We start from the raw sequence: 281,889 nt of genomic DNA, 5'->3' as shown, positions 1-281,889 counted from the left end.
TGCTGCTGTGAGCATTGAAATTAATCTTTCAAGAGATATAAAATCGTTTACATTTACAGTACCAATATTTATCTATAATTATCGGCGCATGATATAGGAGCTATATATATAAGACTTGCTAGAAGCTCAGATTTAGAGCTAGATGCTCCTATTTAGAACTAGGAAATCAACTAAGTACTGACCTTAGCCGAAAGTTTAATTCAGGGATATATAATTAAATGGTAATTAAAAAATAAGATCATTGGCTCTTAATATATGTCATGAGAGCACACGGACAACAAATCTTTTTAAAGCTTGTATTTTAGGGTTACACTTTCTAGATATCTTATTGTATTGGGAGAAGTGTTATGCTTAAAACCAAACCACAGTCAGGCTCTATAAAATATACGATGAATGATGGATTATGTGTGTTGCAATTATTAAATAATTGATTGAGAATAAAGAAATCAATCACCGGATTAGTTTGTGTGGAAAAATTATATAATTTATTAAATATATAGCAAATTTTATGATTTGTTTATATATATATATATAAGAACGCTCTTATATTAAAAACTTATGTTTTACATGCGTTACGTGTTTTGAAGTTACAATTAATTAATATTTCATACAAAATTAAAAGTAGTCAGACGATCGAAGATAGTCTTTGTAATCAAATTAAATGCCAAAAAAAATCATAATACCTTCGTTTAAGTGGAGAATTAAATCGAAGACCGTGATCATACCCTTGTTTTGATTTTGTTAATTTTGCCTTTAGTTTTAACAAGAATGATTTTGAATATTTGATCATATTTAGAGGGAGTGAGGTGCCATTTTCAAAATATAAAAGGATGGTATGGTCAGCCAATTAACAATGTATGATATAGAGGGAGTGAGGTTGCTAATGTTAATCTTCCATCGCAGAAGGATGGTAAGAATTCAGTTGAGGACACGTCGGCAACGCTGGTTCGGAGCACATATATTCATTGCCAAAGACCCGGAAAAAGGGGCCTCGTAGTGCTATGAAGAGAAGATTATTTTTTATGGGTAAGAAAGAGGCGGCCTGTTGGCTGTGAGGCCGAGAAAATTATGTGCTGAGCTAGGGACTGGAGACTGCATAGTAGCGCCCTGTAACTCCGCGAGAGACTAGACCAACTTGACACCTGGATCACAGGTTTTGATAAGGTTATTGGATTTTAACTGGGTTATTTTGAGTTGATTTTTAATTATTTTTTTATAAAAAAAATATTATTTTTGTTAAAAAAAAAATCAATATATTGCAATTTAATATTTGATCGGTATCAATCAATATATCTATTATAGAAAAATAAAAATCAGTACGATGAGTTTCATGGTTAATTTAGCTAGCTAAAACATAGAATTATTTTTTATTAAAAGACAGCGCGTATTGCTGGTGAATTGTTGGATTCACGATGTTTGAGCTGATACGTTGAAATTTTAATTATAATTAAAGATGGCAAGGCACAATAAAGGCTAATTTTATTGTTCCATGAGATTAGAGACTGTGGTGTGATACACCGTCTTTAATATTTTAGACTCTTTTTTAAATGGGCTTTAAATACTCTTCCACAATACAGCGGGTGCTGCTCGTAGTACACAGGTCTAGAATATATTTGCCGGGGTTGGAGTGTTTTGTTTTTGTGGTTAAATATATATTTTTTAAATGTTATTTAAATTATTTTTTATCTGAAAATTATTAAATTGATTTCTGTTGACTGTGTTTTTATGGTTTTTATATATTAAAAAAAAAATCTTAAAAAATATTATTTGAATATATTTTTAAAAAACAATTATTATTTTTGCTTACAATTATGTTTTTTTTTACATACATCGAGGCCATACAATCCACAATTAATAGTTAAGCACGTGAGTAATATTACTATGACAGACTGGATTGGGCACTAACAGGACTGCTTTGGTCTCTTTTTTATAACAAGATGGCTTCAAACTCGAATATTTTAAAAGGAGGACTAGAACTTGATATCTCTTAGTTCACAATTATTTGACGAGAAATTTATTGATTGCTTGTATGGTTGTTTACTAATAAGTTTTGTGATAAATAACTGAGTTAATCTCTTCTCTATCGCTAAGTAATCCTTTAAAAAAATAAAAAATTCTTTTAAAGGATGTCGACTTGCAAAGCTCGAAAATCTCAGCTCTAGTTTCGGGCTTTTGCTCTTAACGTAATTCCATGGTGGAGTTGCAAGATTGTTTGGCAATTAGCATCCTAACCAGTAACCAGTCGTGACCCATTCCAAGCCTTTCGAGCTTGGGCCTGGATTCACCATTCAAGTTAACTTCCCTTCTAACGGCTGCAGGCTATTGGTCTCGATCTCCTCGAGGTTCCATTTCTCGGACCAGGCAAACAAAATAAATCCTAAAACCAGCTCGGTTTTAGTTCCAGCAGACAGCAGTTCGTTTGACCGAAGCCCGTATTAGTCGTCAGGAATTGGGTGGCGGTCATGTCTCTTCTACTCTCTCTATGGGTTTGTCAAACCTTGCCCAGCTTGAATTCTGAGTAAAAATAAAGTGATTACGCCCCTATGGCGTTTTCTTATAATAACTTGAAGTAACTACTTTTTTTAACCAAAAAAAAAAAACCATGCCTAGCTGTAGTGAAAAACCAAGCATTTCACTATGCTTGCTCTACAATGAAGCACCTTGAAAAATAGTGCTTTTGCGGCTTTTTTTTTTAAAATGATGCCGTTTTCACAAAAAAAAATGATTTTTTGGGAATTTTAGATATTTTATGCACTCTAGTCCTTGAAAATCTAGTTCATGCGTAAAAGTCCACAAACTTTATCTATGTTGCAACAATATCCCCGATGTAAAGGGATACAGGGCAAGAGAGAGAAGAGGGTGCTGTCTTTCGGATTTCAACAATGTTCCGAGCGTGTTTTAAAGTTAAGATGATTATGTGATATTTCAAACGGCACCATCAATATATTTTTAAAAAATAAAAATCCAAACCAGCTGCTTCCATCCCAGGTGAGTGGGCCTGATGCCACCAGGCCCACGCATCCATTTTTTATATTTTTTACAGTTTTTTTTTATTTTTTTTTTATTTTTGTATATCAAGATATTTCTAATAATTATTGATTTTTTCCACGCAACTTAAAAAAATAATGATTATTTCACATGGTTTGACTTCTTTATATTCTAAAAATGTTATTCTTGTCGCGAATTTATTTCTAAAATAATAATTAATTATTTTTTCTTACATGAATAAAAATTTGACGATTGATCATGAATCAGCTTACAATACATGATTTAAAAAAAACTCTATAACAATGTCGACGCTGAAACAAGGTTAATACAACACCGGCTTAAAATCACACAACTAATTAATCACACGTCAAGGTTAAAAAAAAGTCAAGATAAAAAGGATTTTATAGATTTTCTTTTCTTTTCTTTTTCATGTTAATTATTAATTATTTGCTCCAGGTCATTTTTCTCCAAATAATTAATGGTTATTTCTGTACATCTCATACGAACCTCGCAAAAAAATAATTATCGTTGCATTGCGGATTTTTAAATACTGTGATAAAAGGCGATGCCTACTGGTTGTTTTATAATTATCTAAATCATCATCAGTCCGGATAAATAAAAATAAAGATAAAAAAAGATTTCAGATCGATCCATTGCGGATTTTTAAATACTTAGCATGATAGAAACATTTAATTTAAGCAAGTGGATTCTCTTCCGACACAGTGAATGGGGGCTACCTTCCAAGAGCCAAGCATATTTTATGATGCCTAGGGAGATCCTCCACGCACGCACGATCAAAGCCCAGAAAGATTTTTGTCTTGAATGAGAGTGACAGCGCCATGAAGAATCCATAAAAGTGGCCCCACTCCAATCCTCCTTTAATCAATCCCAAAGTTGACGTTATTTCCCCCTCATCCTTATCACCTGGGTAAAAGGAGGCGAGTGTGGAAAGTTGCAACCATTTTCTTCCATGGAATCATGCTCGGTAGACGTTTAAGAAACTGTGTAAAGTTCTTCACTCTCTTCTGAAGAAGAAGACTAGCAATATCTTTCCTTGCAGCAATAATTTTATCTGCTTGACATGCCAATTATCCACTTGAATATATCACCTTCTGAATAACTCATTCTCGGAGGCAGGGCGGAATCAGAAAATAAAATTAAAAGGAGCCAAGATATTAATTGTGTTATTATTTAGACTAAAAATATAAATATTGTTAAAGGAGGGACTGGAAAAAAATAAATAAAAATCTTATTGTCAAGACAAGGAGAAAAGGATCTTGCCCAGGTCCCATGAGTAAAACTCGTTATCGAAGTTCTAATTGCTATAAGTAGACAAGAGTCTATCCTTAAAAAAAAGGGTGGAGAAGAGGGGATGAGTCGCGGGAAGATATCGTGACTGTCTTGTTTAGGTAACCTGTGCTTTCCTCACGTTTAGCTTTACGAGACATGAAATGTGTTAGTGATTTTATTTGAAAATATATTAAAGTAATACATATTATTTATTTATTTGAAAAAATATTTTTAATATCAATATATTAAAATAAAAAAATACATAAAAAACTAATTTTAAATAAAAAAATTAAATCTTTAAAAAACATTATGAGAAGTGTCAATTGTGAGGAGGGACTTGAGATTATAATAGCTTGGTGAAGGTCCTTTGCATGAAGAGAAAAAAACTGGTGTACTGATTAGATATTGGCTGGACACTGATTGCAGGGGGTTATACTAGCATTTAATCAGTAGAAGATTTTATTATTAGAATATTAGCATTTAATCAATTGAAGATTTTATTTGTAGAATTTGGGCCCCCGATGGCAGGGGTTTTTTTTTCTTTTTTCTTGATAATAAATTTGTTCGTTTTTTTTTCCCTTCTCACATTTGGCTTCTAGCAAACCCCCCGATTTATTTTCAACCAAAAAAAAAACCTTGCCGCAATTCTAGAAATGAAACCTCCAATTTCAGCGAGTGATTAAAAGCATGTTTAGGTTTACTAATAAATTAAAATTTTAAAAACTAACGTATTTTTATACAATCTAAACCGTTTAGGAACGGAGTTAAATTCATATTCCTAAAAACTTTTAAATTATTATTTATTTAAAATTAATATTTTTTAGTGTTTTTAGATTGTTTTTATATGATGATATCAAAAATAATTTTTAAAAAATAAAAAATATATTATTTTAATAAATTTTCTAGTAAAAAAACACTTTAAAAATTACTAAATTTTCACACTGTTTAAACCGTAGACCGTGTTTCTAAAAAAATTTAAATTATTTTTTATTTAAAATTAATATTTTTTAATGTTTTAAGATTTTTTTAACTCGTTAATTTTAAAAATAATTTTTAAAAAATAAAAAAATATATTATTTTAATATATTTTTAAATAAAAAATATTTTTAAAAAATAACTGTTATCACATTTCATTCCTTCAACCCTTAAATATTAATGCACGTAGACCTCCCCAGTTGATATATTTACCCCCACTCTCTGTTTCCTTCCTTCAACACAAAAGACCTAACAATTATAAACTGAAATTCACTCTATATTTCTATTTCAAGTCTTCATCTACCAAGCTCCATGCGAGGCAACTCGTAAATGGTAGCTATACAGAGCACAGTAACGCTCTTGACGAAACCCAACATTGGGAACGAGAATATTCCCTGAGTGAATTCATCCACTCTTAACTTTTTTGACAACTAAAAGTTTACACCTTTATTTTTTTGGACGATGTATTCCAGATTCTCCTTTTAAATGAACTCACGTGTGACTGCCATACTCCTTTCCAGTTCGTGCCACAAGCCTGGCACGCGCTCCACTCCGCCTTCCTCTCTTCACCGTCCACCTGTCCCTCAATCCTAAGGTCAATACCTCTCCTCCTCTACATTATATGCTCTCTCCCACACCACACACAGCACACGCCACACCAATCTCTCTTTTTAATTCTTCTTCCTCTTCATTAGAAATTTCAATACCCGTTATTTCATCTTTGTTCAGTAAAAAAAAAAATCATGTTACTTAAGGCAGCACCAGCCTTTTCTCTATTGAACGCGACAGGGGATAATCTGGGTTCCCTGTTTCCATCTGTTTCTTCTCTGTCTAACAAAAATCTTTCTGTTTCTCCTTCATTTCTTCGCTCAAAAACTGGGTCTGGATTCGTTGTTTGTGCCTCAAAGGGGGCTAATAATAGACCTTTAACTGGTGTCGTCTTTGAGCCTTTTGAGGAGGTTAAGAAAGAACTGAATCTCGTGCCTAATGTGCCACAAGTTTCTCTTGCCAGGCAGAAATTTACCGATGAGAGCGAAGCCGCCATCAATGAACAGATCAAGTGAGATTTCTTTTTTTCAAGCTTCTTGTTGAGTGACCATTCTTTTATCGTCAAGAAATGATTGATTTGCTTTAATTGATATAGAAAATGATTTCTTTATACTGGAACTGGATTAAAGATTCTATATTTACTTTTCTTGTGACATGTTCTTTTTATATGATGTTTAATTCTGATCTTGCGTTGGTGTTTTCCATATTTAGATCTATGTTTCGTGGTTCTTTGGGTTCATCTATGTTTCGTTTGAGTTTGTTTGGTGAAGTACATCGCTTTAGTAATCTGTTTTCTAATCATCAATTATGTCGTTTTTGGAATGGCAGTGTGGAGTACAATGTCTCATATGTGTACCATGCGATGTTTGCCTACTTCGATAGAGATAATGTGGCACTCAAGGGCCTTGCCAAGTAAATTCCCGTGGAAATTCTCTGTTTTTTATAAGCTCTCTCTTTTGCTTTATGTTTTTAGCTCTCTTTTGTTACATGTTGTTAAAGCTGATTCATGACATTTTTTTTTTCTAATAGGTTTTTCAAGGAATCTAGTATCGAAGAAAGAGAGCATGCTGAGAAATTGATGGAATACCAGGTGATTAAATTCATAATTTGATATAGTTATTTATTGTTTTTTTCCTTTTCAATTCAGCGTTAGGAGTTCTTTATTATGTTCATAATGTAATTGAATCCTCGGTCATTGTTGTTTAATCTCATAGAATAAACGGGGTGGAAAAGTGAAGCTGCAGTCTATTTTGATGCCCCTCTCTGAGTTTGATCATGCGGAGAAGGGAGATGCACTGTATGGTGAGTTTTGATGGGCGTTTATATGTTGACAATGAGGAGTTAAGCAAAATGAAGTTTTTTGTATTTATTTATTGAAGCTGTTGTGTGATGTGAAGAATGTCTTCGGCCGGTGCTTTTTAATGTTTTTCTCTGCTTTAATCCTGACATAAATTTAGGGGAGAAATTAGTTGATTGACCGTGTCCTTATATACTGAACTGATCATGCAAATTCATGCTGTTGAGGTATTGGAATGTGATTGATTTTACCAGGTGTATTCTGAGTTTCTCAATCAGGGCAAGGTTATCCTTCGCCTTTTCTTTTCTTTTTTTTATACGTAGCTGTCGTGGCACAGGATATACTTTGTGAATTCGAGGTGAATGGAAATATTCAGTGTTGAAACTACATGGGCTTCCGTTAAGAATCACAAGTTAAACTTCACAAGCGGCTTCTCAAATACAAATCTTCATTGTGTTCTTATGCTTGTGATGTGTGTTGAACTTGAAAGAATTTGTATGCATCCATAGTTTACAAGAACTTACGAGCAAATGACAATACTTCGTCTGCATTGCATTGGTGTCTGCTTTGTTAAGTTATGATGTACTTGGTTTTATCTTTAATTGACCTGATTGTGGTTGTTTTTCTTGGTTCAGCAATGGAGCTTGCCTTGTCTTTGGAAAAACTAACGAATGAAAAGCTCCTGAACTTGCATAGTGTAAGACATTTCTATCCCTCAATTTAGGATTTAATGTGCTTCATTGCATGGTAAATTTCAGTTTGCACTCAGCAGTAACTGACGAAATGGGGCCATGCTGCAATTTGCATAGCCTTTTGGATAACAAAATCTTTCAGGTCTTTCTAGTTTTGTTTGCCGAGTACGTAGAAATTGAATTAAGTTTTGTTCAACAGGTGGCCGAGAAGAACAAAGACGTGCAGTTGACAGATTTCGTTGAAAGTGAGTTTTTAGCTGAGCAGGTACGTACAGTTTTCATGTTGGTCTACTTCCACCAGCATTTATTTTTCACAGTTATGGCAGGTCAGCTGAATTTTGATTTTGACCTTTCAAATTGCTTACGTTGTAGGTGGATGCTATCAAAAAGATCTCAGAATATGTTGCTCAGCTGCGAAGAGTGGGTAAAGGACATGGTAAAGATCTCTATCTTGTGCAAAGTTCTCCCTTACCTTTATTTATTTATGAATTTGCACTGCGCATTTGCTCATCCTCTAAACTGTTGTTCTTTCTTTGAAATTATCAGGAGTGTGGCACTTCGACCAGATGCTCCTCCATGGGGAAGAAGTAGTTGCATAATCATGAAGCCATCTTGTTTTCTACCTTGCTTGAAGTACCATTTAGGAGGGCGTTCTGTGCCTATCTTTTTGTGTTAATCATTCTAGGTTTTGCTAAGGGATTTTTGGGGTGTGGTTGGTTAGCAAAGATGCTTTGTTGTCAAGGATTGAACATGAGTTTAGCCATCGTTTCAAAAGCTTGAAGGTAGTTTAAAATATATGGTTGTCCCCCTACACTCTTAATTTTATTTTTATTGTACCTTGTTCTGCAATGGCAACCACAGCGAAAAATGAAAAACAAGTGACTAGGGAAATGGTAATGGACGCTGTACTCATGGTCTGATGATTCACGTTCTTGGTGGTCCCGTATACCTGGACCATGATATGATTCTCCAGTATTCTCGATTTGTCTCTTCAGCCGCTGAAAAGGATGGAAAGCCTAGCCGCTGTTGTTTGGGCGGTGGTCTTTTTCGCTGCACGACAACTGGCCCTTCAATTCGCCGATAAGTTCTCATCAATACGGACAGGATCTTCTATCACTGTCAATTAGGGGGTGAGGTTGTGTTATATTAATCATCTAAAATCAACCGTTGATCTTCTTTCGCGCTGTCAATTAGCGGGTAAGGTTGCTTTCTGTTAATCAACCGTCCCCACGGGATAGAGAAGAGGTTAACCGTGTCCGATTAAGCCCCAAATTTTAGAGTGCTTGTCATTTGGCAAATACATTAATTGGATTGGACCGTCAAGAAAGTTGATAGCCAGAGACACAAAGAACACTCTCTCTCTCAAAAATGCCCATACTAATTACTTTCCAGTAGGAAGAGTCGAGGCATAATGGAAACCGAATTTCCATTCATACTAATGAGTTAGAGATCGATATTTCTGTGTTTCATGTGAATTGTTTGGGCCTGCGGAGTTTATCTTCCGATATCCAATGATGAAGCGAGAATACATGAAGCCCAGTGATCGGACTCAATCCGAGGACTTGGGCCTAAACTAAACTTTGACGGGCTGAGATATAGTTTGCATTGATGATGTTTGCGTGGAAAACAAGTCTAGACCAGTCATAGCTGCGAACTGACTTTGATTGATTAGGGTTCGGGGATTCTAGAAGTTAATTTCTTAATTTTGACTAGGCTACCATATAGATAAATATTTTACAAGAAGAACACAACATTTTAATTCAATTTTTTCGTTATATTAATTATAAACAAACATGTCTGGATAACTTGTCGAATCAATTTTATTGAGCAACTGTTAACTCGGTGATGGCATGGATGGACCACGTTCGTGACATTATAGCATAGAAGGATCTAATCAATATTAAAAAGAGTTGAACGGTAAGAGAAAAACCGCGTGTTACCCTTCTACTGGGTCAGCTACATCACGTCAAAAAGTCAAAGAAAATGTAAATAATCTGAAACGATCAAGCGACTTATTCCAGTACGCGCCAGAGCTCTTTCTTTCTCGCCCTGGAAACCGGAGACATCCGCTTCGTGTTTCCGTACAGAGAATTTCCATTCATACATTCTCCCTTTGCCACTCTAGAAACAGAAAGAGAAGAGAAAAACAATAGAAGCAAGCAATGTTTGCTATTTTGAAGCTTCTGTTGTTATCGATATCGTCGCAATTAAATGCTGATCAAGGTTTCGATGTCCGTCGCCACCTCTGCACTGTAACGAGGTCTCTCTCTTTTTTCTACCATTTTTATCCCATCTTTTACTTTCTAGGTAATCCAATTGATTTTGTCTGTGGAATAACGAGATTAATGCTCGAAAACAAGCAAACTTGTAGTTAGCTATGTGTAATTATTTAATTGATTGATAAATTGTGTGCAGGTACAATGTAGCGAAGGATATGGCTAACACTTCAGCTGTAGCTGCCAATAATATTCCTAATGGATGCACTCCTATCCACGTAAACCTTGTGGTAATCTTCTCTGTTGCAAATTTTTAGATTGGTGTTTTCTTCCTGTTCATGTTTAATGTTTGACTAGTGAAAGTCCGGGTCATCGCTATGGATCTGCGAAATTTAAAAGTAAATGCAGCAGCTCGAGTCTTTTCTGCGTATAATACTAAAATGTTGTGCTTAATTTGAATTACCTGTTAATGTAGCAAGTTTTCTATAAAACTAGATTAAGATCCGAGATTTTGGCAAGTAGCTGCTCGAGGAGTTGACTGATCACGAAAGATGTTTGGGTTTAATTTTTTTTGTTTAATTTTTTTAGTATGATTCAATTTCTAGTTTTTGGGCATGGTTTTGCACTTGCTGTCACGGAGGAATTTGAATTTCTCATCTGTCCCTGTAGTTGATTCTTGCCGGACTCAGACTCAGGGTCTTTAAAAAACGCATCGACGCTCATGGAATTACTTGAAGCATCTTTTTCTTTACGAATAAAAACTTTCTGCTGTCAACAGAATGTTATTGTGCCCTTGAAATCAGGGACTTTCTAACACATCAAATATATCGTTTTGACCAAAGTCAGGGAAAAGAGCTACTTGAAGTTTCTGAGTTATAGAAATTCGTAGAACTTCAACATGCAAGTTATCATTTAGAGTAATTTGGTTGTTAAATGAAACTGTTGGAATGGGCCATGCATTCCCAGGGTGGGCATCACTTGCAGAATTTGCTTAAACCAACATGACTTTTTCCTTATTTTTAAGTGATTATTTCTGGAGGGAGTTTGTTTATTTCTTAGTACTATTTTTATGATGGAATGATCCTTTGCTTGGATATTTTATGTTTTAAAATTACTTTGGAGGCTTCTTTTCTGATTTAGCGTTTTAATTTGCTGGGTTTATATGCTGATTTCTTCTACTGCCTGAAGTGATTTGTTGCTCTGATAAAAGTTATTACCATGTTTTTTGAATTTCACTCTTTTCACTTGTTACTTCCTAGGCAAGACATGGAACTCGTTCTCCTAACAAAAAACGGATGAGAGAGTTAGACAAGTTGGCTTCTCACTTGGGGGAACTTATAAGAGAAGCTGAAGAACAAAATTTGTCTTTGGAGAAAGTTCCTTTGTGGTTGCGGGGATGGAAATCTCCTTGGAGAGGGAAATTGAAAGGTGGAGAATTGATCAGGAAAGGAGAAGAAGAATTGTACAATCTTGGAATCAGGATTAGAGAGAGATTTTCAGAATTATTTGATGAGGAATACCACCCAGATGTTTATCCTATAAAGGCTACACAGGTGAGCTCTGTTCTAAATGCTCTACAATGAAAATGTCTCACCCAATCAGTTCCCACTTTATACCTGTGCTGTTCTCCTAGTCTTTTACTATTTTCTTTCGGTAGATTTCACTTACTTCCTTCTTTTTTCTCTCCAATGTGCTAGGTTCCTCGTGCATCAGCTAGTGCTGTGGCATTTGGCATGGGGCTTTTAAGTGAGAAGGGAGGTCTAGGACCTGCACAACATCGAGCTTTTGCTGTTACAAGTGAAATCCCTGCTAGCGACATTATACTGAGGTTTCATGATTGTTGCGGAAACTATAAGGTAATATCCAGTTCTACTTTTTTATGTTGAAGTTTTACATCTGGATTCAAACCTTACAGCTTGTACATTGTAAAACAATATACAATTTGTGTGGTTATTTACTCTGTCTTCCCTTTTTATCTGCCCAATCCCATGATAGCTTAATTAATGTAGAAGAATGATTTTCTTTGTAAACGGTTTTTAGATGGGGCTTGTAGATTTGAATACTAGGTGCAAGACTTGAAATTTATTGAAGTTAGTGGAAGCATAAAAGTTGTGGATTTGCATGTAAGCTCATGTTCTCTGCCCAGAGTTGTTATGAGGCGGTCAATTTCCTCTCATATCACATATATGCATTCAGGATTTTAAGAAGAGGCAGGAGCCTGCTGTTGATAAGCTAAAGGAACCTGTACTGGATGAAATCACGTCTGCATTAGTGAGCCGCTATGGGCTCAAATTCACTAGACAGGATACTGCTACATTGTGGTCTCTGTGTAAACAGGTGACAACCCTGTCTCCATGACTGTTCATTATGATACAAATTTCATTCTGTTATGATTCCTGATTTTATCTATTTTTGTATATTTAATTTACTTACTTTGATGCAATGTGCCCTTGGATTTTCAATTTGTCAGGAAGCATCTGTCCTGGATATAACTGATCGAGCTTGTGGTCTTTTCAGCCCTTCCGAGGTAATTTGAATGCTGATGCTGTGTGATTTTAGGTTTTACTAGTTACATGCCCCGCGCGATGCTGCGGGTCAATTATTTTTTACATTTTAAAAATAATTAAGATCTAAAAGTGTTAAGTTTTTTTGCAAAGTTATATCTAAGAGTCTCAGGTTTGGTTGCAACGCCTGACCCAAGAGTAATTTTTATAATATTAATAATAACATTAAACTTGGGTTAACCCTTAGCATAAAAGTGTCTGGATTGCAATACCAGACCCTATAGCATTGGACGTGAGTCTAGCTGCAAGGTTGTGTCATAAAAGTGTGATAATTTAATATATTAGTTAAAAAAAAAACCAACAGGAAAAAAAAAACTAATGAAAAAAAAATATGAATTAATTGGGTTAACCCTTCAAACCAGGTTAACCCGTCATACCTTGAATTTGCATCGTGAAAGTTTAATAATTAAAATGAAAAAAACAAATTAATGGGTTAACCTAGAATTAACTAGGCTAACTCATCAAACCAGGTTAACCTGTCAAACCCGGAATCCGTGTAATGAAAGTTTGATAACTAAATAGAAAAAAATCTAACATTAACAATTTAAATTAAACAAAAAAAATTAATTAAAAAAAAAACATCAGCCTTTTCACTGTGGACTGCACTATGCAGTTCACAGTCAAAGGCATAAAAAAAAACTAAGGCATCAGTCGAGAACTACTTAGAAAAAAATTTAATATTAATAAAATAAATTAATGAAATAAAATTAATTAAAAATAAAAAATAAAAGAAAAAAAACTTTTAAGAAGAAAAAAAACTAAATAGAAAGAAATTTAACATTAACAAACTAAACTAAATGAAAAAAATAATTAAAAAGCAAAAAATAAAATAAAAATCAGGTTAACTCGTCAAACCAAGTTAACCCGTTAAACCCGGGATCCGTGTCATGAATGTCTGGTAACTAAATTAAAAAAAATTGAATATTAACAAACTGAACTAAACAAAAAAAATTAATTAAAAAGAAAAAAAATCTGGGTTAACTCGTCAAACCATGTTAACCTGTTAAACCCAATATTTGTGTCATGAAAGTCTGATAACTAAATAAAAAAAAATTAACATTAACAAACTAAATTAAACAAAAATATTTATGAAAATAAAAAAAAAAATTGACGGGTCAATCCGGAATTAACTGGGTTCACCCGTGAAATGAGGTTAACCCGTGAAACTCAGGATATGTGTCATGAAAGTCTAATAACTAAATAGAAAGAAATTTAACATTAACAAACTAAACTAAACGAAAAAAATTAATTAAAAAAACAAAGAAAGAAGCAAAAAAAAATCCCAAAAAACATAAAAAAACAGCTAACAAAATTTAGATAACCTAAAAAAAAACACCTAAAGAAGGAATCAGTGTTTTACTGTAAATTGCACTGTATAGTCACAGTAAAACACTGATTCATTTTAGCTATATATATAATATAATAATTTATGTTTCTCCATAGGCTAATGCTGATGATAAATCAGTCCGCTGATCACAATTTTCCAACTAGATTTTTATAGGAAATTTCAGTCGTCCTTAATAATTATTCCCTGTTCACTTTTGTGGAAGTCAATAACGTAGTGAAGTCTGTCTATTTTGATCACTTGAATACTTTCATCTTTGTTTTTTTATTTTTTATTCGGGTTCATGGGCTAAAAGAAATGACAAAATAAAATGCTTATGTTTGGATTAACAAGAAAGTTAAATACATGGTCGATTAACTTAAGAAAATGTGCATTTGCAATTATATGATACGAGTGTTTTTATACAGAAAGTCTGCAATGATAATTCATTAATGCAAATTAAAAAGTATTCTCTCTTTTGTGATTTATTGATATTGATCAGCTTACCTAAGCACATGCTTAGGTTGCTTTGCTGGAGTGGGCAGATGATTTGGAGCTGTTTATATTGAAGGGTTATGGTAATTCAATAAATTATCGAATGGGAGTGCCATTGCTTGAAGATGTTGTCCAGTCCATGGAGCAAGCCATTAAAGCAAATGAAGGTAAGTCAAGTTGTCAAATGTTAGAGACAGTATACTTGTTTTATGCCTTCGATGAACTGCATCCCTTTCTTTAAGTGACATTATTGTCTTATTGTTGAACAAAGAATATTTTAACTTTCATATGCATTAGTAAGTTGCGGACAAGGAGGAACCTGGTGAATTTTTTTTTTTAATCTTTATTTCTAGATTGGCTATAATGAGGTTAGCATTTGGCACAAATCTAAAACTAGCTGGCTCAGGCTCAGCATTGAGTTTAGCAACCATCAACACCGAGTTAAGATGGCTTGGCCCACCGATGCAAATTAGGATCTGTCACGCTAATCCTGGGTGGTGGAGGATTTGTTGTGTTGGTTCAATGTCCTGCAGATACCCCAGTTCCTCGTAAATCACCAAAAGAAGAAGAAGATATATATATGCATAATCGTTAAATGATATTGAAGAACCTTTTCCTGATCTAGTAAGACTCGAACACTTCTTCTTCTTATTGGGCTCTCATTCTATTAGAAAAGCATCCTCCTGGAAGTTATGAGAAGGCAAGGCTACGGTTTGCACATGCAGAGACCGTGGTCCCATTTACATGCCTCCTTGGACTTTTTCTTGAAGGATCTGGTGAGTTGATTTCATTCTTAGACTCCCTCTTCAGCATTTGTGCCTCTGCATGAACGCAACTGTATTATGACACTTTTATAAGGCTATCGACTTGGCTAAAGATGGAATACCTCCATAAAAGATAGTTATATGTTTGTCTGTGTGCGCTATATCCTGAATCACTAATTATTTTTACCGACTTTCAGAGTTCCAGAAAATACAAAGGGAAGAACCTTTGGAGCTCCCTCCAAAACCTCCTCAGAGTAGAAATTGGCGGGGCAGCATTGTGGCACCTTTTGCTGGTAACAACATGCTGGTCCTGCACAGCTGCCCGGCAAACTCTGCAAGCAAGTACTTTGTCCAAGTACTCCACAATGAAAAACCGATTCCAATGACGGTATATCTTGCTAGTTCACTTGCTTATTATGCATATGTTTGTTGTGCTTTCTTGATATGAACCTTTATAAAATTTTCAAATATTGACTTCTTTGTGTTTTGTTGATAGGGTTGTAATGGTTCCGATTTTTGCCCTTTTGAAGAGTTTAAGGTACTAGTATTATCAACTCTTTGGCGTTAATTTACATTATCGATTCTCCTATGCTGATTCTAGTTTCTTTTTTCTTTCTCCAGGAAAAAATAGTGGCTCCTCATCTGAAGCATGACTATGATAGTGTGTGCACTGCAAAGCTGGAAGAACCAGAGCAGAAACCTGGAAGCAGTAAGTTATCACAACTGTTTCGTTGTCTATTATCTCTACAGAATGATGATACACAGTCCACCAAGGATGGATTATAGTTTGTTATTGAAAAGAAAGAGAATATTTCTTGCATGCTACTTTTTCCTTCTTGTCGCTCCTCTCTGTATGTTGATTTTCAGCCAAGGCCAGCTCTTCCTTTTAGCAGAGTTCAATTTGGTTTAATGTCACTGTCTCCCGGCACTGAACTTACTGGCTCGATTCTGAATTCTAACCCAGTAGTTTTTCTGACAGATCTGACGCTGCTTCTAACAGCTCTACATTTTTGTATACCTGACTGGTTAATGATCTTGTAATTTTCACATAAATCACCTGATGGATTTTGCCTTTAGTTTAAATACCATCCCCTTTCTGCCATAATGGAAATTCCACTGGTCTTCTAGATGGATAGCTGTTCATGCAGCGCCTTGGCATAAGCTGCATGTACCGCATTGTGCTCATTTAGAAATAGGTTTCACTTAGCGTGTATCTCATTTTCAAGTCAACTTAGAGGTACAATATGGCTCCAACACATTGTCTCTGCAGAATGCTCCAGTGCCATGCCTTTGTAAAGTGTTTATTTACATGTATCTAGTAAATAGAACTTGTAGAGAGCAGCATATTGTTCAGGAATTAAGGCATCATATACTGGTAAGGCGGAGGAATCATCTTTCTCTCCGGGCAACCTGCAAGGAATTGAATTCATCATCAAACTTCCTGTAGCAAAGAATTACCCGTCTACTCATCTTTTTTTTCTTGCACAAACTTTTTAGAAAATTTTTTGTATCAAATCTAAAACACAGAATTTCAATTCTGCCAAGAAGTATTGAAATTGGGCTTTTAAAATCTGGCAGTTCCGGTAGCCAATGGCCCAAATCATTTTTAGAGGATAAATTGCACCGCATGTACCTTCAAAGCCTCTGACTTCAAGCTCTCGCCATTCTTGAACCATTGCACAACAGCAACACATGAAATGAGTTAAGAAGTCATCACATGAGCCTCCCTGCAAGTAGTATATTTGTCAGCTGCTTCTACCTTCGTAGCTCAAGCCAAAAGGATGTACAACTTTCACAAGGAAGAGCTTCAAAGCCCTCCTCTATAAAGAAGAAAACCAACCTCAATGTCGAAAAGATGCCGAATTTTTTTCCTGATGCAGCAGGTGTAACAGCAACATCCACAAAAAATAGAGTACGCCATTAGATCATTAATCGCACGCTCGCGAGCTTTAGCAGAAATCAAAGAAGAGAAATATTAAGAGAGTTAATTTACGCTCCAACCTGTTATCAAGTACTAAACTAGCTCGCCTAGATCACGGCTCTAAAGTTTTTATTTTTTAGCTAAGCTTACATGTCTTTCCTTTCGACACCACATTGGCTATCCTTGAAAATACACCACAGGGATAAATGCAGGTCTTCAAGCCTGCAGTAAAAAAGTTAAATAAAGAAGTAAATATACATCGAAATCGAACTAATCAATGGAACTAAAATAGCAGGAGGCAAGATTTGAATCGAAGTAACAAAACTAAGCACATAGTAATTTCTAGAGCAATAAGCAAACATAGACAAGAGTCACCCCTGCATTTATATAGTTAGCTATGCATAAGGAAGGGGATTGGGAGGACTCACTCAAACATGGCTCCTTGCAACAATCAAAAAGATCAACCTGCCATTCAGACTGGCACTTATCTCCAGGCTTTAGGACCCCATTGCTGGATCTTGCATTGGTTATGTACCTAGAATCATAAATCCCCAATTAATACATACCTTAAGGCACTTCACAAAACTATTACACATACACAAAAGCTTCACCAGAACTGTCTGGACACGTACCCTGATACAACATAAGTTGGCTCATTAACAAGAAGTTTCGTAACCTTCTTTGCAGGAACATCATTGACGACATTTTCTGTTACCTCAATTAGATGTTCAATTACTCGGCATTGATTTGGCTCCTTGCTTGTTCTTGATCTCTGCAGCTCAATCTGTAATTTCTCCTTTTCTTCTTGGAGAGCCTCCTGGAATCCCAAGTCAGGATATCTGCGAGATAGAGACTTCTCCAACATGTTTGCATCTTTCTTTGAACGGTCAGGTTTTAAAATCACACTTTGAGCCTCTACATCGTCTTCATCGAGGGTATAGTCTCTTTGATCCTCTTCAATTGCCTGCCAGCCTTCCTTTATATCCTGCACATATCTATAATTTCAAGACCAACTTGTTTGAACTTGAACTACTACAAGGCAGGTTCATGAGAAGGAAAACATTATCGAACTCAAGCGAGAGTGTCGCTTGTGAACATTGCTATAGCAACATAAACATCATCCATTCCTATTTATATGATATGGTGAATCAGTGCGTTTTCGCATTGCTTTGGTTCTGAACTATACAAGGAGGCAGTCCAAGCTAATATATTTTGCAGCAACTAGTACTCTCTCTTGGCTAGTTTTGAGAAAGCAGTGAGCTCAAAAGTCAATTAATTATTTTTCAAATTACTACTTTCTTTGTCATGAATAAGAAGTTCCTGCACCATTACTCTCGATCACACCGACATTATTTTCACTTCTGTTGCCAATCTATTCACTGGAGACAGGAATATCCATGGAATCAGAGTCGTTCGTATCTCAGGGGTCCACCAACATCGTAGGGCCAACCTGTTATTAACGGCACAGATTATAGTTAACCGTCCAGAGAAAGCGCAGGATTTTGTTTCTTGCCCACCCTAAATTCAATAAAATTAAGCATGCTTTAGGATCTGTTTTTAATAAACAAACAGTTCTTGCTTCTTCAACATGTCTTTTCAGAAACTGGAGATAAAAACAGTCAAACATCCTGCTTTCACTTATCTCCTAGTGTCTAGTGCCCAGAGAAAATAAATGAAGAAGAAAAAACAACGAATTCTCGGGTAAAATTTTCAAGGGAAAAGAATATATGGATTTTTGCACCCTCATTCGAATCCAAGAAGAGATATTCATAAAAAAAATCAACAAAAGATTCATGTTTGTATAAAGCAACTTGATTGGATTTCTACCAGAGGGAAAAAACTTGATTGAATGTTTCATTTAAATAGATGCCATTAACTCTTGAAAAGAGAAGAAGGAAATAGTATTTTTTACTTTACCTGCATCCTGAACTCATGGACCAGAGAAATCAAGGGTACGAGCCTAAGATACCTATCAATTTCATCATGAACTTGTCTAAACTGATAAACGACACTCCATCCCATAGCAAGCATGTATAGATAGCTCTTTTCCTTGCAGCTCTCCACCAAATCAAGTGCCTTTCTCAAAGCTTCCTCTAGACAATCCAATGGCTCTTTTGTAGCAGGCAAGTTCACCAGGTCCGTTGATTTTATCTTCTCTAGCAGGTTGCTTATAATCTTCACGTGCTCAGCTAGTTGCTCGCAGTTTTTCTTGTGCGCGGTGGCGTTTCTTGCTGATGATATGATCATGTTTGCCAGGCCTGATGTGTGTACTCCTGCTACCTGTGCAAGATTTGCCATGTTTATAAATTTTGTAGCTTTGGAGAGAAAATGGAGAGAGTAGTGATCACTACAGAGTGTGAAGGGGAGTTCAGCATTAAATGAGGTGTCCAAGGAAGTGTTTCTACTTTTTGGGTTTTATTGGCTTCGTTAAAGTTCAAATTTAACACAGAGGCCATAGTTTACAAACTCCGTAAAATGAAGGGATGGAAATGAACTAACATGTTCGATAGTAATTTGTTTTAACAGACTAGATTATTTTCAGAATATATTGGTTTTAAGTTGCTAATGTATTTACAGCTTACAACAAACAATTTCTTAATGACAAGAAGGAACGGACTAACCTGCAAAGGTTGAATGCAATTATGCTAATGATAATATTTATTTGGATAATCCTCGAGATAATGGTGATATTTACTTGTATATAATGAAGAGTAATGTGTGTAATGATGGCCCAAACAGTACCCCAGCCACACTTTAAGATCAGCTATTCCATCTTTTTATTCAGTTCCTTTTCATCTCTAACATTTTCCTTCTTGTCTAAGCAAGCAAGCTTTCTTCTTCTAGTCGAATCCTCACGTTTCCTCGATCATACCGTCTACATAGTTTCGTGAACTTCCACGACCCCGTTCAATTTGGAGAATTCCAACACGCGTGATTGAGGAAAACCCACGAGTCGAGACTCGTTCCGTATTCTTATATAAAAGATGAAGAAAAAAACATTATATTACATGTTATACATTTATTGATCAGGAAGCCCGTCTAGCTCAGTTGGTAGAGCGCAAGGCTCTTAACCTTGTGGTCGTGGGTTCGAGCCCCACGGTGGGCGTATGGTTTTTTCCTAGTTAAAACATAGCCTGCAGTTAATGCTCAACATCAGTGCATCTTTATATTTTAGCATAAATAAATGAAACATTCCTTTTTCTCTTTTTTATTATCTCTTTTGAACGCCGTGTGACTCTTGATATTTAGTTTCCGTTAGTTTTTTATTTGAAAAGTATTTTTAAAAAACAGTTATGAATTTTTAAATTATTTTAATGTTATAATATCAAAAATTAATTTTTTTAAAAAATATATATTATTTTAATATATTTACAAATAAAAAATATTTTAAAAATATAATTTTTATCACAATAACATAACACACCCTTCTATTTAACAGCAGGTGTTTATATAACGTCGATTATATGTTCGGCGTGAAAAAATGTGTCCAAGGGCGGGCTTACATAAAAAATGTATTTTTTATGCTTTCCCGTTACTCCATGGCCCATCTGCTCTTTTTTTATCTTGCAATAATTGTATACAAAATTATCATGTATTTTGTGCCTTTTATTTTTAATTTTGATATGATAATTTCATATTGTACATCAGCATCACATCACCTGTTATAATAGAATACGATTATTTTGCGAATTGGTATTTATTGAAGTCATGTCTGTTCCACTCTTCTAGCTATAAATCATGTTTTAGGAGCGATGTTTGGAAAACAGTTGTGGTTGTTTTTTAAAATACTTTGCATTTAAAAAATATATTAAAATAATTTTTTTTATTTTTTAAAAATTATTTTTCATATCAGTGCATCAAATTGATTTAAAAACATCAAAACATATTAATTTAAAATAAAAAAAATAAAAATAAAAATTATTTTTTTCAAAAATGTTTTTAAAATATATATATATATAAGCAAAATATCTTTCACAGTTGTTCGCATTTAAATTCTAAAGTGGCCTTCATTTATATTAGTACCAAAACTTATAGTGCATTTCCAAGTAGAACTAGTCAAACCAGGTGTGTTATTTCTAAGAGGGGTCACCGGCAAAACTCAAAATTAAGATTTTTAGTTGAGTAAATCTTTTCCTCATCATTTCAACTAACATTTCGAGAGGGTGATCCCGCTTTTGCTAGATCCATGTTTTTTCTATTTTTTTAAAAAAAAAACTAAATTAAATGCTTGAATTTCTTTAGAAAAAAATTCACACAATGTTATTAATGATACGGGTTCAAAAAAAATGAAGAAAAATATAACATGGTTTTGAGTTAAGCTTGCAGGCTCGGTTTAACTACTTCTGGGCTTAGTTTGACCACAATCAAACCTAGCCTAACATGAAATTCAATTTGACACAGTCAAACCAAACTCAATCAACCTGCTTTTGGCCTAATTTGATTCTCTTTAGGCTTGGTCTGACTAAAGTCAATTCCGCCCTGATCAACTTAATATGTGATCTTTTATGTAATGTATAAAAATCTCATCCGTAACACTAAAAAATTTAGATGAGAAATGACATCAACATTTTATTTTTTTTATAACGCCATCCTAATTTTAAAAATATAAATAAAAAAATATGTTTGTTAGGTCTTAAAATTCAAGGTGTTCGAGAATAAGATTGACATGTGTGAATTGATGGTTAATCTTTTAGTTCAAGTGATTTAATTTATTTTTTTTAGCCAAGATATTTATCGGTTTGATACAGGAAGCTTGGGTGGTTGGTAATTGATAGCACGTGGTATTTGGTAAGGCAAGGTGATCAATATATATGGTAGTAGAAGGCGGTGCTTGCAAAAGATTTTATTTGATGGTTATAGGAATTCTCCGATAGTAAAGCCAATAACTTTGTAGAGATAAAAAATATAATGATATTTTTGAAAGACAGACTCTGAAAATATACGTATAATGAAAATGTTAAGAATAAAAAGACTCTGAATATTGTTCTTAAAGAATTTACGAGGTATTTATAACCTACGAGTATTGTTATTTCATGGAAAGAATATGATGAAATGTAATTTTATTTTTTATGATATTTTGAGTTGTATTATATTTAAAATAATATATATTAGATCAATATAAAATACTAAAATACCCGTATGAGATCCTGATTTTTTTAAAAAATAAAAATTGAAACCATATAAGTTGTCTAAACCTACTAGAAAAATAAATAAAATCAAACACGCTACCCAAAAAAACCTATAAAGATGAGCTCATCCTCTAGAAAGAGCACAAGTACATGTACTAGAAAAATAAATAAAATTAAAAAGTTGAGGGATGAAACATATCATTAATAAACAATCCAGTACTCCTCAAATATTATTTCAGACTCTCTAGGCTCTACTCGCGCTACCGACTGCCTTGACCACCACGTACCAAACCACCCAATCTACGCCTGCAATCTCGAGGTCATGATTTCTCCACACCATTTCCTTATAAGGGCACACCCTTTTAAGCTCTGCAACAGTACATTACAGCACTAATGAAGTGTGCCGTTAGATTTCTCAGTAAAATCACCAGCCGTTGCGGTGATGAACTAACACTCTTTATTTATTTTTAATTTATTTTTTAAATATTTTTAATAATAATATTTAAAATAATTTTTTAATTTTATTCAAAATAAAAAACACTTAAAAAAATAATCTCTATTATTCTTCTAAAAACATCGTCTTAATTTGATGATCAGTAGACAATCCTTATTTCTTGTTGTCAATTGCCAACTGGCAGGAACGGTTGTAATCCATCCTTTAGTGGCCCCCAGGATCACACTCAAGAAAATCCCTCTCAACAAACTCTGTCCACACATTCTGCAGCTATCCCCTCTTCCTTTAATATTTTCACCCTCAATATCTCAATAAACTACAATAATACCACCAATCAGCCACGAGTGTAATGTTGTTTCTCTACTCGCGATGACAGATAGGTAGCACCCTCCAAAAATAGACAAGCAGACGAAAAAGAGACCAAATTCGGATAGAAAAGGACCCTCTCAGTTGTTGAAAACGAAAGACGTCACTGTTCCTTAATCTGTGTTTTCTTGACTCGCAGAGAAATCAAAACGACATTAAAGAAAGAGACTTCATCAGAAAAAACAAATATCAAATAACGTCTCCCTCTCAAATTTCAGTCTATACGACGTTGTCGTTTCATTCACGTTCCTGTATTCCATTTTGTTGTTGATTAAAAGTCGCGGGGTTTCCTTATGAAGCAAATCGATTAGGGTTTTGGAATTGCAGGTGAAATTATTATAATTATCTAAAAGCATTTTTTTTTAGTATTTGTTCATAAATGCTTTGTTTTTATTCACAAAAAGTTACTCGTTTCTTTGCCTCTTGTTGGTTGTGTAGAAAATAAAGGGAAAAACAACAAAAAACGAAATTGTGAAACCAGGGTTTCTTTTGTGTTAAATGGATTTAGAATTTCTTCTTTGTTTGAAACTAGAGAAAGTTAAGAAGAAAAATGTTTTAGTTAATTTATTTCTTAGATTTTATATTTAAAGTGTTGTTAACTGTGAAACCTAACTGAAGTAAGATTTCAAAACTTAGATTATTTATTTCATGGATTTGCCTTCTTGTGATAGTTGAAACCTCGATTTTTAATTTATTTATTTCTCAGATCTTTTGACATTTAAAGTTGCCAGGATTCCATTCGTGTACTTGCTTAGGCCAAAAAAGGAACAAGACGAGACATTGAATCAGATCGTAATTTATACTGTAATTTTAGTTTTCATTCTGTGTTTTTTTGGTAATTAATTAACTACTTGGATAACTAAGTTAAGTACATCCATAATTGCTTCTTGTTGTTTCATGAATGTTGTCTTTAATTTTTGACCGAGTAGATGTTTAAAAATGAAATGCACTGTCAATTGCTAAGGAGAATAGGGAATTGGATGATTTTCTTGCAACTTTAGTGTCCTGATGTCCTGTAATTTTGTGGTATTTCAGGTTAGTGATGTCTCATAGATCACACGAAAGGGACATAAGAGAGTCCGAGTTTTACGAGTATGAAGAAAGGCATTATGAAGATTTGAAGAAGGAAAGAATTAGAGTGAGAGTTTCAGGTTCAGTTTACAAATGCCCCTATTGTCACGGGAGAGATTACCATCTCAGGGAGCTTCTCCAGCATGCTTCTGATCTTGGTAGAGGATCAAGAAGAGGGACTCTAAAAGAGGAAGCTCAACACCTAGCTCTTGCAAGGTATATTCGGAGGCATCTTGATGTGAAGGATAGATCAGAGTCCTCCTCGAAAAGGTTCAAAACTGAACCTCCTGCCGTATATGACCATAATGAGGAGCAGCTATTTGTGCACTCTGCCAAAAGGCCCAAAACTGAATCTCTTGCTGAACATGATCATGATAAAGAGCAGTTGTTCATCCCCTCTGCCAAAAGGCCCAAAACTGAATGTCATGCTGTGCATGATCATGATAAAGAGCAGCTGCTTGTTTGGCCCTGGATGGGGGTTCTTGCCAATATACAAACCGAGATGAAGGATGGACGTCGTGTTGGGGAAAGTGGCTCAAAACTCAGGGATGAATTAGCTAGAAAAGGTTTTAATCCTGTTAGGGTGCATCCTTTATGGGGCCGATATGGTCATTCAGGATTTGCCATTGTAGAGTTCAAGAAAGACTGGGATGGCTTCAGTAATGCCATTATGTTTGAAAAGGATTTTGATTCGAATCATCGTGGAAAGAAGGAATATACTGAAACTCCAGTGAGGGATCGAGGACAGAGGTTATATGGATGGATTGCCCAAGAGGATGACTATAAAGCCAGTGGTCTTGTAGGAGATCATCTCAGAAAGAATGGGGATTTAAAAAGTGTTGATGGGAAACAAGCCGAGGACCGAAGGAAGGATGCCAAACTTGTTTCCAACTTGAAAAGCACCTTAGAGAGGAAACATGACCACCTTAGAGAAATGGAGAGCAGATATAAAGAGACTAGTGCATCTTTGAACAAGGTGATGGATCAAAAGGAAGCCATGGAGAAGTCATATAATGAAGGTACGTCTCAGTTATGGAAGTTTACCAGAAGGGTTTGAAGATACCTTAAATGGGATTTTACTTCAAATTATTCAGATTTCCGGTGATATTTTCTGAGAAAGTTTATCCTCTGTTTCTTTGTGAAATTTTTGTGATTAGAAATAAGAAAAATGCAGCAGAATGAACATGATCATTTTGAGGAGATTTCTGTTGAGCATGAGAAGGTCACGCGGCTACTACTAGCTCAGAGAGAAGAATTGAAGCAGCGCGAGAAGCAACTGCAGCGACGTGAGGTGCAGAATGAAAATGATCGACTGAAACTTCATCACGAGAAGAAAATGGTAACATACCTTGCCTTTCTTAAAGCTGCCAATTTCTTAGTATGCTGGGGCTTTCTGCAAAATGACTAAAATTGATAGATCTAGCCTCAGTTTTTTAATTTTTTTTTTATTGAATTTTGAATTTTGTTTCTCAGCCCGTTAATCCATATTTAAATTATCTAACATTGATCAAGGTAAGGAAGTTTGTGATGTTCTAGCAGATATTACAATTTTGGAAGGCAAAAGCCAAAGCTACCAATTTGAACATCTCTCCAAGTCTACCTCTGGTTGTGGGTTTTTCCCCTACCAATGGGGCTCCTACTCTCACCACCACCTTGGGAATTGTCTACGGGGCGTTTATTTAGGCTACAATTAGATCCAGTTGTACCCAAACTTTTCTGGTTCACCCCAGCATTCCCTACTTGCCCTACTGGATTACTTCTTGAATATTTGATTTGAATTCAACTTCAACCAGATGCTCCAAAGCCCTTGTTGCATTCGGTAATGTTTGGATATGTTGAAGGGTACCAGAAACTGGTGTATATGCAACTCAATGCATCAGTTTATGAATTCTATCTCTTACTTTTTTCTGTTGTTATATGTTGATGGACTACTGTCGTGCATCAGCTGTTGTAATGGTGGTGGTTTTGGTTTATTTGGATACTTTTGGCAGTAGTCCTAGATATTGTTAAAAAATAAATTGTGAACCTTGTCTTATCCTTCGTACAGAATGAGAGAGCAACCTTGGAGCAGAAAAGGGCAGATGAAAGTGTGTTGAGGTTGGCAGAAGAACAAAAGGTACATGAATTCATCTCCTTGAACTAAAATATTTGAATAGAACAGTAAAATATTTCCAGCTGGAGAAATAATGGAATTTTTTGGCAAATGGCCAACGCAGAGGGAAAAGGAGAAACTGCACAAGAAAATTTTTGATCTGGAAAAGAAGCTTGATGCTAAACAAGCACTGGAGTTGGAGATAGAGTGCATGAAGAATTCTTTACAAATTATGAAACACATGGGAGAGGATGAAGACCTTGATGTCAAGAAAAAAATGGATACAGTTCGAGAAGAATTGAAAGAGAAGGAGGAAGAACTGGATGGATTGGAGCAACTTAATCAAGCCCTTATCATCAAGGAGCGCAAAACTAATGATGAATTGCAGGATGCTCGCAAAGAGTTAATAAGTGCAAGTACCATAAACCATTCTACTCTTCATTATAAAACTTTGAATGTGTTTTGTTTAAGATATTAACTAAGTGTATTTGAAGTGAGCTAATTTAGAGGTTAAATTTCTGTGATTTTATTGCTGTTCATCTTACTCATGTTGTAATGTCTGTGGTATTTGATGAAAGCCTAATTTCCTCACTCCACAGTACTTGGGGCAATGGACAACCCGTGCTTTTATTGGTGTTAAGAGAATGGGAGATCTTGATGGCAAACCATTTCATGAGGCAAGCAAGATAAAATTTTTAGATGAAGAAGCTGATGAGAAAGCACTTGAGTTGTGTTCACTATGGGAAGATCGTCTTCGAGATCCGAGCTGGCATCCATTCAAGGTCATCCTTGACAAGGAAGGGAATAGTAAGGTATGCAATGCCCAATTCAAACAGAATGGTAAAAATGTTTAATAATATAAATAAAAGTAGATGTTGTGTTAGATTGAGACCTGCCTACATAGAATTTTGTATAGGCTCACTAGTATGAAATGCCAATAGATTACTCTAATTGCCTTCTCAGTCTTGTTTCTTTTCCTGATTATAAACATACATATTTTGTTACTCCTGCCTGACTAGGTAGAACTTTACACAGTCGCACAAACCTTGAAATGTGAATAAATCGTGGTAGCTGCCCTTGTGAACTTGAAACTACCCTGCTTTTGTTCCTGGTTATACTTTTCTTAACTGAAGCTTGTCATTCCTGAACCACGATGTTACTACAAACACACAACTTAATAATTCTCAATGTGATGAGGATGTAACTCCTTGAAGATTGCAAGAACTGCTAGCTGATTTTTTCCTTCCTTTTTCTTTGTTAACAGCCCATTTAATTGGTATCTGTGTATTTGGTTCGGGCAATAGGTTACTTTATTCGAGCCAAGGGTGGCTAGTCTTTCTACAAACTTTGTTACCAATTTTCTCTTACAACTTGTTTTTCTTTTCCATTTCTTTTATTATAATTCTCAATAAACATTTTTTTATCCCCTCTCACCCCCACCCCTTTTTGTTCTCACTTGCTAGAGAGTCCATCCATGTTTCAGGATTATTTCATCGATTTATCACTGGTTTGTCCTTCTCCTTATTTGGAACAAATTTTGTGCCGATTAAATTCAACCAGTGCATTGGCACAGTTAATTGAGCTGAATTCTATACTGAATTCATGACTGGAATAAACATAATCTGGTATAGTTAAACTAAATATCGAAAGTGTCATGTCTTTTGTTTTACTTATTTCATTATAAAAGACAAAATGTTAACTTATTGGTAGGATGGTAGGATAGAACATTGAGGCGGCAAGTCTCCACAAACCAGACTTGAATGGGTGAATTTGTGGAGTTGCTGAATTCAGCCACTTCAAATTTTGAATTCAATTTCATGGCTATTCTCTCCTTCCAAGCATAAGAACTGGTCAATAGTGAATTTTATGATTTCACAATTCTTAAACAAGCTGTGATCTTATCAAATTGTTTGTCAATTTGGCTTGGTAGGAAATAATCAACGAAGATGATGAAAATTTGAGAAGTTTGAAGAGTGAATTTGGTGATGAAGTTTTTAATGCTGTGGTAACAGCATTAAAGGAAATGAACGAGTATAACCCAAGTGGTAGGTACGTAATAAAAGAGCTATGGAATTTCAAAGAGGAAAGGAAGGCAACACTGAGTGAGGGAGTGATGCACATATTAAAGCAGTGGAGACAGCTTAAGAGAAGGAAAACCTGAGGTATGTATTATCACCTTTTACCAGAAAACATAAAAATGAAATTTGCAGTTCGAGTGAATGCGTTATTTTTTCTATTGTTTTTTTATCACTATCATCAAGAACAATGATAAACCTAGCAATTTTGCTTAATGGTTGGAGGAATTCAGAGATATAATTTGCCCTTCGTGATTGGCTGCTTGCTAATATGTCATTCTTGTTGGATATGCATAACTATCATTTCTATATATATAGATGTCTTGATGTTGCATGCTTTCATTTTGTATAGGAATTAACATACATTGGATGTGTATAAATGTAAAGAAGAGACCATGCCAATAAGCTAATGCATGTACCAGTGCCTAGGAGGGTTCAATTTTTAGCATGCATGGTGTGAATAGGAATTGTTGAACCTTCCTAGTTCCTAGGCACAAAAAGGCTTGGTCGTACATGAAAGGATTGGATAGCATTAGTGTAGCTCTTCTTGCTCTAGACATCACCTGGTCTCTTCTCTCTCTTTCTCTCTCGTGCAGACTTGCATTTTATGTCAAATAAGCTACTCCATTGCAGTTCTGAAAAAGAAAACCGTGGCTTTTTGTCAGAATTACAGCCAGAAAGCACTCTTTTGTCAGGCATTTGGCCCTGTCAGAATTCACCGGGTTTTTGGTGTATTTTGGAATGCAGATGTGTATGCAGGATTCGCGGGTCTCCGCATTTTGGTGTATTTTGGAATGCAGATGTGTATGCAGTCACCCTTGAACTTGTACGTGATACATAGTTGATGTTCAATATGTCTATTACTTCATTGGGAATCTGGGATCTTGGCATTGTTAAGATTTTAGTGAAGCATACAGGTTTTTGAAAACTACTTTGTGTGATCAAATATCTTGGATTTCTTTCTTGTAAGCCATCTGGATGTGCTGGAAATGTGTGAGCTGATGTTTTTAAAAAATGACAATTCTGATGGTTAATATCTGGTTTCCAACAGTAAGACAGCTCCGATAGCTGTAATTATGAACGGCATCAGTCTCGGCTTTAACTCATTGCAGGGAAAATATCATCGGAGGGAAGGTGAGGCTGCAGGAATAAGGGAATGATTGGACCATCTATAACATCTGTGACATGCTATAAATATGGTTGAATTTGGGTTAAAACATTGACACGTGGCTTATTAACGAAACATAAAAGCAATCACTGAAGTTTGGAGTAGGAAAATGACTATTTTGTCATTTCAATAAAAATCATTAAACTTGATATTAAGAGTAATATAGTTTTTTTTTATCAAGATTTATTTTGTCAGTCGTTTTCACTAAATTATTATTAAAAGCAAAAAAATTTAAATTGATATTTACGAGTATTTTTTGTATTTTTACTTTTTAAAATACAATAAAATAATTTAATTATTCTTAAAAACAAAAGTTTTTGAACTTGTGTACAAGTTTTTTTTTATACATTTATAATCAAATTGATTAAGGGTAATTTGATATTTTATTAAATATAAAATATTATTTAACAAACAAGTAATGTGTGTATTATACGGCCGACATGTGGGATATGCCTGGGTCTTTTGGGCTGCGGGTGATGGGGAATGTAGCTTTCAAACATTGGTTTCTAAAACAGTGTCTGAATTGTTGTGGTTGCCTCTCCGTTTCGGCGACGCGACGTGATTATTTTATTATGTTTTTTTAATTTTTATATTTCACTATTTAAATTTTTAATACAATACTTTAATTTGTTTTTTTCTTTGAATCTGCTTTTATTTTTTTTAATTATTATTTATTTTATCTAGATAATTTATAAAATTGTTATTTTATTTTTAATTTTTTTATTTGTATTCTTTAGATTGCTATTTATTTTATTTGAAATAATTTTTAAAATTAATTTATTTTTATGATGTCATCCTTTTTTATTTTTTTTTCCTATTAGATTTGATCGTTATTCTTTTAATTGTTAATTTTTTTTATTTTAAAAAATTTTTTAAATTGATTTTTTTTATTAATTTCATATTTCAACATTGAAATGATAGGGAATTGAGTTTCTTAATTAAGTCTGAATCTAGAATTTTATGAGTTCTTAATTTGAGATATTAACCTAGGTTTCAGAGATTTGCTCAGGTTTTTTAATTAAATATTTTAAACTGATATATTTTTTTAAATTTAATTTATATGCTTATTATTAAGTATTATTATCCAAAAAAAAATATAATTAATAAAATACAAATATCTTATTCGTTGAGTTAAATCAATTAAAATAATCTAGTGATTAAGACTGAATCCGATTGAAGTTTTATAAGAAATTTTAATATAATTTATGTGAAAATTATAATGATCCGAAATAAGCTCGTGGTGGCTAGCTGGAGGTTTTCGAAAAACGACGGATCAGCCACCTTAAGTATTCAGATAACTCCAAGACGGTGGTGGGTTTTTTTTCCCACCCAATACCTTCTCGGCATATCTTTCTTTTTTATCCCCAAATTCCTCTTCTCGTTTTATTCGTCCAGATAAGCATTTACTATACATGGCTTGGCAACATGCTGATTGGGAATCAATGGCTAGATGTCAGCCCAGGACCTCCCTTTCACAGGGTGTTTCTAGTTACAGTGAAACTTCATTTTTCTTTTATTTTTTGAGATGAATATAGTGAGATTTATATAAATACAAAATAGATAAAAAGATTAAGACAAGATTCCAGTCCTGGTTGCAGCCCGAGGGATCCAACAACATTGCTTGCATAAAGCAGACACAATTTCCTCTGGATCCAACTTTGCTTGCAGAGAAAGAAATGCGGCCATTAGAACTCGAGTCTCGAAAACAAACCCACGTGGATCAAGATAAAAAAAAAAAAGAAAAAAAAAAAGAAAGACCAGCAGAGTCTGTCCGTTCGATTCCAGCAATACATTCTCTACAATGCACTGATGAGACAGAAGGAAAGGCTCTCTTCTTTCTCAGAGCCGTGATTTTGAGACGAGAAGTTCAATATAAGTTTTCTCAGGTATATATGGAACTTAAATTTGAATAAAGTATATTAATGAAAAAATAAACTTCTTTTAATCAACACACCTTCTACTTGGAATTGAATATATGCTTTACATTACCACCACTAACTATCTAGGTGGTTTTATAGTAAAAATTTGAGATTAAAAAATTTATTTTTTCTGTGGTTTTAAATTCAAGCCCTGTAATTGTTCATATGATGATCACTTGCATAGTCATTAATTTCAGAGTTTATAGAATTAATCGAGATACCCACAAACTGGTTCGGACACCATATTAAATTAAAAAAAAATCCTGCCAGCGCTATGTGTAAAAGTAAAGAATCATAATATATATATATATATATTACTAAATATAAAAATATATTCAAGTTATTTCGAGTTGATCAAATTTAAAAAACATCAACCTGTCGTCAGATCAGTAAATTTTTTTTAAATTTATTATCGTATATAATATTCATTTTATTTTATTTTGATAATTATGTTGGTAAGTAATGCAAATATTTTTTATTAGCCGGTTTTTTTTAACAGCCCGGTCAAGGCTATGAGCTCCATGGTTTGGGTAAAGGGCAGGGTGTTGATATCATATGAGCACAGTTTCCCAAGACGACAGCCCCGACGAATTTGCAGGCCTCTTTCAATTACCGATGTACCAGAATTTGGTCTCTCCGGAGGAGGTAATGAAACAGCTGAGGGATCTTTTCGATACATAGAGAGGCGCCTTGTTCCGTGCATCGTGATGAATTTTAACACTTGAAAAAACAAAGTAATGTCGTCAAGTACAAGCTACCTTTGCACCACCGACGTCGACACGTAGTTAAGTACTATTAGCAAAATTAGCAATCAATTCGGGGGGGGAAAAAACGCAAGCAAAATATCCGAGTAGTAAATTACATAAAAACCGCTGTTTATCCCTGAAAATACCGTCTTCAGCTGCTACCCCTGCTCAAAACCCTAACGCCATCTTCTCTTTCGCCAATCACTCACGCAGGGACAGAGACTGCAAGAAAAATCTCCACACACACAAAATCCCCAATTCGACCAATAAAGCAATCATGGCGACGCACTCACCAAATCTGGAGTGTCGCATGTACGAATCGCGATACCCAGAGGTGGACATGGCAGTTATGATTCAAGTGAAAAACATCGCCGACATGGGTGCCTATGTGTCTTTACTCGAGTACAACAACATCGAGGGTATGATCTTATTCTCGGAGCTTTCTCGCCGTCGGATTCGGAGTGTTAGTAGCTTGATTAAGGTTGGCCGCATCGAGCCTGTCATGGTCTTGCGTGTTGATAAAGAGAAGGGGTATATTGATTTGAGTAAGAGAAGGGTCAGTGAGGAGGATATTCAGACTTGCGAAGAGAGGTATAATAAGAGCAAGCTTGTTCACTCTATCATGAGACATGTCGCTGAAACTCTGGGTATTGATTTGGAGGTATTTTTTTTAGTTTTAGGGTTTTGGTGGTTAATTGTGTGGCCTTTTGTGTTATTTTGAGTTCAGTTGAGTGAAATTCTAGGCAGTCAGTTAGTATAATGCGCTCTTATGTATATAACGTTCGGTATCTGTCCGGATTTGGTTTTTTTCCCGATGTAATTGGAGGTTAATTTTTTGAAATTTGAATTGTTAGAGTTTCTGTTTATTGAAATTAAGGGATTGTTATGCTATATTTGTGCCTTTTTTTCATATAATAATTCTGTATTGTGTAAAGAAATTGAATGGGGTTTTATTATGTCTTTGTATGATGGTTTCTTGTTTCTGGTTGTGTTTTATTGTCTGAAGACCACGAAGTGTTTTGATGTGTTACTTTTTAAGAAAGCAGCAAATGTGTTTCCACATTGGCTGTAGTGCAAGGTTGCTTCTGGTTGATATTACATGAGGGAAATTTATTGGTGGTTGAACATAATTGAACCATTAGTATCATGGCTGTGGACATGTAAAAGCATTTGAAGCTCTCAGTTTGATTTGAGCATATCCTATTCAGATGCTCCTGTAATGTCTTGTTATTGTTCATTAACATGCCTCTTTTCCAGAGTTCCTTTGAGTTCGTCATGGCCTGAGATAACAGTGTTGTCATGTTCAAGAATATGAATGCTTTCAAATAGCGTTTGCCAAACTAAAACCAGTACATATTGCAGGAACTGTATGTCAATATTGGCTGGCCTCTGTACAGGAAATACGGACATGCTTTTGAGGTGAGAATTTGGAGCTCTTCATTTTGGAGATTTTTCCTTTTAGACATGTTATGCACTTCTCAAGGAATTGACATGCAGGCATTCAAAATCATGGTGAATGACCCTGATTCAGTTTTGGATCCCCTCACTCGTGAAGTCAAAGAAACTGGCCCTGATGGACAGGAGGTAACCATTGTTTGGTGAAGTCTTTGACACATTCTTTCTGTTGATTACAGAGATTTCATTCAAAGTGCAGGTAACCAAGGTAGTGCCTGCTGTGTCAGAGGAAATCAAAGAAGCTTTGATTAGGAATATCAGGAGAAGAATGACCCCACAGCCACTGAAGATAAGGGCTGATATTGAGATGAAATGTTTCCAGTTTGATGGTGTTCTCCACATTAAGGTCCAATTCACGTTCTTAGCTTTGCCTTCTTTTCCTGTGAACAGTGTTCGTGCACTTGACCATGTTTACTGTGGGTAGAATTTCTAGTTTCATGATGCTATTCTATATTACAAAAGCTACCTTTTGACTTTGCAGGATGCAATGCGGAAAGCTGAGGCCGCTGGAAATGCAGACTGCCCTGTGAAAATTAAACTGGTTGCCCCTCCACTTTATGTTCTCACCACACAAACCCTAGACAAGGTTAGCCTTATTCTGAGATTTATCTTGGGATGAAATAGAGAGCCTTGCATGATTATAGATTTAATTATTTTTTTTATTATGTAGGCTGTTGTGAAATTCCATGTACAAGTCCTAACTCCCAAGTGACTGCTAGTGTCATGCATAGAGAGAATGCTAATTGTAGTAATGCTCATGTCTAAATGCTGAATCTCTTTGCTTATATGTTCTTTGATGCTTTATTCAACATAGAATTGCAGTCTGAGATCTAATCAATTATACAATGATGTGCTAACACATGATGGAGGATGTAAATATGTACTCAAACTCCCCTGCTCTTGGGGTGACAGCAATACTTGCGCCCCTCGCCCATTTCCCCTTTCTTTTTAATTGCCTGGTAGGGGGTGATTAGCCAGCCTCATAAAGTTCAAGGCAGTTCATTTTCAGATTTTGAAATTGCCTATGTTGTGATTTGTTCAAGATAGCGAGTTGTCATTGGCATGGTAAATCAGCCTGCTGGGAAAAAAAGAAAAAGAAAAAAGAACTCTGACCTTCTAGTATTTTTATCTTGTACTGTCGCTTGATTTGAATTGAACTGTTTACTGAACTTTTTGTTGGGGCCAGAATGTTAAATGGGCTTGTTGATGATTAGCTGTTTTACACACCAGCATTCTGATTCCTATGATTTGTTATCAATCTAGAATTGAAGGCCCTGTCAACTTTTTTTTTTTTAAATGACTTGGAGACAATTATGGGATACTGTCATTATTGTGTATTTGTATGGTGCTGATGAAATACTCTGATTTCTACTGGCCCGTGCAGGATCAAGGAATATCAATTCTCACCCAAGCAATTGCTGCATGCACTGAAGCAATAGAGGCGCAGAAAGGGAAACTTGTTGTGAAGGAGCCACCGAGAGCAGTATGTGTCAATTTTTTCATCTGCTCAAGGGTTTTTATTTGTTTTGAACACTTGATGAAGCTGGAATTCATCTCAGAATTTTTGGTGTCAGCCCATAAGGGCTTCTTTTTGGACAATTTATTTACTTCATTTATAACTTGCTTTCCATTCTGGGCTTCTCTGACTTGGTATATTGTGGTTTAGGTGAGCGAACGAGATGATAAATTGCTTACCGAGCACATGCTTAAGTTGCGGAATGCCAATGAAGAGATCAGTGGCGATGAAGATAGTGAAGAAGAAGAAGATACGGGGTTGGGAGATGCTGATGTGGAGAACGCAGTAGGTATAATGGAGTGAAAAAGGCAGCGGAAACTGCTACTTTTTGTTTGGAAAATCATTTCCCCAATTTTTTGGACAAGGTTTTGGGGGAATTGTATTGATGAGTTCTTTTAACCAATTTACTCAATCATTGAGCAGATTTTAGGTGAGGATACATAACTGCCTGTTTATTTAACTGCTGAACAATTTGCTATTCTCTGTCGTCTTTCTCGGGTGTTATATCTTTTGCTCTGTTACACACGAATGGCACTTGGATCGGGGCCTATATATATATATATATATATATATATATATATATAAATGTTTTTGTTTAAGCTGCATATTCTGAACAATGTTGATGGTCTCACAAGCTCCGCCATTCTTTTTCTCGTAATCTTCCATTTAAGTGAAAAACTTGGCTAGCAGAATTAGCGGGGATGATCTTAGAAAAAATAATAATGATGAAGGTAGAGAAGGGTGTAAAATACGACTGTCATTTATAGATTGGAAGGCTGGTTTTGTGCGTGTTAAATGGGTGTTCTTGTTTGTTTTTTCTTTTTTCTTTTTTCTTTTATTTAAAACCCAAGCCTTTGCCCGTGTGTTTTTTGAAATCCATCTTTGAAGATGGATGGTGTTTCTTAAAATAGTTTCCCATTAAATTAAATTGAAATGAATTTTATTTAGATTTTTTATTTATTTTTAATACCAGCTTATTCAAATCATTAAAAAATATTAAAAAAATATTAAATTAATATTTTTCAAATAAAAACTCTTTAAAAAAATATCTAAAAATAAAAACAAATGCAACGCCAACACTCTTTAAAGCAAATGTGTTTACCATATATAGATTTTCAAAAAGACAAGTGCTTGTTTTCGTAAGTGGGATATTTCACTTTATTTGTTTGATAGAAAGTATTTTTTTAAAAAAAAAGTGAATTCCTGAAACATGTATTATTTTTTGATGTTTGGTAGTGTAATGAAAAATAAGTTGGAAAACACTTTCTAGTGTTTGGTTATGTCATGAAAAATGAGCTGGAAAATAATTTATTAATTTTTTATTTTTTTAAGTTTATTGAAATAATAAATAACAAATCTTACAAATTAAAAAGTTGAATGAGAATGAAATTGAAAAAAAAAATAATCTTATAAATTATCTCAAATAAAATAAATAGTAATCAAAATAATAGAGATCAAATCTAAAAATTAAAAAATTTGAAAGATGAAGAAATTAAAATAATAATAATTAACATTTCATAAATTATTTTAAATACAATAAGTAACAATCAAAATAACAATGATTAAATTTGATAGATAAAATATTTCAATTAAAAAATGATAAGAGAAAAACAAATAACAATTATAAAAATGAGGACCAAAGTTAATATAAAAAATAAATTCTAAAGGATGAAATTGAAAAATAAATATTTAAAACAAAATATATATAGTAATGAAAAGTTTGAGGACTAAATTTGATATAATCAGCAAATAATATGATATTTTTAAATTTTTCACAACTTCCATAAAGTGTTTTCCACTTAAAATAAAAGGAACTAAAAAAAAAAAATTACTTTCCTGAAAACCAAGTTAAAATTTTTTTTAACTAAAAAATATTTTCTATTTATAAATTTTTCTAATAACAAACTAACACATAAAATTTTTAAAAATAATTCTTGAAAACCACTTTCCACTAACAAACATACATGAAACAACATTCTAAACTTCTCCGGTTATCTAGAAATGGGAAAAATGGAAAACATGCTTTCCCAGGAAAATAGTTTTCATTTTTAATTTTAATTAGTACTAGCTTGTAACCCGCATTATGGATAAGATTTTAATTTAATTTCTAAGAAGGTATCAGCATTACATGTGTGTTTTTAGGTATTATGATTTTTTTTTAAATCAACAAATGAAAATATATTATTTATGATTGATAAAATAAATTAAAAAAATATATATAACCTGATAAATAAAAAAGAATTGTTAATATTAATTGATTCATTGTTCTTATTGCTTAAAAAACCTACAATAAAAAGTGAGATTTTTTTTTAAAAAGCACGTACGAATGTTTCTAATTTCAAAAATATTTTCAGCCAATAATGTCTCTGAACTGTTTTTAAACGAAAGTGAAAATGTTAATTTCATATAGAAACCAGAACGGGTATTCACAACCATGTGAAAGGACCGTATAAAAGTTTGTACTGAAATGACTAACTATATATAATTAGTTCGTCTTGAAAATGTAGAGTGTTTCTTCTCTCCTGGTTCCAAGTAACTTAGTTATGGAATATACTTTATTTTTCCTCTACCAACTTGTATATTAATTAAGCTAAATCCTTTTTTATAATTTTTAAAATACATTTTAATACTAGTTTGATACATTTAAAAGAATAAAATTTCGTAGGTATGGATCTTAAATTTGAACAAAATATATTAGCTAAAAACACATGTATAAACATGAAAAAAATCAAATTAAAAAACCTATATCAATGTAAATTTAACATGAAATTATTGAAATATCAGAGTTTAATTATAAATATTTTTTTAAAATATTACACATTAAGAAGGAGAAAGAGGAATTAAAAAAGTATAATGTAATAACAAAAAACACGGATAAAAAAAACTCGAAACTAGCTAACCCATATCTATCTCTAAAAAAGAAACAAATTCGTATTTGTTCTTATTTTTTAATAAAATAAAATTATCTCAAACACTTAGTTAATATTAAAAGGCTAAATTTCTCGATCATGGTTTTATTGATAACAAAGTTTTCATTAGTGGTATTTCCTAAATTAATATCAAATATTTAACAAAGAGGGATATTTTTATCTAGATTCTAACTTCTTCTTCTTTTTCAATGTTATGATAAATTTTCATTACGTTGGATTCTTTAATTCAGTTTTTTTTTAATTTACAAATAAATCTTTTTTTCATTTTTTTCATGGAATGATCTTGTTAATCAATCCATTGATTTCTAACATATATCACAAATAGAAAGGTATCCATAAAAAGAAATGTATAAGAACAAAATTCATAAGAAAAACAAAAAATATAAGTGTAAATTAAAGTCTTTTGTAGTAAAAGATTTCAGACCTTTTATCTCGCATGGGCGTGGACATTGACAAAAGAATTACAACTAAGAAACATTTAAATTCAGTTTTTTCTTTGTCCAATACGCATGCTGTCACGTGAAAGTTTTCGAAATCTATTTTTATTTAATTATATATGATAATTAAAATAAATATTCATAAAAAATAAATTAACGGTTAAAATCCAGTAGGAAAAATGTAGTGAAAACTATCTCTTCACACACACACATATATATTTTAAAAAATTCCCTTTCCTTATTTATGTATTTTTTATGAAAAAATATTTTTTATTAAAAATATTATTTTTTCAAATAAAAACATGTCATGATCGTGAAAGTAATTTTAAATAAAAAATAAAAAATCATTAATAAATTATTTTTAAGCATTTTTTTAATAAATATAAAATTAATAAAATTAAATATAAAAAATTATATGATAAAAATTAACAAATAGACATCCTATTTTTATTGAATATTAATACGAAATGTTTTATTTTTTTCATATTAGATTAATATATAATTAATTATATCTAATTTAAAAGTTCAGGGTTATTATTTTTTTTTAAAAAACCAAGAATATTAATACGAAATTTTTTATTTTTTTCATATTAGATTAATATATAATTAATTATATCTAATTTAAAAGTTCAGGGTTATTATTTGTTTTTTTTAAAAAAACCAAGAATGTTAGTGTATGGGAGGACAAACCCCACTCCTGGTCCAAAAGAGAACCCCATGCATGCATGGGCTTGAAAGGCAAGGCATGCGTGAAGGCTTTCTCTCTTTTTTTGCCCGTACTCCTAGCCCGAAAAAAATTCTCAGGCATGCATGGGCATGGCCATGAAAGGCAAGGCATGTGTGTTTAGCTTTCTTTATCTTTTTTTTTTTTTTTTAATGGGTAGGCTACACCTTTTTTATTAATAAATTAGACGAAAATCATGGCACTAGAGAGAAGAAATCGCGTATCAATCAATTTTGAGTGATGAATTTGTCATTTGTGTATTTGTATTATATACGATAACATACACAACTTTTTATTTTATTCGATTAAACCATATACACAAATTGTAATCCAAGAAACTACGAATATAAAATATTATAAAGGGCAGACCTTGGAAATTTTCTCTTACAAAGTTTATTTACTAAAAGTAACTCTTGAAAATGCCTTTTAGCACATAATTGAAAATGACCAGGTAACTGATCAATAGAAACAAATTACATGTAACTATTGTCTTTGTGTTGCTGCAGTTCTCGCTAGAGGGGTGGATCTATTGGTTATACGAGGATGATTTTTTTGGCCATTGATGGTTTATAATTCCACCATAGATCACTTGCCTTTAAAACCAGGTTCGAGCAAGTGTCTGCCATCATTTCATACTTGGGGCGGGTTTTCTTTTCTCCTTTTGTAAAAAGGTCAGCGATTGCCCCAGAATCGTTAGAGGAACTTTTAGCCCCTTTAACCCTTTTGTAACCTTGCTCCTCGTAAGGTGATCTTGATTGAATGCCATCTTCTCTCTGTCTCCGACACAAAATCTCTGGATCTCGATCCTTGCTAGTTGCTTAAACCCTTTCTCTCCCAAAAGCCCACAAAAAGAAAGCATATGGCGATGATATCTGTTCAAAATCTGGTTAAAGAAAGAAAATACCCTTTCATCTTCGCTCTTGCTATCTTACTCGTTTCCGCCACTATCTTCTTCTTATACTCAACCAATCTTCAATCTCTCACATTCTCTCTCGGAGATCTCCAAAAATCTAACCCCACTACCTCAAAACCTTCTCAAAACGCCACCATCTCACCTGACACCACCCAAAAAGTCGATGATGCCAACGATAATACCAAGAGCGATGATAGTAATGATTCCAATTCATCAAAAGATTATGAAAAAAATAATACTACTATTACTAATATTGATAATAATGATCATAATAATTTACTAATAGTTGATTTGAAGATAAAATGGGTGGCGTGTAAAGGACCGGCGGCAGTGGATTATATACCGTGTTTGGACAATTCCCAAGCTATAAAAGAGCTGAAATCAAGAAGGCATATGGAGCATAGAGAGAGGCATTGCCCGCAACCAAGTCCAAGGTGTTTGGTGCCTCTTCCTAATGGTTATAAAGTGCCAGTTCCGTGGCCGAAAAGCAGGGACATGGTGAGATTATTTTGATTAATTCTTTTTGGTAAGATTTTGGTTTTAGTTAGTTTTCTTCCTTTTTATTTCAGGTTTTAGTTGTTGGGCAAAATCTGGAAGCTTAATTTTAAGTGAGCTACCCAAATTTTTTGTATTGTTTTAGGGGTGAGGGATGAGATTTGATATTTTTTTTCCCTAAGGATGTATTATGGTGGAATGGGATTGAAGTTAATTATCCAAAAAAAAAGAAGAAAATAATAATAATAGTAATAATGAACGAACGAATGAATGAATGAAGAGAAGGGTGTAAAATGCTACTACCATTTATAGATTGGATGCCCATATATGGGTTTTGTGCGTGTGTTAAATGGGCGTTCCTTGTTTTTTTCATTTTTGATTCAAGGGTTTACTTAACAAGTAAGCCAAAATGAATTCTACATTATATTTTGTTTGGATAATCCAATTTAGTTATTTTCCCCTTTTTTCTGTTTTCCAGATTTGGTATGATAACGTTCCACACCCTAAGCTTGTCGAATACAAGAAGGATCAACATTGGGTGATTAAGAAGGGGGATTTTCTTGTTTTCCCTGGTGGTGGTACCCAATTCAAGGATGGGGTTACTAACTACATCAATTTCATTGAAAAGGTGGGATGAATTGACTTAATTTTATTCTTATTTCTTAAATATGGTTGGTTTGTGACAGGCTACTCATTAGTTATGCCTGGGAAAGGCAATCGCCAATGTGTCATTGGATATTGATATGGATTGTAATTTGTGTGTTTGGGTGAGTAATTGGTGGATGATTCTATGATTCTTGTAATGTGCAGACTTTGCCAAGTATTGAGTGGGGGAGGCACACTAGGGTAATTTTAGATGTTGGTTGTGGCGTTGCCAGCTTTGGTGGCTATTTGCTGGACAAAGATGTTATTACCATGTCATTTGCCCCAAAGGATGAACATGAAGCTCAGATTCAGTTTGCTCTGGAGCGGGGAATTCCTGCTACTCTTTCTGTCATTGGCACACAAAAGTTGACATTTCCAGATAATGCTTTTGATCTGATTCATTGTGCTCGATGCAGGGTTCATTGGGATGCAGATGGTATTAGTGTTATATGTATTAAGTTTGAACTTCTTGTCTCTTATGAATAATCTTTTGAATTGTTCTCTCCTCTTTATCAGCCTAGCTGGGAGTTGACGTATTTGTGATGCTGTTCATTAAATTTCAGGAGGGAAACCACTAATGGAACTCAACAGAATTCTCAGACCTGGGGGTTTCTTTGTGTGGTCTGCTACTCCAGTATATCGTGATGATGACAGAGATCGCAATGTTTGGAATTGTAAGCTGATAGTTGTCTCTGTGCTTGTATTTCTTACTCTTTCCCCCCCCAACCACATCCTCTTTAAATCCATTTTTTCTCTATACACTAATTATCTCCCTCCTCGTGACTCGATAGAGGGCAACAATCTCCTTCATGTTGCGTATTTATATCCATTTTATTGCAAAATCATCAGAATCAGCCGTGGAATTAATAATGACTATTTTAAGTTGATCTAAATTGGAAGTTTATCTTGCATGTCTGGTTCAGCTATGGTAGCTTTGACAAAATCTATATGCTGGAAGGTTGTGGCCAAGACTGTTGATTCATCAGGAATCGGACTTGTAATATATCAGAAGCCTGTCTCATCTTCCTGCTATGAAAAACGCCAAGAAAGCAATCCTCCTCTTTGTGAGCAGCAGGATGAGAAGAATGCTCCATGGTATTCTTTGTGAAAATATCATCTCCTACAGGAAATTGTGATGTTTATGTTTTGTTTAGCCAACTGGCTTTTGGTCTGTCTAGTTGTTGTGTGTGTAAGAAAAAGTAATTTTTGCCCCTTATGACTTTTCTTCTTTCATTTTTTTCAAAAATTTTTTTCGGTCTGATAGGTATGTACCTCTCAGTGGATGTCTTCCTAGACTTCCAGTTGATAGCATGGGTAACCTGGTTGGCTGGCCAACACAATGGCCTGATAGAATTAGCAGTAAGCCACCAAGCCTGACAACCCTGTCAGATGCTGAAGAGATGTTCATCGAGGACACCAAACATTGGGCATCTCTTGTATCTGATGTTTATCTGGATGGCCCTGCTATAAACTGGTCGAGTGTGCGGAATATAATGGATATGAATGCTGGCTATGGAGGGTAAGATTTTTAAACTTTACAAAGCACTTGGGACTGATTTGTATTATTTGTTAGGTTTTATTGTTCGGCTGTTATCTTAGGTCTCTCCTTTTCTTTAGTTTCTCTCTTTAGTTGTCCACATAGAGCAGTGTCTAGGCTATGGATGTTAAATTTGCTAGTAGATTTTAATGTCGTTATCTAATTTGGATCCATCTCTCTTTCTCAACTTCTTTTCCCATTTCCATAAGTCTAGAGTTTCTACCTTTAAAAAAGCAAATCAAGACAGCAAACACTTGAATGTTATTTAATCAAATATACACGTGCTCATGTGCACTCCCACACTTAATTTGGAAAGGAAAAAAAATGCACTATTGCCCAATGAGTTGTGGTAACATTTTTCTTGGACTACTTAATTGCATGACTGCTTGATCACACCCTGCAATTGTAGCTTGCTGTGCTATTGAGATTTTTGTTCTTACAGATTTGCAGCAGCCCTCATTGACCTTCCTTACTGGGTGATGAATGTTGTCCCCACACACATGGAAGATACTCTGCCCATTATTTTTGACAGAGGGCTGATTGGAATCTATCATGACTGGTGTGAGTCTTTGAATACCTATCCGAGAACGTATGATCTATTGCACGCCAGCTTTCTCTTCAGAAATCTAACTCAAAGGTGCTGTATCATTTCTTGTTTTTAAAGCTTGCTCATTATACTCTGATTTATGGTTGTTTTCTGGTTTGGATGTTGCATAAAAAAAATGAGCGAAATATGAGACAAATCGGTGCTTTGGCAACCATGTTGTCAATGAACTTCTAGGATTACTCTCTTTGTGGCTGCTGTGTTGAATTTACTCTGCAATTTTTCAGATGTGATATTATAGATGTAGCTGTGGAGATGGATCGCATCTTGCGACCTGGTGGATATATTTTGGTTCAAGACACAATGGAGATGATTAACAAGCTAAATTCAGTACTGCGTTCGATGCAGTGGTCAACGAGCCTCTATCAAGGACAGTTTCTCGTTGGTAACAAAGGGTTTTGGCGTCCCAAATAATGGTGAAATAGTGGGCAGAGTTCGTGATTCAACATGTGATATCAATTGGGATTAAAAAAATACATGGTCTTGTTATCGAGCTATTAAAGAATTTTGATGAAAATATTCTTGAGAGCTGTTTGATTACTGCAACCAGAAGATCGCCCCTCTTTTGGTGGTGTAAATCTTTATAGCGCATCTTATATGAACAAAAAGAGATCAGAGCGGTTGATTCAATTACTGAAAATTGTGTGGTTATCCTGCCACTGTGTAAAAGTTTAATTGTATAAAAACGTACACGATCTCTTAGTCGTTTGAAGTTGCTACAGTGCTGATATCAACAGACAGACGCCTGTATCCAGTTTGTTTGAATATAGCAGCTGCTTTTTATTATTTTCTTCAAACTTGTTAGTTAGCATGTATTGGCAGTCATTTTGCTATTGACGCCTAATTTTTGTTTTGTCCCCGAACCACATAACGATGCATGGCCATGCAATGAAGCGTCGCCAAGCCACAATAAAATCTGTTAGCAGGGATATGAATATGCGCGCGCTATTTGTCTCGCGCCGCCATCCCAGCATCCCTGTGGTTATGCTTCACAGGGAACGTAGCTGTTCTGTTTCAGATGCGTACACATACTCAAAACCGAATCCTGGCGGTTAGCCATCATAGAAGATGACAAGCTTCAAGAAAGATTTAACAAACTGAACTTTTTTCTTTTCTCTAACTCCTCTACAATCCATGTCTAATATTTACTTGGCGGGCATTACCATAGATTTAGCATTCGTCGGCAGCTAATCTACCCACTTTTAACACAACAAAGTGAGAACTAGAAAACCACACTTTAAAGCTTCTTGGAGAGCGAACTCAATCAGATCGTACTGAAAATCAGAAGCAAACCAAAGCAAACTATCAATCTGCATCAATTTGGCACTGGCTTCTTGTTGACACAGCTTAATGTACGCCACATGCAAGCCTGTATCACATTCTTTATAATTGAGTTGAGTTCCTGTAGCTCTGGAATCCTGACAACAGGCGCAAGTTCAATGAAACTTCATATATGGATGCCCGTCTCTTGGCATTATCAAAGTAGTCAGTAGATGGTTTTCCCCTATCTTTCTTAATATTTTTTTCTGTCCAGTTTTTTTTCCAAATCTCAGGCAAGTAGGACATCCCTTTTCATCGCTGAGTGGGAATCTTCAAAAGGCAGATTAACTAAATTAAATTATGAAGCAAATTAGTTAATTTATTGCTTTCATTGCTGATTGATTTCCAAGCAGATTAGTTCATTGGATCACATCTCCCATCTACACAATCATCTCACTTCTAATCTCTAATCTCTAAAGACGACAACTTCAGTTATACTCGTACATAAACAATTTTTACATTATTTCACAACCAGCACCTTCTTTCCTAGTTTATTTGTTTAATCTTACTGGTGAATATAACAATTCTAACAGGAAACCACCTAAGGTATCCCTGTACAATAATCAGAGCGTAAAAACCGGAATATCGTCTTTAAGTTGTAAAGTAAGACCAAGACACTTGGAAATCCACAAAATCATCTCTGAAATGAAGTCACAGAAATCACAGAGAGTGACAAAGCATAATAGCTAATCTAGTGTTTGCAGCAATATTATAGCTCTAAAATTGGAGAGCGCTTTATAGGCAGCAGAGGTTTCAAAAGCTACCAGTCAGCACTGTATGTTCAGAATCACACATCCAGGAACACTCAAAGAGAAACAAGATTGTTTTGAACTGAAACTTTGCAATGAAATTGAGATCAGAAATTTCTATTAACGAACAGACGGACATGTACAACTGCAGAAATGAAAGATTATTTTGAATTTCAAAACAAGTGAAACAAACATTAGAATCAACAGAGTCAAATTACATTACTTAACAGATGGACAGACATTGGCAGAATCGTCTTTGATGAGTGTTCCGTTCAATGCTGCAACAGTCCTGACATAGCAACCAAACTCATCCCTGCAAACGTAAGTTTGATTAGTCATAACTTCACCTGAAAGAACAGAATGATCCTTAACCTCCATCCAACCATTAGAAACCTGTTTGTTATTAACATGGCTCGACAACTTCCCAATTCTTATCCTCTCATTCACTTCATGGGTAACATTAGTAACAAGAATATAAGTATCGTTCTTCAGTCCAGGAAGAGTCACAGTAATCACTTTGAGAGGATACTTTGTCCTAACAATAACACGACTAACCAATCCACCCACATCATTCAACACTTTCGCTTCTCTTCTCACCTTGATACTCTGTTTAACAGCCTTATAAGATCCATTCTCTCTGAACCTTATCGAGCTCCTAAGCCTAACCTCCTGCGTAATTCTAGTAGTCAAATTCCCTGAACTCGACTTAACCCACCCCTCCAATCGTGTAAACTTCTCTGCCTTAATCTCAAACGATCCATCAAGTGATTGAAACCCTTCCCTACGACTTATTTCCGACGCAGGATTAATATTCACAACATTCTTAGCTTCAACAACCGTGGAAGCTGTGTCCAACCAAACGTGCAAATTAGCATCAACAAGCCAATACTCAATCCCATCCGTAACTCCAATACCAAAAACATGATCTTTCCCGTCTAAAAGCATCCCTAAAAAGGGCGTCAAATCAAAATCATACGAAGGTAAATTAAAAGCACCGATCGCTACAACCGGTTCCCAAAACAAAGGATTAATCCCTCCGGTAAAGATAACCGGAAATGGCATTTCTGATCCCACTAATTTCCCATCAATTGTAACAAAGACCTCCCTAAACGCGCCATTACCCCGCGGAGTGCTCAGATTATTCATTCTAATGTAAGAATTCGACGGATTCGAATACCAAAACTCGTCATTCCCATGAAACGACACATATAATTCCAAAACGACTTTCCGTGTATTCAACGGAAATCTAACCTTCTCAAATTTAACATCCAATTCACTCTCTATTATAAACCAATAACCCTTTGTGCTATCGGATGCTGAAATCGGAATTATCAAATCAGCTGGTGGATCATACATGCTCTTGTCTCCAAACAAGGGTGATTGTAAAACTGGGGCAATCAGATTTTGATTTATACCGGTCAAAGGAACCTTGACTGCGTTATCTTTGTAGAAGTAGAGAGTGACATTAACATGGTAAACGCCGGTGTAGATATCGTTAACGATGTTTTCGAGCATGAGAGTGAAGTTGAGGTAGTTTTGTACGAGGAGAGAGGAGTACTTGGTGATGTCTTTCCGAACATTCCAGAAGATACCGTGTTCTTCGGGTTCAGCGGTGCTGGTGCGGAGGAGCTCGGAGCCACCGAGCCATAAGGCGGAGACGCGATCGTATTGGTCACCTTTGGATTTGACGTGGAATTCGAGGGTAACGTGGGACCAAGGAGGGGGGCAGTCGAGTGGTGGGTAGTATGGGGTGGAGAAAGGAGGTTTGTTGATTGTATTGGCAAATGAATGGTTGATGGTTTGGAGCACGCATGATGGGGTCAAACGATCGCCCGGTAGAGGATGGGTGAGTTCGAAGTATTCTTTAGGTTCGGGTTCGGGTTCGGGTTCGGGTGAGAGCGATGGTGAGCGAGGTGGCGAGGATGGCTTGAAAAAGTGATCTGGTGAAGTAGAGCGAGCGAGGGGAAGGGACGCGGCCACGACGAGGAGGAGAAACAAAGTGGGAGAGGGGTGCATTTTTTAGGTTTCCTTCTATTTTGGGTGGCGACGAGGACTGAGGAGAGAGATGGTTAGTTATGTGATGTGAAGCCAGTCTCTGTTGACTTAAAAAAGATCTTGAAATTACTGCCCTCGATTTTATTTTTATTTTTTTGTTCAGTAAACTTGTCGCTTGCTGAAACCAAAGGACACGAGGTAGGGACCCTCCTTTGTTGTTCCTCGTTATACCACCTAACTTCATAATACATAGAAGATCAAGTCCACTCAATTCTTTCTCTTTCTCTTTCTTTTTCCTTGGATAATAACTCGTTCAATGATCACTTCTGTCTCACAGAAATCTCCATGTTTCCCTTTTGTCAATTTCACCAAAAGTTTATCTTGTTTCTTTTGTCACGGATATAAGAACTCGTCACTGGAAAAAGCCGACTCCGAGAAAGGATATAGAAAAACATGGCAGCGACTGGGATTGTAAGCAAAATATCGTCATTGAAAACCAATTATACTCTAAAATAAACACCAACCAATCTGACGCTTCAAACATTCACCCTAGGTCGTCGGCAAAAAAGATCCACTTGGTAGATTGATTAAAGGTTAGATATAGATATATATATATCTGGAGAAATCTTTAATGTAGTGGAAATGAGTTGAAGGAAAGGAGAGTAGATGCGAGGCCAGTGATGTAAACTGTAAAGATCCAGTTGAAGGAAAGGAGAGTGTGTTTCTATATGCGAGGTACATAAGAATTATGACATAAAAACTCTAAATGGACGCCATGTACATGTATGGAAAGCTAGGAAATTTCCTTCTCCTATAACAGTAGGAAAGCATATTGTCTTTTCCCTTTTTAGTGATTTTTTATGCATTCAAACTAGATTCATCATCTTGCTTGTTCAATCTATAATAGGAAGGTGGACTATCACCATAGGATTTTTGAAATTTTTGATTTTGCTTATCGTGATTTTGAGTCTATTTGCTTTTGTATTTTAAAAATATTTTTTTTAAATTAAATTTTTATATTTTATTTTGCTTCAAATTATTTTTTTGCTTGATCAATCTATTTTGTCTGTTACTATTTCAAAGTATTTCTAAGCAAAAAATATTTTGTAAAATAATCGTTACTATATAATCAAACATCTTCTTCACTTGATTACAAATGTTGTCTCCAAAGATAGCGACATGTATAAATATTGTCGTGATGGAACAACAAACTTGACACACAATTCGTGCCCATGGATTTTTAATGATGGAAAAAAGCTTAATCTCTTCTCTTTTTTTTTTTAAAAAAAAATATAAGGCATCTTGAGTTAGTTTACATATACTAGACTAAGTCTTTGCAGCCTAAAACCAACCTTTATACAGGGTTAAGACGTTAAAATCTAAGTTATTAAATTTTATTATTAGAATTTCATTTATATTATTTTGTTGGGTTTTTATTAATCAGTATACTTCAAATCTAAGTTTGATTCTTATTAGGATTTTACTATTTATTTATAATTTTTGACATTATAGTTAGTTTTTTATGATTTGATTCCTTTTTTTTTTAATCCCTTTCTCGGAGCCAGGTTTTTGGTTGTTCCTACAACTAATCTACCCATTCCCAAAATTAACTTCGGCTCCCGCATCAAACCCTCAACAGTCAAGCCCATCGACTGCCCAGATCAGACGCTAGAGACCCGCAACGGCAGGATCAACCATAACAACAATCTTGCCCGATTGTCCACAAACGACAAATCCGACCCTGCTTTTAAAGAAAATATCGCTGATCTAATGCTGGAACTGTAGAAGTTACGTGACAGAAGGGTTTTGAGAAATGTTTGTGGAGGAAATATCGCTAATAGAAACTTGGTGGGCTTTAGTACCAAAGCTTGGTGTTTCTGAGAAACAACAAAGAGTTCCGCAACAGACTGGTGGGTGTTGTGCGGGACAATATATAATTTGCTTGCAATGCATTCGTGACCCCTGCTTTCTCATGGGAGAGATCAAATTATCGAGTTGAGGATGAGACTGTAACATGTTGCTCTTAACACTTGTCAATGTTCAGTCAAAATTACAAAAAAAAAAAAAGTGATTTAAGACTGGTTTATTGGTTGCAACATGAGAAACGACGAGGAAGGGAGAGAGAGAGGGGGAGAAGAGGAGGCTCCTCTATTTATCAGAAAGTGTGAAATATCATCATAACCGATGGCTTTAGCCATGTAGAGAGGGGTGGCACCTCGATTGCTCCTCGCATTAACATTGGCTCCCCTGTTGATCAACACCTCCACCGTTTCTATGTGACCGCCCTCCACTGCCAAATGCAACGGGGCATGACCTTCATTGTCCTGGCATTCTAAATCCACTCCAAATTCAACAAGCATCGACACTATGTCCGTGTGTCCCTTCACAGCTGCTGCGTGCAAGGCTGTGAAACCATATTGATCGCGATATTTCAAGCTTGCACCCCTTCTCAGTAATGATTCAAGGCTCTCTAATTCACCACGTCTTGCGGCCATTAGTGCTAGCTCTCCACATTGTAAAACCCCCACAACCTCCTCCTGCATTGTTATACATTGTTCCAGTTCAGGAGCATGAAAAATTCAACTAGATGGATACCAAAATGTGAGGGCTGAATGTTTTCACAGTAAAATCACAGTATGCTTTCTCAAACCAATGCCATGTAAGATAGGTAATTGTTTTTTGAATCCGTAACGTCACTTGCTAAAAAAAATTCGAGTTTCTGTCTTTGTTATTTTTCATGATTTTACTTCCAATATATCCAGCAGCATGCAACGAATAATAATGTTATCTCAGAATATCTCCTTTTTTTAAATAAATAAAAAATATCTACCTTTTAATTTAAGCTTCGTAGCTAATAATCAGTAATAAACAAAAGGCTAAAATTGGACGCGCAAGTTCTTTATCAACTTACATGGCCCTTGTCACGAGCAGCGTCCATTGCTGAACGGCCACGATCATCTGGAATGGTGGGGTCCGCGCCAACATCAATTAACATCTCAACCATCCTACGGTCACCATTAGCCGCTGCTCTATACAACGCTGTCCTACCATCCTTACTCTTAGCATCCTTATCAGCACCCGATGCCACCAACAATTTGGCACACTTGATATTTCCCCTACTAGAAGCCAAATGCAACGGTGTCCTTCCCTCCTTATCTCTGAAATCCAACGGCCCCGATCCTTTCAACAAATCCAAAACATCATCCACCCGATCAAGAGCCGCTGCCACGTGTAAATCACTCCATCCCTTGGATTCCCACCTGGGATCCACCTGATAAGACCCCACCCCACCAGCTGTCACACATGCGTCAATCTTCAACCCGCCTTCAAGCAGTAAATTCACCACAACCTCCGAGTTGTCCAACTCGGTCGCAACTCGGAGCAACGACTCAGCATCTCTCTGGGTCAATTCAGACAGAATTGTCTTTTGCCTCTTCAATATATTCTTGACTGAGTCGGCATCTCCACAGCTGACAGCGTGGCGTAGAAGAAAGGGTCCAACAAAGGCAACCTTGAGCTTGAAGTCCTGAGTTGAGTCGAGAGGGAGAGAGGAGAACCAGGAGGCTAGTGAGTCGGGGTGAGTTGAGCACGGCGAGTTGGAGGCAAACGGAGCCGTTTTGATTAGAAAACGGTCAGACGGAGAGCGTGGGAAAGTGGGTGGGAGTTGATTTTGAGGTCTGAGGACGATTTGGAAGGTAGCGAAAGACAGAGGAGAAATGAGTCCAGTTGGTGGATTAACAAGAAACTTATGCGGAGATGAAGTTTGGATTTTGAAAGCTACTGGGGCTGTGGCACAAAGTGACCTCAAACGTACTGTGGCTCGGCATTTGGAATACAGCAAGAAGTCTATGCGCACCTCTGTGTCTGATAATTCTACTAATCTCTCCATTGTAGGTGTACGTAATACGAAAGAGGAGTGATGTCTTCTTGGTAATGGGCGGCAGTGAGGTTTGTGGTTTCTTGTGATCAACCCGTGAATATGTGGGGTTCTTGTCTTGTGACTTGTTTGGCGCTTTGTTAAAAATACGAATTTCATTAGAAGAAGAAGAAGGAGAAGAAGGCTTATCCAGTATGATTTGTACTCATCATTAATCCAGTGTCTGTAATAGCATTAAGAGAATTGCTAAAAACATAAGATAGAAAAAAACAAGATCGCATTGAATAACTCTATGTTTGGTATAATTTTTATAAATTGATTTAAATTGTTTTTAACTTTGATTCAGAGAAAAACCCTATGTATGTTTGGTTAAAAATAACTTTCAAATTAATTTAAAAGCTGGTTACAGAATTATATCGAAATTTTACTTTGATCAAAAGTTTAAATTCTTTTACTTTAAACTTAATTATAATACACTCTGTAAAAAAATAGATTCGGGTTATTTTGACCAAAATATTTATGATTTAAAATTATTTTAATTTATTGTTGTTATAATTTATTTATAAAAATAATTTTTGAGTTACAATTTAAAATAAAAAATTATAATTAAAAAACCAAATCAGGTGAACTCTGAATTATTTAGCATGAAAGGTAAGATATACAGAGCTCATTTATCCAATATTTTAAAATCCAATCTTTCAACGGTGCCTAATAAATATTTGGAATTTTTTTCACTACAGTAGACTAGAAGTTGGTGATTAATTTGCAAATTAGTATTTATTATTATGCATGAACTGTATTTTTTGGATTTAAAGGCTTCTAATTGTTGTATAGCAAGTATTTAATTTTATTAAATTGTCAATGCATGATTAATTTACGTGCCAGGACAAAACACTCATGTGCAAAAAAAATAACCCAAAACGTTATAAGGGCACCCTGCTCCTGGAGAAAGGTCCCACTTTAGCCCCCACCTCGATTGATTAAAACCAATCTGATGATAGAATTTAGCGATTTATTTTGTTAATTATGTTGCTTACGCAAGAGGATTGGAATGCTAGAATGCTAGGGAACCCGGTTTCAACAAGAACAGGCATTTCTAGAATGGGCCTTGCTAGCTTAACAACCAGGCTAAGGCCCAAGAACGTAAAAATCAGAATTTGCCTCGTCTTTCTCATAAAATTACTCTGAAATCTGAGTAACTAGCCATCTCTGTGCTTTTATCTATTCGGCGAGACAATTCGGTAAAGTTTTTCTCAAATAGTGTTTTTACGGCTAATTAATACAATACATACCGAAACATTAATTATATATCTTGCTAGTTCGAGGGCACTAAGAAATTTGTTTTTTTTTAAAAAAAAAATAAATTGATTTAAAATTAAAGTAAATCAAAAATAATTTTGTCAGATATTGACATGTGCACATAAAGCATGTGAATTGTACATTAAAAACAATTTATTTTAAATCACCACGTGTGATTTTCAATACGAACAAAATAATTAAATTTCAAACTGTGCATATTGAATCGACAAATAATAATAAAAATTATTATTAAGAAATCAAAGTAAATTTATAATTTGAAGCTGATAAAATGTTTTTTAAAATTAAATTTAGTGTATATTTAAATTTCAATGCTCTATTAATTAAATAAAAAGATCACGCATCATAGATTTTTTAAGTTCTAACAATACAAAAATCATTATTGTCCTGAGATCTCAATTTACCTGTAATTTTATTACATGTCTTTGACACTCTTCAGTGTGTGTGTACTGAGTTGTGTAAAAAATAGCATGTTAAAATTGTGAATTGCCAACACATAAAAAACAATATTATAATCTTGCAGGAAGAAAAAAACCCGGCAAAATTAATTGCAAAATCCTACAAAAATTGCAACAATCAAGAATCTAAAAGAATAACTAAAAACCAAATATCAGAAGAAAAAAGAAATCAGCTCAATGCCTTCTTGTTAAAAGCTTAGTAATGGTTATTTTTTAAAATATTTTTTATTTTAAAATATATTAAAATAATTTTTTTATTTTTTTAAAATTATTTTTAATATTAATATATTAAAATGATATGAAAATATTTTAAAAAATATTAATTTAAAATAAAAAAAACTAAATAAATTTTAAATTATTTTAAAACATTTTGAATTGCATTGCGAAACACACAACAGGTCTCATCAAAGTCTAAAAACCCTAAATATTTAATTTTTGTTTTTTTTTTTTAAATAACGATGCCTCATTCAATGAGAATGACTCATCGTTTTTTGTCTTTTTTTAATTATGGGATCAAGAATTTCTATCCACAACTTTCTAAAACATTATTTTCACAGCTGTCATCCAAAAAGATTTTAATTTCATCTCTGCAATGTTTTATAAATCACTTTCAACTTTAAAACCTATTTTAATCCATTTTAAATAGTTTAAAAACAAAATGAAGGAATTGAAATGGAAATGGATCTTGATTTCTATATTCATTTCTTTTCTTATCATGGACGAGTTTTTTTTTATAGACGCCAGTCAACTGTACTCGTTGAAGCGACCTTTAAACATCCCTTCCCTCTTAAAATGTAGCCGACAGTGCTATAATTACCACCTTCTTTGTCTTGCTTTCTCTCTCTTCAATTTTCACCCCTCTTCTCGGGATCAAAATATAATTCAAATAAACTTAAAAACTAAAATGAAAAATCTTAAGAATGAATATTGAATTGGATCCGGATCTTTAATCCTTGAAGTTGTGAGTCTGCAAGCACGAGCAAAGCCTGATTAGAGGTCGTCGTTCCAACGAGACATGTAACTATGGATGAATCTTCAAAGCTTGTCTATTGTTCGCTTCATGCTGATTTATCTATATGCTGATGGATTGAAAGTTTAACAATATTTTGTTTTGTGAGCCCAGATAAGAACAGGGAAGCAGTTTTATGTCCATATCCGTGGCTTGAAATACAAATTGAAAACAAGGACTCCTGCAATAAGGAGAAGCAATGCCAACGAAATTGTTTACTCATGAATTCTGCCCCGTCCACTTTAATTTCTGTATAAATATGTGTTTGAAATAGCTGTTTAACCATCAAAACTTAGATATTATATTAAATAATTGTTTTAATTCAATAACTTAAATTGATAAATAATTTCTCAATATATAATTTATATTAATTTTTAACAATATGGAAGTAACATTTTTATTTTTTAAAATTGTTTTAAAAATACATTTATTTTTATCTTTTTGTATTTTTCTTTTCTATTCTTAAATACTGAAAAGGTTTGGTGAGGTCCTCCTCTGCGATCATGACGTGGGAGTATGAGTGATCATTCGAATATTAGTTTTGGGTTTGAGCAATTCGAGTCAAGGCAGTCGAAATCAATCCGAATAAGTATTCGGGTTTTGTACCCAGGATTTTTTCAGGTTCTGGATAAAACCCGAATTTGTTTGGGAATGGGATATATGCTGAAAACGTTCTCGGTAATTTCACTTCTCAAATTGAAATTACACTCATTTCCATTCTCTTATTTTCTGTTTTGTTCGTGATCGTTTATTATAGTGGCATATTTCTAATCGAATTACTTGATACTGTACCATAAAATAATTCATGAATCCGGTGTTGTATTATTTTATATACCTCTTATTAAAACAAGTAAGAGATACAGAGAGGTAACAAGAACAAAAAAACATACGAAACCCAGATGAAAATGAGGTATGTTTGCAAGAATAAGATGTGTAGGCGTTGATTCGACACACAAAAGCCTTGAAAAAGTTACAACTATACAAGAGGCTAAACTACAACCATAAACGGCAGGTGTTTTAGCACGAACTTTACTTCAGGAGGTTTTAACTCTCAACTAGTGAAACATGGCTGGCATCTAGCAGAGAAACATTTGGATAAAAAGAATTTTTTCGAAAAGATTTGTGAATTGAAAAACATGGTCTTTTGAGGCGTGGAGACTGCGAATGAGGGAAAGTTTTTTTTTTTTTTTCTTTTTTCTTGGGTCAAGTGGAGTTTGGATTGATTAAACTAATTCCAAGAGGAATTTGGATAATCCATGACAAACACTTATCTTGATTCCTTGCTATTAAGAGAGAAATTCGCGGACTGATCAGGGATTTGCACGAGATAAGCAAAAGATGGAGACGCAGGGGCTGTCTCCACAGAAACAACGAGCGGCTGTATGTTTTTTTTTTTTTTTTTTTTTTTTTTTTGATTATCGTGGGTGTCCGGGCCAGCTTGCGCGCACCTCGACTAATCCCACGGGCCCTGAAGTTAACGACCATGTAAGCCTCCAGTGGCCATCATATGAGCAGTCATAGGGTTTGAACCTGAGACCTAAGAGGGAGCAAACTCCTTAGTCTCAAGCTCTTACCACTAAGCCACCACCTAGATGGTTGAGCGGCTGTATGTTCTTTTGATTTGTCCGTGGTGCCCCTGATTCTCAAATTTTAAAAACCAACCCGAATCCGAAAAACCCGAATTAATTCCAGGTTTGTTTGAAATCTTAATTTATCTAAAACGTTAACAAGATCGTTATTTCAGGTCAAAGACTATCCTTGTTTATCTCGTTCGTAATTTGGATAAAGCTGGTTGAAATAAATAGACTCTGACGTGGGCTTTGGTTAAAGAAACGGACCTCATTGGATCCTTTCTCCTTACACAAACATCATTTCAGTTTCAATGTCCGAGCTAGCACTTCCCTTTCATTTCAAAACCTGTCAATTTATTTAATAAAGTTGTCCAAACACAAGCATGAGAGATTGGAAGTGGAGAACAGTAGTGGTGTACGCCTGGATATTAACATCAAAACAGTGAAGTGGGACATGGATCACATGCATGCATGATGCTCCGAGCAAGAAGAAGATGATAACATCATGAATCAATCCTACCATGTGAAAGGGCAAACTGCCAGCAATTAGAAAAAAAAATCTAGAACAGAAGCAAAAAAAATCATGTCAGCTTATATATAGTGGTAAGACCCACATTGATTCATTATTTTTATAATCTTAGTAAATTCTGAATCTTGAATTTGCATTGTACATGTATATCGTTTTCATCTCGGACACTTGTATTTCATGATCGTATAATTTTTAATAGGATATTTAAGAATGTAACAATAGTTATGATTTAAAGTGTTTTTTATTTGAGAATGTATTAAAATAATAATTTTTTTATTTTTTAAAAATTATTTTTGAGATCAGCATATCAAAACAATGAAAAAACAAAAAAATAAAAATTTTAAATAAAAAATAATTTTAAATTAAAAAAAACATAATTTCAATTATATTCTCAAACACAACTTAAATAAAAAGTCAAAACTCATTCCTCTGCTTAATTTATTTTCGGCCACCTGAGCTGAAGAACCTGTATTAGTGTAAATGGAATCATTATTATTTCGCGCTTCATATGGTGGAAAGGTTCGGTAGTCGTCGCTTATCACTAAATAAAACCTGAAATTTAGAGAACATATCCAAGTTCGCAGCTGACATTTGCAATTATAAATATATAAAAACGACGAGGTCCACCATGTTTTGTTTGGTAGTTAATTTGCTGGCAGCTTGCTTCCCGGGTTTCAACTTTGCTTACACAAGCAACAAAGTTTTCAAACCGGCTGGCATTTTCCTCTCTGATATTGATGAATTATATTAAAAGTGTCCAAAGTCTAACTAGGCTTCTGCAAGGGAGAATAATCAACGATGCAATCAGGATTACTGCAAATCGGAAAACTCCAGAGGGAGACTGGATGGAGTCCATTACACTCAATTAATTAAAACCCTAGAAGGCAACGATAATGCCATGTGAGCACCATGTGGTGCCATGGAAAATATACAGGGTTCAGCCCATTTCTTTTGAAATCATGGAGCAAATCATGCATGCATGAATTTATATCAAGATTGCATGGGGATGTTATATTTATTTAATGGTATCTAACATTTTCTATTCCTCTTATTATTATTATTATTATCTTGCCGACAATATTGTAGAACGGCCCATGTAGCCATGTAGGGAAGAAACTGCCTGTTCGGAAGATTAAATTAAACTACACACCACCCTTTTCATGTTCGGAAGATTAAATTAACTGTACGCAGAAGGTGGGCCGGGATGTTCTATTATCACGAGCAAAGTCTGAAGGGAAGAGTTACGTTAAAGCAATTTAAAGAGGTCTTTGGAGGGACCGAACTCTGGAAAATTACACTGCAACTGATTGAGTTGCTCATAAAAGCATTTTCATCTAAACTTCTTAATATTCTTTCCGAGAGTGCTTGCAGAGCAATTCGAAGAAAATGGTCCCATTCAAGGTGCTAATTTCGTACGTAGTAAGTGACTTCTTCTCGATGAGGCATGTTTTAGAGCTTAATAGAAATTGATTTTTATTTAAAAATATATTAAAATAATATATTTTTTATTTTTAAAAGCATGAATTAATAGCAATGTCAAACATAACTCACGTAAATCAATTGAAATAGAAGAAGAGAGAGAGAGGGAGAGAGAGAGAGAGACTTTGAAATGCTACTACTTTAATATGGTAGCATTTTGCCTAGAGATAATCTCAAGCTCGTCTTGAATAGAAACGTCAAGGAAGCAACCAAAGCTCCCACCAAACCCATTCATAAACCATCATCTCCAACTACACCCATTTACTATTATTCCTTCCATCAAATTGAAACTTATCATTATATTAATTTTTAATATTCCACTTTCTATAAATAAATAAATAAATCATCGTATAATATTTCAATAAACACTGCTAAATGTCAAGTGGTCCCATGATGACATATAGAACAATTAATTAGGAAAATGACTGCGTCTTTCAGTTTATATATTTTTTATTTTTTTATTTAGAAGTATTGTTGAGGTTGTTTTTTAAAATGTTTTTAATTTAAAAATATATTAAAAAATTATAAATTTTTTTTTAAAATAAAAATAAATCAAAATTTATTAGAATTCGGAGGAGCAAGCACAACACCAAACAAGGTTACAGTAATTAGGCACTAGAGCTTGTAGCCTAGCAGCAGAGGCAATGTTTTCTTGTCTTTGTCACCTAGGTTCGAGCCCTAGCATGCACGCCTGTCACCCTCGCAGTGTCTTACATGCTTACTGGGCTTGCAGGGTGTTCAGTGGATCCGGAGATTAGTTGTGGTGCGCGTAAGCTGGCCCGGACACCCCGGGTTAAAAAAAATAAAAAAAAAATTACAGTCATTAGTAAGAAGCAAGTCTTTGCGGGACCTGAAGGGCTCCAAAATTAACAGCAAGTCCTTTTCACATTTTACAGCAGTAAAAAACAAGTCCAATACCAGAAATTTTAAAGAGGGAGAGAGAGAAGCAGCGGCACGCGTTTTCAAAATCAAAAGCGGCTTCAATGGGTCTAAGAACGCACGCGAGAGAGAGGATAGTTTTTGAATGTTTTATTTCTTATTTCTTCATTTGTCTTTACATTTAATCAATACAGCTCGTGTCGGTGCTTTTCTCATGGAGATCAAGAACTGGAAATTCAATCGGCTTGGAGTTGTAATCCTGTTTTTGCTATATCAAAACTTGATTCTCTGCTCTTCGCTTAATGAAGAAGGTAAGTAAGTGGTTTTATGCCTGTGTTGTCCTCGGCTAGTTTCTGGAGGAAGTATTGGAACAAGTGAGATAAACAGCGGTTGTGTTTGTTTGTTTGGATGATGGTGATGCAGGTATGGCGTTGTTGAGGTTGAGAGAGAGGATTGTGAGTGATCCATACGGTGCGTTGAACAGCTGGAAAATGGATTTTGGAGAGATTGATCATTGTTCCTGGTTTGGTGTTGAGTGCTCTCATGATGGCAAAGTTGTCGTTTTGTAAGTTTTTTTAGTGCTTCAGACTTTTCTTTTATGTTCTGGTTGGTTTCTGAGAAAATTTAGGAAAATCAAGGAATTCGGAAGCATTTGGAACTCAAGACTTACTAATTTAGTTTTTTTTTTTCAGACTTCAAGGTTACTTAAAATTTTGGATGTTAAAATTTGTAAATTGTCAACTTTGCTATGTAATTAATCGAGTAAATCAGTGATGAGGAACATGCATCAATATTTCTGAAGTCAATCTCAATCTGTTGTGGTGGTTGTTTAGCAGTTTCAACGGGTGGTGTAATGATTTATATCTGTTCAAGTTGAGAAGTTGTGTATTGATTTATTTCGTTTGAAGTGGATTATTGCAATCTTTTTGAAAACTTTGTTAGAAAATCAAGGGATTCTCTTTATTTTCTTTGGGCTGCTGCTAAATATCATGTTTGATGTGTTTTAAGAAGACGTAGAGGTTCGAAGAATTACAAGGACCAATGACCGGTTAACATAAATAGCGTCTTACTTGAAATTTAGCATTTCTGATCCATTTCAAAATATGATCAGTTTTCTGTTTTATTCTTGTTCGACAGTCAAGAAGAAAATATAACTGTTTGCTGTTGCATTTACATGCAAATGTTCTCTTGGAGCGGTTCTTTTATTAGTTCTCTATTAAGGGAGAGGAGCTTTGATTGCATGTGGTCATACGCTCTGTAAGATTATTTTTAAGTTTTTGTTCTAAAGACGTGTTTGTCATATAACATGCAGGAACTTGAAGGATCTTTGTCTTGAAGGAATGCTGGCACCTGAAATCACAAACCTTGTCCACATAAAGTCTATGTGAGTATTCATTAGGTGACTGATATTTAGAGCCCTGCTGTTTTATGTTATAAATTTTCACCGTTCTCATTGTCTTAATGTTTAATTGCAGTATTTTACGCAACAACTCATTTACGGGGATCATTCCTGAAGGGATTGGAGAGCTGAAAGAGTTGGAAGTGCTAGATTTTGGGTACAATAACTTCAGTGGACCACTTCCACTTGATCTTGGCAGTAATCTTTCCCTGGCAATCCTGTGAGTGTCAAACAATTTTTGTGATCACCAAGGTTAACTTCTGCTTCTAACAGCATATTAACTTATTTTCTATCTATTTTTAGTCTGCTGGACAACAACGAACAACTCAGCAGCTTATCGCCTGAAATTCAACATTTGGATATGCTTTCTGAATTTCAAGTGGATAAGAACCAATTATCTAATGCAGTTAAAGGTTCATCCTGTAACAAAAGATCTATCACATGGTATGTCACTGTCATCAACTTGATGATATTCTCTAGTGGGATATTGCTCTGGTTGTCTGGGGTAAATCCCAGGATATCGGTCCTAACGAGGTTCATGAATGGGCTTCCTCTTTAGACCATGGGATGAAATTTCTTCAGTGTCAATGACATTGAAGGGACCTTCGTTTGTCATACCTTTGACTTTTTCTTGAATTTATTTTGTGTTTCTTAATGTTCTTTGTACATAATATTATGTCTGCTCCATGATCTTATTGTATAATACCTTTTTTTTCTTCCAATGTTTGGCAGGAATGCTGCCCATACAGAAAATGCAGTTCACAGACGACAGATGCAAAACAACCATAAACTCTTGCCTTCGACACCACCATCTCCAAAACCTGCAACACCAACTGTAACTTCTCCTCCTCCTCCTACAATGACTTCCCCTGCACCAACTCCAAGTGAGCCATTTGGAACTTCCTCTGCTCCAGATGGTTCTGCTTCACCTTCCATTTCAGCACCAGCTCCTTCTAACTCAAGTGTTCCCGGAGTAGTATTTGAATCTTCCCGATCAAAAAAAAATCAGGGTCCAATCATAGCTGGAGCTGTAGGGGGCACCTCAGTTATTCTCGTTTCAATCATCAGTATATACATTTGTAAAATCAATAAGGTTTCTGTCAATCCTTGGGCCACAGGATTGAGTGGACAGCTTCAGAAAGCATTTGTAACTGGTATGTCTTTCTTCTTGGTAAAATAATTAAGAGGTATTTATTAGGACTTCATTTCCAAATTGAAAACAATTAATTTCTTGTCAGTTCATCTATTCAGTCAATATATTATATGAAAACCTGAACCGGATAATCTGGATAATGATGTCGGATTGGACTTAGTTTACTTAATTTGTTGAATTCTTTGATGCTTTGTGATAATTACTGTCGATATTTTTGTAATTGTTATCATAGATGTTGCACCCTGGACCACCTGCATGTGCAAGAGAAAGCGGGTCCACATCCTTTTGTGTCTCTGTTTCCTTTCCCCATCCCCTTTAGCGTTGCATGCTCCATTGTTCATGTTTTGACCTTGTCTTTGTAGAAACATAATTCAGATTTTCATTTCAGGTGTGCCAAAGCTTAAGAGATCTGAGCTTGAAGCAGGTTGTGAAGATTTTAGTAATGTAATTGGTTCTTCACCAATTGGCACACTATACAAAGGGACTTTGTCTAGTGGAGTTGAAATAGCCGTGCTAGCTGTGGCCTCTGTCGCAGTAACTTCTGCCAAGGATTGGTCAAGGACCCTACAAGTTCAGTTTAGGCAGAAGGTAATTACGAGTAACCACCGTTTAACTATGTGTCTGTATGGAAATTATCGATGTGACTGTGAATTTTTTTTTATAAGAAATAACTTTTGTTTTTTTAAATATTTTTAATTAAAAAATATATTAAAATAATATTTTTTATTTTTAAAAATTAATTTTTAAAATTAACAGATTAAAATAGCTAAAAATATTAAATAAAATATTAATTTATAATAAAAAATAAAATAAAATAAATTTATTTAAAAAAACATTTTAAAAACACAAATATAAACAGTACTTATGCTTTAAAAACTAGAAGCTATAATTTATATAATTTTAAAACTAGAAGCTATAATTAATAGCTTTTCAAAATTCACGGCCACAACTCGCCCAAATGAACCCTATGCTTATGCCGTGGTCTGGCATTTCCTAATTCTATTCACATTTTATGCTTCAGATCGAGAAATTATCAAAAGTGAACCACAAGAATTTTGTTAACCTTCTCGGGTACTGCGAGGAGGAGGAGCCTTTCACAAGAATGATGGTATTCGAATATGCTCCAAATGGGACACTCTTCGAGCATTTACACGGTGAGTGAGAAAACATTTGTGTTCGGCATCTTTATGGCAGACCGCATACCAAAAATAAAGATCAGTTGGCTGCTTTCCATTTGTTGTTGAGATTCGTTAATTTAAAAAACACAGTTAATCGTTCTAAATCAATGTGCAGAGTGAATACAAAAAAATCATGAAGAATATCTTAAAACAAAAGATGATTGCAACTTTTGCCTGGTTAATCTTCCTGTTAAAACTATCGTACTTTCAGTTTGACCCATTCTGATTAGTATGAATAATGTATTGATTTTCTTTAGTTTTGTTGTATCTTCCATGATCCTGAATCGAATCTTATGCAAATTATGCAATAGCCCCCTATCTTGAGAAGATAGAGAGCAATGAAAATGATTGTTGATTAAACAGAGTGCAACTTTAGGGATTTCTTTTTCTCTTTCATGGTTTTCAACACTTGGTGAATAAGAGATTGAGTTTGCTGCACTGTTAGGTTTTGGAAGATTTAGGCACTTAGGATCGAGTTGGCCACTGGGTCAGGCATTTGAAAAATATAATCTATATTGAGTTCTGCCCCTAGAAAAAGAAAAGCTCTCTCTCTCTCTCTCTATTTCCTTTGTGTTTAGTTTTGTTGTATATTGTACATCTCATTATTAAAGTTTCATCCTGCAGTTAAAGAATCGGAGCACTTGGATTGGGGAATGCGGCTGAGAATCGCAATGGGCATGGCTTACTGCCTTGAGCATATGCACCAGCTGAATCCACCAATAGCTCACAACAACCTGAGCTCTTCAGACATCTCTCTAACTGAGGACTACGCATCCAAAATCGCAGATTTCACTTTCTCAAACAACATAATTGCAACTGAGATGGAACTATCTAGCAAGAAGCTCCCAGATCTGCCGTTGGCTTGCCTGGAAAATAATGTTTATAATTTTGGTGTCTTGTTATTTGAAATGGTTACTGGTAGGCTTCCATATTCAGTGGACAATGTCTCACTCGAAGACTGGGCATCAGACTATTTGAGAGGGTACCAGCCCCTTAAGGAAATGATAGATCCAACTCTGGACTCCTTCGACGAGGAGAAGCTGGAGAGAATTGGTGAAGTAATAAAATCTTGTGTGCATCGGGATCCAAAACGAAGACCGGCAATGAGAGACGTAACTGCAAGATTAAGAGAGATAACTGCACTGACACCAGATGCAGCAATCCCAAAACTTTCTCCTCTTTGGTGGGCAGAGCTTGAAATTTTGTCCACGGAAGCTAGCTAAAATACGAGCAGGCTGTAAGTATGAGCTCCAATTTTTTCGTTGTTTTTAGTAATTGAGGCACAAAACCAGTTGCCTGTAGGCTTGTCGCCCTTGTACCTACCATGGGCTAGGGAGACTGGTTGCTTGTATATAACGGAGTGGCCATCTCTCGCTGTCTCTGTTTGTCCTTTCTTTTTTTCCTGTCTTGGTTCCATTTCTTTCTTTTTGTGGTTGGAAATTGGCTGGGTAAAGCTCAGCATGGTGGCTTTCGGTCTTCCTAGTGGATTCTGGTTACTTTTCCAAAAAGGGGTGGAAAGATTTCTTGTTTTTCTGGGCTGGATACAAGATGGAAGGACTGAAATTTCATCCATGTAACCAAGGGCAAAAAAGGTTATTTGTCTAATTTCAACAGTGCTCTGTAGAAGAAAAGGAGGTTGATGAAAGTCTATGAGACCTGCGTGTTTGGCATTGTGGTTGCGGGTGCTTTTCAAATAACTTTTCGTGCCAAAATGCATGCTAATGATGTTTTTTTATTTTTTAAAAATCATTTTTTACATCAGCACATCAAAACGATCCAAATCGTACAAACTATATTAAATTTTAGCAAAAAAAAAAAAAAAATTTCAAATTTTTTGGGAACGTTGCCGCAGCCGCGTTCCCAAACGGTACCTATGGAACAACGACAGCGACCACAACCAGAATATATTTTCATGTTCAGCTTTCCCAAAATGCATTAAAAAAATAAAAATAATGAAAAAAAAAAAAGGAACTAGATAGAGGAGAATGTACCTGTCACTCTAGAATTACAAATATATTATTAATCTATATGGATCGCACGGTCTACAGCACAACCACAAACAGCAGGCCTAAGTCCACAGTCCTTTGAACATAATTTATAGAATGGTAAAATTAATCTTAATTTTACACTAATAATTTTTTGTATCGATTTCAATCTTAAATTTTCAAAAGAAAATTAATCAACACGTTTATAGTTCAACCATATTTTCATCCAAATTATACACCTTTTCTATAAGCAATCACATTATTTTACGAACAAACATAACATTTTTAAGCGATTCTAATAAGAATTTTCAATTGAGAAATTAAGATAATTTGAAAGTAAATTGATACAAAAAGTAGTTCAACTATATTTGAGGTTTACTCTTTTATAGAAGGAACATCGAACTTGTTAAAAATGGACAGGCCGGTGAATCCTCAAGAATCATCGTGTTCGAACAAGAAGTCTAGGGTTTGAACAAGAAGTCTAGGATTCGAACCATAGTTGCATTCTGTTTTTTAAGCAAATAAAGGTGAAAAAAAGATAGATCCCCATGCTCTTCAGACACGAGGACGACATTGCATAAATCTCTCTCACGGAACAGGAAAAAAAAAATATAAGGTGTATATATATATATATATATTTTTTTTTGTAAAAGAAAGAGGAGGAAGGTGGCCTTCACGTTAACATAAGCTTCAAGGGAAGTTGGTAGCTAACATGCTGCAACTTAGGAGTCCTCACGTCAATCAAAACCTTCAAACACCAAGTATTATCGTGGACCGTCAAATTCCCAAAGCTTATAAATACGGACCTCTTCAAATCTACCTTCACACAGCTACAAAACACTTCTGTTCTCTGCTTAGTCTCAAATAATTAAGCTCCAATAACCACCACAAGAATATGGGAAGCAACCAGTTCACTATTGTCATCTGCTCTCTCTTGCTTCTTCCATTAGTCTTCCGTTCAACAGCTGCGTATAATGAAACTGCTCCAACCAAGCCGATAGAGAAGAAGGTCGATGTGGTGGTTGAAGGCATGGTCTATTGCCAAAGTTGTAAGTATTCTGGATCATGGTCCTTGACAGGGGCTAAGCCAATCCCTTCAGCTAAAGTCAGTGTCATTTGCAAAAACTCCAATAAACAAGTCACTTTCTACAAGGCATTTGAAACTGATGCGTATGGTTACTTCTATGCACATCTTGATGGCTTCAAGATGAGCAATAATGTTTTGGACCATCCCCTCCATGGTTGCCATGCGAAGCTTGTTTCATCTCCTCTTGCAAACTGTAGCCTCCTCTCCAATATTAACAATGGACTTTATGGCGCTCCACTTCGATTCAAGAACAAGGTGCTGCGAGGAACTCACTATGAAGCTGTGATCTATGCTGCAGGCCCCTTGGCTTTCCGTCCAGCTCAGTGCACTCCAGAAGCTCATGTCTGATATAACTGTCCTGACACTTTTCTTTTAGTTCGTGATCAATCTTCGTTTTGGTTTTGATTCTGTTTCGTTCCCTCTTATATTGGTTTTGGCTGCCATCCAGGAATGGTGGCAACTTGTTCTATTTCTTCAACGAATTGAATTTCCTCTGCATGAAGTGTTACATGTTAGCTATTACATTGTTGTTTAGTTATTTCTTTCTCTAGGCTGCATTTGCAAACATTTCAAGGACACAGATCACTGCACGATGCTGATGAATACGATCAATCTTCATATTAGTTTTTATGCTTGCTTTGTTCCCTCTTCTGTTGATTTTAGCTGTGTCATCCAGTAACGGTGGCAATATTTGTTCTATTTCTTCAATCAATTGAATTCCCTTGCATAAAGTGTTACATGTTAACTTTCACTGTCGTTGTTCAGTTATTTCTTTCTCTAGGACCTTTGCTATACTTGCAGACATTATAAGGACACGTATAATGATAGTGCAACAGAGATTGGATATGAGCTGCAACAGAGATTGGAATAAAGATAGTGCAGGCAAACACTACATCACATTTAAAGATCTTAACATGAAGCAAGATCGTCAAAATTTTACAAATTCAAGCACAAGGGCATTGTTGTGGTATATCACAACACAATAAATAAGCTACAAAGTGAAACCTTACGTGCCACTAATAATAGTTGTTCCTAAAAGTCCAATAGCTTTCCAAACATTTTATTTATGTCATCCATTGCCTCTTTTGTAAACGCTGTCGGCTCAAACAAATCTCTGTTGCTTACTCTGGATGACCTGGGTGGTGGCTGTCCTTGTAGATGCTCTGAATCATCATCAGGAAGTATTGTAAACCCACAAAGATCTTGTTTCCTAACAGGGGCTTTATCTTGCTTCTTTGGTCTCTTGGTTCTTATAAAATCTATTGGCTTCCCAAACATGTTATTAATATCATCCATAGCCTCCTTCAAGTTAATTGTAGGGTCTACTAATCCATGGTGGCAAACATTTTCCACCTCCGGCTCATCTAAGATGGTAGACCCAACGAACCTGTGAACAACTGTATCCTCTCTAAGTTTTATTCGAGGTGAGCTCTCTGAATTCATATAATCAGAGCTTTCAGATGGAAGATCCTTCGGACTTGGGAAGACAAAAGCATTTAAAGGTAAAATGGATGAGCAAGAACCGTCTGCCAGATTCTGGGTCTTACTCTCCTCTAATTTATTATCATAAGTTCTGTCGCCATTTTCATTGCTTTCTTCATCATCAATGAATATTTGGAATGGTTCTTGGTGAGTCTGGGGGATTTGAGCTCTACCATGCACCATCAGGGAAATGCCCGCTTCTTCTTTTTGAAGGAATGAATCAGTTCCACTGTCCAAGTTTTCATCAATAAATACATCAAATCCACTGTTCAAACTACACTCTTCTTTTGGTCGACTTATGCGTGATCTATTTACTGGAGAGGTCTCTAAAGGTTCTCGAAACATGCCATTGATGGCATTCATGGCTTCCTTCATATTTATTGTAGGGTCCACCAGTCCATGATGGCAGGCATCTTCTGCTTCTTGCTTTCCAACTATTGCAGTGTCTACAAACTTTACCACAACTGTATCATCACTGTGACGTGTCTTGGCTTTATCCGACTCTCCTGTATTCTTTTGCTGCTTGGATACATCTCTCTGTCCAATCTTTTTCACATGTCCCTGCTTCCTGGACAGATCACTGCCCAAGCCATCTTCACATGAATTTCCTGAAACCCCAACTTGGTTAGATTCCTTCATTGGCTTCACATTCTGAGAACTCCTGTCCGGTATCTGTTTAGGCCTATCCTCAATGCTGTATACATTCTCATTGTTCTCTTCAGACTTCCTGGAAGATAGAGGTCTTTTGCCACTTCTTCCTATCTGGCGCTGCAAGATCTCTGTAAAAAGTTAGATAACGGAAGACTTCTACCAATAATGAAGGCAAGCTCAACATCCAAAATAAAAATGAGCATACCTGGATGTTCCTTTTCTTGTGTCTCTCCATGCGATGAAGGAATTGCTCGTATGATTTCTGTAATTCATCAACAGGCTCGGCAAGGCTGTTCAAAAATTATTTTAGATAGTGAATATCGCTTAGGTTCATTTTTCGAAAAAAAAGTCACATACCACCCAAAACCATCAAAGGGTTATGTAACATAATGAAATACAGAAGCTACTATATTAGGAAATGATTTATTTGGCAAGTTGATATTCTTTTTGTGATGCAATAAAGCTAGTAAATTAGCAGTCATAATATAATATCTTTGCTTGGTAGAGGTAGATGGTCAAATAATGAATGGGGTTTTCGTTATCACCCAAGTTCACAGTGACGTGTAGCTTGAATCGACCAGGGAGGGAAAAAACAACAGCATATAGCTTCTAGCATGAATCCAAGAAGCGAAGCCAACCACGTGAACCGAATGCGAATAGTAAGTAAACCAATTACATTCTGTTATCATTTAGATAAGAACAATGCAAATGCTTAATCAAGCCTGCAGCATCAAATGAAAGGTGAATGTCGCTAAGAAATCCAATTTAAAAGTAAACGAGGCTTTTATCAAAGCTCATAGTAGCAGGTTATCATTTATATAAACGATCCACTCCTTTCTCATAATTTTCAAAATTCTCAGCCTTAAGCCAGCCAGTAAGAGTAAAATGAACCTAAAAAACATATTGCTAATAAAAAAGCATGCCCACTATCTATATGCAGAACTAGGAAGTCACTGAACTGCTATTGGCCTTATTTTTCCAAAAGGTTGCATTACAAAAGCCATGTAACGCTCGTTCAAATGTATTGTAAGCAAGCATTTACTGATAATATCCAGTGATCATGAACATCAAAGGTCATCTTCCATTCAAATATTGAGATGTTTTTTGAAATTCAGTACACTTACTTCTGCACCCCTAAACGGTACATGTTCTCAGCCTCCTCAAAGTTCTTCATCTTCTCGTGATAAAGAGCGTAAGCCTGGTAGAATAATGACCGCTTCGTTCCAATGCTATTCGTTTCCATGGTACTCAACAGCGCTCTTGGATCACTCGCATAATCCATCTACTCAATCCCATTCAAGATAAACAAATAACCATAAAATACAACTAATATTTTTAGCATTCAATACCCTTTTATTTTCCTTTTTCAAGAGACTGTCTGTCCATTTTACTCAGAAACCAAACAACAACTGAAAAAACAAAATTGGAAAAGAAACTAAACAGCCCGTGATCAAAATCAGATTTATCAACATGATAATCCAATCTAAAACCCAACAACCCCCAGTTCCCAAAAAATAAAAAGAGAGACGGGTTTTGAAATTACCAGCTGTAACCAGACACGAAGGTAGCGCGGGTCATTCCTGTAACGCCTATCAGATGCAAAACTCTGCGTGCATTTTTGCAGAAAACGAGGCAGCTTTTGTTTCAGTGCATTCGGAGGCAGGCAATCCTTCATTTTCTTAATCCCCCTGTTTAAGAACAGATAAAAAATTTGATTAACAGAAGCAATATTATTTAACAGGCAAAGAAAAGAAAGAGAGATTAGGAGTACCGGAGCCAAGGGAGAAGAGGATCATTGCCTGAGTAAGATTTGATGTCTGATATTAAAGAAGAGAAGAGATCATTGTGGGTTGCTGAGCTTTTTGTTTCCATTTTTTCCCGTTTGATTTGGAATTAGAGTTGATTAAAGGTGGTGATTTGTTTTGTTGACAGAAGAAGTTGTAAAGGAAGCAAGGATAGGGAAGAAGAGGAAGATGCTCATGGTTTTTGAATTTGGGTGAAATAAGCGCCTCCATAGTCCGTGGAAGAATCTGGGGGTTGACTTGTGTGTGATGCTTGGATTGACAAGATTGGTCTTCCGGGTGTTTAGTGAATACACGTGTAATATATTCTCCAATAATCCAGCTTTTATCTTTCAAGTGGAGGTGTGATGATAAAATCGAAGCCCACGATTTCTCCCACGATATCAACAATGCGAGTGCTGTTGTGGGATGAGCTTTTTAATGCAAGGTTAATTGATTTATGCATTGAATTTTTTGCTGTTAAATGTGAGGGTGAATTGGGTTATTATAGAAAATATTGATTCAACATCCAAAATACTACTGAAGGAGGAGCCTTTTTCAACATCACAATTTTTTTTTTTTTTTTGTCTTTGGAGTGTGATAATGATGCTGAGAAAACCAATTATTCCTTTTGTGAGAATTTGAGTCCTAAAGCACAGGCTGTGGTTTCAAAGAACAGAGGAATTGGAAGAGAGTTGTTAGGGTTTTTGAGTTTTTTAAGTCGTAGAAGGATTATGTTTCAAATGTGATTCATTATAATATCGTGCTTCGAGCATTGAGTAAAGCTAAGAGATGGGGTGAATTGAGGTTTTGATGGATGGATATGCCGTGGTTTTGCCGACGAATAATATGTTAGATTGATTTGTACAGGAAGGCGGGGTGTCTTAAGGATGCAGCTGAAGTCTTTTTAGAAATTTTGAAATCTGGGGTGGCAATAGACATTATCACTTTCAATACTATGATCTTTACTTTCAATACTATGTTGCAATATGTGCTTATGGGTCATCAAGGGAGATTGATAAAGCTTTGAAAACATTCATGAAAATGCAGGACAAAGGCGTTGAACCAGACCTTGTTACTTTTATATTTTCAAGCGTTGTCTTATGTCACCAGGCATTCAGTTCAAACATTGCAAATTTTGGCGGCCGTAAATTCTGGTCATCAATGATAAAGGTCTTTGCCAAGGGCTGCTTTTATTTGCTAGGTCTTGTTTGAACTTTGCCGCAGAGATTTTCAAAGGACAAACAGAAGAAAGGATGAAAATAAAGTAATTTTGTTTAAGCCCATAGTCTGACTCGGTCATATATAATTTGAGCCTCCAAAACCGAAATGCATAAACTCCAAAACATTCAGAAAGTTGAACAAGCAACATGAGAATTTGTTATTATTAGAAATTATGTGCAACAGAAAGTAAACAAAATCTCCAAAATACTAATGGGCTAACAAGCTTCATCAGTTCCTAAAGATGCATTCCTATTCATCAAGATTAAATGAAGTTTGAAAGATCTATTCAATTAAGTGCAAAGATCGCACACCTTTTTTTTTTGTTTGATTGTATCTCTCGAAGACCAAAAAAAAAGAGGGAATTTATCCGAATTTGTTGTCATAATGACTCCCAGGAATTAAACATGGAAGATAACTTGGTGTCATTGTTTAATTCCTAAAGTTGATTGTATTACAAAGGAGGGTTTGACAGCAGAGGAAGTTTTCGTTTAGGTTGAGAAGTTCCCCTGAACAAAATCTTGGTGTCTTCCCATGCCATTGCAGGAGATTCTGTGTAGACAACATTCCGAGTTCTCATTTTAACCAAGACATTGACAGGAGAGAATTTTCTCATATGCCAAATGACTGGAAGCCTTCCAAATTTGATGGTCAAGGATAGCTGTTGCTGAAAAACTGGTGTCCGTAGTCTGCTTCAGTTTTCGTCACTCTTGAATTTTGAACTTGTATGTCTTCTGTGACTCTGGATATCTTGAGAACTTGAAGCTTTTCTTCAGCCTTGAAAATTGTTTAGATGATTTTCACAGAAGATTCTTTTCACTTGAGACTGCCTTCTAGATATTAACAAATATTACTGTTAAGTCTCGACTGCCAACACCTCTTTTCGTCATTAAATTCTGAATTTTAACTGGATTATCTCATCGGCCAACTACTCCATAGACATTAGCTAAATAGACATAGCTTTAATTGCAAAGCTTTCTTTGCAATGCGCTCTGCAATAGCAGATTGTGGACTTGCTGTACAGGCACTAAGAAGAACCGTCCCGAGAGATGGGTCATCTCTGCAATCTGCATTCTCTATCAATATTTCTGATTCTTCTAGCAAACCAGCATGGCCTAAAAGATACATCATGCAATTGCAGAGCTCCATTCCTGGTTTAATGTCATACACCTCATTCATTGCGGCAAAATATTTCAGCCCTTTATCAACCAAAGCAGCATGACTACAAGCAAAAAGAACCCCAACAAAACTAATATAATCAGGCTTAACTCTTCTTCAATCATCTCATCAAATAATTGAAGAACTTCTCCACCTCTTTCATTTTAGGCAAACCTATAAATCATCGAGTTCCATGTTATCTTTCAAATCGACATCCACATAAATATTCTTTATGCAAAATAAAAAAAACAATAGCTTTTTGCATAAAAATCACCTAAAGCTGATTATGTGATCACATCTCGCCAATGTTACCTTCTCACAAAAATTCTCACAAAAGGAATAAAGGGTTTTCTCAACATCATTACTAGACTCCAAAGACAAAAACTTGCGATGCTAAAAAAAGGCTCCTCCTACAACAGCACTCGCAATATTGAATCAATATTTTGTCTGATAAACCAATTCACTCCCACATTCAACAACAAAAAACTCAATGTATAAACCAATTGACCTTATAATAAAAAGGCTCCTCCTACATCAGCATTAGCTAACGATGTTGAAATCATGGGTTCGATGTTGAATTCAAGAGGGAGGCAAAAACAGTGGTTTTTAGATCTGGAGTGGTGAAGCTGAGAGAGGAAGCAACGATTGAGAAGAGTGGTTTTTAAATCTGTAAGAGAGAGCAAAACAGAAGAAGTCGAAGAGAATGGTGCATATAAAAGTTGTAGAACACTACAATCTCGGGCCAAGAAAAATTACAATGTTCAACACAATAAACGGCAAAAGTAAAAAGTAAATAAACGCAGTAAAGTAAAAATTGAGTGACGCGCCAACCAGGCACACACACACTACTAGTCGTCCAAGGCACCGTCACTCCTTGGCTTCTTTACACCTAAAACATCGCCCCCTCTCCCTCCTCGCCTCACTCAACTCTCTCACTATGGCAAAACCCGAAGACGACTTGTCCGACCCGGTTGTACGAAACCATAACAATGACGAAAAAGAAGAAGAAGAAGAAGAAAACGACGACATCGAAGACGAGGGCGAGGGCGAGGACGAGGAAGAGGACAAAGACCTCGAATCCCAAAAGGCAAAGCTCCGAAACAGTTTTCAGAATTTCTTTAGCCGGATACAACACGAATCGGTCCCAATTCGCGTCCACGATGTGGTAATAAAAGGGAACACGAAAACTAAAGACTATTTGATTGAAGCAGTAACGGCGTCGCTTAAAGATGCGTCTACTATTCAAGAGCTGTTTGCGGCTTCGAGTGAAGTGAATTTTAGGTTACAAGCGCTTGAGATTTTTGATTCGGTCAAGATTACGCTTGATTCGGGCCCACCGGAGTTGCCTGGCACTGCTAATGTGATTGTCGACGTTGTAGAAACCAGGAGCCCTCTCTTGGGTGAAATTGGTGTTTTCAACAAAGGCGAGGTATAAATTTTGAATTTTTTTTTTCTAGTTGGAATTGGCGGTGTTTGGGTTATTGAATAGTGCTGTAATCTGTTTCTTTCAATTTCTTGTGGCTTTGCTTTAGTGACTGCGAGTGAATTTGATAGAAATGTGGGATATTTAGAGCTTGTTGATTCAGTGAGCATTTGATGACTGAATAATGAGGTGCTCGTGTTTAGCGGGAAAATGGGAACAGTTGAAGAGTGGAATTTCATTTATAGAGTTTGCTTGTTTAATTTGATGCTGTGATGCGCATTATCTACTATCTAGGCACTAACAAAACAGCACTTGTGAATTTTGTTTCTATTTTTTGGAATTGCGATTCAGTGCCATGTTTGGTTGCTGAAAAATAGTGGAAATGGAGAGAGAATTTTAACGGCCTAACTAGTTTGTGTCATTCTACAACCATATTAGTGATTATGAGCATGGAATCAGGTATGTTTAGAGTAAGGTGGTTGATGATACACATGTTTAACGTTCTAATTCATTGGGGCATTTAGACAGCTCAAATATTCCGTGTTTGCATAATTATAAAATCTGTTCTGACACGCTGAGTTTGATTCACATTTTTACACTATAATTCAATTTCTCAAGATTCAACAGAAACTAAGGGGTTTCTGAAATTTTAAGTTGGTTTTGTAGGCTTCATCATCATCGTTGGAGGGTACACTCAAGTACAAAAACATATTTGGTTATGGGGATCTTTGGGATGGTGCTCTAGCATATGATTGTGACCGCAAGGCAGAGGTAAGTGCTGGCGTGTTTTTGCCAAGATTCAAAGGACTTGTGACCCCGGTAACAGCACGATTATTCCTGCAATCTCAAGACTGCCTTAAGTTTTCCTCTTTCAAAGAGCGATCACTGGGGCTCTCTCTTGGATTATTCTCAACCCGGAACCATGACTTGGTGTACAATCTTGCATGGCGTACCTTGACAGATCCATCACGAATGGCTTCGAGTTCAATAAGGAGGCAGCTTGGTCATGGTTTACTTTCATCTTTGAAGTACACATTTAAGATTGACAGGAGAAATTCACCTCTGAGGCCAACACATGGATTTGCTTTTGTTTCTAGTACCCAAATTGGTGGCCTTGCCCCTGATAGTCGTAGCTTACAATTTTTGCGCCAGGTTAGATACCCATTTCATATTTGAACTTCTGGTTTTCCTTGTAGCTCTTCTATTCAGTTCTTTCAAGCATTATTGTTTCCTCGCTTTGCTGCTACTTTTTGGCTGTATACAGGATTGCTCTGACTGCCTTCATTGCTTATGCCTCTCCATCTATCCATGTGTCATCTGTTTTTACAGACAGTTTTCTTTTACCAAATAGAAAATAAATGTCTATATGGTGTTTTGAATCTCAATTCTGTGGGATTAGACCAACTTTCTTTGAGCTTTTATAAACTTTATGATTTTGGCATGGAAAATGATGGCCATCTGTTGGATTTTAATGCAAGCTATGTTTATGAGGCGTTCTTTGAGCTTTTTGTTGGGGCTGGCTTTGCATTTTCTAGGAGAAGCCAACAAATCTTTGATTTCAATATTTTTATGCTAACAGATCTAAGTACCAGGCCTTAGCTTTCTCTGGGTCAAGTCAAACTCCTTTAATGATAATCGATAATTGTCTTGCTGGTAACTGTGGCAGATGCAGTCCGTGGATAGTGGAGTCAACTACCCCCCACTGAAATAGTCGAGTCTTTAGATAAGTAGGCAACAATTCTAGAACAGTTAATATTGACCCATTCACTGGTTAACATTGCCCCCACTTGGACAACTCCATGCCTAATTGGACAGTCATGGAACTTAGGTACCAAAACTTGAAATGCATTACTTTCAAATGACAAGCTACATGCCCACCTTATTCTTCTTCTTCTTTTTTCTAGTTAAGAAAACAATGACAAGAAGTTGCATGCCACTTTTTATGAGAGTTGTAACGAAAACCTATGCTACTACTAGCTTCTTTGTTGAAGAAAAAAAAACCTATCTTATCACTGTTCTCATTCTTATACTATATTTGCTTGAGGGGCAAGTTTGCTAATGATTTATAGACATATTTTAAGTAAATTTCCTTTTCTTTTCAATAATTAGATAGTGTATAAACCATGCAATTTTTTTTTTAATATAGGTATCTTTTTTCCTCCTGGTTATAGGTATATTTATATTGCTCCCACTAAATAAAGTTACTAGATCCACCAGTGGCTGCCAATGCAGGTTCTATGCAGAGAGTGAATACAGTATATACACTAACTGTTCAGTTGTGGTTCATCATCATGTAAAGTAAAAAACTACTTATAAATTCTCCGAAATCATATAAATTGGGAATTTGGGATCCAATTCAGTAAATAGGAAAATATATTTATACAAAATAATGTCAAAAGAATTGAACTGTTGTCATTTTGGAGAATGAAGAACCGATTTCTCTCAATTTTCTTTTCCATGAAAGAAGGAGAAAAAGATACAGATCAAAGAGTTAAAGATTATCTAGGGTTGAAAAAATTTAAGCTGCAATCATCCTTTCATGTCTACCTTTCTTAGAATGCCAATCTTGAATAATTTAGATTGGGGAATAAAATAGATTTTCATACAAAAACTGACCTTTTAATTTGTTTGTCCTACACTTGAAAGCTAACTTGTTGTTTTCATCATTTCAAATTCATGCACAAGGCTTCGCTCCTCAACCTATGTTGGTTGACTAGTTGATGGAGCAAAGATTATTTGTTATTGTATGTTACTTGAAAATATTTTGTGTCTTGTGTTTATTGAGCTGTATTTTTGGACAACAAGCTATTTCTCATTAATATATCATACTGGAAGCGTGGTTACATGCGCGCGCGGGGCTGTATTTTCTACAGGCTCTTTTTTAAAACAAATTGGTCTATTTTATGCCTCCTACGTTGACCATGTTGAGCTATTGGATACCTGATTAAAATATGAGATGCCTTTTTTTTGTTCCAACTCCATTGCTTACATTTTTAATTCTCTCGTGGACTTTCCATTCTGTTCTTACTTAAAACAGGAGCTCGATCTTCGTTGTGCTATACCTCTTGGATTTTACCGTTCTGCACTGAACTTGGGGATATCTGCTGGTGTTGTTTTTCCATGGGGATCTGGATTTTTAAGCATGTCTTCACCACTGCCAGAAAGATTCTTCCTTGGTGGCAACCTATCTCCGGTTTGCACTTTGGGTGGCCCGACATCATTATGGGGGTTTAGGACAAGAGGTCTGGGCCCTACTGAGCCTCGAAGGCAATTTCAGAGTAACCCAGCCAATGAGAACACTGATTCTGGAAGGGATCATCTTGGAGGAGATCTTGCCCTTGCTGTGTTTGCAGATTTTTCTTTTGATTTTCCATCAAAGTGGTTAAGTGCAAAAGGAATCCATGGACACTTCTTTGCATCTGCTGGGAATGTCGAAAAACTAACAGAAAATGCATACCGGAATTTTTCTTTACGGAAGTTCACAGAATCATTTCGTAGCTCTGTAGGAGGTGGAGTTGTTATTCCTACAAATCTCTTCCGAATGGAGGTCAGTAATCTTTTTTTTTGGCCCCCATTTTGTAACTAAGAAATAGAAGTTTTATGGGCTGTATAATTGTAGTTGTAGAGCGCAATCCTATTGAAACAGTGGGTGGTTCAACATCAAAAAATTTAATTGTCAGGAAAACGTGAAAGCTATCTCATCAAATAACATGGTGTACTGTTGCACGAGTTTCATACAGCATAGCATGAAAATTGTGTTGTCATCTCCTGTTTTAATTATTTTTTTTCTACAAGAGCTTGGCTAGGAATTTCGTTTCTAATGAGCTTGATTTTGTTGCCAGTTGAATTATTGCTACATCTTGAAGAAATTTGGTGAGGACTGTGGCAAGTCAGGGTTCCGTGTCAGCTTTGCTTCTCCCTCGTAGCATACTCGGAGTCTTCCATGCCAGGTGGTTGGGTTTCTTTTTTTCTCTTTTATATGCTTTTGACACTGCAAAGAAAATCTCACATTAGACAGCCTTCATTCTTTGTTTCAAATGTAACTTTGATCGTGCAAAGTCAGTGCGGAATTTTACGGTGCACAAAAAGAGAGGAATAATATGATAAAAACGAAACAGTGACCTAGGCCGTATGTTTCAAGGTGTTCCATGAAACCTTTGAGCGTTCCAATTTCAGACATGATTTTGCAGAGGATCTGATTATCCTGTTTGTCATTATAATGTGAGTGTTTAGATTTTTTTCCGGGCCTTCTGTTGGTGTAAAATTATAAACATACGGGTAGCCGGCCTAGCCCGGGATGGTATTCGGATAGCGGAAACTCTCGACAGTGCGGAAGCCAGAAAGCTTCCAGGGAAAGAGCAGCCCACGAGGTGCCCTGATCAGAACGCCGCCCGCCACTGTGTGAGGAAGGACTGTGGCCATTTTAAGCTGGGCTTTCTTTTTGTTGGCCCGAATGGTGAATAGTCTCCTACCTCTTCACAACCCCTTGTAAGCCGTGTTTTAATGGTATTATTCTATCCAAGAACGTCGATGCTCGAGTATTTGATAATAAGCTGAAGAAAAGGGAGGAAATTATCACTTGCGATGGAGTGCAATAGCAGCTTTCAGAATAATAATATATCTATATAGCTAGCCGAATGCTTTTAACCTCTTATCTCTTCCTATTTTATTTCCTCTGTAAAGGTGGATTCATTCAAGGTCATTTGAGGTTATCGTTAATTGCATATGATAATTGGTCAACGGAAGGTAAAAAATATAAGTTATAGGTTATCTTAGGGCTCAGATGGAAAGGTTCTCCTATAGTCAGTCATACGCCTCCAATGTTTGCTTGTCAAGATTAGTGTATCTGATTTTGGCGGTCAAAAAGGAGAAATGGTAGTCAATTAGCGTCGGACCATGGTGGGTCTATTGCTGGCAAATCAATTCCTCTCGGTCCCCACTAAGGACTCTGAATCTAATTAATCTGTCAAGATTGGACTCTGAGGCTACTGGGTCTTTGAACGGGAGCCAGCATTTTCGCCGTCAATCAAATACATCTAGAGGAAGCCAGCTCTATATAGGTTCTGCTAAGTCAAGAAGCAAGACCTAATTTCAAGAGACCATTGGCAAAATTAATGATCCTCACTGGATTCCAAATATAGTACTCTCGTTTGTTACCTGGAAAAGAAAAGACTGCCAATCCCCCTTGGAATATCCATCCAAAAAAAAAAAAAAGTTTTTCTCGAGCGGGGCCTGTCTATAACAATTAGTAAAACTATCGTTTTACCGGTCTCAAGCTAATTACAGCTTAATCGACTAATAAAGGTCTATATTTTTTTTCCTGTTCTCCAGGGAAAACCAAGTGGAGGCTGCTTTTTCGTGCGTTCCCTTAATGTACCTGACAATGTGGCATGGTACTTGAAGAAGAAAAGCAAGCTAGTTCATGAGTATTGCAAATTGCAGCCATGAATTTCATGCAACTAACCTATATTGCTAGGGAAATACAAATGACGGGTAATTTGTCACGCTCGCTGCCGTGGTGGACAAAATGCAATTGAAAAGGAGACAAAATACACCTTTGATATCAATTAGCATAAGCTGCAAATATTGCAAATCAATGTTCAGAATGTATAAATTTCCTTTAATTCCATGCATACGTTTCCGATGTGAAGGCAACGCAATCAATTAATTACTCGGACGCAGCATTTAATTTCTCTTGATTAATCAAACACGCAATGTTAATTAATAATTCAAAGCGTTTCCCATTTCACAACGTCAAGAACAGCTTCTAGCTAAAATTGACCATTTTTTTATCTCGACCGCCTTTCTGATCAATCAGATGGTGTTCATATGGGCTGATCATAGATCAATTATAGGGCTAGTGACGTGATACTCGTGAAGTCAATTTTTTTCCACACATACCAAAAACTTAATTAATGATTAAGTGAACACCAGTTGTTATTTCATAAATGAGAAACTTGAATGGATCAGCTAAAGTTGAATGTGGTCGACATGCAGCATGCATGGCATCGGCAACACTGCATGCATGGATTCTACATGATGATAATGATCATGGTAGTGTTAAATACAAGTGGGTGCAGCATAAAAAACTAAATTTATGTAGCTAGGAAAAGGACAGACATACTCATTCTCAAAGGATGGTAGATCCGCATAAATAGGTTCACGTATTCTCATGCACAAGATAAAAGTAGATTAAAGAAAGAGTGGTTAAAAAGAAGGAAAACAAAGGTCTTGTTGGGAGTTGACTTCCTAGATTAGGTGTTTGATGCCGAATCTCTCAGACCTCCCGGCCCTTTCTAGTCTTATTTTAATAGTTTTCACAGGAAAACCAGACCATTGCTGAGAAGTGATCTTCACATATATTTCCAAACTCCATGTGTTAAACAACTATATATCCCTTTTTAATTATTGGATGCTACCTAGCTGTAGCATTGATCTCTTATAATTTCTTTTCGCTGGCATTTTTTCTTTATAGTAATCCAAGAAATATTATTATCATTAAAACATTTTTAATTTTCTTTATATAAAATTAGCTTTAAAAGTCTTCAATCATAAAACAAAAACAAGAGGGTGAAGAGTTAATTAAAAGATTGAATCATAATCTGACAATTGATCCTAAAAAACCGGATTATTCTTAACTAGCAATTTGATGTCTTCTGTTTTCCAGGAACTGCTTGGAAAGAAGAGACAAAAGCATAGTAACACATAATTGCTTTTAAACTAATAACGAGGCATTTAATTGATTGAAGGTAATGAAATGTATCAAGTAAAATATTAAATGAGACGAAACCAATTATACACAATTAACTAAGTTGGTTGACTAAACTCAAATTAACCCTTTTCCCACTTAAATCACGAGTTGAGTTGACTCACTCGTGCAGCAAATTTTGTCAAATGTGCACCAGCTCAGCTAGTGTCCTCGGAGTCCGACCATTGTAAAACCATGGATGGATTAATTTGAAGTTCTTTTTTCCATTCAAAGACATTCTCAATTAGCATTTGCAGTCACACCGCACACCCAATAATGTTTAATTTAATACCAGCTAACTATATCAAAGGGTGACTTTGCCAGGAGAAACCATTAATTTCTTGGACGGCTTTGATTTCTCTCGAGATCCTCGTGATGATGAGTAGTTTTTAGCTAGAGAAAGTAGAAAAAAGCTTTAGTTAGTGGTTACATGTCATGCAGAGATTTGATTACGTATATATGTATAGCCCATAAATATTGTAGTTAGAGCACACGAGGATGGAACATTAGGTTTCATGCAGAAATAATACTATATTTTAACTTACTTTCTATGTCGAACGCTGAAATTAAATTGTGCGCGTGGGCGATTTTGTTGGACATCGAGTTAATTATAAAACGATGATGATCTTAGGCATGAATTATACATAAAAAAAATCATAAATCTATATAATTTTCGGCCTTTAACTGACCTAAAAAAAATTAAAGTATTTGATCCATTAATGATTTGTTTCCTTCTTTGTTTGTTTGGTAATGGATTAATGATTGTTTTCGATAAGGTGTTAGTGTTTTTTTTTTCACTTCTTGACTTCAAATGTCATATAGACGTTATATATATACATGTACATTGACATTTTAATTTTAATTTTAGGACAACAAATACATATATATATATATATATAGGCCAACAATTTTTTTATACATTGTTTTTTTCTTGAGATTTTTTAACATTGAAAAGTTATTGCTACTTGATATGTAACTCAATCATTAAATTGAAAATTGGAGGAAGACTCGGGATCTTGGCATGCACACTGCTCGGCACGAAGCCTTAATTATAAATCTTAGTTTGAGATTGAGTTCTTTTTCTTTTGTTACTGTATTTTCTGTTTGAATATTTGACTATTAACAGGAATCCTTAAATGTAACATTGACGGAGTCAAACTGCTACGTAATAAGCGTGTTTAGAACACTCATCTTGAATTTTAATTTTTTTATATTATTTTAATGTGTTGATATTATTTTTAAAAAAATTAACAAAGTGCCTGTTGCTGATTTTTTGAAAATTATATTTATTTTGAAGCATATATTTAAATGCCATGGACCAAACAAATATTTGAATCCTACCTTTAATTAAATTAATTTTTTTACTTCAAATTAATATTTTTTATATTTTTGCTAATTATATATATAAGATTATTTTCTCTTCTCCCCTTTTAATATTCGCGTGGTCCATGGCATTGAATCTTGGATGAAGGCAAGGAAGTCAAGGCTTTCGTTAAAAGTTACCATGCTTCCAGACTTGCTAGCTCTAGTCTATTTGGGTCTTATTTGTTCGTTTCCCCTACTGATCTAGTCTATATATATATAATCTTCAGTTTTCAAATTAATGCTGGCCCATGCCAAAACCATAAGGTCGTGATGGAGCTCATCCGATAGATTTTTTCTTTGTCAGCTACCCAGCATTGCTCGAGTTTCTTGATACAATGGTTCCGAGCTTTGTCTAACTAGTTATTTATTAATCCAAATATTTTTATTGGGAATTTAACTTTGATACTCCTTTCCGAATCATGATTTTAGTATTTCCCTAAACTAACTCCCACGCCAAATCCATATCTGACATCGGGTCTAAGTTTTTTCATATGTATCGCTAATTATAATTAATTATTAATACTAATATCAAGACTCTTATAGTACAGGATGATTCCCCGATAAACCACAATCACCAGACCCAGTACGATGATTCGATTTCTTTAATGTACATATATCCTCTCAACATCATGTTTTTAAATTAAATGGATATGATTTAGAATACCATAAAAATAAGAACTTAACTTTTTTTATTGTTTTATTTTTCTTATATATCTGATCAAGATCATTGAGTTTATAATTGAAAGTTACGATAAAAGAATATGAGGGGATCCAAATCCAAAATATCATGCTTTCACATCCATGTATCCAGAGGGACTTTTATCATATTTATGTAAAGAATGAAATTTAAAGTATTTTTACAAATGAATTAAATTAATAGATATGGATATGCTATATTTATCCACACAAAAAAAGGCTAGAGATAAAACTTGAACTTCAAACCTTCGGATTAAGTAAGTTTTATCTTTATCTCCTGAATCAAGTCGACGAAAGCAATTGGTTGGGTTGAAATGAATATGATGATATCACAATATGGGAGCAGGGCTCCAATAAGTCTTTTTTAGCACACCAAACAAGATAATAGGTAGTGTGATACTGGGTAACCCAGCAAATCAAATAAAATCATAAAATTTAAGTATAAGAAAATCCAATATTAAAGAGCAAAATCACAAAAAAAAAAAATTAATTTCTTTAAAAAAACAATAAAAATAATATCAAGTTAAATTAGGTTAACCTGTTAATCCCGCAATCATGAACATAAGATTAAGATAACCTCATAAAAAGATAAGCGAAAAAAAAACATGAAGATCAATTATCACTCAATCAAATGTCAAACGATAAAATTAAAATAATAAAAAATATTAAATGTTAAAGGATCTCATCTAATAAAGAAGAAAAAATTAAATGAAAACACAATAATCTCATAGAAAATAAAATTAAAAAAAAATCAAAATTCAATTTCTAGCAAATAAATTTTTGAATGATAAAATAAAAAAAATATAATCTAAAAAAGATCGACAAAACTCAATCTAAGTCTATTTGGGTTAGAATGAAAAATCTGGTTATGATACTGGAATTACTATATTGAAAGCAAATTAAATTAAATTACCAAATAACCCAATATTGAAGGGTATTAAGATAACTTGGATCATTTTTAAAATCAGCAAAAAATTTTAATAAAAAATAAATAAAAAAATATTTTTTTAATAAAATTTATATTTATTAAAATATGACAAAACATCATAGCCCAACAACTTAAGATTTTTTTATTTCAATGATAGTTTAATCATTTTATTATGCTAAAAAATTAAAAGGACAAAAAAGTAAATTTAAACAAGTTTAATATTTTTTTTTGCTTTTTAAAATAATTAAATTTTCTTACTGTAAAAAATAATATAATAATATCAATTTATCCAAAGACATTTAAAAATAACAAATGAGTGATATAAAAAAACTATTTTAAATCTCATAACAAAACAAGGATGTTGGTTAAATGTCAAATAACCAGACAAATATATGTCAGAAAGACCCAAGAGAAATCGAAGAGTTGTTGACATGGGTGCCACGGTAAGTGGTCTTCGATAGAGACAAAGACAAAATCCGTGATTCTCGACGCAAAGATAGTGGGGCATGCATTTTTCCAAGTTAATTTGTGTGTGAACTGGCGGGTGACAGGCTAGCAAAGCTTGATAGGGCTATCCTCCATTGATGAGCTATGATATTCTTTTTTGCACACACGCACATAATCTTAATTATATTTTCTTGCCTTGATTTTTCTCTTATATACCATTAATTTATTCCTCGGTTTACTAGTCTCGAGCTGATCGATCATGAGCATAAAGTTCTTTTCTTTGAGAATGCCACAGAGAAACCCATTTAAATAAGTGCATGGAAATTCTGATCATACATTGTGCATTAGAGATCCAAATTAATATAGAAACATGAGCGTGTGAAAATTTTAAAGAACAGGAAAAGGCTACTTCTATATATGTACGTATGTATAATTAGTTCAGTCCAAATTTATCGAGTCTCTGCAACGAACTGAGATAATAAATAAATCTTTACTTAATTATATAAATATAGTAATTAATCTTTTAAAAGTAATAAATTTTGCTTATATCCCAAAATATATAGATATATAAGAACTTATAACATGGACAAAAGCTAGGTACGTGTTCGGGTGAGAGAGATATATAGATATATAGTCGTGGAAGTTCCATTTAAAATTCTACTTTCTTATCATAATTCTTGACGAGTAGAAGAAGTTTCGAATTTAAATTAAAGTCTAAGTTCAGGATCGGTGAATGAAAATTCAAGGAAAACATTACTTTTATTATATAGCTCAACTCTAATGGACATCTTCGAGAAGAAAAGAAATTCTAAAGACATGAAGAACTTATCTTATATACGGAATTACATGTACACCAAGTGTATGTATATATATATGCATAGTTCCATGCTTTTGTATATGTATGCTAAATGTCATTTTCCAGCACCTAGCTATAAATTTAATTAATTATTCACCATCCACCCATCCATGCATAGTATAATAAATGCATGCCAAACTTCATTATGCATGCATGTCGACATAAATAAGTATAAAAAAGTAGACTAGCTATATATCAAGAAGACAGATGAAAGAGCCAGCTATAGCTGTATATTCTCCTTAGTCAAGGGCTAGGGTTTTTGAATTCCTAATTCTTGAAAATATTATTGCTTATGCTTATCTGATATTATTCCAAAAGAATATTAACCCCATTTTCTCTAGTCTGATGTAAGAAATTAAGATGAAACTGAAACATCAAAAGTCATTTTATAAGACACCTAGACGACACTAAAATTCCCAACTACTGTTTCTTGATCATTCACATAGAATTGATAAGGGAAGACAGCTAGCTAAGCTAAGCTAAGAAAGATGGAGGGAAGTGATAGTTTTGGAGGCTCCAAGTCAAGCTATTCTAACAAGGAAGTCGAACAAGACAAGGGTGATGAGGAGGAGGTGGATAAAATTAGTTTCAAATCCAGAAATGAAGGGGTGAGCACAAGCAACAGCTCAGTTGAAGAAAATGAAATGAAGGCAGCCAGTACCGGATCTGTACGGCAATATATTCGTTCTAAGATGCCAAGGCTCCGGTGGACGCCGGATCTTCATCTTTGCTTTGTTCATGCAGTTGAAAGACTAGGAGGACAAGACAGTTAGTACTCAATTAACACTCCTGGTCTCCTGTTTTATTCCTTTTTTTCTTTTTTTGGTGAATGATCTGCTCTTGTTCATTAATTTAATTACAGATGGGAATTCCATGAGGAATTTGCTTCTGACAGTGGGAATTGTATTGATCTGTGCAGGAGCAACCCCAAAGCTTGTTCTTCAGATGATGAACATCAAAGGCCTTAGCATTGCTCATGTCAAAAGCCATCTTCAAGTATTTTGATCTATACTAGCTGTTACATAAGTTTACTTATGCACTGATTAGCTAACAATTTTCTTTTTTATTTATTTGGCCCGATTTTCCTAATTTTATGTATTCTTTTGTTAGATGTACAGAAGCAAGAGGAGTGATGAACCCAATCAAGGTAATTATTAATCCTTTTTTCTTTTTATCAAAGAAGTAATCGTTCCTGTATAAATAGATAGAGCATTAGGGTTTCTCTAGGGGATTGTAATTCTCTCTAACTTAGGAAGATACTATTGACAGGCCAAGGGCTTTTTTTTGAAGGCGGGGATCACCAAATCTACAACCTTAGCCAGCTTCCCGTGCTACAAAATTTCAATCAAAGATCTTCTTGCAATTTAAGGTATGAAAGTCTTAACTCCTTGTTCTCCTATTCCAAACCAAATTCAGATTCTAAATTGGTATATCCTAACAATCTCTCTCTCTCTCTCTTTCTCCTTCAAGATATGGAGATGCTTCTTGGAGAGGTCACGACCACCAGATGTACAGCCCTTATAAGGGAGGAACTGCTCTCAACAGATTCAAACATGGACTTTATGGCTCGGTATCTGAAAGACTAGTAATTGGACGCAACAATCACAATTCACTTAATTATGATTCGAGTATCAACATTCCTTCTTTGAATGTACAAGCTGCAAGTAGAACTCATCAATTTCTTGAAGGGGTCGAGTTGTTTCAAGTATCCCGACAGGAAGAAAGTAGACCTAGCTCAATGGAATCACACTTCATAGCCAAGTTGCAAGAGAGATCAGGAATAGATCAGGAATGTTTGAACACCACTAGTTCCGCTGACAAAAATTGGAGAACAATTCAAGAAATGCAAAAAGGTTCAAAGAGAAAGACTTTGGATTCAGATTGCAACTTGGATTTGAATTTGGCGCTGAAACTATCAACTAAAGATGACGATGGACTTCAAAAATGTGTAGCTGATGGTAGTTTGTCTGTTTCGTTGTCTTCATCTTCATCATCAAAGCTTGGCAGATCGATGGAAGGAGATGGAAGGAGGAAGCATGCAAGGATGGCAAGTACTCTAGATCTGACTTTATGAATGGGACAATTTTGAGTGAGATCTTGAAGTACTTACTTTTCCTGGACCAATATGCTTAATGATAATATCATGTACCTGCATACAAGGTAATTTTAGTCATTATTTGATCTTCTTTTGTTGGTTATGTTGTTTTGTATGCAGAATCTCAAGTAGCTGTAGCCTGTAGGCTTCAGTTTGGTGTTCCCGATGAATAGATGAATATTTTTAGCATTACAAAATATGCATTTTGGGTTCTGGGTATTGTTTTCTGATTAGAGAATATATATATAACTCTTAGCTACCTTTGAAAAGACAAAAATGAAAATGACATTGATACTCAAATCATTAGCATGAAAATCCTTCAATTATGTTACCTATATATCATGTAGGCTCGTAGCTAGATTTAGAGAAGAATAATTCTCCAGAGGGAGGGGATATATGGTTTTCCATTGGAATATATATTGATTGAACAGTTCCCTTTTGCACTTTGCTGATGAAATGTCTGATCAGTTCCTATATACACTGAAAAAACTATTAATGATGTATAAATGCATGAAATGATTCATGGAGATTGGAGTGACAGAAGAATTAAAAGAGACACCTCTCATATGCAAGTAAACCTAAACCATAGAGTGTAGTGCAGCACACACACACACACACACAAGTCTGCTACCAGTCAGCAAGTAACTTTGGTTTCCACTTTTTCCTCGTGGAAGTGATTGGTTTTTCAGATATTCATAAATGCTGGAACTGTTGAGTTTAATGACATTTTTAACATCTCACAAGATCAAACTTGGAACAGAATGGTCTTCTAATTAAGAAATAATACAGGAATTAATTTTGATAGCGAGGAGAAATTAATGCTATGCCATTCAATGCTTTTCTCTAGCTTTTTCAGTAGCCTAAGTTTGCTTAAACGGTGAGCGAGATTAATTTTATGATAATTGCAGGTTTTGGGAAGAAAATAATTTTATATGTGTGTGTGTGTGTGGGGGGGGGGGGGGGGGGGGGAACGAATATGGAGTATATATAAGAGATTGGAATATTAGAAAAACTGTAAAACTAAATGCTGGATATTGAAAGACAAGTATTCGCTGCTATCGTATATTGCATGTGGCTTTCTTTCCCTTGTATTAAATGCCTGAATGTGTTTTCACTAGAAAAAAGAATTGGAATATTTTTCCTAATATCTTGGGATTTTCATTCTTGGTATCGAGTTGATTGGTTGGATTTTTCTAAATTTAGAAGTGGTTTACCCTTTGAAAATTCCGAATTTACATTCTGGATTATTTATTTCATTCCAGGTTGTGTAAGAAATTATACACACATCCACAGTACTATTTTACTAGATTTGGACCATAGGTTTTTTATATAAAAAATTAATATTTAGATAACGAAAGGGACATAAAAAAATAACAATTATAGATATAGCTCTAATTAAATCAAATAAGTTGATTTTATTTTAATTAGATGATAAAAAATAGAAGATGATAATAAAGTGATAAAATAAAATAAAAAACCATGATTACTTGGAAAAAAAAACTCTTTAGAAGTATGAGATTGGATAAAGAAATAGATAAAAAAAAAGCAACTCGAGTTAACCCGAGGAAATGTGACAAACATGTAACCTAGATAATTAATAAGAGCAAGTTAACCCGAATTAACTTGCAAAACCCGTGACCCATACCATCATATTAGGATAACCCAACTAAAAATAAATTAAAAAAATCACAAAGCAATTTTTTTAAAAAAAATGTGAATGATGAAATCAAAAAAAAATAAACCAAAAAAATTTGACTTGCATTAACTTTTTAAACTCGTGACTCATGTCATTAGGCTAAAAATACCTTACATAAAAAAACCACGAAACACAATCTCTAACAAATCAAACATTAAAAGATGAAATTGGAAAGAAAAATTAATTATACAAGAGGTTCCAAAAAATAGCAATTAGAAGAATGATGATAAAAAAAATCAAAATAAAAAATAAATTAAATGGCAACAAAAATCTTTTGATTGGAGGGTGAAATCAAAAGGGAAAAAAACTTTAACAAAAAGATTAAAAAAACAAAAGAATAAAGATCAAATTGAAAAACAAAATACACCATAAATTTAGATTGAGTGATGAAATTGAAAACCAATAAAATTTGCATAAAAGGGTTAAGAAAAAAACTAAAATCAAAAGAATGAGGGATAAAATAGAAAAAACAACATATATCAAATTGATATTGAAGAATAAAATTTTAAAAAAATCAAAACTTTACAAAAATATCAAGTATAAAAATTAGAAAGCAAAAGAACATGGATCAAATCTAAAGAAAAACAAATTAAAGGGAAAAACAAATTAAGGGGCAGCTCTAAAATTTAGAGGGTCGAACATGAAAACTAACGAGGAGAGAGAGAATGGGGGGAAGGCTCCCGACATCAAATCTAAGATCCATTCAGGACACATGCTAACCAAACATGAATGTGCCATCGAAAGAATCGAACGCCATCTAAGAAGCCACGACTTGGTTGCCAGGAGAAGCCACAAGCGTCTTCTAAAAACCACTACAATCCTCCATGCGCTGATTTTCACTTTAAAACGAGTTCTACCTTTAAATTATCTTTCTGAATTAATATGATTAGTGTCAATCAAAAACTCAAATTGAAGGTTATGGCAATTTGTGTTTGTTCTTTAAGATTGTTTTCTTGAAATTCTGCCTATTAATTTAATCTATGAATTCATCAACTAATTATCTTGTATCAGACACATTGAAAAGAAAATTTTATTATATGGTGTACAAAAATTTTGCAAATAATAATTACACTAGTTAGTATATATATTTAGTTTAGATTCATGTAATTTACAAGATAATGGTAAATTCCATAGTAATGTATAAAATTAAATAAGAATCAAAATTGTATTTATTTGTTGAAACACTTTATAAGATAATCAGCTTTATTTTTGTTATTAATCAATCATTTGTTCTTACAGTTTTATTGTTTTTTACTTGATGTTACAACATTTGTTTCAATAAACCTTTCAAAATTCTAGCAACATCACCTTTTATAAATATACTTCTAAACAAGGTCCAATAAATCGAAGTAATATTAATTGATTATCTATCTATAATGGTTGAATCTAAGTTCTAGATTAAGAGAAGTTTTAATATGAAAAACAAATATTTAGACACTTTGATTACAAACAGTAAACTAGAATTAAAAATGAATTTTTTTAGTTTAAATAAATTTAAATCATGTGACTTTTGAGTTGAAAAAATTATTTATGCAACGTTGATATTTTACAATGAATCCAAGCTCAAACTTAAACCCGAGCTCGGGCTAGCGCTCTTGCATATGAGTTGAAGTCCAAACTTCACTTTGTTTATGATATCTCTCTTCTAAAAGTTTGTGTTTTTTTTAAATCTAATAATTTTAATTTTTCACTTTATAAATATCAAGAATGTTTGTTGCTTTCCCGTATGAGATAGAAACTTTTAGAGAGTTTAAGATTGTATCAAAACATGTCAATCAATAATCCTTGGAGATTAATTTTTTATTCATCCATAATTTATTTAAATCATGTTAATATTCTATATTAGAAAGAATTTATATTAAAAATTAAATTCCAACAAAGTTTTAATCTAAAAACAAGTAGTTTTTACTTTGAATTTGATCTCAAATATACTAATTAACCATCTTCTTAAACAAATTTTCCAACATTATAATCAAGCTTTGTTTGCAACCTTAATCACATAATACAATTTATATCGGGCTCGGCTTTGCTTACCAACTTCAATTATGATTTTTCATATGACCAGGAAACACATTTGAGACTTTTCTTTGCAAAGTCGCAACCTAATTCTTGAAAGCTTTTCGAAGTTCGGGCGCGCACGGAATGATGTTTTCTTATTCATGACCGTATATAATATATTTCTCGAATCTAGCAAGGGGACTCAGCATTGATATGCAACATCGATCACAACATCAATTTAAATTCCCGATTAGGTTTTTGTATTTGAATTCTCGAATATATTATTTCGGTATAAATTGAAAAGTAAAAGAGTTACATGTTTCAAGAGATTGGTTTAGGTGACGAGAAAAAGATTCATATATTAACCCAATTTATGCATGCGGGTGTAATTAACCTAACTCATATCTATATTCAAGTTAAAAAGTTTGAGGTTGGAAGAGAAAGGAAAAAAAAAAAAAGCATATCCAGATGCAAAAATCTCCTGCACAAAAAAATGTAGACAATAGTTGTAAATTCTAAACTAAACTGCAATTTCTTTACTGGAAAGGACCATTTTATGTAAAAAATAATAATACAAACCTGTATATTACACATCGCATTTCATTTTCACATGAGGTCACTTGGTCACAATTGTCCCCCTTATTTGAGTATAAAAGTGGTTAGTATAATATTTAAACCTTTTTTATTTTTGTATTTTAAAAAAATTAATTTTTTTACTTCAATTTTTTTTCATTTCCATAATGTTTGATTTATTAATATCAAAAAAAATTTAAAAAAATAAAAAATATATTATTTTAATGTATTTTCAAATAAAAAATACTTTAAAAAATAATTATTATTACATTTTCAACCTAGCTAAGCTACATCAAAGATCCAACAATCAATTTTATATACATTATACAAGGCTTAAATGCATTGACGATCGCAGATACAGGCAAGTAGAAAATAAAGATGATCAGCTTTGACAAATGAACTCTAGAATTTCCTTATGGAAGCAAAGACATTGTGATGTGGCTTCTGGTCTTCATTTAATTCAACTCTCTATACCAACAGTGCTTAAAATATCTTTAGATTCACATATCCAGGAGAGTCAGACAAGGGCTTGTATCCCTTCTCCAGTCAACATGGAATGTGTTTTGAAATAACGATTATCTCGAATATAAAATTTTATGTGAGAGGGCGGTCTTAATTTTATTTTTTATTTTTTTTTATTTTTTTTTATGTTACTGGAGGAGACTGTCGAATATTCATTGTCAAGACCGGCATGAAATATTAACTTGTATATATATATATAGTACTATACCTCGGCCCAGAATCTTGATTTTCTATATATATATATATATATTTGGTTGAGCGCTGCAAACCTACCAGTGCTTCAGGGATTTGAAAAGCTAAGAGCACACTGGGAAGTTCAGAGTTGTGATGGCATTTTTAAATCCTCGAGGAGAAGTAGGCAGGCAAGAACTAGAACGGAGGAAAATGCTCCCTTTTAAAACCTCTCGTTTTCTTTAAGAGCAGTGGACTTGGCCCGTAATTATATAATAAATTTGCTGTCAGGATCAAGTCGAGTTCGGGCCTTTAATGTGGTGAACAATACTTTACCCAAGTCCAATTTTGATCCATTCAGACCTGCCTTGGCATAAAACGAAGCAACAACCCCTTGCAAGTAAGGTGAGAAAAGGAGCAAAATAAAAAAAATCTATGCTTGAGATTGACAAACAAAATTATAATTCAACCAGTAAAATACCCCCACTAATTAATTTAATATTAGTATATTGTTTCACGCTTGACACTGAATCAATATTAATTTTTTAAAAATAAATTAAAATAATATAAAATATATTTTTAAGTAATTTGATTTAGCAATCATATCAAAACTAATAGTTTTGATTATAGCGGTTATATGTTGACTTAACACACAACACACGTCAATATTTTTAAGAATAAAAAGAAAAATAACACCTCTATAATTCTCTAGACATCTACAATACAAATACTTTATACATATAATACCATCACAATAATTTTCTCACGTATTTTAAAGTATAGCAAAATAAATGGGTGATATAAAAAGCGAGTTATTGTGAGTATCGGTTATAACAAGTGAATAAAAAAAATCACTTTCACTTTGTCTGTCCTACTGTTCAATGTCTATAATATTGCATTTTGAATAGGTGCTTCTTAAAATTTTGATTTTTTAAAAATTATTTTAAAAATATGTTTAATTCATTTTGATGTTTTGATATTAAAAAAATAAAAAAATTATTTTAATACATTTTTAATTTTTGTTAAAAGCAACAACTACCGCGCGTTTTAAATGTTGTTTGCAAAAAAATTGATGTTTTTTCACTTAAATTTAATTTATTTATGTGTTTCTTGATGGTTTTAATATACTAATGTTAAAAATATTTTTTGAATATTTTTTTGAATATTTTTTAAAAAAACAATCATTATCACACCAATAAAGATATTTTAAACTTAATTATAAATAAAGTTGAGATTTTAAGATTCAAAATAAGCAACGTCTTTGAACATTAGGATCAAGTGCAACAACAATTGAGCAATAACTGTGGGCATGCCATTGCATATTTAAAATCGTCCCATGAGAAATAGTGTAAACAAGCATGGACCGGCATTCCACTTGCAAACCATGAAAATAAAATAAAAATTAAAAAATTAAGGCGACTATTATTTTTATGAATAAAGTTTGTGGAGCAGAAAGTCCGGAACAAACCACCATCTTACAAAATACAAATCAAGCCCGACTCATTTGAGCCCAGCCCAATAAAAATGGATCGATTCGGGCTCCTCCGAGTCATCTCCCATGAAAGTACGGAGCCCAAATCAAAATTGTTCCTTCGTCCATCCACGCACGTTAGACAAGAGAGCCAAACACCCCCTCGAGAGAAAGGAAAGGCCATGGATGGATGGGTTCCCATCCAACAAAATACAGCCAGCCAATCCAAAACTCCAAAAATCATACGCACAAAGATGAGGCGCCTCAGTTTCAGCATAAAGTGTGAAGAAAATTCTCCCTCCCTCTCTCCCCCCCTCGGTATATCCTCCCAGCATCTCGTCTTATCCTTCCCTCCCTCCCTTTTAAACATAGACATGATAATAATATAAATAAAATCTCCTCCCCCATTGTTATAGAGTAACTTCCCTTTTCCCTCTCTCCCTCTCTCCCTCTCACACACACACACCCCGTCTTTTCTCTTGCTGTTATCTATGGCTAAAACAAATGCCGCAACTTCATCATCCACTAACATACTTCTTCGTTATAACAACAAAAAAAGAAATGATTTTCTCTTCTCTTTCAACTCTATTAATCTTTTCAACAAATCTCTCCCCTTCAAGAAACCTTCTCTTCATCCTCCTCTACTCTCACTCTCTTCCTCTCCGTCCAAGCCCCTGACCACGCAAGTTTCCATTGCGCCTGTTGAGTACGCGCCACCCGCACCTGACTCTTTCAATTTCCACCAAGAAATCTCTCGACTCCAATCTCTCCGTTCAAAGCTCGCTCGCTCCAAAACACTAAACGGCAAACACTCAGTGCTAAACGACGACTCACGCGTCAAACGGTTTTTCAAAATTGGAGGAGTTTCTAGGTTTCTGGATTCAATTAATTTAACCTCTCGTGAGTTGTTTTTGCTCAAGTGTTTGGTCGCCGCTGGTCAAGAGCACGTGGTTAGTTTGGAGGGATTCGAGTTGGTTGAGAGTGAAGCGGTGGAGTCTGTTAGAACTTCCGTTAAGAGCGCGCTTTATAGTTTAGTGGAGATTATTGAGGGGTTTGATTTGAGTGATAATGGTAATAAAGGATTAGAGAGGATTAATTATGGGGAGAATTTGACTGATGAGGAGATCAAGGACTTGAAGAAGTTGCTGAAGAGTTTAGGCGAGGTCGAGGAGTTTTATGATTGTATTGGAGGTGTCATTGGGTAAGTCTCTCTCCTTTTAAATTTTTGTTTTCCTGTCTTGTCTGTTAAATTTGCTTTGCTTTTGTTTTATTTATGGTTTTTAAGTGTTGGAATGGAGATATTTTAATTTTATATACATTACTTGAACGAGAAAGAACAACCTTTGCATGCTATTCGTTGTTTTGTTTCGTGATTTAAAATTATTACTGGATTAGAGTTTTTAACTCTTCTTTTAGGGTTTAGATACTATTGGAGAATTAGAAGAGGAGTAATTGAATTTGATCAAGTTGGCAATTGGGGGATGTTAGCATATGGGGGTTTAGGGTTTTGATGAATATGGAGTTTAGGGGCTACTCGCTAGCAATGGATTCATTTAGCTACCAAGGTAAATGTGAACGATTACTTGATCAGCTACATAAACTTCCAGAGTGAGTTTTTTGCCTGCTGGATGATTGTATTGCGTATTATTGGGTGGAGGATAGGCTTATTAAAGTTTCATGTTAGGGCTACTGATTTGGGTAGACAATGAGGAATGAGAATCTGCACTAGAGATGTTTCAAATATAGGAAGTTTAGCTAGAATCTTATTCACATTTTCCTTTTTCGTTTGACTGTCTCAAATGACTTGAAATTGTTTATTTAAATGCTCGCTTAGATATCAGATAATGGTGCTGGAACTTCTTTTCCAGTCAACATTCAAAAAGCAGACTACAAATTGGTCCCAGCACATAAAAGAATCAATGGAATGCCAGTTTTTGGAAATTCACGCTCCTAGTGGACTTGACCTTTCAAAAAATACAGAGTATGCATCTCAAGCAGCTCTGTGGGGAATTGAGGTTAGTACCTAAAGTTTATTGTTCTGTTAAAACAATGGATTTGCCACAGTTTTTTCTAGAATAATAAGATCCTTTTATTTTAGGGTTTGCCAGATCTAGGAGAAATTTATCCTCTTGGTGGTTCTGCTGACCGGCTTGGTTTGGTTGACCCTGACACTGGTGAATGCCTTCCTGCTGCCATGCTTCCTTATTGTGGACGGACCTTATTGGAAGGTCTTATAAGAGATCTCCAGGTAGAAGATCTCTACTTTATTCCTTCGATGCTCGGAAAGAAGAAAGCTTATGTCTGAGCTCATAACTGTGGTGCTTCTTCTTTGAAACAATATCTATATTTTTTCATCATTGTCAGGCTAGAGAGTTCTTGTACTTCAAGATATATGGAAAGCAGTGCATTACCCCTGTAGCAATCATGACAAGTTCTGCTAAGAATAACCATGAGCATATCACTTCTCTTTGTGAAAGGCTGAGCTGGTTTGGAAGAGGTCAATCCAGTTTCCAACTTTTTGAACAGGTTTTATATGGTTATGAAGATATGTTAAATATTTGCTTCTTCTTATTCTTCGGGTTTTTCACTGGTTAGTGGTGTTCACTTACTAGCATTATTTATGAATTGACAGCCTCTTGTTCCAGCTGTTAGTGCTGAAGATGGGCAGTGGTTGGTTACAAAACCATTTGCACCTGTATGCAAGCCCGGTGGACATGGTGTGATTTGGAAACTTGCTTATGACAAAGGCATCTTCGAGTGGTTTTATGATCATGATAGAAAAGGTGCTACTGTGCGACAAGTCAGTAATGTTGTTGCTGCCACGGATTTGACCCTTTTGGCACTGGCAGGGATTGGCTTACGTCACAGAAAGGTGGAATCATATTTGACAATTTGATTTTGTTACTCTCTCGTGTTCTCATAAGGGAGCAGTGCAAATATTCATGCTTTGTATTTGTGTTTATCCATGCCCATATATTTCATCTAAATAAGGAGCTTGAATGATAAAGAAAAGAACATTTGCGCATAGTTACTATATTCAGATTAAAGAATGCTTATGTACAGTACTTGGATGAATTCTCTTGACATTGCTTTGGGGTTCATGTTCTTGTTATACAATGTGTACATGTAACAGAAACTGGGGTTTGCCTCTTGTAAGCGCAACTCAGGGGCTACTGAAGGAATTAATGTCCTTATTGAAAAGAAGAATCTTGATGGGCAGTGGGCTTATGGCTTGTCATGCATTGAATACACCGAGTTTGATAAGTTTGAAATCACAGGCGGTCCTTGTTCAACTAACAGGTATGAAATCATTTTCTTGGGAGTACTAGCTTTCTTTATAATAACTTTGTGTGCTATTTGTGCTTTGAATTAGCTACATGGATGTCTGTATGCATGGATTTTGATGATTAATTGAATCTCTGTAACGCAGGCTCAGAATCTTTATAGCAAACTTGAAAACATGTCTTTTTAGTTTCCATTTAAGATTAGGTAGAGCAATTTGAGTGCTGGAATTCTTGAAGGAAATAAATGTTAATATTGGTCTGTGGTTATGTAGTTAATACTTTGACATGCATCTGTTTATGTTTGAGGTTTGAGGTTTGGTTTAAAATTAGTATTATGATGTGTGTTTCAGTCTGGATAATTTGTTATTTTTTTCATTCATTTTTTAACATGCTCATCCCTGTTACCAAAACTTAGTTTTAACTTTGTTTTTCTCGTTAAGTTTGCAGGCAGAGTTCCCTGCCAATACAAACATTCTGTATGTGGATTTACCTTCTCTGGAGTTAGTTGCATCAAGTAACAATGAAAAAAGTTTGCCAGGCATGGTTCTGAATACAAAAAAGCCAATTGTATACATGGACAATTATGGGAACTGTCACAGGTACATACTTCACTCGTTGATGTTTTCTAGCTGGTACTCCATTTATACCAAATATGTACTGTGCTCTGTATGCCAGTCTGATTGCTAGTATTTTGTTTTAGGGTGATTTCTACATAAGTCATAATGCTTTGTATAAATTACATCATAGTGAGACTTTGGATTACAAACATATTTTTGGACAAGTGGCGACAAGGGGGATTGTCTAAATGTGATTAGATATCACATGAGAGATTTGATTTTTAAATTCTTATATGCAGAACTTGAGTGTTTAAATCAATTGTTGATCCCAGGAATGAGTCTTAATAATTTTTCATTTTCAGCTTGAAAGGTATTCTTATAATACTTTAGAAATCTGATACGTTGCTACTGTAGTTATCTTTGTTCCAGGTTTTCTCTGTTTCTCCAGATAGTATATTGAGGAGAGAGTACTGTCTGATCTATCCTCACTATTTAATGATATCCATCTTTCCTTCTGAAATTTTTTAATCCCCACCTGCAGTTGAGCAACTTTTTCCCTGGATGCTGTTTCGCTTATTGCTGTTTTACTTGCAGTGTCTCTGGTGGTCGGCTGGAATGCACAATGCAAAATATTGCAGATAATTTCACAAACACCTATTTATCCAGATGTTACAAGGGTGTGGAAGGTACAATATTGTCTTGCTTTCTTTCTGAACCTTGTAGCATATAATGTGCCCATGAGGATTACACACATAGACATGCGAATGCATGTTCTTCTAATATAAATTTTAGATATATGTTTTTTGGTAATTAAAATCTTCCTGTCAACACACGTGTGCAGATAAGCTGGATACCTTTATTGTGTATAATGAGCGAAGAAGGGTTACTTCATCTGCTAAGAGGAAAAGAAGACATTCTGACAATACCTTGCATCAGGTTGTAAATTCTGCTAGTTACTATACTTGTTCTCAGCAGTTTGAAAAAAATTTGATGATGGAATTTTTTTCTTCCAAATCCATGGAAGGGATTTAGTTCCTCTCTCTATTTATTGAGATGATTTTTTGTTCCTTCTCTTCTTAAGTTCCACTAATTGCATTTAGTTTTCTAACTTAGCACAATCATTTCTCTTTGTGAAGCCACTTTCTGGTGGATACTAGTCTCTACTTTATGATCTCACAGCCATAAGCATCTAGATTTTCTCAGCTCATGATTTGTTTTGTATAGCTGGTTATCTTGGACCCCACTCAGTCATTTGAGGACTGATCAGTGGCTTAAATCTGTAAGTGTCTAGGTAGTTGAGAGTATATTAGGATGTAATAAATCAACAATTGAATCATTGATTTACAAGCCCTACTTGTTTGTGTGCCGGTATGTATCGGAAATATCAGTGAGTCTCCAAACTTCCAAGTGTTTTTTTTAGCTCCTTGAGCTTGGATACCAAATTTTGAAGCTTGATTTGTGGCATCTCGCTAATCTCTTGACTTGATCAATATTCCTCATGTTAATCTGTTACTTTGGGCTTGTATGCAGACTCCAGATGGTGCACTCTTGGATATCTTACGGAATGCCTACGATCTTCTTTCACATTGTGATATAGAGCTTCCTCAGGTATCCTCTTAATTATAGTATAGTGCCCTAGTTTGTCTCTGAGAACTGAGGTCAACTGCCCTTCATATTGTGTTTCATTTACTTAAGGTTATTGAGTATATGCTTGTCTGCCAGCGCTGTGTTAATAATTTTTAGAGTTTCTTTCCATTTATTTAACCTCTTTACTGTTTGTAGATTGAAGGTAATGATAAATATGTTGAGTCTGGACCACCATTTCTCATCTTTCTGCATCCTGCTCTTGGCCCACTTTGGGAGGTCACAAGACAAAAGGTAAGCTTATTGTGGCTGTTGTCATGGTTTGCCTGGGTATATTTCTTTCTTTATTCCATAGTGAATGGTGCGTGATGCTTGTTATTTGATGATGGCTATTTGGTGTTATATCCATCTATTAATATTTGGTTTGCTTATTTCTGTATCTGGTTAAATGTCCCTAGCCAAGTGGCTGCTGGACTTTTCAACGTGCAAAAGCTTTGCTACCACACATTTCTTGTAACTGCTTGCAAATGTCTTGTTTGCCAAGAAATCTTTCTCTGTCTCATCAGTCATCACTCTGGCATAATGAATGTGTGGCTGATTGGCTTTTGTTAGTTCCCCGTTACGAAGTTGATCAACCAATCATGATTGTGTTTCATTTCTTTTGCTTTACCAGTTTAATGGAGGATTCATATCTAAGGGTTCTGAGCTACAAATTGAGGTCACAGAGTTCTCATGGAGAAATGTTCAGGTGACATAGATTAATAGTTTGAAAAAAGGCATGCAAGCTAGTACGTTTTATGCTCATCTGATTTTCCTCCTCCAGCTTGATGGAAGCTTGATCATTATTGCTGAAAATGTTATGGGCTCAACCAGGATTGATCCAAATGGTGAACCAATATTACAGTATGGGAACAGGTAAAAATTTGTATGCGCTCTTCCAGATTTTTGAATATGCTGAAATGAAATTCAATGATCTTAATTCCATTTCTCTAGGTGTGGAAGATGTAGACTGCAAAATGTCAAAGTTGTGAACAAAGGGATTAACTGGAGTTTTGGAGACAATATATACTGGAAGCATGATGTGCAACGGTTTGAGGCATTGAAGGTTATTCTGCATGGAAATGCTGAATTTGAGGCTGACAATGTTACCATACAGGTTAGATTGACATGAGGACGTCAGAACTGTTTCTGTTGGTTAATTGGATTGCTTTGATTATGATGTGAAGTACTTTATAGAGAATCCCTGATTAGGACCTGCAGCAGAAGCTCCTTTCTGATTTTTATTTTTATTTTTTCTATGAATTGACATGAGGAAATTTCCAAAAATGAGGCTTCAAGGAGGTATGGCCTGCTTGCAGGGTCTACACTCAAATAAACAAATTCTAGGACAGCTTTTCAAAAGTACTAGATATAAACGAAGCCTAGGACAGCATCCTTGTCTAAAAAACTCTATTCAATGGCATAATGAACGATGATGGAAATTTCATGGCATGACAAGGAGGATCAATTAGTTAAATCTTTTTGTGAAGTACACTCACCTGGAAGCTGATTGGTGCATTGCTGCAAATTCTCATCCATTTACCTAATATTGTGGCCATAGAGAATTAGGTTGTTGGAGAATCAGTGTTTATTATGAATCTCCTTGATGGTCCTCTGGCTTTTCTATTTTAAACTCATTAGACCTGTATGGTGCTAGGATTCTATTTTAAAAGCTTCCTATAGCTGTGCTCACTTCTCTCTTTTTTTTCCCCTTTGATTCAGGGAAATCAGATATTTGAAATACCAGATGGCTACAAAATGAAGATAACATCAGGAGATTCAGGTTCCTTGAATTCAATATCCTAAAAACTCTTGCATAATTGCTCTGTATTCCTTCTAAAAAACCGAGTCACTGAATATTCAAACCCACACTGAGAGTCACACATGCTTGCATCCATGCACACACACATGTGATGCTTTTGTGTATTAAAAGAGACTTTATTTATACAGTTTGATGTTTTACATGACTGTTATTCTCTTTGACAATTGATAAAGTGCATTATTGCCCCTTGAACTGGGAAATGGACATCGCATATTACTTTGTGAGGACTTCATTGTGTTACAAGATGCCAGCTTCTGTCCTTGTAGGATTGCTTGGTTTTAAGAATCTGGCTGAAAGATTTCAGTCTAGTAGGACAGCAGGACCAAAATTTGCTTCCATACTGTAGAAAAACTTGGAACTTCAGAGATGCAGATATTTTGGTCACTCTCCTCTAGTACACGGGTCTCAGACATGCACATTGTTTATGGTTTGTCAAGTGTTAGGTTACGTAGGTGTAAGGAAACTATAATGAAACTTCTTAATTTTAAGTTAAAAACGCAGCTTGTACTTGCTTTATTGATGCGTTTAATGAAGCTGTATCATGTGCAGTTTCTTCCCGGTGCTTTTGTAGTGCGGATGTTATTATCTCATTACAGAATCAATTTACTTTTCGTTTGACACAGGTTTGCAAGTCCAGCTCAACCCTTTAGAACAAAAAATAATGGATAGTGGAAGCTGGCACTGGAATTACAAGATACATGGCTCACATATTCAGTTGGAATTGGTAGAGATGTAAATATTGACAGTCATTCGATCTGGTTCAATGTCAATCGTGGTTTACAAATGAACTGGAAAGCTCGCCTTTGTAGTTTTGACTGGTTAAACACAAGTTAAACCATTTACTCATAGGATCGTTTTTACTGTAATACATTGAATTAGAGCCTTGTAAAACTTGCATGGTCTCGTCTGGAGCTCTTGTAACTTTTGTGCATTATATATCTATATGTATATTTACTTTTATTAACCTTTGTGTTAAATTAATGTACATCCAGTGTAGAAACAATGTAAGAGCTCAAGCAATAAACTACATATTTCCCTTTTCTAACTTTTATTTCTTTCATTCTATCAGCCTAGCTCTCCGTGAGTACACGTATTGGTTCTAGTAATTTCTGGAGTTCCAATCAGCTGCAGTTGAATCTTTGATTTATCTTAAATCGTGTAATGTGATTGTGCCCTTTTTATATTCCTGATTGAAATATATTTGATTCCACTATCAGCTACTGTTGCTGAGTCGCAGGCTTTATTGGTAGATGAAAGAGACCAACAATTTTATTTTATTTTTAAAAAAAAGGCGGAGTGCATGCTGCTGAGGTGTTACTTTTCAATTGAAATGCGAAATTCATGTGTGATTGATACTGTGATATAGTAAATGATATTTTTTAATGTCTTTTTTAATGTCAAATAGGCTCGAATCCTAGGGCATGGATCAAAGTTATTGCAGCAGCCGAAGATTTGATGTGAAAGGATAGGAACGTTTTTACTTGCAAGAACTATTGGTTACTGTGAAACTGCCCCGTACCGATCTTCGGAGTTTACCTTCGCTTGTTCAAGCAGCCTGAACTAATTTTCACCACGGTTTTTATTTCAACTTTCTTTAATTAAATATGCTGCAGCTCTGATTTATGAGTTCTTGTTCATCAATTTGAAAATCGAGCAACTTAACATGCTATTTCTTTGAATATTCTTGTACAAAAAGCACCAACTCTAAAAATGGTAACAGCTGTGGATTCCTGCTTTTGATTTGGTGACAGGTTGCTACTGAACCAGTGCCAAGAGGATGAATGCTATGGAGGTTGAAGTCAGGCATGGTTCGCATCGAAATGTTACTTATTTGTTGTTTTTAGTGCAAGGTAGCCCGTGTGAGAGACGATTTACAAACATATATTACAAGTTCTTTCAAACTAAACTTTGATAGTAAATTACAGCAACAAAAGAACATCAGTATAATTTATATGATTTCCAGAAATTTACACTCTTTTTTGTATATTCTTGTTCTCTTTTTATCCAACAGGATTATGGGATTGCGAGCAGCATCTATTCAGTAATCTAAGCAGCGCATCAGCTTTTCTTCGGGCTTTTAGAGAACCATCCGCGGACAAGCTTTGAAGGGAAGGTATACTTCTCGGATTTATCAACAGACGCCTTGCAACCTCCTCTCCTCCATCTTTGCACAACCCCAACAACAGAGTTATCGAGTTCTCCTTCCCTTTGGTGGATCCAAACCTTAACAGATCTATGAGAAGAGGCACAAGAACTTTGCTCTTTCTTATCTCCTCCAGCCCTTCAGAGCAACCCAAAAGCAGAGCCAGCAATGCTAAGGCGTCATCTGTTATGCCTGCCTTGTCATCCATCAACATTTCAACGAGCAAAGGAACTGCCCCAGCAACCACAACACTTGCCTTGTTAGCTTCATAGACTGATAGATTGAATAGAGCACTTGCAGCATCCTTTTTTCCAGCTGATGTGCCTTCTCTCAGCAGCCCAACCAAGGCTGAGAATGCTCTAGGACGGGTGCCAATAGTTACCTTGCAATCGTTTATGATCGACAGGCTAAAGATTGTTGCTGCTGCATTTTCTCTTGCCTCCATAGTTTTCCCTGATTCAAGAACATCTATTATGCTGTCAATTGAACCGGCAGACATTATTAATGTCTTGTTGTTTTCCAATATGGAAAGGTTAAGCATGGCAGTGACAGCATTTTCTTGAGTTTTTGGATCGGTGGAACTCAGTAATGTCACCAGAAAAGGTATGGCTCCTGCCTCGGCAATTATCCTGCGGTTACCCATTCCAGTTTTTGCTAATAATCTCAGCTCATAAGTTGCCTGCCTCTGAATTTCTGGGGACCCCATTGCTATCTTACCGACCAAAAATTCAGCTGTCATTTTGACAGCATCCATGGCAGCTTTTGTAGCAGATATATGATCGATAGCTTTCTCACTTAACTTGCTCTTGCCGCTGCTACTCTCAGATTTTGAGAAAGATGAAGATGAATCGTCAATTAACGGGACATTGTTATCTTGGCACCACTGATGCACCAGACTCTTCAGTGCATAATTAGGTATCAGGGCCATGTGAATTAGTCTTTGCCCACTCTTAGGACAGGTTTGATGCCCTGAGTTGATCCATTGAGCAATTGAATTGCGATCGTAAGTGTGTCCAGATGCAACTATCACAGGATCTTTCATCAAGTCGAGGGAAATAGGGCACCGGAATTCATCAGGTATATTTGAAAGTATTGACTGAGAAAATGAAGAAACATCTTGATTTCTATTCATGAATGCAGACCGCTGCTTGAAGTTTTCTTTGATCTCCTCTTTATCTCTGTCAACGAAAATCACGGACTTGGAATATGTTACAAGAGAGATAATATTGTTAATATTGGAAACCGCAATAAGTCCTCCCGTGCCTGCCTGCTTCTCAGCTTCTGCCTCAAGCTTCAAAATTTCTTCTTCATATTCCAATGGACTTCTCAAACCAATGCAGCTCAAAACTTCTTTCAATTTGACAAAATCATCGAATCCCTTGTTCCCGCTGTTCTTCTGATTGTTTCTCGTCATTATTTTTAAAAGCTCCTCTCTTCTTTGAAGTTCTCGAGGGTCAACAAGCAAGTCAACCCTCTTTGCTTGCCTGTGAAGAAGTTCAACTTGCTCTCTTGTATCCGCGCTTAAATTAAGCAAGCTTAAAGGTAGGATATCAAGTGCCCCGCCCATTTCCTTCACTAGCACGTGGAATTGATTCGACAAAAACTGTGTCTGTATGAGACCCCAAAGAGAGCTGCCATCCTTGCATCCTTGAATCAAAAGCTTGACTCTTTGGATCACAGAAAAGAGCTCGGTGAGACACAGGATGGAAGATGGAGGAAGTGGACTATTTGTTTCTCGTATATCTTCAAACAAAGAAGAAAGAAGTTTGATCCTCCTTATCATGGTTGAAATGTTCCTAAATTGTACTAAAGGAAGCTTTTCCACTGAAGCAACTTCATTGGATATATGAATCAATGATTCCACCAGAGACCCAGTTGGCAAAAAACCTGAGGAGATCATGATAGGAGGGAGGGCTACATTCATGACCTCTTACCCTATATGAGTTAGTTTCTGGTCATTGTTATTATCCGGTCCAAGTTCTTAGTTAAGATTTAGATCACTTGGAAAAATTGTCTTCTTTCTGATTTCTAGTTATTAAATCTGTCTATCACAAAGAAAATATTTGATTATTCGATGCATTTTTTACCGTTTCTTCTTGGACAATCAACATAAGAGACAAGAGGAAGTGTGGTGGAAGAGAAATGAGGACTCGCTGGGCTGCTGCCACTTGGAGGAAGCACCGGCTTCAGCGGGTTAGTTGATACTCCCCGCCACTTCTACATATATATTCAAAATGAGTGTTGAGTTGAACAAGCCTTGCTATTTGCTTGCAAATATGTGCGTCCAAAGTCTTATAAGGTAGCTCTGAGGCTTCGGGTAATACACACGACTTAAATACGGATTTTTTTAGGACTGCAAGTTGATCTTTTGTGACTTGTACAGTAGTGCACTGCCACGACATGGATTTTATTATTATCATTTTATTTCGTTCTTTATTACCTTGATATGTTCTTCAGAAATTAAAAAAAAAAAGATGTAGAAAACATGAATTATTTATGTGCTCCTTAATTCGAACCCGAGCTTGTGAATTGGATTGTGGGAGTGACGACTCTAAAGTTTTTAATCTAGTTCAGTATTTCTCTCTCATATCTAATCTTTTTTTAATCTATTAACTAGTCTACTGGAAATCTAAACTCGGATACAAGTCAAAATGCACGGCGATAGCATGTGAGACAATAGACGCATCCCCACTGTACAACTAATTAAAATTATACTTACTTATTTTTTAAAGTATTTTTATTAAAAAAAATTAAAATAATATTATTTATTTATTTTTTAAATTTTATTTTTAATATCAGCACATCAAAAAATTTAATATAACACAAATAAAAAAATAAAATAAAAATTATTTCTTAAAAAACACTTCCTCCTGAATGTCCATGGCAAATACTTCTTGATATTTAACAAATGTATAATCACAAGAATGCTTCAAAAATTAACGGCGGATGCTTGCATTGACCATATCAATGTGCTTCAGAGATTATGTCTATCATACCCCCACAAAAAAAAAAAAAAAAAAATCCAGGCGTGATATAAAAAATAAAAAATTTGGTGAGTGTCAGTTCGTCAAAGAGGGGGAACTACGTCGGCATCCCATTAGAGACAAAAAAACGATGGACTGAGAAAAGAAAACAAGTGGGCTTTTGCTTCATCACAACACCTATTAAATGAGAGCTTTAAGCCCTCTCAGCCCGCGTTGACTGGATTGGGTCGGCCCTGGTGAGTTGTTCGTCTTGTTCACGTGTAGCTGAATATCATTTTAGATAGAAGATACCCTTTAAGTGAGGCGGTAGCTAGCAAGTAGGTTTGTTTTCCATATTATTATCATACATGCAATATTAAGAGGAGGCGTCAAGACATACATACATACATACATACAATACCACAAAAGAGAATCCAGATAAAAGAGAACCAAAATATTTGAGTAGCTGAACTTAATTGTCTGAAGTAATTGCGCCATACTCAGACTTCCCTGTGTTTAGTTTATGCCAAAAGGGTCGGCGAAATAGAACCGGGCATTAACTTGACCGACAACATGGCATTTCAGGGCCATTGCAGGACTCTTTTGTCTAAGAAGCACCCACTTCGTGGCGATTAATGAGGGCTAGGTTGTGCTACTTGCTCGCCGTCAATGTTAAATGCTACTTTCCGGTCGCTTGAATGATCATCGCCATAGATCTGAGACAACCACCGGATCAGTTCGCCGGGGTCCATAACTTGCAATTTTGTAGAGTCATGTTAAAGATGCCACATCAACAAGATACAAGCCCATGTCAAACCCATTTAACTTCATCACCTTCGTTTCAAGCCCATTTTTTTATCACCTTTCCCCCTCTTCCAAGTGTCCCTAGAAGTCAACCGTATAATTAACCATGATTTAATAAAGAGCTAGAGTTTATCTTGTCCAGACCAGTAAAGGGAATTCAAAAAAAAAAATCTTTGTTGAAAAAAATGACTCAGATCTTAATTGTCTTTTAAGAGTTGGAGCACCTATCACCCCCCCCCCCCCCCCCCCGGTTTGGGTGGTGAACACTACCACTAAGCTACTAGTTTCGGTGGGCCTACAGGTCCTAATTTTTAACAACGAGCAAGTGCTTTAGTAGAGTGCAGTTTTTGGGGTTTGGGGAAGAGGGTGACGATAATTTTGCAATATCATCCAGACGACACAGGAAAAAAAAAAAAAAAAAAAGGACCTCAACTATCTATCTATGATCAAGACTTCTATTTGGGCCGACCCAGTATCTCTCTCCATCAAACTTTCTCTCTAGCACGTGCAAGCCACTATCCGTTGATTTCGAGGGCCATCGATTATTCTGGCAGTGATAAGAATCAAAAGGGTGGCGCGTGAAACACGATGCTAGACACGCCTTTCTTTTTGGGGGGTTTTGTTTTTTGGAAAACGACGGGCATTAAACAGGTGGACCTCTCGAAGGAGCATGGAGGCAATTATCATATGTCCTTTTTTAACTCCCTACCACAAAATGTTTGAAGAGACACTTTTGTATCTCATCCCTTGAATTGATAGATAAAGATGGATATAATATTTTTAAATTTAGTAGTGGTTATTTTTTAAAAGCATTTTTTATTTATAAATATATTAAAATAATATATATTTTTATTTTTTAAATTTTATTTTTAAAATCAATGTATCAAACCAATATAAAAATATAAATAATAAATAAATTTTAACAAATCTCTAATTGAGCCGCACTGTAGCTAAAAGGGAAAACCGAAACCCGTCAAGTTTTATAAACTTTTTGTTCGTGTAAGATTATAAGTCCATGATTCAATTACTTTTCAATATTTAATGCATGTTAAAGTGCACCTCTGGATATGAGATATAAGTGCATTTGAGGTTATAGTTGCTGTGGTCAACTGTGTGATTTGTTCCGTTTCCGTTCCGGGTTCGACCCTCTATGTGCATGTCTGTCACCCCTGCGGTGCCTAACCTGTCCCTGGGCTTGCAGGATGTCCAGTGGGCCGTGGGGAATAATCGTGATGCGCACAAGCTGGTCCGGACACCTCACGTAAATAAAAAAAAAATTGTAAAAAAATGCCAGGTTTGAAAGGAAATTAAAGTACTTCTTATCTACTGTTCTCGTGAATTAGATGTTGCTCGTTTGATTCCCCGCTTTGCTTCGTGGGTACAGTGTTTTTCTCGATTAAAAAATTAACAACATAAATGCTGTTAATTGTTTTCTTGTAAAAAAAATTATAACTATAGATTAAAAGGTTAATATATGTTTTAAATAAAATAAATCATTATAATTGTAATAAATGTATTGATTCTAGTAAGTAGAAAACATATAGTTTCTGATCTAGATTCAATTCTATTATTAATGTACCTCTTAATTATTTTCGTAAAAGTATTTTTTAGCTAAAATCACTGTTTAATGAACAAAATGCCCCATAATTGTCAAAGCAAGATATATATATTGTAGGTGATTGACGGCTAAAAAATAATTAATGTGGTAAAATCATATCTAAAATCTATTTAAATTTTTTAAAAATAAAAATTTGATTTTAAATTAATATTCATGAGCAATTTATTATATAGTATTATTTAATAACCATGCTAAAATTAAAGAGTAATGAATTGTTATAATTAACAAAATTTTAAATTGAAAAAACATATAAAAAAAAAAAGAAAGAAGAAAGGGTTAGCCACGGCACCTAGTCCAAATAAAAGAAGGGCAACAACACTTAGGCCTATAGGTCAGGCTCAACATCTAACCTGGTTTATAATTTTTTTTGACATCAAACATCTAAAAAACACCAAGGTAACTTCAATAAACTAATATCTCAATTCAAAACATATTTAAGTCTGTATAAAAATACAAAATCAAACTAAAAAGATTATCTCACAAGCCCAATCTATTTTTTTCAAGTAAAAAGAAAGCCAAGAATCATGATTATTAAACTTTTCTCATCAAATGGAATTTTTTAACACTAAACTTGACTATTTTGATTGTTATAATCGTGATGGTTGACAACTTTTTATTGTTTAAATTGTATTTTATAAAGGTATTTATAGATATGATTTGATTGTGTATGGATCCATAATTTTATTCAATTCAAATTTTGATATTTTACAAATTGTAATCTTGACCAATTTTTTTTTTTACATGAGCATCTTTAATATATCGGGTAGGGCTAAGTTTTTTTATGAATATTATAATTATTCACAAGTTGAGTTTATATTATTAATTTTCATAAGTCCATGTTTAGAGGCAAACCTAAAAATAGATTGTAGGTAACAGGACACCCCCAGTGTTGGGTTTATTTTTCATATCTTGCATTACTATTAAATTTTAACTACCTCCCTCGCCCCTCTAGCAAATAGATAAACCTTTTTTTGTTATGTCAAATAAATTTAATAGGAAATCTATTAACAAGAACATTAGAGTTAAAAAATTTCTTTTTAAAAAATAAAAATCTATAATAAATCCATGTCAATATTAATGTACAAAGACAAAGGGAGTATATAATATGCAGTTTGAGATGAGTGAATTTTAGATGAGAAAATATTTTTAACACCCCAGCTCTTTAGCATTTTTGTCTCTCCTCTCACAATTGAGAAACTTAAAAATAAACAAAATGTGCTTTGTATCAAGATGAGAATTATTGCAAATTTGGGACCAGTGATATTTTTTTATGTTTTGAAATTGAGTATTTTGTATTTTAATTTGGTATTTTTACCATATTTGCAAATACAATTAAAATAAAAAAAAGGTCATATGCTTCACTATTCACCATTTGAAACCCAACTCTTTTAGTATTTTATATAATAATTAATTTAATTAGTAAAAAATAGTATAAAGGGTTGCACTCCATTGTGGCTGGAATCAAAACTTTTTTGAACTCAAAAAAATACCCAGGCCACAATAAATTATTGGCATTATTATTAAATTGGATCTAATGGAACAACTTTAAAACTTCATGACTTGATTTATTATCGGACTTGAGTTTAAAATTAAACAATATAAAAATTATCATAATGTGATTCAATTTACCCGAGGAGTCCTATAACAATCGAGATGATCAATAAAAAAATGTAGTTTGACTTAAAAAAATTAAATATTTCTTTTTTAATATTGAGACATTAACATATTTAATCAACATGAGCTTTGTGGCTTAACCAGTCAAATCCATGATTCAATTAATGGACTCCACTCAGTTTACAAAATTTATTTTTTAAAATTGTTGTTTACTTAATTATATAATAATAACAATAAATACTTGTAAAATTGAACACAAACTAGATGTCAATACGTATATTTGAGACTACGCTGCCCACTTAAAAAGTAAACTAAAACAATTTATGAAAATAAATTCAAAATAAAATAAATATTAAATGATGAAACTAAAAAAATAAATGAAAAAAAGAATGAAAGTGTAAAAAAAAAAAAACTCATTTCCTCCACTGTTCATCTCAATAGTTAAGGTCCGTAAAAGAATCCAATTTATTTAGTTGCTTTGGGTAATTTCTTAAATTTAAATTCTATTTTCAGTTATTTAGATAGAGAAATTTTTTTTTATTATATATGGCAATATTTATTGAATTTTGGTCACCAAAAGTAGATAAAAGATATAAAAAAATCAACACTTCCCTGTACGAGAAGATTTATCGAAGAGTACATTTATCCACTAAATTGGCTAGTATCTAAAATATAGTGTTTACCGTATAAAGTAAAAACTAAGATTAAAAATAAATTTCGGATGTTTTAACAATAAAATAGAAAACATATAACAATGTAATCAATTGACAGGCGCAAACAAGCAAATAATCCTTAATTTGCTCCTGAATTTAGATGCTGTTTTGGTTTTGTGGCTGCGAGTGAGGTTCACCCGCAATCATATATTTTGATGTTTAGTAAAGGAAACAAACCTGATTTTACTTGGTAGGGCTTACTAATTTTTGCTGCTCAGCCGCAGGAATAGAGAAGAAGTAGCAACTCATGGTAATTTTTTGGAACAGTGGAGCCATGCTCCACTGTAGTTAATCGTGGACAATATTTTTTTTGTTTTTTTTTAAAAATTAATTTAAGGTAAATTAAATTTATTCGTACTGTAATGAAATTGTAAATTTTTTTAAAAAAACTGTGTTGTACTCGAAAAATTAGTATTTAATATTATTTAATAACACTACATAAATTAGAAAGATATCGCATGATGACGTAATATTTGTGGAATTTGATCGCAATTCTAATAATAAAGATATCACAATCTTTATTATTTAATAACACTACATAAATTAAAAAATTTAGTTTTTGTTGTTGCGCACTTAAGAAACCATAAAAAATATAGTCCTTGTTGGATAGATTTTGTATGTAATGACATTGCATATAGTTTAATGGAACAATAAAAAATATTTCATATCAATATCATTTATTTCATGATGTAATAACAGTAGTTAAATCTACAATATTTAAGTTAAAAATCATTAATATATATATATAACCTCAATTTGAAAAGCATTTTTTTAACTAAACACGTTAAAACTACTTTTTCTTCAATCTCAATTTCAACTACAGTTTTAACCAAACACCTATTTTTTCAAACCAACCTCAACTAAAAGTACTTTTTATAAAACATTTTTTTTCAAACCACAACCACAACAGCTACCGTAATACCAAACACACTTTTAGTGTATGTTTGGAAGCGGTGCAAATACCTTTTTATGATATTTTAAATTATTTTTTGTTTTGGATTATGATTTTTAGATTATTTTTCATGTACTAGAATTAAAAATAAAATCTAAAAAATAAAAAATGTTATTTTAATATATTTTAAATTAAAAAAAACTTTAAAAAATAACATTTCACCATTAAGCAAGCCTCATTTAAGAATGTGGGAAGTGACAACATCCGGACAGGGTTGGAGCACCGCAGCCAGTTCTCTCGCGATGGTATAAGCTATCTATTTTAAATAAAGGTAGGGTTTTCTTGGAAGAAGATATCTATTTTAAGCATTTTTATTAATGTCTAATCAATTACCAGATAAAAGAAAGAAAGAAAAAAAAATCTTATTTTATAAATCACTAGAAAGTAAATTCTCGCAATGCCCATATTAGGAAAAAGGCTTGGTTATTTTTGCTCCTGTATAGATTCAGACACCAAGGGAGTGTATATCATGTTTTAAAAATTTTTAAATTTTTTATATTTAAAATAATTTTTTAAATGTTTTTAGATTATTTTAATGTGCTGATATAAAAAATAATTTTTTTTATTTTAATACATTTCTAAACAAAAAACACTTTAAATCGTTACCACTGTCACAATCCCACACTTATCCTAAAACAAATTCTGAATTTAAAATTTTATAAAGGGCAGAAGCCCTGTATCGAGGAACAATCCAGTATGGTCTATGGCTCTGTCTCTCTGTAGTGATATTTTTTCTTGGCTACCCCCACTCCACTCATTGATGTAGTTTATTTGTTTCTGTGCTTAAAATAATTTTTTTATAATTTTGAATTATTTTGATTTAATGATATTAAAAATAGATTTTAAAAAATAAAAAAATATTATTTTAATATATTTTAATAAATAAATAAATAATTCTTATCGCAATCTTAAACAACAGGACTTCTCACCCTCGGGGTTTCCATCTTGTGGACAGGGCCAATTTTCCCGAGGGTGTTTACTTTTTCTTGTGAAGTTTCTTTTCTTCAATCATATTCAATGAAATATCCCATCCTTGTTGATGAACCGTCATGTCCCGTCATAAATTACCACCAGATATAATGTTGTCCCCACGTTCTATTATTTAGACCATTCTTGCGGGAATTTTTTTTTTAGCTTTCCACACTTCTCATCCTGCATAACCGTAAAATTTGGCATTGTTAATTTGAATAGTTATAATTTAATTAATTAATTTGACTATTAATTTTAAAATTTTAAAAAATTAATCAAAATATATATAACACTGGTCTGAATTTTCATGTTAAAAAAAATAAAAATGACATTGTCATTTATTACCGCTGGTTATTTGGCCCATGCAAGTCCTGTACTCGAACATGTGACCTAGCACGACAATTGTACTGATAGGCTAAAAACAGCCTACATCTACAAAATACCTAAAACACTGTTACTTTAACCTATTTACAAGCCTATTTATACAAGGTAGACAGGAGGAAGTAAAGGACATTATAGAAGTAGATGTTATATCAAGTATGAGGAACCACGAGCCTCGTGCAAGCTCTTCATGTGCAGCTTGTAAGTTTCTGAAAAGAAGATGCACTCCTAATTGCATATTTGCTCCATATTTTCGCTCAGATGAGCCTAAGAAGTTTGCCAATGTACACAAGGTTTTTGGTGCAAGCAATGTGAGCAAGATCTTGATTGAAGTGCCTGAAGAGCAGCGTGAAGACACGGTGAATTCTCTTGCTTATGAAGCTGAGGCAAGGCTCAGAGATCCTGTCTATGGTTGCATTGGTGCTATAGCTTTGTTGCAAAGACAGATGGTTGAGCTGCAGGTTGATCTTGCCATTGCTAGAGCTCGTCTAGCTCGGTACGCTGCCAATTCTCCTCCTCTCTTGAATGATCATGGTAGCATGATACCAACTTTCGCTGAATTTCCTGCTTGTGGTGGATTGGTTGACAGTTTTAGCCAGAATTCATCCGATACCACGAATGATTTCAGCCAATTCCCATATATATTTTAATGGATTTTTCTGTTTTTCTCTCTCCTATTGCTCATGTAATGTAAATTTGAAGAATCTTCCTTTCAAGTTATGTTCCCAATCAAGAATTAAGATTTCTCTGAATTCTTGAAACCGTGGATGGTAATTGAAATGAATCCTGGTAGTACTATTAAAGTCCAATCTATAGTTCAGTATGAACCAAGTGTCCGTACATTTATGTACTGCGTAATTAGTTTCTGCATATTACAGATTAATTTCAGAGACACCCAACCAAATTGAATCATCAATAACATTCCCATACGCCTTGGTTGTCCTGCTGTTATCGCGTCGCCATAAGATCAGATAGAAGGGATTGTTGAGCAGTCCTTGGCATATGAACTGGCTGGGTAGCAGGGATTGTTGAGAAGTTCTTGTATAGAGTTGATCAGTGGTTCGGAAAAGTGACCATAATTTCCATCTAGAGCCAACAGTGTTGCGCATTAAAACATCAAAACTGCCATCATGGAAACGTCCTGTATTCAGCAAGACATAGCATTGGCTAATGATGCAACCAGCCCCACAAAATGCCCATTCACTTTAGTCGGTGCAGTGCGAATCCAAAGATTAACGTGGAGGCTTTGAAGGCAAGTGAGTTCATATACACTAGTCAGCTTCCGAAAGCCAAAAGTAAATAGCTCCATAGAACAATTTGATCATGCAAGTGAGCATATAGATTAACAACTTGTTTGCATACAACCTATTCACATAGGCCACAGCCAAAACCTCCACAGAAATTTATTTCCCACATCATTCCGAAAAATCTAACCAAGTTTGATAATAGTGAGTGATGAACAGGAAAAAGGTTATCTTTCATTGCCACTTTTATCCTCGGTTGTCCCATGAACATCATTTGAAGGAGAAACATGTTAAATCAGCACTGAGTAGCGTGTATCGAGTTACAAGCTGATCACATATTTATCACTTGAATGAAAAATAACACGCCTAAGAATGTAAGGAGCTGACACAGGTTACAGCTTTTGGAAGATTAGAAAGTACAGAAAATCTTTAGCATAACAACCAATGATGCATGCAGAATAACGCTACAGCCAAGAATATGACTGGTAGGTCATAATCATTCCTTAAAAGCTTCATCTGTTGAAGATGTGACAGCCTCAGGATAACTAGGCAGAGGACTTCCACTCTTAAGCTGGAGATGAAAAGAGGGTTTCATGGAGATATACACACTGGAGCCCCCCTTTGAAAAAATAGGTCTTTGAGCAATTTCAACTACAACTTCCCTGTTCAAAGGGTCCAGAAACCACCAAAAGTTTATCAGATCACAACTGGAATACGATTCAAGTTTAGCAGCAACGTAAGCACAGTTTGGTGATATCAGGTCACGATTGCAAATCCAGACATGAAAATATACAGAAGAAATAATGTTTGTGATGCATGTGTGCATGCCCAAGCACACGCATATGTCTGAGTGTCACTGTGAATGCATATACGCATTGACGAACATCTCGGGTAGAGAGAGAGAGAGACAGATCAAATGCCAAACAGAACCCATCTAACTACTGTGCTGTGCCAAATCAAATATGATAAAAAAAAACTAATGTCTTTGCTCTATTTAATCAAATCTGATAAAGTTGTAGATCAATAAATACTCGTGTGTATGCATGAACAGAGTACTTCAAATTCGTAGTTGGAGATCAAATGCTTGATGTACCCCGAGTTGGACTTCCTTCAGTTACACAACATGAATCCACAGATAGCCAAGAGTTGAACAACAATTTCTGATTCTAATTAAGAAAAGAGAACATTGTAATTGCGGAAAGAGGTGAGGGGGAATTCAAGATTTGCATAGGAGGTTACAAATATGAAACATTGCCCTTTACCATCACTAGCATGGAAGCCAAACACGACAGTCAAATTTGAGTATGTCAAACTCTTCAACAACTTCAAACGATATTAGCAGCTCATCACACAACCCTGTAGAGGTTTTGGTTTCACCAAAACAAGGAACCATAAGGAAGTTTCTTGGGGTCCTGTCACTCAATGATCGTGCCATGATATTGTTAATCAAGTTCATAAGAGACTAAGTAGGTGGAAGACCAGCCAATTGTCGATGGCTTGAAAATAATTCCTATGTTACATTACACAAGCAGTAGATGTGAGTAAAAAACCTGAAAAACCAATTAAACCGAGAAAACAAAAAAAATAACTAAAAAAACCGAACTGAGAAAAAAAATCGAATTAACCGATAAAAAAACTAAAAAAGAATTCTGGTTCAGTTTCGGTTTCAAATGTTTGAAACCGATTGAACCGGACTAAACCGGTTCAACCAACACTTAAAAAAATGAGTATAAATACTCACTTTTCTTCCCAACCTTACCTAAACCAAAGCAGCGTCCCCCACCCCCCAACTTTCTATCTGCCTCTCATCTCTCCCAAGAGCCAACTCTAAATCAAACCCGAAAGTAGTTCTCAACATCTGAATATAATCACATATTTCAGGTTTGTGAAGAGATGAAATGGAATGGTGGATGAAGTTATTGGTTGTTGGCAGACATGCTAAGTGGAAGGTTCCATCCAAATATAGTCGGCTATAAAATTGTTTTTAGATTATACAAAGCACAAAGAATTGATGATGCTATCGAAGTGCTAGCAGCAATGATTGAAAATGGTTGCTAGCCAAATGAGAATCCTTACACTCTGTTGATCGAAGGTATTAGTATTTCTGGATCAAAAGCTTACGCAATGGAGTTGGCTAATTCTCTTTAAAATATGAATGTTATTTCTGAAGATTCATTCAAACGTTTGAACAAGACCTTTTCTTTGCTTGATGTTTACAACAGCTTTATTTATTCAGATGCTAATAACTAGTTTATGTTGTTCTTGGATATCTAACGAGTCAATTTTTTGGTTTTGTTGGTTTTTTTACAATATAAACCGAATCAAACTGAACTGAAATTGATTAGTTTAAAATGGTTTTGGTTTTAAATTAAAAAAATCTTGGTTTGATTATTTATTTCCAGTGTAAATCAAATCGAACTTAAAATGCTCACGCTTAACAATCCGGGCTTGAAAATAAAAAGTCCTTCCATCTTCTTCTTTTTTATTATTCTCTTAATATATTAGTATTCTAAATAGTATTATATTAATTTACAATTGAATTACTATTATATTGATAATATACTATTCTATTAATTATTGGTATTCGAATTTTAATATTATATTCTAATTTTAATATTCTAATTATATTTTTTAATCTATTCTTTTTTTTTTTTCAGTTCATCCAAAAATTCTTCTTTTATTTCCATGTCCTGGCCTATGAGAGTAAAGTTCTGTTAGGCATTGTGGTATAACTGTATTTTTTATTTTTTTTATTTTTTTAACTTTAAATTATTATTTTTAAATATTTTTTGATAGTTTTAATGTGGCGATGTAAAAAAATAAATTTTAAAATATTATTTTATGTAATTTCAAGCAAATTTTTTTTTTTAAAAATAATATTTACTATATTTTTAAACAGGCTCTAGATTTCGAAGCAACTGTCCATTTTGAGTAACATGACAGCATTTCTGGCAACAAAGATCCCACCCAGGCAGATTCCGCAACGGGACAGCTTAAGGACTAATGGAAGGCCAATTTTACAGATTGCTCATTCAACCCAACGGGACTTCATGCTATATTAAAGCCCCACTGGGATGTACAGCCAAGTCACTTCCGAGCAGTTGCCTGCAGAAATCAGGCAAAGCGTAAGCCCTAAGCTGGGCCCTAACCTAATTCATGTCAAAATAGCATTAGCTGAGCCTGAACCGCATTCGTCTCAGATGACTAATTAAGTTTGACCACCCTAAACACACATTAGCAGAAACTCCTCTCTATCCCTAATTGTAGGGGAAAATCCACGAATCATAAATATCAGTGTGAACCACAAATTTGTCAAAATAGTTTAACTGAAGAGAATCAGTCCTGAATATCCACATCTCCTGCCTTCCTCGGCATACAACGGGCAGAACTAGAAAATTAGACATGGAAGTTATTTCTAACACCCAAATAACTCTTAAGTAATCATTTTGCACGCGCCCCCCCTACTAATACGTTCAAATGGAACCTATCCAGTTTTTACACTGTAATGGTTGGCCATAAATGCAGAGGTGTGGGACGCTCCTACATAATACAAAATCTTATAAACAAGAACTGGTAAAGTACTTTGGACACAACCCCACTAGCGGAAATGATACACGAGTCCTCTAACATAGCTCCAAAACGTTCAAATGAAACAATTTATACCATGGAAAAAAAATCAAAGAAATAACATAAGCTATCAATCAAGAAACCAACCAGTATTAAACTGACAATTGCAGCAACCCAAGACGAGAAAACTCATTATCACAAGAAAAGAAAAGCAAATTCCAAGATTTCATTGAACAAACCTGAACTCGATGTGAATTTATCGCGTTTGAAAGACTTCTTTGTGTGATCTAGCTGAGCATCAACAAACATATTCAGTCTTTCAAACTCAACTTCTTTAGTAAACTCCATCCTCTGTTTCTCCAACTCTATCATTTGCCGTTGTCTCGAACTCTCAATTCTCTCGGGTATCTCTCCAAACTTCAATATCGCTCTCGCTAATTCCCTACAGCAGCCCCATCAGATAAACCTACATCCTCCATTCTATGCCGTTTCTTCTTCAATCTCTCTTCAAACCACGCCATATCATCCTCGTCGTCATCGGAGGAGCTCTCACTATAACTTGCCAAACCTGAGAACATCTTTTTTTTAGGCTTTTTCTTTGACTTCACTGTGAAAGAGGTGGGTTTCTTGTCTGTGTTAGTAGTATTGCTGTTAGTGCCGATGAGAGAATCGAGACGGTTACAGAGCGGCCAAATTAACGGAGGGGGTTTGGATTTTTCTATCTTGTATTTTTTCTTCAACATAACGATACGGTTTTTACACTGGACGTCGGTCTTTTTAGGGTTGACGCCGTTTTGACGGTTGTTGACGGTGTCGGCGACTTCTTTCCAGTCTTTTTGACCGACGTTACCCCTGTTAAGATTTATGTAACGGTCACCCCAGGCTTCGATTAGTGTGTAAGGGGCGCCATTGTTCCAACAGTCTTTGCGACAACCATGGTGGGGCCATGTGGTGGTGGCTGAGGGGCCATGGTGGCGAGTGGTTGTTCTGGGAGCTAAACTCCGGCGCCGGAGGGAGGAGGGAGTGTAGTATACTAGTATTAGAGGAGAAAAGAAGGACTTGTAGGATTGAGAGAAGAAGAGAGAGGGGACACGGGGGAGGGCGATGGCCGTGCATTGTGACCGGCGGTGACGTCAGCTCTCGTCATGGGGTTTTGGACGGGAATGTAAATTTTGTTTTTGAACAACAATAATCGAAACTTTGAAAGTTTTTATTTTTTTTCCGGCCCTCATTCGGCTTCCGTTCGAGCCTTTTCACTTTTGGGCTTCGATGATATAAGATGTTAAGAGTCTTGGCCTCTTGGGGAAGGTAGCAATTGGTTTTAGGTCTATGGCTGGGCCTTGAGAGGCGTTCTATCTTTTCAGGACTGTGATGACTGTTTCTACAGAGATACCAAAAAAATCTTGCTAGCAAAATACTTTTGTTGATACTAGTTTTTTTTCTACTTACTAAATAATATTTTTGTTATAATATATAATATATTATTTTTATTATAATTACTGGTTTTTAAAATCTAGATGGTTTAATAAGTTGTAGTTAAATTAATTTATTGATTGTTAAAACATGTGTGTGTATAATTTTTTATTGTGTTGAAATAAAAACTATAGACATAAAATAGTTGGTAGGTAGTAGTATAAATATGTGCTTTTTTTACATGCATGTATATAACCGCTTATAATTAAATCACTTGAAAATAACAATGACCGAAAAATTCACATCGATTTATTTACCTGCATACTTAGAAATTATAAATATATTTTTTGTATCATGCGTTTATAGAAAAATTTCATATTTTTCCTGTAAAAATAAAAGAAATAAAAAAATAGAGTTTCATTGTTTATTGTAAAGTTATATTCATATTGTAAGAATATGTAAAGTGACGTTAGGTGAATGAATTTTTTTGTATATGGAATTACAATGAATCTTTTATTTAAAAAATCATTTTTAATTACATGTAATATGAGTAGAACTTATAAAGAGTATGTGCATGAATAAGACTTTAATAAACCTTTTTTATTTTAATAAACCTGTTTTATATATAAATTAACAGAACTTATCAAAAATCTTGGTGCATTTTTATTTTTTTTAATTTTTTAATAGTATTCGCTTTTTTAAGCATTTCTAGTGTTTTCACAGATAAAATAAAGTACTAATAATATGCTATATAGGTCATGAGTGATTTAAAAAACTTTATTCTATGCTATTTTTTAGTTTCAAATATTTTTTTAAAAAATATATTTAACGTTTTTTTTAATTAGAAGTGAGAATAAATTTATAAATTATTATTGTAGATATGCTATTATGGTAATATTATATTAATCATATAACACTCAATAAAAAAAATTAAAAAAAATCGTTTGGATTTGCTAGTAGTGACTGTCAAATTTTATCTATGAATTGAAATCATGCACGGGCAAATATTACACACATGATTGAGACGGGATGATCGCAGCAATGCTCAGCTCCTACTACTAGTACCAGCATTTCTCATAAACTATTCCCTGGGTACGTCCATACCAAGCACGAGGACTGTTGATAATATCATGCCAAGTTGCTCGGCAGGTCAGCTGTTTGTTCTTGAACAATCGAGCCCGTGAAACCTCAGGGAAAAAAAAACTCGGGCCGCCTGTCAAACCTGTATTCTAACTTTTAGGTCAATATCCTTTTATAGTGGCAGAATATTGTATTGTAAACCAAGTACAAATCCGAGTTGTGCAATAAATAACTAACAGCAGCAGTAAGTAGCAGCCCGTGGATTTTAGGGAACAAGCTCAGGAAGACGTTTTCCGAGAAGAACGATTAATCCATCCTATCCTATATTATTTTCTTGTTTTTTCGAACAACTGATCATTACATGTGCTGTGTTCGCTTAGAGATGGTTAACATGTTCTGTCCGGTAGAGAAACGAATCCAATGATCATTTAAATCAGGCCGGAGAAAAAAACTTAACAAGATTCATGGATTCATCCATCATGCACACTGTCCTGAACTTCGAGCTTCAACGGGCCGGAAAATCTTCATTAAATACTAAATTGATAATCTTCCCAAAATTTATGGTAATCATTAGCTAAGTAATTAACAAGTCTTTTTATATTCATTGGCAAAAGAAAGAAACTCAACTTCCCATCCTATAAAAAACATCATCACTAACGAATCACTTTACCGAGATATTTTTGACCAGCCATGCAGCAAGCTTGAAGAATCACATGTCTTATTATTCAACAAAGTCGATCAACCGCACCTTTTGTGAAGGAGATATAATCACTATATATTTGACTAGCATATGTATCATGTGATTTTAAATAGTTTTTTTAAATAGGCAGAGTCATGCATGTCCATAGAAACAGCCGTGGGGTATAAAAATTTGAAATTACATCCAAAACAGAACTACAGTTAATTCCAATATATAGAAACGTGCACTTCCATTAATTGTTAAGCTTTTCCAAATCATATTAATTATTATATCCATCTCTCCGACCTGTATATAATCCTGATCGTCTGATCAATTGGGTTAAAAAGATACACAAATTCGGGTGGTTTTCCTTTCTTCCACTCTGACATCCTGTTGTGTGTTCTGTTCCTGCTTTTATAGCAAAAAATTATAAATGGTAGGTTTTCTAGTGTAACGTGGATAAATTTAAGCCTCACCGTTGCCCTTTTTTAGAGTTCCAGAGAGAAATCTTATGGTATATGCATGTGTTGATATATTGAGAAGTATATTATTGTTTGCAGGTCTATTGTCTCGCAGGTTACAGAATTGGGGTTGAACAGCACGTATCATCCACCCATGGTTGCTTGATTTAAGCATAAAACTGTGAAATTTAAGCAATTGCCAGGCAATTTGAAATTCTGATATACCTCAGATCATATCTTCAATTTCAGATCCCAAAGAAGGCCCACGTACCCTTCTTCTAGTTAATTCAAACTCTATTGAAGCTAGCCATCAATTAGACTAATATTCTATTTCAGCACCATACCCAACATTATCATTTAAATTATAGAATCTTTTTTAAGTACATCTTGTCTTATATCCTTTCGTGAAAAGACGCGATGGGTTTAATCACAAACCAGGCTGGAAAAAAGGAGACAAACAATGGTTGATCAGGATCAAGAAAAGAAGCATACGCATATCCAGATCATGCATATCCATAGAGAGAGAGAGAGAGAGAGAGAGAGAGAGATTAAGCCGTATATTTATTGCTCTTATCTAATCCAATGTGTTTGTCAAAACCTTTAAATAACTTTGGAGATATGCAACGTCTTTGGTCCCATAGGCTCCTGTTTTTGACCTTAAATAAAACTACCTAGCTACCCGGGGGGTATTTTTTTTTTCTTTCTTTTTCCTTTGACGTTGCTATTATCACCCTCGCTCAATTCCTTGTATGCCAAATATTCTCCTGTTGCCTCTCTATTGAAAATAAATTAGATTTTATTTTTTTTTTAAAAAAAGAATCGGTCTATAAATTGAGAATCGATTGACCAGCTGGAATAAGTTGAACCGGTCAATCATTTCTAAACTGGTCAACTGGTTCAATTGATAAAATACAACTCATTCTGAAATAATCTTCGATTCAAGCATATGTAATTTTTCAAAGTCGCCATGTAGTTTTTGTAGATGTATCTTTTCCATATTGTCAACTCCTTTGTTTGATTCTTGCAAAAGTTATTTTGCTTGCTTGATTGTGATTGCATTGGACACTATCTCAAAAGTGACATTATCCAGATATTGGTGGGTGATTTTTAGTGCTTGAGAATATGGAAAGACATGTGTGGTAGAGAAGATCCTACACTTGTTGCAAAAAAAATTCCATTATGTTGTGGTCGCAATAAAGGATTCACAAAATATGAATGTTCTTTCAATCCAAGGTTTCATGAGAAAATCACAAGCCCGTGAAGAAAAAGTCATTGAGATTTAAGAGGATATGGTGAGGGAATAAAGGACATGAACAAAGCAAATAAAGAGGAGGAGGAGGCAAATTTGAAAGAAGAGATCGTGACAGCATCAACAAATCAACCGGTCGACCACATGAAGTAAACTGGTCGACTAATCCAAAATCCAAGTTTGACAAATCAAAAGCTAAATGCCATAATTGTCAAAAGATAGTTCACTATGCTAGAGATTGTTAGAATCCAACCAATAGAGTTGAGAAGAATGCAAATCTAGTGATAGAAGATGAGAAAGAAGTCACCCAATTTATAATGCATGATAAGAGAATGCAAGACAAAAAAAGCATGTGATATCTAGACAATGGAGCCAGCAACAATTAAAGTTTTTTGGTAGGGAAAATTTAAAAGGCAGGGTTTTATATTTTGACAACATAGATTTTTGTTGGTCACTTGAATTGAATGTCATCACCTTTCAACAATAGATTAAAGTACAAGTTTATATATCACTCATATTCAGAGTAATTTGCTAAATAAATAGGGACTATATATTTATAGAATGAATCGCCACCTACATATTAACCAATTCTCCCAGCTAACTAAATAGACTTAACTTATAAAAAGAAAATAATTAGATATACTCCATATCTACCACAGGAATAAAGGGAACTTGAGGGTGCCCTATTTGGCGAGCACTAGGAGACTATCTGTATGACTTATGCTTAAAAGAAAATCTATCGACTTATTTTCTTCGCCAATGCTATAAATCTCCTAGACAATATGTCTTCCACAATCCAACATAAAAGAGTCAAATTTGCAAAAGTATATGGTTTGGAGAATCCACCAACAAGGTCTAGTTAGTTGTTTAGATTAACGTTTCTTAAAAGAATAGCGACAACAAAAAAGTATCAACTATAGCTTTCATAAGATAGTGTTGACACATGGCTATTGGATTTGGATAGTATTTCCTCATCATGGTTGTTGAATTGACACTTTTTAAAAGAATAGTTGTGATTTTATAAACATTTTCAGGTTTAAAACACGAAAATGACCCAAAACCTTAAAGGAGCCAAAACGATCTTATCATTTTGGATGATATCCAATTGTTTTATCAAATATCTAGATGTTTCTCAAAACGGTATTCTGGAGAATATTATGATTTTAAATTGCGACATTGAATCAAATGTTGCGGTTTCAGAAACGCAACATTTTATTAATGTCGCGGTTGTGAACCGCGATATCAATTGTTGTGATTCTAAAACGCAACATGTATCAAATGTCGAGGTTTTGAACCGCGATATTATTGAAATATTGTGTTTTTGAACCGCAATATTCTCAAATTGTGCTATTTCGCCAAAATATTTTCATCATTTGCTATTTCGGCATTTAATTATATTTTGAGAGCTATTGGCCCAATTTATCCAAAGATTAACAAGCATCTAGATATATCGTTAAAGTGTTGGCTGGTATCCTAAATTTTGCTTTTGTCTCACTATTTCCTATTGATGTTCTAGGTTTGGACAATTAAGTATTGCTCTAAAAGGCGTGGGTTTTTCACCGTGTAAGGCTTCATTGTTCATCATCTTATACATTATTGTGGATGAGTTATGCAAAGTTTTATATTTTTTCAATTTGATCCTCAAACCTTTTTTTTGGTGATTTAGTCATCTTTAAATACCAATTAATTTTTATTTTTAATGAAAAGATGAGATTGAAATAAGAGGGATTAAAATGAAAAAGGTGACAAACACGGGTGACATGCCATAGGTTTCTCAAAAGATGTACTTTGATCCTTGAATATTAAAAATCATGTAAATTATACAATTTCAGTGCCTCAATATTTTTCCAATTTAATTTTGGTATAAAATTTAATTTTTGTTATTTTTTAATCCCTAGTTGAGAGAGAAGAGAAAGAAGTCGTCAGATTCTAGTGTTGGAGAGAGAGAAGTGTCGTTGACATCGATTTAGGCTACCAAAATGGATAATATTTGTGTCAAATAGTTTCATTTAATGAGGGGAGTTCATATTAGGTGTTTTTTTACCTTTAAAACATATAAAAAAACATATTTGACCTCAGGTTGATTTTTGGATTCGGGTTTATTTTGATTTTTGAGGTTATAGATAGGTTTATTGCGGTTTCTACTGTGTTTTGTAGGTTTTTTTAGGTAAAAAATTGGTTAAAACGGGTTTTGGGGTAAAAAAACTTAAGCTCTAATTTTCCGACCACTATAGTAACCAAAATCTAGGCAAATCGGACAATGCATTATCTATTTTTTATTTAAAAAAAGATAGGATAGACGACATGTCATCCGTCCTAGTTGCAAAAAAAAAAATAAGGACCCATTCTCCTGACAAAATAGGCTAGGCTGAGAAGTGCGTGGCCCATTGTTTTTTTTTCATTTTTTTAAATTAATTAATTTTTTATAGCTTTTTCTTTATTTTTTTAATATTTAAATCAGTACCTCTTCTCTCTTTCATTTTGTTTGGGGAGCCTATTTTAAATGACGAATATTTTTTTAGTTGTACATTTAAATTTGAAGAGTTTTTCTGATTGATAATTTTTTTATATATTTTGTAAGGATGAACTTTATTTTTAAAAATAAAAAAATTATTTTCAGATAATATTTATAATATGTGCAACTTTGCATAATGTTTTTTTTCCTTTTATTTGTTACTATCAATTTAATTTGTGTCTCTATTTTTTCTATCGTTTGTTTAAATAAAAAAAATTAGGAAAAACAATCGGGTAAATATCCCGTTTTTCGAGATTAAATATTTTAATATACACATATTTCTTAATTTTTTAAGTTTTATCTTTAGATATTGTTAATTAATGAATTTTTATTTATTTATTCGCATATATAGTTCTTGATTTATTTGAACTTATTTTTTTTTAAATTATAAAAATACATTGAAAAAACTGTACATATATATTTTTTTTATAAAAAAAATATTCAATCCAAGGTAATTAGTTTACGATGGGACGTATTTAGATATTATTCTTTAATTCGGAGAAGATAAAATCAATGAAAGAAAATTTTCTATGATTATCAACATGTTCAAGTGCATTGCTTCCGAAATGCTTTAATCACCGTTAGAGAAATCGGGGTCCGAAGCCCCGACATAGACCGTTGTGCCTCGCTTACATTGCTTCTTGATGCCCTCTCTCAGCTAGAGCCATTATTTATTTATTTCCGGGAACAGGTGCCATTGTATTTCTGGCTAGCTAGATAAGAGGTCCATTAATTGAATGATCTTGTAGCTGATCCCTATTGATTAATTAACAATAGGCTATGGTGTGTGTATTCCGGGAGGAGTTAATTATTTGACTTTTGTGAGTAATTCAGGCAAAAAGACCTGGCTTAATTATAATTAGCTTGTATATATATATATACACGAATATCGATACTATTAATTACGTACGTATTAATCATTCCAAAACCTTTCAATTAATCATTCAAACATTTCAATTATTAGGCTTGACAGTCGATGCAATCTTCTAATTCAAGTTGTGTGATTTTCACAGCTTGGAAAATTTTAATCATGATCATCATTCCAAATCCTATAATGATCACGGGAAACACGGATTAATACTTACACGCATGCATTCACACATGTTTGTTTTGTATGGAAAAGAAAGGAGAAGACTCTCTCGAATTTCTTCAATATTTTTTTGTTGATGGGATTAATTAATGTGGTATATATATATTCACAGGAATATCTCAAGTATTAATGTAGGTATAAGTGTGTTAAGAGTCTCAATGAAAAATACAATATTCCCTGTCAGATATTCGTCCAATTTATCACAAACCAATTCTTTCTCACTTGTATAACACCCCTAATACTGGGAGAATACCCATTCTTTAAAATCTCAGGATATCTTTGTGCATCCTATCACATAGGTTCCTTTGATTTATACTATCATCGTGATTGCAATTTTTTTCCGGCAATAATCCATTGTGAATTACCATATTAAGAGTGTGTCTGAAATTGTGTTAATGGTGGCGGTTCAAAGTGTTTTTCACTTAAAAATATATTAAAATAAATTTTTTTTATTTTTTAAAAAATATTTTTAATATCAGAACATCAAAACGATCTGAAAATATAAAAAAATATTTTAAATAAAAATATTTTTAAAAAATCTAAAAAATCCAATTTATACTACATTCCCACCAAAAAGCGAAAAGGCAGGTAATCAACATGGAGGGGCAAATACCTATCCAAGCAAGGTCCAAAATCAAAGCTGTGCGTCTTTATAAAATACCGTTCCAAATCTATGGTTAATGGGTCCAACGATGTCCCAACAAAGAACCCAAAGATATTCCTGAATTCACTAGAGCCCACCCCCAAAAGCTTGTCATCATCCAGAGGCGCACAACTACAAGCAAACACAAGTAACATGGTACATTAATCTTTCGTTATAAACATTATCAACTAGATAACATATATATAAAAGACTGTGCATGTAAAAGTTAGAATATCCTAATTAGAAGAAATTAAAAAATCTAAATAAATAATTTCTATTCTAGTTCGATTTGATTTGATATAATTAGAAGAAATTTAAGATTTTAAATAAATAAATAAATAAATATATGAAAAAGATTGTGTGTATGTAACAGTTAGAATATCAACAAGGTAAAAATGAGAAATTAGAAAGAGAGGTAGCTATCAATTCCGCCGAACAGACAGAAAGGAAAGACAAGCTCTTAATTTGTTTTGATATAATTGTTTTCCATAAAGTTATGCCCGGGGAATCTTGGCACAAATCTTTCACAGTTAGACATGGAAAGGATAGATAGACAAGGGGGCAATAATATTATTTTCAATGATAACAACAGCAACAACAACAAGAAGAAGCAATAATTAAGAGGTAGGCACTAGGCACCAAATCTGTTTCCCTTATATAGGACCCAGAGCACCCCTTCTCATATTGCAAGCTTTAACAACCAGAAAAACCAAAAAAAAAAAAAATACCTCAAAATATGGCAAATTCTGTGCACGTCAAAGAAGCTGTAGTGATCAAACCATCAGAGCCAACCCCGAGTCGTGTTCTATCTCTTTCAGCCCTTGATTCTCAGCTTTTTTTACGTTTCACTGTGGAGTACCTCTTTGTTTTCAAGGCTCGTCCTGGTTTAGACCAAAGTGTGATCACAGCCCGTGTCAAGGCTGCATTAGCTAAGATTTTGGTGCCTTATTATCCACTCGCAGGACGTGTCAGGGCCAAGCCCGATGGTTCAAGCCTGGAGGTTGTGTGTCGATCCCAGGGCGCGGTGTTTATGGAGGCTGTCTCCGATCTCACGATCAACGACTTCGATAGGGCCCCACGGTACGTGACACAATGGAGGAAGCTCTTGTCTCTCAACGTGTCAGATGTTCTTAAAGGGGCCCCAACTCTCGTTATCCAGCTGACGTGGCTCAAAGGTGGAGATGCCACGTTAGGTGTTGGTTTTAACCATTGTGTCTGCGATGGAATTGGCAGTGCTGAGTTTCTTAACTCGTTCGCTGAGTTAGCTGTGAGTCAAAACCGAGTTGCTGATTTGAAGCCCCAGCCCGTTTGGGATCGCTACCTTTTTGATCCCATAAAGGCTTCTCATTGTTACTCAGCGAGTCTTATCGAGTTCAACCGAGTTCCCGACCTCTGTGGTTTTACAAGTCGCTTCTCTAATGAAAAGCTCGTCCCCACTTCAATAATATTCAATAAGAGGTGGCTAAACGAGTTAAAGAAACTCGCTTTGTCAACGAGTGGACCTTTCGAGTTAGCATACACGTCTTACGAGGTACAATCAGCTCATGTATGGAGGAGCTGGGCCAGAGCTCTAAACTTTCCATCAAACCAAATCTTGAAGCTTCTTTTTAGTATAAATGTCAGAAACCGAGTGAAACCTAGCGTGCCCAGTGGATACTACGGCAACGCGTTTGTTCTGGGCTGTGCGCAAACAAGTGTTAAGGATTTGGCAGAGAAGGGTTTAGGCTACGCAGCAATGTTGATAAAAAGAGCTAAAGAGAGAGTGGATAACGAGTACGTAAGATCAGTGATTGAATTAGTGAGTCAAGCAAGAGCGTGTCCTGACTCAGTAGGTGTGTTGATCATCTCGCAATGGTCAAGGCTAGGGTTAGAGAGGGTTGACTTTGGAATGGGGAAGCCAGTTCATGTGGGTCCAATATGCAGTGATAGGTACTGTTTGATTCTACCTGTTCATGATCAACAGGATGCTGTTAAAGTTATGGTAGCTGTCCCTGCAAGTGGTGTTGACAAGTATGAGTTTTTAGTCAAGAATCCATACTCTTGAGGACCTTTAGAGTTTTGGCTCTTTCGTTGACTTGTATTGTTAGTTTTGACATTTTGCTTTTCTCTGAGCTGGTGATCGATTCCAATCGTGATCTAATGAGATTGGTACTTGTAGTATTAATTGTTAGCTTTTTAATCTTTTTGAGGAATGTGGTGGTCACGCCCGAGTTTTGTACTCCTTTTTAGCTTGTCAAAAGCACGAGGAATCCAATGAAACGACTCCTTATAATCGTTACTGCATTCGACCTCCCTTGTTAAGTTCGGACGGGATTTTGCTCATCGATCGTTAGCTTCAAATATATTTATATTTATAGTTTGGGTCTTGTCTCTCTTCTAATTTCATGTTTTTATACATGAAAAAACACTTTAAGATGCAAGTTGAATTGCATTATTAAATACACCCTAAATAAATTGTGTGTGAACATATAATTAATCGTTTGTTTGACGCAATTATTGCTTAAAATCATAATTTAAATATCCTGGCATATATACAACGTAAGGATGGGAAAAACTATGCCCATTCAACCAACTTAATGTCCGAGATAACTGCTGTTAAGCATGACTGAAATGCATATTTTCACCCACCGAATCATAATATAGAAAGTGTGTTTAACATTATGATTGGACTACGATCGCGAAGTGATATTTTTCCTAAATTGGAGTTTTCTTCATCCTAAAATCAGCTATAATTTTGTCCGAGTATTTTTTATGTCGAGGAATATATTCCTTTCATTGATGTTAAAATAGTAAATCCCATATATGAAAATTACTGTTAATTATGTCATTAACCATCCAACCACACATATTTCTCATCCATCAATTTTTACTTCACAATTGCTCTTTTTTTATCCAAACCCTCGTTTTTAACATCATAGTCGTAAAAGTCTATTACATGCAAAGCTAGACATCTTAGTTTGTGTTTAGCATTACCGTGGTGATGTGGGGAAAAAACTCTAATTAATGGACACAATACTACATTTTTCTAAAGTTTGATGGCATGGCTAGAGTGTACTCAGAAATAGAATGGATTTCTATACAAGAGAGCAAGGCATGAATTTTTCTTCTTCTTTAAATAGACTAAACGCTGGGTTTTTTTCATCAGAAAATGTGCGTGGTTGTATCTAAATAAGATTTTTTTTCAACAAAAGTTTTCGAACAAGGGTCATTCGTCTTTAATGTGTGTAAATTGTGAATTAATCTCTCTGGTTTAACTAAGAAATTAATTAATTAGTGCCTTTTATTTTAAAAAATAATTAATTATTTACTATCTTTAATATTGGTGTTAATTACTTTGATTTAATATTATATTATTTCCTAAGAATGTCTACTTTCCTCGACAAACTTTTCATAACATATATCTATTTTTTTATTTTTTTACTTCTTGAAACAAAAAATGAAAAAAAATCATAAAATAGAAAGAAAAAAAGACTAAATAATTGATTTTTTTAGGCAAGAGGGGTAGTTAGTTGATTCATTTTTAGAAAATAAAGAGAATACTTTATAATTTAGTCCCCCAATTTCTGGACTTCGCTTTCTCTGCTTTTTGTTTCTTATTTAAAAGCACGTTGGTTAATTAATGATTTGATTTTTTTAACTGCCTTATTTAGAAGTTGTGTTTATTGTATGAGCAGTCGTGGGTTTTGAGTCCTGTCTATTGATGTTGGCCTTCGACTGGTCGTGGAGAAGGCTTCCATGTCAGATCTATTCATATTATTCAAATTGAACGCGTAACATGTTCTTGCACAAAATGCTCCCAAGATAATTAAGAAATTAATTACGCAAATATAGCCAATTTGACTTGCTAATTTAAATCTCTCAGCGTATCGATTAAAAAAGTTAAACAAGAATATCTTTTACCCCAACCACCTAAATATTCCTCTGGGCGCATCTTCGTGTAAGATTTGCAAACCAGAGTACCCAGGCATATATATATATATATATATATATATATATATATATATATATATATACATGCAAAGTCCTTGACACAGTATAAAAATCTGACTCCCCGCTGACAGCTACTGAATCTATATAGATTGGCATCAAGGCACATGTGTACACCAAAGCTGAACCTTGAATTACCCATCTATTTTTAAATATTTCATTTTGTATTATGAAAAGAGGAGGGAAAAACAAAACGAGAGGAGGAATGGAGGGAGACACTATAATTAAGTTAGTTTTACATTGGGATAGTGATTTTACTTTAAAATATATTTTTTATTTATTATTTTTTTATATTAACGTATTAAAATAATTTAAATAAAAAAAATCAATTATTTAAAAAAACGCAGTCCAATATGCACTTCGGACTTTCGGTGGTTGAGCTTGGGCCAATGAGACTCGAAACAAGCTCTTCGGTAGTAGCAAGGCCCCGCATGACAATGCAATGCATATTGAGAAACTAACAGTTAAAACATGGAATACTTTTTGCCCCATGTCAAAATGGACCTCGAATTTTACCATCAGCACCACGCGGCACAAGTGAGATTATTTGACCTTCGCTTTTTTTAGCTTTCAAAACAAAGCAATTAAAAATATTTGGTAAGTACTTAAAAATAAATTGCTTATTTTTTTATTTTTAAAAGTAAATTTTGATTTTAATAAAAATAGGTTAGAGGTCTCTGGTTTAAAAACATGGGATGTGATGCTTTTTAAGATGAAGGACTACTTATTTTATTTAAAAAACCAAAATAATCTGCGGTATTTTAAAATTGTAAAGGTATCTATAGTGCATTTACCCTAATATGTACATACATTGTTATTTCGTTTCTTAATTAAGTTAGCTGGTAGTTCTTTTTACTTAAAAAAAATACCATACGAGGTTGTGATTCTTATTTCTTCTTTTTATACCTGTATTGTTCATGATATTTTAATGTTTTATGAAAAAAATATTTCATTTCTTGAGAAATTTAATTTAATTTTTCAAATAAATTATTCAATTCAAGTATGTTATCTATGGTAATTTTTATTCGGGTAACATAATAATAGATTATCAATACAATTACGTAATTTTACCCATAATACAGACAACAATTTATTGTTTGATATGACACAGTAAAGCATTCACAACACAGTCGATGTGAAGGCCAAACAAAGTCTTATTATGTTGAATGCTTTTCTTCCCTTGAAGAGAGAAAACAACAGTTGAATTGAAAAACTAGCATTCATTATAGGAAATGTTCTTAGGAAAACAAGGGTGGCAAAAAGCTACCCAGATCCCTTCAATGCTACAACCATATCTGTTTATTTTTCATAAGCATGGGCAGTGAATGTTTAGTGTACAACAGTATAGCCCCGTGCTACACCGCGGTTTGCATTTTCTCCCTATAAAAAGCAATATTCAGGTACCTTAAGCGCATTTTAAATAAATAAAAGAAATTGAGTTTAATGAGTTTATTTAATTTTCATTAGATTATAAAAGAACATGCAACAATAGCAAATAAATAATTTTCTTTCCTTTGAGGCTTCAAATCTCAAATGAGAAATTGAATGCTTAAATTTTAAAAAAAACTTCTACAAAAAAACTAGGGGAAAAATTCATATACGTCCTCGTTATAAATACACGGTCTAATGCTATTATAAATACACTGTTTAAACTTCCTCGTTACTTTTAGCATATTTGTTATTTAAATAATTCATATACGCCGCTGATAAAAAAAAAATCAAAATCTAAAAGATTAGGTAGGTGTGGATAAGAATATCCATTCGATGCGGTGAAAATACAATTCTAGCCTTGTAAGAAATGGTGTTTCATTCTTTTAAAAAAAGAACGATGTTTCCCTGATGCTACTCTAGTCCCTGAAGATTTTTTAAGAAGCTGTTCTAGTTCATATATCTTTTGTTACAAATAGACCCTCAATTGGAACTTCTTGTCCTCCTTGTTTGATAAATACATTTTAGTCCCTGCATTGAAAAGGCTCTTACAATTAAATCACACTAATGTTAATAATTCAAATTAATTCCATTCTAAAATACCACACTAATGTTAAATATGTTTTTTTCCCCCACAAAAATACAGTAAATAATCAGAAGTAGAGCAGAACGTCAAAGGGGGCTCTGAATGGGACAGCTCCTCCCCAACCTTTGCAGTAAAAAGTCACCCAGGTGCGTCATTCATCAGAGCATCAAGACAGAATCTCCCTCTCCAACTCATCTATTTACACTTTAATGCCCTTCGCCTTTGTGAGTTACGAGGCATTTGCTGGCTACCACGTGTTGTATATCTCCCTCCGACAGTTCCAGTGTGGTGGCTAACTTTCCCTTGCCTGCCGACACCTCATCTTTACATGCAAAATTAACCAAATACTCTTAACACCTTGCTTTGCTTCTTGACATGGAGTTCACTGTTTTGTTTTTAATGATAACGATATATTCGAGTCACCTAATATATTAATCGGAAATAAGTTTTTCCGTTAAATAATTCTAAAAACATATTTCTATATATTTTTAAAAAAGTTGATAAAGTCTTCTAAACAGTAACTCTAGTATTTGGAATTAAAAATTAAAAATTAAAAAATATATTCTTAACAGCTAGGCCGAACCTTTTAAAAATGAATTATGAATCTGCAGTAATATATATTTCCTGGTACTAGTTGGGCGGTTGGAGGAGCCGGATAGGTACTCTTCCGTTTTTTAAAAAAAACACTCTTTCCCTTGCTAATTAGTTGTTTAGTTAAAAAAATTAATCACACATCTCCTTTTATTGTATTAATTGTGGCGTAAACTAGTAAAAAAAAATGGCTATAGAGAATTGGAGGCTGTATATTTTACTGAGCAACGTCGGTTAATTTTTTCTTTCTATACCTATCATTTTACAAATATTATTCATTATGCAATAATATATATATATATATATATATATATATATATATATATATATATATATATTCCAGGTCAAGTTTAAGTGGGGTTGGGTTTTAAACAGAGTTTGATATTAAAATGAGTTTAATAGATTGATTCGGTTGATATTCAACATGTTTGTATTAAATTGTCATTATTGACCAGACTCATAGAATAACCCCTTATACTATCATCAACCAATCAATTTAGCCCATATGTTATTAATTGAATCAATGCAACCTCATCATATTATATCTCATCATATTATATGATTGTTATCAAATAAGGTCAGTTGAATCGATTAATAAGTTTTTGAATATTTTTATCAACGAGCATATAGATTATGGTCTATTTTCATGTTATTTTATATTTAAATATGAAAATGTTAAAACAAACGAATTTGTAAATGGTAATTTGTCTTCTTTAGACTTTTTTTTCAAAATCAAAGATGAAGTAGACAGTCTTCTATTTACATGCTCTAAATTAGTTCTTAATTTTCATGATCTTACTAATTGGCCAGATTGACTTTATTGGACTCCGATATAATAAGGGACTAAATTAATAACACAAGGTTTAAATTGGCTGATTGAGTATAAAATAAGGGGCAAATTATGAGTTGCCAAATAATTTAGGTTGGAGAAAAGGTTATATATATTTGCTTCTTACCGTGTTTGAAAAATCTGGCTACATGCCAATTTTTCACTATCCGGCCCATGACTTAATCCACTGGGTCTCTGATAAAAGTTTGACAAAAAGTGACAACCTTTTTAAGCTATCAAAAGATATGCATGTGTCCTTATTTCAAACGGGGAAAAACTAATTCTGTCCAGGAGCAGTGATTCCAGCCCCCACGCTACCTTCTCATCTTTCTGCGAGTTGGCATCATGTAAAAAGCCACATGCTTTGGAAATAGAGCATGTTATTGTGAACTCTGCAAATCAGGGCTGCTTCAGTAAATCTCAAGCATGCATGCATGTCCAACTTCATAGTTACTAGCTAGCTGGAGAGGAAATTCTAGATGCCTTAATCACAGCATCAAAAGTACAATTTGAAATTGGATATTGACAAGCTTGGTACAATTATGCAAGACATTAGTTTTAACTTACTTCTCGTAATTCATTAAGCTTAATCATGTTATAATCAGTGAAACATATATGACAAAATGAATTTTTTTTCATGTAATAGGCAGCAGGCCAAGAAATTAATCAGAAGCAAAGTTCAATTTTTGATGATCAGCATGCTAAATGAATCAGAAAGCCTGAGTTAATTTTCTTGAATACAATGAGGATGATGACAGCAACTGATAAGTACCATGCATATGCAAGTCTGATGAGATCAAAACAAGCCGCCTAAAGTTCTGCTACAGTTAGGCCACAGCTATGCTTTGATAAAGATGCTCTACAAATTTATGGATAACTTCAATATATATATATATATATAATAGAGTTGCTTGTGCTGTTTTTTTTTGGGAGCATATAACATATGCATGAAAACTTGCACCATGAAATCGATTTCGAGATCCACGATCATTGGAGTTGTGTAAATCCTTTTTTCCCCGCAAGAATAGGAGGCACTTGTATTTTTTTGTTCGATTAAAATTATACCAAAGTGCTTAATTAGAGCAATATCGGTCTAGAAAAAAATCTTGAAACAAATAATCAATGTTATAGCAGGAAAAGAGTGCTTAACAAGTTCTTAAAATAAATGAACGTTGTCAAATACTCTTCCACTGATTTTTTGTTTGAATTGCATGAACATGTTCTAATTATGTAATGAGTGATTAATTTGCAATGACCACAAAAAATGGGCATTTACTGTTCATTCCCTATTTATTGTGACACAAATTATTATCTATTTACTTATAATTTATTCTGTCTTTTTCGCTCACACATGTGTCTTTGGTTTTCGCTTCGGTTTGTTTAGCTCTAGCATATGTTGGGTTTTTTTTTGGCAATTTTAATGTTTTTTTAGAGGTCAATTTGAGTTTTTTTCTTTTCTGGGTTGTCTTCTGGGTTTTCTTTTTCCAGGGATCATTTGAGTGTTTTTTTTTTCTTGTGTTGTCTTTTAGAAGAGTACAACGGCGATTTCGTTTGCTCTAACCTGTGATTTGCTTCTTATGGGTGCCTCTCTGACATGTAATTTGCTTCTTTTTTAGCCTCTTTCATTATATTGATCAATGTTTTAGCTAGCTGTAGGTTTGTGGTTCATGTTACTGCAAAAACTAGAACATGATGGACATTCACTGTTTATTGTGACACAAATTTCTATTTATTTACTGTTAATTCATTCTGTCCCTTTTGCCCACCTGCGTCTTTGATTTTTGCTTCTGTTTGTTTAGGGTAATCTGGATTTTTGCAAAGGTAAATTGAGTTTTTTTCTTTTCTGGGTTGTCTTTTGGATTTTTTTTTTGGGGCTATTTGTGTTTTTTTATTATTATTTTTATGAGTTTGTCTTTTGGAAGAGCACAATGGCGATTGATATGCTCTTACACGTAACTTGCTTCTTTTTGGGTGTCTCATTTGTGTTTTTTTTTTTTCCAGTGTTATCTCGTGGGAAGAGCACAATGGCGATTTGGTGTGCTCGGAGTCTGACAAGTGAGTTGCTTCTTTTGGATGTCTCTCTGCTTTTTGAGTGTTTCTTTGACTTTTAATTTGCTTATTTAGGTGTCTTTAAATGAGTTGATCCATGTTTAAGTTGAAGGTTCCTAATTGATGACATTTTTTCAAACTAATTTCTACGAGTTTCTTCATGGTATCTATCTTGATATAAATACTCCAGTAACTAATCTTTTAACTACTGTTAACATAAATTAATTGAGGAGATGAATTCACTGCTACCCTCCACGTAAATTCACTTGAACAGTATTTTTAAAAGATTTTTTTTTATTTTTAATATTAGATTTGTTTATCTCAATTTTATAATTTAGAATGCGAATTTATAAAATTAACTCGAGTTTTTTATGTTTTACTTTTTACTTTTTTTTTTTAATTTTATCATTCAATATCTAGTTGATTTAGAATTAAACTTTATAATTCTTTTCAATTTGTTTTATATAAGGTTATTCTGTTCTCATTACATGATTTACAAGTTTGATAAATTAATCCAAGTTTACTCGAGTTATTTTTTTTGTTTTTTTTTTAAATTTAATCATTCAACATTAGATTTTATCTCAATCTCATGTCCTAGGTCGTAAGTCTGACAAATTAACTTGAGTCTTTTTTTTGTAAATTTTTAATTTTTTTCAATTTCAATCTTCAACATCTAGTTAATTTGGAATTAAGCTTTATAATTATTTTTTCTAGGGTTTTACAAGGTTATCTCAGTTTTATTATATGGGTCACGTGTTTAGCCAGAGTGACTTGAGTTGACTTAGGTTGGTGTTTTTGTCTTTTTTTATTTGATTTTTTTTTTAATTTCATCATTCAACATTGGATTGGCTATGAATTGAGCTTCGTAATTTGTTTCAGATTGCTTTCAATTATGTTATCCCAGTCACATGGCTCGGGTTGTGCCTTTGACAGGTTAGCCCGAATTGATTTAAGTTGTGTTTTTTAGTTTTTTTTTAATTGATTTTTTTTAATTTCATCATTTAATAGCAGGTTAATTAAGAATTGAATTTAATATATTTTTTTTAATTTATTTTATATGAAGCTATCTCGGTCTCGTGATCAGGATTGCAAATTTTTTAAGTTAACTTGAGTCAATTCAATATGCTTTCATCTTAATATTTTTTTTTAAAAAAATTATCTTTAATTTTTCTTAGTCAAAATAAATTTTTAATGGTTGTCCGAGTTGTCTTCAAACCTATCAAAGTAACCAGATCATATTGTACCAACCATAACACGATTTAAATTTTTCTACTAAAAAACTTGTTAGGAACACATAAATATTTTTTCACATAAAAAAAGGTTAATATAATCCCTGACATATATCGCTAACAATCATCTAAGTATCAATCAACAAGTAAATGATAGAATATCTATCCAGAGGGTTTTGGATTTGATTCTAAAAGAGAGTGGAATGGGGAGCTTGCCTAGCTCAAAGCCCGTCCAGTAATAACAGTTATCAACATTTTTAGTATCACTTTACACGACACACATAAATCGACAACTCCTAAGTTTATGTAACGATGTGGCACCTAGCTAGCTTCGTTTCATATGTACGTTGATCTAATTAAATTTGAATTTAGAGAGAGTTATATTATAAATAAATTTCTGATACTCGTCAATTTAGGTGTGAATGATTAGATCTCACCTTATACTAAACTCAAGGATACCTTCCAAAAAAAAAAAAAAACCTAATGAGATTTTTGAAAGAAAAAAAATAGATTGATTTTTCAATTTTCTTGTTGTTGCAGGTCATATCCACTTTGTAGACGCCAATTTTCTCATAGCTAATTATATAAAAAATAAAAAGAGAAAATAGACGAAGAACCCAAAGCTCACATCTAACTGATGAATCTAGCGTGAATTCTCCTTCCTAGTTTAATTAAAGACAAATCATTCGCGCATGCAGTAAGACTATATATATATATATATATATATATATATATGCTAATTTACGAGACTGAGACTTGAGAATCAAAACCCACATGCATTCAGTATCATGTGTTGCTTAAGGAAATTAAACATTTGTTCACATCCATTAATAATTTGATAGAAACACAAAACAAAATCATGAGTATGTGACTCAATTGAGATTTGAAGCCTCAAAGGAAAGAAAATCGATGGAAGCTAGTGCCGTTCTTCAAGCTCACATAATTCCTCCCCGTCTGCGAGCATTCATTGGACAGAATAATTAAAGCTTAATTAGCTCAGTAATTTCTCTAAGAAAAACCAAAACTTCATAAAATAAAATTCACCAAAAAAGAATTAAAATCACAATATATAAAATACAAACAAATGATTCCAAATTCCCAAATTAACCAATGCGCACCAGTGCTGCCTGTTTACTCCAGTATGAAGCAGCAACTTTCTCTCTCTCCGAATACAAAAATATAAATACATGCAGTCATTGTAGATCACCGCCCTCATCCGCCATTTACACACATGACATTCAAACCAGCACACAGGCAAAGGCTACTCTATACTTTGACAGATCAATAACCAAAGAACGAGGCCCCCTCAGTCTTAATAAAGCCTTAAAAGCGATTCACTTTATAATGGACAATTCATCTCTCTCTCACCCTCCCCAAGAACCCACCACCACCACCACCAAATTATCATCCAATGACAAAAGCACGGACAACAATACCACCGCAACCACCCCCACTACCGCCACAACAAGTGACACAAACAGTAACAACAACAGCAGTGGCAATAGCAGGAAGTGCAAAGGCAAAGGAGGACCAGACAACGGTAAATTTAGATACAGAGGAGTTAGGCAAAGAAGCTGGGGCAAATGGGTAGCAGAGATCCGTGAGCCAAGAAAACGAACCCGGAAGTGGCTTGGAACTTTCGCCACCGCAGAGGACGCAGCACGAGCCTATGATCGAGCAGCCTTCATCCTTTATGGCTCCAGGGCTCATCTCAATTTGCAACCCTCAGGTTCCTCTTCCTCTGCTCAGTCCGGATCAACTTCTCGCAACTCTACCTCTTCCTCGAGCCAGACTCTTCGTCCTTTGCTCCCTCGTCCCCCTGGGTTTGGTTGTGGCTTTGGTTTCACCTTCTCTCTCTCAAATCCAATGGCTTCTCCGTCTGTCACGGCAGCTTCATCGGGATTTACTCCATACGGGGTTAATTGTTATTCGAATAATGTTGTTGGGTCGGCCTTACAATGTTCTAGTACTAATGAAATGCCAGGGCAAAATCACCAGCAAGTTATGTTACAAGGCTATCTCATTCAACATGGAGCTCATGATACAACCAACCCCAATAATATATTTGTTAGTTCTAGTGTAGATCCAGCAACAACAACCTCGTATCAAAATCATTGTCATCGTCTGCCGCAGCATCATGCGTACGATGATGTTAATGCGTTGGTGGGTTCCGTCGGGTCGAGTTTCTCTCTGTCTGGCAGCAATACTCCTCCTGTTGTTGCACCAGCGGGTCATCTTCTGCAGGATCCGGTAATGCATATTGGACCTGGATCTCCATCTGTGTGGAATGATGACGAGTACCCACCGCCTAGTATTTGGGACGATGAGGACCCTTTCTTGTTTGATTTTTGATAGTTGTTGGGGGATTTGCATGGGGGTGTCTTTTGGCATACCACAAATTTCAAGGGGAGGCCTAATAATTGAAGGATGGTATACATGCAAGTTTTTGGTGCTGGATATAAGTTAATCTAGTCCTCTTTCCATAGTTTCCAATGGTTAAATTTACTGGATTCAGGTGCAATTACGGGGGGCGTGGAGTGATTTATAGGTTGGAATTTCTAAGACGAAAGAAATTTGAAATAGCGGTTTTTTCTGCGAGTATGGTTATAATCAATAAATTAGGGTTTCTTGGCAAGCGATGTTGTCAGGCATATTTTTCCATGTTGGCTTCATCAAGTCTGCGAAAGATCTCAAGTAGAGGTTGCTTATCCAGGTAATTCAGAATTTTTTTCTTAATGGAAAAAACAATTAAAAATAAAGAGCAAAATATATATTGTTTAGCAGAATTTCTATTTCTTCAGTAATTAGTTACGACGAAATTGATTATTTTTCATTAGAATTTCCCTTTATTTAAGCATTGGCAGTTGTGAGTTATTGTGATACCTAAGTTTCCATAGTTTTGTTTATATCACAAAAGCTTGAATTCATGCTATCAGACTATCAGTTGGTGTGTGCGTGTATTCGATTTCCTTTGCAGTCATCATTTCCAATTCTCAAAGTCTTTTACAAGTACTGATGAATTGGCATAGATCATAACGAGTAAGATGTTCGAACAACTCTTTTTCTCGAGATAAGTCCAAATATACGTACGTTGAATCCCTCGATAGGCATAAAAGAGTGAAATGGAGTCAATTGCATTGATTGCAGATCGAGAATTACTATATCAAATTAAGAGACACTGTAAGAATACATAATTGTTTTGAAAAATACTTCTTGAGCTATATACACAATGACGTGTGGTTAAATTAAGTAGGATGTTGCATGCGCGCTCGTATTAATTTTACTAACTGTACAAATATTTATGTTGTGTTCATTATAGGCGACATTTATTCATTGTTTTGATGATAATCAAAGAGTTCAAGCATATCATTAACGAAAAGAGAGGTTACAAATCAAAACACATTGTCTAACAAAATCAGAACAGTCAAGACAAGTGTAGAGGAGCAAATTAATTACACGGAAAATGGGTAAAAATAGAAAGTAAAAGTACAAAAACGAAGATGTCTAATGTATTTACATTCAAAGAATTTATCTAAATTTTATGTGTCTTTGAGCTTGGTACGAAGGTTTAATCCTTATTTTTAATTTTTAAAAAAATAAGTGTCAGACTCGTATGGATAGTGATAAATAAAAAGTATAATTAAGCCTATTCGGTATAGGTCCGAAGATCACCATGCACGTTCAATAGACCTATACCAGCTAAGCAAGATCCAACTCAAGTTGGCGCGTTGTTGCACGTTTCGATGAGGCTACGAGGTGCATGGGTCACCGTGCCAAGTGCCCAGCTCCTTCCTCTTCCTTCCTATATGAGTGATGTCGCCCACTACAGCCCTCAGAGAGGTCAAAGTTTTAGTTTTGTCTCTCTGTTCTCTCTCCATTGCCCGGCTCAGTTGTTGTTGTTGTTCCATTGTGGGGGTTGTCTCGTTGCGTGGTGGATGGCAACATTCTGGCTGGAGTATGGCTAGATTCATGACAGGGAGGAGAAGAGAGTTGTGGTCGCAGTTAAGATCAACTTTCAGGTGGATAGAGAGACAACGGTGTATGGAACAGTGGCCGTGGTGCTGTCTCGGTGGCTGTGATGGTTATCGTCGATCGACGGTGGAGGGAGGCATTGCGGTCGGAGAGATCATGAGATGAGAGTAGGGTCGTTGCTGTTTTCTCTTTTATGTTTTTTTTTATTATTTAAATTCCCCTCCACACTTTTTCTTGCTTCCTATTTTTCTCTCTTTCCCTATCTCTGCACGTTTTTCTTCTTCTTTATTTTTTTTCACATTTTTTCTTTCTTTCTAAAACTTCTTTCTCCTAAAATTTTCCCTCCCACTCAAATCTTAATTTCCTCCTCATTTTTATGCCACCTCTGATCTATTTACACTCTTCCTATTTTTTTCTTCTTTCTCATTTTCTCACATTCTTAATTTAACCTTCCACACCTTTCTCATTTTATTCTTTTATTTCATTCTTATTTGTATCTTAGTTAGTTTCTCGGAGAAAACGTTTGAAATGTTCATATGAGTTCTTCATTTTAAAGATCGTCAGCATGTATGAAATAATAAAAAATTAACCATGTTAAATTTTTTAATATAATTTTTTTGGGTCGAAATGAGTTACAACAACAACAATTTTTTTTTTAATTGGAAGGATAATGTGAAGATTATGCTTAAATTTTTACTAGGATTTTTTATGGGATGAGATTCACATTTTATGATTTGAAAAAAAAAAAATTATAACAAATGTCACATTACTTAAATACAAAAAATTCGTAAAAAATTCAAGTACCTTAATTAGCATCGACCTTTCATAAAAGAAAAACAAAAAAAAACTCCAGCGATTTTCCCCTTTAGGCAAGAGCATCCTGTTTGTCTATTTCTGTTCTGATGATCTTTCATACAAAAAAATCATTCTGCTCGTAACCCAGCTGCGAATGGAGTCCGAGGATTACAGGGGATGGTGCAATGTGTATTGATTGGCATCGGTTCGATGAATTTTCTAAAGACTTAAATCTATCGTTATAAGATTTTTGTGCCGGGAATTCCATAACACTTTCTTAACATTTTTTAACAAACCAGAGTCGAAAATGAAATACCAAATTAATTTCATTAAAATAATATTTTTTTATTTTTTAAAAATTATTTTTTATATTAAAGTCTTAAAATAATTTTAAAATATCAAAAAAAATATTAATTTAAAATAAAAAAAATTATCTTTAAATTGTTTTAAAATACTTTTAAAATATAAAAAAAAGTCCTTCCACCCTTTTCCTCGTACAATTTGGTCAGGGTACAATATGGGCATATTGGGCCTTCCATTGTTGAATCTAGGTTCCATTCGCAAATGGGCATAAATGGAATTTTGGTGTTCGTCAGGTAGTTGAGCCCAACTTGGCAATACAGCCCACTAGAATTAGGGTTTCGCTAGTATATAGTTACCTGCGAAGCATGAAACGTAGCACTCTCTTAGTCTTTTTCCGCAGCCAGGTTTTCGAATCAAAGAAAGAAGGGAACACAAAGCTTGGTTGCCTTGCCGCCATGAGAGCCAAGGTAATCTTTTCTTCATCTCTCATGACATTAATTAAAGTATTACCATCTTTTCTTTTCTTCTAAATTTGTTTAGTCAGAATAAGATTGTTTCTCTGTTGTCTTTAACCAAACAGTGGAAGAAGAAGCGTATGAGGAGGTTGAAGAGGAAGCGCCGAAAGATGAGGCAGAGATCCAAGTAGTTTTCTATTTTATCAACAATAGAGGGCTGTCGTTCGCTTTAGTGTTTGTCCCTGTTTATGTTTGTTTTATTATCACTACTGATTTCAGATAAGTAGAGCATCGCTGTTTTAAATGTCATGGTTTTGTTAGACCTTTTAAACTGAATGGAAATGGGATTTTGTTTTGCTTATTGTCCTCCACTGCTGTTGCTATTATCTCTTTTTCTTATTGTATTGGTTTGTGAATTGCGGATCATTTTATTGTTGAATTTGTGCCATTGGAGTGTAATTTAATGGCATGAATTCTGTTTGCCTGATTGCTAAACTGGGGGGGTGTTGAGCAGTGGTGTTTTGGTTAGGTAATTTGGTTGATGGATTTGGTGACGAGAACTGGAATAAACTGTAGTCTGTGGTTGACGGTAATGCTTTAAGGTATAGTTGAATGAAACATGTCTAGGGATTTAGACTTAGTTGTTAATTTTATGGGATATTTTGCCTAGTTGGATGTAGGTGCGCGCCATACCGAGGTATGGATTAATGGTGCGGTAGTTTGCAAAAAATAATTTGTCGTCAAGTTTTTGTTGCCGTTGGTGGGGATTATTTGTTTATGTGATTTACTGAGGGTTTCAATGATTCAGTACGGGGAGGGTGAGAAACTAGCCTGCTTTTAATGATTATTTTGATTTACCTAGACGTGTCTGTGTCCTAGATTTCTTAAACTTGTTCATCCTGTTCTGCTTGCCATTAATCTTTTAGTTTCTGGATTTTTTATGATTTTCCCGATATTAATTCTCCTTTGATTTTGTTCTTGTAAAATAAGGATGCCATTTTTGCAGCTTAAACTCGTTGTTCGATAGTTGCATTGCCGTATTTATGGTTCTCCTGTTTTGAACTTTAATATTGGGAATTTGTCTGAGAAATTGGTGGTGTTTTCGCATCAACGCTATAAAAGTTGGGTCGAGTGGGTGGCAAGGGGTTTGGGTGTATAATGCCCCAAAATTGGATGGTTGAATTTAGAAAAGAATCAAACCTGAATTGCATGTTTGACCGTAGCCCAACTGGTTGTGACGACACCTCTTCTGCTAGAGTGGTCCGATTTAAAGTTGTAGCAATTTTCTGTAGATTAGTCTTGGTAATGATAAAAATATCCTGCAATTAGATTGAATTTGTAGCAAATCTTAAAAATATCACAAAAAATAATAGATATATTTAATATTATAGTCAAATAGTTTTTAATCTTCATTTTTTTTATATCAATTTTATCATTGAAGTTTTAGAAATCTCAATTAAGGATTTTCATCCGTTTTCAAGGTTTCCTGTTTATGTTTTGATATAAAAATAACCTATGCATAAAATTGTTAACATCTCAATAATTTATTGTTATGTTCAATGCTTGCCCTTAAATTTTTTTGTAATCTTATTATAAGAGGATGGGGTGTGTGTATATATATATATATATATATATATATATATATATATATATATATTATTTTCTGTAATTGGATTGCGTAAGCAGATGAATACCCTTGAATCCATCAAAGTAAATCCTAGCTTCCTCTTGCATCATTTTCTGCATGATGGTCCTCAAGCAAGTCTCATCCGTCTCCCCAGTACATCTCTCTTCACCATCGCCAGGTCCTTTTCTCTGCCCTCTAAGGCCACATCCTCCTCCACTTTCTCCACCACAGGCATTGAAATGAAACCATCCCCTGGAGGGATAATGGCATGACATCTCAGGCCCATCATCTCTCGCATCTCCTTATGCCCTGGCGATGCATGCAAGCACGGCTCCGAATCAGATTTAGACCACCGAAATCTCCACAGTCGGGCATTTCAAAACTAAAATCGACCCTGACGAGGCGGATGGCATGTCAATCACATGTTTTCTACGTAGAGTTCCGATGATCCTTTATAGCATCATCAGTACGGCCAGGCAAGAGTCTGGCAATAGGAGCCCACTTGTTGCCACGGAGGGCGTGTACCTGGACAATCTTAGCATCCTCAGTCGGCGTAATGGACGATGTGGCACCTCGGCGTAATGGGCCATGTTGTTCCACAAGTTTGATCAGAGTGGTATCTTCTTGTGGGCTCCAAGAACACCATCATCGACAGTCCTCACGAGGAAGACAAAGAAATAAGTTAGTACTTTAGATTGTAGAGATAAGTAATATAATATTTATGCGTGTAATTGTTTTGAATACGTTTATTTAAAGAAGATGAAGGTCAGGATGCAGAGAGAGAGGAACGGTTATAAGAATAGGAGAGGGGTTGTTGTGTGTGAGCCGTCGAACCGCACGTTGGCATGGGCAAAACGATACTGTTTTGGTGTTTGAAGGGGTTGTTGATGGAAGAGTTTGTGTGTGTTGTAGTGTGCATGGGTTTGGGTGTGAGTGAGAGTGATACGGGGATGTTATAACTGACTGGGATTGATTATTTTTTGAAGAATAAAAAAGATTATTATTTGTGTGTCGTAGAAAAAAGAAAAAAAAATGTTCATGAAATAATTTATTCGTCCACGTGTAAATTCCGCAATAATGATCACAGTCATTTGTGCTAGAAAAAAAATCATAAATCTAGATAATCAATTTTCGAACAGTTTACATTGACGAAAAGGAACACGGCTCTGTATTCATTCCTTTCATCATTGCAGCGAAGGACCCGGCTTTTCCAACCATACAACTTTATGGCACCATCGGCTAAGACCACACCAACACTATCAGATTTGATAAGAAACCACATGTGCCACCTGGCCCACATACTAACTACATTTTCGATCTCCGCTTGATTAATTAATTAATTATATGAATCATTATGCTCTGTGATGGTGAAATAATAATAATAATAATAATAATAATCATGTCACACCGGGGCCATCAACCACCACGCACTCCATGCTGTGATGGTCACCACCGGTCACTATAAGCCTAATAACTAGTAAATTTAGATGCAAAGTTTATATTAAACCTACATGTTTATATTAAATCAAGATTGCAACCCCTAAAAATCTTATTTTCTGAGTAAATAATAAAAAAAATGCATAATATATAGTTGGTTTAATTTGGGGTAATTGTAAAATTTTTAATTTGAGAGGGGACAATTTGTAGAGCTTATTTAAAAAAAAAATTACAAAATTAAGGGGAATTTTATTTTATTTTTTTTGGGGGGGCGAAAAAAAACACATTCAATAATTGCACCGCGTTCAGTTCTGAGAAAAGAAAATCTTTCAAACTTCTAATAGCTTCCATGAAGATGCCGTCCTAGCCCCACCTGGAATATCCAGGTTTGAGCCTACTGGAAAAAAAAATTCAAAATTATTCGGTGATTGATACGATACGAGTGGTGTTGGTGTCGCCTTTTCCATGCGCATCTAAGGAGAGCGAAATTCATTGAAAACAATATCCAATAATTCTGACTAACGGGCTTGTGCCACCGCAGTTTCGTTTCTTGAAATGATGGCAGAGGAGAGAAGGCATAATCTCGAAACGAGAGAATCATATCATTATAATACAAATAAATTTTGACAAATTTGATTATTCATATTGTTCTGACAAATGAGAAGGCAAAAAGAACCTTTGCCTCTTGCTTCTAATACGATAATTTGATGGCACTGATGATGAAGCGATTCTACTCAAAACTAGATTAAGCGACTGTTTAATAGTGCTAATTGAAACGCTCCCCTCTTCACTGCACTCACTGCAAAGTACTAATATGCTCTTAACTCTTCCACCTACACTAGCAATATCAGCTCCAACTATAGTTAGTCTAAGGCCTTTGAGCACCGTAACAAGCTCCGAAAACAGTTCTGGCCGATCATCGCAGCAAACAGATGCCCTGATAAATGTGTTGTCCTTGTCTTTGTTGGTGCTGGGAGGGCTTGTAACTTGAGAAACATCACAATCAACCGTCACTTCATCAACTTCAGTTGGGATTGTGAAAGTTCTGCTGATTTCCGTTGCTTTTTGTTTGAGATCCTTCACATGATCAATCGCACTTCCTAGGAGAGCTGCCTTGTCCATCTACGCAAGGAAAGATTGATTCATCTCAAGTTTTGTTGTTAGTGAACTCTAATACAGGATCGGCAAAATCTATCCTCATTCGACCATATTTTGTCAAAGGAGCTAAATGATGTAGATACACGATCTCTTATACTTTAAATAAAGATTGATGGGATTGTAACCGAAAATGGTTATTGGACAAAATTAAATAATACTGGCACCCTTATTTGATGCTAGAAGAGGACACTCTTGAGTAATTGGCAGGAATAACTAACCATGCCGGTAAAGTCATGTTGATTAGCGCACGTGTAACCAAGGGTTAAGACAGAGATTTGTGTACCTTTTCTGATTTAGGAATGAGTTTCCTAAGAATTCCCAGTTGTGCATTAATCCTGTCCCGTCGCCGCTTCTCAGCTTGGCTATGACTCTTGGAACTCGAAGCAGCTTTATCTTCTGAAGCCTCCTGAAGCGGTACTGGCCACGAAGGGAATCCGTATACTTGAAAGTTGGCAGAAGCAGAAGCAGAAGCATGGGATGGGCATGGGCATGGGACTAAAAAGGACTCATCATATACTGCAGCACTTGTTTGAACCCAGTTTGCCTCTGCGGGAGCAGCAGGCCAGCAAGGAGAATAGTGATCTTCCATGTCCAAGCAACTTTCTTTTTAAAATCTAGGCCATGACTCTTCCTGCTTTTTTATCCTGGATTCATTGTACAGTTTTTCTGCACTGATAATATGTGATCTGCATATCTTGATGGTGATTGGTGTGATATCTTGTTAACTTCAATGGTCAGTTGAAAATCGTGTTTGGCCATATTAGGCTGTCACCTAAACATGAATTTACTTGGATGACTTCATAAAAAAACAAGGTAACCCCAATGTGGCTAAAACATCGTACAGAAAAGGAACAGTTGTGTGAAATATAACTGTTTCGGTGTATCATGGGCACCACTCTGTTCCTGTTTTGTGATAATCCGAGAATCATCCTGTCACTACAGAATCCAGTTCTAAACTTCTCAAATTGTGCACAGCTTGACTAGTAATTATCTGTTTTATTTGCTCCAACTTCTGCATAACATGTTTTCTTTTGCCTTGCCCTAGTGTAAGTTTGTTCAGAGATGAAGTACCATTGAGCCCACAACCACTTGCTCTACTGATTGAATCTGACTTCATGCTTATGTGTCCCATCAAGCATCTTCTTCTTGATCGCATGTCTTTACCTTTACAATTATGTTCAAGGGCAACAAATTGCAACGGAGGATGGAGGAGTTCGGCAACCGAAACAAAAAGGACAATCTCTTGTGTATTGATCATCTTTGTTTTCAACTCATTGTTATCGCTCATTCACTTATGCTCTGCTTTCATCTTTATTGCTTAACCGATGATCATCTAAGAGGTTATTAATTTTGGTGCTTTTTTCTTTTTCTTTTTCTTTTTCTTTTTCTTTTTTGTCCATCTTCATCTGTTCAGTGTTAAAGACAGTGATAGGGTCCTGCACAAGCAAACAAGAGCCCTACAGTTACCATCAACAGTTGATCACTATGCAGGGCCCCAATAGTACAGAAACACTGCAACTCACCATAAAGCGGGATTAAAGATTGACACGACTTTTGATTGACGCAGTGTAGAAAAATAAGAAATTAAGCTTCTTCAAATCCTAAAAATTTTTAAATATTTTTTAATCTCTCCAACTAGCCAACCTTATAAGGAATTGTGCTGTAGAACATGCTAGCAAAGTTTTACCCCAATTCAATGATGGAATATATATATATATATATATAAGGCTCCGTTTTTAATTTTTTTTTTAAAAAAATAATTTTTGTTTTATGTTTTTAGTTCAAATATATATTATTTTAATATATTTTTAAATAAAAAATACCACAATCACACTATTAGAAATAGTAACACTACTAGAAAGAGAGAGAGGAAGTGTCCCACGTCATTAACCAATCCCTCACGTTCCAGTTTTGATATCTCAGGATTGTGTTGTGTCGGTAATCCTGCGTTATTCCATCTGGAGTTCAGTGGTGCGTTCTTTTCTCACCTTTTCTCCCTGACAAAGGATTGTTTCAACAAACTCGCAAAGCTTAGGGAGAGTCGGCAAAAAAACAAAAGGAAAATGTGCCCAAATCTAGGTGCATATCAGGAAATGAATCGAACCAGGAACTGTTTTATCAAACACAATAATGTATCAAGGTGGCAGCCTATCTACTTGGATTCCGGTCAGATATATCGGCAATGTATTCATAAAAAACCGCGAGAGATCATGGTTAAGGACACAAATAACACAATTGCGGGCTGCATTACAACATAGCACCCAGAAGGATCAAACTTGTGCGCTACTGGCAAAGGGATGCTCCTTCTACACTATAAAACCCGCACATGTAGGATCAGACCGCTTATGTACATCCAGCATAAAGAATGATGTTATAATATGGGTTAAGCTTGAGAATCATTATCATCAAGATAAATAAAAGAAATAAAATAGAACTTGAACTATAATGTCAGCCAAGTATTGCTTTGTACATTCACGTATGTATCTTGTCTAAAAGACATTAAAATCCTAACAATGTAATATAACTTGAGCAAGCACCTGAATCCAAATAGTTAATGATTTTTTAAAGGATAAATTTGAAAAGGTAGCTCATGTAAATAGCAGAACTACACCTTAATTAATACTCATCAAAATGGATTGCACCAACTTTCCAGACAACGTAAGTCGTTGCAAACATTATTGTGCTGATTAAAACAAATGAAACGACAATGAAAAATAGTTCTGAACCACCTGGAAATTGAAAAGTCCACCCCTCCTTTGGCAACCCTCGCTTGCTGTCATCAAACATGTTTTCAGGGGCTTCTGGAAGGCCAGGTCTTTTCTTGCCCTTATCACTTTCTCTCATGGCATCCAATACTTTGCTGCCCATCTCTGATTTCGATGCCTTTGATTCTGTGTAACGGCTGAGAACCCTCGCAGCCTTCAGTCTCTCTCTTGCTGTTAGAGGCGACCTTTTTGGCCTAGACTTCATATCTGCAGAAACTGTTGAGCCATTAGAAGCTCCAGAGGTTTGAGGTCCTGACTCCTCACCAACACTGTTTCCTCCTGGAGAATCCTCAGAGGAATTCACTGTTGACAGCTGATTGTCAGAAATTGAGCTCTCAGCACCTCCATAACCCTTAACACTGGTGTCCGTGACAAGACGATCATTATCCGCAGCTGAAACGAATGACCCTCTTCTTCTTCCATTGATATGCATCCTTGAAGCAAGCATACCCAAGGAGGTGGTCTTTGGTCTAGACACATGTTGGTATCTGGATTGCAGCTTTTAATGGGAAAAAAACTTTTGTAAATAATCTCGAGAAATAAGAGTCACCAGATATGTGCAAACCCCATCAATTGAAATAATCCAGAGCATAGATATTACGGCTGCTGAATAGCAAATATGTAAAAAAAGATTAAGAAGAAAAGGAAGAAAAAAGACAGTTTTATTAAAGAGGGATAGAGTCAACACAAAGCATTTGAAGCGTGTCTTTTTTTCCCTATAAAGATTAAAAAGAGGTCCTACAACTATTAAAGATCAAGGTGAAACAGAATAAAAAAAAAATAAAGCATTACTTATGCAGGAAAAAGTAACTGTAAATGCAAATTTCCCATGATTAGAAAAATTATATCCCAGGTTCATTTAACTAGAACATAAAAGCAAAAAACAATGACATAAGAAAAGAACACAACAGAGGAATGACCAGTAATTTGTGGGGCTCGCTTGATACAAGAATGGAGAAACTGCCTTTTACATTTTTACTAATTGCCTTGATGAACTTTCACTAGCAAAATCACCTTATTTCCAAGTGCTAGGAGAAACATTACAGAATATTAATCGAATGAAAAAGCTTCCAACGATATTAGTTTCAAACAGATAACCTTTCCAACATATTACATAGCTTCGCTGTGGATTTCAGTCCACATGAAAGCAGAAAGAAAAGGAACAATAACAATTAAAAAAAAAAAAAACAGCTCTTCACCTTTCGAGAAATCTAGTAGGTAGACCAGGAAGGAATGAAGAATTCAGCTTTGCTATATATATATATATATATATATATATATATATAAATAAAAAATCGTGATGTTCACGGTAATAATCAATTCTTGTAGAATCTGTAGCCAGAAAATTGGAAAACCGGGCTTCATTTTGCAATTATTACATAAATTCTAACTTGAAGCAGCAAAAATGGAGGGGATGAGGTACAGAATATCTGTTCAATTTGCAGTTCAGGACGGCCCAGTTGAAGAAGAAAAAACGCTATCATTTTGCAACTATTAATAAAGTACCATATCACATCTACTTTTAAAGCTACAATCAAGCTATGCGTTAATTTTTTCTGGGGACTGATTAAACTAAGCACAAATAGAATGCCTTGCCAACTGTCAGTATTATCAACTAACATTGCAATTAATAAAGAAAACCAAAAAGAACAAAAAAAAAGGAGGAAAATCTGAGGAGCAGAAAGGAAATTACCGTTGAATTGATGCCAACAACAGAATTAAGAGAAATCGCCATCCTCTCCTTTATTTTGTTTTTTTTAAGACCCAACCATGTGAGGGAGAGATTTTGCGAGTTCAGTTGAATCCGGCAGCTGTGCTTGCTTGTGCGAACTAGAGCGAGCGGGTGGCCTTGTAACCAAGCGAAGGAGATGAGCTAATTTGCTAGCGCCACTTTCTTTTACACGGCGTGTATGACACGCTCCAATTCCCACTTATATAAACTTTACTTTTGTGGCGGACTGCGAGTGTGGCAAACTGCTTTTTCAAATAGATATTTTTATTTTATTTTTTAAGAGAGTATATCTTCCCAGTTAGTATATCTTGACATCTTGTAATCTCTCGATAAGACATATAAATCATCCCTTCTTCTTTTTTTTATTCTAAAAATAAAAATTGGAATCCATGTCCGCCATAAAAAACAACTAAATGGAAGGCAAATTCACTGTTGTTTTTTTATTTATCAATGCAATGAAATCATTTTTTTACCTTTCATTAAAAAAAAGTTATAAGCTTTTATTTTGAGGGTAATATAATTTTTTTATACGGTCTATTGATCATCCAATAATTGCTCGGTGGTATTATGTGTTTTCTATAATTATGTGTTTCCAATAATTTTGTTACATTCAATTATATATATATATATATATATATATATATATATATATATATATATATATATATATAAAAGCTGCAGCACAATCACGGCGAATAAACTACAGAGTATCTAAATGGAGTTCATCATATCTACATTTAGCCAAAGCTCAAGTTCTCTACATGAATGGTACAACAGAACTTAAAATTGCCACCACCTGATTTTGGTGGAACTTAAACAAGCACTGAGCGAAAACAAACTAACATTACTGATTGACAACGGATTGTTCTCAACGAAAAGCAGGAAAGCATGATACATGAATCACCATCCAACAGATAGAACTCAGATAGGTTTGTTGCGACACGACAAGCACGCACCAATGTTTTAGAGTTGACTCGGGAATTCGCGGTCGTAGCGAAACAAATAGCGCTAATTATTGTAGGGTGATAGAATGATAGCCATAGCGCATAGCAGAAGCAGATCTTACCAAACCCTATACGATAGGTCAAATAAATATCAACTTGTGAACAAAAGCTCAGATCGTTGTCCTGGAAAAGAAGATGCAAACAGACAAACTACCACAAGCATGGACTGTAAAGAACGCAAGGTAAAAAGAAACCTCGTATCTAAAGTTCAATGGAAATCGTGAGGGTAAAAGGGAAAATATGAAATTAAAATAGAGCCATTACAGATCAAGTTCACGGTTTTATGATTTGTATGAAACAATTCGTATTATACTCGGCTAGCTCCCAGACAGCAAGGGAAAAAATATTGCAAATACAGGAAATCCTCCGCTTGCTCTCTACTAGCAGCCAAAAAATGATTCCTACCAAAAAAATATTACATCACTTATCCACACACCTAGGACAGAAAAATGGCATGTTCATTGCTTCAATTACACCTTCGTCCCACCAAAAAAGAACACAAAAAAGAAGAATGAAGGCACCCAAGCCCAGAAAAACACCACCGCCATATCAAAAGCCCAAACAGCTAGGATACCTTTTTTCTTTTAAGCAACTGGGAATTCGCAACTAATTCTACCAAAAAAGGGTGGTTGTTTGCATATCAGTAGCTGCCCATCGGTGGCATGCCAAAAGGTGGCATTGGAGGCATCCCCATTCCACCCATGGGTGGTGGTGGAGCAAAACCTCCTCCCATTGTTGGTCCACCCATACCAGGCATGGGCGGTGCAGGCAAAGCAAGAGGAAGTAACTGAGCATACATGTTCTGCAAAAAATCACATGAATCGATCAACACAAGATTTAACAAAAAAAAAAAAAAAACATCAGGTGGGACATGTAAAACTCAATGTTTATGTGGAAACCAACTCTTCCAGACAAACCTAATTCAAAGAGATGCTATTTATAAAAGTAAATGTGCCAGCTGTCACACCATGTACTTTGACACCACCTGGATGCGAAATGATTACCTGCTGAGCAATTACATCCTTCTCTTCCTGCTCTTTGGCCTTGACTTCTTTCTGCGCCTCAATTTTGTACTTCACGAGTTCATCAACTTTGCCTGTGTATTCACGGATAAACTGCAAATAAAGAAAAGAGGAAGAAAGATGAGAGAATCATCGTGCATAAGCTTCAATATTCCAGGTAGGATGGCCAAGTAACTTAAAAGGGTTAGTTTGCTCATAAAATGCAAATAACAAACATATGCAATCTGAAATAATAAGATTGGAGAATCAACAGCTAAGAAATCACCTGCAACAGGTACGGGAAAGCAAAGTCAATCATATTATTCATCCAGGCAAGCTCAAGGGCAACATCTGGCCGAATCAAATCATAACAAACAAAGAGGCACGATGCAAAGCATTCCTTCTTGCCCTACACAATCACCGAATAAAAGCAGAGTCAATGAGCCAACCAAAAACATTAAAAATTGACTAGATGACATGGTAAAAGTAAGGCCCAAGTGTAAAAACAGAAGAAAACTTTTGAAATCATAAGACTTAAGTATTATCCTTCCCATAAATCACAAGCCGCAATCCTGAGATGCACAAGTGGTAAAATTATTTGGTGTTACGTATTACACCAAGACTAATAAACAAGGAAAATTTACTAGAAACGGTTCACATGTATCCATCTACCTCTCCAGCAACAAAAAAGAAGTATAACACACCTCAGCACAATCAAGCAAACTCGCCCAAATTTTAGTGGAAGGAGAAAATGAAGAACTTGCTAAAATGGTCAATCATCCATGCCAATGAAAGATGTCATATCATTTATGCACTCCAGTACACACCTGTTCAATGAAATAAACCAGCAACTCCTCTGCAAGTTCACGATCACCAGACTGTGATGCTGTCTCCATGGCATCTTTATAAAGATTATCTTTCTTTGACAATGCAATGGATTGCTTCCATCTTCCTGCCTTCTTGTAAATGTATGCAGCCACACGCCTCATTTCAAGAAGCTCATGTTTCTCAATCTGGGAAAATTTGTACCAAAATGGATTACAAAATCAGAGTTTCATCAATGATCAGAAACAACAATATTATAGACCTTACCTTCTGTGCAAGGCCAATCTGATCAAAGTTATCATGCAAATCAATTGATTCACGCAATCTTTCATAGTCCTCCTCTTCTACATAAATTTGATTCAAAGCCTCATTCACAGCAGACACGTCGTTGCTCTGAACTGCAATCATGTATGGCTTCACAAGAAGCAAATGACCAGCCTGAAAACCACAAGGAAATACCACACAATCAAGAGAGATAGAACTATTGGAAGAGAGTGAAAAATCTGCTTCTTAAAATAACATGCAGGGGCACAAGCAAAAACCTTCCGCATAATGTCAACAACACGAGTATGGTCCACACGAAGTGCCAGCACATTGAGAAGATCATTGATAAGATCAGGATGTTCTTGCAAGTAGAAATGCACGGCCTTATAATATAGCTCTACATTAGCAACTTTGACAGCAACATCTTTGAATTGCATGTGATCCCATGCCTCCGGAGAATGGTTCATAATGGTAGTTGCAGCATTATCAAATTCATCATATTGAATGTACAAATAGGTAAGTTCCTTCCAGTGTTGCTGTTCATCACAGGCTCGGATAAGCTTGGGAATGTTGAGACGGGTTGAGAACAATTTAATGTGCTCCATTAGTTTCTCAGGACGATATCTAGCATACAGCACTCCCAACTCCGTGAAAATCCCCATGTGTGCACGTTCTAAACCTAAACCACTCTCCATGAGAGAGATCAATTCATTGAAGTATCCTCTGTTCTGGTAATATTCGCTGACCTCCTCCAAATCATCCACCTACAAATTCCAAACCCACAAAAAATTGAGAAATAAATAGCACAAAATAGTTTTAAATAAACAAAGTGAGCACATGTTAAAACCATTATGCAAGAAGAAATTAGACATCCTACATTTTTATGTCAAAAGAACAAATTAATATAATGTCTAAAGGTAAAGCACAACTAGATCTTGATTTTGATTTAAAATCTAATTGACCTACAATCTAATGTGAGAAGTTTACTGGACACGAAGAAAATAATTCAAAGTTTTACTTTGAAAGATCCACACAACTAAAATAGACTCAGACATCAATTCCTTTGCAATAGAACTTTGAAAAAACAAAACAAAAAAAAATCACCTGTATAATGATGTTAAGACCACATATCTGAGCCAGACGGAACTCCTCTGCATCAACACAAGCAAAGCAAACTTCCTTCCATGTCTTGGCACTGTTGGCTTTCCGAGCTGCATCAACAGCACTTTGGAACTGTTTCAACTTCACCAGTGTGCTTGCCAACTTGGCCCAGTTTGCTATAAATTGGAATATAATTCTTGCAGCCTCATAAAGAGCTTCATCATATAAGCGATCGCCAACATTTTGGAGATTTGCCACATTTGGCATGAGAATGAACTCCTCAATGTCACTCAACCTATCAATCTTTGCATATGCAAAAATAAGCTCACTATCCACCTTCGGCTCTTTTGTCTTCTGCCTAACCATGAGAAGGTATTTCAACAAATCATGATAGACATTTGCATCCTCAGCAGCACGAATGACTTCCAGGAATTGAGTAGCGTCATCTGCACGAATAAATGACTCAATTGCTTCACTCACAAGGCCCTCTCTGAGTTGGGCCTTGGCCACCTGGCTCCAAACAGCATCTTCTTCAACACGGAATGCAAACTCCACGGCACGGTCAATGCTTTGGATGTTATCCAATAAAACATTGACAGCCTGAACATTCAAGTTGAACTTCTTGAAAATTGCAAATGCTTCCTCATAAAGCTGAGCTTCAACTGCCACTTCCCCAACAGCAGGTCCATCAAAGTTATCTAATCTATTAATATAATCCATAACCCTAGAAGGATCAGCCTTAATCGCTGTCAAGATAAGTAGGTTTTGGAGATTGAAATTTCCACTGAATGCAGAGTTTTGGAGCACAATCTTCTCAAGAAGCTCAATCAATTCATGGGGCAGATCAGCAGTCATGAAAGCTTTAACAGCAGCAGAAACTTGCTCTGGGCTCTTACTTTCCGGCAAAGCAGTAGATACAACTTGATCAATAAGCTGTCTTCGATATTCATTTTCAGGATTCAGAACCTTCTCCCAAAGATCACCATCCATCCTTTCAACCACATATCTGAAACCATAGTATAAGTACATGAGTCTTCTGAGAATGAAATGTAACACTTCAAAAAAAACTAAAAAAATCAACAAACCTGGCTTGCAACTTGAACAAAGAGTTCTTATTTGTGACATTGATGAGTTCTTCATCACATTGTCCTCTCCGGTAAGCAACAACAGCAAGGGTGGGATCACGTTTCTCACAATACTTGCCCACAACCCGGGAATCATAGTAAGGATTGGTGGTGAGGAAGTGTTCTGGGTTGTTATTGCTATCAATGATGATTTTACCAAGAGCATTGTGAACATGTACATCTTGGCTTCCCTCACTCACAAGATGTTCCAAGAACTGAGTGAGCAAACGAAGTCGATTTCTGAAAACCACAAACAAAGAATTAGAACAACGAAATAAAAAGGAACAAGGGCCAAGAATCAGGGGCAGAATGAGAGCTACCTCTTCTCACATTCCTCCACAAGGGGCTCAACTGGAAGCAAAGAACGGACAGAAAGAATAAGGCCCTTGATAAAGTCTTCAGGGCATTCATCATCTAACAGCTGCCCGACAACTAAAGGAGCATTCCCTGGGTTCACCTGTCAAGGGAATCATGTCAATTTCCAAATACTAAAAATTGAGCAAAATCATATGACAATCAATACAACATTTGACAGTCAATAGTACAGGCAAAAACTAGCATACCTTTTGAACATAACCCTCTATATAACGAAGCATGTTGCTTGAATAGAGGTAGTGTGTGAGATCAGCAACAAAACCAAAACGGTCACAGACATTTATTAGAGGCCTTGCATCCGGAAGCTTGGCTTCCATCAGAAAGTTCTTTGTCTTTTCAGGATCATAAAAATTTGACTCCCTAGTAACACGCTCAACCTCCTTTATTTGTCCAGTTCTAGCAGCTGCCTCGATGTACTTAAAATGTATATCAGGATCCTCGCTGCCACATGATTCACAGGAAAAAGGACCACATAATAAATAAAAATATTTAAACAACCAAATCAAGACCAAAAAGAAAAAAAATATTCTGATTCACTAAACATAATACCTGGAACTCAAATATGACCCCAAGAAAAAGTACAGCCCTTCATATGATTTGAATTGTTCGAAAAGTTTTACGCATGCATCAACACCCAACTGCTCACAATATTCCTTGGCAGTCTGCACAGATGCACATGAGTTAGCATCATGATGTACGGAAGATCTTGGCAAACAACTCAAGACAAACTATATGTACCTGAACAATTATCTGAAGGTTGCCTCTTAGATTAACCAGTAAGAGATCCTTCATGCACTCCAGAGCCCATTCTCGTGAAAGAGTGCCAAAAAACTCAACAAGTGCCTGCAAAGAACAGCAATTACATGAGCAACTTGATATTTCCAATACAAGAATATTATACAATAATTTTACAAAACATACCTGTGGCTCTATTGCATGTGTATTCACGATCACACGTTTAATATCTGGCAAATCCGTATAATGCTGCAGAAAAGGTAATATTCACTCAAAGGAATGGCAATAGGTCTGCATAGAGTATGGAAAAAAGAAAAGGTAATCACCTGCAAGGCTCGGATGTAAAGACCAGCTTTTTCACAGAGTTGAGCAATACGAGGACGATCATAGTGGCTAAACATCCCATTGGCTAGAATAGCATCAGCTACATTAGGAAATGTTACCAGATTTATCTCCAGAACCTACATAAAAAAAGAGTCTCAAAGCCGGACATGGGTGAAGATATACAGATATAAATATAAAAGCTTCTTGGAGAGCTATGTCAACCAACAAACCTTTGTTTGGAGGTAACCATGTTCTGCTAAATTTGGCTTCAAAACATCCAACAGAAAGGCTGTTGCCTCACGGATCAAGTTCCTCTAAAGGAAGACAGGGACACATCCATTAGAGTTACAGTGAATCGCACAGAATGACAGTATGATAAAGTTTGCAACCAACAAAAATTGACTTCCAATGCACTTCATATTATATAAATCCTCAAATCAAAAGAAGTGACGATCATGAGCAAACCTGAAGAAAGAGATCAGTAATGGTATTGTAGTCAACTGGACAGCCACCTTCCATTTGGGACATCATCAAAGCAAAGTTAACAGCACCCTATGGTCCAAATTCAAGAAGAAACTTTAGTTTATCAAAAACATCTAATAACAAATTTAGTTTGAGATAAATAAGTCAAAAGGTGGTACATACAGTATAATTTTTTGTCTGAAACCAAACAAGTACAAATTAAACTCACTGAAAAAGGTACCTGTGGATCTGCACGGAGAATTGTTTGCAGAAGGAATAAATAGTCAGGAGCATAGCCAACCTAAAGCAACAAAAGAGAACACAAATGGGATCAGAACCCATAATTGATCAAAAATAACATAATAAGAACAAGAATAATAGGAGGTATTCAGAAGAAAAAAAATAACAGATATAATTAAGAAAAGTTGTAGCAATAAAGAGGTATAATTAAGAAATGCAAAAAAAAAATGCTGTCCTTTACCTGCTTCGAGTATATCAAAATTTTGTCAAACTCCCTTCTCTCAGCAAAAGCTGCAACAACTTTAGGGGTTGCCCTAGCTTTAATATATATTTTCAGAGCAAGATCATTATCCACTGTCTACAATGACAACAAGATCAACATCATTTAAGTAATCAATAAATACAAGTTAGAAATTGCTGAAACAGAAACTTGAGGCATCTCAAAAAAGCTTCAAGTATCTAATTTTTCTATAAATCAAACCTTCACAAGGTCTCCCAGTTCCTCAGTACACTCCAACTTGTCCTCTGCCAACCAGTTCTCCAAAAGATTCTTTTTGTTCTGATTGACCACAAGGCGGGACAATTCCAATGACTCAAATGCATTAAGCTTTCCTCTAGTTAAAAGGGTCCCAAAGTATTGCAATAAGGGAGGGGTTTGCCCAGGTTGCACTGGAACACTCTGCATGTTTCAAATAGATAGATACAGCTTGCTATGGTTAATTTCATCAAAATTGAATGGAGAATAAAACTTAAACAGATACAACATTAGCACTGAATTAAAACAAAGAGAGAACCTGAAACTTGGCAACTGTGTCAGGAGTTCGAAGAATGCCTTGTGGTGACTCAGCAGCCAGCTCAGCAGCTTCTTTATACTTTGTTTGAGCGAATAATTCTTGGAAACGCTGGACAACCTGAGATCCCCAAGGTAGCAGGCAACTGAGTTCTCATCACATGTGAAACACAAAGTAATTTTTTTCTTAAAATAAAAAAAGAATAAGAAACATATGACTTACCAGATTCTCAGCGCCAGGAAGGTTTCCTCTTTTGGCAAGATTGACAGCAAGCTCCAGATTATTCAACTATAACAAGGATACTCAGATTAATCCAAAACCAGAGAGCATTTCATCAAATGTTACAGAGAAAGAAAGGAAGCATATGAGCACACCTGACCACTAACAAATGGCACAATCATTGCTTCATTTACAGTAGCCAACAACACCTGGCCTCGCCTATTAATGGCATAAAACCCTCCCACCGTTGAAGCCTCGGCTGTCAAAAATATTGGATCTGGACTAATTCTGTTTCGGTATACTGCAGTAGCTGTCTCCAAATCATAAACAAATAGCAGCCCAAGCTTCGTGATTGCATAAATCAAACTGTATTTGTGGGATATCTGCCGTTTAAAAGATTTATGACTTATCAGGGATTGTTGATCAATAAAAGTAAGTTCAGAAGAAAAAAGGTGTAGCAGATACCTGCATTGCCACAGGAAAGTCATCAGCAAAATCAGGAGGAAAGAACAGATCTGCCTGTTTCTTCGTAAATGATGGCTTCCCTGTAACAAGGTTGCAAATGTTAAGACCGGGAATGAATGATTCATAACTCCAAATCCAAGGTAAGGTAATAGAGGGAGTCGTTTCAAGGTAACTGATCATAAGCACAAAAGACAATGTTAAACAAATTCTAAACATGTTGCTCGACACTAGACAGAAAAGAAGAAAAGGAAAACATATAGAGAAAGCAAAATGGAAAAACAAGAGACATAGAGACAGTGAATGAAGCAGACTGACCTGGCTGGGCACCAAGCTCAATAACATGCAACTTCGATGTAATCTGCCCAGCATTAAAAGATTTTGTGGCAAAAGAAATCAGAGTGGAAGGGTTCTCGTTTCCTGGAACCTGCTCAACACCATAAATGTAAGGACCCTTGTTGCAAAAAAGGAAAAAAAAATGTGATACAAGAAAGAAAAGGAGGATTATGGTTCAGAGAAACCCATACCTTATATTGTGCAAATGATGCAGCATGTGCTTCAAGAGCTTGGCTACGTTGTTGATCCACAGAGAAAAGTTGCATGTTCCCTTTAACCAATTGTTGCCGCTGAAAACAAATACATCAGTAATTAAAACCATTAACACCATCAGGTTATGGAAAAACATTCATAAAGAAATAAACCTCGTACACTCAAGCTGTAATAAGGGCTATCCTTAACAAACTATGGGTCAAAACTGTTGAAAAAAGATAAATAAGTAACATAACCACCTTAAGGCAAAATGGCAGAGGGAATTAATAAATTGTAATGAAGAAACAAGACAGCTGAAAAACAGTCAGAAAGAGTTCTTCCCTAATTCATATCATGACCATAAACACCCCAACCAGCGGTAAGAGTTCTTCCCTAATTTATATCATGACCATAAACACCCCAACCAGAAGTCACGTCACTATGTTGGCCAGTCCAGCCCCGCCTGCTAGTTTGATTTTAAGCTACCACAGCTTCAGAAGCCCCAGGAACATCCAATACTATGGCCAACTATATTTAGCATGCCTAAGTAATTTCCTAATCATGGAAATTCTAAATTTCTCCTAAGAAAGTGGTGAGTGTTGTTTTATGAAAAAAAAAACAGAGTAATTTAACAGCTTTCAAACAAAGGCAACAGCATACCTCAGGTGAGCCAGGAGCAATTCCAATCAAAACTAACCATTTCTCAGAAGGGTCACATTTGTAGTTTATAATCTGATTGCTTTGCAAATTAGCAGTTCTCTCGAACATCTTCACTGGTTCAGAATCACCTAAATTAATGGAACAATTGCATTCATATAAGAGAAACAATTCGAAAATGATAAAGAACAAAGTGACAACATGGATTGGAAAGCATGCAGAGGAGTACGACTAAAAAAGCCAGTGAAGAAGATATGCAAGTTATGCCACAAATTCAAGACTGCAAAAGGATTCTGACCTTCAATAGACCAATGATAAACTGATGTCTGTGTAACCAGGCCCAGCATCTTAGGGGTTATCCACTTCCAAAAGACAATCTAGGCATAAAGCAAAAGGACATGGTTCAGATAACCTAAATCACTACAGCTTTAGTGAAAACAATACCGATCATCAAATAGCATATCACAAAATGCTATGAGGTAGGTTAAAAAAGTTAGTTAATACCTGCTCAGGCATCTGGTATGATTTCATTTTTGCTTTCATCTCGATGTTAAATATTTGTAAGTGATCCTGAGTAGTTCCCGGAAGTTGGGCTTCAAAAGAATGCCCCAATTCATCAGCAGAAGGAAAATATCTAGATAAAATCACAAGTTTGTGCACACCCGTGCTCAAATAAATAATATGCTTCAAAGACAATCAAGACATTTTCACGTGGCTTAATAAAAAATTCCTAGACAGACACGAAATCACAGAAATCCACATATGACATGCAGGTCTGATTAATCAAATCAGCTTAAAAATTCACTATCACCACGTTATCATTATATCTAGTACAGCAATCCAAAAAAAAGGAAAAACTCCACATAATAGTGCCTGTTTGGATTAAGATAACATATCCAGTTCAGTTTTAATCTTCAATAGAACGCTACTAGATATCCAGCATTAATTCCATGTTTGCCTAAGGGATAATTGTACCTGCACATCTTAGGAGAGCAAAATTTAAGAGAAAGTATCACCCACTTGGTTGAGTTCTTTAGCGTAAAAAACATACATTTACAAGGAATCATAAGTCATAACAAACTTTAAGGAGAAAAACATGTGCTGAGGGGAATAGAGATTGTCCACACACTTCCAAATAAGAAAAACAATGCCTTCAAAAAAATATCTAAAAAAGCTATGAATACCCATAAACGATCACAAGAATAGCAACGTGCACGATGCATTATCAGCAATTAGAACCAGAGGATTCAAACAATCAAATCCTACCTTTCAAAGCAAGGATTCTAGAATTTGGATTCATGAGAGCGGAATCTGCAGTGATAGGGCGTCTCAATGGCTGCATTGGCATGTTCATATCAATAATTACAACACTATTTTGTGGCGCTGTTTCCCGTACACATATATACTTGTCTGATTCCATCGTTACATTTGTAAACGTAATAAACTGAGGACTAATCCCGATAGCCGGTAACTGCAAAAAAAACAATAGATCACACAAAATTCACCAACTCAGCTCCTCCTAACTTATAAATCACCACTAGTTTACTAGAATTTTCAAAGAAACTGTAAAATTGAAGTGTTCTAAATCAAATAATTACAGCGACTAAGCGCTTACAAACCCTGTATCAATATAATCAGTAGATCTGGGCATAGAAACAAAGTATCAGATCTATAGAAACTCTAGCACAAGCTAACTTTTCACGTGTCGCGTCAAGCTAAATTACAAATCAACACGTTCAGGATTCAAAATTGAGCAAAAAATGATTGATCACTCTGTTATTTTACTCATAAGCGAGCATATTTCAGTTCGAAGCACAATTTTCTATCTAAACTGAACTTCAATTTAGAAAGAAACGAAAAACAAGCGAAGAGACAGGAGTGGGTGAGAGTAATTACAGTTAAGACTTCCTTCATGGTGATCGGGGCGTTAGCCGCCGCCATGGTTGCTGATTAGATCGACGGCTCAGAGTGTGCTAATCGGATCTGTGATTGAAATTGAACCGTCGACTTGAGAGTCAACAACGTTGAGGATTCAAATCGCTGCAAGATCTAAAGCAGCGATAAAACCCTAAAATATTCCCTCGGAATCAAAAGAAAAGAAAGAGAGATCTAAAGAGAGGAGTGGGGAGGGAGAAGGGTGTGTCACTGTGCGGTATAATAGACCGGTATAAATGAAAAGGAAATGGAATGTGAATTCCTTGACCAGTTTAAGAAATGAGAAAAGTACAGATTAAAAAAAAAATTCTTGCTTAACGAAAGGCAGACGTGTTAAGCTGTGCGTTTTGGTGACTCGGAATGCAGTCTGGTTTTTTTTTTTTTATGTCAGATTCGGACTTGACTCATGAGTCCATGGCCCGACCCCTCTTGTTTTCGCTTTTGGCTTGTGTGCGCGTGTAGTGCTTGAAAATATGCAGGGGTTAATGATGAAACCTTTTTTTAAATGCGGGATGGCGGTAAAATTTAATTTTTTATTTAAAATTAATTTTTTAATTTTTTATATTATTTTAATATGCTGATTTTAAAAAAAATTAAAAAAAATATTTTAATATATTTTTAAATAAAAATACTTTAAAGAACAATCAATACCATATTCTTATACACCTACAAAAATAAATCATATTCCTAATATTTTAGTATTGAATATCTTGATAGCGATAGAGTTGATTTAGGTATGATCTGCACCCCATATTCTAAACTAAGGTTATTTGGGTATTGTAATAATGAGTATTTAAAAAAATTATTTAAAATATATTAAAATAGTTTTTTAATTAATATCTTTAATATTGATATATTAAAAATATCAAAAATATAAAATATAAATTTAATAAGTTTTTAAAAACAAATAAACTTTAAAAACGTACATAAACACAACAAAAACAAAAAAACCGTGCTTTAGAATTGGATGAGAAGGCATCTCCGTTTTACTTTCTACGTTGGTATGATTGATCTGGGACTACAGCCTTCGGCGCATTAGATGCCCAAAATGTCATCTGGCTACGCACATGTATCCTCGATAGGTTCCTGTGCGATAATTCGTCAAAAAAACAAAAAATGTTGCTGTACAATTATAAAATCAAAGCTCGAACTGCTCGCGAGCTGATTTGAATGTCTGATTGCCTTGGGAGCATGCTACATGACTTCTAGTGAGACGTCCACTTCCGATCGGTACTCACATACAACAATGCGATTATAGAAAGGAATGCTAAACTTTTTCTAGATATGCATATGCTGCTCTGTGACCTGGACACTTGTATTAAATTGAATACGAGGGGGGAGCTGCTGCAGGCATTAAATGTAACAGTATCCTGCTCTTGAGAAACACAAAGTTTATCTAAGATTTTTTAACTGTACAATGATGATAATATGATAGTAGTTGAATTTTCGAGAAAAGATAATTGTAGATTCTAATAGCCAAAAAAAAAAATGAAAGGCCAACGAACCCAAGAGAAAACTACTTGGGTGACGATTTTGCCTTTTACATTTCAAAATCCAAGAGATTGTAAATCAGCTCGGGTTAGAATTAATATAACTAAATTAATTAAAATTCAAAAAAATCAAAAATTACAAGCTTCTAATATAAAATTCAAAAATTTACATGTGTTGTGAAAAAAACTTCACAAAATTTCCTATAAAAATAGTACTATTTATACCACAACTAATAATATTTGTAGTATTCATACTATTAATTATAAATAAAATAATAATATTTATATCACAAATAATACTATTTTTTATATGAATATTTTAAATTTTAATAACAATAATACTAATTTTTAGCTCAAAAAATATTCATTATACAAATAAAACTATTTTTGATATCAATATTTTTAATTATAATAAAAATTAAAATATTTATGAAAACAATAGTACTATTTTTTATAGTAATACTTTTAATTGTGATAAATTTTAAAATATTTAAAATCTTATCATTTGAGTTATAAAAATAATTTATGTTATAAATATTATTATTTTTATTATACTTAATAGTGTGAATATTAAAAATATTATCATTTGTGTTATAAATATTATTATTTTTATTATAATTGATATTATTAATAAAATAATTCATAAATTTAAAAAATTATATTATTAATATTAAAAATTATATTATTTATGTTATAATTATTTTTATTTTTATTATAATTAATAGTGTGAATATTATAAATATTATCATTTGTGTTATAAATATTATTTTTTTTATAATTGATATTATAAATAAAATAATTAAAAATTTTGAAAAATATATTATTAATATTAAAAAATATATTATTTGTGATATAATTATTTTTATTATTATTAAAAGTATTAATATTACAAATAGTATTATTTGTTTTATAATTATTTTTATTTTTATTATGATTAAGAGAATTAATATTAAAAATAGTATTATTTTATTATTATTATTGTTATTATTATTATTATTATTAAAAGTATTAATATTAAAAATAGAATTATTTGTGTTATAATTATTTTTATTTTTATTATAATTAAAAGTCTTGGTGTATCCATGCCCAACCCGCAGTTAGGCCTGGACGCGTCCCCGCCCAACCACATATGTTAATATAATAATGTGTGGTATAAATATTATTTTTTCTCTTATAATTCAAAGTCTTTAGATCAAAAATAGTATTATTTATATTGTAAATATTATTATTTTTATTGTAACTCAAAGTATTGATATAAAAAATATTATTATTTGTGGTGTAATCATCCTTAAAATTATTAATATAATTATTTATGATATAATAATAATACTTATTATTATTGATATTGTTAATAAAATAATTAATAAATTTGAAAAATAAATATTATTAATATTAAAAAAAATTATTTGTGTTATAATTATTTTTATTTTTTATTATGATTAAAAGTATTAATATTAAAAATAGTATTTTTATTTTTATTTTTCTTATGATTAAGAGTATTAATATTACAAAGAGTATTATTTGTCTTATAATTACTTTTATTTTTATTATGATTAAAAGTATTAATATTAAAAATAATATTTATTTGTGTTATAATTATTTTTATTTTTATTATAATTAAAAGTTTGGGCGCGTCCATGCCCAACCCAAAGTTGGGGCTGGACGCATCCATGACCACACCCAAGTTGGTTTTAGACGTGTCCTCATCCAAACCCAAGTTGCGCATGGACGCGTCCACGCCCATCTTGGGGCCCACAACCACGTCCACCTTCAAGTTGGGGCTGGACGTGTCCGCGTCCATCCACATGTGTTAATATAATAATGTATGCTATAAATATTATTTTTTCTTTTACAGTTCAAAGTGTTTGGATCAAAAATAGTATTATTTGTATTATAAATATTATTGTTTTTATTATAACTCAAATTATTGATATAAAAATTATTATTATGTGTTGTAATTCTTGAAATTCTTAATATAATTATTTATGTTATAAATATAATTATTTTTATTATAATTCTAAATATTAATATAAAAAATATTATTATTTGTGTTATAAATATTATTATTTTTATTATAATTAATATTATTAATAAAAAAATTAATAAATTTGAAAAAAAATATTATTTTTTATATTGTAAATTTTTACAGTAGTTTTTATAAAAATAAAAGGTGAGCCCACCACGTAGCGCGAATATCCAACTAGTAATGAAATATATCAAAACATCCCAAAATCATTCTCACACAATCTTAACATTATAAACATTCATTTTGTATTTAACAACCCAAAAATAACCATAAATTATTTATTTCATTAATTTCACACAATCTTAGCATGCTTCCTTGACAATGAAGATCCCGTTTGGAATTGAGGTTGAACCTGCTTTTCATCAAAATTTATTTTTTTTTTCAAAATCTTTTTAGTGTTTTTTTATTATTTTGATGTGCTGATATCAATAATAATTTTAAAAAATATATTTTCAAACAAAAAAATATTTTAAAAAACAATCTCTTTTATACTATCACCTATAGATAATTGCGTAAAAAAAGGTTTTTAAGCAGCAAGTTAGCTGAGCAAAAATCTTTACATGGTTTGCAAGTTGAATCATATAAAATCAATAAAGTCTTAGATATCATACTATTTAGCCTTGATTGCATGGATGATGGATCAATCAACTGGTTAAGCCATTCAACATGCTTTATCACCTATTACCTGATCGGAGATAGAGCCGGGATTAATTTACAAGGGGGACAAAAGCAAGATAATTTTTTAAATGGGATAATAACTTAATTTTTACCTGTATTTGCCCTGAAGTTTAAGATTTTTTTAGTGGCGTGATGGGTTTTTTTTTTTTTCAGGGGTTCAGGTGGTGCTAGCTACTTACCTCCATCCATGTGTCTAACGTTAAAAAAAATTATTTGAAAATGAAAAAAAAATACAAAGTTGATTTAAAGGTATTGAAACATTGTTTTTCAAGTGTTTATTTATCTCACGTAGAAACAATACCTTTAATATGCAACAAGGTCCTCTAAAACCCTAAAAAAACAAATGAAATAAAAGATATTTGTTTTGTGTGCGTGCTCTATGTGTGATGACAAGTTTATATAGACTTCAAACATTACAATGAAACATTGTAATTGCAAACATCATGATTGTTGATGAAATTATATGATTATTAACGAAAACAATTGTATTTTGAATTAAACCGGATAGTTCTTATTCAATTTTATCCCAACAATCATGAATACCATAATTAATTATGAAAATTAAAAAAAATAAACTCAAAAAAGAACTAATATCACTGCCATGTTGAGTTTTAAGTACCAAGTGAAATATATACATATATCCGCTGGAAGAGCCATCCACCATAAATTTCACTTAATTTATTACATAATAACAATCCGTATTTATGAACACTTGGAAAATAATGTTTATTTTTAATGTGGGATAAACATTTTTTTCTTCATTATTTATTTACAAACTACATTAACACCTAATGCTTCTAAAAAAACTAGGGTATTTACTCACCTCATGCCATATTCATATAAAAAGCAGAGGAGATAGCATCTTTTTTGTTTGGCATTTCCTTTATTTTTTTCATTTTTGTTCATGTTTTTTCAATTTAGGTTTAACTAGATTATTAACCAGTGCTATATTATAGGTCGGCTCAATTTTTTCTTGAACATAAAAAAAATTTAGACATTGCTAAATTTTTTTTAATGGAAAAAAATTTAAACCATACAGGAGTTGACTCGATGTGATCTAATTGACATTGCGGGTCCAAAAGCAACCCGAATGAAAATTAAAAATATAGTTTGACTAAAACAAAATTCAAGATGATATATTTTTTAATATTAAGATAACAACATATTGGATTGACCTGGGTCAACCTAGGTTAACAAGTCAAATCCGTGATCGAGTTATGAAACTATGATAATCCCATAAAAAACAAATCAAGATAAATTTTAAAGGCTAATTTCCAATCAACCCAGTGTTAAATGATAAAATTAAAAAAAAAATCAACTAAAAAAACCCTAAAAAAACGATTTGAGTTAACCTGTTAAACTCGTGACTGGGGTTATTAAACTAAGATAACCTCATGGAAAGAAAATCAAAACAAATTATGAAGTTCAATTCATAATTAGTTCAGTGTTGAATGATGAGACTATAAAAAATCAATTAAAAAAAACATAAAAAACAACCCAAGTCAATTTGTCAAACCCACGTTTTGAATCATGAGATCAGGATAACCTCGTAAAAAAAGGGACCAAATTTAGCTTGTTAAATCTGCGACTTTAGTTATAAGATTGAGATAACCCCATAAAAAGTAGATCAAAATAAATCACGAAGCTCAATTCTTAGTCGATCATGTCGGATCCAATGTTGAACAATGAAATTTGTAAAAACCTGAATGAAAGAATGACACAAAAAATGAGTCAAGTCAATACGGGTTAACCCGTTAAGCATTATTCCTAGGCCACGAAGTTAAGATAACCTCATAAACATCAAATCAAAATAAATCATGAAGCCTGATTCTCAATCAACACACAATATTAAATGATGAAATTGTGATAAAAAAGTCAATTAAAAAAAATTGAGTCAATTGAATTAACTTGCCAAATCCATAACTCGGGCATAAGAAGAGAACAAACCAATAAAAAATAAATTCAATGTTGAATGAAATGAGATCGAGATAACCTCTTAGAAATAAAATAAAAAAATGACATGATCTAACCTGAGTTAAAATACAAAAATCAGCGACCCTGATCATGAGACAAAGATATTATTATAAAAAACAAATAAAAACATATTATAAAACTTAATTCTCAACTGACCCAGTATTGAATAATAAAATAAAAAAAGATCTTAACTAAAAAAAACATAAAAAACAACCTAAAACAACCCAAGTCAACGTCGATTAACCTGTTAAGCATTATTCTCGGGTAATGTAACCAAAATAACCTAATAGAAAGCAAATAAAACAAACCATTAAACTTAATTCTCAATTAACCCAATATTAAAAAATAAAACCAGAAAAAAACCTAGTAAGCTAATTTAATATACCAAACTCATAATCTATATTATGAAAGTAAAATAACTTTATAAAAAACAAATATCATATTAAAATGTTAAATTAAAAAAATTGAATTTTTATTTTATTTTACATTGGCATACTAAACACATGTGGGAAAGTGCTATTTAATATTACAGTACTTTCCTGTGTGTTGTTAATAATTAAATAATTTCCTATAACTTAGATGCCTTCTTTTTTATTTTATCTTAGCCGCAGCTTAAGGCGACACTCTAATCTTGTGTTATTTATTATGATTGAGTCAAACAACACTGGATGCTCCAACACCACCAAAAGGAGAAGAGCCGAAACAGGATCTGAATAGCACCAACCCTTCTAGAACAAAAATGTCTAGAAACCATGGCACCAGTCAAATGGCCTCATGCTAAAAAAAAATAAAAATATTTGTTTTTATATTTTAAAAATATGTTTTAAAAAACTTTAATTTATTTTTATTTTTTTATTTCAAATTAACATTTTTTTTAGTAATTTTAAATCATTTTGATATATTAATATCAAAAATAATTTTTAAAAATTAATAAAAATATTATTTTAATATATTTTTAAATAAAAAATACTTAAAAAAAAACAATAACAATCAAACTCCCAGTACCGAGATCCCAAATAGAGAATCAGAAGTGGACGGCTGCCGAACAAGACTGACCTGGTCCTATAACAGAACAAACGCAAATGCTCCACTGGTTAGCTTGCACCACTGATGTAAAAGGAACTTTTCAAAACCTCAGAAACGGCAAACTTGAAGGGTCAACCGTGAGAACCCCACATGCTGAAAGATCTCACACTGTTATTTCATTCCAATATCAAAGCAGCTGTTATTAGGATATCTACGTTATAATTAAAACGTTTTTATTAATCTAAGATTAATTAATTTCTGCGTATTTGAGAACTCGAGTACAAGGCTAAAGGCTATTACTTCAGTTTTACTTCATAGAAAACTGATTCAGTAGAACTAGCTTTGCATATACAACAATTTACAAGAATCTGGCCCTCCTATTCCTATACCACAGCACCTGTTGAATGTGATCATCAACCAAACTAACTGCCTTCTCAGCGAAGATAAAATTTTGAAGAGCTGGCCTCCCAACTTCTGAGACTGCAGGTTTCTTTTAAGGAACACTAGCAGAATTCACCGATATTCTCCAGAGTTCAGCTCCTAAAGGCAAAGTTATGGAACAAAGCGATCTAATTGAATTATCATCACACTTGTATCATCAATTGAGCCCCTCTTTAATGACAACTCAGCTAGCTTTTTACAAGCAGAGAAGGGATCCGGCTTATCAACGCCTATGCATGTAGGGCGAGCTACATCTACTGCCTCCTGATTAGTAACCTGGAAAAGAGGGAATTTTAAAATTTAATCATATATACGTAAATGGACAGGATCATCCTAAGTGGATTTGGTTGCAAGAATTTACCTTGTCCCAGAGACCATCTGAGGCTAAGATCAAAAACTCACATTCGGGTTTAATCTTTAAAACTTTGGTTTCTGGTTCTGCTATCACCCATCGTTTAAGACGTCTATCTCCAATTCCTCTCGTTACAGCAAGAGACCCTTGAATCCTCCACACACCATGGCAACAATCTACATAGCCACCCTATAAAGAAAAAAGGACAACAACGAAGAGATTCAGCTACAGTGTGTGTGTGTGTGTATATAGGTGAGCGCGCGCGCGTTTTCTCTTTCACTTTCTTACATGGCATGATCGCCATTGATTGAACTAGTTACTTACCAAGGCTTCAATTCTGTCCTTTTCATCTTTGCGGGAAGGTTGGTGATCAGACGTCAGAGCCTCAGCGACCCCTTTTCGACTCATAACTGCACGACAATCACCAGTATTTGAAACCACGAGGTTGCCTTGATGTATCAATGCAGTCACACAACAAGAACCACCGTTAACATTTTGTTTTAAAAACTCTTCGTCTGTGGTCAAGTAGCCATTTTTAATTGCCGTTTCAATTCCTTCTAAACATCTACTAGAAACTTGATCCATGATGTTCTTACTCAAATTCTTTGCTGCAAATTCAGCGGCTTTTGGCCCTCCATGCCCATCAAAAACACCAAACGAAGCCTGTAACATCAAAAAATAATGTTCTATTTAATACAAATTTTCATTTCAATAAAAACCTATCCTTACAGAAATGAAATAAAAGGGCAGGGTTACAATTAAGTACCTGTTTAGAATCTCCATTAACATCAACGAAAGCAGAGTACCGATCCTCCATGATCCCACCTCTCCTTCCTCTTTTACAGTAAACAGAATAACCATCTCCTTCGACTTCTACAGCCTCCACTCTCTCCTCTTCTCCTTTTGAGGTCTCTAAACCAAACCCCGGAACTCCCGCCACCGGTATATTTAACCTTCCCGGCCTCTTTCTCTTCAACAAAGTATCTGTATTTGTTTCTAATATTGTCTCGTTATTAACTCGAAGAGATAAAGGTGACTTCGGTGAGGACAACGACGACGAAGACGATGATAAAAAAGACGGTGGCAACGGTAAGGAAGGTGGCAGCGGTAAAGACGATGATGATGCCGGGGATTGTGGACCGTGGATGGTGCTGGGAGATGGACATGGACATGGCTTGCAAAATATCGAAGGAAGTCTCGGTGATTGAAATATTGGTGAGTTTGGTATCGTTGACGCTATACTGCAGGACATGTCGTTTTCGTTGTAAGCTTCAAAATTTTCCGATTGCTCTTTGCCTTTCTTTGGTTTATGCCTAACGCCCCTCTCTTTCTGGTTTCCCTCTTCTAGGCGAGGACGAGGGGGTGAATTTGCTAATTATAGCATGTGGGGATTCAATATCTATGACTATGTGGAGATGGTGTATAACGGCGTCGCGTTGAGAGATGACTTTGGATTGACTGGCTTGAACGATGGTTAACTTTTTCTGCTTGTTTTAAATGTAAATATTACTCACGCCCTTTTGAGAGAGCGTGGAGGGATTTTAGTGTTTGACTGGAGTTTGACCGGGTCAGTAGTTCAATTTGTGAAAGAAGAGAATGACGTGTATTACACTCTCCATTGACTGAGACTGTTTATACCAAACAGTTGTTTAGAAATTAAATTTGTCTTCTGTGGGCCTCTTTTATCATTATTAATGAATTTAATTTTGATGACTAAATCGCTAAATGGTCAAACATGATAATTTACCTGGCTCTTAGTGAGAGACTGGTTCTTTATGTTTTATTTTTCGTTAAAGAAAAATCGTGAAGAGCATTATTACTTGGTTTTTTTTGAGACACGTTGCTGGTTTTACTTGGACGAGGTTTGGTCGACGGTGGTCAAATGTTAAGAACTTCGAATATTGAATTGAACTACCAGGGTACATTTATAAAAGTTATGGTTTTTTAAAATAATGATATATGATTTTAAAAAAATTATAAATTATAGTTTTTTAAAATAATATAAAAAATTATAATATTAGCTTTTAAAATATTACTAGATACTTAAAAACAATAATTATTGCCATAACTAAGAGATATAAACTCGATTGCGGATTTCTCAAAATTTTTAAATTTATTATTATTATTTTAATATATTTACATTAAAAATAATTTTTTTAAAATAAAAAATATATTATTTAAATATATTTCCATACAATAAACATTATGAACTAATCCTTTTCTGTTAAAAGTAATTGAACTAGACACCATTGATTGATTGATGATGCTAGTAAATATTAAAATTAACTCATGAAAATGCCATGCTAGTATAATGAGAGTGAAATTTGAGTTTGCACAGACTAATCATGTTTTATGTAATTAGCCATGAGACATTTGTAAACCGGTGATATCTTGTAAATTTCTCTTCTAATTAAGGGATGAGATTAAAACAGTGATTTAATTAATAAGCAAATCAATCCGGGGAGGAGTCGGATTTTATCGGTGGACGTGATCTGATCCTTGATCAAGGCATGATAAGTTCATAATACGTCATATTGATGACGCATGTATTTACAATTTTCTAGAGGAGGATAAACAAGAATAAAAATGCCAACACAAATTGCTATGGTTTTTTTTTTTTTTGATCGATTGTGATGACGAATCAGCTAGAAGTTCTTGAAAGACTGCCCCCACCTTTCTAGAATTACAATAGTTAATTATTACGACCAGGCTAGAATACTAGTAAGCAAGTACATGAATATTCGAGTTCTAAGACCCTCCCTGCTCTCTCGTGTTGTAGTTTGCTTCTGTTCCAGTTCTAGATCGTTCATTGAACTGCTCCGTGATGAATATAACAAGTTTGCTGAAAGTTATCATTCCATGTCGAGGATCTTTCTATTTTTGTGAGCGCCCATCTATTCATCTCACAAACTACATGGACGGAGGGCTGTGACCAAGTCCATTATATAGTACGTAGGCGCAGAGCAGATCCCCTCGCATACAAGACAAGGAACATGCAGATGTGATCTGTCTGGTCAGAGAAAGAGAGCGACAGTGATTAATAATAATAATAAAACCCTTATTAATACCATACAAGATTCCTCTAAATATTTATAAAATATTTCAACAATCTTAATCATTGACAAATAAAATAATCTTATAGAAATAAAATAAAAAATTAAAACTCAATTAACAATAAGTTAAATATTAAAAAATAAATTAAAAAAATTAAAGTTCAAGTAGCATATTAATTTTATAATTTAGTTACAATATCAAAATGACCTCGTATAAAAATAATTAAATAAAATAATATTCATTGAACTTTTGAATAAACTAAATAATGAAATATAAAATTAAAAAAATTATTGAAAAAAATTTATTTTTTATATAAAATAATATAATAGACAAACTATACAAGAACAAATTAAATCATCTGCCCTTGTATACTATCAGCATTTTTTTTAGATTATTTTAAAAAGATTTTGCATGTAGACTATTTTTCTTTCTTAGCCATTTGCCATTTAGCCTTGTTTTATTATTTTTTGAACTGAATAAAATTTTTATTTATTGGTTAAGAAATTGATGGTTAATAATTTTTTAAACATTTTTTAAAATTGTTATTTTTCTATTTTTTTAGTTTCTTAAACGTTATCAAATTTTAATGGATAAGAAAATTCAATAAAATTCTTGTCCAAGTATTTTAATTTTTTTATTTCATAAATAATTTTAAAATTGAATTCTTTTTTTTTCTCAGATAAAATAATTAAAAAACAATAAATTGAAGGGGTAGATGCCCGTCAATTTTTTCTCCTACGGGATATTGCATGCCTTCTTGTCTGGATTGTGAAGTTATTTTAAAAAAAAAGTAAAAATAAGAAATTTCTTTTAATTGGATACTTGATATACTAGTATTTTTTTCATACACGCAGTGCATGTGTATCATACAAGTTTTATAAAGATATTAAAATTATTTAAAATAAAATGAAAATAACCAATAAAAAATCATACAGGGATAGAATCTGCTCTACATGACATCATATACAAGGTAAAAATGTGGAAAAAAATATTCCAATGCTCCACCAAAATTTAACATGGTTATGTTAGTATCATGGTTCCTACAAATTCTTTTATTCTGAAGAGTTCTTTTTTAATACATGCGAAACAAATGTCAGGATATATATAAACACAAATATAAATTTTATATATTATACCTCTTTGATTAAGGAGTTTTTTTTTTAATATTATTGTAATCTGTCAAAATACGTATAAATTCTTTCCTCTAGATAAGTTAAATATCACATACAAAATAACCAATGGTCCCCTGAAAAAATAACAAAGGTTCATTTTAATAATTTTTTGAATTTTGATGTGTTTTATTATTTTTAGATTAATTTTAATTATCTATGGTACGAGTAGAAATTAAAAATATAGTCATGAGCATAAAATTAAGAATTATTTTATTTAAAAGAATATTTTTTTAACACTAAAAATAGCGATAAAAAAACAATAACAAAAAATAACATAAAAAATAACCAGTGATCTCAGTTTTAATTTAATAAATTGGTCAATTTTGATGTATTTATTATTTTTCACATTTTAATTTTTAGCTTTTGTCAATATATTTTCAGCATTTTTATAATTTAATATTTACATAAAGTGTCATTGTGCACTACGCATGTCAAGGGTGGTTTGATAAACTTATTTCATATTATTTAAGATTTTATGTGATGTACATACAGGCATACAATTAATGTGAAAAATGATACTAGTCTGCTTTTTAGGAATTATACTAGTGTTCTAGCTTGCTTTGTTTTTTTTTTAATTCGATGGCGAAGGTTTTCTCGGACTAGTTTACACATCAATCCAAACTTAATTAATTACTTTTGGTTTTAACACCCCTATATTGACTTGGTGCATTAATAATTAAGATATACAGTTGAGTTTACATGCTAATACTGGCATGTATTCTATATTTTTCTTTTATGCACAGTGAAAATCTTTTTTTATTTCAAATTTAATGACTTGAGATCAAGTTTTCATGTTTTATCTTGGTTGATTTTATATGAGGCTTCTACAATGTTGAAAAAAGTTTCAATATTTAGTTAATGTTTGATTTTAAAAAATAAAATGTAATTTTATTGATTCATACCAATTAAAATTTTAAAGATCTAATTTCAAACTTAAATAAATATCCAACTTTTGTTTTTCAAGAAATAAAAAATCCATCTCAGCTTCCGGATTTAATATTTACCAAGAATCAACATATTTATTATTATTTATTACTAAATATAATTATTGATTTATTTGACTGAAAATATATATAAACTTTTCAGTTTATAATTAAATTTTTTATTAATAATATTTTTTTTTCATCAACAATACATGCACCTTGTTTTTGCATTGTAAAAAAAAAAACACTCAATCTCGCAGCAAAATCAAACAAAATAAAACAAAATCGAATGATATTGTAACTTCTCAAGGAATCCTAGTATTTTAAGGTTAGAAATACAAATCGTACCTACGAGTTTTTTCACGATTTTCGTACTCAATAGTTGCCGATCCTCCCTTGTAAGAGCCAAAATTTGTAATCAAAATGCTTAATTGCACTGTTCTACTCCTACTAACAATCGAAGTGAATCGAAAACATAAGCAAAAGCAAACCTAATATATAACAACGTAAGCATCTAAAGTTGATCGTGTGACCATTTTCAAGACTATGGAATGCTTGAAATTTTGCATCCACACCCGGTTCTCTCGACCGAATCTCTTTTAGTTATATGACCGTTCGCCATAAAAAAGTGTTACAGTCCACACGTGCAATAATGGTAAAAGGCATATGTAGAATTGTTGGAGGGAATTAAGATATCTGTCGCAGTAGTTACAATAAAAGCATTCCTACGTCCACGAGAAGAAATTAAAGACAACAACTTTAGTAGTAACAAATGCAGAAACAGTGATCAATTTGGCACGTGATCACAATAACAGTGGTTACTTCAGCATGTGATAACAAGTCATGCGATGATAGTTAGTTGCTAAACAGAGTTGGAGCTAGTTGATAAATGTTAGTCATTAATTTATGAATACTATAAACGTGAAAACGGTGAAGGTTAAGCAATGAATGAAGTAATTTTGTAGAAACTGCATAACTCTCTCCTTATCTCTTTTTAATCTCTCTTTTCTCTTTGTTTTTCTCTCTCTTAAAGTCTATTTTCTTCTTCTCTCTCCAAATCAATCTTTTTTTTTCAACCTTAACAAAAAACATATAATATTTTTGTTAAATATATATAAATATATGTGTGTACATGACCAAGTGTTGCGAACTAAATTTTTTGATTAATTTTTATTGTTGTAAACTTGATTGTTAAAGCAGTCAAGAATACTAGATCCAAACCGAAATAATCATCCTGAACTTGAGTTTATACGACAAAAAATAATAAATATATACTTAAAAGATATCCATGACAATAATAAATATTATTTTTTAAAATATTTTTTATTTATAAATATATTAAAATAATATTTTTTTTCATTTATTTAAAACAAAATTCATAAATCTAAAAATATATACAAAATTAATTTTTATATAAAAAAAATGTGGTGCAAAACAATGGTGTCCGCTGAACGGACACTGAACCCTTTCGTCGAAAAAAACAAAGGTACTCGGCTTGAAAGCGGCTAAAGATCGAGAACGTGTCAAAAAGTGGGACCCTTGACCCAAGAATAAGACTCGTGTCATTCTCCTGGCTCCTCATTGCCAAGATGTCTCATTGAATCCCCTCCTCTTTTGCCGCATCATCCACCACCTGTCACTCAATCCAGAAGCTGGTTCCTCACGCCTATGTTTATATATTGCGGGATCTGTATTCCAGCATCACCATTGTATCGCTCGACTCGTAAAACAACTACTTTTTTGGTGAATTTGGTGTGCTTTCTTTGACTTAACACGCAAGAAAACATGTCTTCCAATCAACAATTGAGGGAGGAGCTCGATGCCAGGGCAAGGAGAGGAGAGACAGTAATCCCTGGAGGCACTGGGGGTAGAAGCCTTGAAGCCCAAGAACACCTGGCTGAAGGTATATACACTGATACCGTCTCTTTGATAATGTGTATAAGTGCATAATGTGTAGATATGCATGTATATATATAACATTTTTTTCTATGCAATACCGGGCGGTATTATTTGCTGATTTATTATTGCTATTACTATTAGTATTATCTTTATTATTTGCAGGGAGGAGCCGTGGAGGACAGACAAGGAAGGAACAGCTAGGGACAGAGGGGTACCAAGAAATGGGACGCAAGGGTGGGCTTAGCACCACGGATGAGTCTGGTGGAGAACGCGCAGAGAGGGAGGGTATCCCCATCGACGAGTCAAAGTTCAAGACCAAGAGCTAAATTCATATGTGGTGGCGTCCCTGTCAATAAAGATGTTGTGACTGTCGTATTGTGCACAGCATTTAAGGAATGTGTGCGTTTCGTCTAGGACCAGTAGGGCATTGTAGTGTGGTGGCTGTTGCAGCAGCAGGTTTGGTTGTCTGTGGTACTTTTCGTGGAGTCTCTGTGACAGACACTTCTGCTCTGGTAATCTATCAAGAGGTTTGTAAATTCCTTTTTGGACAAAATAACGAAGAAACTTTTCCTGTACGTTCGTGAGATGATACGCCTTTGAATTTCAGAGATCATAGAAGGTAGTGATTGACCAGATAATGATGAGGCGAGCGACGATACGCCTCTGAATTACAGAGCGCTATCACAGAAGGTCGTATGTAACTCAATGTCGGGGTGATATTCGGTAACAGAAAAAATCCTTGTCAGCCAGAACATTTTAATTCCATGCCTAATTTGATGAATTTGGTCGTGGAAGAACGAGGCATATTCGGGAAAGAGGTGTCAACACTGTTGACTGCCGTGTCAATAATCGTGTTGACGTTGAGATAGATACATGTCTTTAGCCTCACCTAAAAACAGGCAAGACGTCTCAAATTATTACAATTATCGATTTGGTTCCTTATTATGTTCGGATCTTTCGTGTTATCATTGGGACTGGTACATGTCTTAACTGTCACTTAAAAACAGGCAAGATGTCTCTTTATTACGTCGATCAAATCGAATTCTTTACTGATGATAAATTGAGTCAATTAAATTTAGTTAATTAAAGGTACTAATGTCATAATCACGCGTATCCATCTGATCACAGAGTCTTTAGATCATTGTGCTGGAATCAAGTGGAGAGGTGTCTTTTAAGTTTCCCGTGAAAAATAACATATTATTTATGTAATAAATAAATACAAAATAAATTTCATCGAACCAACTTCCATGAATCTTTCCAAAAATTGTAATTGTATGTTTTTGCAGTTTCTATTACAAAATAATATAAGTTATATACTAAGATTTTACTTTGTAATTTAAATTCTTTGACTGAAAATGTTTTTTAACATGATATCAGAGTGTTGTAAAGCGAGTACAAGTTTAACTCTCATCATCCTTTTTTATTTGATAAAAATTAAATACGAGATAATATAAATATATGTAAATTTCAAGCCCAATAAACTTTCACTTAAAAGAATGTTTTATATGGTAATATAAAATATTATTGAGACTCACCTAACAGTTTAAACTTTTGAGTTAAATTGTTTATTTGATATGATATCAGAGTCTTGTTGATTAAACAATCATAAATTTGAATCTCACCACCTTTATTTTATTTGAAAAAAATTAAACATAATATAGTAAGAGAATGTGTATGTTTTAAGTCGAAAAAACTTTCATTCGAGGGTGTGTGTTAAACAATAATATAAGTTATATCTTTCAAATTCATCTAAAAGCTTTAGTTTTTGAATGAGATGATTCTTTATAGTTTTAAGCTAGATAAATATTTATTTGCCATGAAAATTTTATTTTTGAGAGAACAAAAAAAAATTAAGTGGTAATTATTTAAGTGTAAGCTTAAAGTAGTATAAATATTATAATCAAATAGGATTTTTTCTATGATATGAATTAAAAAAAGTGAACCTGCTGGTAGTATGTTTTTAAGAGTTTGATTGATATTGTGGTAGTGATTATTTTTTAAAGTGTTTTCTGTTTAAAATTGTATTAAAATAATATTTTTTAAAATTTATTTTGCATATCAGCATATCAAAATAATTTAAAAATATATAAAAAATAAATTTGAAAAAAATAAATAAAAATAATTTTTTTAAAAGCGTTTTTAAAACTAAAAAATAAACAAATTTTAAAACTTATTCATGCCTATTAAAATAATAGTTCCTTGGAATATTAGTATAAAACTTATCGGTAGTATGTTTTTGAAAGCGAACGAATGGGCCTTTTGCCTTATCTCTCTACTTTCATGTGTAAACCAGCTTCCTTCATGTTTCTTTCATCTTTTGTTTAGTGCCTGTTAAAATACCAATGGCCAAGTAAAATGCAAGATCATTGGATGTGATGTTCGTGTTTCCACTTATAAATGAATTCAACAATTAACTTCTAACACACTCAAATAATGTATGAATTTTGGAGTTAGCATTCAAATTGATTTTTTTAAAATGCTAGCACATACAAAATAAAATAAAATAATACTGATTGAATTAAAGATTATTATTTCTTTCATACAGGATATAATTACAAATTATCAGGTCTAATGTAGGAGAAATCCAGCCCCATTACATGTAAACTCATCTGACCGATTAAACGGGTCATGCAAGTCTAGCTTGGTTATTATTGTTTGGATTGCTAGGATATACAGATGTGTCTAGAAATATAATAAAATAGTAGTTGTAGTTTTAAAAAATTTTTATTTGAAAATATATTAAAATAATATTTTTTAAATTTTTAAAAATTATTTTTAATATCAATTTATATACATAAAATAATATAAAAATATATAAAAATAATTTTAACACGCGCTAACAACTTTAAGCGCAACCACACCAGATACTCAATAACACGAAAAAGAGCGGGAGTGAGAAAATAAACATTTCAGAATCCAAATTTCCTTCACTCGCTCAACTGACTCTGTCACAACTCGACTCCCTAAACGGCCGTTAGGGTTTGTGAACTCACAATACTTGGAATTGGCGAGTTCAAGCCATCTGGCTTGATTGCCCGGTAAACCCCCAGAGGATGTCCCTGACAAGTATGATTATTTCCTCTTCGATCACGAGATCGCCCGAGATCAATGAAATTGATGCGTCCGGCTCTGCGGTTAGCGATCGCAGCGACCACGAGCTATTCATTAGAGGAAACAAGTACATGCTTTTTCTGTTTTTGTAATTTTCCTGGCGTAAATTGTAGGATAATTGTCAACTTGTTTAATTCCTTAACTCCTAATTTCTTGAGTTTTAAGTATTTACTAAGTTTGATATCTGATTCTGTTGATTCTAATTAGCTAAAAATTGATTTTGTTTACATTTTCGTCTAACTAAATCAAATCAAATCGAAGAGTAAAATGTGCCTATTGTTCAAAGCCTAACCTAACCTCCGGATTATCTGTACTGAATAACATGCAGTGGGAACCAAGTCCACCAAGCTATCAAATAAAATTTTTTAGTATTTTTTAATATTTTAATATGATAATATTAAAAATAAATTTTAAAAAATATATAAAAATATTTTTTTATGTGAAAATATATTAAAATAATATTTTTATTTATTTTTTAAATTTTATTTTTAATATCATCATATTAAAATAATAAAAAAATACTAAAAAATTTTATTTTAAAATAAATTTAAATATTTTTAAAAACGTTTTAAAACACAAAAATAATCAGAATATATTTGAAAGGTGTCAGCTGACTGATGGATTTGAAGTCTTTTTTGGATGGAATATTTTCTTGAAACAGTCATGCTTCATGTATTGTCACTCTAATATGGTTATTTCCCTCTATTAATTCTTGCAGCCTTGCAGGTGTATTTGTCATTATACAATACAATTGGTTCAGTGACTGACAAGATTACAAATAGTACTTTACTATTGGAGACTGATCACTCGCAATTTCTAGTTTAAAGGTAATTTTTTTCTTATTAGACCTAGCATTTCATTTACTAGTGGAACTAGGTCTTTTCTCCATGAGAATTGATAGCATACTCATTCAGCAGCTTCATAAAATAATGCTTTGGTTAAACAACACATTTTTGGCTGTGACCTAGAATATAACCACGGAATGATGAGGCACACATCATTTAAGGCACTGTATATTTGTAATTTGAATGTGAATGAATAAGTGAAACTAACTTAAATTCCTCCAACATTGTATAGCATACTGATTACTGATTGTGGATGCCATCTTGGTTATGGGGCCAAAGTTGACCAGTGTTTGGGGGCCGGTGAGCGGGTTAGTGGGCAGATCATACAATTGGAATAGCACAAGTAGAACATGTTGCAGGTTGGATCAATTAACTAGTCATTCAGAATTGTCTCATCAAGTTTTGTTCATATTTAAACATTATGACAATCACCATAAGCTAGTATGCATTACAAAGGGCCATTCTGAGTTTTATACTTAACCAAATGCATTGCTAGACATCATCTCTTGTGCAGGCCTAACAAACTCAGTGTGCTAAACATGATATACTTGACAGCAGCACAGCAAATAGGCTTAGCCTGATAAAACTGGTGTGGTATTTGGGGCTCCAAGAATAATGAAAAATGAAGATAGCGTAGACCATGCATGATACCAAACTTTCATAAGCGAGAAGATGGAGAAAGTACAAATACATAAAGGCCATTAACAAATTAAAATGGGATTAGCTTTGAGAAAAGAAAGCATAACTAATGGAATTTACTGAACCAGTTTCTTCATGCTTCTAGATGAAGAGGGTGTTTGGAAGTATGGTAAATGTTTTTTTTCAAATTACTTTTCTGCATCAAAATATATATATATATATATATATATATATATATATATATTTTATTTTTTTAAAATTCTTTGCTTCTATCTTGGTATCTTCAATGGTTTGCAGTACTGGCATCATCTGTAATCAAGACAACAATGGGGAAAGTTAAGCCCAAGCTTGTGTCAGCATCTTCAGTTCCCTTGTTGCGTTTGTTATTGCCAAAAACTGAAACCAATGCGATTGGTGAGATAGATAAGCTATTGGTTTCTCCCCAAGTCAGTGGATGAGGCATGGATTGTCTTTTCCAAGGAAGGTAAGGCTAAGGCTTGTCCATTTTTGCAACTTCTGATATCCTACCTTTTCATTGGCTCTACATTATGTTTCACGAAGTGAGAAATGGGACTACAGTTCGGTTTCTTGATTCCTTTGCTCTTCAGCTGTTTCAAAATGCAGGTTTAAAAAAGACACGAGTGTATCAAAGAGTTGGAACTGGAAGTCTAACCAAAGTGGACCGAGACGTCATCCATCATGCTTCAGGTTCGGGGGGTAAAGTGGTGAGAGCCTTGAAACTGACCCTACTAGAGGTTCTCCATTTCTCACGCTGAGGTAATTTTCAATGTGAATTTGTTTGTAGATTATATGTACACGTATTAGATTTTATTTTTATTTTTTGAGGTTTGTAGCTACATGAGAGCATATGTGAAAACCCCAATAATGAAATCTTCTCTCCCCACAAATACTATTTAACAATGTAAATGTCGATACTTTCCAAGCGATTGGCGTCAGTGTGGCCTTTTACTCATCCAATAGAAAATATTTGAAGCCCAGTCCTTCGTAGTGATCGACTCTGATTTTTTTCAAAAACCTAGTCCTTTTTAGAATTCTCCGCTAAATTAACATTGATCTTCTCCGTGTTTATCTCTTCTACAACATTATTAGCACCCAATTGATGATATCATTCAAACAGCTGGATAAACCCGCCGTCTCTTTGGATGTTTCATTTATCTCTTTTTTTTTTTGCGCTACCAAATGGATCTGAATCCTCTTCTATTACTATCGAACCTCTCCGAGTCTTGAAATACTCCGAAACAACAGCGAGGAATAAAACTGTCTTAAAAATTAATTTGCCAACTACTTACTGTGTTGAACCCATAACTCTGCACCAATCTAACGGAACGTTTGGTATTGCGTTTGTACATGTGTTTCGTCAAAATTTGAATTTTTTTTTTTGTTAAAATTGAGTGCGGTTTGTACTTTTTGGATCGTTTTGATGTGCTGATGTCAAAAATGATTTTTAAAAAATAAAAAAACATCATTGGCATGCATTTCGGCACGAAAAGCTATTTGAAAAGCACCCGCAACCACACTGTCAAATACGCTCTAACTTGTGTTAGAATTGGATTTAAACACGAGTTTCTTGCGAGTTATATATATATATATATATATATATATATATATATATATATATATATATATATATATATATATATATATATATATATATGTGATGATGAGGAGGAGGAGGAAGTCATGGATCCTCAAATTGTTATAAGAGCTTCGTATCATTGTCATTCATGAAATTCAATTACAAACTCATATTCTTGCCTAAAAAAATGAAGAATTTGAAGTCAAGAGAGTGCTATGATTCGTGCATAAAGCAATTCATTCCACGTATCAGGCACTCCAGGAAGACACCAATGGAGACAATCTGCATATGCGCCTGGATTGGACCTTTGCTCCGGCGAAAGTAATTTACCATCGCGAGCCGTGTAAACAGAAGTGTGTGCATCTTTCCTGTACTCAGAGAGGGTGGTTACATTGAGGAAGTGAACTGGCACTTTCATTGATCGAGTAACATTCGCTGCTATTGCAAAAACTTGCCTGTCTGCGCTCACATCCACTGGTGTCGTCCTGTTTAGTATTGGCATGGTCTCTTTGGCACAATTAATTTCATCTGGACTGTTCCAGTCTGAGCTCCTGTTCATGCATTTGCATTCATATTCTCACTTTCATCATGTAATTCCAAAGATTTATATACTATGTAGAGTATGATTAAGAAATCGTAACATAGAGTATAGAGTGTGACTCAATTGGTTAGGCTCTAGGTTTGTTCTTTAGAGGTCACCAGTTTAAGTTTCACAAACCTCACGGCCACTGGAGACTTATATGGTCGTTAATTTTAGGGCTCGTGAGATTAGTTAAGGTACACGCAAGCTGACCCGAATATCCACGTTAATAAAATAAAAATCGCTTCCTTCTATACTCTCACCAAATAAGTGCTCAATAAGCTACTAGATTTTAGAACTGTAGTGTCATGAGAGAAGTGAATTGGTGCATGCATAAATTATTATGTGTTAATCTCAAGAATTGTTTGGTATTAATGCTTTGTTTGATTAGCTTTTGCAAGGAAGTGTTAGTTGGAGCAGCTGTTTCAAGGTTTTCATAGAATAGTTGTTGAGAAGTGCTCTTCTTACTTGTCGTGGTGTTACGAAGTACTAACTACTAGAAGGATGATACTTCAAAGATCAACAGCACAAGAAAGTAAATTAGGTTGGATTTTGTACCTGAAGTGTTGAGGAAACAAGCTGCTATAGAAAATTGAGGTGCGAGTGGGATCAACATTTTCTTCCACCCACTTGGCCCATGTCCTCAAAACTCTCTCATATGCTATATGCCGTTCGATCTCATCATACTCCGTGGTCCCTTCATCGAAGGATCCTCGTCTTTACCATAAACCAGAAAGGAAAAGTTAACCTTATGATCATGACCATGCCATAAAATTTGTACCAAATATACAAGTTCCAAAAACGAAAAAAAGAAGTAAAATTCACCAAGTACTTACAAAACTTTCATTGTGGGATACTTGAGCCACCAGTTATATGTGTTGAAGATGAGGTAGTCCACATCTTTCCAGTTACGTCCATGTTTGGATATTGATTCAGGCATTATAACGGCGTCTGATTTGCCATCTCTCATTGTTGGGGGGTCTGAGTTGGACTCAACTAGAAATGGTGCCCAGTAAAATTCTAGCGTGGCATTATAGTCCTGGAAAGTGGAAATTCAAGTAAAACAATAAAGTGACCACGTGGGCTAATCATAAGCAAGTCCTTCACTACTTGTTCAATGCATCTTTTGATTTTTGGTTAGCAAGTGAGGTTTATCTTTGAATTTGATGGTGTGATGAAAATGATGGATGTCATAATTCAGAAATTGGGTCAACTACCGTTTATCCTAGATATTGTTGTCGCGGAAACTCAATTTTTCCAGCCAAAAACAGATGGGCTACGAAAGGACATGCCGATTGTTCATTGTAGCTTGGCGGATATGAATGCTTGTAGAAAATAGACATAACTTGAATATACGAGGTACCAAGGATTTTCCATGATCTTCAAGGCTACTAAAATTATCGCTAACAACTGAAAGCTGTATCCAACATAAATCTAAGAGGTAGTTGACCTGTCAAGCTTGAAATTCAAGTGAGACATAGAATCTTGGTTGCCAGTAGAAAAAACCTGGGCTTGCGAAAAGTTGAATAGTGCGTGCAACATGTTCATAATATGTTACCCCTTCAGATTTATCACTCTTCTTCTTTCTTTCCTTCCGAATTTGCCTAGTATGAAGCAGAGAGATACCTCAATTTTGAAAACAGTGATATAGCTTGCATAGTCCAAGCTCTTCTTCCCTGGTGGAATGGCAGATTGAACCAAACAAATCAAGGATTGCCACTGGTTAAAGTGGATGGAATCTCCAACAAACATAAGCCTTTTCCCCTTCAATTTCTCCAGCAACAGTTTTGGTTCAAACCTTGAAATCAAAATTACAAATATTTAGCTCACTCTTGCTTGAGTGAAAAAAATATCAGAGAGAATAACTAGTGTTGATGATAGGTAATGAATATTAAAAATTGAGCAATATTAGTACAAACGAGAATGAATCTAGCTGCAACAATGAATATTATTGGACCATTTACTGTACACTTACTTTGGCAAAGAACAATCTCTGGGCTGCCACCTCCAATTCTGATATAGAGAATCCTGCCTTCCATTCCTTAAGCACCTCACCCATTCTGACAGAAACTCACATTCATCCTCTTTATACAAAGGATGTGTCTTGTTATCCAAAACCCAATGTCCTGTGAAGATATCACACTCTTCTGGTTGCAATGCTATCTTTTCATCAGCATCTTCTTTTTCAACAGCTGTCAGCTCCATTTTTGGACCACCTAGTGTCATCGACAGATTAATTATTTGGTTATCACCGTCTTCACCCCCCTCTGCATTCCTATCTCGGTCATGTTTATTCCTGCTGGGAGTTTCTTGAACTGTAGAGACTTTGGAATTGACAGGTTCTCGCAGCATTTCTTGGTGACTAGGAGGTCTTGGAACTTGGAATGCACTGAACTTCATGCTGTCATTATACAGAAAAAATCCCAGGAAAAATAAGAAGAACAGCGTAACGATCAAAATTGGGAAGGATTGGCATCTCCTGTTGGTGCCACAAACATGCTTCATTGTTGACTGTTTCTGAGGGCAGAAGAGTACTACCAGTATAAATCAGCTCAATAACGTCAAAAACCTACATATAAAATATTAGGTTGTCTGTGGTTAGTAAACTGTAAATGAATTCAATAAGCAAAAAGCCAAGTCAAACTGCCACTGTTCCTTTGTTAATCCCATTTTCCTTTCTCACCTTTGTCAATCCCATTATTGGTATAGGATATGGATATGTATGTATGGAGTTGTAGGGTCACCATCTGAAGAATTCGGTAACTTCTAACTGCTCTCGAGCTTTTAGCAAAAGACCGACTAAAATTATTGAGCTTATAAAAGGAAAAGGACCGCCCTCTAATTATCTACTCCATAAATGACCACAATACCACAGGGACATGAAACCTGCTTCCAATTTCACACACACAAACAGCGCGCCATGTGTGTACATGATCGAGCAATAAAATTCAGTGAAAAAAATAAAAATTTAACAAGTTGTTTATCCATAGCCCTTATAGGCAGTCTCATGAAAACATCTGAATAGGAGACAATCCAACGAAATGGAAAAATCACCTACTCCCATTTGCACCTAATATGGCGACAGTGCCTGAATTCTTACACCCAATACATGCATTTCAACCGATATATAGCATCAAAACTTCTTACACCCACCTTTTCCTCCATAATTTCTCTTCTACTCTCTTCACGTTGTCTTTCCATCTGACCCAACCAACACTTTCTTGATCCCGGTTGATTTTCTCAGCGATTACATCGTCCAAACCCACAGACATTGCTTTTCCCTCCTTATCCAGACCTGGAAACCATTTTACTCATTTTCCACCTCTATTTGGCGCAATGAGTTTCCGTCCCAATGACATCAACCGCCTCTGTTTCAACATTTACGTCCACATAAACAAAATCTCCTGGTACATCGTTACTATTGCAAGAGAAAATCCTGACCCATTGTTGTTTGAGTGTCATTTCATAGAAAATGGATATATGTATATCCCTTTGGTTTTTCAACGACAAGCAAGTATTTTCCTTCACAAACATAAAGGGACAATACCATTTGCCAACAAAAACAGAATCAGAACACTCGCATGGGCGAAGCTACGTTTTTGGCTTCGTCACTGCTCAGAATAAATTTGATCTCAGAGAATACAATATATAACTCACGTAATCAATCCTAGACTTTATAGTTTTGGTATTGAGAGCACTCTGCAACGTTTTCAATTAACACTCGCATAATATCCTAGGTGGCAGACAATCGTCTACGAGATTAATTATACTTTTGTGTGCCTGGGCTCTATCAGACCTGAGTTTTGGGGCTCGGATTTTTAGACTCGCTGTGTTTGAGGCTATGGAGTTGGCCTCGAGTTGGAAATAGAAAATAAGAAGAGTCGAAGACCATTAGAAAAATGATAACAAGAAGAAGAAGAGTCAAAGATTGTTCTTCCAAATCCCGAAATGTCAAACGCAACAACTATACATATCACAGTCAATCTGATGACAAACACATTTCAATCAAGTCACAGATTTCCTTTCTATTTTTCTTATTGTTGAGAGAATTCCTGGAGCATGTAGATTGTCGTGCATTAACATAATCAGTGACCAATTTTAGAAATGAATTAAGTACTTGAGGAACTGATTTTGGAAGATTAAGAGCCCAGAATTCATTCATGCTTCCTAAGATGCCTTATCCACCAGTTATTGAGCTTTTCAACCAGTTACGAGGGTGGGTGGCATGACATTTATATACTTTAATTAGTCGAGATGTCATTCATTTTTATTATTCCCCTCTTCTATTTCAATTTTCAACTAATTCTAATTAGGAATGAGAGTTTTTTTTTTCTTTTATCGAAGTGTAACAGAGGAAAAAATGGTTTTTAATCACAAAGGGCTATAACTCGCAACTATATATATATATATTCAATGCTACGCCAATGGACGTTATGCTGTTTCATTTTCTTTCCCATCTTTCCAATTACAATAATTCAACATCAACACTAAGCTGCTGAGGTTTATATAGTTGTTATATGCCTTCATCAAGAAAGAAATTACATTAACAAAGAAAACTTTTGAGCTCAAGTGCGAGAGATGATATATGTGTAGAGCAGCTCATTCCATGTATCAGGCAGTCCAGGCAGACACCAGTGCAAGCAATCAGCATACTTGAGTGGGTCAGACTTTTGCTTCGGCGAGAGTAACTTACCTTCAACAGCTGTGTAAATGGACGTGTGTGCATCTTTCCGATATTCAGAGGTTGTGGCTACTTTGAGGAAGTTGACAGGTACTTTCATTGAACGAGTCACATTCACTGCAAACGCAAAAAGTCGATAGTTCATTCCCACATCCAATGGCTTAGACTTGTTTAGGATTGGTTTAGTTTCATTAGCACACTTAATCCCCTCAGGATTGTCCCAGTCCAGACTCCTAATGCATTTTCAATGCACATTGTCAGCTTGAAATTGAAATCCTACTAAATAAATTAATATTGCCTAATTTATTCAAAAAGGTAGTCAAAAGTGAAGAAGAAGCAGGGCAAGATGAATTTTGGATGAAAAAGGTACAAAAATGAACATAAAAAGTAAGAAATAAACAGCAATCTGGTGCTAAAAGAAAGACTACGAGTTAGATTGGTATACCTGACTTGCGTAGGAGACATGCTGCTGAAGCAAACAGAAGAATGCTTGGGATCAACATTTTCCTCCACCCATTTGGCCCACGTCCTCAAAACTCTCTCATAAGCTATTGGCAATTCAACTTCATCATACTCTATGGGGCCTTCACCAAATGATCCTCCTCGTCTTTTCCATAGCTCCACCATAAAATAAAAAAACCTCTTGGTTATGCTAAAATTATTGATTATATATGCACAAGAGTTGGATGCAAGATGAAAAATAGACTTGGCACTTACAATACTTTTGTATAAATAGACGTTATCCACCAAATATATGTGTTGAATATAAGGTAATCGGCACTCTTCCAGTTATCTCAATGTTTTGAGATTGATTCAGGCATGATAATGCGGTCCGATAGACCATTCCTATTTGATACAGCATCTGAATTGGACTCGGCCGAAAAAGGAGCCCAGTAAAACTCTATGGTAGCATTGTAGTCCTTCAAATTCAAAGATGAATCAAATCAAATGATAATAAACTCTCCATTTAATTAATAAATGGCATAAAAAAAACACCTTTTCTGCCATTCCACACATTAATTTATGAAGCTTCCCACTAGGCAAGCGCTTAATCTTGAAAATTTTAATGGTTACTGTTATCAACGTGAGTGGATGCTTAGAATTCTTTAATCTCTGTTGGTGTGATCTATTCTAGGTATGAAAAGCGATTTTAATTTGAGGGGGGATGAGATACCTCAATTTTGAAGACAGTGAGAGAGCTTGAAGTGCTTAACAGACTCTTTCATGTCTGGAGGAATCACAGATTGGACCAGACAAATCATGGATTCCCACTGCTGATGATTCAATGAATCACCAACAAACATAAGCCTCTTTCCTCTGAGTTTGTCCAGCAACAACTTTGCTTTGAACATGAATAAGACCAAAGTAGAAAACCATATTGCTCCTTTTCAGTGACCTGTATACAATTAAGTAGAAACTAGAAATTGAGTTTATCAGGTAATTAAAAAGAGTACTTACTTGGGCAAAGAGCAATCTCTGGGCTGCCATCTCCAGTTTTGATACGTTGAATCCCTCCTTCCATTTTTTATGCAAGTGATTGAATCTGTCAGAAACTCAGTCTTCTTCTTCGTATAAAGGACGAGTCAAGTTATCAAGAACCCACTCTCCTAAGAAGATATCACACTCTTTCGGTGGTAACACCACAGTTCCATCTTCATGGTCTCCTTCAACTGAAACCAAGTCCTTATTTACATTCCCATTACTTCCCTTCGCTGAGAGCCTAACATCATCAATCTTGCTATTTTCTTGAACTACTGGATTGGTGGAAGTGGATGGTTCTTTTAAGATCTCTTTGAATCATGGAAATGGGAGAGGGACACAACTTTCATTGAAAAGAAAACAAGCAAGGATAGAGACTAGAGAGAGTAAAAATTACTAAGATTGAGGGCTAGTTACAGCTCCTGCTTCTAAGGCCGCCACCTTCCTTCATTGTGTATTCTCTGAAAATTCTCCAGTTCTATAAAAAGACAGTCAATGGTGGTGCCCTTAAAAATGACAGTTCTGTTTTGCTTTCAGTTTCTGTAAAGAGTGGAACAGAGTAGAGCAACACGGCTCACTGGTTCATAACTTATAAATCACAGACTAGTCCATTTATAATAAGTTGATCTGAATTTTTTCACTATGCTCATCAACTCGTGGAATTGAATATAGGAGTTTTTTTTTGGCTTTACTAGTGAGTTTGTCCGTGTTGATTTGAATTTGAAGACTGAGAGATATGCGTGTGATCCCGTGATTGAAGATTAAAATGTAATGAAGAAGCTTAGGAATTTAACGAGTATATTTTAGCTTACAAAATCGCAGGGTTTAGCCCCATAAATAGAGGAAATTTTCAATTAGTCTTTAGACGTCCCTGCAAATTTTTTGGAGGATGGGCTCGCATTTAAGAAGTGATCTACCGACACGAACCTCTCTCCCCGTTTCGTCACATGAGGCAGAGAACTGAGAACCTACACCGCCAAATGAGCTGGCTTGATAGAAATTATTTATATATTTTTATTTGAGTAACCATATAGATGATATAAATTCAAATGAATTCCTCTATTTATTTTTAATTTTTTATTCGAGTTTTAGCCCTTTAAAAAATGCAGACAATAAATAAAATAAGATAACTGCCTTGAGATCGTTGATATATTTTTATTTCCCCCCAAATCCTCGCCGCCTAGCAAGATCTTCTGCAACGCTGACGTGGTTAACGGCTTGTTATGGAAGAATATTTGACTCAACTGAACATGTAAACGTCTTTCTACATATATTGTGGAGGATATACGTTGACCGAATATACAGGATGGGAAATTACTCCTAAACTATTGAAATAGGCAACTGTAAGCAACAAGTCATAAGGATTGATGCAGCGAACCTTGTGACTTGAATGATCGATGTGGTGAGGTTTTGTGAGCCTTGGAAGATCTGGATGATGGGAGATGCATCCTTGACAGCAAGCAGCAAGCAGAAATGCAGAATATAAGGCTATCTTTTCTCAGATCATAGCTAGATGCTACAGATACTACAATAAAGACTGATTGGACAACATAGCTGACTGTAATGTACATGCTACAATATAGTCGAGCTTACTGTTAGATTGAGAAACCATGGTAATTGACTTCAGTGTACGTTAATTAAAAAACAACTGACGAGACCAGACTGCAATTTACAACTCTGAAAAATAAATAATAATAACAGCAGACCTATCAAATTTCCATTTTTCAATTTGATTGTCCAGTTTTTACACCTTTGGAGAAAGCAATATTCCAAAGGTTCAAGTCTGAGAGATTATATGTGTGTATAGGAACTCATTCCAAGTGTCTGGTAAACCGGGGAGACACCAATGGATACAATCTGCATAGATCTTTGGGTCGGCTTGCTGCTCTTCTGTGAGCAGCTGGCCTTGACGAGTGGTGTAGATCGAGGTATGTGCATCTTTTCTGTATTCTGAGAGGGTGGTGATGTTAAGCAAGTAAACAGGCACTTTCATCGATTGAGTCACATTTGCTTCAACCACAAGTAGCCGGCTATCAGTGCCTACATTCAACGGTGTGGTCATGTTGAGAACTGGGGCGGTCTCCTTTGAACACTTGATCCCATCAGGGTTGTTCCAATCCAAGCTCCTAATATTGCATTTGCATACGCACATCCATATTCAACGTTATTTCAAATCTTTCACTGTATCATAGTGGTTTAAGAGACTAGAAGACATCATTTCACTGATAACTACTACCAGGAAAAGAAAATGAGCATAAATATGCCTTGAGAATTTAGCTTACCTGAAATGCATAGGGGACATGCTGATGAAGTAGACAGAAGTTAAATTAGGATCTACATTTTCTTCAATCCACTTGGCCCATGTCCTCAGAACTCTTCCAAAAGCTGCTGTCCGTTCGATCTCATCATATTCTGTGACACCATCGTCAAATGTTCCTTGCTTTCTTCCAGCGTGCCATCAAATCCCAAATAGGAAACGTCAGGCTTCAATACTTTCTGCAATTAAGAAGACTAAAAGCCTGATTTACTTACAAGACTTTCATGTTAGCGGAGTTCATCCACCATATGTATGTGTTGAAAATCAGGTAGTCCGCACCTTTCCAGTTGTCTCCGTGCTTGTTGATTGATTCTGGCATGATAATGCGGTCTAATATACTGTGCTTCGATGGATGATCTGAATTCGATTCAACTAAAAATGGTGCCCAATAAAACTCAACTGTAGTATTGTAGTCCTAAATCAACAGAAGGAGAAATACGTATATTAAACCAGTGTACATTGCATTGAATATATCTACCATTTGATTTCAATAGACATGGAAGACGAATGGAATATGTATCCCTTAATTGATAGCCTTCATGCAAATGCAACGCTGAATATGGATGTGCATACTAATTAGTTGCTAGTAATCATGTAAAGATGAAATTAATGATCACAGGAATAGGCTTTGAGTTGACTGAATTGAATAAGTTAAGTGACGGGAAAGAGAGAACTGATGTTCAATTAAGATTGCCATGATTATATATCACCATTCAGAACTAGTGAAATTTAAAGCGAGCTGGTTAAAAGGAAGAGATAAATAGATACCTCAATCCTGAAAATAGACGCAGAGCCAGAATCGCTCAGGCTCTTCTTGGCCAAAGGAGCACCAGATTGAAGCAGGCAAACCATGGATTCCCACTGGTTTCTATTCAATGAATCTCCAACAAACATAAGCCTCTTTCCACGAAGTTTCTCGAGCAACAATTTTGCTTTGAACCTTGATCCAGAAAAACATACTAAATTCAATAGATATTTGTTTTTAGCAAATGCGTATATATAATAAGTAAGCTCGCCCGGACATAAATACAAAAGTACAAAGACTTGTACTTACCTGGGCAAAGAACAATCTCTGGGTTGCCATCTCCAGTTCTGGTACAAGGAATCTTGTCTTCCATTCCTCAAGCAAGTCACTTGCCTAGAGAGAAACTCACACTCTTCCTCTTTATACAAAGGATGAGTCGCGTTATCAAGAACCCATTTCCCTGTGAAAAGATCACAGTCCTTTGGTGGCAATATAACCTCCTCATCTTTCTCTCTGATTCCATGAACTTCATTTCTCGATAACAAAAATGACCCTGAAAATACTGACTTGAAATTCTCACTGTACACCAAGATTTTGAAGAGAAGTAACAAGAAAACCATCATGAGAAAGTAATGGTAGTAAGTACTCCATTTATAGTTGGATCTGCAGGGAATTAATGACATTGAATAGCTGAACGCAGCAACCTAGAACTGGTAAGATGGAAGTACAAAGAGATGACAACAGGAAAGAGCTTTTTATTTTGGGTCCTTTTGTAATTCTAAAACAGTTTTGAGAAAATGACATATTTTAAAAAACTATCTTAAAAATAACATAAAAGATTATTTTAAAAATTATTTTTGAATTAAATTAATTAATAATTAAAAAAGTTAATTTAAATTTGTATGAAGACCTCATTACCAAGAAAAAAATGGATCACCAGAGATACACTATACTAGAACTTCGTTTTCAATATATTTAATATTATTAAAAAAAATCTTGATAAAAATTGTATTTTAAAATATTATCAAATAAGATTCTAATTTGTTAAAGATTTTATTCAAAGTTAAATAAAGCTAATTATGACATTGTCTAGTAATCTTCTAGGATATGGTTAACATTGTCTTATCATGATCTTTTTAATGATATTGAATGTGTTAAGAACAGATCTTTAATGTATTTCTAATAATTTTTTTTTATCTTGTTTATTTTTTCTGCCACAGTAGCTTATATCCTTGATCATTAGATATTAAATTTTATTTTTTTATTCATCTAATCTTTTAAAAAAATTAAATTAGCTATAAAGTTGATTATTTTAAAAACATAAAATATCAGTATACAACTGATATTTTCAATAACAATTGTTTACAAAATTGATATTATAAAAAATTTTTGTTAGTTTTATATAAAATTAATATTGAAAAACATGGTTATGATCATACTATACTATTTTTCAAATATTTTTTAAACTTATATCATTCTTCTAAAAATTATACCAAGTACTGTCATTTAAAAAAAAATCCTATTTTTATTTTACTTCGATAAGAACTATTAACCACCAGGGAAAGAGGAACATGAGACGATCAGAAATATTTACACCCTGTATTTAAGAGTTAAAAAAAAAAAAAAGATTCATCGATTAGCTGTCAGGCCTCTAAATAGTAAACACTAAGTAGTTCAGATGTATCATCAACATCGAAAGATATGATTGAACATCCACATGTCACACTCCCACCTCTGCCCTAACAGTGCTGTCATCAGCCAGCTGGTCCATTAACACAATTCTAAAGTCAGCTCATGATCAATTTGTCAATTATTTTATTGTGTAGATTCGGTCTATGCAAACCAAGCTAATGCATGATCCATTGCAATAATCAAATGCAAAAATAGCTGTGATCAGCATAGCCAGAGAGTCTATATTATAATCAATATCAATCAATGTAGTTGTGCTGCGTGTTTGAGGAATATGAATGGTTTATAAGTTAATATATTTAAACTTTAATTAATAATATTTTATCATCTATTAAAAGATTATGACACATGAATTGAATCTATCTTGCCGTATGCTTCAATATAATGTTTTATTCCACATGGTTGGTGATGAATACACTAAATTTTACCCCAAAGGAATGCATCCCGTGCTAAACAACTAGTGTTGGGTGGTGCTTTGTGTGAACGACAATCACGCAGCAGGTAAAAAAAAAAAAAACACTCTTGTTAAGCCGAGCAATTCCCAACTTATCTATTGTTTTTTTTTTTGTTTTTTGTTTTACCTTATCCCCCCACGGCGTCCCCTCTCCGCTCACGGGTGATTCCAAAGGCGAGCCAACTGGCCAAGGGTAGCCCTGGCCCATAAAAGCCTAACAAGAATTTCAAAATACTCTTTATTTAAGATCATGATAACGATAATAGTTTTTTTAATTGTCCTTCCAGACACGGATTTTAATTCGGCAACTCAACACCTAAATTTTAATTTGTTTTTTTAATTAACAACCTGGCATTTCAAAATTGCGTCCATTTAGGGATCTTTTAACAAATGATAAGACCCTCAACACATCATCTTCGCAGCGTCTTAACGTGAAAAAAAATGATGTTTTTTTTTTTTCTGGTTAAGGATAAACTATAATAACTCTTCAAAGGCATGACACTATCTACAAGGTCGAAGATTTGATATAAATCTTCCGAAGCTCAAGAAAACACAAGAACATGAACCTCATTTATACCCAAAACACTCCGGCCCCTTAGTAGATAAAAAATGCCCCCAGTGAATTTAAAGTGTTGTAGATTAAATAACTCATACTTGCCAGTTTCGACAAATATCTTCGCAGTTTCGTCCCCATTCTCTGGCTTTTGACCTTCATTTTTTCAGGCAAAATTGTCACCCACCAAGCTTGGGAGACTAACAACGATTTTTCTTATTCATTGTTTTATTGTTCAGATATTTTAGTTATTTTTTTAATCTAATTTAAAATTCTCATATTAATCGATGTAATTAGATATAGAATATTACAATCTTTTCTTCTTATATATGGAATGTCTCGTCATTCTACAATCGAAGTCTCCAAGAATGCGGGTAAATCACATATATATATATATATATATATGAGACAAGATTGACTTTATATTATTTTATCACGCTCCTAGCCAGGAAAATAACTTGTTGCATATATTATCATTAATCATTCATTTTATTCGATTCAATTTCTTTCACAATCCACTAATATTATTAACAACCCACTGATATTATTAACAAAGAATTACATTAACATATAATAAGATAGTGTTTAATATAATTGTGAAACAATAATAATAATAAATACTCCAAGTATGAACCGCGCTACTTAGCTTTATGAAAGTGATTGCTTGGACAGACTTTATACTAATTAATTTGTACGAGGCTGACACATGGCGATTCGTTTTCGTGGCTCCTACATTCCCCTTCCAAAGTACATGGGCAACATAACCATCTGTTCAAAGGAAGAAGTAGGTTGCATTTAGTGCTGAAATTAAAAAAAAAGAAGAAGAAGGAAAACCATTGAGAAATCACAAACCAACTATAGAAATGGAAAAGTAAAAATATTGCCATCAATGCATTTGCACTTTACATAAAAATTTGTACTTGTTCTTTATTTATTTTCACATGTGCAATAATTGTGCATTGTACAATTCAAACGTGTATCATGTGTTGTTCATTTTTAAACTTAATTGGGCATATGCTCGCCTGGAACCCAGCCTCCTTTTTCCTCCGAGGGTAGGGCACGATATAGCTCCTAGGCCGAGCCTCTCGTAATGACTTGTACAAGTTCCAGGAAAAACCGGACGGGCATTATAATATAAAAGGAGTAGTATAATGTTACCAATGAAGAATCCGATCACCGGGATTTTCTCATGCCTAACCCCCCCTTCAAATAAAGCGGAACGAAGTTCCAAAACAATGTTGACGACGGCTCAGACCTATAATTGAAGCTCTGAGAAGCTTAAAAGATGAGACGAGGAGAAATTACAGAGGAAAAACAAAACAATGTCGAGGAGGGTGGGAAAAAAAACAAAAAAAGAAGAGGCCTCGCACGTGTTAATTCCTATCCCTAGGGGTCACGTGCGAGAAATTATACGTGTGTAAAGGAATTCATTCCACGTGTCGGGCAGCCCTGGCAGACACCAATGAATACAATCGGCATACGTTGCCGGGTCAGCCTGCTGCTCCGGTGTTAGCATTTTGCCTTGACGGATAGTGTAGACTGAAGTATGTGCATCTTTTCTGTACTCTGAAAGCTTAGTAATGTTGATAAAATGGACAGGTACTTTCATGGATCCAGTAATGTTGGCTGCAACCGCAAAAAGCCTGCGGTCCGTGCCCAAATTAAATTTCATGCTTACATCCAGAATCGGGGCCGTCTCCTTGGCACATTTTATGCCATCCGGATTCTCCCAGTCCAAGCTCCTGTTCCATTGTCATTCTCTCACATTAGTGTCATTATTGTCTGAGAAAATAAAATGATCAATTGGAAAAATCGAAAAGCAACCATCACACACACACACACACACACACGTATAGTATTTTGTTAGAAAATATATTATATACAGTGCGTTACCAAGCAGATATTAATTAATTAATTAATTATCAACCTGTCAAATCATGATTAGTGATCACAGTGCCCAATTTCAAGTTCCAACCACCGGAAATCACCTAATCAAATAATTTGGCAAAACAAAACACAACAACTGAACTTCTGGGCAATTGGAGAAAACATGTAGAGGTTGAAGTAAAGTGCTTGGTTGGGCCTCCCACGGTCCAAATTGATTAACGAAGAGACATAGTTAAGCAATTTTTCACTTGAAATAAAGAAATGGTTGGGCCTCCCGCGGTCCACATACATACATTCACATGGTGAAGACGACCTGAGTGTTTCTATTTTTTTGTCCTCAAAATCACAAGACACAGAGAAAACAGTAATGCAATTATGAACAAACGATCATTAAAAAACGAAAGCAGCAACACACACAATTAGAAAAGGAGGGCAAATTTATAGTGATTAGCTCTGAAACAAAATTTCAGATATGAGCATTACTTGATATGAAGAGGAGACATGCTGCTGAAGAAGACAGTGGTACGATTAGTATCCACATTTCTCTCCACCCACTTAGACCATGTAGTCAAAACTCTCCTATACGCTACTGGCCGTTCGATCTCATCATACTCGGTGGATCCTTCATCAAACGAGCCACGTCTGTCCCATCATCAAATAACAAATAAATCAACCTCTTGCATGATTTTAGTTAAAACACCTAGTTACTGCGTCAAGTAACTTACAGAACTTTCATTTTGAAAGTGTTCATCCACCAAATGTATGTGTTAAAAACCAGGTAGTCGACATTCTTCCAATTAACACCATGTTTATCAATTGATTCAGGCATGATTATCCTATTCAAGATGCTGTGCATGTTTGGATCGTCTGAATTTGACTCAACCAGAAATGGGGCCCAATAGAACTCCACCGTCGCATTATAGTCCTACGGGAAAAAAAAAAAAAAAAAACATCAGAACAATGATTCCATACTATAATATAGTACTATCTCGAGGAAGGTCTACTTTTGTTTTCCTGTTCTTTGTAGGATCGAGTCACATATGTTCATATGATAAGATAACGCAATGCTTCTCTAGCAAGTTAATAAATAAAGGGATCACGAGTTCGACGGGAAAATAGAAAACCAGATAAAAATGGCACATAGAGTACTGTTACACGATCAATTATATATGGATCAATTGTTGTAAAAATTTGGTGGCTCCGGGACACTATCATTTTCAGCTCACCTAGAAATACAGGTACGAGAGTATTAAAAGCTGTGCAAATGAAAAGAAATTTGCTTTTCTTGATATGAAAGTAAACTGAAAATTCTACTGGCAACGGGAGCATCTCACTTTTCTAAGCACCTTAGAAGATAAAATCTAAATGCATTATAGACATCTTTAATAACACCAGGCACGATGAGTTAATCTGATTCACACTGAAAAGCATACAAAGCAGGGGAGAGTACCTCGATTCTGAACACAGCTAAAGATCCAGTCTTGTTCAGACTCTTCCTTCCAGGAGGGATTAGAGATTGAACAAAACAAACCATTGATTCCCATTGATTCCTATTCAATGAATCCCCAACAAACATAAGCCTCTTATTCCTTAACTTGTTTAGCAGTAGCCTTGGCTTGAACCTTGATTAAACGTAGACATAAAAACTACCATCAAACAGATGAACCAAATCAATAAAAACCCATAAAGAAAGATTCAAGAATTGGTCAATTATGTGCTTACTTCGGCAAAGAACAATCTCTAGGTTGCCATTTCCAATTCTGATACAAAGAATCCTTTCTTCCATTCCTCATGCAAGTCACTTGTGCTGTAAGGAACTCACATTCATCTTCTTTATACAGAGGACGTGTCTCATTGTCAAAAACCCATTGTCCCGTGAAAAGATCACACTCTTCTGGTGGCAATTCAACGTCTTCATCATCCTCTTCAATGACTGGCAATTCAATCTTTTCCTCGTCCTCTTTTGATTCACTAGACGTCAAGTTGTCAGATTCTTGAACTTCTCCAGGGCCCTGATCAACTTGAGGTTCTTCCAATGAAGTTCTTGAACCAACAGAAGCCGGGAGTTCTTGGTCCTTCTCGAGGGTTTCTTGAACTGGGGTGACTCCTTTTGATGGCTCTTCTTGAGATTTAGGCCATGAAAAGGGGAACTCAGCAATCGATTTCACGTCCTCATTGTACATGAAGACACCGAAGAGAAATACAGAGAACACGACAACAAATACCGAGAGATTGCTGTTCTTCCTGTGCTTCATGGTTACGGTTACCGAGGACAGGAGAGGTGACTTCCTTCTTGATGGCTGCATGAGAAGAATGGTGAGATGAGAGAAGGTAGAGACATGGAAATATAGAGAGGCATTGAGCTAAATAAGATAGAGACAAATAGAAAGAGAAAGACTTACATTCTATTAGTTTCTTTGTTAGATTAATATTGGATTTGGTGAGACGAGTTTTTCTTCAAGTAACTGGTTAAGAAGGCTTTTGGTGGATGGAGAGTTGTCTCTCTCAGTTTTTTTTCCCTCTTTATGATCCTTTTTGCCAACTACTTTCCTCATCTTGTTCCAAAGAACATAAGAGAGAAAGGAACAAAGAGAGAAGTGATTTCAAAGTTTGCCTAGTTGGTCTTTGTCTACCAAAAAAATAGGCGAATATGGGAACATAAATGGATTTTAATTATGACAGACCAGATGTTATAGTCTACTAGATCTTGGCATAGATGCTTGAACGTAAATTAAGCTGTTTGAGGCCAATACAATTCTAGAGAGCATAGAATCGAAGGACCAACTCAGTAGATCAAGAATTAATAGGGAAATTTATGATGTTGATAAAGAATATTTACTAGGTTCTGTATTGCTGCCACTGCTAATAATTTACATAAATGGAAATTCTTAAAAAAACTAATTTCTCAATCTTCTTTCCTTATACAAATGAAAAATGAGATGACGTGAAATGGAGATTTAAAATCCGCAGCTATGTTGGGGCAATATCTTAGCTTATTTTCTGATTATTTAGCGACACAACGGTGGTCCTATGGTAGCATGCAAAAGGATTAATCCAAACTCTAATGTTTTCTATTATGTGGGGTTACACTAAAAGAGCTTTAAGACAGCAATGTGGAAGCACAGATATCCTTGGACCACCTGAAGATTAGAATAGATTAGAATAGCAGGACAAAAAGATGATTGTAATGGATTCAGAATACACAGACAGACATTATTAATATTTGAGGATAGAACGGTTTAGTCTTGTTTAGTTTCCTTTTCTCTTTCTGGAACACCAGCATATTTAGAACAAGAGGACGTTTAAAATGCGCAACTTCAATAAAAATAATCAAGATGATGACTAATCAATTAATTATCCACAGCATATGATAAAAATAAATAAATTATATCCACGGTTCTAGTAATTAGATTTCTCTTCTTCTACCCCCCCAAGTTAGAATAGTAAGATCCACACCAGATACGATCATAACTAAGTTTGTTCAATCCAAACACCTTCATTTTCTCAGTTTAGAGTCTGTAGATACAACAGTGTGGGAAGATTTCTTGTTAATTTGCAGATCGTGGGACTTTCAGTAGAGTTTTGTTGCGAACTTCTGTATTTCAAAATCATGACGGTGGTCATCTAGTCAGACTTCATCAAATCATGATTCCAGATGTCAACGTTTAAAGTTGGTGCTAGTTAATTATCTTCTATATTTATAAACGCTGAGCTTCCACCCTTCACTTTACCCCCTTGGTGAGCAGGATGTGATCTTTCTTTGTCACCAACAACCACCCTGAGTCAGTTGATGAATTATTAAGGCTCCACTAATGATGATTTTGATCCTGGGGCAAACCAAATTTGAATTATTAGTGACTTTATGTTTGAGAAAAGTAAATGCTAAGGAAACTAGCTAGTAGTAGTAAGTACACCAACATCATAAGATCGTGTACTTGCTCACTTTGCTTCTTTTGGGTGGCAAATCCCTTTCTTTCCAGGGTAAGGCAACGGTGATCAAGGTTTGGCACAGAGCTTCAACAAAGGAATTCCTGTGTCAGTTTCTTAGCGACGCGCACACACTTCAAACGAGCTGCATGAACTAGCGAGTAGCGTCCATAATTAAGTAAGAGCTAACGATAACAGAGGATTGATGATTTTTATATGGGGTTTGCCAGAACATATCGGATTGGCCTACAAGTGTTTCGGTAGTGATTGATCAAATAAGGTGACGTACGTACGTACGTATGTATGTATGCATGTATCACATTACATTAGAAATGTCAACTGTGAAGGCAAAATTCATGGAACTATATCTGTGCCAGTCAACAATTAAAATCCACATTACAAAATTATTACTCTTACTCCCTTTAATTTTGCCATTTCTCCAAAAGCTTATCGTTTAAAAATTTAGCTTGACTTTTTTGAAGGAATATAAGATGATTTTTGAAGAACTAAATAATTCTACCCGTACGTGTTAATTAATTCTAGTTATAGAGTTAGTTACATGCCCCGCATCAGATAATTTTCTTGGCAAAAAAAAAAATACACAAACCTTTTAAATGTGTTTTTTTTATAAAAAAAATCTAATTACAAATAAAAAAACTCATACATGTATTTAATTAAATACATCAAGAATTGTTTATGCTAAAAAATACAAAAGCCAAATATTAACGTGTCTATTTAACTTACCTCGCTGCAGGTTGAATATTTTTTTTTCTTAACACATGAGAATTAATATGTAGGTATTATTAACATGTTTTTTGACATTAAGTAAAAAATATAATTATAAATCAAAAAGTTGGTACTTATATATAATAAATATATAGTAAAGATCATATGCATTAATAAAAACATAAAAGATATCAAACTAGTTTTTAGCGTAGCAGAAAAATAGAATAATATTATAATTGTTATAGTGGAATATTATTTCCTTATTTTTTGTATAATAATTTTTTTAAAAAAAATGTAAAGGAAAAAAATTAAAAACAAATTACAGAAGAATAAAAATAAGAACATAAAAAATTATATAAATAGGCCAAGTGTAGAATGTTAAATACTCAAAGTGTAAAAAATAATAAAATAATATTTTTTTCAAAAAAAATATAGGGAAAAAAAGGGGAAAAACTAAAAAAAATTAAAAAAAGAGAAGATAATAAAAAAATAGTGATAAATAGGCTAAGTGTAAAATGATTAAAATATAAAATATAAAAAGAAAAAAAATATAAAAACAACTTTTTTTAAAATAAAAATTTTCCACTGTTATAATAAATAAAATAGCAAAATCTATAATTTTGTTATTTCTACATGAAAACATTGTTTTGTTTTAATATAAGTATAATTTATAAGAAAAATATTTGTGTAGACTTGATGCAAAATTTAAAATTAATAATAAAAGCCAAGATATTCAGATCAAGTTTGTGCAAAGCTATAATATAAAAGGATTATTTAAGAAGTTGGTATAAATTATTGTTTTAAAGTGTTTTTATTTAGAAAAGTATTAAAATAATATTTTTTTATATTCAAAATTTATTCTTGATATTAATATATTGAAATGAACAAAAATAAATTTATTTTTTAAAAAAATAAAAAATTTACAAAAATTGTAATTCAACCGAACACCCTTAAAATGTGACTTCATCGTGGTCTCATAAGTGAGCCTATTGTGAGTTGGGCTCCGGAAACAGGCTGCAGTAAAGGCCCAAATCTAGCCTAACTGTACCAGGCCTTTCTTTTGAGGAGGCTAGAAGGCCCAAGGCACTCCCTAAGACATCTGACCTGGCGAAGATAAAATATCACATGCGATGATGCGAGTTGCATGAAAGAAAGTATATAGAGATTGTACAAATAACATATTTATCTCCACTTTCCTAAAGCCCAAGCTAATCTGAGACCAGAGGATGCAGCCTTCTCCCTTGTTTTCCTTTGGACGGAACACATATTTATGTGAAAGTGATTTTTCTATAACCAAAAATAATAGAAGGAGAAGTCTAATTGCTCAATGCTATGTTCCTCTCTCCATCCTTCCCGTTTCTTGCATGGTTCTGGGAGTTTCGAGGATACTACATTAGATTGGATTGGCTATTGTTGAAACTAATATAAAATTTATAAAACTTAAAATTTATAAAACTTATAAAACTTAAACTAGTAATTTGTAAAAAATAAACTAAGAACCTAACTAAATAAATTAGATTGAAATAACATTATTCTTGTTTTTTCTAGTGATATCCTTGCTCTGCCATATACAATTAGTTAGGAATATCCAGATGAGCTACACCCCGTCTTCGATCAATTACTCTCTTCAATCTTAATAAATAAGAAAAACCTACCTTCATCAGTTGCAGGTTGCAGCAAGATTATGCTGTGATGTCCACTTTTTTTTTTTGCAAAATTCCGAAATAATGCATGCCATGTAGGACAAAATGGGAATCACGGAGAAATTATCAAATTAACCACTGGATCAGGCCATTTAGCTGTGGGCCTCCATTTTCCTACGAGGCAAAAATTCGCCTAAGAAAGAACAGACCAACCAGTCATCGGCTCCGTGTGACCGTTCATCGTAGTAGGGGAAAAAAAAACCGATGAAAATCTTCTGATCGTCATATTAGTACATGATAATTTGAATTCGAAACGAAGAGAGAACATCTCCCTCGTCGATCCACCATGTTTTCCAAATTCTTTCAAAGAAACACCTCACAACAACAACCACCTCCACCTCAGCAACAACCACCACCGCAAACGCAACCGCAACCCGCGGAGGTACTGATTTCTTTTTTACTTTTACAATAAATCCGGCTGCGAAACAAAATTTTGCTCTGATATAGCAAATTAATCCTTCGATGCATATATTAACTTCGTTAATCAAAGGAAATGTCATCCATATAATCATAGGAATTCGTGCGCAAATTCATTTTTTAAGCTACTTAGTTTATTGGATAAGTGCTAATTATTGGAATTAACGACTCGGTTTATGCATGCTAATTTAATCAGGTGCAGGATAATGTGTCAAAGGGAGTATTGACACCTAAAGATATAAATCCACGGATTGCTCTTCACTATGGGATCCCTTCTACTGCTTCTATTTTAGCTTTTGATCACATTCAAAGCCTTTTAGCAATTGGAACACTGTGAGTCTCCATTTTTTTTTCTCGAAGTCATAACAATCGGGTATTGCGCGATTACCTTAATTGTTCTAGTTTCTATTAAATAAGTATGTTTGATGCTGTTTTGTGAACTGACAGTTTTGATTTACTGAATGAAATGTCTTGCATTTTCCGTATTTTGAATATCGAGTGATTGGCAGAGAAGCTGGAAAAGTTAAAATGCAGGCATTAGAAGGAATCAATACGAGGTTTCTTGCTGATTTTTTACCCCCGGTTCTTTAATTGGTGCAGGGATGGCAGAATAAAAGTGATTGGTGGTAATAACATTGAAGGGCTTCTTGTCTCTCCAAAGCAATCACCCTTTAAATACTTGGAGGTTTGTAAGTTCAAATGTGGAGAGTAAATTGCACCTTTGTCCCTTCTTCTCTTCCTGTCGTTTCAGTTTGATTGATGCATTCCTAATTCTTTTCTTTGGTAATTTATGATATCAGTTCATATGCATACTTGATTGTTTAAAGCTTAACAGAATACCACATGAATATACATGTGTGTAGACATTTTTTTTCCTTTTCTTCATCAGAATCTCCCCCCATTTCTTTCTCGTACATGCTGATTACTTGTTTCTACATATTTTGTAATTTGGTTATTCAAATATGATAAAAGGGGCATGATTAATAAATTTGTACAATGTGTTGCCTGCAGTAAGCTTTTTGAATATTTTGATCTTTGGAAACTGGTGATTTTTATATGCTTCAACTAATTCTTTTCTTTGGTAATTTATGATATCAGTTCATATGCATACTTGATTGTTTAAAGCTTAACAGAATACCACATGAATATACATGTGTGTAGACATTTTTTTTCCTTTTCTTCATCAGAATCTCCCCCCATTTCTTTCTCGTACATGCTGATTACTTGTTTCTACATATTTTGTAATTTGGTTATTCAAATATGATAAAAGGGGCATGATTAATAAATTTGTACAATGTGTTGCCTGCAGTAAGCTTTTTGAATATTTTGATCTTTGGAAACTGGTGATTTTTATATGCTTCAACTAATTCTTTTCTTTGGTAATTTATGATATCAGTTCATATGCATACTTGATTGTTTAAAGCTTAACAGAATACCACATGAATATACATGTGTGTAGACATTTTTTTTCCTTTTCTTCATCAGAATCTCCCCCCATTTCTTTCTCGTACATGCTGATTACTTGTTTCTACATATTTTGTAATTTGGTTATTCAAATATGATAAAAGGGGCATGATTAATAAATTTGTACAATGTGTTGCCTGCAGTAAGCTTTTTGAATATTTTGATCTTTGGAAACTGGTGATTTTTATATGCTTCAACAAAGCTATTTGCCATCCTTTTTATTTTATTTATCAAATGTCAGAGAATGTCTGATCATTTTTTTGCATCTCTTGACAGTTTCTACAAAATCAAGGTTTCCTAGTCAGCGTGTCAAATGAAAATGAGATTCAGGTATGGTTCCTGTAGCTATGCAAGCTTATGTTGAAATCTGCTCTCGTACTAGGAATCATATAGCTTGTGTATTAATAGGTTATCAATATTGGCAGGTTTGGGATTTAGAGCAAAGACGGATTGCTTCCTCTTTACAATGGGAGTCCAACATAACTGCATTCTCTGTTATTTTTTGCTCAAGTTACATGTATGTTGGAGATGAGTACGGGATGGTGTATGTGTTAAAGTATGATGCTGAAGAAGTTAAACTTGTACCAATGCCATACCATGTTCCTGCAGATGTAGCAGCTGGTAATGATTTCATTTTAAGTTGGGTTTGATAAGGTTTAAGTGAACATTTTCCCTTCAAACCTCTTTTGCATTAGTTATTTTTTATTTACTGCTACTCCATCCCTTGTTGAAGGATCACCTTTTGTTTTAGTTTCTTTTTGGGTAGATGATTATGGTTTAGCACAGTTGCAAAGTGACTGGTGTCTTGTTCATTTTTTTTTGCCTTGACCTCCCCCCCAACCCCCCATCCCTTATGTCTCCATCTCTCTTTACTTTATGTGCTTTCACCTATTTATTTCTGTGCTACCATGTGGTGCCAAACGTTTGCTTCATTTTGCAGATGCATCTGGGATGTCATCACCTAAAAATCGCTCTGTTGTAGGAGTTCTACCCCAACCTTCTTCTCAAGGAAACAAGTAAGACAAGATTTGCTTAAGTTTCCTCCCTCATGTTTTTTTTTTCTTTTCTAATATTGGTTTTCTTCTCATGCATCTCAATAAGTTGAGTTGGTGGTTATGATTTATCTACTATGCACCAGCAGCTGACTTTTTTCTATTCATAAATTATAATTCTCTGCTTCTAGAGGCATGTGGACTGGATACTGGCCTCTGGACCATCTGTAAGGGTTGGTAACTTAGTAATTATGCTTGTGCTTTTATAAACACTAGCACCGGAAAATGTTTCTGAAAATGTAGAATCAGACACTTGCAAATATGGAAAGAGATGGGTATGCTTCGTTAGATTAAATTAATCGTTCTTTCTCTTGAAGTTGTGTGCATGTATCTAACCATACGAGTTCTAGATCCATATAAAATAAGGGAATAGGTGAATTATAATGCACCTAATTCTTTTATGCTGTTCTCACGCATTTCAAATAATCTGTCTCTTTCCAGAGTGTTGATTGCATATGAGGATGGATTGATTATTATTTGGGATGTCTCTGAAGATAAAGTTGTTCTAGTTAAAGGGAATAAAGATCTTGAATTGAAATGTAAAATAACAGCTGATTCTCACAAAGACACCGGACCTGAGCTTTCTGATGATATATCAGACTATCAGCCATTGGAGAAAGAGATAGCTGCCCTCTGTTGGGCATCTACTGATGGGTCAGTTCTTGCCGTGGGTTATGTTGATGGAGATATATTGTTGTGGAACCTATCTAGTACTACTTCTGCTAAAGATATGCATGCTGCAAAATCGTCAAATGATGTTGTTAAGCTGCTGTTATCCACAGGCGACAGAAGACTCCCTGTCATTGTTTTGCATTGGTCTGCACACAGATCGCATAATGACTGTCGTGGCCGTCTATTTGTCTATGGTGGTGATGCAATTGGATCTGAAGAAGCTCTAACGGTGTGCTTTCTAACTAGGATTAATTTCTTACAGTTTAGTTGTTTTCTTTCATATTTGTTTTCTCATACCAATGGATGAAAACCTATCATGATACCCTATCTCACCCAAACCTATCATGATACCCTATCTCACCCAACTGGGGATTTAAGAATCATTTCATCAATGAAGTGAGATAAGAGCTTATTTATTTTCTCCATAGAAAGGAAAAAATAATTGCATAGTATATCATTAATACCTAAAGACATTTGAGATGAGGAAGGGTATTTTTTGACTGAAAGATATCTCTTTTAAAAAAGAAGCTAAAATTGGTTTAGCACTTGATAGTCTCCTTTTTTGCTAGGATGTTAGATTTTTATGTATTATTATACCATATTAGAGTTCACGAGAATTTAGTGACTTAAAATCCATTAATCAGATCATAAACTGATCTGTCAGTCTTTCTTTTCAATATTTAAGTCTAGATGGTGCCCACTTTGCATTAACACATCTCTATGTTATACAGATTTTGAGCCTTGATTGGTCTTCTGGGATAGAAAGTTTAAAATGCACCAGGCGTGTTGATCTTACTCTTAATGGTTCTTTTGCTGATATGGTTCTTTTACCAAGTGGTGGTGATATGGGAACTTCTAGCACTTTGATATTAACGAATCCAGGACAGCTGAATCTTTATAACGATGCTGGCTTGTCTTCCTCAATATCCCTGCTGGAGAAAAGGAATTATGTTTCTTCTATACAGTACCCTATGGTCATACCTACTATTGAACCACAATTAACTCTGGCAAAACTTGGTCTGGTCTTTAGAGATGGGAAGTTCTCAAAGGCTCTTTCTGAGGTATTTTGTAGGTTTTTCTTTCGTTCTTTCTTTTTAATCATAGCCCAGAGGCTATAGATAGATTCCATTTGCTTGACAGGAAAAGGAATTCAAAATCTTCTATGGTTTTCCTTCACTTGTGTGCTTGGCTATTGAGAATATAAATGGTTCCAACCAAAAAATACTTTTCCACAAGAAATGTTTCATTGGAATCCCATTGAACTGCCATGGACTATAGGTTCTCTTGGCTCAAATTCTTGCTAGAACATCATTGCCTATAAAAAAAAAGAAAAAATTGTTTCTAGTTTCCTTCAGATCTCACCTTGCTTTTAATAGGGAAAAACATAAAGTTGCCTTATGCTAACTTTTCTAGAAACCAAACATGCCAGTTGTGCTCTTTTTTCAACATTGTTTTCACAAGAATCATTTTCCTGTAAATCTTTCCAACAACCAAGGAGACAAATGAGTTGTTTCAGCTGCAAAACTTTGACCAACTTGTTTTTCAGCCACCAAAAATAAAATAAAATGTTTTCTTTCTCATTTTTTTCCTTCTTATTAGGAAATTTCTTCTAGAAAACTTCAAGCAACACATTGTCCCAGAATTACAAATTGGCCATTGACTGGTGGAGTTCCCAGCCAACTTTATGATGCAGAAAAGTATCAGGTTGAGAGATTATATATGGCAGGTTACCAAGATGGAACTGTAAAAATATGGGATGCCACCTATCCAACATTTGCGCTCATTTATGTTTTAGGACCTGAGGTTAGTACTTTCACAAATTTGCAAGTTTCATTTTCAAAATCCATAGACATGGCATCCCTTGTTGAATTAAAATTAATGATCAATAGCCCAAAATTTGAATGATGTGCAGGTCAAAGGTATCAATGTCGCTGATGCTGATGCTAATGCATCAGTATCTGCTTTGGAGTTTTGCTCAGATACCTTAAGTTTAGCTATTGGCAATGAGCGTGGTATGGTAAGAGTTGATTTGTTTTTAGTGCTTCGTTATGACTACTGAGATTCACTGCTTTACTAATTCTATCTCTCTTGGAGAGTATGTAGGTTCGTCTATATAAGCTTGTACGGAGTGCTGATGAGATGACTATGAAGTTCGTGACGGGAACTGAAAAAGAGGGTATCGCCCTATGTATACTTTTTATCTGTATAAAGATATCTCTAATTATTTGTTTCCAAATTTAGTTTAGAAAAATTGCAGAAAGTTCTCAGATGTTTGGGTTTGAGAATTTGGTTGAGGAACTACTAACAATCAGATAATATTGATAAGCTAGTTTTATGACTCTAGATGGATCTAAAAAGATACAAGTAGCTGGCATTTGTTTTGTATAGCAGATTGCCTGTGGTTCCATTTTGTCACTCTAAAACTCGTAGTTTGACCTTTAAGTTTCAGAGTTCCATTCTGAAATAAGCTCTTCACAGTGTAAGCAAGTAGTATTTCCCTGATAGTCCTCTTCCACTTGATAGTCATGCCAACATGTTTCTATTTTGTCCGCGACAATCTTTTGTAACAGAACTTGTATTGGAAAAACAGTTCTATCTTTCAATAACATGAAAGAGGCATTCTACACTCTCCTAGTTGCCTAGGAATGGACTTGAGGTATTGACCTTTGGCCAACTATTTTCACCATAATGTAGTTTACAATACTTATAGGACAGCTTATTAAGAATGTCTTACATTTCTCCGCGAGGATTGATATTTGGGGGGGGGGACTGATTCTTCTTGCTAATCTAATCAGAACCATCAGCAGTCAGCACAGCTTGGTTGATTAGAAATTGTGCCACCCCTGCTACATATTTCTATTTTAAGTTCAGTTTTATTATTTGAAGAATTCATGGATAATTATGGTTTTTTTCTTTCTAAAGATTAAAACAGAGTTTTTATTTTATAAAGATTCTTTTTATTGTTCATTACTTTTTAACTTTGTAACTGGTCTTACAACAAACATGTGCTATGCAGTCCGCCGTTAAAAAAATATGGTGTGGTTTGAGCTTTTGTTTCTTTTTATCAGATGGTGGTTTTGGTTTGAATGGGTAGTCTAATGAGTAAAAGTGATAATTGTTCAACTGATACAGGAGATATTGGAGAGCCTATTAGTTTTTGTTTTTGTTTTTTTGCTATGATAGCAAAGCTACGTACTTTCATTATGTATCAGCCTACTATGATTGAAGTTCCTTTTCTTTTTTAGTCTATAGTTCAACATTTAATATCTATGCAGTCTACACTCTGGACCAAGGGGATGGACCTCAATGTACAGCTGTATTTTCCTTCCTAAGTTCTCCTATATATGCTCTGCAATTTGCAAATTTTGGAACCAGACTTGCTGTGGGATTTCATTGTTCCCAGGTGGGAATCATTTGCTTAGTTTTTTTTTTTTCTCTTTGTTAATCGGTAATGCTGAATTATCAACCAAATTAGTTTCAAGAGTTGATGTTTCAATTTGATGTTTCAGGTAGCACTGCTCGACACTAGTACATCATCAGTGTTGTTTCTTACTGACAGTCTATCTGGCTCCAATTCACCTATCACTTCTCTGGCTGTGAGATTGTTTTCAGATTCTAGTGACTTAATAAATAATCGAGAGGACACTGAATCCAAAACTATGGAAGATCATGTACGGTTGGAAATGTTTGTTATGACCAAAGATGCCCATACTGTTGTCATAGATGGCAACACTGGTGGTATTCTCTGCTCCCAATCAATAAAATCTGAAAAGGAACTGACTTCACCATCACTGTATATCATAGGTAAGTATTTTTGACAACTGGGCCGTGGATGTATTTAATTGCTGCCTTCGAATTGTATGGATTTCTGAAAACTTTCTCCATGCAGAAGGTGATGACTTGATCTCCGAAATGTCTAGTGGAAAACATGTATCTATTTCATCTCAGAAAAGCGAAGCTAAAAGTGAACCTGTCCCAGATGTTGCTTGCAGTGAAAGTGCTTCACTTAAAGTTGACCACGAGGCCTCTGCCAAAGCTTCCCATTTTAAGCAGAGAGTCAAAAATTTTCTTCTTTTGTTTTGTTGTGAGGATGCATTGGATTTGTACTCTTTGAATGAGGTGCCCTTTTTTGCATCAGTCTTTGGTTTCACCATCTGTACCTCCACTTTCCATTTAGTAAAACTCTCTTATTTTAGGTGGACATTAATCCTATTCGAAAGGTAAATCTCATGAAACCATGCTGTTGGAGTACACAGTTCAAGAAGGATGATAAAGACTGTGGGGTCATTTTACTCTATCAGACTGGAGAGATTGAAATAAGGTAAAGTACTCATTATAGTTCTCTTGTTTAATTGATGTTGCAATTTTTCATTTGCTTTCTCAGGTAACTATAACTCTTAGTGGAAAATGATCGTCAATGAATCTTAGTAAATCATTTATCTCAAGCAATCAGTTTTCATATAGAAGCTAATTTATGTTGCAGATCTTTACCAGATCTTGAAGTGGTTGGAGAAAGCTCTTTAATGTCAATCCTAAGGTGGAACTTCAAGACTAATATGGAGAAGACAATATGTTCATCTGAAAATGCGCAGATTATTCTGGTTAGATTTTTTTTTATTGGAACCAGAATTTATTTTCATCATGTTATATTTCCAGCACATGGATTCTGATTTACAATCTTCTGAATCGCTTAGTTTTTTTTACCATCTTCTGATAATTGAAGAAAGAAAATCTTGCAATTAACTTAAAGTCATAATTCAAAAGTTATCTTTCATAAATAACTCATGACAAATAATTTGATTTGGAAGTATGATGGGTGAAAAATGACTTGAAGCCAATTTTTTTGAAGGGAGGAGGTATGAGATGGAATCAGTAAGTTAGAAGTTTAAAATTCTTATTTTTCAACTAAAGGAAATTTTGGAATCAATTATGTAACATTTTTTTTAATTAAGGTAAAAATTATTTCTAACCAAACATATTTATGATTTTTCTTCTGAGTCAAAAGTGAAAAAATAGCCTAAATTAATTTGCAAAAGTCATACCAAATGGGACCTTAGATTTGGTAAATCTTACAGGCAAATTTCATTGACTAGTTACATGAAACTTACTGATATGCTGCACTTTTTTCCTATCTGATACATTATGCAGGAATGAAGGGCATCCTCTTCTCCCTTTTCCTCCTTTTATTTTGGCAACAGTTGGTCTAGAGAGAGAGAGAGAGAGATCTATAAATTTTGGCACCATGGAAAATCCACTGTAAAATTGCTTAAAATATAATTTAGAAGAATATTAGGTGTTTTAAAATGAGATGTATATGAGTTAATTGCACTGAGATAGATCTTGAAATGACTGGTGAAAAAAGCTACAACCAGATTGAATAGGCAGGGAAGACAGGTTAAGAATCAGGCACTAAATGATTAGCCTTGGACATATTTCATGTTTTGATTATATTAATATATTGGCCATTTTACTTAATAGGTCTTCATCCAACTTAGACATGATCGCGTTTCATACTGGCCCAACAAGAGATGAGTGACAGTTGAAATGAAGCAAGATATCTTGTTTTTTAAAATGAAATATCATAAACCCCACAAATTACAGATTCTTTGAGCCTATAATAAGGACTTGGTTAGTCAACAGAGCATTGAGATTGACTAGATCATTGCTAGTGCTTGTATAGGTTGCAGGATCCTGGTATAAGGAGGAAGGAAATGTGGGCTTGAGCAATCAAGTGATAAATGATGCATAACATTCAAACTGACCGGAACAGCTCCTGATAACTAAGACGATGGGAATGATATGAAAATATTTAAGTTGATGGAAGTGTTATATACTGCTACTCTATTTCATGTTTCCAGATTTTGGGGCAGTACAAGAAACTCGTTTGCTGTTTTTACTTATTGATTCTATATGGCTTGCACCTATTCTTACTTTTGACTTCCTTGCCATGATTATTGTACTGCTTTAAAATTCACTTATTTAGAACTTATTAATGATGCATGGTTAGCTATGGAACATAAACTTTAGCTCGCTTTCTGTTAAATGTTGATATATATTTAAGCCCCATAAACCAACTAAAGTTTTGGCATGTAGATATCTAACTTGGATTGATAATTTTTTGTTTTATAGGTAAATGGGTGTGAATTTGCTGCTATATCTCTTTTGGCCTGTGAAAATGACTTCAGGTCTCTCTCTCTTCTCCACACTCTTATTTGTGGGTGTGTTGTTTATCTTTTTACCTATGACCTGGAACTTTGATGGGAAAGACAGTTTACAATTTTACAAAAAATTGGTAATTCTAGGATTCCAGAGTCGTTGCCTAGCCTTCATGATAAACTACTTACAGCTGCTGCTGATGCCACTATCAGTTTATCTCCCAATCAGAAGATAACACAGGTTGAAGTTCAATTTCAGGCTTTCTGTTTTTCGCCCAAAACTTTATGGTATTGTGTAAATAGTTTCTGTGGCCACAGGGTGCTTCCTCTGGAATTTTAGGTGGTTTGATTAAGGGGTTCCAAGGAAGCATGGCAGAGCACGATGTAGATCTTTTTGAAGTTTGTAAGAATAATTTTGCACATTTAGAGGGCATATTTTCCAGCCCTCCTTTCTTAAAGCCTTCCATCGACCTTGTGGATGACCAAAAAGTTGTGGAGCTTCGTATAGGTTCTGTATCCCTCTGCTCCAAGAATCTTCCTCTATTTCCTTGTCTGGTCCTTTTCTTGACTGTGCTTCTGTTTGCTGCAGATGACATTGATATTGATGAGCCTCTATTTGTCTCATCTTCCTCTGAAATGATGAGCAAGAATGATACTAAAGGTACCCCAAATCTTCTACTTTGGTAGACTTGCTAATTCATGCTAACCACACTTTTTTGTTGCTCTACAGATAGGGGAACAGAAAGGGAAAGATTATTTGAAGGTGCAAGTACTGATTCACAGCCAAAGCTCAAAACAGCTGATGAAATTAAGGCTAAATATAGGAAGGAGGTAAATCAACATGAAAGGTTAAAATGCTGGTGTTTGGTGGATTATATATTTTCTGACCTGGTGGTTTGTGTTTCCAGGATGTCTCTGCTGTAGCTGCACGTGCAAAGGATAAGCTCATACAACGCCAGGAGAAGCTTGAGGTAGTGATGGATTTAATTTTGGTTCCCTTTTATGAACTCGTTGGATGAACTGTCTTCTGGAAGAAATTTTTGTTGCCTTGAAGGCTCTAGATTTTGAAATTATGCCCTCGATATAAAGTTATCTGGAAAGCAAGTCATTATATACCAAACTCCAAACTTGGATAAACAATTTAGGCCCCACTTGACCTGACAATTTGACCTCCCCTTTAAGAACCATCCATGAATTGTTCTAGCCCATGTTGCACCTAACCTAATAAAATGATACCTGCAATACAGTGAATTAGTGCCCCACCTTTTGGGAACCATCTGATAATGGCTGCGATCGTAGCCCAATCTAATGGTATCTCATATTTGAACTAAATGCTTGAAAAATTCATATGATTGAGGCAAGCATTTGCTTATTTTTGGATATTCTCTCATTTAATGTTAAGAGAATTGTTAATAAATTGATTTGAGGTACCATAGCCAACTTAAATACACGGAACTTTTTTTCCCACATCAAATTGTGCAACTCTGAGGAGTGGATAATACAGTTAAAATTTCTGATTAAATAACTGTACTCAAGGTATATTTGGTTTTAATGTCGAAGTTTGATTTCTTGCTGTGACGACATTTAAAGAATTACATCAGAAATGGCTTAAACAAAACAATTAGAAACATGCATTCTGAAACCTAAAAGCAGGCATGAACCTTGCGGATAGAAGCCCAAGGAGACTTATTAAATCACCACCATCAACACTCATTCTAATTGTAAATATACACCTTGGATAAATTCTTGTAGTGATTTGCTTTGACCTAGTCTTTTTTTTCCTTCACGTTTATATTATTCATAACAGAGGCTCAGTGAGCGTACAGCCGAGTTGCAGAGTGGGGCTGAAAACTTTGGATCAATGGCTAATGAACTTGCCAAGCAAATGGAGAAACGCAAATGGTGGAACATTTGATCATCTGTTGCCACCAAGTGGTGGTTTGATACATTATTCGTCTGGCTTCCCAGAAAGCCCACCGTTGACAATGAGGTAGCCATTGCTTCATATCCTTAACGATCCATTAAAGTTTTCGGATGGTACCATCAGCACACCAGTTTTCTTCTTTGCATATCTTGATGACTGGTACTTTGTCGTGTGTATACGTTCGTGTATATTCTGAGTAGTCAAAGCAACTCATCTGCATCTTGTTATTTCTTTTTTCCTTTTTCACACCGAATGTTATTTTCATCTGCATGAATGAGCAGTTTATAAAAAAGTATATTATTATATTATTAACCGTTGACATTTGGGCACGGTCTGGGCCCTCTTTGACCATTATGTGTCACGTTTTCTCCGAGTATCAATAAGCTTCTTTTTTTAAAAAAAAAGTTGAGAATGATCGGAGTTACCGTATTTTATTCGATTAATTTCCTGAGTGGTGCTGGTGTACTTTAGAGCACCTTTGTATGGCTTGCTGAAAATTGAATTGTGGGAGCAAACTCATTGGTCGGAAAGATATAGTAGTATATTATTTTAAAGGGTGGTCGGTACCCTTGTTAAAATGAATCCATATCTAAGCGATTTTTTTCTTTTATGAAAAAAAAAGACAAAAAATACAATACATTGGACATTGGCTGATCATACATCTAGTATAATATCTTATGCCTTCCATATCTATGCATCCTGCGTGCTTTATTTTTCTTAAAATCAAGATTTAGGATATCCTTATAAATTGAATTAACTCTATGGCATGCCGTCTCTCTAGGTTCCCCCCCTTATGTCAACCTAAATCAATCCTTTGGAAGTGTAAAACTAAGAAACTATTGTATGGGCAGTGATGAAATTACTGGAAATGATTTCTATTGCAGCCGGATAGGATGTTTATACATTTATTATGTGGTAATATATGGATTTAAAAAAAAAATAGTAAGGAAGGAAATTTTTTTGCAGACTAACATAGTTTAAGTTTTTGGTTTTTCTATTGCAGCTGGTTTAATGTTCGCACTCGTGACGTAGATGAGGAATTGGTAAAACAATAAAAGATTGGAATGTGAATAATTCCTTGCTTGAGTTGATTGAAATTTCGAAATCTTCTCTTTGCTCTTGCCAGCTTTCATTACCTAATACCTAAGACGCACGAACAATTTATTTGACCTAAATTGGTCGGAAAAACTGGAACAAACTGAAAAATCTAATGAATGAACACACAAAAGTCATCAAGAAAAACTTTCTAATCGAATAGTGGCCGGTTGGTTGCTGCCGTCCATGTGCCAGAAAATAGCCGTTGCGTGAAGCACATGAGAAAACGAAACATCAAAGAGAGTTCATTTATGTTGAAAAGCTAGTGAAAATGAGAATAAATGAATTGACTCTATAAGATGACGACCTTGACAAAGGTCGGTAACTATATACTATCAACATTCCAGATTTGACCACGTCAGTCTACTTCTCCTTTCGCACGTGTCATTCTCCATTGTCCGCAAAGAAATAAAAGAAAACCACAGCGGGTCAATATTGAAGTTTTGTTCTCACACGCCACCCCACTGTTTCAGAAGCCCAATAGTGGCAGCACAATTACACTACAGGATCTATGATTGGAGGAGTTATCGTATTTTCATTTTTCATATAAAAATGAGATTTGTAAATAATTTTTATGATAGAAGTTATATTTATGCAAGAATTTTTTTTTAAAAAAAGACTGTCCATCGTTTAATAAAAATCCATTTAACCTAGTTTTTTAACTTTTTTTTTTTTACGGTAGAAACTGTATTTTATGAAATCTTTAAATTTTTTGGGCTTAAAATTATTTATTTTTTATATTTTTAGATTATTGTATACCTATGATAATGTTTAAAATAAATTTTATAAAATAAAAAATATTATTTTTATATATTTATAAGAACAAATACTTTAAAAATAACTATTATTTAATATAAAATAATACTTTAAACAGCAAACCCCTGCACAGGTGCGTGTGTATATATACATGGACGCATTTAAACGAGAGGACAAGCTACAAGCAGCACAAGTTGATATTTTTATAGCTGGCAGTGGAGGAGAGAAGCCTTTTGTTATCTCTTCATCAACTTCGCAAATTTTGTACCTTTTCTTTTCACTAGGCTTCCATTCATTTTATGTTCTTGTATGAACTGAGATAGCAAGAATTGGATATACTTGCCTTCTCTGCTTCTGGGTCTTCAATGGCTAGCTGGGTTTTATCAGAATGTGGCCTAAGACCCCTTCCTAGAGTTTACCATCAAAGCCGAACTGGCTTAACATCAAAAACTACCAATCTTTTAAAGATTAGACAACTTCCAGTCTCCAAAAGTTACAATCTTGGTTCTTCTTTCAAGGTCTCTAGTTGGTCTAGACAGAGAAACTGGGCATTGAATGTTGCTATTCCGGTTAGTGCTCCAGTAATTGAGGAGGAAGATAAAGAAAGAGAGAGCGTTAAGGGTGTTAATGAACATGAAGGTGAATTTTTCGACCCTGGTGCTCCACCACCTTTCAAATTAGCTGATATCAGAGCTGCTATACCAAAGCATTGTTGGGTTAAAAATCCATGGAGATCTATGAGCTATGTCGTGAGAGATGTTGCTGTGGTTTGTGGATTGGCTGTTGTTGCTGCTTACTTCAACAATTGGGTTGTTTGGCCTCTTTACTGGTTTGCTCAGGGGACCATGTTCTGGGCTCTCTTTGTTCTTGGCCATGATTGGTAAATTCATGTTTTTTCTGTTTCTTGAATTTGAATTTTTATTTTCCGTTTTAATTTGCTTTCAGTATAGAACTTTATGGCCAATTCTTTACTGAACATTAAAGATCTGCAGCTTTGCTTGTGTTTTAGTTCTGCATTTGCTTTATGTTTCTAATGTGGATGGTGTTTCGTTATAAATATGCAGTGGTCATGGGAGCTTCTCAAATAATCCAAAGCTGAATAGTGTAGTGGGTCATCTCCTTCATTCTTTAATCCTTGTTCCTTATCATGGATGGTTAGTTCCTGCAATCCTGCTAAATTCCAAGTATTTCAGTGTCCTGTTTAGTTTTTAATGGAATTTATCTATTTCATACCATCTGATATGCTTGCAACTTTGATGATCACTACAGGAGAATTAGCCACAGAACCCATCATCAAAACCATGGACATGTTGAGAATGATGAATCGTGGCAACCAGTGAGTTTTTGTGAACAGTGACCTCTTTGTTTCAAGCAATCTGGTTTCTCTGCTTTCAGACTTGGAACTCATTGTTATTGTTATTGCAGTTGCCTGAGAAAATATACAAGAGTTTGGATAATGTCACAAGAACATTGAGATTCACTTTGCCTTTCCCTATGCTTGCTTACCCTGTTTATCTGGTAAGCCTTTAGCATCTTCGTTAACCAAATCTAAAGATTAACCTTAGGAGAGTTTTTGATAGACTGATAACTGTTACATAATACGGGTTTCAATGACCTTGCAGTGGAGTAGAAGTCCAGGAAAGAAGGGCTCTCATTTCCATCCAGACAGTGATTTGTTTGCCCCAAATGAGAGGAAAGATGTTATTACCTCAACTGCCTGCTGGACTGCAATGGCAGCATTGGTTGCTTGTTTATCCTTTGTAATGGGTCCTGTCCAAATGCTTAAACTCTATGGCATTCCCTATTGGGTAGGTTTAGTTCTTGGTTTACCTATCTCTTTACCATTTTTTATAATTTCTACAACTCAATTATTCTTTTGTGCCTATATTCATACGATCGAATTTGCTTATAAATGCAGATTTTTGTCATGTGGTTGGACTTGGTCACTTACTTGCATCACCATGGACATGATGAGAAACTTCCTTGGTATCGTGGAAAGGTGGGAAGATGAATCTCCTTAGCCTTGGTCTTACATTTCTTGTCAATATTCACCAGTCATTTTTTTTCTCCTACCAAATTGTCTATTTTTTCCACTAGATATAAAAGTTAGTGGTGTTAAATTTCCTAAACTAATATCTATAGTCTATACTTTCTGGCTGCCAATAGGAATGGAGCTATCTGAGAGGAGGCCTTACAACCCTTGACCGTGACTATGGATGGATTAACAACATCCACCATGATATCGGGACCCATGTGATTCATCATCTCTTCCCTCAAATCCCCCACTACCACTTAGTCGAAGCAGTAAGTGAAATTATACTTTATTATGTTTGTTTAGGTGGTTCACTTTCTTCTGGATCTATTGTAATGATTGTTCATTTTGATCTTACAGACAGAAGCAGCTAAGCCTGTACTTGGGAAGTACTACCGAGAACCAAAGAAATCTGGACCTCTTCCGTTTTACTTGCTGGGAACACTTATAAGAAGCATGAAACAAGATCACTATGTTAGTGACGTTGGGGATGTTTTATATTATCAAACAGATCCCAAGCTCTATGGACCAGAGAAAACAGAGTGAAGAAGCCAAATGTTTCTAGGCATCAAGGTGAAGCCAACCAAGCCAAGATTCTTTGTGACCATTCATTTTAACTTCTGACAATTTGTCGACATTGTCTTCAGTCACTGGGGACAACCATTCTCCCCCGCATTTTTTTCTCTTTCTTATTTGATAATAGGTGTCGCGGATGGTTAATCTCAGCCAGTTATGCTGAAACATGGACACGGAAAGTTTACTACTATATGATGTATTGTGATAGAAAATCTATATCTTTTGGCTTGTTGCCTCCCTCTCTCTCGCCATAATTCATCAAATATATATATATATAAGAAGTTTTATGGCATATAAATAGATTCACTCCCAGACATGCTCCTTGTTCCATTATGCACTAACCACCAACTCAGGATACAAGGAATTTCTGATATTGAGATGGATAAAAAAAAATGGAGGTCGGGCTCCCCTTCAGTTAACAGAATCATCAAGCATCAAGTATCCTCCTAATCCTTGACACCTCAATGGAACGAAATATATTCTGCCACATCAACAAAACATTGTGGGGAAGGGGGGGAATCGGAGGCGGCTTACCACAAAATATGCAGAAAATACACTTCGAGCTGCCTCTCAAAAGCGTGGATTTCAGCCTCGGACTGACCTATGCCACATTCACACCGTTCACCTCAAATCAATGAACTCCATGGATCTCATAGTAATAATGGCTCAATGCACATCAGATTTCAAGTCAGGCAATCAGGAACGAATTCTTTTTCCTCATGACCAATCAATGCAGTACAGAACCGTACAGCATCCATAAACGACACTAGTCATGATTGATCCTAATTAATGTCATACAGCCACAAACACCACTACTAACAACACCGTGGGTTTGAGGATAGAAAGAGCTTCACTGACGTTTTCAGGCTGAATCCCACCCACCAAGAGCCATCCATTCTTCTTTTGATGGGTGGTAATTCAAACTGTGCTCGGCTAAATCCTATGCTACTGCACACAGGATCATAGGTGTATTTTTAAGGAAGAAACCTTAAACAAGATTGGCAATACAAAAGAAAACATTAATGCGACTATGAATTATGCATGCGTGGGTTCATAAAATGAAAACTTCAGGCAAATTGAGAGATCTAGATGCAAATTGAGTTTTTTTTTTTTTTTGTCTTGTCTTGCAGGTATTTCAGTTCCACAGCTGCTTCTGAAACAAAGTAATTTACCAATTGAACATACAGCACACAATTATTTGTTTCAGTTCAATGACTCCAAAGGCTTAATCATATCCGCTTACTTCGAGATAGTGTCAGCCTAGACCTGCATAAAACATGCATCAGATACGTTTCCAATATCTACTCAGTTCTGCTCGTGATGGCCCGTCGAAAAATATCCAGTTTTGTAATTTTCATTTTTTTTTTTGTAATTTTCATAGGCATAGGAGTGTTTTGTTATTTTTTTACTAAATAATTAATTTTTTATTCAAAAAAATATTAGAGCATGTTGATTGTGCTCTAATGAGTAAGTGGTGTTCAGGCCATTTGGATGGCACATAAGAGTCATCCAATACTAAATAATTAATTTGGCACATAAGAGTCATCCAATACTAAATAATTAATTTTTAGATATTTTTGTTTTTGTTAAAAATTAAATTTTATGATTTTTTTATTTGTAGTACTTCCGATCTAATGAACTAAGTTATAGTTTTAAAAAATTAATGCGGTTTGACATCTTTTTTTTCGCTCATTTTCTTCTATGATTTTATCATTTCATATCATTTCATTTTATTTTTAAAATAATTTTGTAATTATCTTCAATTTCTTTTCAATCGGTTTATCTCAATCTAATGACCTATATTATGGGTTTTGAAGACTTTTTTTAATAGTTTTTTTTTTAAAAAAAATTATTTGTGTTGTTTTTGAAGATGTTATTTTGATCATTTATTTTTTTAGTAAAAATTAAATTTATTTTTAGAAATAAAAAATATTTTTTTAGATAATATTTGCAATATATTTGGTCCTACGTAAAATGTTTTTTCTTTTTTTATTCAATTTATTTCGTATGTGTTTCTATTTCTATTATTTTTTTATTAATTTTAATAAATATAACCGGGTAGATGTTTTATTTTACAAGATTGAACATCTTGATCTATATCTATCTCTTAATGTTTTAAATTTATCTTTAAGTTATTATTGATATTTTTTTCTATTTATTTAAATAGATGATTATTGATTTATTTAATATTTTAATAAAAATTTTAATTTGTATTTTAATTTTTTATGTAAAAAACAAATAAAATAACACACATATATATATATATATTAAATAAAAATTTAAGTAAACCGTGAGTTAAATACTAGTTATGTGTTGATGTCGAGCTAAGAAAATTTGTTCACTTCGTAATAAACACACAGTATCTCTGATAAAATTCAACGAATTTGGGTTAGGTGGGCTTGAAAGAAGCCCCTAATGGAATGTTTGGAAGCATTTTGATGGATTAGGAAAGTGAGTTGGATGCATTTTGGCTCAAATAAATTTTTTTTTCCATTTGAGATTTATTTGGAGAGACTTTCTTCTGCAGTCAAAAACAATTTCTTTAAAAATTTTTACTTCATTTATGATTGCTATGAAACTAAGTTGTCTTGTTACTCTTTAGATGTTTTCTCAGGTGGCGAATAATTTTAAAAAAATTGAGGTATTTTTACTAATTTTTTTTATTTTTAAGAACAAAACCTTTTATAATTAGATATGAGAAATCACCAGCATCCGAATGTATCTACAAAGAAAAAAAAAACTCATTGTTTAACTGTCTCTTGATGAGTTTGAATCTAGATAGTAATATGAAAGAAAACTCACAATAAAACGATTAAATTGTATATACCTGATCATATATCTATTCAGTTTTAATCTTACATAAAATGTTGATTATCCAGAATTAAATACTTGAAAAAACGAAATGAAAAGTCTAGGACTAGAAAGGTATTCGGACCCTGATGGCAGGCACTGTGACTTACACAATAAAGAAATTGTTTCATCTATTAAAATTTTGCTAGGCTCGGTTTTTAACTGCTTATCGTTCTCTTGACTCTTGAAAGAAGCGGCTTGGTGATTTTTCCTCGGAAGGAAATTCCATTCGGCGATGGATCTCTTTAAAAAGGTGAGCAGCCATGCAGATTTTCTTCACATGATTTGGCAGGCCGGCAATAGACTCAGGCCCAACAAATTAGCCCAAATACAGATAATGCATGCAATGATGCAAGGGGCAAGAAGGATCTCTTCGGTGGATTTTTTGTGGTGTTCCGTCTTTTCAATAAACAATATCCAAAAGGTGGAAGCATCAGTAACGTCTGTGGTCGGCCAAATTATTATTGTATAATAACAAAGGAAGGAGAGCAGAAACTTCAATTTCAGGATGATGGAAAATAATGTATGGTTGAGAATAAAGCTCATGGGCGGTTCTGGCTACACAACTCAGCACCTTGCGTATATTTTCCATTGCTGAGAGACCAAGAAATGCAGAGGTGAAAGATGTGGGACTCACACGTCTTATCATGGTTTGAATCGAAGCCAGCTTTCATGTCCTTCTCAACTTTAAAGGAGAAATTTCCTGGATACAGTCTCAAGGAAAACGAAAGAAAAGTCAATCACTCCTCGATCTGTAAAAATTTCTTGTATGGATCGAAGGATAACTTGAACAAAGGGTATTTTCGTTTATTAGTAGCGCATAACATTAAAAGAATTGTTAAAATATCATAGATGTAAAAAGTATTCATCAAATAGGAAAATTATATACTTGTCAAGGTTATTAAATATGACATGAAAAAAATAAATCACGGTTAGAAACCATGATTTATTTGATAGAGATTGTGTTTAAACCGTAATATTTATTAAATCACAAATAACTTTAATTAAAATTTTAAAATTAAAATTTTAAATAATACCTACAATATATGTAAAACCCTATCTAATCTCTAACTTGAGTAAGGTTTAAACCTTACTAACTATTAACTCGTAAATAATTAAAGCATAATTAATTAAAATTTCATATAATTCATGTTCAATTGCATTAAATCTACCTAATTGCAACAAGTAAATGCTAATTTACTATAATTCAAACATAATTATAAATTCTGGTAATTTATCTCAACTAAATGCAAAACATCATTGATCAAAATTTAGGTGAAGCATGTATTCATGCATTCTGACGTGCGATTTTCTTTTGTTGCGAAAGATAATTGATTTATCACAAGCTGATTTAGGTGTTTCGAGGCAGTAACAGAAGGATTTACACAAGAAAAAAATAATTATTGAAGCTCCTTGCTCAGCCATGAGAAACTAGATGTACACCAAGCCCAGTCTGGTGTATGAGCTAAAAATTCATGAAATGGATAAACCACCAATTCCTTTCAGCAATCCAAGCCTTTGTTTTCCATTGAGATCTAATGTTTCACGGCTTGAATCGAAATTCGTCATTCTCAACCTTCTTGCCACGCACGAGTCCTGGCAATCTTGGCATTCAGAACACATAATACAAGACACTAAAGATATGATAGTAACTACATTCTTTAGAGCACTTCAGGAGTTACGATAGGAATATAAAACCCAGAGTCACCCAATAATGGCTTGAAATGTATGGAAGAACTACGTAATTGGAAGATTAAAAGGATGGCGTAGCTAGTGTACACTGCAACACTCAAGTTGCTCGCAAGACTGTACCATGAGCAAGCAGCTCTGTGGCTAAGTTCTGAACACAGATGCCATTCCTGTCAAAGAAAGAAAGAAAAAAAAACAAAGAAAGAAACAAAGTAACGTTTACAATGAAACATATCAATAAACCAGAAGAATACATGAGAACAATCAAGATCTTTATTAATATTAAGGTTTACACTGAAGTCATCAAGGAAAATGGCACCCGATTTTCCTACTGGGATTGCAGTATTTGAGAAAATAATTACTCTCTTCTTCCACCACCGAAATATAAAGTACATTCTCCCAGAGGGGAGGGGAAAAAAATAAGGATATAAAATAATTAAAAAATTCTCCTTGTTCCACCTAATTTTTATCCTAATTCTCACTTGGTCTCTCAATGATGAGCATACTTGCTGCTCCACTTTTGCTTTTGATCTGCAGTTTGCTTTAGCATCAACTTTGCTTCTCCTAAATTTAAATGCACACTTATTTGTCAGGATAATAAGCTAAATAGCATAGCCGTTTATGCCACCATCTGCTCCTGTTCTCTGTACATCTGCTCCATCCATGGTGGCAGCGACTCGGGAACTCCTTCACGACGACTATATTGCTTCTCAGCACCAAAAAATGGGCTTCCAGCAGGGGGGACATCTTTAACCAATGAATTAACCCAAGAAACATCAGGCTCAGCAACACGTGAAGCTGTCAAGTTGGCAGCTGTTGTCGCAGGATTATTGTTGCTTCGAAATCCAAAGGAAGCGGACTTCTTGAGCTTGTTCAGCTCATCTCCTTGAATGCCCCAGTCCAATTTCCCATTAGGGGAGTTCCAATCGGAAAGATTAGAGGACATCATTGATGCAGAGTTTGCAGCTGCAGTGGGGCCAAATCGGTTGGGTACTGCTCCGCGGTCAATGAAACTCTGGCTCCGTTTTGCAAAGGCAGAGGACCTTGAATTCATTACAGCAGCCGCTACTGCAGCGGATGTATCGAACCCATATGAAGTGGGGTTCCTAGCTGGAGAAGATGAGAGATTGGCAGCTGGGTAGCTTGAACGTAGTTGGTTCATGTTCTGGCGGATCTGAAGCCCATTTGGAGATTGTAACTGGGTTTGTGTGCTTGCTTTTAATGAGACTCCCTGCATTGGAGACATTAAAGAAGGATCAAGAGATCCAAAAACATCGTCAAGGGTGGTAGGTTTCAGATCTGCCATCCTACTGCTCCAGTGAGAGGGCGAGGAGAGACCAGACATCTCATCCCTTAGTTGCTGTTGCTGTTGCTGGAGGTGGCTAGAGTAACTTTCCAGCCCAAGCAATTCCATCTCCAAATCCAAATCTCTAGCACAGAAAGCTGTCTTTAGCCTACTTCCTGGGAGCTGCAGAGCAGGTGGGGTAAGGCTAACTTTGTTCTGCCACAAGCCTCCACTCTTGGGAGATGAGGAGGTTGCGGCCAAGGGGGACATTGGTGGTGTTGATGTACCAGGCAACGACAGAGATGATGATCCGAGGACCAACGGACTCAGAGTTGCCATGTCCACTGCACTAGAAGTTGACCTCGGTGAAGGCATTGCTGAACCTGTAGCAGCATACACAGGACGCAATTCCTCGGGCTTGTGTGCAAAGAAACAAACTTTTCGTGCGCAACCAGTTTCGTCCTTGCAAAGCCGGGTACGATATTGGGCAGGATGCAGCCATGACTCGAAAACACCGTGTGCATATTCACAATAATCACCTTTCTGGCATGTTCCCTTGCGAAATTCAGGGCAAGGGACACAACTGTAAGGGTACTTCTTTGGGTCTCTCCTCCTTGCATTCTCTCCTGGATGAACAAATGGGCACTCGGTCCAATCATGAGAGTATGCCCTGGAGCAAGGCTTGACCTTGAAAGAGTACATTCTAAACTCGTCAGTACCATATATTCCATTGTTTATATCTGGCAGTGTCACATCAAGAGGATATTCTTTCTTTTCAATTCCCTCTCTTGCCAACTGAGGCGTTATGATCAGTTTCTCTTCTTCATCTTCACTTAAACTTTCGCCTTTTAGCAACAACTCAATCATTTTCTTCCTTGAATTGCACAGCCACTTGGATGAAGGGGCAAAGAGATCACCAGGTTTATTTCCGTTACCATCAACGCTGTTAGGATCAGCAGATGCATCAAGCAAGAGCTTCACAACCCCAACTGACGAATCGGCACCACCGGCAACAGCGCAGTGAAGGGCAGTGACCCTATCCGAGCCACACACCCTATTGACATTGACTTTGCCGGTTTCAATGATATACTTCAAAACATGGGCGCTTCCAAACAAGGCAGCAATCATGAGGGGTGTCCTCTCTTCTAAGCCCATCTTTTTCAACCCAATTCTTCTGCCATACCAATAGCTTGCCTCATCGATATCCAAACCCTTCTGTTCAACCTCAATTTTGAAGCCAGCAAGATCATCAGAGGCAGACAATTCGAGCAAAACTGAGCATTTATACAAGAGACTTCCCTTTTGACTGTAAGATTTGTCTTCCATGATCGGATTTAAGGGGGGTAAATCACTCTTAGAGCCTGTGCACATACCCAAGTCCTGCATCGTTATAACAAGCATACTTAATATACCATAATCAAGAATTCTATACAGTTCATTAATGAAATCAAGAAATAACAACATCAAAAAACCTATATCAAGTCTTGGAAAACTATTTGCTAGTAGCAAAACTATTTAATGATGACAAAGAAGACAAGAATTAAATCATTTCAAACTTTTCTCCTCGATTTCTAATGCTTTTTTCCACTAATTTCCTCTCCAAACAAGCCAAGAGAAAATCACAAACAGAATTAAACCCATAAAAGAACAAAAAGAGACTTATTATTCTAAGATCGCTACTATTTCCAACAAAACAAGAACACTTAAAAAGAAGAAGAAATCAGATTAAGCAGCCCCAGAAAAAAAGTTTCAGACTTTAAGCAACACCTACAATTCATGGAAAATTAAATTAGCAAGTATGCTAGTTTCATTGTCTGTAAGATAAACAAGGACATACCTATGAGCAGTACTTGTGATGGAAAGAGCAAGAAACAGCTAATGAATTGAAGTCTTTAGTTAAGTTTCAAGTGTTTGTAGAAAAGTGCAGGGAAAGAGAGGAGCCTTTGTTTAGCTCAAATGATGAGGAGGAAGGGAGTGGCGAGCTGTTTAAACAAGACCCGGTCGTGGGTTCTATATAGCATATATGTGAGAATTTTCTTCAGGAGGAAGGAGAGACGAAAGTAAGAGCTTACTTTCCCCTCTCTCTCTCTCTGGGTTTTTTGGTCAAAGTCAAATCTTCAAAGGCAGAGCTACTTTTCTTTCTGTACCAGGGTGGTTAAGGCTAACAGTTGCTTAACTCTGCTGTTCTTCTTTTGAAATTAACAAATGAAATGGAAATGAATGGCAAATTAATTTTTCGACATGACATGGACCCCACATTTCTCTTGCCGACTCGACGGGTACCTCGTCACTTGTGCGTGTGTATTCCAATTCTTATCTCACGCAGGGGACAGTCAGTGTGATTCTGTTTGGTCAACGCAGCGTCAAAGAAAAACAAAACCTCATTATTTGCATTTTTTAATTAAAAATACATGAAAATCAATTGTACTTTTACTTATATTAAAATAAAAAATTATTTTTTAATATTGAAATATTAAAATCATAAAAAAAATCTAAGAAATCATGAATTTAATGTTTTTAAAATAAAAAAACACTTTATAAAAAAATTGTAATGAAAAAACAAATGCTCCCCGAATGATACTCTATCTTGTAGTAGTAATGTTCCTTCTATTTCTTTCAAAATCAATTTGATTTTTTTTTGTTTGTTTTCAAGTTAAAATTTTAATAAGGACAAGTGATTTGATGGGGAAATTGGCATGCATTAATGGATATAGGGGAATTACAGGGGCCAGAATTTTATTATATATATAAAAAAAAATTGATATGACCAGATATAAAAGCTCTAGCAAGCATATTATTTTAATATATTTTAAAATAAAATATATTTTAAAAAATAATTATTATTATCCTCTTAAACATCTCCTGACAATAACCTAATTACCTTATCAAATAAATGATTTTGCAAACATAAAACAAATAGTAGAGTATTCCATTAACCAAGAAACAAATTCTACTATAATTGATTTTTTATTTGTGAAACTTACTAATTTCACAGCTTCAAATATAGCTGTTGCCTTGCCTCCATCTTGAATAGTAAAAATGCATTAACACACGGCCATTTATGATAACTCGTAAAACCAACTAAAAATTACCTGTGATAGGTTCAAATGCAAATAAATAAATCTTCGTAAGGACGACAAGAAATCTCAAATGATCAAAGTCAAATTCCAAGGCTGCATAAGAACGAATTCCCAGCGAACAGGTTTTCAGAATTTTTTTTGATTTGAAATGTAGTTATAGTTATTTTTTTAAATATTTTTTATAATAAAATACATTAAAATGATATTTTTTATTTTTAAAAAAATATTTTTAAAATTAATATATTAAAATAATTTAAAACATATAAAAAAATAATTTTTTTAAAACACGGATTTGCCAAGATTTATATCACAATCCGATCTCATATGCCCGTTCAAAAGATATCTTCGCATATTAACTCTATTTTCCTTGAGATGACAAATTCTTACATCCTTGAGAATATATAATCACTCGCCTGTTCTTGTGGTTAGTTTATCTATGATTATCTGGAGTTGTTGTATTAACGTTTTTCTTTTTCGATTTTAGAACCTCATAGTCCATGTATCATGATGTTTGAGACCTTGAGCATGTACATATACTTCAATTATTTATATTAAAACTACAAAGAAACAATCAATGAGATTTAACTAAAGTAGACAAAGATTCGGTAGAATTTTTGAAATTATTTATATTATCTAAGAAACAATTCTAGATTTTTCTTATCACAGAGTCAAGCAAAAGTTCCCCAGTCATTTTATAAGACTTGTAGGTCTTTTCATTAACCATTGTAATATTAAATTCAACAATAAATTGTAATGAACCTAATCAACATAATTACAAAATTTATGGGCAAACTATATAATCGGCTCACGTCAAGCTACGAGTCAAGCTAATTTTTTTTAATATAAAAAAATATTAATATAATGCTAATGTGATTTTCAACAACAAGAAAAATTATAATAATTAACTCAAAATTCAATAGGTGTGGGAAAAGAATGATTGCTCAATAAAGTAAAAAATAAATGAAGTCAAATAAAACAATATATAAAAACCATTTCTAGCTAATCTGATAATTTAAAAGAAATTATACATGTTATATTTTAAATCATTTGATTTTTAATAAAGTTAATATCAATTAATGTGAGAAAAGAAAATAGGCCAATTGCATACGTATATTGGCCTAACACGCTCATACTTTTAAAGAGAAACCTAGGTGTGTGCGCTTGCCAGACAAGAATAGCATGACTAGGCCTACTAGGCGAGGTGTACACGCTTGAGCCTTTTTTTTATTTTTTAATCTTGCATATTTATGTGCCAAAAACTCAACCATCACAGATACAGTAAAAAATTCAGGCTTTGCCTTTTTTTTTACTCCCATACTCAATTTTTAATCTATTTTTATCTCGAAATGCATTAAAAACACTCTCATAATCTCATGAAACTAATTCCCCAACTAAAAAAAAATCTTGGATTGGTTAAAAAACACAAATCAAACAAAAAAAACCTATCTCAACCCCGATCTACCTCATCAAATAATTAAAAAAAAACTCAAAACACCTCAATGCCACTCATTTTATCAAGAGGAATATTTTGACATAAAAATCTAAGCATTTTGGTGAACTAAATCAAAACGACCACCTTTTTTCTCTCTTTCATTGCTTTTTTGAGAGGCTCCCAACACCCCCCCATCTTAAATAAAATAAAGCTTTTATACCAAACTGTATAATTGTAAGGTTTTGGTCTCCTTATAGTTAATTTCTCACAAACAACAAAACTTAATAAATTATAGAAAAATCAAGAACCAACCTATAAAGGATGTTTTTTAAAGATTATGATAACTCGAGAGACAACAATACAAAACAAGTCACTAAACTTAATTATCAATTAATTTAATATTAAAAAATAAAATTAAAAATAAATTGATGAAATTATTATAACATGGAAACCTAAAAGAAAACCATACAAAATAAACCGTCAAGTTTAATCATCAATTATTATAACATGAAATGATGAAATTAAAGAAAAGAAATCGATGATCAAGTATAAAAAGAACTTCAAGGATAAAGGTCATTGTGTGAATCTATATAGTGATTTTTTCTTATAGTACAATGAAACACTAAATCCTCCTCTTACTTTTTTATTTATTTTCTTGTTTAATCAAAGTTTACTCGTGTAAATGTAAAACGAGAAAGTGATTTACTTTGCATTCCACCTTGGTAGGCAGGCAGGGAGAGGAAAGGAGGGCGGGGAAAAAGTAGAGATGAGGTGAGTGCGTTGAAGCAAACATTGGATGTGAAAGATAGTGAATGATGGCGTTTGGGAAAAGAAGAAGAAGAAGAGAAGTGGACCAAAGGATGACCGCTTGAAGAAAGATTCCAACTTTGGCGAAGGGCAGTCCAGTCCACCACTCCTTGCACGTTTCTCTTCAACTTCGGTGGGTGACAGGATATGCCTGACTCAGCCTTCCACTACGTCCATACCTATGTCCCTCTCTGGTTAATCCAATTAAATACTACCAGCACCCATCTCTCTCTCTCTTTTAATTTCATAATCTTGATTTTCTTGTCTTAGCTCACAAACAATGCTGTCAATGCTGGTTGCCCAATCCAAACGTACCTGCCTTCCAAGGTGTTCTTTTTGTACATTCATCAATAACTCATGCTAACAATAACATCATGATACAGCTGAGCTCAGCCTTGAAGGCGGAATTTATGAACTATCGTTCACACCGGCATGGATTCGGCTGAATAGAAAGTTTCTTATAGCTCATGACAATATACGATACAGCAAAAGAATCAATTTCATCTTAATCCTCAAAATAATCTGCTCTCAGTTTAGATGCATTTCAATTTTCAAGATGTAGAAATGGGAATTCACGTTTCACCATTTTGTCTGCCTTCGAAACAACACGGCTATAACAACAAGCCTGATAATTAGTCATCGAAAACATAAATGATCACTCGAGGGATTGATGACTTGCTTCGGGGAGCATGAAGAACTTGGATAAAAGGACAGATATTTGGATATGCCAACTAGGGCCGTTGTGTGATGCAATCCTAACAGTGTTGGGCTTGTTAGCGCAAGAAATGACTACATGTCCTGGTTTCAGTCGCTGTTTTTGCAATCTCCAGTTAAAAGCAACTAAACAGTTCCTTGATCCACTCTGCCAGTCCACTCCATTAATCCACATCTTAACGTGGTTAGCGCGGTTTCTTCAAAGAAGAACAATATTAGCAAATATAGCCAGTGAGCATATAGCTTAATCAGCAATTATGTCTCTCATGATAAAAATGCCATGCTCTCGCCTTTTTTTGTAATAAAAAAAATAGTAAAATAGAAACTTAATCCTCCTGTCAAGAGTGACTAGGACTAACGCGGCATGATTATTTATATGCCATGAAAAATTAGTTGCGTCTGTCCACAAGGATTCATAGATATACCCAATTTCTTGTGAACATATATATAACCTTGAACAAGTGAAAGTTCACTTTTAAGAGAAAAGGCAAGTATATAGATATGTAGTTCGCAGTTATTATTTCCTCTGTTTTCCATTCTTGCTAATAATTTTGCACAATTTTGTATCGAACACAATCTGTTGCCTTCGAGTGATCGTCGAGTGTTCGTTAACTAGGTTCTTCCAAGCAGAAAATAAGTTTTTTACGTGACCAAGTAGATGCTAAGCTTTATATTGCTTATGCTATATTTTATTTATTTTGATTTTTGTTTCCCACATGATACTATAAATTTTGAGCAATTTACGTATACTTCAACTAATTCTCTAAACTTTAAAATTAACAATCATATAAATTTTCAATAATTATCACATTAACAATCAAATATATATATATATATATATATATATATGAAATAGAGGGGGAATATGGATGCTATATCTTAGTTCTTATTGTTGGCGGTGAGATGGGATGAATATTGCTAAACTGGGCCAAGAGTTAGTCCATAAGGCCAGGATGAGGTCTGTCTACGCAAGAAGATGGTCCATTTCAGCTTGATCAAGTTCGAAGTTCGATGTTAATGGGACAAGAAAAATATAAAACAATATTTCTGGTAAAAAGTAAACATTGAAAATATATGCTACCAAATAGTACGGTTGATGGATCTTGATTTCTGTGCTGATTTGTCCTGCGAAAGCAACTTGGCTAATCCACCTTCCTAAAAAATTAGTGTCTGTATTCACAAGAAAAATGTGATTTCGCCTTTTATTTCAATAATGTTTGGATGATGATAGTGACGGTTTTTTAAAATATTTTTATATAAAAATATTTTAAAATAATATTTTTTTATTTTTTAAAAAATATTTTTAACATTAAAATAATTTAAAAACATAAAAAAATTCTTTAAAAAAAAATTAAATTTTCATAAACCATGATTTGGAACACAAGTCCAAACCTTCCTGACCGGTCATTTTAGTCCGGTCACCGGATATAACAGAACTGAAAACAAGTGGGTAAATGAGAACACAAGCTGGAGACCTGACCTTTGTTAATTAGGCACGGCCGCACAACTACTTGCCCCTGTCCCTGTCCCTGTCGCTGTCCCAGTCCCGGAACCCTAAATGAGGTGCAAAACATTATGATTTATGACAGCCACTATATGTGCTTAGTTCAATTAGACCCAGAGCAGCAGAGTGAAAGGGGGGAAAGTAATGACACATGGCTTTTCTGGATATATGATATGTAACTGTCGAACTCGACGGGTGCTAGAAACTTGTTCCTCGAAATCTTTTCTGGATTCTTGATTGACAGATTATTACCCACAGGCGCTGCAAGGCTCTTAAATTATAATAAAAATGGAACATTTGTAGAATTGCAGTTTAGATTTAACGAAAACGACACTCGATATGAGATTTCACTTCTTCCGCAAGAATTACTAATCGATTGATTTTTCATATAAATATCCTTTTTGAATCTCCAAGAATTAAACATGCCAATCCCTCGTCTGCGTTCATAAATTCAACCATGTTTGTTTTTTTCGATCTCTCAACGCAGCGCCGAGATATTTGATCAAATACAATTCTTTGAAATAAATCATGTAAAGTTTTTATTAAAAGAAGCGGTAAACTATATATCAAAACCAGCAAACTAGCAAGGGTAGCAGAGAAAATGGTCTCGGCGCCTGTATGTATGTGAATGTGAACAGCTCCGATGCATGACATTAATGGTGATTTTCCGGAGGATTGTAGGTCATGCATGATGTTAATCCTTTGTTAAAGATAAAATTACTACAGCCTTGTCAGGCTCCTGCAAAATTTAATTTCTTGCTACCACACGCATTAATATTAATGTTCATAACTGCCATTGAAGCCGAAGGCAGTCCACTGAAGGTTACAACTTAGAAAGATGAAAGTTTAAACAACCACCCTCCTATTTCGAGATAACTAGCCAATTACTTAGCGCAAAAGCTTGCTTATTTATCCAATTTAAATTATAGGTATCTATGTAAATAAATATATTTATTCTATACCTAGTAAAAGAATTTTGATGGACTCAGATCATGATGGTATGGATCCTGTTATATATATAATAATTCACAAAGCAATTATTGATACTATTATAAAAAAAATATAACTTTATTTTAAAAAAGATATACCAAAATTGAATAATATTTAAAAAATTATTTTAATTATTTTATTTATAGTAAATTTTATTTAAATTTTTAAAAATAAAAAATAATATAAAAAGAGATTGGGTGCTGGAGAATTGACCTGTGCGCCTAACCCGAACAAAAAAAACCTAGGCATGCCTAACATTTTTTTTTTAAAAAAATGGATTGTTCATGCATTGTTTGTCCAATTTTTTTTAATAAAATAATTCTAGTAGTAAAAAAGTTAGCTTTGGGTTTTTAGATTCAAAAAAATCATTTTTAATCCTAAAACATCATAAATAAGTCAAGAAGATATATATATATCAAATTAGAAAAAAATATTTTCAAGTCTTGATTTACTTTTTTTTTTAATTATCTTCATGAAAGTTCATACTTTAAAATGAATTTATTAATACTAAAATTAATCTTTCTCGTGATCAAAGTATAACTCACTAAATATTTTTTTTTCCCTTCTATTTTTCAATGCCTTTCTCGCTGCTACGTCGACATCAAAAAACTAATTATAGAGATAGAGTGGTTAAAGTTATTTTAACTTTTTTATATTGCATGGGATATCAAAAAAGTGTGTTAGGGGCTATTTGTTTTTGCAATTGAAATCATGTTTTGTGTATTTTTAAATTTTTTTTGCTTGAAATTTTTTTTTCCTAGTTTATTTTAGCTATTTTATTTATTTTAAAAACATTAATGAAAAGGTTGAGCTATTTATTATTTGACTTGGTATGTGTGGATAAAATCTTTTTATAAACGTGGGTTGGTGTAGCATGTTCCCTTATTTATAAGAAATATATAAGCTTTGTGTTTTTTTTAAAAAAATATATATGGAAGAAAATTGATGATTTTATATTGAAGAGGGCGTTTTGGGAAAATAGATAAATATTTTTTTATTGTTGAATAAAGTAGGATGTTCTTTTCGGGGACATAAAGATGGTTTCTGAGGTGTGAACTTTGTGACTGTGCAGGCTGGTGGTTTGATATCTAGACGTTTTATTTTTGCACGTGCTATATAACCATAGCATAGCTGAACGGAACTTACAGATATGTAGATGGGATTAAAGGATAAGCATGGGTCACCTCACCGGCCCCCACCGTCTATTACGTCTAACACATCAATTATTATTATTATTATTATTATTATTATAGTTTATTTGACGAGAATAGGTGTTATTATCAATAATAATAGATTAACTAACACATCAATTATAGAATTCTTTCATCAATTATCAATATTCATGAATCATAAATATTTATAAATTCTTTCTTGGACTATGGATATCCATGATTTATAACCTGTAAACAATTTATGAATTTTAAATATTCATCATAAATAATAAGTATTTTAGAATTATAAAGATTCATGAATTATGAGTATTAATATTTTCTAATAATTACATGATTATCATTTTTTTTATATATGCTTGTATAATTATGAAATAAACATATTTTTCTTGCTTGTCTAATGTTTACATGTGAATTTATGAGAACAGAAGAGTAAACAAATAAAGATTAGAGAATCGATTGGTAAGAAAATCACCCTTTAACTGAACTATTCTTCGAGACCTGATGACCTTGCTAATAGATAAAAAAGATTAAAAAAAAAAAATCATTCCAGTCAATAGCATATATTAACCAGTGCTGAAAAAAAGTTAGAATTTTTTTTTCTTCATACCTAAAATCCTTGATAGAAACTAAGATAGATGAGGTAGTAAATATTAAATACGTATACTCAAGAATTAAAAAAAAATCAAGTAAAGGAAATTAAGTTGAGAAAAAAAGCTTGTGACATTTAAATAAAAAAGAGAAGAAGTAGAAAAACTTCAATTGATTAATATTTAAAGTTCATATAATTATCAGCTAAGATATTAGAATAAACTCGATTATTTAAATTTAAGTAAAGATTAACAAAGTTTATGAAAAAATTTTAAATTTTAAATTAAGGTTATTAAATGTTATACTGAGAAAAAGTAAAATTATGAAATCTTAAAGTTATTGGGATGAAATATGATGTAAATGCTTATTAAACATGGACGTTGTTTGGAATTGTATTCCAAATCGTGTTCATAAAAAAATAATTTTTTTTTGTTTAAAATTAATTTTTTTATATTTTTAAATTATTTTATTATACTGATATCAAAATAATTTTTAAAAAATAACCACTGTTACAGTAACAATCACTCTATATTATATAAACTTCGAGACCTTAACTTTATCAATCAATGGATTTGTTATACATATCATAGAGGATTCGACTCCTGCAAAGAAAGGCACAGGGAAATATTTCTCTTTTATAAAAAAAAGAAGGGAGGGGTCAGTTTCCCACGTGGCAGGTGGCTTCAAGTCCAAAAATTACTAAAATTCATTTTGAGCGTGTGTTGGGATGAGAGGTAGTTTTAGGGTTTTTTTTTAATATAATACTTTTTAAGTACGAAATATATTTTTAAAATCTAAAAAAAACATGTTTTTATGTGAGTCCCACTAAAAAAAACTAAAGCTATCTCCCATCTGCTTTCATGTTCTGGACCATTATGAGCCGATTAAATTTTGTTTGGAAAAGAGGTGGAGGATTTAGAGGTGAATATTGAGTTTTGAATGTGAAATTCATTAAAAAAAAATTATTATTATTTTTTATAGTTAAATTTTATGTATGCTTAAGTTGCACTCAACCATAATTTTAACTACAAAAACTAAAAAAACACTTCAGAATCTAGACCGGCGGTCCGAGGACACCATTATCGAAGCACTCCATTCCAAGTCAGATGCACGTCACCTGCAGACATTTTTTCCTTGTATAGTACCTTTTCCTTTCACCTTCTCTAATTTGCCGTGGTGAAGTACGTATGGTGCTACATTATACATATTCTAAAAAGGAAATAATATTTTCCTGTGTATAATTGTAAATTTTACCCATTATTTTTACTATAACGGTACTATAGAGTGAAAACATTGTAATTTTTTGGTTTTTTTAAAAATTATTATACAAGTACTAAAAAAATAATATTTTACTATAATAATTATCATATTTTATTTTTTACTATTTTAAAAATTAACTTCAAATCTTATATATTTTTATTAATATATATGATATTTATTATATTTTATGATATGTAATCATCGTCTTCTTTATTTATGGTTATATATTTTACTTAATGTTAAAAAAACATGTTAAAAGAATTTATTTATTATATTTATTAGCACATATAGTTTTTTATGTATTTAATTAAATACATACATAGATTTTTTATTTATTTATAATTAGATTTAAAAAAAAACACATTTTAAAAAGCTTTTATAATTAATTTTCTACCGTGTTTATATATTGTGTATATTGAAAATATTTTACATGCGGTATTACAGCCTCTTTCTTATTAAATTGATTAAAGTTAAATTGATTTTATATCCATGATCATGGTACTGCAAAGTCTATTGCAGATTTGCATGACGTACATTAACAAATCAAAATCCTGGATTATTATAGACAACAGGATTTATTTAATCCAACGGTGTAGCTCCCCCACATGAATATCCCGTGATTATTAATTATAGACAGAAGGGTAGATTGGGGGCCAGAAATACAGTATTGAAAAGGGTTGCTGGGAAATATGAAATTTGAAGCCCATAATGCCCCTGTATGGATGTTTTTACCTCGTGACAGACACTTAGTTAGGGAAAATTAGTCTATGACAAAACCACATTCCCAGGATGCATATCAATTGATATGGAATGTCTGGTAGGTAAGCTGATGGTGCCATACTGTTATTCAAATATAATGGAGTTAGCACAAGCTAGCATGCATAAATTATTTTAATATTTGGATATTTCAATCCTCCATGAAGGATAAATAAACATTTTGGGTTCTGTTAATATTTATTTATTTGTAGAAAATTACTGAAGAACAATCATGGTGCAATTTACATGATTATTAAAATTAAAGTATATCAACTTAAAGTTTTTAGTTGATAATAAAGCATGCTATTATTTGATTGTGATGTTAATTAACTTAGAAGTAGCCTTAACATCTAAAGTTATTTTGATGACCGTGTTAAGGATTATTAAATTATTATGCTAATAATATACATACCTTAATTGCAATTATTTTGTAAACGCAATGGCTTGGCCCTATAAGGAGATTGTTATTTTTATATGATTTAATTGCAATAGGATAATAAATGAACATTAAGGATGGATTTTATTCCAGGCCCTTAGGTATGAATAAATTTTATTCTTGGCATTTTATTTATTAATCTTATTATTAAAGAATTAGTAAGTTCTATGCATAATACAACCTCTATCCACATGAATATTAGAATTACCATAAGGATCTAAAGTCGTTGACTATAAATGAATTTATAAAACCAAAAGAGATATTTCTAGTAATATCAAGCGATATAAAGCTAAACTTGTTATTAAGAATTATACTCAAAAGAAAGGCATGGATTATCATGAAACCTTCTCTCCAATTTCTAAGAATGATAATAATAATATTGGTAGCTTCTTTTGATTTAGAGCTCCATAAGATGAATATGAAAACAACATTCCCAAATAAAAACTTGAATGAAAAGGTATATATAAACCAACGTGAAGGTTTTTGCGATAACACAAATAATCACTTGTTTTGTAAGTTAAAAAAATCTATATATGGACTAAAACAAGACTCCTAACAACGGTGAATTAAATTTCACAATGTTATAATCTTAAGGTTAGTAAGAGCACATATATCTTTATTGTTCTATATGCAAATAATATTCTACTTGCAAGTAGTGATTTGGGTTTATTACACGAGACAAAACAATTTCTTTCTCAAAACTTTAATATAAAAGATTTGAGTGAAGCCTCTTATGCAATTAGCATAAAGATTTGTAAGGACAAGTCTCAAAGGACATCAAAACTATCTCAAAATGCCTCTATTGAAAAAGTATTGGAAAGATTCAGGATGACAAATAGTGCACTTTTAGTAGCACCTAATGTCAAAGAGGAAAACTTCAATCAAAATCAATGCCCATAAAATACATTGAAAAATAAACAGATGAGTAACATTCCTTATGCATATGTAGTTGACAGTTTGATGTATGCATAAGTCTGTATAAGACCTGACTTGGTATTTGCAATAGTAATATGGGGAAGGTTCCAAAGCAATCTAGGAATGAACCATTGGAAAGCTACTAAGAAAGTCAATAGGTACCTCCAAGGAACCAAAGATTACTAGTTGACTTAAAAACCTACCAATCACCTTGAGGTGATTGATTATTTAGATTCGAAATTTGCTAGTTGTGTAAACACAAGAAAATCTACTTCATGATATATTTTTCTTTTTGCTAGAGGAGCTGTGTCTTGAAAAAATACTGAGCAAACTATTGTTGCTTCATCTACTATGGAAGCAGAATTCATTGCATGTTATAAAGCAACGACATAGACGATCTGGTTAAGAAATTTTATTTTTGGTCTTGAAGTTGTTGATTCTATATCAAGACCAATAAAAATATATTATGATAATTCAGTTGCAATTTTCTTTTCTAATAATAATAAGAGTGAAAGTCGAAACAAACATATTAACATAAAGTATCTCATTGTGAGAGAGAAAGTGAAGGAACATGAAGTTCTCATTGAGCATATTAGCACAAAGCTAATGATCACAAATATAAAGATAATGTGGATAACATATGTCTAGCTAACCTATTTGATATTTGACTTTTTTTTGTTGTTGTTGATTGTCTGAAAATCTTTTATGTTATTTTTAGAGACTAAAATGATATTTTGTGCACATGGAGTATTATTTTCTATATCTATAAGGATATATAAAGTTGGACCCAAACAACTTACTAGTAGTTAATTTATAAAGTTTATTTGCTCATTAAGTGCTTATTTTCTCGGATGCAATATATTGTAATACATGGAAAGAAATACTTGATTATAAAATGTAACTACTATGATTCATATGTTGTATTCTTGATTTAAGTGTAAATGTTTTTACTTACTAGATATTTTAAACCCTATAAAGATATTGTTATTTTTTAGGTGGTACTGTCTTATGAGCTAAGTGAAATAATGTTAGAAAAATATTTAAGGTGGCATGTATGTCATATAGATTTTAAATTAAGTAACAATTAAGGCTTAAAGCTCATTAGACTTTTTAATAATATAAAAATTAGGTTATATATAAAAAGTCTCTAATCTAATAATAATAATAAAAAGATGTTAATAAAAAATATGTGTTTTTCATCTACACAAAAAAAACTCTGAAGTTTGACATATATTAGAAGATTTATTATTGCTGATAGCACAAAAATTGATGAACAATTACAATATTGAATATTTAATCAATGATGACAGAAAATATATATATAACTTATTAATTTTCAGCTGCATTTATAGAATTGGTATATTGAAATTATTTTACATATAATTCATGCGTCTGATGCAACGCCTTAACTAACGTTAGTTTGTTTTCTTTTCTTCTTCTATATACTATAATAAGACTCCGAACCAATCAGACCTAAGCTGATCAATATACACGTGGTGTCGATGGGTCTAGACAATGTTAACTACCAGGTAATGAACTGGTAATAAAACCCATCAATTAATTTTATTAGATTTATTAAATTAATGGTACTGGAATTGGTGTCGATGTACGTATATACTAACGTTAAAAGCCATTTCATTCTCTAATATTAAAGGCCCTTTCATTCTCAATGAATAAATAATTATAAATACATAAATATATATATATAGTCGGGTGATAGAAATTAGCGTCAACTTGTGAATGGAGTGTTGTCTAGTCGACCAATTCAATAGCCATTGCTATCCACTCGATTAATAATTAATTGTTTTTATTCACTTTTAAATAACTCGTGGTTCAATGTATCTATATATAGTCCTCGGAATAGTTCTTGTTTGACATTTATATAGATCTGATCTATAAGAGAATAATTTTTGTTATTAATTACATATAAACCAAAATATATTTGAACAAGACATTTAATTTATATTTTTTTCCACGTATATTAAACAGAAAATAACGTTATATATTGTTCATATAATATAAATTCAGTTTACTTACCTTCAAACTTCTAGAAGCTAATACTTTTAAGAACATAAAAATTTATTATTTAATTAAAGTATTATTTAAATTTAAAATTTAAATCAAGACTAAATAAAAATATTATTTAATCAAGATTATTTATTTACAGGTTATATTATATTTTGCTCAGAGGTTCACATGCAGTTTTTTTGTTTTTAACCTAATCCTTGCTTTTCTAGCTACGAAACGATATCTCATTCATATATTTAGGATTCAAGCTGGCTGGCTAACTAGCAAGATCTTTATTTTTCTGGTAAGAATGGAATGCCAGACAGAGAGAAAGTAAGGCTTGAATTCTTTTCATTACTGCTACCATCCATTGGCGAACACTTTCTCTTGAAGTGGCCATACACTGGGGTATGTGGTTCACATCAAATGAAAGGGAGAAGAGTAAGCCAAAGTGAGCACGGAGGCGAAAAGAGTCGACGGTCCTCTTCATGCATGGGCCATCATAACAAGAGTTGTAAATGGTTTCATAAAAAAAGAAGTTAAAAATGTCTAATTAAATTGACTTTTCTTTGTGTTTTTTTCAGGGCTACTGAAATGTTGTGGCTAGGTCTCTTGGGTTTATAAAAGAGATTGGGAATTGGATTTTAGTAGTAGATGGGACGATACATGGATTCCGGCTTACCCGTCTATTTTGGCTCGGCCACAATCACCCAAATAGAAATATATAGCAATTATAGACGCATGTGTGCACAGAAATTCGACAGTACTTCTGCAAAAAAAAAACACCACACATAAGATTGAAGAAGTCTGTTCTCTCACTCAATCTCAACCCAAAATCCACAAGCACGCACACACACACACACACAAGTATACAATATCTGGGTATATATGATCATGCCCCCATTTAGATATTTTAAACACCATTTTTTCCACGTTCTCTTTCACGTCAATTTCACTTTCCTTACACCTGCCACTTCCCCTCCCCTTATATTTACTGCTCTTTACATTCTTCTCTTGTGCCTTTATCCCCCCCCCTCTCTCTGAACTTAGGCCGCTTTGCCTGTATTTCATTCTTTTACTCTCTCTCAAAACTAATAACTAAAGACTATGTTTATTGTTCCACGGTACCTCTTATCATATACATAGAATCAACCTTGGAGACCAAACCTACAAAACGTCATGAAGAAGCTCCAAGATTGGCCCGAACCTATAGTCCGAGTACAATCCTTGTCCGATAGCGGCATACCCCTAATTCCAGAGCGATATGTCAAGCCCATACTTCAGAGGCCATCCGTAAATCCCACCACTTCGAATGATGTGAACATCCCTGTCATTGATCTTGCCAGGCTATATGGTGATGATCATGCTCTTCGAGCCACAATACTTGACCAAATCTCAATAGCATGCCGGGAGTGGGGATTTTTTCAAGTTATTAACCATGGTGTTAGCCCTCAATTGATGGACCGTGCTCGAGAAGTATGGAGACAATTCTTTCATTCGCCCATGGAGGTTAAGCAAGCTTATGCAAACACACCCAAGACTTATGAAGGTTATGGTAGCCGGTTAGGGGTTGAAAAAGGTGCGATTCTTGATTGGAGTGATTACTACTTCCTGCACTATCTTCCTTTACCATTGAAGGACTATAACAAATGGCCTGCCATTACAGCTGATTGCAGGTGTGTGTGCGTGTGTATATTTCAATCCCTTTTTAGAACACATGCTTACTTTTTTGGTTCTTCTTTGTTTTTAGCACCCCAGTTAATTAAGATTAGCCGAACGCTTTTCAAGTTGCAAATTCAAGTGTCGTATTGATTTCCTATTATACACCGTACCTAGTAAATTCTTATAATAAAATTTACTACACTTTTTCCAGCCTCATATATATATATATATAACTGTTTTATATCAACCATGTATTTGGATTTTTTTTTAACACCAACAATTTCAATTTAGTTTTAAGTAAACCTTGCTAATGAATTTGTAGGGCAGTTCTTGATGAATATGGTAAGCAATTGGTGGAGCTGTGTGGGAAGTTAATGAAGGTTTTATCAATAAACCTTGGATTAGGAGAGGAACGACTTCAAAATGCCTTTGGTGGAGAAAATATCGGGGCATGCCTAAGAGTTAATTTTTACCCTAAATGTCCACAGCCTGACCTGACCCTTGGTTTATCGTCACATTCGGATCCCGGTGGCATGACCCTTCTCTTGCCGGACAGTAATGTCCCTGGTCTTCAAGTCCGTAAAGATGGGAATTGGATCACTGTAAAGCCAGTTCCACATGCTTTTATTGTTAATATTGGTGATCAAATTCAGGTAACATATACTTTCTCTGTTTCTCTCATTAGATTATCTATCTATCTATCTATCTATATATATATATATATATATATATATATATATATATATATATGTTTGGATGAGATTTATGAAACGTATAGGGAACATGGAGGGGTCATATTTTTGATGGGGGTAGTAACAAGTTATTATCCAACAATTGGTCAAAAGTGTTTTTTTCTTCTTCAAAGAACTTGTCATTTGGTCCCGTTCTAGAGCGAGTGGTCTCAATGAAAAGCATGAATATATAGTACTTTCTTCTCTTAATTAGTTTGAACTTGTGGATCATGAACCTAGAAGGTTTCTTGATGCAAGAAAAAAAAACACATATATAGCCTCTCGATCGTTTAGACATCACATGACACACATTAGCACTGTACCCCCACGTAAAAAAACATAATCAGAACATCACAAGGATCTGTAATGACTTGAGTCTTGCCTGTCCTACGTTCTTTCTTCTGCTTTAAGTAATTACATTACCTGTCGCTTCCAGTACTATTGCACATTGAGAATTCCTCAAGTAAAGAGTTTAAATCCCGCCAAAAAACAATTGAGTACTATTATTAATTTTCGCTCTCTTTTCACTGGCTATGCCCATGCCTCAAGAAAGCATTTCGTCGTCTTTTCTTTTTTGTCGTAATTTGATAGCGATGACTTTTACAAACATGGATTAGTTATTCGATGCCCCGTTCATACCATATGGAATGGGGTTAGAATATTGACCCAGAAAACAATTAACTGCCTCTAGAAATTAAACTACAAGTCATCAAACCAAGTTTTACAAACATGGATTAGTTAATTATTCGATGCAACATCTCTAAAATAAAGAGTGGTGGAGATAATTAACACAACCAGATAGGATAGAATCTTATGTTATGTCTTTGACTGCTCAGCAATCTCTTTAGTATAAACAAGTCTTGTAACAAAAAAAGAAAAAAAGAGTGGTAACTTTTTACAAGGATGCATGTATTTTCAATGTAGCTTAATTAATTATTGATGAAGAATTTTTTTATATTAAAACTTATTAAAATAATATTTTTTTATTTTAAAAAAATTATTTTTAATACCAGTGCATCAAAATAATTTAAAAAAATAAAAAAATAAATTTAAAATAAAATATTTAAATTTTTTAAAAATATTATTAAAAACACAATTTCAAACCGCATCTACTATCGTAACAACCATTCCATCAAATTTAGTGCAATGAATATGTGTATTATTTGCCTGCCTAAAGCAGAATGCAGCCTACCTATAATATATTCCAAAGTAGATGCTTCGACGATAAAATCTTGTCAATTGTCGTTATTTGACTGACAATATATGAACTGGGAATAGTAAGCGCGGATCACAAAATTATTAACTTGAGGGACCTAAATTGAGTTTCTAAGAGTATGGAATCAAAATCAAATGACCCGTGGTTGGATTCATTGGGGTTGCAAAAATCACAAGCAATATTCTAGCATCTTATTCCTTCCCCACTTGAGCAAGTAATTCCATGTTTTTTTCTGTTATTAATTCCTTGAACAACGCCAAGGGATTTAATTAACTATAATTAATTGACGGTGGCAAATTCGGTCTCGTTTTTTAATTTGAGCGATGTCGTAAACAGTTTTGTTTTGTGGACTCGTTTACTTAGGTGCTGAGCAATGCAACTTGCAAGAGCGTGGAGCACAGAGTGATGGTAAATTCATCAGAAGAGCGTCTCTCTCTTGCTTTCTTCTACAATCCAAGGAGTGATATACCCATAGAGCCCTTGAAGGAGCTCGTGGCACCAGACAGGCCTCCACTCTATCCAGCCATGACATTCGACGAGTACAGGCTCTTCATAAGAATGAGGGGTCCCTGTGGAAAATCCCAAGTGGAGTCCCTAAAATCTCCAAGATGATGGCGACGTGGCAACAATTCTTAAGCGAATTTCTTCCTGGCTAGTTTAGTGCTGTATTAATTAATGTAAACCAAGAGTAACCGTCCCCCTCATTGGTTAATTAGAGTTTGAGTAATTGTACATCTTGTGATCATAGAGGGGACTGACTACATGTGAAAAATGCAATAGAACGAAGTGGGGAAAAGTAGATAAAAATTATTCTATATATGTTCTCTCTTTTGAGTAAAAAAACCGGGCCCAAAAATATCCTAATCACGTCTTGTGAGTAAATATTGTCCCGCTAATTAAGGCGACAACTTGTTGGAAAACAAAACGTGACATTTAGAATTCTCTAGTTTTTGTTTTTTAATGCTCTTTAAATATATATTTATTTACTTTAGATATTTATTTTTAATTAACTTGTTTGATGATTTTAAGATATATATTAAAAATAAAAAAAAATATCTTTTAAAAGGAACTAATTTATTATCGAGCTTGACACTAAAATAAATAGCAAGATATTGCACCAATAGATTGTAGGTATGATATTTAACTAAATTTTTTCACCTTAATGATTTGCTGAAAGGATGAAATGAGAATAATTAATTATGTGTTCATCCACTCTCCACGATGTATGTTGAGGTAATCATACATCATCTAATTTATTTTTTAATAGATAAAATCAAAGATAAAAGAATACCACTATTTATGATCACTTATATATATTGACATTATGCAATTTTGAATCATCGTTTTTGACTTTCGAACTTGCAAAGGCCATATCATTTGCTTAGTCTAATATATATATATATATATATATATATATATATATATATATATATATTATTATTTGTTTAGTCTTTGGAGCTTTATCTCAATATAAATGGACGGCTAGCAAATATATATGTATTGGTAAAGTAATGTAATTGATCTTAGTAGACACACACACACACACACACACATATATATATATCAATATTGTTTTATGCATCGATCAATCATGCTTCAAAGTCAATTCTGTCAACTATATAAAGATATTAACTCTAAGGTTCTTGTTGAGTATATTATTATAAAATAACTACAAAAAAGATCACATGTTTCTTGTCATTTAGCTTTTTTAACCACTAAATTCAAATGTCAAAATTATTGCCTTCTTTATAATGGAGAGGACTTCACTAATTAATTTTTATTTTTATTTTACTACTATGTGATTAAGTGACTGCATAGCAATAAAATCCCTCTATAATGCAGTTTACATCACACGTAGTTTGGTTGGCTTTTCATAATAACCTTTGAATGGCTGTTGAAAATCATTCTCCATGTTGTATGTCTTTTTTTAAAAAAATTACTACAATAAACTTCAAAATTTAATGAAATTATACAATTTTAAAAAAATTAGTAAAATAATATAGTTTTGAACTTGTCATGTTTCAAAAGCATGACATACTCTAAATATCACGTTTCTAAAGCGTAAAAACTACATGTTCCACTTTTAAAGTGCAACATTAACTAAATAATCTGATCATTTTAGATATTGTATATATATTTTATTAAATATCAAGTTGTTTTTTAAAACAATCTCTTTAAAAATATCATGGTTCACAAATGAAATTTATCAAATACCGTAATTCACGATCACAATATCTTCAAACTATACTATTTTACCAAAAAAAATTCATCATGCAATATTTCACTATTTATTTATATTTTGGGTGCTAATTGTATAATTTATCCATGTGATATCATCATGAATGCAATTTTGGGTAGTCTTTGGCACTTGCTGATTGTGTGGTGCCATTTATGTGTCACTAAATCCAAGTCCAGAAGGATTTACAAGTTGTGGTTTAGTCTTCCATTGATGTTGATGTTGATGTTTCATTAGTTTAACGCCCCCACCTAAGTGCAAACTGTATTGCAAAAGAGTGAACGAGAGAATTCATGTCGTGATAAAAAAAAAAAAAACATTTAAGTATATTATTTTCTTCTATTATTATTATTATTATTATTATTATTATTTTATTCGTCACCATACCGTCTTTAACTAAAGTCATCCATACTCTATATTACTTCACAAGGTCACATCCCCCCTGGACATAGGGCTTCCTCAATCAATTATGAGTTCGTTGGCTCCATAGAAAAGGTAGCCGTGCCTGTCCGGGATTATTCATTGTTTAAAGAAAAAAAATAAAAGAAGTGGAATATTTTTTGAGAATAAAAAACTAGAAAAGTTCAAGTCAATTGCTATTAGAAAAAACAAGGCTATTTACATGAGCTATACTTTAGGCCGAATTAAATTTTTTTAAATGTTTAAAAAAATATATAAGTATTACTAACAATTTTTCAAGAAAAAAAATTTTATATAGAAATTGATCTAATTTGATCTAACTGACTTATCAAATCCAAAGATAACATGGACGATCAGAAAAAAAAATAAGATTAACTAAAAATAATTTAAGATGATATATTTTTTTTAAAAAAAATATTAAGATAATAATATATTAGATTAACTAAGATTAACATAGGTAAATAATTAAAATTCACGATTTGAATTATAAAACCTTGGTAACCTCATAGAAAACAAATTAAAAATTATATGAAAGATAAATTCAAACCAATGTCGAGTAATGAAAATGAAAAAAACAATTAAATAAAAGGCAAAAAAAAACTCGAGACAACGCGGATTAACTTGTCAAACCTGGATCATGAGATCGAGATAATCTAATAGAAATCAAAAGAAAATAATTTATGAAACCTAATTCATAATCAATCCAATGTAAAATGATGGAATTGAAAAAAAAGAACAAAATAACAAAAAAAAGATCCAAGTTAACTCATCAAATTTTTGACTTAGATCATGAGACTAGTATAACCCCATAGAAAACAAACTGAGATAAATTATAAAATTTATTTTTCAATCAACTTAAATGTTGAACGATAATTATAAAAAATACCCATAAAAAATCGAGTCAATATATAGGATTAACTCATAAAACCCATAATCTAAATCATGAGATTGTAATAACCTCTTAGAAAAAAAATAAAAATTTTTTTTAAAGCATTGAAAAAAAATATTGTTACAATTAAGTAATGACATTGTAAGAGGAGGATTCCCTTCTCAATTAGCCTATTAGTAAAATAATTGATTCCCAATTATTCAATCTTATTGTGGACAAGTGCAGTATTGCCACTTATTTGTCAATTTGTGGTAAATAACGAGCCCGTCAAGAAAGAGACAGAGTGCTCCAATATATTATTTTCTTAGCAATTTTAAATCTTGCGAGCTACATCGATCCACTTGCAACACGGCAGCATGTCTACATCAGTTGGAAATGGATAAAAATAGATACTAGGGAGTCTAAATGTGGCCTTAGCATTTAGCATACGTATTTTCCATTATTATAATACACAAGAAGGCATCCTTGACTATTACAACACCACTTGAAATCAAATTAATATCATTACTTGACTCTTTCAAATGATTATCCGCACGACAAATTTTATCAACTACTTGTTCTCAAGATTACTTAGAATTGGCATCGCTTGGCAGACGATAAGCTCAGGTCATATATAGCAATCGAAACAGACGTGATTTCTAACTCCCATCATTTCTACATTTAGGGTTTCCCCTCTCAAAAAGCTGGAACCACCTAGCTATAAGCCTAGTGTTTTGGTCAATTACGTTTCCTTCTTGCAGTTTCGTTGCTTCTCGCTTTTATTTTTTTATCTCCTATTGTCTAAAGTCGGGCGATGCCACTTATTATTATTCTTTTATCTAACCCTAAAGGAAATCTGTAGAAAATAAGCGTTAAGTGTTGATTATCAACGGGACTCTTCGTTGAACGTACACTAATCACGCGCAGCTGCTGTAATTATATTAATGCTCCTTCGATTCCTAGACTCGAGCACTTGCTAGATTGTTGTGGTGATTTAAGGATCATGTACTGGCTTGTTTCCACTGAAAGGACGTTTTGCGTTCACGTTTGTCCCCCTTTCCTTTGCAGAAGAATCTGTCGAGGCCAGCAAGCAATTCACCGCTGAAGCTGTGTTTGGCAGCATGTCGGAATAGTGCCCCATTTCAGCTTGTACCCACTAATTGTAATTTAGTGTCTCAATCTTTCCCAATTCCTGTTCCGTCTACTGTAAAAATTGCTTTCTTTGCTGGGTTCCAGACTATTTTGTCTTGCTCGTACGTGCTGACTAGGATATTCATTTCCACACATACCTCTCTATGTGCATATCTTCTTGAGAATGGCGTCCCCACCCTCTCCTTAACATGGCGAAGCATTTTCTTGTGTAAATCAGAGATGAATCCAGGACTGAAGACGTGAAGTGCCAAAAAAAAACTTATTCTTTTATTTGTAGTGGTGAGGTCAATACTTAACATGCATGCCAACTAATTAATATCGTAATAGGGATGAAAGTAAATAGATTTTTCTTTTTTGGGGATTAATATAAAAAACATTTTAATTAAAGAAGCCACGTCCATCACATTTTCAAAGCAGAGGAAAGTTATAATCCAAGTGAAGTAAGTTGATGAAAAATAATCTTCAAAGCAGAAAAGGAAAAGAAACGCTTTAATTGTGAGGATTGAATTGAGAAAGTTTAGAAGAAAGGGACCGGGGGAAGTGTTGAGGGCCATGGGCCCTCCGCCCACTGGATCCATCTCTTGCGAGCAGTCTCCTTCCAGACAAATATGAGTTCAGTAGTTCAAACCCATTTCTCTTCCATATCCCAAGTGCAGCTAGCTGCTATTACAGTATTATTGACAATCCATGTGCGCCTCTCTTTCAAGCACATACCTCAAGTATTTTGTTTTTTTTTTATAAAAAAGAAGAAGAAAAAACGATATGCCTTCAATAATGCAAATCCTGTATCAATCAACAATCACTTTCACTTACAAATGATGGCATGGCACGTATACTCCAATGATTTAAATTTCTAAGAACTCCAATTGATTAATCAGATAAAGTTTAAGATGGTAGCTCTGTGTTCTTAATATTTCACTTTAATTTGGTTAAGAGCATCGGCTAATGAGTATGTTTTATGTTTGGTTTTCTTCTCGAATTAAATGGGAGATCTGGAGATAAGAATCATGAGATCGGGTATGTTTCAAGGAGTGAAAAGAGCAAAGAAGGAGATCCAAACAGCACACCACACTGCATCACATCAATGACAAGGAAACGAAAGGGATTTTAGTAGAGCATACCTTATCGATTGATTCGAAACAAGCTATCGATTAAAGTCTCCTGAAAAATGATAAATGGTTTGATAAGTTTAACAGGTGGATACCATCATCATTCCATCAAATGTAATCCGAAGATTTCTAGCACGAAGCTAATTACAATTGAATCTTCTATTCTCAAAATAAATCCCGACGATCAAATTAAAATCTTTTCTGTCAAGTATTAGCTAGAATGATTATCTACACGTAAATAACCACATTCACCAGAGATTATCTTTTTTTCTATCTTCGTTTAAGATATATAGATTTGCTCCAACAAAAAGAAGAAGAAAAACTACTTAATTGAATCTAAAACCAAAATAATACCATAAAAAATAAACACCCGAACTGTACCGAAGATGACTTGTGATCTGAAAGCAGGACTTTAGTGCCGCACAGTATTCGAATGATTCAGTGAACCACGAATTACGGTTTTTGATTGGAAAATCTTGATATTTTCATGCTCAAATTGGGGGGAAAAGTGCTGGTAATTCCATCACATAGTTGTTATAATAATTACCATCAAAGAGGGCAAATGTTATTGTGTTTCCGTCATCATGCACGAGAGAGAGAGAGAGAGAGAGATCACGTGCCAAAAAAATACTCGGCACGTTTATTTGCTGTGGGCGTTGGTGAGAAGGGCACCATCGAAGAAAAGAAGATGATGAAGGAACTACTAGATTTGGCCTTGATCGTAGCAAGCAAATGCTACTACCTATTATTTGTTTTCCTGTGTCGTTTTTGGCTTCTTCTTTTTTCATCGACAAAACGTCACCTGAAATATATTTTCTTCAATCTCCTTCCACCTTTATTATCTTTTTAGGAATTTTTTTTTAAAAAATATTTTTACTATCTTTACTTCTCTTGGGAACCCTCAATTAGTCCCCAACGCATCCACCACTTCTCAATTGGATCACTGAACTAAATGTTTTCTCAATTGAACTCCTTCCATCCATGTCTTAATATTTCTCATTATTTTATACAGTAAAACGACACCTTTTCAAGACAATTTGACACTTTCCTTTACAATATCTTGATGGCTTTAGAATAAAGGACCCAATTGAGAAATGTCTAATACATTGGAGATGAACTTGAGAAAATTAATTACTTTGGTATGAAATTGAGATTCAGGTGACATGTTAGGGAGTAACATAAGGTCCTTTTGGACCTGCACCAGCACTGCCCTCGACCTCCTAACCCAGCATAGAACATGATAAAGAAGGAATAAGAACAAAATCTGTGTATTTATCTATAGTTTAGACTGGCATATTGGTTTATCTGTTGAAGAGTATTACATTACTAATAATTAGCAACAACTCTAGCAGACAGCAGATTTTTATGTGGCGAAATTCAAGTCATGGAGGAAGGTGCCGCATCATAAATGCTCCATGAATGTGCTTTGACTTGTAACAAATACAGGAGGTCTTCTGTGTGAGCAAGCAAACAAATGTAGACACCACATGTTCTCTGTCGAAGAAATATGAACTGAGGTGAGGTGTTGGAAGCGTAGCTTCTTCAAGCGAATCAGGACCAAGAATTTGCCTGCGCACTAAACATAACTTGCAGAAGAACCCTTTGATTTTGGAACCCTGGGAATTACTTGGTGTGCCTGGATCTATTTTTCATGGATGGAAATAAATGCTTGTCTGCATAATAATCAGTGTTCTTATTCAAGAAATATGAATCCATCTATAGTGTTTCTGTTAGGAATAGATTTGATTTTTCTCCTCTCATGTAAAGTTGACATTAGACAAGCCTAATGCATCTGAGATTTTTGCTTATTATTATTTGTCTTGGGTGGTTTCAGCTATGTAACAAGGATTAGCTCCTCGTCTTCTCTTTTTTCCTTGATAATGAAATGAATTCATTCCTCGGGGAAAGCAGTCGGATTCCGCACATGATATACAAGACTCACGAGGATCATGTTAACATACGCAGTATTGCCTACGCAAAAATAAAACTTCCAACTCCTTCGAGTCGTTTTAGAAACAGCTAACTCTGTAGGAAAATATTCTACCAACCAAAAAGAATGAAAATATATCTCTAGATTTTAACATCTGTACTCCAAAATTCCCCAGCCAAGTTGCAAAAATGGGCTGTGAGAGGCATAGCCACGTCTACATGCAGTCCAAAATCCTAGTTGTAAATGCAAATCACACATTCACATATATATATCTAGGATCTACAACTGCACCCACCTGTGGCTGTCCTAGGAATATTTCTTCCGAAAGAGCCACCTGCAATTCAATAGTGGCACCGTTAGTATTAATCATTCCGTAAACTATCATTAAACAAAATCTAAGACCGATTTCTCAGTGTAAAGACTCCAAAGTTAAAACAACATCCACTTAGGTAAACACCGATCCCATAGATAGCCTCAACTCCATTTTTTAAGGAAAAAAAAAAAAAAACTATCAGTGCATTGGAACAACATCGGTGAGAGAGAACGAGGTCAATCTCCTCACAAGTTTGACTGTTTGTTAGTGCCTAGACTTCTTTGTGCTGCAAGAAGGGCATTTGTACTGCTTGATGCTTTCAGCTTTTGCTGGTGTTATCTTCACACACTTTCCATGGTACCATCGTTCACAAATGTCACAACCAATCCAAAACTCATCAGCATTGTAGTTCCCTCCGCAGCTCCCGCAAAGTGTGTCTCCATGCTCATCTTCATCCTCCACGTAACTTAACTTGGAATTGCTTCTTGCCTGTCCATCAGTTGATCTCTGAAATATAATAGGCAGGTTATAGATCCAAAATTAGTTGATAAAAAGAAGGCATGTGTTTATGGAGCTCAAATTTGATAGATTGCAATGCTTTTGTTGATCAGAGAAAAAAACAATTTCACCTTTGTGTTATTCCTGGATTTGCTACCACCGTCAGCACTAGGCTTATCTTCTACTGGTTTCCTCCCAGTTACAATTTCAAAGAGGGTGGGCAGATCATTTACCATGCTAAACAGTCGCTTCCTGCAGATAAAAAGCATAAAACCACTAAATTATGGTCCTGTGAATTGTCAGCATTGAAATCAAAGACTTAATACACAAATGCACACCCACCAAGTAAGAAAAAATCATCAGAAGCATAAAGTGTGAACCATGATGAGACCTCAATATGAATCATTTGTGCAAAAAGCATTGAGATAGGTGCATGAAAAGAACAGAAAAGGCAAGATAATAAATAGAAAATCATAATGCAAGCCAATATTAAAAATAGCTACCAGCTCTATCACAGGGTCCTCGGTATACAGCACACAGTTAATAAACTTATTCAATACTACCAATCATGTACCATTCTAGTAAGGAATAAAAATTCCTGGAAGCAGAAATGATTGACAAGGTCTGGGATCATAAAACAATTGGCATTAGAGATATGCATGCACCCCCAAGAAGATCCATGTTGTCCAGTTTTAAGTTCACTTTATTCAGGATACATGCCTAGGATGTACATCATACACAGGATGAATCCAATGAATCAACATTCTCACAAAGAGGTGAACTTGGGCATGGTAGAGATATGTCAAAGTAACCTGACTTAAACTTGAGTTCACTCTGTGCCATATATGCCTATGATCGTATTCGTATCTGCATCTCAGGCTGGTTACCCGAGAACATTGTAACACTCTGAAAAAGGGGTGCATGTGGGCCATGGAGCAATCAGGCACAACCCAACAAAGTTCTGCTCATTCCCAAGACACATACTAAACAGAAGACACCCTCAATTAACACAAGTGCAAACGATACTATAAAAATTGACATAAGAAGCCCGCTCATCAACTCACATGTTTCATTAAGAAAAAAAGATGACGAGGAAGAAGAAGAAGAAGGAAAGATTACTCTTCAGTGCTTAACAGGCACTACGTGAGTGCGTCTGCATAATTGCAAAACTGCTAACTTTAATCCCAAAAGTCAAAACAAGAAGCTGCAAACTCCAAAGGTCAAAATTCCCTCTCGAGTAACTAAAATTAATTCCACACTGAATATATTGAGGCAGATGATGGACAATACTTAACCAGACCCCACCGAGGGAAGGCACCACATCACTTTTATAACTTGTGCATAAAGCAAAACTTATTTCTTTGAAGAAACTTGTAGTTTTGCTACAAGTTAGTGACATGGCACGTCACATCACATTCAAATCTACAGTTCTTGACTGACCAAGGCAGCTTAACCAACTAACAGAGTATCGAGGGAAAGCAACAGCACATACTGAAGACATGATGCAAGACCTGCATCCTCACTCAAACCCACTTCACATCAAAAACTTCGTGACAAAACAATTCTGCCACAACAAATACAACTACAGGAGGTTTAACAATGGGGCGAACCCACTTCACATACAACTTCAGTCAAGACAAGACAACAAATTAAACAGTAAAACGAGGGGATTATATTCAGCCATAAGTATTGATTCTTTAGATTCAAATACTTCAAACAGCATTTTGCTTCATTAAGTTCAGTTTTTTGTGTTTCTGTACGGGTCAGTTTTTATTTTAACATTCATGATGTAATGTTACCCCAATATACCAAATGTCTTCTTTTTTCTACATCAACATAGAAAAGTTACCAGCCATATTCCTATTAAAAAAGAAAATTATACACAAGTTGAGAAGAAATCTCCAAGTGATTTTGCTGCAAATATGCTAATAAACAGTTATTCTTGGTGAGGTAACAAACAAGCTCACTGAAAAACACATCCCACACCAATTCAATAGCAATCTTGTTTACAGCTGTTCAGTTGAAAATAAACAAGAGAAGACAAGTAAAATAGAAATATATGTTAACTTTGTTAGGCAAGGATATTGTTTTATCCCACTAAGTACCCTTTTCACTTCCCTTTCATCTATTTCTTTCATCTCAATGAAGTAAACACAGGAACATGTCTTTAAAATCTGGAGAAGCTAGTTAAGCACATGAAATATCACTTTTTCCCCCGCAATATGCGTGTTTTTCAATTGAAAATATATTAAAATAATTTTCACGTTTTTTATTTTATTTTTGACAACACATCGAAATCATCAAAAATCACCTCAAAAAGCATCAATTTGATGCCTTCTTGCCTGAAAATCACTTTGAAAAGTGGGTTGGAACTCAAAAACAAACACACACACGTCTCAAACTGCATTTCCAATTTTAAAATATCATTTTGTACAAGTGGTGTAGTCAAATATGGACTAATGTTCATGAACTTGAGAAGGCTATTACTCAATACCGCTAATTGTTTATGTGGTAAAAAATGCTTTTACAGTTTCAAAACATTGTCTTTACATGTAACTGTGGAACACCATTGAATCCTGTTAAAAAGGAGTATTATACAATAATCCTATCAAGTGAGCTAAGATGTTAGTGAAGCCAAGAATGATTGCTTCGCTAAACAATTACATATATGAAGGCATTTATAAATTAGAAATATCAATTCTAGCACATGAAATTTCTGGCAATTCATGTGCTAGAATTACCTTTGACAGAGTTTTTGTAAAATTCTCTCGATATCACCATTTAAGTGTTCATGAAGTGTAAGAAAATAATTCCTTCCACCGTTCCATGTCTTAAAATGTTTTATCACCCTCTTGTGCAAAATTTCTTGGCCACTAACCAAATGAAGTTTTGAACTTTAGTAATTTTATATGCCTTTCACTTTATATTAATAAGAAAAAAGAATAAGTTGTAGATATCGAGTGCTATGCTTCAAATATTGTTTACAGATTACAGGCATTGTGAATCCCTCCCTAATTTCAAGAACTTCAGGCTACAATAAGTAATTGAATTTTTCACATAAATTTCACAACACATTGTTCATTAATCAGAACACCATGTCAACACATAAAGCGATTAACATCACGCAAAATTAGTGTAAGTCTCTGAAATGTGGAGAATTAAAAGCTAAGCTTCCCTCAATATTTTCAAACCAATGTGAAGGGAAATCAACAATCAACAATCAAAATTAGAATGAAAAATGCACCTTTCGTTGCGATTAAGTCGTGCACCAAAGTAGAATCCCACTGAAAGCAACCAACTGTCACTGTGCACAGCAACAAGAGAAAGCCAGTCTTTACGCGTCATTCCATCTCTGGCAAAATTAATGCCCAACGCAGGCTCAGGGAGCTCTGGCGGAACTTCCTCTGCTGGCAGAGTCACTTCCCAGGACTCGTTTGGATGTCCATACAGACACAAATTCTCTTTTTCTAAATACATTGTCAAGGTCAATTTCGGAATTTAAGACAAAAAATAGTGAAAATTTTAAGTAAAATCGCAAAGAATTAAGAAATTAATAATAACAAAAACAGCATAACACTAATAGCAAAGAAAACTTTAGGAAGAAAAAATAGTTTGTTTGTTTGGTCAGCTTTTAGCTTAAAAGAGAGCGCGAGAGACAAACCTGGATCGCATTGAAGGTAGACTTCATCAGCCTCTGAAAGAAAAAACAACAAGACAAATAATATAAACATATGACATGGGGATTAATTAATAAATTAAATAAATAATTAAGAGATTTAGGGATTTGACATGGGGATACCAGTAGTGAGAGCGCGAACGAGGGCAGAGCGACGGGCGTTGTAATCTTTGAAGATCTCTTCTACAGTGCGAGGGGACGCCATACATATGTTAATAAATTATGCTATAGCAGGTAGGTAGCTTGGTTAATTATTGGTAATGGATCGGGTTAATGTTAGGAGAGGAGAGAGATGAAGAGCATCGATGAGTTTCTGTTGAGGTTGTGAAGAGACTGACTGAGACAGAGAGAAAGGGGAAAGGGAAGGTCGTATGTTTCTTGGGTTTTGTGACACTTTTGGGGTCTGACACGGCAGCGCAAGAGAGAGGACGATTTGTTGAGTGTAAGACTAGGCTTGGTAAGAGAGAGGTTGTTACAGGATTGGTTTTTGTGAGAGAATGGACTTTTGTTTTGGGAGGTTTTGTTTAATTGGGCCGTGTTCTTAGGGTTTTGGACTTTCAAGCCCATTAGTTTAGCATGTTGAACTGCATTGCCCCCCCCCCCTCATCAGAAGAACAAAAATATATATAATATCATTTTTCTTATAAGTCAACTTAAGACTTAATTTATTTTATTTTTATTTATGTATAGAGCATAACTATAGTTTATGATTATGGTGAGCCCAAGTAATGAAACTTTCAAGTTCAAGTTAAATAAATCGGCATGCATAAAATATTAACAAATTGATAAGGGGGAAATGCACATCAATGTTTTTTTTTTTTTTGTCTCCTCCAAATTAGGGCAAAGTTTTTTTCTTATAACGTGTCAAAACGCGTAGCCAACCCCAAAACAACAACAATAACAAGAGGGCCTTTTGGTTTTCTTATATTGCTCACTTCAAGACATCCTGTAAATGAAGCTGATACAAAAAAAAAAAAAAAAGAAGTCTACTTCATGGCATTTCTGCTGAGAGGAACATGACTTTTCTCGTATTGGTGTCTGCTAAGATAACACAAACCCCGGCAGAATTACCAGGAAGAAAAAAAAAAAAGGGTACTTAAACAGTAGGGATAAAAGCAATGAAGAAATCTAATTATGTATTTAACAAGTAGATGACATACCACACAAGCACTAACCGCAGATTATACATAATACACAGTTACACATACCTATCCTGCAAAACCCCCTAAAATTAACGGGATTAAGAGGCTAAACAGAAGCTACTAGATCCTAAATGCTAAATTATACAAGAATATCCCTTTATGAAGGCATCAGTTGATAATGATTTTTGTCGGAAGGTAAACCCCTGGCATGCGTCCTTCCAAAAATAAGCTCTTGCAGGCAACAAGTTTCACGATAGAATTTGCTTTCAGGCTGTGCCTTCTCAAAACTTCCACAAATCCCCAACCAAGAACTTGCTGTACCCAGTCCTCAACCACTCTATTTTGATCGGATAAATAGGTAGCTGCAAGTAATTGCTCCATGACTTTTGGATCAATATCTAGCAAACATTCCCAGCCTACAATCTTGTGGAAGCACCCATTAACCTCATTCAATATTCTCTCGGCAAGAGCATCAAAATCAAAAGGCTTGAAAAACACTCTTGCGTCCACTTGTTCAAGAAAACCTTGCAACCAAGCCTTGGAGATATCAGATTCAGGATCATTATCAGAGTTTCCATCATCGGTGTCTAGCAAGTCATTGTCTCCGGCAGGAAGGTTCAAATCTAGATTCCTAGCTGACATCTTATGAGCTCGTTTCACCATCTCTGTGATTTCTTGGCGGTCAAGATTTTGGTTTGCCCCAACCAGCTTTCTTTTATTCAAAAAGATAGAACTTGGGATGTCCTTTTTCGCAGTGATTGGAGTAATAATTTGGCCCATTTCTTCATCAAGAACTCGTTCAATTAATATCTTCATTGGCCAGTCTTTGGCTTTCAATATTCTCTCCTCAGAATAGGTGGAGAAATCATTGCTAGAAGAGCCAACTTTATCCTCTGTCAATGTTGAAGTTGTCACGAATATTGCATTGCTGATTCCAACTTCTCTCCCATGGGAATCTGCAAATTTACCAGTCTGAATAGCATGCGACAAGCTCTTCTGAGCCTGCACATCTGCCTTGTCTATATTTTCAAGAAACACAATGGACAAGGGCTTCTTGCACAGCTCCCCAGCAACAAAATCAACCATGGTCTTCCCCCTAAACTTTACAGTGTAGCCACTCATCTCTGGGCGGTCAAAGACCATGTGGGCATGAACCATCCCATCTTGGCTACTTAAATCTGCAGAAATAAAGTTTTCCCTACTTCCATATATGATCTCAGCAAGGGCGGAAGCAATTTTCTTTTTCCCACATCTATCAGGTCCACAGAAACTGAACCAAATATCCCCTCTGAGACTTGCTCCCTGGCGTTTCTCATTTCTTGCCCTGCAGTGAGCAATTGTTTGGCTAATAATGCGTATTGCTTCATCTTGCCAGCCAACTCTTTCAACAACAGCTCTAAAGAGCATCTTTGCATTACTGGGATCAAACTGCCCACCAAAGACAGGAGAAGATGATGATGATCGAGCCTGATGGTCAGAGATACTCCCATGCACAAGATCAACGTTTGCTGAAAAAGAACCTGACAAGTCATGTGGAAGCTCCATGTGGTTTTGGTTTACAGTTTTCTTCAGCTCAGTACCAATAGAACTTATCCTCAACCCCAAATCTGTGGCCACAGAAGTCACGGATGTAGGAGATGCTTGACTGCCATCAACCGTGCATGAATTGGAAAAACTATATGGAGATCTGAGGCCACTTGACCCGAGATCTTCTTCTTTGGAAGGTTTTTCCCATTGCTTGGATAGAATGCTATCACTCCTAGCCTCAGAAACAACAGGAAGAGAGAAACCTAACTGCTTTCTCGATGTCTTCTGTAAGTCAGAGGGAATGTATGAATTTACATTCACACATCTGTTTCCATTTAGCAGTGCACTTGTATCTTTGCTGCTGAGATTTTCAGCATCTTCCTTTTCACCTTCGACCAGCTGAAAGCCCGCAACAGCTGGAAACTGAGGGGGATGAGTATTTGACCCAGGTGGTTGGGTGTGATGAAGACGCTGACATATACTGTCCCATTTCCTTTGCAAACCTGCAACTCTGGTACTCAATACCATTCCATCATCTCTGGTCTGCACTGAAAAGGTATGAAATGGTTTTTATATGGATACAGCAAAAATTCTTTATAAGTTAATGCAGTGTGTTAAATCAAATGTTCTAGGATAATTTTCCCTCCATTCATCCTGCAAGAAAGAAATGTTAACCAGGTCTTGTCCAAAACTTTACACCAAAAGCATAGAGCCTAGTTAAGTTCACTGTTCCTAACAGGGAAGTTCAGCTTAGAATAAGGATACTGCAAACAGATCGTAAATGTTGTAATCCTAGACATGTTGTTGGTGCATAAATTCTATTTCCAATGAGACCCGATGGGAGCCAGGTTAACTACATATGATGTCCTATGTAGTGATTCAGATGTTTACGAACCACAATATATTACATTTCAACACTTGGACAACAGCATAGTCATCTCTAGTTAAAATAAAAGAGCATATTCTATTTGGAAGTTAAAAACGATACACACCTTCACATCCAGTCCCTTGTTTGTGCCAATTTCAGCCATCTCTATCCAAGAAGGCAAGCTAGATTGGTGCTGGTCTGCTACTGAACCAATGAATCCTCCCTTTGAAACAGAAAGTATTTCTTGTTCGCACTTCTCGTTGCATAGATGACAACGGGGTAAATACTGGCATGATCTATTTAAAGGGACATTCAAGTCAGAAGGTGTAGAGAAGAACCCACCGAATGGAACAAATGACTCCATCAAGCTGCAATTACAGCATGAAGACGAAACTGTGAGAATATAGGCTATAAACAATTGAAGGTTAAAATGAAATCATACACATGCATACAGCCAATGTAAGGAAGGTCCACATGCTCAGACAAAAAGGACCTTAAAATGGTAGGGAATTTTTAGCTCCTGAAAAACATGAATACCTCAAGGATGAATTATTATTATTGTCACCAAAACAAGAGACTGTATAAAAGAAATTGCTATTTGCGTAATTCAACTTATGGAATGAAAATGCTCTTTCATGCTAATTTACACAGTTGATTTTGAAAGATCGAAAGACAAACTAAAATGAGAAGTTGTTGGCTAATTACTGTGGGGGCAGAGACAAGTGTCCATGGCAGTATGTGAGCATCTGGTAGACTACAGAAAGTACTCACCTATGGATGACAACTTTACCTGAGACTTTCCAGAAGAAGTGTGCATGTACGCAATATAAAGATGGCTATGGGATGAATGATACCATGGCTTAAGACACCACTGGTCTGGCACCAAACTAGTAAAGCAAGGAGAGAGAGCAAGGGAGTACTTGACCATCAAGCGGAAAGCAAGAAAGAGTTGAAGAAAATTTAAAAGCGAATTTTTTTTTTCCCAAGACTACAAGGTATCTGGTAGTGCATGTTTTAAGAGATCCAAAACATTGTTCTGAAATTAAAAGATGAATAAGTTATTAATGCGAAGAAAAACATTTATGGTTTGTATCGATTAAGATTCCATATTTTAGAGATTTTGTGGCTCGTGCAGTAATAATATATTTCAATTGATACTTTTGCTACAAATATGGTTTAGAATATGAAAATTGTAAATTATACATCTCCCATAATTCCCTTTAGCTGAAAAAATCTTAATCTACTATAATGGAAAATGATCCTCTTAGTGGCCTTTAATAGACAACATCGTTAACAGTCTGATACCTTGCTACCAAATCCATGCATGATTCTGCACCAGTAATATTCTGGACTAATTTTATGTCATAAAAAAAGTTTAAAACATAGTATGCAAAGCAAGAAATTTTAGATAAACTCACCTCAATTGACAATCCTAACCAGTGGAACTCTGGTAAAGGATGTGGCCAAGGTAAAGAAAAGCACCAATATCGTATTCATAATGTAACAGCGGGCACGAAATGGCAATGCACCTCAGCTAACAATTTGATTCAAATTAAAAAAGGGACCATTTCTAAGAGAAAGAGGCTAATGTATTCGACTGAATTGTGGAAATTATTGAGTTATGATAAACTTATACGTGAAACATTCACCTCAACTAGGAAATGAAATCACATACCTCGTTTAGTACTCTGCAGTACTACAGGCATATTTGACAGAATGAGAAACTCTAACATAAAATCACCTAAATGCATGATGCAATAGAAAGTTGCATTGATCTCCAACTAGCGCATCTCATAAAAAGGATATGGCCAAGACAACCCAATTAAGATCATATCACCCTAACTGGTAAGTAACCACTGAGTTAGCATACGTAATTTTGTACTCGGTAATGGAAAGTAAAATAACTGAAACATAACCAAATAAATAAGATTGTTCTGTCTTGCATCACATACCACTATAATAACATCACTAATTTAACTAGGCATGGCTTGGAGATGCTTTCACAATTGGCTGGATACTCGATCAGAAAAAACAGAGACTATTTTAAATTACAAGTCAAGTAAAAACAAACAATCATGTCCCCCTAAAAAGATAATGATAGAAACAACCCAGAGCGAACTGCTAGCACTTTAACCAATTCTAAATTCAAAAACCATTAAAAAATGACTTGCATGCATTCATACATATCTATAAAATCTAAACAAATACTAGTACGGAATGCAAGAAAGGCCACTTTACCTTGACCTGGGATAAGATTCAGCCACGGAAGGAGTCCTGAGAGAAGTGATAGGCAAGAGCTGCAAATCCCAATCTTTTTCAGTGGAAGGAAATCTCCCAACAAACTTGGAATAGTTCTCGTAGCTCGCCGCACCGATAAGCCACACTCTTCCTCCATATAACTGCAACAACTTTGTCAATTTCTCGATAACATAACCAACGGCATCATCCATACCATTATTATGATCGTCGTTACTAACAAATGCCTTCAAGTCACCAAAATTCGCCAACAACCCAGGTCCTAAACTTTTCTCCACAAATTGACCCAACTCCTCAAACCTCAAATCCACACTCTTTTTATCAAAATTCTCACTTGTTATAAACTTATTAACATCACTTTCCATGCAGATGACACTTAAGCCACATAACTCAACAGGCAAGACATCCTCTTTTCTTTTCTCTACCATCTCACTGAAACTTGCAAGTGTATGATAAGCAGATAAACCTACAAGCAGAGGATTCCTCCCTTTGTTTCTTGCTAAAACCTCACCAATTCTCCTACAATTAGCATCCCCATTATTATTGTTGTTGCTGTTGTTGTTAAGAAACAACCCGCCCGAAAATGGAAAACTGAAAACACCCCTCCGACCCGGACCCGAATATAACGAATCCGGATCCTCGCTTGATAATAAATTACATAAAAACAAAGGCGGGCCTTTGAAACGTGACGAAGAAAATTTAAAAACCTGCGGTAACGGCCTAACAATAGCCAACTTGATTTCGGAGCTCCGAAATCCCGCTTCACCAAAAACCCGGCTCACAACCGGATCATCCAAAATCGATAGAATCAAATTCTGAAGTTCCACTTTAATACAAGAAATTGAGGAAGACGATTGTTGTTGCTGCTGTTGAATTTGATGATACAGATTGAAATTCTCAGGCTGTCTCCTCTGGTTCGCTTGGGACCGTTTAATAGCAGCCATAAGCGAGTTCGAAACGGGAGGTGAGTCATCGCTGAGTTGACTCGTCGGCACCCGGTCTAGTGACACACCGAGGCAGAGCTCGAGCGCTTTGAACTGAAGTCTCGATGAGTACGCAGAATTCCTCGCACGCGCGCACGCGTCACGTAAAGGTGACGAAGGGAGTGATAAGAGAGCCGAGACGGCATGAAGCGACGTAGTTTGGCCATGTCCTCTTCGGCGAGCGACGTTCACTGCCTCGTCGAGCGCGTGACCTGCTTCTTCAGTTAAGCATTGCCTCGCTGTAGTTACCGGCGTAGGCATAGCCCGTAAAGTCGGTGAGAGTTAGTTACAAGATAAAGAAAAGTTCGTTACGTTTGTTTTGTGTGTGTGTGTGTGTGTGTGTGTGTGTAATATTTTGCTTTGATTAATAGAGAAAGATAAACGAAGTAGGGTTATAAAAAAGAAATAAAAGAGAATGAGGTAGGTGTTTTGGCAAGGGGTGTTCAAAACTTAAATATAATGGGATGGTGTTGGTGTTGGTGGTGGAGGAGGTGGTGGTGGTGGTGGAGGTGGAGGGGAGACGTGGGGTCCGATATGAGAGATAGAGACAGGTGGTGAGTATAGATTCTATATATCTGAAGATCTTTCTGTTTCTGTGCTTACCAGAGAGAGAGAGAGAGAGAGAGAGAGGGTGTGGGTGTTTGATAACATAAAGCTAAGCTTGAGAGTTGAGAGTGGAGAGGGGGAAGGAGATGCCATGTCCACTTTGTTTAAGTGGACCAACAGTGACAGTCAACGTCACTATCTGCTTGCGTGTAATTTTTTTTTGTTGGAGAGGGGGTGAGAGTCAATGAGTTTTTAAAAAGTACTGTTAGTGAGTTGACCCGGCGATGAGTTAGATCACCAGGTCGACTCGAGTGTTTGGGTTATAATTAGGCTCGGTGGTAAAACAGACCCAGCTGGTTGGCTGTTGAGTTGTTGATTAAAGTTAAAAGTTGGGTGTTTCGCTTTTATAGAATTATATTATTAGGTGGAAAAAATCTAGAGTAATGGATCCAATGGAAAACAATACTTTTGGCTTATACTTGAGTTTTATTTTTATAGTTTACAGAAACCATGTTTTAATTATGTAGAATTTTTTGGAATTTTTTGGAAAAATAACGCAATTTGGTAAAAAATTTGAAAAAATAATATAGGTTGAAAAAATATTTTAAAAAATAGCACATTTTAAATATAAAAACTTTTTAAAATATCTTTTTTTGTACACCTCTGTGTTTATTTTTAAAATATATGTCTTTTACAAATTAATTGACATAAACAAAATTCAACTCAATTTTTTTTTTTTTGAAGAATTAATAACTAAAAAATGATATTCAAGATACAATAATCACAAAAAAAGGGATAAAATGATATGGCATGAGAGAAAATGATGCAAGAGAAAAAAAGAAAAGAAACAATAGGTAATCGGGAATACATTAGGGCTCTATTTTCGACACATTTAATATTGTTATAAAAATTTTAATCAAGTGATTCTAACAACACTTTAGAAGATCACCTAACAAGTTCATAATTATTATTGAACAAAACCCCTGAACCACTACGAATTTTTAAAATTTTGTTAAAATCATCCCATCGAGATCTTTCTAATATTATCAGGTATGTCAAGAAAAATAATCTCGGTGTGTCCTCGTTGATCCATTATTTCATTCTTTTTTTTATTTTTTTTCATGTAATATCAACTTGTCTCTTTTTTTTTTTACTGCTCATTATATTTTGAATCTTATTCATTAGCTATTTAATATTTATAAAAAATTAAATTAAATTTATATTGATTAATTAATGTGAATGAAAGATAGCTTTTAAAACAACCCTTATTCTAATTCTATAGAACCGTTGTTTTCAATAACAATCATGTTAAAATTATATTATATTTTTAATATTTTTTGACCCTTTGTTATTTTTTCAAAAACTTTATCAAACTATTATATTAAAATGAAAAAAAAAAGACCATATATAGATTTAGCTTGTTTTGTTTAACCTTTCTCAAACCGTACCGTGCTGTGCTGTGAACTGCACACAGCACACCCGTCCTTTGAGAGAGAAAAAAGGGTTCAGCTTTCTAATTCTATCGACACCAACCTTCACTTTTCATAAAGCAGAGATTATTGTGTCCCGGAGTGATTAAACAAGGATGAGTTGACCTAATAATTAAACATGATCAGTGAGAGTAAATTAGACTCTTAAGAACAATACATATATATATTTTTACTTGATCAGTTTCAAAGCCATGAAGAGAATCCATTTTTCACAGCTTGAGATCAAGTAGAAGAATCACTGGCGCTTTAAATAAAGTAGAAGATCAAAGCATGATAATTAAGATGATAATAATAATAAAAAAAAAACCTCAAGAGTAGTTGAGTCGCGCTCGGAGTGAAGTGGCCGAGTTACGAATCCATTGTTTACATGTGATTGTGGGAAGAGCGAGAGTGGGGGGTCGCTTCAAATCGTAAAGGTTGAAAATGACAGGGAGAGAATAAGCCTTGCACCCACTACCGCACACTTACCATTCATCATCAGAGTGGAATATCAAAGCAAACTATTGAACACACTCAAAGTGTGGGGGAGAGGTGAAAAAAGGTGTTTGATTTGACGTGGTGTTTTGTTGCTACCTCTCTGTTCACTTTAGCGAGACCCTTTTCAGCTGTTTTCTTTTTTCTTTTTTTCCAGGTACTTGTTTCGAGTAAATTGTGTTGGGAATTTGGATATATATTTGAGGATGTTTTAAAAATATATTTATTTTTAAAGAATATTAAATTAATATATTTTTATTATTCTTCAATGATGTTGCAATATAAAAAGTTAAAAAATATATATTTTAATATATTTTTATTTAAAAAATATTTTATAGACAACTAACGGTGATCAAATGTCATCTTTTTTCCTTTTAAATTTAGGATATATTTGAGAGTGTTATCAAACCACGGTTTTAAATTATTTATTTATTTATTTATTTTAAAAAATTTAAAAATTATTTTAATATATTAATAGTACAAATAATTTTAAAAAAGTAAAAAATATTATTTTAATATAAAAAATATTAAAAAAAACAACTTTTAACATGAATTCAAAATAGACGCATGTCTCTTCCTAGGTAGCTACTTCTATTATTAAGAACTCCTCCTCCGGTCTACTACGGATGACTCAACGCGTCAAAATTTTTATATGTATTTGTAGCGGTTACAGTTTAAAATTTTCAAATATTTTGCTGATGGGCGAATCCACCTTCAGTTGGGGGATGCTCCTTCTTCCTTAATTTTCTGAACAACCACGACTTCTCCTTAAAGTGTAAAGTTTAATTTTGCCGCTAATATTAATAGTAGCTTGCCCCTTGTTAAGATAACTTCACTTGTAAGTTTGTTATGATATAAAAACTAAATATTAGTTTTTATTTTTTATTATATATTTTTTTATTTTTGTATTTTTAAAATATTTTTTTAATTTTTAATTTTTTCTTTGTTTTAAATTAATTGATTTGATTTTTTTAGATGTTAAATATTAGCCTCTATCTTTTATTACATATTTGTTTTTTTTTTTGTTTTTTTAAATTTTTTTTCTTTATTTTAAATTAATTGGTTTGATGTTTTTAGATCGTTAAATATTAGCCTTTATCTTTTATTGCATATCTGTTTATTTTTGTATTTTATAAATTTTTTTTTTTGCTTTAAATTAATTAGTTTGATGTTTTTAGATTGTTTGAATATGCTAATGTCAAAAAAAATTATATATATATATTGATGTATTTTTGAGCTAAAAACACTTTAAAAAATAACATTCTCAAACACGAGATATATAAAAGTATAAACCGCATGTCCAAACATTTGATTTGACTAGAATATTTTTAATTTTTTTTAATTTTATGAATAAAATAGGAATTCTTATTTTTATTTTTCCCTTATAAAACTAATTATTAGAAGTTGTATTAACTTTTCATTTTCCATAGAAGTTAATTATTAGAGGTTCTATTCAACCTTGTTGTAATTAAGAAAATGAATAAAAAACATAATATAAACAATTTTTGCAGAAATAGTTGATCTTATTTTTATATTTTATATCTATCTATGCATCCCATAAAATCTCAAATAATAATAATAAAAAGTTTTTCCAGTCATCCCTAACCTATACAGCCAGGGCAGAGCAAGAACAAATAGTTAGGAGGGTCAAATTAAAAAAATTATTTTAAAAATGTTATAATTATATTAAAATTATAAATATTTACAAGAAATGGGCTGATAAATATGAAAAAACATTTCCTTGCAGGATTTGGGGTCCCTACCAGTCTTCTTATCTCCGCTACTATTAAAATATATCAGTATTTTATTAAAACTTAATTCCAACTATTAAAACTATAAAAGTGCTTAAAAATAAGTCAATTCAAACAAATAATTAGAATCTAAAAAATAATAAAATTATATCAAAATTTATCAAGTAATTAAATCGAATCCTTAGTTTTTTTTTTATGGAATTCTTAGTTACTGTCTTGCATTATCTTTGACCATTTTACACAAGAAAACATATTTGTAAATGTCTTGCTATTCTTCTTAACTATCGCTATCAACGTTTTCTTTTATTTTTATTTTTTTAAAAAAAAGAGACTAATATCTGTTTTTGTTATTTTTTGAAGTTTTTTCCAAGAGCTTTCAACTATTAAAGAGAGGAAGAGATGCTCGTCAGACAAGGTTTTTACTAGCTGCTACTGTTATATCGATTCTAGTTTTTGGAACGGGTTTGTATTTGTGTTTTTTTTTTAATTTAATTTTTCTTGTTTAAAATAAACTTTTAATATATTTTGTATTGTTTTAATGTGATAATATTTAAAAAAATTATTTAAATAAAAAAATTTAAACCGTATTCATTACTATACTTTCAAATATTTTTTTAAATATCAATGTTAATGCTGAGGTGGAAGTCGAGGTCGAGGGGAGTTGGATCATCATTGATGGTTTTTCTTTCTTTTTATGAACGATAGTTATACGTAGTTAAGGAATCAAACACTCGAGCATCGCTCAAACAAACACGCTCGGAAACCTTGCGATATGCTTGGCGAGCAGGATCAGGGCGGGAGAAGGTCAGCTATCTAGATATACGTGTAAGAGTCTCTGTCCGCATATTGTTTGTTGCGAGGGGTTACTTAATTATAAAGCTAGGAATTAGAAGTGCGTGATCACATGCGGGTGAGTGTATGTATACCTTACTGCATTGTCATTTTCAAACAAAGACAAATTGCTGTCCTCTCTAAAGCCAAAGAGACATACATTCTTGTCCCACCACAAATAATAATCAAATATTTCTGGAAAAAGGCATAGAAAGGAAATTTGTGACAGGGAAAGGAAAGGAATTAGAATCTGGGCGTGGAAGATCTCTCGTATTTCTTTTAACTGGTCAGAAATTGTTTATTGCATTGCTCTCAATGGACGTGCGCTCAAGCAACCGGGGGGCGTGCTGAACAGTTTTGTTAATGATAAAACTGTATTCTACGGGTACTTTTAGGGTTCAGAAGAGATTTTTTTGCAGAAATATCAGTCCACGACCCGTCCATGGTCAACAGATAAATAAATAAATAAACAAAAAGTGCGATGCTTTTCAAACTCTTCTCCAAGTGTCTTGTTGGTGCCTAAACATTAATATATTCCCAGGTTATCCGTCATGTAGCTTAAAATTCGTTGTATCTTTTGTTGAAAAACAAACGGAAAAATAAATAAATTCAATTTTAGATTTGGATTCAAGGCTTGATAATACTAGAGATATCTCCGACGTCGTATCGATTTTTTTTTAATATCAAGATACCTTTACTGTTCAATATGAACAATTAAATTCTTATAGTCTGGTCCCTTGAAAAGCAAAGGTCTTTCTATTTATCCAGTATTCCATTTGTTTTGATTTTTTGAGGAGAGGGGGCGCGCACATGAACTGGTTCCAATTCAAAAACAAAAGAATTGATTGGAGTTTTGACAAAAAATATTAAAGATTTTAAAAAAGATTGTTAAGTTCCCTTTCCAACTTTTTATATATTTGTTGCTATAATTAAATTGTTTTTTGATTTTTCATTCACTAGCTATATTTTTTTCAAATTATTTTTGAAAAGATAAAAAGAAAAGAAAAATTGATAATTCTCTTGTTAATTTATACTGGATTGTTTAATTTTTTTATTTTTCTACGTGATTTTTTATTTTATTTTCAAAAGTCAAAGAAAAAATGTTTGGGTAGAAATTAATCTTATATAAAAATTATAAAATCTCAAATACAAAAGATCAGAAATTTTATGAAAAATATAGAACCATGCTTATGAAAAACAAATGGGATAAAATATGTTTCATCAATTAATCGATAATTTTATTCTTCATCAATAAAGTAAAAAAAATAAATTAACAATTTTTTTCGAATAAAGCAAAAAGATTATAAAAAAATACTTTTTCTATGGTAAATAAAAAGACAGCTAGCTAAAATATTTAAAATCGCAAATAAATAAGAAAGATCCAGCATAAGCTATCGGAGAAAAATAACAAAAAAACGTAAGATATTATCATTTTTTATATATATATTTTTGAAATAATGTGGAAAAACTCCAATGCAAATAAAAAACTCTAAAAGATATTTCTAGATATAAATAAAAAAAAAGGGCAAAGATTTGCGATACATTTTTTTAAAAAATTCTAACTATCTTCTTTTAAATGATAACCAATAAAAATCTCACACGTGTCCTCCCTCCCTCCCTCTTAAACACGTGATGTGAGGTCGACTATAAATGAAGGTACCCTCGCTGCCGGACGACCAAACTATAAAAATCCAATCACTCAAATCGGAAGCAAAAGGATGTTTTTATTAAAATCGATAGCACGAGAACTTGCAGTGTCATGACACCGAACGAGCAGAGGGAAGGGAAGCAGAAAGAGGTTATTATGAGGACGTTATTGGTGGCCCTCTCCTATCTATCTAGCTAGCTAGCTCTCTCGATACTGCTGGCACAGCAAATCTTTCATATGGGGATCTGTAGAACAGAAGCTAAACTACAAGCGAATAATTTAAAGGGAAGGAGATCAACTTTTTTTGGTTGATTTGTCGGGGACCAGCAACGGAATACCAATTTCCTATGTTTGGTGGGCCCATCACCTTTCAGAAATTAAAAATAAAATAAAAAATGGAGCTACTAGATAGATATTTTGCAAGAGATACATATCCAGCTTTCCTCTCACTTCTTATTTATTAATTGAAAACTGCTGACCACCATTGCTCATGAATAAGCTTTAGCTTTTTATTTAAAGAGTGATGGGATTTCACCTTCATTATTATTATTTATCTTTACACGTTATGGACCCATCCATCTCCAAATGCGCATGAATTGAATCTTATTCCTGTGATTTATTTTTACTTTATAATCTATTTTTTACTTGAAAAAATATTAAATTATTATTTTTATAGTGTTTTTTTATAATATTAACATACCGATATTACAAACAAAAAATATTATTTTAATATTTTTTAACAAATAGAATAAAGCACTCACTTATTCATGTATCTTATGCTCGTTGTCCCTTTTTCCCCCTTTTTTCCTGTTGGGTATTCCCCTCCGAGTGATGATTAGACGGGGCCGTTTCTCCACCATCTTTCTGGCACTAGTCAAGTCAAAATGTGGAGAATTATGCATCATGGACGACACAATATTGGTGGCATAAATAATCAGATGGACGAACAATTTTTTTGCGTATTACTTCATCATCTCAACCCTTTTCTTTCCTTTTTTCCCCCCCTTTATGAGAGAGAGGTATATTGTATCTTTGGCTAATTGGCTCCCCATCAAAGTCAAAGTCAAATTACCACTCAATACCCGTGGCAGATACAATAGTTTAAGATTTATAATTTATGGAATTTACATTTTATCATTTACGGCTGCAGGCATCGGTGTATCTGTAAATTTCATATGAGAATTTTGTTTATAAGCTATTATTAGTGGTGGATAATATACATCCTTCAATTATACAAATCAAGTACGAAGTTTTATAAGCACCGAAGCTTGTGGTCCAGCGGTTTTAATAAGGTTTTTCTGTCTCTGCATTCTGGGTTCAAATTTCAATATTCATGTCTATCACTCTCACGATATTTTACCTGTCTATCAGATTTAAAGAGTATTCAATAAGTTCTAAAGCTAATTATAGTGGATATAAACTAATCCAAACACTTCAATTTTTTATATATATATATATATATAAAAGTACGAAGTTTTATGGAACTCACATTTAAAATTTACCGGGCCAGCCGTTGCGCTGTCCTTGATAAAGTTTGTGTCTGGCCGGATGGAGGCTTTGTGGCAGTCATTTATTGTCTTGTTTTTTCTGTGTAGTATATGCTGACCACTTTCTTACTGACTTTGTATCTCCTCCTTTTCTGACAGTTGTTTCTATAAAATCACTTAACTTTTTTTTACCTCAAGTAATAAAATTACAATCCCGTCGCTGTCAGTGGAAAAAAAAAGTTAAATAAAAAAAACCTTAAGTTAATTGAATTAATTTGCAAAATCTATAATTTATATAATAAGATTAAAATAATTTTATAAAATATAAATTATAAAACTTATAATTCTCAATTAACTCAAATATTAAAGGATATAATTAAAAAAATAACTTAAATTTAAAAAATTAAAAAATTTTGAGTCAACTAGGTTAACCTGTAAAATCTGTAATCTAGATTATAAGATTGAGATAATTTTAAAATAAAATAAATGAATTATAAAATTTAATTTCTAACAAATTTAATATTAAATAAAAAATAAAAAAATAAAAAATATCTAAAATTTAAAAAAAGAGTATCTTTTTTTAAGAATAATAATGATTTTTCAGTTTTCGTTAATGATTAATAATTGTTTCATTAGGGCATCCGACATTTCAAGCAATTATCAAGTGCCATAGCGGCAATTAATTATACCATCGAAGATATACTGCAAAAGTTTCAACTCAAGGCATTTAATTATACCAAAATTTTACCAAAATTTTGCTCACAACCTCATGCCACTTGCATCGGAGGAAGGGTCATTGAAGATATTTAACGTAAGAAATTAAAATATCCAAACCAATACTCTTTATTTTATTGATTAAGATATTGCACTAATTACAACTTAATTAATTTTCTTAAAACTTTAATAATATTTTTTTAGCCACTAGACACTTAAAATTAAACTAATCACCTATGTAAAATCTCCTAATCCTAAGACATAAAGGACTAATGACGCAAGGTTATCAAATGCCGGAGTCCTTCGTGGATTCAACCTGAGTTAGTTACCAACATCCTGTCATGAACCAGGTTGTTAGAAAAATCACGAACATGATTGCTAGCCATTTCCATAAATTTAAAGTGTTTTCAAAGCCATCAAAATCAGTGATTCGAGCATGAATTTGATTTAAGAATTTTCTATAATCAAACCGTTCTCCATCTTCAATCTATCGCGTTGGTTAAACAACATAATTTGCTTAACAACCTGGTTGATTAAGATGTGTTTGGAATGATGTCAAATGATTTTTTTTTTTAGAATTTATTTAATTTTTTTTATTTTTAGAATATTTTGATGTGTTGATATTAAAAATGATGTTTAAAAAATAATAAAAAAATATATTATTTTGATATATTAGTAAGTAAAAATTATTTTAAAAAACAACTGTTATCATGCACGACACTCACAGGCATTTGTAGATATTTCGTTTTATATTCATTTATTTATTACTATATTCATTATCATTCAAAAAATGTATCCTTTTCTCCCTTCATTTTTTTTAAATTATCTATTTGATTCCGTAGTTTTATATTCAAAACCTCCGAAATCAGTTTCTTTCATCCATCCGAGAAAAATATGGCACGCATTCTATACATTTTTAGATTATTTCAATATTAACCATTCTTCCTATTTCCACAAGTTATCCTTGCATTTTATTATCTCATAAAATAAGTTCTCGAAGTCAATTTTTGACAATTTCAAACATTCATCATTAAATTTAGACTCCAAACTATAATTTTACAATCACAGACTCTCTCAGCATCAAATCTTCAACATCAGCTACAAATTTATCATCTGCGCGCGCTGCATGTATAATTCCATAGCCATAATTCTTTAGCTTGCATTCTTGAGAGATGATGAAATACTTATTTGTTTTAATTTCAGTATCTTAGGAAAAGGACGAGCCGACGAGGTGCGCATAAATATATGGTATAATTGTACGACACCATAAACAATGACCCATCCAAAAGTACATGCGCTGTTCCAAACCAAGAGCCATAGCAATCGTGCCTTCCCTTTGACATTAAACTGCACTAACTAGGAGTTTCTGTACACCAAACAAACATTTGATTCGCTTGTTCAGACTTTTCGAGGCAAACTATTCACCAAAACTTTACGTACCAGCAAATTCTTTTCTTGTGTGGAGAGCATAGCTGCCAATGCCTGAGAGCTCAGGTGCATAGCAACTAGTTAAAATCTTAAAAGGATACATAGCTTATGATCATGTTAACAGAATTCCCAGTTGGATAAAGAGGAACTGACAAGCTTATAGTAGTTAAACATTTAAGGACCGGCATCTATACTGCAATGAAATGAAACTTCTAGAGATTGCGGCTTGTAATAATTTTTGATTAGTTGAGATGAAGGACGCCATGAATCTATTCAATGTTGCTATCATTCTGAGACTGAAATTCTGGCTATGAGTCTATGACGACGACTCAACGTGCTTGTCGGATAAAGGGTTAATGGACTTGACTTCACTCTTGATTTCTTTTCTTTGTTTCACAAATTAAAGCACCGATACCTTGCATTAATCTCATGTTAATTTTCTTTTCTGCTTTCTTTCCCATCATTCTCTTAATTCGATCCCTTTTCTTTACTTAATATACTTAAGGAGTTGTTAGATAATTAGCTGCGATATTATTCAAAGCAGTGTTAGTTGGTTAGTCCCTTTTTTTTTAAGAAACTTGGCAATCCTCTTTATTGCTTGAGCTTCGTGTGCATTGATAATCCTTTTGAATATTCGTTTATAATGGCCGTTTTTATTTAGTATTAATATTCCTTCCTTTCATCTCAATTAGACATGGGTTTCGATTATTTTGTTCCATCTTCCTCCTCTTCTTTCATTCTTCTTTGGATTGTTTTTTCCTTTTATGAGATGGGATTTGAATGAAAATTTAAAATTGGAGACCTGATTCTCTTGAATTATTGATATACATGTTATTTGTGATTAATGAGCTCTAGCAATATAGCGTAGGGAGATATGCCTTGGCACATGGACAGCAAAGTGCAAGCGACATGAAACACTAGTGCTTCTTTATTTTTCAGTCCCTCCGAGAGATTCCGAGTATATATGTGATAGCGTGTCCATTGTCAAACACAAAACTAGTTAACAACAAAAGAAGTATACATGGATTTTTGGCTGAGTTAAATTGCCATCAATTGCAAATGGAAATTAACAGTATAATAACCATGACAGAGATTGTTGGTACGAGTCCTGGCCGACAATAGAATCAGTCTAAGTTTTGGCGCGATCTTATGTGGAGATACTATTCCAATTATATGGACATAGCTGCCAAATATTAGCGTTAGTGCAGAAACATATAGGAGGCCCTCGCATGTCATACCATTACGAAGACTCTTCAGGCCATTCTATTCAAATCCTTCGAGAAATTGCCTGCAATCGTCGTATTCAACAGGATTTTGCCTGAATTATTATTTTTTCTTTTTCCTTTTCCTTTTTTTTTGGAGGGGGGGTGTTACAAAGGAGATTGACAGATGATCGAATCGAGCTACAAACGTTAATTTTATTTTAGTTCGAAATATAAATGAAAAATAATTATTATGAAGTATCAACTTTTCTCTCCTTTCTTGTCTGATCCGATGCTAACTTGATATTGGCACTGGTGGAGCTTCGAAACCTTGCTGCTGCTTTTTTCATTGTACTGACAAAAAGTGTTTTTTTTTATATATAATTAACGAAACCTCAAGGTGGTCTTTTTTTTTTTTTGATTGCCAGTGAGGGGTTGGATGGACTTTGTGTTGCATTATAGAAATAACCCTCCCTAATTGCAGATCTCTATCTTGTCCAAGCCAAATTTAAACGCAAAACTCCTAATAAAGTGTTTAAATCCTACCTAGGCCCAGTATCAAACTCATTTTGTATAAACAACTAATCACATGGCAGTGGTGGCTCGGTTTGATCTTCAAGAAACACAAACGCTGCTCCCTCGTGCATTTATGTGAGCAGTAAAAGAAATCTCAAGGATTAGTAATCGGGAATCCATCTCCATAAACGGTTGTTATGCTCGTTGACAGGACACTAATTTCTTTACCAAAGGAAGTGTAAGCAAAAACAGATGACCGGAGACAGGACACCGATATCATTGATTTCAAAGGCCTATGACAGGGAAACCCCACTTGCCAGAATTAAGAGGCCACTCACATCGAACCGGCTTAAATAATTCAGTCTATAGTTGAAACAGACTCACCACTCCCCGCCCTACACATAATTGTGGAAGCTCCTCCCCACTTGTATTTCTTTGCCATATTTGGTACACATATGGTATAGTGTTTTTTGCCGCCACCGAGACCGTGTTTTATAATGGCTACAATCACTAAAGTCAAGCAACGATATCTAATCAATATTCAATGGTCCCTGTTTTTTTATCGTGCGGATCCCTGTTTATTAGTAGGAGATGCGTAGGACCATGGAAGTGATCCTTGAACTGTGGAAAAAGTTTTTCTTTTCCACGTAAAGAGGCAATTATGGAGATGTTGAAGGGGAAAACTATGTGAAGATGAACAAGCACAAGGTGGGTGGGTGTGGCTTAGTGGACTACTTGCTATAGCTTTGAATTTTACCCTAAATAGGAATATATGTTTTCAGCTAGTGGGGAACCTAGTACTCCTCCTCCATTAGTTTCCCAACTTTTGACAAATTTTCACTTTCTCCAGAATGGATAGTATGTGTGTGTGTGTGTTTTAAAACACATTATTTACAGACGATGTAGTGGTTTTAGGAAATAGATAGGTCACTTTCTACTGCACCGAGATCATGTCAAAAATCAGACTGAGAAAGTGGGAAAGAAAGAAGTCCTGGTTGGGTCCATTGAATAACTCAAGATCATAAAACACCCAGCCTCAGCGACATTGGTGTCTGATCTTATATTCTTACATCCATTGGTCATTTTAGAAAACTGTTTTACACTGCTTTTCTAATGCTCTTTTTTTTTTTTAAAATAACTCTTTCAATAGTTTCACCAATTAAAATACACCAAATTTATATATTTGAGTTTGGGGTGTTTGGAAGTGTGATATATAGGGGTTGAGGAGTCATTTAGAGGCGGAACTACACTTAAGTGTTGAGGAGTCATGGTGCTCTCGAGCTTTAAGAACTTCATATTTTAGTCCTTAGAGTCTTAGAATGCTTCTTTGACTGTGACCTCCAAGCTGAAGCTTACCGAAAAGGAAATGGATAGGTCGCACTCTGAAAATGTTTTTCCTTTGTTGTTTTATGTCAAGCTTATCTTTTTTTTAAAAAAAACCGGCCTTGTGCCCGAAATTCCCATCCTGCTTGTGGAAACCTTCGGTAATTAGTGGGAAAAAAAGAAGCACAAAGTCATTTCACTCGATCGAGAAACACAAGTTTATTTTTATAAGAAATAAAGTAGAAAAAAACATCAAAGAGCTAAACGTTTTTTAATTCTTTTTTTCCAGCACAGAAACTCATTAATAACCTGCGAACAATATTTAACTAGAAAGATGCATTCCTAATTCTCGTGGGGGTTACTATTTTACAGAAAAGAGGGCATTTAACTAGACCAAATGGTCTCGTCCATGTCCAACAGTGTCCTGTCATTCAATCAAGTTAGTTTTGCTTTCTAAGTAAACAAAAGCCGGATTTTGGGGTTTGCACTGTCTTAAAGTGATAGTTACTGCCCTGTTTTTTTCTTCTTCTATTTTTATTTGGGACCATTTCTGATTTGATTGCATGGAGCATATCTCATAGTTCACGTCAGGGTAAAAGTGCATTTTGATTCTCATAATTCTAGCAATGCTCCCCTCCTGCCCACATTTTAGATGGGCCATGAATATTGATCCATTATTAGATGGGCCATAAATCGAGGGCGGGGAATATTATGCACATGGAACCATCCCAGCTATTTAACTAATTAATTACAGTTATCGGTTTTTTTAAAATATAATTTTAATATAAATACATTAAAATGACAGAAAAATACTGAAAAAATAATAATTTAAAGCTTAAATTAAAACTCAAAACTCTTCAAAAACACGACTTAATTAAATCTCAATAACAAACATGACATGATATAAGATCCAAAAATTAGCCAAGGACCGAGTATGAGAGCGATGTCTAGAATTGAAATTTACAGCCTGTCTCGCAACTCGCTGTCACTCACCGTATATTTGGTTTCAAAAAATCTCGTTGAGAAAAGCTAGGCAAAAATAAGGGGTGTTCACTGGTATTATAGATAAGAACTATATCGTTGACCCGAACTCTTTTTAATATAAAGAATATCTAGATATTGCAAACCTGTTTCCTAATATAAAATAAAATAAATTATATGGATTTAATTTGATATAACCTAATTAATTTGGTAGAAGTAAAAATAATCTAAATAATCATTAAAAATATAATTTGATTAAAAAAATTTCAAGATGATATATTTTAAAAAATATTGAGATGAAGACATATTGAATCAATGCGGGTCAACCCAAGTTAATATATGAAATCCACGACCTGGATTGTGGGATTGAAATAACTACATAAAAAGCAAATTGAAACAAATTATAAAACTCAGTTTCCAATTAACTCAATGTTGAATGATAAAATTAAAAAAGAAAATTAATTGAAAAAAAGAACAAAAAGCAAACAACTCGACTTAACCCGGGTTAATCTATCAATCTTGCAACCTAGAAAATCAAAATAAATTATGAAGTTTAACTCTCAATTAATCCAATGTTAAAGGATAAAATTGAAAAAAAAATCAATCAAACAAAAGATAAAAAAACGACATGAGTTAACCTAAGTTAACTTGTCAAACTGATGACTTAGGTAATGAGACCGGGATAACTTTATAGAAAGCAAATTAATCAAATGTTGAAAGATAAAATTAGAGAAAAAACTCAGTTAACTCTTCAAATTCATAACTCAATTAACGAAGCAAGGATAACTTTATAAAAAAAAATTAAAATTTAATTTTAAATTAATTAAATACTAAAGGATGAAATTAGAGGGTGTGATTCAACTAAAAAAAATGAATTAATATGTTAAATCCATGATCCATGTCATGAAATCAGGATAAACAAACTCATTGAAAAAAAAAAAAAAACAGTGTCTCCAATTAGTTTTTGATAATAAGTGTTAATTTTTTAATTAATTATCTAAATTCAAATTTCGAGTTAAGCTATAAGAGGTAAAATCCCAAGGTTAATTGAAAATATTCGGACACTGATCTAATAATTATATGTTCGATTAGTTGCTTGTTAGTCTAGCCACGACATCGATTATATTACAAGATGAATACAGATTCATCTCATCGATTGTTTTATCCGATGAATATATATAGCCGTTCAAGAAGCACAAATACGAGAACTGATAAAGTAGCTAGTGTAAAAGAATTGAAGGAGAGGGTGTCATTCTTCGTACACGCGCAATTTCAACTTTAGCACATTCAATCGAGAGCGCCTCCAAAAAATGCAAATGAGTATTTGTGGCAAACAGTCACAACTTTAGAAAATCACATGCAACAATATTCACCCTTGACAAGACTTTTCGGTGATCGTAGGCATCTTACTAGGAAGGTGGTGGGTTACCATGCATGAATTAGGTCGGGTGGCTGGTAGTTTTGGGATCTCGCTTTAATTATACCCCTTCTTTCCTTGCCAAAACTCTCACGTTCTCAAGTGAGGAAGGAAGGTTAGAGATGAAAGAATATAAGACGAGTCCCATAAACAAGTTTAATATCTACCATACTGGGTACATTCTCGACATACAGAAGAAATCACCTGCTGATCGTAACATGTGTATTTTGTTCATAGTACTATCTTCACGGTGTATTGTATGAGTTATGCCTGATAAATAACCATTATACTGCTAACCCTTTGCTTTTCTTTTCTTTTCCTACCGGAGATGAGTTGCTACCACAACCCTTTAAGTGCCTGATCCCACGGGATTTGTCAGGTCCTGGTCGATTCATTTTCATGTTTGAGTTGATTCCGGAAACACAGAATGCTCCTTTTTCCATGCCTAACTTTGAAAATTGGTGTAAAATTACGCACGTACTTATATATATATATATATATATATATATATATATATATATATCTTACAAAATAGTCCCTCCAAGATCAAAATCATATAGCCGGCCCCCCCTTCACCAAGTCCGGGTTGGTACCTGAATGTTCCAGTTAGCTGAATAAATATAAATGGTAACAGTGAATTACTACTAATATTGCCTGATAGGCAATTGGTTCAAATTTCGAATCCAATAGAAAAGGAGAGGAAAGAACAGTAAGAAGACAATAATGGTAGTAAAAGGGGAAGAAGAGGAGGGAGGAAAACATCAGCTGAATCAATCTTTACGATGGTCACATGGGAAAGAAGCTAGAAAGTGAAAGAAAAGCCATTGGCGTCACACAATTCATAAAGAAACAACATTATGACGTGAAGTGTGGGTTGTAGTGTTTTACTTATCATGATGATCCCCA

At 34.2% G+C, this 281,889-nt stretch overlaps 32 protein-coding genes, 2 long non-coding RNA genes, 1 other non-coding gene and 2 pseudogenes across 53 annotated transcripts; 20 read left to right on the top strand and 17 right to left on the bottom strand.

Moving 5' to 3' along the window:
• The first annotated feature begins 5,882 nt into the window (after positions 1–5,882).
• On the top strand, positions 5,883–8,586 carry LOC133697045 (ferritin-3, chloroplastic-like). Its single transcript, XM_062119374.1, has 8 exons — positions 5,883–6,313; positions 6,631–6,714; positions 6,832–6,892; positions 7,017–7,104; positions 7,735–7,796; positions 7,991–8,056; positions 8,164–8,227; positions 8,338–8,586. The coding sequence occupies exons 1-8, from the start codon at positions 5,997–5,999 to the stop codon at positions 8,388–8,390; spliced, it is 795 nt and encodes a 264-aa protein (XP_061975358.1). The 5' UTR covers positions 5,883–5,996; the 3' UTR covers positions 8,391–8,586.
• Positions 8,587–8,728: 142 nt separating this feature from the next.
• Positions 8,729–16,259, top strand: LOC133697043 (uncharacterized). 2 transcript variants are annotated; one of them, XM_062119369.1, is made up of 11 exons: positions 8,729–10,051; positions 10,207–10,297; positions 11,267–11,560; positions 11,705–11,863; positions 12,204–12,344; positions 12,478–12,534; positions 14,419–14,557; positions 15,062–15,166; positions 15,352–15,542; positions 15,651–15,692; positions 15,776–16,259. In XM_062119369.1, exons 1-11 carry the CDS (start codon positions 9,954–9,956, stop codon positions 15,938–15,940), a joined length of 1,482 nt encoding a protein of 493 aa, XP_061975353.1. In that variant the 5' UTR covers positions 8,729–9,953; the 3' UTR covers positions 15,941–16,259. The 2 variants fall into 2 exon arrangements, with proteins under 2 accessions (XP_061975353.1, XP_061975354.1); XM_062119370.1 differs by lacking the exon at positions 15,062–15,166.
• Positions 15,869–19,871, bottom strand: LOC133697044 (cell number regulator 13-like). Of its 3 annotated transcripts, none has more exons than XM_062119372.1 (8): positions 19,771–19,871; positions 18,993–19,355; positions 17,708–18,060; positions 17,504–17,610; positions 17,226–17,297; positions 16,995–17,101; positions 16,788–16,881; positions 15,869–16,564 (listed from the first exon to the last, which is right to left on the bottom strand). In XM_062119372.1, the coding sequence occupies exons 2-8, from the start codon at positions 19,320–19,322 to the stop codon at positions 16,512–16,514; spliced, it is 1,116 nt and encodes a 371-aa protein (XP_061975356.1). In that variant the 5' UTR covers positions 19,323–19,355; positions 19,771–19,871; the 3' UTR covers positions 15,869–16,511. The 3 variants fall into 3 exon arrangements, with proteins under 3 accessions (XP_061975356.1, XP_061975357.1, XP_061975355.1); XM_062119373.1 differs by having other exon boundaries at positions 19,697–19,833; XM_062119371.1 differs by lacking the exon at positions 19,771–19,871 and having other exon boundaries at positions 18,993–19,510.
• A 237-nt stretch (positions 19,872–20,108) lies between these two features.
• On the top strand, positions 20,109–20,181 carry TRNAK-CUU (transfer RNA lysine (anticodon CUU)). Its single transcript has one exon. It is a non-coding gene; the product is annotated as a tRNA-Lys (tRNA).
• A 2,891-nt stretch (positions 20,182–23,072) lies between these two features.
• LOC133697643 (protein INVOLVED IN DE NOVO 2-like) lies at positions 23,073–29,296 on the top strand. Of its 8 annotated transcripts, none has more exons than XR_009842904.1 (9): positions 23,078–23,351; positions 24,060–25,114; positions 25,253–25,434; positions 26,143–26,211; positions 26,312–26,599; positions 26,787–26,999; positions 28,118–28,349; positions 28,896–28,961; positions 29,010–29,296. XR_009842904.1 is itself a non-coding variant. In XM_062120350.1 (9 exons), the coding sequence occupies exons 2-7, from the start codon at positions 24,067–24,069 to the stop codon at positions 28,346–28,348; spliced, it is 2,031 nt and encodes a 676-aa protein (XP_061976334.1). In that variant the 5' UTR covers positions 23,078–23,351; positions 24,060–24,066; the 3' UTR covers position 28,349; positions 28,928–28,961; positions 29,010–29,296. The 8 variants fall into 8 exon arrangements, 7 of the variants coding, with proteins under 7 accessions (XP_061976335.1, XP_061976334.1, XP_061976332.1 ...); XM_062120350.1 differs by having other exon boundaries at positions 28,928–28,961; XM_062120348.1 differs by lacking the exon at positions 28,896–28,961.
• A 2,855-nt stretch (positions 29,297–32,151) lies between these two features.
• Positions 32,152–35,570, top strand: LOC133697942 (eukaryotic translation initiation factor 2 subunit alpha homolog). The gene is made up of 7 exons (XM_062120779.1): positions 32,152–32,756; positions 33,458–33,514; positions 33,593–33,679; positions 33,750–33,896; positions 34,032–34,136; positions 34,935–35,033; positions 35,217–35,570. The coding sequence occupies exons 1-7, from the start codon at positions 32,373–32,375 to the stop codon at positions 35,367–35,369; spliced, it is 1,032 nt and encodes a 343-aa protein (XP_061976763.1). The 5' UTR covers positions 32,152–32,372; the 3' UTR covers positions 35,370–35,570.
• Positions 35,571–39,620: 4,050 nt separating this feature from the next.
• On the top strand, positions 39,621–44,142 carry LOC133697514 (probable methyltransferase PMT23). Its single transcript, XM_062120127.1, has 8 exons — positions 39,621–40,568; positions 41,044–41,193; positions 41,376–41,646; positions 41,774–41,884; positions 42,134–42,305; positions 42,475–42,729; positions 43,190–43,384; positions 43,579–44,142. The coding sequence occupies exons 1-8, from the start codon at positions 40,017–40,019 to the stop codon at positions 43,763–43,765; spliced, it is 1,893 nt and encodes a 630-aa protein (XP_061976111.1). The 5' UTR covers positions 39,621–40,016; the 3' UTR covers positions 43,766–44,142.
• Positions 44,143–45,509: 1,367 nt separating this feature from the next.
• Positions 45,510–47,512, bottom strand: LOC133697645 (peptide-N4-(N-acetyl-beta-glucosaminyl)asparagine amidase A-like). Its single transcript, XM_062120353.1, has one exon. It carries the CDS (start codon positions 47,434–47,436, stop codon positions 45,640–45,642), a length of 1,797 nt encoding a protein of 598 aa, XP_061976337.1. The 5' UTR covers positions 47,437–47,512; the 3' UTR covers positions 45,510–45,639.
• A 1,905-nt stretch (positions 47,513–49,417) lies between these two features.
• On the bottom strand, positions 49,418–51,460 carry LOC133695865 (protein VAPYRIN-like). The gene is made up of 2 exons (XM_062117832.1): positions 50,327–51,460; positions 49,418–49,952 (listed from the first exon to the last, which is right to left on the bottom strand). The coding sequence occupies exons 1-2, from the start codon at positions 51,449–51,451 to the stop codon at positions 49,488–49,490; spliced, it is 1,590 nt and encodes a 529-aa protein (XP_061973816.1). The 5' UTR covers positions 51,452–51,460; the 3' UTR covers positions 49,418–49,487.
• A 7,135-nt stretch (positions 51,461–58,595) lies between these two features.
• On the top strand, positions 58,596–63,909 carry LOC133697484 (inactive receptor-like serine/threonine-protein kinase At2g40270). The gene is made up of 9 exons (XM_062120071.1): positions 58,596–58,845; positions 58,958–59,099; positions 59,847–59,918; positions 60,010–60,153; positions 60,237–60,377; positions 60,666–61,087; positions 61,475–61,674; positions 62,108–62,240; positions 62,889–63,909. The coding sequence occupies exons 1-9, from the start codon at positions 58,680–58,682 to the stop codon at positions 63,485–63,487; spliced, it is 2,019 nt and encodes a 672-aa protein (XP_061976055.1). The 5' UTR covers positions 58,596–58,679; the 3' UTR covers positions 63,488–63,909.
• Positions 63,910–65,074: 1,165 nt separating this feature from the next.
• Positions 65,075–65,987, top strand: LOC133696781 (non-classical arabinogalactan protein 30-like). The gene has a single exon (XM_062119056.1). The coding sequence runs from the start codon at positions 65,145–65,147 to the stop codon at positions 65,682–65,684; it is 540 nt and encodes a 179-aa protein (XP_061975040.1). The 5' UTR covers positions 65,075–65,144; the 3' UTR covers positions 65,685–65,987.
• A 211-nt stretch (positions 65,988–66,198) lies between these two features.
• Positions 66,199–69,479, bottom strand: LOC133696780 (uncharacterized). The gene is made up of 5 exons (XM_062119055.1): positions 69,241–69,479; positions 69,013–69,157; positions 68,594–68,751; positions 67,675–67,759; positions 66,199–67,586 (listed from the first exon to the last, which is right to left on the bottom strand). Exons 1-5 carry the CDS (start codon positions 69,339–69,341, stop codon positions 66,369–66,371), a joined length of 1,707 nt encoding a protein of 568 aa, XP_061975039.1. The 5' UTR covers positions 69,342–69,479; the 3' UTR covers positions 66,199–66,368.
• Positions 69,480–72,479: 3,000 nt separating this feature from the next.
• Positions 72,480–77,294, top strand: LOC133697501 (uncharacterized). Its single transcript, XM_062120104.1, has 4 exons — positions 72,480–73,058; positions 73,719–74,204; positions 76,090–76,599; positions 76,895–77,294. The coding sequence occupies exons 1-4, from the start codon at positions 72,567–72,569 to the stop codon at positions 76,976–76,978; spliced, it is 1,572 nt and encodes a 523-aa protein (XP_061976088.1). The 5' UTR covers positions 72,480–72,566; the 3' UTR covers positions 76,979–77,294.
• A 7,013-nt stretch (positions 77,295–84,307) lies between these two features.
• On the top strand, positions 84,308–86,384 carry LOC133697827 (two-component response regulator ARR18-like). 2 transcript variants are annotated; one of them, XM_062120634.1, is made up of 5 exons: positions 84,308–84,860; positions 85,012–85,088; positions 85,203–85,239; positions 85,383–85,461; positions 85,563–86,384. In XM_062120634.1, the coding sequence occupies exons 1-5, from the start codon at positions 84,581–84,583 to the stop codon at positions 86,164–86,166; spliced, it is 1,077 nt and encodes a 358-aa protein (XP_061976618.1). In that variant the 5' UTR covers positions 84,308–84,580; the 3' UTR covers positions 86,167–86,384. The 2 variants fall into 2 exon arrangements, with proteins under 2 accessions (XP_061976618.1, XP_061976617.1); XM_062120633.1 differs by having other exon boundaries at positions 85,362–85,461.
• Positions 86,385–92,877: 6,493 nt separating this feature from the next.
• On the top strand, positions 92,878–100,949 carry LOC133696887 (UTP--glucose-1-phosphate uridylyltransferase 3, chloroplastic). Its single transcript, XM_062119178.1, has 16 exons — positions 92,878–93,819; positions 94,453–94,633; positions 94,717–94,866; positions 94,983–95,144; positions 95,251–95,490; positions 95,752–95,918; positions 96,343–96,501; positions 97,054–97,145; positions 97,301–97,395; positions 97,990–98,067; positions 98,242–98,337; positions 98,717–98,791; positions 98,867–98,958; positions 99,037–99,199; positions 99,805–99,865; positions 100,528–100,949. The coding sequence occupies exons 1-16, from the start codon at positions 93,110–93,112 to the stop codon at positions 100,638–100,640; spliced, it is 2,634 nt and encodes an 877-aa protein (XP_061975162.1). The 5' UTR covers positions 92,878–93,109; the 3' UTR covers positions 100,641–100,949.
• An 874-nt stretch (positions 100,950–101,823) lies between these two features.
• LOC133696888 (U-box domain-containing protein 1-like) lies at positions 101,824–104,037 on the bottom strand. Its single transcript, XM_062119180.1, has one exon. It carries the CDS (start codon positions 103,969–103,971, stop codon positions 101,905–101,907), a length of 2,067 nt encoding a protein of 688 aa, XP_061975164.1. The 5' UTR covers positions 103,972–104,037; the 3' UTR covers positions 101,824–101,904.
• An 8,146-nt stretch (positions 104,038–112,183) lies between these two features.
• LOC133696744 (LOB domain-containing protein 21-like) lies at positions 112,184–112,870 on the top strand. Its single transcript, XM_062119018.1, has one exon. The coding sequence runs from the start codon at positions 112,220–112,222 to the stop codon at positions 112,709–112,711; it is 492 nt and encodes a 163-aa protein (XP_061975002.1). The 5' UTR covers positions 112,184–112,219; the 3' UTR covers positions 112,712–112,870.
• A 647-nt stretch (positions 112,871–113,517) lies between these two features.
• On the bottom strand, positions 113,518–118,019 carry LOC133696575 (trihelix transcription factor ENAP2-like; annotated as a pseudogene).
• An 8,658-nt stretch (positions 118,020–126,677) lies between these two features.
• On the top strand, positions 126,678–128,280 carry LOC133696707 (alcohol acyltransferase 9-like). Its single transcript, XM_062118973.1, has one exon. It carries the CDS (start codon positions 126,739–126,741, stop codon positions 128,044–128,046), a length of 1,308 nt encoding a protein of 435 aa, XP_061974957.1. The 5' UTR covers positions 126,678–126,738; the 3' UTR covers positions 128,047–128,280.
• Positions 128,281–137,811: 9,531 nt separating this feature from the next.
• On the top strand, positions 137,812–139,053 carry LOC133697007 (ethylene-responsive transcription factor ABI4-like). Its single transcript, XM_062119327.1, has one exon. The coding sequence runs from the start codon at positions 137,812–137,814 to the stop codon at positions 139,051–139,053; it is 1,242 nt and encodes a 413-aa protein (XP_061975311.1).
• Positions 139,054–142,021: 2,968 nt separating this feature from the next.
• On the top strand, positions 142,022–142,587 carry LOC133696292 (uncharacterized). Its single transcript, XR_009842650.1, has 2 exons — positions 142,022–142,238; positions 142,352–142,587. It is a non-coding gene; the product is annotated as an uncharacterized LOC133696292 (long non-coding RNA).
• Positions 142,588–145,868: 3,281 nt separating this feature from the next.
• LOC133696809 (transcription factor bHLH51-like) lies at positions 145,869–147,238 on the bottom strand. The gene is made up of 2 exons (XM_062119088.1): positions 146,732–147,238; positions 145,869–146,412 (listed from the first exon to the last, which is right to left on the bottom strand). Exons 1-2 carry the CDS (start codon positions 147,035–147,037, stop codon positions 145,927–145,929), a joined length of 792 nt encoding a protein of 263 aa, XP_061975072.1. The 5' UTR covers positions 147,038–147,238; the 3' UTR covers positions 145,869–145,926.
• A 1,615-nt stretch (positions 147,239–148,853) lies between these two features.
• LOC133695983 (uncharacterized) lies at positions 148,854–151,129 on the bottom strand. The gene is made up of 2 exons (XM_062117978.1): positions 150,907–151,129; positions 148,854–149,712 (listed from the first exon to the last, which is right to left on the bottom strand). The coding sequence occupies exons 1-2, from the start codon at positions 150,946–150,948 to the stop codon at positions 149,065–149,067; spliced, it is 690 nt and encodes a 229-aa protein (XP_061973962.1). The 5' UTR covers positions 150,949–151,129; the 3' UTR covers positions 148,854–149,064.
• Positions 151,130–152,170: 1,041 nt separating this feature from the next.
• Positions 152,171–163,263, bottom strand: LOC133697210 (clathrin heavy chain 1). Its single transcript, XM_062119632.1, has 30 exons — positions 162,954–163,263; positions 162,324–162,528; positions 161,562–161,650; positions 161,356–161,434; positions 161,061–161,188; positions 160,400–160,498; positions 160,191–160,299; positions 159,876–159,955; positions 159,566–159,793; positions 159,414–159,479; positions 159,195–159,311; positions 158,882–159,079; positions 158,642–158,758; positions 158,402–158,461; positions 158,164–158,250; positions 157,929–158,012; positions 157,701–157,835; positions 157,561–157,623; positions 157,378–157,482; positions 157,189–157,301; positions 156,828–157,080; positions 156,585–156,721; positions 156,226–156,504; positions 155,144–156,146; positions 154,318–154,803; positions 154,043–154,213; positions 153,778–153,963; positions 153,237–153,359; positions 152,954–153,064; positions 152,171–152,751 (listed from the first exon to the last, which is right to left on the bottom strand). Exons 1-30 carry the CDS (start codon positions 162,996–162,998, stop codon positions 152,590–152,592), a joined length of 5,118 nt encoding a protein of 1,705 aa, XP_061975616.1. The 5' UTR covers positions 162,999–163,263; the 3' UTR covers positions 152,171–152,589.
• Positions 163,264–170,402: 7,139 nt separating this feature from the next.
• LOC133695766 (probable protein phosphatase 2C 25) lies at positions 170,403–172,321 on the bottom strand. Of its 2 annotated transcripts, XM_062117710.1 has the most exons (5): positions 171,746–172,321; positions 171,576–171,642; positions 171,304–171,428; positions 170,989–171,168; positions 170,403–170,903 (listed from the first exon to the last, which is right to left on the bottom strand). In XM_062117710.1, exons 1-5 carry the CDS (start codon positions 172,229–172,231, stop codon positions 170,739–170,741), a joined length of 1,023 nt encoding a protein of 340 aa, XP_061973694.1. In that variant the 5' UTR covers positions 172,232–172,321; the 3' UTR covers positions 170,403–170,738. The 2 variants fall into 2 exon arrangements, with proteins under 2 accessions (XP_061973694.1, XP_061973693.1); XM_062117709.1 differs by having other exon boundaries at positions 171,304–171,642.
• A 5,592-nt stretch (positions 172,322–177,913) lies between these two features.
• Positions 177,914–178,353, top strand: LOC133696612 (em protein H5). The gene is made up of 2 exons (XM_062118837.1): positions 177,914–178,031; positions 178,190–178,353. Exons 1-2 carry the CDS (start codon positions 177,914–177,916, stop codon positions 178,351–178,353), a joined length of 282 nt encoding a protein of 93 aa, XP_061974821.1.
• Positions 178,354–180,894: 2,541 nt separating this feature from the next.
• Positions 180,895–183,620, top strand: LOC133697001 (uncharacterized). Of its 4 annotated transcripts, none has more exons than XR_009842792.1 (4): positions 180,895–181,205; positions 181,857–182,342; positions 182,920–183,106; positions 183,231–183,620. It is a non-coding gene; the product is annotated as an uncharacterized LOC133697001 (long non-coding RNA). The 4 variants fall into 4 exon arrangements; XR_009842791.1 differs by having other exon boundaries at positions 180,895–181,965; positions 182,216–182,342; XR_009842790.1 differs by having other exon boundaries at positions 180,895–181,965.
• A 716-nt stretch (positions 183,621–184,336) lies between these two features.
• Positions 184,337–187,325, bottom strand: LOC133695643 (protein trichome birefringence-like 28). Its single transcript, XM_062117556.1, has 5 exons — positions 186,775–187,325; positions 186,426–186,597; positions 185,636–185,838; positions 185,358–185,516; positions 184,337–184,770 (listed from the first exon to the last, which is right to left on the bottom strand). Exons 1-5 carry the CDS (start codon positions 187,302–187,304, stop codon positions 184,422–184,424), a joined length of 1,413 nt encoding a protein of 470 aa, XP_061973540.1. The 5' UTR covers positions 187,305–187,325; the 3' UTR covers positions 184,337–184,421.
• A 1,873-nt stretch (positions 187,326–189,198) lies between these two features.
• LOC133695645 (xylan O-acetyltransferase 1-like) lies at positions 189,199–191,739 on the bottom strand (annotated as a pseudogene).
• Positions 191,740–192,433: 694 nt separating this feature from the next.
• LOC133695644 (xylan O-acetyltransferase 1-like) lies at positions 192,434–194,795 on the bottom strand. The gene is made up of 5 exons (XM_062117557.1): positions 194,331–194,795; positions 194,045–194,216; positions 193,492–193,691; positions 193,242–193,403; positions 192,434–193,085 (listed from the first exon to the last, which is right to left on the bottom strand). The coding sequence occupies exons 1-5, from the start codon at positions 194,702–194,704 to the stop codon at positions 192,737–192,739; spliced, it is 1,257 nt and encodes a 418-aa protein (XP_061973541.1). The 5' UTR covers positions 194,705–194,795; the 3' UTR covers positions 192,434–192,736.
• Positions 194,796–197,618: 2,823 nt separating this feature from the next.
• LOC133696163 (xylan O-acetyltransferase 1-like) lies at positions 197,619–201,166 on the bottom strand. Of its 2 annotated transcripts, XM_062118257.1 has the most exons (6): positions 201,007–201,166; positions 200,327–200,904; positions 200,055–200,226; positions 199,330–199,529; positions 199,088–199,246; positions 197,619–198,459 (listed from the first exon to the last, which is right to left on the bottom strand). In XM_062118257.1, exons 2-6 carry the CDS (start codon positions 200,857–200,859, stop codon positions 198,111–198,113), a joined length of 1,413 nt encoding a protein of 470 aa, XP_061974241.1. In that variant the 5' UTR covers positions 200,860–200,904; positions 201,007–201,166; the 3' UTR covers positions 197,619–198,110. The 2 variants fall into 2 exon arrangements, with proteins under 2 accessions (XP_061974241.1, XP_061974240.1); XM_062118256.1 differs by lacking the exon at positions 201,007–201,166 and having other exon boundaries at positions 200,327–200,989.
• A 3,892-nt stretch (positions 201,167–205,058) lies between these two features.
• On the top strand, positions 205,059–216,956 carry LOC133697213 (uncharacterized). Of its 2 annotated transcripts, none has more exons than XM_062119639.1 (23): positions 205,059–205,342; positions 205,574–205,710; positions 205,978–206,062; positions 207,118–207,171; positions 207,267–207,462; positions 207,782–207,857; positions 208,335–208,794; positions 209,297–209,626; positions 210,165–210,368; positions 210,478–210,582; positions 210,669–210,741; positions 211,841–211,968; positions 212,075–212,369; positions 212,458–212,684; positions 212,762–212,886; positions 213,049–213,166; positions 214,695–214,750; positions 214,868–214,961; positions 215,039–215,228; positions 215,310–215,381; positions 215,451–215,551; positions 215,629–215,691; positions 216,528–216,956. In XM_062119639.1, the coding sequence occupies exons 1-23, from the start codon at positions 205,247–205,249 to the stop codon at positions 216,633–216,635; spliced, it is 3,393 nt and encodes a 1,130-aa protein (XP_061975623.1). In that variant the 5' UTR covers positions 205,059–205,246; the 3' UTR covers positions 216,636–216,956. The 2 variants fall into 2 exon arrangements, with proteins under 2 accessions (XP_061975623.1, XP_061975622.1); XM_062119638.1 differs by having other exon boundaries at positions 205,060–205,342; positions 212,455–212,684.
• Positions 216,957–218,661: 1,705 nt separating this feature from the next.
• On the top strand, positions 218,662–221,338 carry LOC133696046 (omega-3 fatty acid desaturase, chloroplastic-like). The gene is made up of 8 exons (XM_062118064.1): positions 218,662–219,375; positions 219,560–219,649; positions 219,765–219,831; positions 219,921–220,013; positions 220,118–220,303; positions 220,414–220,494; positions 220,662–220,799; positions 220,888–221,338. The coding sequence occupies exons 1-8, from the start codon at positions 218,861–218,863 to the stop codon at positions 221,071–221,073; spliced, it is 1,356 nt and encodes a 451-aa protein (XP_061974048.1). The 5' UTR covers positions 218,662–218,860; the 3' UTR covers positions 221,074–221,338.
• A 4,555-nt stretch (positions 221,339–225,893) lies between these two features.
• LOC133697286 (zinc finger CCCH domain-containing protein 29-like) lies at positions 225,894–229,037 on the bottom strand. The gene is made up of 2 exons (XM_062119763.1): positions 228,765–229,037; positions 225,894–228,307 (listed from the first exon to the last, which is right to left on the bottom strand). The coding sequence occupies exon 2, from the start codon at positions 228,296–228,298 to the stop codon at positions 226,262–226,264; it is 2,037 nt and encodes a 678-aa protein (XP_061975747.1). The 5' UTR covers positions 228,299–228,307; positions 228,765–229,037; the 3' UTR covers positions 225,894–226,261.
• A 14,239-nt stretch (positions 229,038–243,276) lies between these two features.
• LOC133696783 (jasmonate-induced oxygenase 2-like) lies at positions 243,277–247,014 on the top strand. Of its 2 annotated transcripts, none has more exons than XM_062119059.1 (3): positions 243,277–244,167; positions 244,578–244,903; positions 246,561–247,014. In XM_062119059.1, exons 1-3 carry the CDS (start codon positions 243,768–243,770, stop codon positions 246,807–246,809), a joined length of 975 nt encoding a protein of 324 aa, XP_061975043.1. In that variant the 5' UTR covers positions 243,277–243,767; the 3' UTR covers positions 246,810–247,014. The 2 variants fall into 2 exon arrangements, with proteins under 2 accessions (XP_061975043.1, XP_061975042.1); XM_062119058.1 differs by having other exon boundaries at positions 243,286–244,264; positions 244,573–244,903.
• Positions 247,015–254,268: 7,254 nt separating this feature from the next.
• On the bottom strand, positions 254,269–258,875 carry LOC133695847 (PHD finger protein ALFIN-LIKE 2-like). Its single transcript, XM_062117812.1, has 5 exons — positions 258,523–258,875; positions 258,385–258,417; positions 257,968–258,190; positions 254,855–254,975; positions 254,269–254,732 (listed from the first exon to the last, which is right to left on the bottom strand). The coding sequence occupies exons 1-5, from the start codon at positions 258,602–258,604 to the stop codon at positions 254,490–254,492; spliced, it is 702 nt and encodes a 233-aa protein (XP_061973796.1). The 5' UTR covers positions 258,605–258,875; the 3' UTR covers positions 254,269–254,489.
• Positions 258,876–259,509: 634 nt separating this feature from the next.
• Positions 259,510–265,851, bottom strand: LOC133696607 (protein SMAX1-LIKE 6-like). The gene is made up of 3 exons (XM_062118831.1): positions 264,175–265,851; positions 262,061–262,304; positions 259,510–261,611 (listed from the first exon to the last, which is right to left on the bottom strand). The coding sequence occupies exons 1-3, from the start codon at positions 265,434–265,436 to the stop codon at positions 259,710–259,712; spliced, it is 3,408 nt and encodes a 1,135-aa protein (XP_061974815.1). The 5' UTR covers positions 265,437–265,851; the 3' UTR covers positions 259,510–259,709.
• Positions 265,852–281,889: the final 16,038 nt, after the last annotated feature.

The sequence above is a fragment of the Populus nigra genome, chromosome 6 (genome assembly GCF_951802175.1).
Source record: "Populus nigra chromosome 6, ddPopNigr1.1, whole genome shotgun sequence".
Taxonomy (NCBI): domain Eukaryota; kingdom Viridiplantae; phylum Streptophyta; class Magnoliopsida; order Malpighiales; family Salicaceae; genus Populus; species Populus nigra.
This window is presented reverse-complemented; position numbering and strand designations above follow the sequence as displayed.

Coding starts and splice junctions, on each gene's coding strand:
- LOC133695983 (XM_062117978.1), bottom strand. CDS start 150,948: ATGGCGATTTCTCTTAATTCTGTTGTTGGCATCAATTCAACG. Junction 149,713..150,906: donor TTGTTGGCATCAATTCAACG/GTAATTTCCTTT, acceptor TCCCATTAAAAG/CTGCAATCCAGATACCAACA.
- LOC133697645 (XM_062120353.1), bottom strand. CDS start 47,436: ATGCACCCCTCTCCCACTTTGTTTCTCCTCCTCGTCGTGGCCGCGTCC.
- LOC133695865 (XM_062117832.1), bottom strand. CDS start 51,451: ATGAAATTCGTATTTTTAACAAAGCGCCAAACAAGTCACAAGACAAGA. Junction 49,953..50,326: donor CTGCTCGTGACAAGGGCCAT/GTAAGTTGATAA, acceptor ATAACAATGCAG/GAGGAGGTTGTGGGGGTTTT.
- LOC133697484 (XM_062120071.1), top strand. CDS start 58,680: ATGTTTTATTTCTTATTTCTTCATTTGTCTTTACATTTAATCAATACA. Junction 59,100..59,846: donor GATGGCAAAGTTGTCGTTTT/GTAAGTTTTTTT, acceptor TATAACATGCAG/GAACTTGAAGGATCTTTGTC. Junction 61,675..62,107: donor AAGTTCAGTTTAGGCAGAAG/GTAATTACGAGT, acceptor TTTATGCTTCAG/ATCGAGAAATTATCAAAAGT.
- LOC133695644 (XM_062117557.1), bottom strand. CDS start 194,704: ATGTCATTAATTCCCTGCAGATCCAACTATAAATGGAGTACTTACTAC. Junction 193,692..194,044: donor CGTCTATTTTCAGGATTGAG/GTATCTATTTAT, acceptor CTGTTGATTTAG/GACTACAATACTACAGTTGA. Junction 193,404..193,491: donor TCCGCTAACATGAAAGTCTT/GTAAGTAAATCA, acceptor GCACGCTGGAAG/AAAGCAAGGAACATTTGACG.
- LOC133696781 (XM_062119056.1), top strand. CDS start 65,145: ATGGGAAGCAACCAGTTCACTATTGTCATCTGCTCTCTCTTGCTTCTT.
- LOC133697827 (XM_062120633.1), top strand. CDS start 84,581: ATGGAGGGAAGTGATAGTTTTGGAGGCTCCAAGTCAAGCTATTCTAAC. Junction 84,861..85,011: donor AAGACTAGGAGGACAAGACA/GTTAGTACTCAA, acceptor TGATCTGTGCAG/GAGCAACCCCAAAGCTTGTT. Junction 85,240..85,361: donor GAGTGATGAACCCAATCAAG/GTAATTATTAAT, acceptor TACTATTGACAG/GCCAAGGGCTTTTTTTTGAA.
- LOC133697643 (XM_062120348.1), top strand. CDS start 24,067: ATGTCTCATAGATCACACGAAAGGGACATAAGAGAGTCCGAGTTTTAC. Junction 26,212..26,311: donor GGTTGGCAGAAGAACAAAAG/GTACATGAATTC, acceptor TGGCCAACGCAG/AGGGAAAAGGAGAAACTGCA. Junction 26,600..26,786: donor CTCGCAAAGAGTTAATAAGT/GCAAGTACCATA, acceptor CTCACTCCACAG/TACTTGGGGCAATGGACAAC.
- LOC133697007 (XM_062119327.1), top strand. CDS start 137,812: ATGCGCACCAGTGCTGCCTGTTTACTCCAGTATGAAGCAGCAACTTTC.
- LOC133697942 (XM_062120779.1), top strand. CDS start 32,373: ATGGCGACGCACTCACCAAATCTGGAGTGTCGCATGTACGAATCGCGA. Junction 32,757..33,457: donor CTCTGGGTATTGATTTGGAG/GTATTTTTTTTA, acceptor TACATATTGCAG/GAACTGTATGTCAATATTGG. Junction 33,515..33,592: donor AATACGGACATGCTTTTGAG/GTGAGAATTTGG, acceptor ATTGACATGCAG/GCATTCAAAATCATGGTGAA.
- LOC133697514 (XM_062120127.1), top strand. CDS start 40,017: ATGGCGATGATATCTGTTCAAAATCTGGTTAAAGAAAGAAAATACCCT. Junction 40,569..41,043: donor GGCCGAAAAGCAGGGACATG/GTGAGATTATTT, acceptor TCTGTTTTCCAG/ATTTGGTATGATAACGTTCC. Junction 41,647..41,773: donor GGTTCATTGGGATGCAGATG/GTATTAGTGTTA, acceptor ATTAAATTTCAG/GAGGGAAACCACTAATGGAA.
- LOC133696780 (XM_062119055.1), bottom strand. CDS start 69,341: ATGGAAACAAAAAGCTCAGCAACCCACAATGATCTCTTCTCTTCTTTA. Junction 67,760..68,593: donor TACCGTTTAGGGGTGCAGAA/GTAAGTGTACTG, acceptor ATTTTTGAACAG/CCTTGCCGAGCCTGTTGATG. Junction 67,587..67,674: donor ACAAGAAAAGGAACATCCAG/GTATGCTCATTT, acceptor GAGATCTTGCAG/CGCCAGATAGGAAGAAGTGG.
- LOC133696046 (XM_062118064.1), top strand. CDS start 218,861: ATGGCTAGCTGGGTTTTATCAGAATGTGGCCTAAGACCCCTTCCTAGA. Junction 219,376..219,559: donor TTTGTTCTTGGCCATGATTG/GTAAATTCATGT, acceptor ATAAATATGCAG/TGGTCATGGGAGCTTCTCAA. Junction 220,495..220,661: donor TTCCTTGGTATCGTGGAAAG/GTGGGAAGATGA, acceptor GGCTGCCAATAG/GAATGGAGCTATCTGAGAGG.
- LOC133696607 (XM_062118831.1), bottom strand. CDS start 265,436: ATGCCTACGCCGGTAACTACAGCGAGGCAATGCTTAACTGAAGAAGCA. Junction 262,305..264,174: donor GAATCTTATCCCAGGTCAAG/GTAAAGTGGCCT, acceptor CTGTAATTGCAG/CTTGATGGAGTCATTTGTTC. Junction 261,612..262,060: donor ACAAGGGACTGGATGTGAAG/GTGTGTATCGTT, acceptor TTTTCAGTGCAG/ACCAGAGATGATGGAATGGT.
- LOC133696888 (XM_062119180.1), bottom strand. CDS start 103,971: ATGAATGTAGCCCTCCCTCCTATCATGATCTCCTCAGGTTTTTTGCCA.
- LOC133697213 (XM_062119638.1), top strand. CDS start 205,247: ATGTTTTCCAAATTCTTTCAAAGAAACACCTCACAACAACAACCACCT. Junction 210,369..210,477: donor TTTATGTTTTAGGACCTGAG/GTTAGTACTTTC, acceptor AATGATGTGCAG/GTCAAAGGTATCAATGTCGC. Junction 214,751..214,867: donor GCCTGTGAAAATGACTTCAG/GTCTCTCTCTCT, acceptor TGGTAATTCTAG/GATTCCAGAGTCGTTGCCTA.
- LOC133697501 (XM_062120104.1), top strand. CDS start 72,567: ATGGCAAAACCCGAAGACGACTTGTCCGACCCGGTTGTACGAAACCAT. Junction 73,059..73,718: donor GTGTTTTCAACAAAGGCGAG/GTATAAATTTTG, acceptor TTGGTTTTGTAG/GCTTCATCATCATCGTTGGA. Junction 74,205..76,089: donor GCTTACAATTTTTGCGCCAG/GTTAGATACCCA, acceptor TACTTAAAACAG/GAGCTCGATCTTCGTTGTGC.
- LOC133697210 (XM_062119632.1), bottom strand. CDS start 162,998: ATGGCGGCGGCTAACGCCCCGATCACCATGAAGGAAGTCTTAACT. Junction 160,499..161,060: donor TTGCTCCTGGCTCACCTGAG/GTATGCTGTTGC, acceptor ATTTGTTTTCAG/CGGCAACAATTGGTTAAAGG. Junction 153,360..153,777: donor TGGTTTATTTCATTGAACAG/GTGTGTACTGGA, acceptor GTGATTGTGTAG/GGCAAGAAGGAATGCTTTGC.
- LOC133696612 (XM_062118837.1), top strand. CDS start 177,914: ATGTCTTCCAATCAACAATTGAGGGAGGAGCTCGATGCCAGGGCAAGG. Junction 178,032..178,189: donor CCAAGAACACCTGGCTGAAG/GTATATACACTG, acceptor TATTATTTGCAG/GGAGGAGCCGTGGAGGACAG.
- LOC133696163 (XM_062118256.1), bottom strand. CDS start 200,910: ATGCAGCCATCAAGAAGGAAGTCACCTCTCCTGTCCTCGGTAACCGTA. Junction 200,227..200,326: donor AGAGATTGTTCTTTGCCGAA/GTAAGCACATAA, acceptor CGTTTAATCAAG/GTTCAAGCCAAGGCTACTGC. Junction 199,530..200,054: donor TAGCTGTGTTCAGAATCGAG/GTACTCTCCCCT, acceptor TTTTTCCCGTAG/GACTATAATGCGACGGTGGA.
- LOC133695847 (XM_062117812.1), bottom strand. CDS start 258,604: ATGGCGTCCCCTCGCACTGTAGAAGAGATCTTCAAAGATTACAACGCC. Junction 254,976..257,967: donor CGACTTAATCGCAACGAAAG/GTGCATTTTTCA, acceptor TTTTATCTGCAG/GAAGCGACTGTTTAGCATGG. Junction 254,733..254,854: donor AATCCAGGAATAACACAAAG/GTGAAATTGTTT, acceptor ATTATATTTCAG/AGATCAACTGATGGACAGGC.
- LOC133695766 (XM_062117709.1), bottom strand. CDS start 172,231: ATGTCCTGCAGTATAGCGTCAACGATACCAAACTCACCAATATTTCAA. Junction 171,643..171,745: donor TTAATGGAGATTCTAAACAG/GTACTTAATTGT, acceptor TTGATGTTACAG/GCTTCGTTTGGTGTTTTTGA. Junction 170,904..170,988: donor CAGATGGTCTCTGGGACAAG/GTAAATTCTTGC, acceptor CCTCTTTTCCAG/GTTACTAATCAGGAGGCAGT.
- LOC133696809 (XM_062119088.1), bottom strand. CDS start 147,037: ATGGAAGATCACTATTCTCCTTGCTGGCCTGCTGCTCCCGCAGAGGCA. Junction 146,413..146,731: donor TCATTCCTAAATCAGAAAAG/GTACACAAATCT, acceptor TTCCTTGCGTAG/ATGGACAAGGCAGCTCTCCT.
- LOC133696707 (XM_062118973.1), top strand. CDS start 126,739: ATGGCAAATTCTGTGCACGTCAAAGAAGCTGTAGTGATCAAACCATCA.
- LOC133697286 (XM_062119763.1), bottom strand. CDS start 228,298: ATGTGCACAGGCTCTAAGAGTGATTTACCCCCCTTAAATCCGATCATG.
- LOC133696887 (XM_062119178.1), top strand. CDS start 93,110: ATGGCTAAAACAAATGCCGCAACTTCATCATCCACTAACATACTTCTT. Junction 94,634..94,716: donor CAGCTCTGTGGGGAATTGAG/GTTAGTACCTAA, acceptor CTTTTATTTTAG/GGTTTGCCAGATCTAGGAGA. Junction 96,502..97,053: donor AATTATGGGAACTGTCACAG/GTACATACTTCA, acceptor TTTTACTTGCAG/TGTCTCTGGTGGTCGGCTGG.
- LOC133695643 (XM_062117556.1), bottom strand. CDS start 187,304: ATGAAGCATGTTTGTGGCACCAACAGGAGATGCCAATCCTTCCCAATT. Junction 186,598..186,774: donor AGAGATTGTTCTTTGCCAAA/GTAAGTGTACAG, acceptor TTTGATTTCAAG/GTTTGAACCAAAACTGTTGC. Junction 184,771..185,357: donor TTGTTTCCTCAACACTTCAG/GTACAAAATCCA, acceptor ATGCATGAACAG/GAGCTCAGACTGGAACAGTC.
- LOC133697044 (XM_062119371.1), bottom strand. CDS start 19,373: ATGGCAAATCTTGCACAGGTAGCAGGAGTACACACATCAGGCCTGGCA. Junction 17,611..17,707: donor CCAACTTATGTTGTATCAGG/GTACGTGTCCAG, acceptor TTATGATTCTAG/GTACATAACCAATGCAAGAT. Junction 16,565..16,787: donor TGAAGTCAGAGGCTTTGAAG/GTACATGCGGTG, acceptor AATTCCTTGCAG/GTTGCCCGGAGAGAAAGATG.
- LOC133696783 (XM_062119058.1), top strand. CDS start 243,768: ATGAAGAAGCTCCAAGATTGGCCCGAACCTATAGTCCGAGTACAATCC. Junction 244,265..244,572: donor GCCATTACAGCTGATTGCAG/GTGTGTGTGCGT, acceptor ATGAATTTGTAG/GGCAGTTCTTGATGAATATG. Junction 244,904..246,560: donor ATATTGGTGATCAAATTCAG/GTAACATATACT, acceptor TCGTTTACTTAG/GTGCTGAGCAATGCAACTTG.
- LOC133697045 (XM_062119374.1), top strand. CDS start 5,997: ATGTTACTTAAGGCAGCACCAGCCTTTTCTCTATTGAACGCGACAGGG. Junction 7,105..7,734: donor GAAGGGAGATGCACTGTATG/GTGAGTTTTGAT, acceptor TTCTTGGTTCAG/CAATGGAGCTTGCCTTGTCT. Junction 8,057..8,163: donor GTGAGTTTTTAGCTGAGCAG/GTACGTACAGTT, acceptor CTTACGTTGTAG/GTGGATGCTATCAAAAAGAT.
- LOC133696744 (XM_062119018.1), top strand. CDS start 112,220: ATGAGGAACCACGAGCCTCGTGCAAGCTCTTCATGTGCAGCTTGTAAG.
- LOC133697043 (XM_062119369.1), top strand. CDS start 9,954: ATGTTTGCTATTTTGAAGCTTCTGTTGTTATCGATATCGTCGCAATTA. Junction 10,298..11,266: donor CTATCCACGTAAACCTTGTG/GTAATCTTCTCT, acceptor GTTACTTCCTAG/GCAAGACATGGAACTCGTTC. Junction 15,693..15,775: donor GCCCTTTTGAAGAGTTTAAG/GTACTAGTATTA, acceptor TTCTTTCTCCAG/GAAAAAATAGTGGCTCCTCA.